This window comes from Pygocentrus nattereri, chromosome 16, assembly GCF_015220715.1.
Source record: "Pygocentrus nattereri isolate fPygNat1 chromosome 16, fPygNat1.pri, whole genome shotgun sequence".
In the NCBI taxonomy this organism is placed as follows: Eukaryota; Metazoa; Chordata; class Actinopteri; order Characiformes; family Serrasalmidae; genus Pygocentrus; species Pygocentrus nattereri.
The window spans coordinates 8,644,847-8,889,285 of NC_051226.1; the positions used below are offsets into that span (position 1 = coordinate 8,644,847).

Consider the following 244,439-nt stretch of genomic DNA (forward strand, 5'->3'; position numbering starts at 1 on the left):
CTTTGATTTGGTACAAATTCACTTTGGTTTCTTTACAACAGTATAACATAATTTACTAATTTGAATACTGGATAAAACTAAAACAATAACACAAAACTTAAAACATCTGTTGTCTTTATAGGATGGCCAGAAAGAACTACCCAGAACTCCTTGCATTATTGTCATTGGTAAGTACAGAATAAGTATTGTATCTTGTTTCAGAGAACTATTAATAGTCAAACGTGTAAAAGTGAAAATATATTAATCATTTTTACTATTTTCAGTCATGTGAATCATTTCCTCAGTGACAGAGTTTGTGTTTTACTTTGAATATTGAATATACATTTGTTATGACTTCTGATGACAAAGTTTTTAGTGGCTCTGATAAGGGCAACACTGAAACTGGAGACCGCTTCAAATCAGTTTGTGGTGGGGAAGAACACTGGTGCTGCTGGCACCTCTCTGGGTGGTACTCTACTCATAGGTAGCAACTACCATTCTTATTCAGTGGTCATATTGTCTTGCAGCCTGTGTCCTCTGATCTCGGTAATGTGTTCAGGGGGGTCATTCTGAACCAGTTAAGAGGGCCTGCTGCTGAGCCTCTTCTTACTCAGACAGTAGTTCCAAAAGCTCATCAGTTATGTGCTTCACTTTGTGTAGTTTGGCTATGAGCTCAACTTTGCCTGCATGCCACCCTCACTGCTGCTTACTGTGATACGTGCAGAGACATGGCTTATCAAAGCTGTGTTTGAATGAAAGAGCTATAATTTCAGATTCTGTCATAGCAATACATGTGCATGCGTAGCTGGGCTTCAAGCTGATGTTCAATACATTATTGCCACCCTTTAGAGAGATATGGAGTTGTAGTAGCATTTTTAAAATGTAAAATAATTTTGTTCTTCAGGGCGATTTTGAGAATTGTTGGAAATATCAGCAAGTTTTCAAAGCCTGTAAAATGCTATTTTATTGCTATGTACAGCTATGATTTAAAACATGATTTTTACATCTTACTCCAGTTTACTTCTCATTGTTCTTTCAGATGAACACCGTTTTAAAGTTGCTGTAGACCAGGTTATGACCATCGCAGAACTCCACTGTCCTTTGGTGGCTCTAGCCTACATGTTTAGCATGTTTTACTTGATGAACATCAAATATCCCAAGGAAGCAGCCCTTACTTTGGAGTTCATTCAAAGGTAAGTGAAGTTAGACTTAAAGACTTCAGTCTTGTACAGTTTACTGTATTTTCTACACTTTCATTCTCGACATAACTCATGAAGAGGATGGCAATTAGCTAAACAGGTGTGTTAGAGCAGAATATACATTTTAGTGTTTTCCTGAAAATGTATTTTTTCATTTTTTTTTGCTTGTGCAGTTTTTGTGTTACTGTCATGCACATTTTTTTTTCTCATGATGTGTTCAAAAATAATTAAAATAAATCAGTTTTCCTTGTCACTGTAGGGGTCTCCTGGGGATCAACCCTGAACGTGGCTCAAAAGCTGAATCTAAGTGCAAGAAGCACTACAAAATCAATCCTAAGCTTCTGAAATTCCTGACGGACCTCAGTGACTTTCAGAATCCATTCAAAATTTAAATGGACAAGGTAAGCACCATTCAGATTTTCCTATTATAATGCTATGTTTAAGTTGTTTATAGGATGGCAGAACTAAGCTGAAACAGTATAAATGTAATACAAATAAAACATTAAGCAACAATATTTAACTTTTAAGTTTTTTTTTTTTTGTTAATAAATACCAGCAATAGATTTGTTGGAGGAGGTACTGTTTTATGTTGATAATAAATGTGCAATATTTTAGATTTAAAATGTAATCTCACAAAATTTGGGCTATAAGTAGTTTTGTTGTATTTGTTTTTGCAGACAGTATTTTAAGACAGCAAATCTTATTTTCCTGATTTGATCCCATAGGCCAAATCTCAATATCGTTTTTAGTTTGAGTTCAGCGATCCCTAGCTCGGAACTGCGTGAAAACTCGCTATTACATGCTTAATTTTTTGTAATTGCAATGGTGATTGCATTCTCAATTTTTGCACACTTCTTTATAGACTTTATAATATGTCTAAACTATATAAACTTTATGTATAGTTCAAATGTCTCACGTCACCTTTTTATCGCTCAGCCAGCAAATCAGCATCAGTATTGTGTCAGGAAAGTGCTTAAAATCTGCATTAGCCCAGAGGGTTAATCTGGTTAGACACACTATGTGTGGAACTGTAGTAAATATCATTTAAATATGATTAGAGTGAAAAAGGCCTGCAAGTGAGTAATGTAGTCTTTATAAATATTGGTTGAAGTAGTTTCAGTAAAGTGGTAATGTATTAACGTTAACAGTTGATTTAAAGTGATAATTATTCTTAGTGTTTGTACCCATTAATATTTCTGCTTAGTTCTGCTGTTGTGTTCCTGATGAGGCAAACTAAACATTTGTAGCTAAAAGGTTGGAGCACAGCTGTAATATTTTATGCTGTTTTGCATTAATTAATTGTGTATATTTAAAAATGGAAATACATAAAAATGTAAAAACACATGCCTACATGTTATTCCATAAATTAGTGTAAGATGAAAGCTGATGTACCATTTTCCCATCTTATTTTTAAGGCATTTGGAGCCCTCAGATGCTGCACAATGGACTCATTTAACAAGTTGAAATAAAGTGTTAGGATGAGAAGTCCTAAGTTCTGTGGTGTTTACAAAATTTTTTGTAATGTTGAATTGTTAATGGAAACAAATACATGTTTGTTTTGGACACAACACTTTACCTCCTGCATATTTAGAGTTTTTATATGTAGGGCTTATAATACATGGGTTGCTGTTTTGAATAACAGTCGTTGACCAGTATTGTTCTCATGCCAAATTAGTTTCAGTAAATGTATTGCATGAGATATAAGCACCCAGTAAGCTATGTTAGCAGTATATAAAAAAGTGTTAATACTATTCTTGCTCCTACACATTTTTTAAATTTAACTACATTTTTTTTTTTTTTTGTTTTTCATGAAGGAGCTACAAGTTACCAGATCATTAGACATGCCTACTTTGTCCCTGTGCCCATCGACCCATCCATCAGGCAAATGTGCTGTATATAGGTACACTTTGTAGATTTACAGTTACATACTACAGGGAGAAAAATACACTCTCCAAGTTATGTCATTCCTGCAGTTTCTTTCCAGTGGTGAATGGGTTGGGCGATATGGTGTTCTTTTGTGTACTGATGATATCCACCATATACTGAAAAGCGTATTGTTACATTGACAATTTGTGACAGTTAACTGGACTGTCAAATGAACTGCAGTCAGTAAGTGTAAGCATGCGAAATGCACCTAAATGGGAATTATTTCCAATTAGATGCTCAATGACTGTTGAATAAATTGGCAAGGAAGATGTTGATGTTAACTTTATCTGTAATGAACTAAAATCAATGTTAGAAGGCTTGTACTGACACAATGTAGTGTTTAGATCTTAGTTCAATATTTTTTATATAACAATTGTTTTAAATAATTTTACATTGGTTTTAAGATGTTCTGTATTTCATTTGGTACTTTAGGGCTGAGATGATTTATTAGGTCCACATTTCATACTTCTTTTTGGAAGTAGTGTCTACAGCTGTTATAATAATAATATGCTCCATTTAAATAGCACCTATGTCTTACCCAAGATCACTTTACAAAGTGGAAAAAAAATATTTAAAAATGTTATAGTATATATTTGTCATTTCATTTCATTGCCATGTTTTTTGGTCATACTTATCGACACAATGTTCTCATTTTTTTTACCCTTTGCCTGTTTGCATCCCTGTAATAAACAGCAACAATGAATTAACAAATGTATTTTGTTAATATTTTTTCTGGAAAGTGATGTTTCATTAATGTACAAGGAGATTTTAATGTTAACTTATATGATGGATTTGTTAAATTGATGAAGGAAAACTAAAATAAAACATTCTGTTAAATGTTAAGTTATGGAAAAAAACTTCAAAAGAAGACTAAAAAAAGGGAAAATGGTCTATAGCAAATTTGAATGTAAATTTATGGAAAAAAGTGATGACATAACACTGTAAAATAACAGGAGACATTTTGTTAAATAAAGAAAAACTTGTCAATTTACAGAAAATATCTGTTAAATTGATGAAGGAAAACTCTATGATTTTAATTGAAAAAAATCTGTAAAAAATGTTTTTTTTTGTTAATTTATGGAAAAAATCTGTTTAATTGATGAAGGAACATTCTGTAAAATAACGGAAAAAATCCAGGTAATAAACTGCCAGTACATTTTCTGTAATTTTACGGAATTTTTTTTTACAGTGTAGTGAAGCGCAGCAGGTCCCTCACTTGCCCTTGGTGCTCAGAGATCAGTGGAATTATAATGGAATTTGAAACAGGCCATTCTAGGAAGCTGTAGCCATTTTCCCCACTTTGTGTGAGGCGTTATCAGCCTCATGGGAGTGAAGAGGGACCTTCCCACTGTTCATAGTGAATGTGGCTGGCAGGGAAATGTGTGGGGTAGAATTTGACTGGCAGCAGAAGCCTGCAGAGAGTTAAGCGGGTTGTGACTCAAACTGGCTGATAAGAGGTGGGATTCATAAATGTGAGCATGGACCAAAATACATCTATTTTCCCTTTCTATTCTCTTATCAGCGCTACGGGGTGCCACTGAAATGATCAGCTGGAGAGCTGATAGCAGTCCATCAGGAGCTCGATTCAGCACAAGTAAATGAAAAAGGGCATAAGTTCAAAGAAACTATGACACACTTGCATCACTCTAATGTGCAATGTATAGAGGCAATTACATTGTCATGAATTGAAAGATATTCAAATTTCTGCATTCATCTATATTGACTTTCTTCTTTGCTTTACTTTCATACAGTGAGTAGACCTGTAGTGCGTTATTAAACCTGCATGTAGTCAGTGTTGGGACAAAATCTTCAAAATGGGACATTTATAGAAGGTAAAATGTTTTAGCTCAAATATATCATAATGTATTGTTTCTTCCATAACAGTGATGGAGTTTGCATAATATGGCCAGAAATATGTGGACATCTGACTATCACACCTGAAAAAGCTTGTTGGACATCCCATTCCAAAAGTTCCCTATGGCTATAACAGCCTCAACTCTTCTGGGAAAGCTTTCCGCAAGATTTTGAATTGTCTGTGAGTTTGTACCTATTAGGTCAAAAAAGCATTTGTGGGGTCAGGCACTGATGTTGAACGAGAAGGCCTGGCTTGGAATCGTTCATCCCAAAGGTGTTTAGTGTGGTTGAGGTCAGGGCTTTGTCCAGGCCACCTCCAAACTGTCTTTATAGACCTCACTTTGTGCAAAGGGGCACAGACAAGCTGGAACAGGAAAGGGCCTTCCAGAACATGTTGCCACAAAGTTAGAAGCATATATTCTAGTCTAAAATGTCTTTATATGCTGTAGCAGTAATATTACCCTGCACTGATTCCAAAATTGACTGTTGGCATTGTTTATTCCAGTAAGTAGTGTTTTCCTGGCATTCGCCAAACACAAATTCATCCATCATGACTGCCAGATAATGAAGCGTAATTCATCACTCTAGAGAATGCATTTCCGCACGAGTTCAGTGGTGCTTTACACCACTCCAGCTAACACTTGCCATTCTATTTAATGATCTTAGGGTTGTTTGCAGCTGCTCAGCCATGAAAGCCCATTTCATGAAGATCCTGATGTATCCCAAGTTCTTGGACTGATGTTGCTTCCAGACGCCGTTTGGAACACTAGTCAGTGATGCAACAGTGGACAGACGATTTTTACACATTATGTCCTACAGCACTTGGCAGCCCTTTTCTGTGATTTTGGCAGCCCTTTTCTGAGATATTGTTGCTCCTAGATGCTTCCATTTCAGAATTATAGCACTTACAATTGACTGGGGCAGATCTAGCAGGGCAGAAATTTCATGACTTGAGCACTTGTGGCACGTTTAAAATCACTAAGTTCTTCAGTACAACCCATACAACCCTGCCAGTGTTCATAGATTGCATGGCTATGAGCCTGATTTTATATACCTGCTAGCGGTGGTGAGGCTGAAACACCTAACCTCAATTAGGAGGAGTGTCCACATACCTTTAGCCATATAATGAATATTGGAACTGTGTGTGATTTACGTAACCCTTCATTGTTCTCTAGCAGCTCAACATCGAGACTCAATATTTCACACACACAGAAAGATAAAAATATTTTATTTGATTATAATAATGAAAAATATCAGAGTTGATTTCCACTCCACTGGCAGAATGGCCACAAGGTGGCCTACAAAAGAGGCTACTGTTCCAGGTAATTTTAGACCCTTTCTATTGGTCCATTTGTCATGAAATGTTCACACAATGTAAAGAACACTTGGAGACCAGGTATGAATAAATTGGGGTCACAAAGTTTAAGTAAGGCAGCAAAGATATGCAAGAGCACATACAACACATGAGAGCCCTGTCTAGGTGAACATCTGAGACATTATTTATTACTATATCTTATGTATAATATACTAAGCTTGATGAAAGAGCAATTATGCATGATATTCAGTCCAATTATGTACCATTGCGAAGAGCAAAACATGGTCATAAAACAGTATATCCCCAGCAGTTCTGCAGGCATGACACTGAATAAAAGAAATGTGTGTTTTATATCATGCCAGCTAAGGAGCGATAACTGCAATCTTCATTAGTGATACGTGAGGCTGCATACAGGTTCATTATGCAGCCTCTAATCCCAAAAGAGCTGCATCTCTGAATGAATTAAAAGCAGCAACTTCATTTACTGCTTCTTTGTGGAAAAATGAAGATCTTGGTTCATCTCTTTTCTTCCAATGGCGAGGTGCGAGAGTAATGCAGTCTTAATGGGACAGGAGGGGGTCGTCACAGAGCAGGCGGTTCGTCTTCAGGTTCTAATGATTATTTTAGCTGAGTGCTGTAATTGGGTCACAGACTGCAGTAAGCTCGATCGCGAAGTGTGTCGCCCTTTGGATGCTAGGGAGCAGGGTGGTTGTGTTTAATAGTAACTAATTCAGACCACAAATCCACTCCACCTCTGATTGTAGCAACAAAGATCAGACGGAATGATTGCTGAGCATCAATAATTAAGGTAACACTAACAGCTGAGCTTTGAGGCTCTTTTCTGTAGAGAACAGGCTGCTCAAAAATCCATAAGCCTAATGAGAACTGCATGTCATAATTTGCGAGTTATCATTGCCTGAAAGCTTCCAGGCCTCCCATATTAAAACGCTGTGCCAAACAGTTTGCAAATCTTCTAGCATTATCCAGCTTCCTAAAGGACAAAACAAGGCCATGATGAGTACATACTGTTCATGTCATTGTTAATGTAAACATTTGAATTCTCCTGTCTTGAGTGCACAACTCTCTAGAGACCAAACATGTCAGCGGACGATGCTGTGAGCATTGATCAGTATGTCCATATGGGACAAAAAGGTTAATGAATGATGATGTAGGCAAGGACCTTCATCTCATTCTGCAGCACATGACCATACGCTTCAACACCAGCATGCCATAACAACATCATAAACTGACATAAGTAATTGCTCTATAATTGCCTTTTTTGTTAGAATTACATATGTATATATAATTTTATGACAAACTGGAGAGAGGCCTCATGCATTGCTTTAATATCAGCACAGATGTACCATTTAATTGGGTGTTACTGTCTTCTCTATTGCGTTTATATCAACAGCTGTATCCTAACACTAATGAACAGCAGAAATGTCTTTCCAGCTGTTTCCAACCACAATGTGATTGATCCTTTAATATTCATCTGAGACCTGATCTGGATAGTAAATAACTACAATTACTCATTTATAGCTCCAAGTAGTCGCTCCTATTCATAATTGTATTTATTGCTGCTTATTTATAGTGAATGCATTTAAATCTTTAATCAAACTAATATTAGATAAAAAGAACCTTTTTGGGCACAAACTACAGTTTTTGTTGAATTATTATCACAGTATATAAGGAGCAGCATCTGAATCAACCATGTGCGAATGTAACTGGCCCCTTTAACTTAATAACTGGTTTTGTGATCTTTAGCAACAACACGTGCAACCAGCATTTCCCATTTGATATCAGCCTTTCTCAGTGTTGTGGAGGAATATGAGCCCACTCTTTAATTCAGACATATTGGTAAGGTTTCGAGCTTGAACTACTTGTCTGAGGCCCTTCCATGGCTTCACTATTGGGTTCGAGTCAGGTCGTTTAATTGACGTTTAATTTTGTTTCTTTGCAGCCATTCATTTTTTTTTCATCGTCATAGATTATATTACTACATAAACTAATTATGTTTCTGCTTCACATGAATAGACAGTCTCCTTAAGAATTCTCCAAGACAAGACAGAATTCATGTTTTTTTTTTTTTTTCCAAAAACAGCAAGTTGTCCAGGTCCTGAGGCAGCAAAACACCCACAAACCTTCCCACAACTTCCACAATGTTTGAATATCTTATATTTTGGTGGACGGGCCACTCGAGAGAACATTCACCAGTGTTCCTAGGGTTCTCAGTTTGTATAATGGCTCTTACCGTAGTTTGGTGATGCCTTTTTTCTCATTTCTTTTGGATAAATGTGGTAACTGTATCACTCTGATGGTAAACCTCAATACAAGTGAAGTTTACAGTCAACAAGTCTGACTGCATTCAAGCCTTACTCTTCAGCTTGGTTCATTTGTTGTAACTCAGAGGGCAAATACGTTTTCACACCGATGACTCACATGGACATCTTGCTTCGTAAAAAAAAAAAAAAATCATTTTAAAAAGGAGTATGTGTGAGTAAAGTAATGTGCATTTCACTCAATTTCGCCTTAGCCCTTCCCAGTTAGTTTCTAATGATCTTTCTATTCTGTATGTTAGTTCGGCACCTGTTGTGCTTTGCTGCTGGGCTGATGGACATCTGTCGCTCTTTATTTTAAAGCAGAAGGATCCCAAACAGGGAAGAATATCACCTAGCAAACTTCAAATCCGTAAGCTGTTAAATACTGGATGTGCTAATAAGTTTCACTGCAATTCTAGGGAGACTCAGTACTTGAGTAGTTTTTTTTTGGCCTGATATTTTTGTACATGTCCTTCTACTCAGGTTGTTTTTTGCTGGGCTACTTTTTCTACCACTAAAAACCTTATTTCAGTCGTGTAGCAACAGTGGGTTTAGAGCACTCTACCCACATATTTGATAAACAGGCACAACCAGAAAGAAAATTGGTGCACACATTTTACAAAGCATCATTGCGTCCTCCAACATTCATTATGTGGCATGACTTGGTAACTGTCCATGTCACTGTCAGATTATATATGTATTGTTGGGTTTGCTTAAAAGGTCATCAAGTGCAGTCTCCTGTGTGTTGAGGAAGTGAGGAACGTTTACCTCATTTGTACCCTGCTGTAGTCTGTGATGGGCAGCACTTTCCAGGTTCTGTTGAACAAAGGGGACTTTAATTCTACATATTTGTACTGAAAATGAAGCACGTTTCTTGCATGTATCAAGAGGTAGTAGAAAAGTATTGAGAGTAAATGAAAGAGAATTTTTTTGTGGAGTTTTAGAAGGTCATCTCGCTGACTTTGGTTCTCTTGACGGGCAAACAAAGCAGGGCCAGGCCTGAGGGACATTATGAGTAAACAGCCTTTGTAATGGGCTCTTAATCGGACCAGGCAATCTGGAGAGAAGGGCCCCAAGCTGTGCGGCACCAGTGGCGAGCCAGAGGTGACTGTGTGGCGGTTATTATTAGTGCTATCATTGATCAGACAGGGGGAGCGTTGTGGATGAAGTGGAATGATGGATTTCATGGCTGCAGCCCAGTCACGGCAGCTGTCAGGGCCCAGCGAGGGTAAGGGGAGGGTTAGGAGGAAGGACCGCAGACCTATGAGATGCCCTCCATAAAGAACTGTGGCAAACTTTGGGAGACATGTTTTCTCCAGACTCTCAGTTGAGTGATTTCAAATTTTTCATCCTCAACTTTTTCTGTCATGCTTGACACTTAATGGCTTTCCTGTTCATCTTCTTTTCCTCGCTCACCCCCATTTAAATGGGAAGCATAGTAAGGCATTTGCATCAGTATCTGACAGCTTCAGCCAATCCAGAATCTTTTTGTGATGTCGCTCAATCTTTAGGATTCAGCTACATAATGGATGGCATGGACAGAATTATGTGGTGACGAGCCTCTCTTAACTTATCTGTGCGGCTAGCTCAGCTCAGGCAGCTCCCTCAATCACGGTGTCTCTCAAAGTCACCTTTAAACTCCAGCCACATGATTACACAACTGTCAAGCAGCAGAGTGTCATAACAAGATTTATGAAGCAGCTAAAGTTAAACATGATAGCTACAACCTCCTTAACTGCATTGTTTTGAGGTCCAAAAGTATGACAATGAGATTATGAAATTCACTGGAAGAAAAGCATAAAATAAACAAAGGAATAAGCTATGATCATTTCAAACGCTCAAAGCTTCCATCAGTGGATGTGCATATCATTTAAGCATGTAATTAGCAAACTCATACCAAACTCAACTCACATTACTGACCATTGATTTGCTAAAATGTGTAGGCCTGCTAGATGCCCTCCAAAGGAAATGGTTAAGGAGTGCCCTGCCCATTAAAACATTTATGACCGAAAAGTCTTCCATCCACATCAGATTCACTAGAGCGAACCAAGCTTAATTTATATTAAACCAACTCAGCAGTTTGATAGCTAAGGACAGAGGTCCTGGATTTCCAACAGCTGAGTTTCCGTCGCTAAGCAAGCGATGTTCGGACCCCATATCTTACTTTCTTAAAGGATAATATTAAAAATGTAACCATCACTACATCTACTCACATCCCACAGCAGTACCGCAGTAGTTTGGAGTGTGAGATTCTCTGGTTTAAAGACTGGGGTACCTCCTCTGATCATGGTGTGCTATGGGTTGGACTTTTGGTGTCAGGCTGTTAATTCTTCTTTCCTCAGGCTTCCTTTTTGTCCTGATTAAAGATAGAATTGCTATTGTCTTTGATTTAGTTTGACAGCTGGGATAAAAGTTACATTAACATTAGTTTGGATGTATTTTGGTAGCCTATAGCTCAGTGGCTATAGGCTAGCGATCAGGATTGGTTGACAATAGTCCAGAATGCCCCTTTAGGAATAAATGTGGTAAAAATGCTCCAGCACAGTTTGGTCATTTCCTTGCTCAAACAACCCTCTTGGACCGGAATTGGGGAACCATTTTTGGCTCTCTGAAGAGCTTTTCTGAATGCATCCTTAAACTTAAACACTTTCTTTGTAAATTAGTTGTGTGAGAGCAAAGACGTTTAATGAACTTCCACATACTGCAGACGATTTACACCAGTCAAATCCAAAACGCAAATAAGAACCACATTTTGTTTCCTAAAGAACCTTTTTAGAAAAAGTTCTTCATAGAGCTTCTTTTGTAAAGAAGATATGGGTGTAAAAAATACTTTAAATAAGAAAAGTTTAATGAACTTCTGCATAGTGTGAATGTTCACCATTAAAGAAGAACCACTTTTGTTTCCCTAATGAACATTTTCTAGAAACGGTTCTTGAAAGATCCATGTTTGAATGTGAAAAAACCTCCACAAAATGTAAACTTTTTTCCCTACAAGCATGAATCCAAGCCAAGAACCCTTTAGAAACCTTTACTGGATTGGTCCCTTATATTAAAGTGGCAGCCAGCAGTCAAATGTGTGGCTGATCCTCAATAAATTACTATAAACTAGCTTATTGTTTATTTCACAGTAAGTTAGGCTGTGAATGCCATTCATTGTACGTTCTTACATCCAAAGCGCAATCTCTGTTCATTTTACGAGGCAAGCACACCACCAAGGCCTTCTGTTTTGAGTGGTGTGGCTGTCATTGAATCTTTGTAAAATCTGCCCTAGATACAGTTTCTTAAAAATTTGACAGTATTTAGCACACCCTCATGGTCATCTACGCTGAACTCAAGCTGATTTAATGTGCTACAAGTGGAACGAGCCAAAGCAGCCAGTCGTGTCTCTCTTTCAGCAGGATTTGACTATGATAAGTGTCCAATTTCAAAAGACCTTTTGAACAGCACATATGCATTGGTGTAGTTAATATGGAATGAAAAAAGGCCCACTGCTACTGAAGGAGACATCAAAGTGAAAGGGAAACATTCAAAAAAGGGGAATTCATTCTGGGTAAAAAAAAAAAGAGAAAGAGCTGATTTTATTTTCATGCAATCTCCTTTTTGAAGGCCACTTCATTATTTCCCCCAAGGGCCTCCTCTTGTCATTCAGAGAGGGGGATGTACACTGTAATGAAATAATCTTAATTACACAACAACTTAGTGACCAAATAAAGCAAAAGCTACATTGAAGCATGTGTTAAGGTGTCATCTGTGGGTGAATGAACAATGGGCATGATTACCCCACTATTTGTAATGGTGATCAGGCCATTCGTGCATGTGAATGAGGTGTCAGATACAATGAATGCAGCGCTGCTCGGACCTCTAGGTATGATGTCAGCCCTGATTTCCCAGAAAGGTTTCAGATTAACAGAGAGAGCAGGAGGGCACAATCACGTATGCAGTCATACGTGGACCAATCTTCTGCTAATGCTTGGGCAGATTTTCCATGTTGCTCATGTTGAAATGAAAATGGAAAAATAAAAAACAAAACCCATGTTGCTAATCTGTGCTTGCCTAACTAGATTTCCTCCCAAGGCCCTCATATGCTGTCTGCATGCCAGTAATGCGGCCGGCCTTTCTGCTAAAAATGCTTGCCGAGCTTATTAGCATGCCAAGTTGAGGAATATCTGAGGTAAAACTTTTTCTTATTAAGATCAGTTAGAATGTGTGCATTTTGTAATCAGGTAAATGGGCTTTGGCTATGATTATCAATAAAATGCCCTCGAAGAAAAAGAGTGGAGAATGTGATCTTGGTCTCCTGAAGGCTTGAAGGATGGTATTTTCTCTGTGAATTTGATTAGCCAGGCAGGAGTTTATTACCCTCTGTAAAACATTCAGCAGCTTAATGTGCAATAGACTCTCTTCTTTATGTTCTGCAGCAGTTCGCTCCCCTCATTATAAACATGCAAGCCCTGCAATTCAACACCCATTGGGTTCCCCGCAGTTCCTTCAGCTCACCGAGGTTAAACGCTTTCATATTTCACCCTGACAGCGGCCTGGACCAATGGGTAAACACTTCATCTATGCCCGACGCTGCATGTTGGATCCAAACTTTTAATGAATTTGTTTGATTGTTGAAGACAAGGGAGAAAACGGAATGCCAAAGCAGAAATGAACTTCTATAAAAGCATTCCTCGGGGCTAGATATGTTATGATGTTGTGCAAAAAATCTACCATATATCTAAAATATGATTCACAAGTACTCTTTCTGCACTGAAAAAATGAAACTAAACATTCCCAGCTGGACTCCTGTTCCCCTTCTGTGTATTATTCCTCTATTTCACCTCTCCAGTCCTGTTCTCTAAACTGGTCGGCTCTTATCAGCAGAGTCCTTCCGTGGTTTTAGAGGTGTCTCCAGTCTAAGCTGAGTGTCACTGATTGGGTTAGCGGGGAAAAGTTTTTAAATGTGAGGAAAGGCTACGAGGGGCACACTGCAATCTATTTGTGTCTGTCTTAGTTACTTTTGTGCTGGATTACAGGCTGCATGGGGTGAAAGGCTTTTATGACTCTGAGAGCACCACCAGTGCTAGTTCACAGGAGAGCAGTAATCCGCTCTCTTACCTTTTGACAAGGCAATAAAAAAGGACCCATCAAGGGCTCAACTGAAGTCCTAAGGCAGGCAAAAGAGAGCCCATGTCCCTTCCCTTTCCTGAAAGCAGTGCAAGCCTCTACTTCCGATTAGATTCCTCTAAATGGGCTGAAATATTTTCTGCTTAGGCTAAACGCTGTGTAACATTTACACATTAGAGTGTCATTGATCCTATAGTAACTCTGCCTGATATAAGTGGCTGATCCTTCAGTCTAGTCATTAAATGAGGTACCGTGCTGTGCAAAAGTCAGAGATCACCCCTTGTTTATTTAATCTCCAGTCAATACAGCTGTTAAATACTCATTTTTCAGCAGTAGGAAAAAGGCAGAAAACATTTAACAGAAAATGAACCACATAATCCTCAATAACTAAATATAACACAACATTTCACTCTTTGCCTTTATTACCGTCTCCATTCTTTTCAGGAGACTTGATTTCTGATTTTCAAAAACATCTGCATTTTTCCACTCCTCCAAAGTTAGTCTTACAAGTTGGTTGCACTTTCTGCTTCTCACAATACAAATAATACCAAACACATTCAGTGATGGTGAGGACTCCAGAGCGGCCGGTTCATTGACCTGAGAACCACGTCAGCTTCTTTTTCTCTATAGTTAGTAATTGGCAGTTGATCTTGAAATATTTGAAGACATGCTGCCTAGGTTTGGGCTCTGTGACTGCTACTGTTGTCATTAAAAACAGGTTCAAAACTTTGAGCATGAGCCACAACAATAATGATCCTGACACATCCAAACTGAAGACCTTACAAACACTTCAATCACAGCATTTTAGGCTATTTTTAATGATTTATTTCCAAGTCATTATCAAATCTCTTTCTCACTCTTTGTACAAATTAATTTAGCCCGAGAGACTGGATGCTAACCTAAACAACATTAGCCTCAATTTGCTATTCTTGTGCACAGCTAGGAATAATATCATCCCTGTGGGCAAAGGTGATGTTGCTCAAAAAATAGAAATCACGCTCCTTGGTAATTATTAGTGTACTTATTTTGCCCACAAGTGTTTTTTCCTTTAGCTGTTCCCACAGGCATCCTGGTAATTGGCTTGTGTAACTTCAGAGATAAAACGAGTGACTTCAGGGAGTGATGTGTATATTAAACCCTGAACGTGACACCACATTAATTAGCTAATGTCATTGAGGTCGGCTATTTTTATGTGACACTGATAAAACAAACAGATTCAAATGTTGGGCAAAATTGTGATCTCATTTATTTCCTTGCGTACAATTCCAGTGAAATCATACAGAACCCTAGGGAGATCTAGCCAATGCCTATTAAAACAGATGGATGAAACATGACACAGAGACCAACAGCCATTATAATTATATTATCATTGCCTTAACATGCAGTGCATGGTTATCATAGTCTCTCGCCCCATAGGGCAAGACATATAGCTCTGTGATGCTTCTCAGCATGCAATTATGCAGATTAATATTGGCTTAATATTGGCATATACTGTTTAATATAGATTAAATCATTTAGTTGCACTTAGCATCAAATTGCATTGCTAGTTTTACCCAAGGAAAGGTTTTTTAAGCCTATGAACATAAAAATCAGAGCACAACCAAATGGGAGGTTTTATATGAGGTCCTGCAGAGTTGATGACACTCTATACAAATGCATTCAGCCCAAGTCTGCACATTTTGTCATCATGCATGTTCTTGTAGTATGAAGCTTTCTATCTGAACCATTTAATGATCTTCTAAGAGTTCTCTGTGCTGCATGAATACATATTATGAATTTGACTTCATAGTAATTCTTCTTTTCAAATTGTTTATCCTTACATAGAAATCATTCTGTAGTAAAATGATCCGAACCTTTCAGGAGCCGTAACGTCCACGCTCTTAAAAGGCCCATATCATGGGAACCTGATTTATCTACACTTTTCTGAAACAAAAGCTTTTGATGAGGTATGTAAACACTATTAAAGATTTTAAATATATCATTCACTCTCCAGTCCATGTATGGAAACTATACAGCAAAATGGCCTCATTTTGAATTGATAGACACCTGCATTAACATTTACCCACCTTTTCAGTGTACAGCAGTGTAGCCCTCCCCATTCATGCTGAAGCTATAAGGAGTGTTTCAGCAGCGACAGCTTTTTGAATGAGGCATGATACAAGGCAGCCAGTCAGAACAAAGCTCATTTACATATATCAGTCTTAAAGGTGCAGTAATATGGCCCAATCACCCCCCCCCCCCCCCCCCCCGTACTACTTAGCCCTCAGTTTTGCACGTTCACGTCTAGAGTTAGGGTGTCCTGATTTTTGTTGAGATAGATGGGTAAGGTGAATTGTTAGGGCTACATGACCCTCCAGATTTTTTTTTTCAGAGGTTATCAGAAAAACAAAGAAAAAAACGGCGACCAAAGCAACCCACAAATATGAGAATTTTCTCTGTTAAAAAAGTATGATAACCATTGCATTATCTTAGTTTAATGTTCTGTATTTTGGTCATTTTCTTTACGTCAAGCATAAAAATCGCTAATAGCATGCTATTGTTTCAGTAGCTCGCCAGCTAACTTTCCCGTTCCACCTTAACTAGGCCAGCAGTTTGACGCCTGAAGCGCCAGACTGTGACTGCAGAATGTAAGGGTGCATGACCTGCTAAGTGTGAATGTTCAAAAAACAAACACCACTATAGTGGCTTGGTGGCGAACAATAAGTCCAGAAGTCTTTGTGCTCTCAGTATGAACGAGATAATGAGATCTCTCTGAAATCAGACCAGCACTGTCATGCGGTTAATGTGTGCATAAGACAGTTCTCCTCACTCAGAGAGGATGCTGGAAAAGAGCAGGTCAGTCGAGACGTCTCTTCAGGGGAAAGGTCTTGCCCAGAGACTGATAAATGTTAATTACCTGACATTAGCGTTAAGAGGCAAGGGTCTTGGCGATCAGGCTGGAGAATGCAGTGGAATAGGAGAGAAGATACAGCAGTGGGAGCTGAGACTGAGTATGCTGAGACGCAGAGAGAACCACTGAGTGCGGGAGAGGTTAATTTCTTATTTCCGTTTTTATGGTCATTACTGTCATAAAGTGCATTACTTCACACAGTGAGAAGCAGATCTTTTCATTACACAGAAATTTCACGTGGGCCTTGCTGCTGATCATTATAAGACAGCTGGTATTGCAATGCACTGGCAGTCTAATTTTGCTAACATCTAAAGAAGAAAGATCTCTGCACCCTCCGCATGCCCTATTTAGTTCATCTAAGTGACTGCTTGAGACTGTGATTCTCTTTAGAAGCCTCTTTTGCCCAACTCAAAACACATCCTTCCTCTATGACCTGACAGTAATTGTTGCCTGTGGTATGGGGTGGCATCAGATGTTTGTGCCAAAGTATTCAGCACCATCTAAAATAGTAGGCTTTCAAGACTAAAACTAGGTTCAGTTGAACAGGCTACAATGACAGAGCCACTCCCTTCTACTTATACTAAGTGACCACTAAATGCTCCATGGCAGCTGTGTGTCTTTTTGGTACTTTTATATTAATTATTGATATTATAGGTAATAATCAGAAGCAGTAATGCATTAGGCTACATGGGACCATAGGTATGCCCACACATGTGCCCACGTTCACATGAGACTTGGCGTGTTACTCTAGACGTGCTGGTTTGTTTATTACACTTACATCTCAGCACTGTAAATCTATCATATACTAATTTTCAAAATATTCGGCATGATTCAGTCAGTGTAAACATGATGGAAACAAGCTAGCCAGTGGTTTGCTGTGAAATACAGGGCCACTTGCCCACAGTAGTGGTGATAACCGGTTGTCTGAAGAGTTTAATGCCTTTAAAAGCTCAGTCAAAGAAAAATATTGCAATATTGAAATGGTTATGAATGCACTGCCTGATGCCTGAAACATTATTTAAGAGTAGTTTTGGGATAAAGTTTTAGTCTAAAATGTGTTTTTTTTTTAGCGGAGGGCTACATGAAGGGCAATGTGCAACAAAGTAGTCCCTCAAGAAGATTTGTGGGGTTGTTTTTTTTTTTTCCAGATTTGGCACTAATTTACGTTTTGGATGCTAAATTAAATGGCTGTGTTTGTGTCGTAGACAGCATGACCCCCATCGTCACCACAGTAAAGAAACCTCAGTACGAGCAGGGCATGTTATGATTCCCATGATGCTTCGCTCATGCTTAACTGTGATGTACTTAGTTTTAAAACAGTAAGCAAAGGTTTTAAGTTGCTTTTTCAGCTATGTGACACTAATGCTTACAGGTTATGTGAACTGATAGTGTTGGGAGCGTAGGCTACTCTCATCCAGGTTTGGGTCCTGATTTAAACACCAACCTCCACCCACCCCCATCCACCCACGCCCACCCCCCACACCCCCCCCCCCCACACCCCCCCCCCCACACCCCCAACCAACCCCCCACACCCCCACCCACCCCATCCACCAGCGGATGCTAGCAATTCGAGAGTGGATGGCCTGCACTTTTCTTAGAAGATTCAAGAGGATTCAAGAGTTTTATTGTCAAACGTACAGCAGAACAGGCAGTTACACTGTTCAATGAAATTCTTACTTTGCTGTTCCTCCATTCACCAGATATAGAAAAAAAAATACAAAAAAAAGAATAACACTAAAAACCAAAGTAAAAAAGTACAGTATGTGCAAAGTTGAAAGAAAATTAAAGTTATGTGCATATGTGCACATATGTAGAGCAGCTGTTCATAGAGTGCATGCTGCAAGTAACAGATGTAAACAGTGGTGTTCTGTGTAAGTAACAGATGTAGGCAGTAGTGTTATGACAGCAGCAGTACAGTGTATGTAAGGTGCAGTTGCTGGGTGCAAGGCTGTAAGTAACAGCAAGGTTTGGAAGTAACAGCCCCTGTTTTCTTTTGTAATCTGCCTGTCGAGTCGATTTAAAGTCTAGGTTTGCTTTGGACATGGGCTTCGAGTTGGCTACGCTTCTTCTGTGCTTCAACAACTCTCCGCTTTGTCTACATCTCTGTGGCTTATTCCTTCCGAAGTCGGTGGAGATTCTCTTTAATTTATACTGAAACGAGACTGACTTTCTGCTCGATTTGAAAGTGCCGTTCAAGAGGATCCAATCTGCGGGGAGATCTGTCTGATCTGTTTAGAGCTTAGAGTAAAAATGCAGAATGAAAAAGATTTTTTTAAATGATGAGACTTCATAAAGGCTGTGAGCACAGTACAGTTCATGAAAGCTCAAGAAAAATGTGGGGTTGGGGAGAGGGGGGCATGAGGCTGCAGTTCATAGATGTGTCCACTAGAGGGTGACGTCGTTTCTTAGTGCGCCTTCAGTGAACGGTACCCCAGTCTGATCCCTCATTCACCATGAAGCTGTTTCAAATCGCAAATGATACGCTACAATTACTGACTAAGTGCATTTATGGATTACATTCATGGTCTTTCCGGTGAATATAACCATTACCGCATTTATTATTCTCACCAACTGAGCCAGTTTCCAGTCTTGCGTGTCCATGCGTGTCCATCCGCGCGTAGAAGTTCAGCTCAGGTTGGTACGGAATATTCTGTCCTAATGAGAATAGGCTGCTAAAGGCGTTATTCATCGGTGTGCTGCGTGTTGGACACCCTACCGCCCCCCCATTTCACCCCTTGGCTGCACCCTGTCCAATCAGAGCGCGGAGTCTCCCCCCTCCATCCGGCTCCAGTGGGGTTGTTTTTTTGTGCTGAGCCCAAAGCTCGTTCACATGGCTGTGGACTACGCGGTGTGGACTTCACCTGCACACCTAAGAAGAGTCTTCTGAGAAGAGAGGGCAAACTTTTTTTTTCGCACTGTGCCAGCTTACGTCCACCCCAGCCCGCCCTACCCGCCCCCCAGTGCCAGTGCACCTGGAGGGAGTGGAGAGCAGCAACCTCATTTCTTGAGACGCACTGAAGGAACGACAATTAAAGGACTGCTTTTGTGAACGCGGCTCTGTTTCGGTTCTCGGGCTGCGACGCTAGCGGCTCTTTCACCGCGCCGTGGATGTGTTTCTGCATGGCACGGTCGACGGCCACATATTCCTCTCGCGTAAATCTGCACGTCGCATCGCTTTCTCTCTCTTGCAGCAGGACATTCCTTCGGCTGTTGGAGTTTGGGGGCTCTGTAGGCTGCATATGAGGCGCTGGCAGGTTGGCGTTAGTCACAGTGCTCCGCAGCTTTTGCGCAACGCTCCGTGCGTAAAGGCGCACAGGGCGGCCGGATACCACCACGGAGGGACGCGGAACATCTGACCTGCGGACACCTGTGGCTCTGAGCAGGTCGAGGAAAGATATTACCACAAACGAAGCAACAAACTCATTTGTGTTTGCAATCAGTGGAATTAAACTCCTCTGGACTGTAGTATAAGCGGTGCCCATACAGACCTTGGAGGTTAGGCTAAGACTAAAATGAGCTCTTCTTAACGTGAATCCAACATCAAACTAATCACTTTCAAGTGCAGAACAGCCCTTTGGTCACTAATACAGAAATGCAGGCTCGCTGCATTGCTTTGTGACCAGACTCAGAAGGAATAACATAGTGTCCAGAACCATCTGACTTGTTCTTCTAAACTTCAAGCAAAGATGAGGTGCACCTGCACAGCCTGGATCATCCTCTCTTTCCTTTGCAGAGGTGAGGTTTGCTGAAGTGCTTTTCTACTGGAGCAGAAGTAGAGCCTCCTCAGGCTGTACTGTAGCCTGTAGCACTTAGAGGTAGACTTCATAAGTTATAATCCACTGAACTACTGGAAAACACACTTTTAGGTCTGCACGATGTATAGTTGATCTGGTATCGCGATACTAACAATACTGCAGTGCTGATACTCATAGGAGGTAATTGAATCATACTTAAATATGAAATTGTGATGTGTGTGTGTAAGCCTCACTTGTGAGCATCCTAACTAAATCTCAGACCTTTTGATGAGGTTTGTTTTATGAATCAAGGCATTCACATCAACAGACTGACTTAATAAATAATAATGCAAGCCAGTCTTCATTCACATCACATCTAGAGCTCATTGATGTGCTTTTAGTATATTGCAGGGTATATAGCTAATGCAAGACATAATGCAGTATAATCACAATGTGGAATATTGTCCATGCCTGATATTTCCCTTAGACTTCCAATTCTGACAAATATGCTTTCTTTTTGGTGTAAAGTGCTGGTGCCTAATCACATTAGAGAGTCCTTATAGAATAAGGATGCATGAATATGGGAATGGGGGATCTCATGTTTCTCATGTGGATATCTGTTGATTTTTATAAAAATTAGGACTTAGCGTACCTGGATTGGCATTATTATTTATTTGCGTAGGGTTACAAGTGCAGTAAAATGAATAAAATCGATTTTAGCTCTAAAGCCCTAAAATCCTCAAAAGCCCTAAAAGCTCTAAAGCTCTAAAGTCACCTAAAATCCTGCTGTTCAGAAGTACATTATGTATATCTTCAGTTATCAGTTAGAATTATCAGTCTAATCTATCCTGTCTAATCTGACCTCTGCCTTTGTTTTCTCTCAAAAGCAATTAAGTGCCAATACCGATATGATTCTGATATCACCATTGCTGTAATAGAAGCCATATAGGCTTTTCTACAAGACGATGGATTCATTGAAGTTGTCTGATAACCTCTTTTTCTGGTAATTACTGTATTTGTTGGCAGAGGCGTATTACATCCACAGGCTGTTCACTTTCATCAATTTTTATCACCCCGTAAAGCAATCTGCGCTGTGTCTGAGGGTGGAACATACTTTTCTTCAAGTCTTTCACCTTATGGCTGTAGTAATGAGACAGGGTGTTACCTCTGTGTGAGTCAGCCTGGGTAAGCATCACCAGAAGTGTTCATATAATTGATATTGATTATATATTTACTTCCCTTCTGGCTTTAGCAAACGGTCCTGGTTAAGTGGTGGAATATGCTATGTAATTACTATATGGCGTTTTATCTATAGGTCTAGCTATCTGTGTAGTGATATAGGTGATAAGTGCAATGAGGGCCATGTTTAGAATGTAAATATGATTTTCATTGGCAGGGGTGATTTGCCGTGTGAGGAATTTTCTATGTTAATAAGATGAAGCACAAGAACGGTGGCTTTTCTCCAGAGGAGCCTCTGGAAAGATGGATTGTTTTGAAGGAGCAGGGGCCCAAATTAGAATTCTCATAAACAGTAAAATGTCATCCTGAGCCAAAAACAGAAGAGGAAAGAACAGTTTGATACATGGTACGTTTTCAGAGTGGAAAATGTATAGCCTATATGTTCCTTTAGACATCATCACTGCCTCATTCCCGAAATAAATGTGTGAATCATTTTCTCTCAAGGCTTGAATCACACTCACATTATCGAGTGTCCGCTTCCTGCGCTGCGCTTTGATTTATCAGCTGCTCTGAGCTAGCGGAAGAGCAGCACATTCGCTATATCGGAGGAAAAAATAAAAACCTCAGATAGTTAAATAAGTAGCGGCATGCTTTAAAATCGAGGGCCATTACAAAAAGGTAAATTAATTATGCGGAGATAGTTTACATGAGAGGGGTATATAAAACAAGTGCCTGCAAAAAGAAAAAAAAAACAGATTGATTCCCATCATTAATTTAGCAAACAGCACTACCTGCAGCAGTGAAAGCGTTTATGAGCTTCATAATATGGAAATAGAGGCCATAAACATGGGATCTGGAGAATAGCAGGGTACATTACTGTGATTGGCCCTCTTCAGATTAATGTGGAATCATTACAGGTTGCTTCTTCCCACAGTGAGTGATTAAGCCACAAAGCTTCCTAGATGATGAGAATGGGAGAGAAAGGGAAAAAAGCAAGCAAACAAACAAACAAGGCCCATGTCAGGAAAAGAAAAGCAGGTTATTGCTTTGGCCGTCTGCAAATGTTTTAGTGGCACCTGTTGTGCTGCCATTGTAAAAAGCAGCGAGACAATGAAAGCATAGTGGCTCCCCTGTGAGCTGGAACCGGGGTGCCAGCGTCATTACCACACACGCTCGCCCAAACAACAAGGCTATTAAGAGTGATTACAAGAGCTGTCTGTCTGAGTGTGTGCTGATCTTTGGCTATGCAGAGACAGGGGCTTTAATCACCTTCCTCATAATGCAGGGTGGCTGCCAGCAACCTTCTGCTGCTTCCTGCTCGATACCAATAAAAACAAACACACGGACAGTGTGTGCTTGGACCCGGCCCAAATAAATCAGCAACCTCCTGACAGCCTGGCTAAGCGGAGCTGTGTAAGCTTCACGCTCCACACTTTTTTAGCTTTCTCCACTCTTGTAGCTTCATCCGGTCTTTCCTCTTACTGTAGCTTTATTCCCCACCCAATCTGGAGAGCATTATATTAGGATGCAGTGTTGAGTTCACGACTCAGAATTTGCATTATTATATCCGAGAATAGGTACGGTTTGCTGCTTTCAATTTGCAAAGCTTCATTGAAAGGGATCTTTTCCTCCTCCATGGATCTGTAGTAAAAGAAAGAAATTCTACATTTCCTTCCATGGATGATGGAAGAGGGTAGGGGTTCCAAAAGTGCATGCATTAGCATGAAAGTGGGACTGGAGCGCACAGCTTCTCCTCGGGAGCGGGCCTGGGTGTGCATAGCAGCGACGCTCATCACCACTACAAGACAACATCAGAGCCAGCGAGACGGGCGGCGCTCAGCAGGCGGTCCGGACACATTACCATAGCTAACAGAGCATTAGTCAAACAGCTTACCATCCACTCTCAGCTTCCTTGACTTCAGTGCGGCCTGAGAGATGGTTCACGCTCACCCCTCTCGCCCTTGCTCTCTGTCTGCCTGGCTGTTAGGGATGGGACTGTTATCCGATTGTATGATATACATTTATTTGAAATAGTTCAATATAATTTTTTCAATAATATTTTTAGAATGCTGTGTACGATTACAGTCTTTAAAAAAAAAAAAAAAACATGGTGGAACAGTGCCTGCTGCAAGTCTCCCGGCAAAGCAAGAGCTAGGACAACACATCTTTACATAGACATAGTTTGAATAGTAAACAGTTTACTCTCAACTAGTTGTTCTCAAACTGGAGGCCTTGGCACCCTGGGGGGCTGCTAAATGGACTGCAAAAAGAATCTCAGAATTTATATCTCTCTTTCATTTTTAATTTATCAGGTTATTAAACTTTTGATAAAATGAAACTCTTAATAAAATGAAATGTTAACCTCTCTTTATTCCCTAGAATTAAATGAGATGTTTTTCTTGTTGATATATGTAAATGAGCTCTGGTCTGGTTGGCTATCCTGCCTTGCAAAAAGAGTCCAGGCTTATAGCTTAAATGGCAGGGCTAAACTGCTGTAGGCTAAATAGGTGCATATATGTTGTTGTATTTTTGGATATATGTTGGTACAAATATGGTGGTGTAAGTTGTTTTTTTTTGTGAGGGGGGTTTATGGGAGAGGGTAAGGGGGAGCACAGTGGCACTAACTGTGCACAAATAGGCCTTAGACTAAAGATGTTTAGGAAATGCTATACTGAATAGTATACTCAGAAAAATGAAGCTGTGATATAGAGCAGTAGTTCTCAAACCAGTCTTCAGAGAGCCCTACACGGGCCACTTTTTGCACTCTCCCTATTAGGTTCGAGCAAAAGTCTGGACCATCTGGGGGTCCCTGAGGACCAGTTTGAGAACCGCTAGCATAGAATAGCCTTTTGGCTTTATGCATTGGCTTCTATTGTGAGTATGTTTCGAATCAGCAGGTTTTCTGTTCTATTACAAAGTACAGGGAAATGCAATGAAGCTATTGTCAGTGGTAATCGTATGCCACATTCTTAATAAAGGTACGACAATATTAACGGTACTAAAGCTACTAAAAAGGTTCTTTGCATGCTGGAAATGAAAAATCGCTTTTGATTCCCTAATGAAGCTTTCAATGGATGATTATTTAGTGCAGTGGTTCTCAAATCCCAAGATGGTCTACATTTTTGCTCTATGTGTCGGTTTTGGGTTTGGAATTGAGCAATAATGTAGACTGTCTGGTGGTCCCTGAGTATCAGTTTGATTACCACTGCTTTAGAGAATCGTTTTTCTAAATGAGATGAGTGACTCTGAAAAACTTTTTAAAGTTTAAAGAACCTTCACATAATCTAAAGGTTCTAGAAAGAGCTTACATTGGTACGTCACATTATGTGAATGTTCTTCAAATATTTTAAAAGGTTCTTCACAATAATCCCTTTTTTAAACTTGGATCTTTAGGAAACCAAAAGTGGTTCTTCTGTGGCATCACTCAAACAACCCTCTTGGTGGCACCTTTTCTTTTTTGAGAGTGTAGCAGATGAATAACATGGACATGATAATCCATGTTACATGCAACAAATTAAGTTAAAAGGGGGTATTTATTTTAAATTTTGCTCTATTTGGAGAGTTGGGACTGTCTGGGTCTCTGAGGACTTGCTTGAGGACCATTGTTCTTCTGTGGTATTGCCTCCAAGAACCCTCTTGGCATCTTTATATTAAGGGATGTGGTAGCGCTGGTGAAAATTTCATATTTAAGTTGTTCATTCTGAAATGTGGGAGATTTTATGAACAGTGTATCAATATCATACCTGTGGCAAAATAATTTCAGTGCTTTTTAAAATTGTTCAGTAGATATCAGCAATATTCTGATAAAACAGATTACAGTACAAATATATTTTGGTTACTAATATCATCATAGAAACTTTTCATACCGCTCCATCCCTGCTGTCAGTGTGTCTGTCTGTCTCTCGTTCACTGTGTAAATATATTCTGCTCCTTTTCGCCACATTGCCATTCTCGCTTCCTTCTTCCTCCAACTCTCTCGTGATTCTGGTTCAAACACCTTGACTTCACCGGGGGAGTGTGCCAGTTTTAAAGAGCATCTGTCATCCTCCTGGCAGCGAGATGACACACAAACACCTCAGTGTCCTTTGTTAAGGCAATTAAGTTGCCTCAAAAGCTCCACTAAAGTCTAAAGTAGAGAATCTGGCAGAGAGATGGAGAACCAGTCCCATGACAGCTGTCTCTCCAGAGAGGAACTGCTGGAGGTCAAACTCTGGGTGTATGGGGGCTTGGTGGTGGAGTCAGGTTAGAAATGTTTGAAGTGTTTTGATTTAAAGGAGTCAGTCTTTTCTTCTGGGATAGAAGACAGTTTCCTTTAAAAAAAAAACTTCAGCCTAATCTAAAGGTTTATTGAAACTAGATTTTCATGTGTTTTAAAATATAGATTAATCAAGAACTCCATTATATGTAGATTTCCAGTGTGGAGAAAGATGTCTACTGTCAAATAACTGGGTAACTGGTATAAAAAATGAATGTTGGATCCCTAAAGAACCCTCTAATGGATAGTTATTTAAAGAAGAGGTTTTGCAAATGATTTCAGAGGGAAGAACCTTATTAAAGTCAAAATAATGTGAAGGGTCTGTACCAATGAAATAGCTCAAGTCATGAAAAACGAAATTACACTTTACTTTTTTAAGTAAAAAGGTCTGATGTGGTCCATAAATTGAAACCGTGCTGTAGAAACAACTCGTTTTGTATCCATTGTTTTTGTGATGTCAAAACATGATGCAACAGGTTAGCCCCGCCATTCATGTCGAAGTTTTAAGATACATTTCCAGCCGGTTTTCTTTTTAAATGAGGCACAATACATGGCAGCCAAACAGAACACAGCTTATTTACAAATATCTGCCTTAAAGGCACAGTAACAAAAACAGCCTGCTTAATGATAAGATGAAGAGAGCTTGGAAAATGGTCATGTAGAAATAAATTATGACTGTTTTTGGTACTACACAAACATGAATGGGAAAATAAATGACAAGAAAAATGTAGGATATGGGCCCTTTAAAGGCTTTTCCTAGAATCATGCATTCAAGCCAATAACTATTTCGGATCCTTTATTTTTAAGAGTGTACTGCAGCGATAACACGGCAAATAGCAAGTTTAACGTCCTCTATGCGAACAACTGAAAAAGCCAAACCACAGGAGACTATTGCAGAATATTAAAGCTGTTTCCCAATTTTCAGCAACACTGCCTAGAGCAAGTGAATAGTGCCTAAAGCTCCTCCACTTTAAGCTGGAGAAATGGGATTTCACTCACTAAAATCGTACAAATTAATTATAGACGTCTCTAGTGCCAAAAATAGCTGCAACGTTAGCAAACTTACAATGTTTCTGAGCATTTAGGAAAATAAAACTACTATTCTAATTTAGCACACCTAGCAGACCTGGAAGAAACATCCAGCCTCTGAAAGTGGAAGGGTTTAATCTGAAGTGTCACTTTGACTCTCACTGTGCCTATTTGTGGTTCAGGTTAAATCTAAGGCTTGAGAAGGACCCTGTATTGTCCGAAAATTGCAATCTCCTCCTCGGACAGATTACATCTGAGTGAAAAAAAATGATTCAGATTGTTTTTCTCCTCCATGCACTGTACCTGAGAGTTCTTATATATGTGCGCGCGTGTGTGTGTGTGCGCGTGTGTGTGCATGGATGCACATTGTCTAATGGATTTCAAATCATAACCTGGGTTTGATTGCACCCAAAAAACAAAAGACCTATAATTGAAGTGCAATTTTATGCCCTCTTCCCCTTTATTTGTCGAGTCCTTGACTTTGCACAGCAATCACCATATAGCTTGATGTATTTTGTGGTTGGGAGGATTTTGACCTTCCAGCATATTCCTTCATATTTTTTGCATTTAAATGATATGTATACACCTGAGAAATAGCACATTAGGCATTGTTAGTATGCAGTTGCTCAGAAAAACTATCTACATTTTTTTTTCTGAAGGTGTAACAATGTCCATATAGTATCGAAACATAAGAAAAACGAATGTTCAAAATTTAAACCCTTCCCCAATACACTCCTTTTCTGAGGGAGCTTTTCCGTTTTGTTTGGTAATAGTGCTGGAAGTCGATCCCAGAAGGCATCCTGCCTGCAGTTTGCCCAAACCTGCATGCACATGAGATAATCTGTCACTGTCTAGACAGACTGTATGAAAAAAAAAACATCCTTCCACAGCTCACCGACATTAGACAAAGTACAAAGATGTAGAAAGTATATTTTACTAAGTAAGATGTAAAGTTTGTAATGAAATTGGCCTACAATCAAACAACATTGCTAGTGCCAAAATATCTACCCACCTGAAACAGTTGACAGAGGAGAAGCAGGAACAAATCAGCCCGAATTAACTCTCCACATTTCCTTGTCAAGGTCAAATGTAATTAACATTTTATTCTTTATTTTTTCCTAGACGTGCTTGTCTATGTTGTGGTTTTGGAATCAAGATTTCAGGTAGAATCAGCTCTTGGAAACACCTCCATCGATTCCTGACACTTGGAACCAGAATTTCTGGAATCAAACAGCCCTACATGCCAACTTTAATTGAAACCACTGTCAGTGATGAAAACTACACATCTGGGTGCATCCTAATAGAGTAAAGTGGGTAGGGCTTTTGTTATGTACCCCCCCCCTTTTTTTTGCTTTAGCAGTTATGATTTTTTTGCTTTAGCAGTTATGATTTACAGGGCTTATTTTGTTACAGGGCTGGCACTGCAGGCCAAATTCTGTTTGAGCTCTTATTTATTTGACCCAAACCAATCTATTAGTATTAGAGCTATGCAGAATCAATACATTTTTCACACATTAAATATCATAAACCGTGTCAAAGGTGAAAACCTTTCATTATATACCATTTCGAAGGATATTCCTGGCAATGAAGGGCTGCCCTCGTGGGGAAATCTTGCTGACATTTGCATCATTTATGTTTTTCTACATGGTTCATTCACCCTGATAATAACCCCCCCCCCCTCCATCCCAGTACTTTCTCTGACCCCCATCTGCCCTTCACCTCCCTCTTGAATTGAATTAACAACAGTGTGGAGGGTGCTGCTTAGTTGAATCCTAGCTAAATTTAAATGGAAGAGAATCTGCTCTGCAGCTTTGCTCCTTCCAGCTCTTCCCCTTATATTACAGCCGACAGATAAAGCAGCACAGGCGGTGCGCATCTCACACTGCGCCAAGCAGGCAATTTCCTCTCCCACCTGCTTCCTCTGGATCCCCCATGGTCAGTGTACCATGCTGAATATCTCTAGCCCTGCATTTTTGTCTCTGTTCTACAATCACTAACCCACGGCTCTGATCTTGCTTCCAATTAGGACAATTTGCTCAACGTTTTGCTAATGCACACAATGCAAGAGGGGCACAGGTGTGGCTATTTCCCTGTGAACCTTTTGCTGTCTTGATTACTTAATTAAACTCATTGTACAGTTCTCTGTGAATATGCCGAGAATCTGATCTTGATTAAAAATCATACCTTCTCCATAAATCTGCGCTGATGAGTTGGCAGTTGGCTTGACGGTGGCGCATGCTGGTCTCTGTTGTAGTAGGAAACAGAGCCTGTTGGAAACACCCAGTTATTTGCATCATTAGCCACATATATTTTTGCATATTAAAGCTTTTTAGATGTATCCCTCTTTATCTTTTTTCCAATAAACTCTTCTGGAATCTTTCAGAGGCAATGAAAGGTTTGTTATTGCTCTGTTACGTCTGTTATTATTGTTTAGCCTTGATTAAATTATTCATAATTTTTACAGAATTACAGATTCTAATTTTAGAATTAGAATGACAGATTCTAATATAATCAATAGAAACAACTCGCTGTACTTGCTTTTTGTCTCATTTCTGTTCAGCTGATCCACAGACTGTAACAGCTTTTCCATTGACTACCATGGTTACTTTCAGCCTGACCCATCAAGACTGGATGACCCCCAGATGCTCTACTAAGCATCTGGCTGTGCTGAGTCTGGCCTGTCCTCAGGTCAGCTTTAAAACCTGGGAGATAAATCAGATTCTAAAAGCCCTCACAGAGGGGCCGGAGGCCGGGGCCAAAGCCCCTGGTTTTAAATTGAGCCATAAAATCCCTTTTGTTTTGCCATGGGCTGTTGTGGGCTTTGAGCTTCATGCAGTGCATTTGCTGCAGGTAATTGGGCTCTCTGCACCACTATATTTGTAATCTCCATAAACAGCGTTTTGGCCTCTCCGGACGACGGAAGTTTTTTTCTTCTAGCAGGTGGAGAGACGGCGCTGTGTCTTTGTTCCTGCCGACTGATGAGGAGGATGCAGGGTTGTGTGTGCTGGCCACTTATCCTTGATTGTGAGGTCTTAAACAGCCAGGCTTGGTTTAATTGCCGTACCGTTAGCACATTTTTTTTTTGCATGCTTCATATCTTAGATTACAGTTAGGGTTCACACTACTGGAGCATACATGTGAGGAAAGTATTCATTTGGTGGTGTTCTCACTTGGAGAAAGCTGTAAGTAAAGGCTTCAGGAGCGCATAATGTAGCTCTGTCACGCCAAAATGACTCGCTATCTGTGGGAACAAAATAATAACAGATCTACAATAAAGATAGCTCTTGCACCAGATAAGAAATCACATTTTAAATTCACTTTCAGATGGACGGAAAGATAAGTACTTCATGCGTTTAATTTTTTTTCAGTGACTGAAACGAAGTACTATACTGTGCACTTCAGGAGTAATTAGACCCCCCACCCCCACTCTCAATCCCATCGTCATATATTTGCGAGCCTCTTTCATATGCTAATCTGATTCATTTACCCCTTGGTGAATTTGTCAGGTGAGATTTGCATTCGTAGGAGATTGACTCGTCATCTGCTGAACATTTTGAATCTGCACAGGAAGCTAATGACCACAGCACTCAGGGCCGCACTAAAGTCACACCAATGCCCTTTCTAATGTATGCTAATCCAAACATAAGGGTTTTCCCTCCGGCTCTTTTGCAATTACCTTCCCCATGATATTATTAACAAATTTGATCCCTTTTTTGTGGGTGGAAGGTTATAATGGGCATTTAGTTGAACAGCTGTCCCCCAGCAGTAGAGAAAGTCGTGTGCACATGGCATGCGGATATGTTTATCATACGCAGTTGTGGTGAAAGAGCTTTAGCCTTGTGATTTAGCATCTAGATTAGAATTAATGCAGACCTCTGGTTGGGCAACTGATTTGTCTGTATATACTCCCTTTTAGCCAATATCCCCTCCAACTGACTCCAGATTATGATGCTGTCATATTGCTATGTTTGTCTAAAACAACATTATTTTGGAAAAGTTGACAGATGTTCAGTAGGGCGTGTGAGTTGAGTGCTTGGATTGCACCGTGAAAACAATCCTTGTGCTGTCGCTATAGAAACTGATCAATCTACTCATTATTTTGATCATTGATTAAGAAATCTGAGAAGCCAAATAATACAAATGAACCTAACTGAACAATGACAAACCATGCTCAGCTTTTTGGATTCTAAAATTAGCCAGATGAAAATTTGTAGACGTGCGCTCATTTAATGATTCTTCTGAAATTAAGGGTGTTAATAGGGACTTTGTCCCCTCTTTGCTGCAGTAACAGCCTCTAATCTTCTGGGAGGACTTTACACTAGATGTTGAAACGTTGCTATGAGGATTTGATTGCATTCAGAAGCATTGGTGAAGTCAGGTACAGGTGTTGGATGGTTAGGTTTGGAACTAATGAACGCCCATGTCAGCAATGGGAGCACCTTAAAGTAGCTGGATTCACTATTTAGAAGTGATGTCTGAATACTTTTGGACATATAGTGTACTTTATGGGGGGATGGGGGGGGGGGGCAACAAAAGGAAGCCTTTATAAAGCTGTTTCTTTGTGTAAAAGAGACCAAAGAAATTAAACTTGCATTATTATCATGCAAATTGTTCATCGTTGCTCATTCAGCGTAAAGGTAATTTTGAAAGGATGATTTTTAAAAATTTAGTTTAATTGAGAAATTGTGACGGCACTAATGCTAACCAAGGTTGAAAGAATGGTACTGTTGCTAACATTAGAGCCTGCTAGCATTAATGGGGCCTTGTTCTTGGCATTTCTTTGTTCAGGGCACTTCAGTGACCGTCCTCGTGCGGTATGCTTTGGCTTGATGAGTTAAAAGATTGTAGCCAGATATCAGAGGCAGGCATGCTGTTGTAGGTGGACCGAAGAATCCAGATACATACATTAACACCTTTGCCCACATCAGCAATACTTTGTGGTGAGCTTGAATAGTGATAGCCTGTGGCATTCAGCGCTGGCACCGGCATTGACTGCATGCCTGCTTTGCTTTGTGAGCTGGTGACACTGACTCTCCTGAGCACTGAAAAGGCTTTCGTGTCCATTGAAATGTATCAGAAGGACTGAGAGTAGGGAAAGAATAGGATGGAGGCGATAGGCTGTCCCTGAGGGATTAGCGCCCAGTGCTGCTCCACAGGCCCTCAATGAGGAGACAGACAGGTAGCGCAGGGCTGAGCCCAGCTAGCTGTGACTGCTGCTGCTTTCCCTCAGCCAGGATGAAACATGAACCCTGCTGAGAGCAGGGAAGAGGATGTTGATTTAAAGAGGCATGAAGGATAAACCAAAATTAGGGATGCACCGATCTATTTCTTCCTCTGCCGATTCTGATATCTGAACTCAGGGTATCATTTGGTACTAAGTAGCGATCTGATACCAGTGCAGCCATGTTTCATAGTTGCAAAGAACATCGTACAGTTTAAAACAAGGTTTCCTAAATGGTTCTTAATGTGGTTCTAAGGAAAAATGTTGATTACTGGAGAATCTTTACATACTCGCACATCTCATTTGCAAAAATGGTTCCACAACGAATCAACCATTTAAAGAGGAACCAGACATGGTTCTTCTGTGTTATTCCTCCAAAGAACCCTTTTGGCACATTAATTAGAAACCTTTAAATAGAGTCATAAACTAACATTTGTGTAAGGAATATGCATTTAAAAAAAAACAATGTTGCTGTAGCATGTTCGTAAAACTGCACTGTGAACATTTTGGAAAGTCCATGAAAAATAAACATTATTAAGCAATTGCCATTTCATTAAGGTTAGTATTGATGCCAGTACCAATTCAGTACATTGGATTGGTGAATCACTAGCAAACAATTAATAAAAAATCCTCATATGTAACTAGGCTTGCACCGAAATTTCAGCCACTTGAACTTGAAAATGTGTCCAGGAGTTGCCAATAACAGAAAAATTGGCCAGGAAAAAAAAAGATTAAATATGTCTAGAATGAAGTGTGAATATCTAACACTTAACAGATAGTGAGGAAAATAAAAAATAGTTATTAAAACTGGTATGGTATGGTATGTTCCCTTCACTCTCCTGTGCTGGTCAGCACATACATGTCCAAAAAGTTTGAGCAGCAGCCGATCAGTGAATCGCTCAACACGGTCCACTGTAGCTTTGACCTGTATTGCCTCCAGTCTTTAGCTCACATACGTTTCAGCATTGACTAATTTAAAGAAGGTTTTCAATGGAAATCACAAAAATAATACAGAGTAACTCAGAGTGCTTTGGTGAGAACTATTGGTAAAAACTTTTTCACCTCTCCTTTTGAATGTTGCTACTGCAAACTCGTGTGGTTGTTAAAACCTGCTGCGGTTTATGGATGTTGATTCCTGAAATGACAATAAAGCGACTTGCTTGTTCATAGCGCTCCCTGTTGGAGAAACGTCAGACTGTTAGGCGGGAGTTCCAAGGTTCTCCAAAAGTTCTACACAACAAAACAAACAAAAAACTGTTTTCTACTGTTGTAGCAGAGGTGCTCTGGAATTCAGCTTTCCATGTCTTTTTGAAACCATGAAGTATTACATTTTCATAAATTTAAAACCTCTAATATCTAATATTATTTAGCAAGCTGTTTATAATTAATTTAGTCCTCTAGCTTTCGGAGTCCTCTTTCCCAACATGGCGATTATAGCCTTTGACGCATCATCATCATTGTTACATTGATTCAAAAGCATAAATAAAATAGCAAATAATCCATAAGAGATGTTTTGTTTTGTTTGTGTTTTTTTTTTTGGTTTTGGCTGAATGTGTCCTGGATTTCTGGTTCAGTTTCAATAAAGAAATATCACTTTGTTGCCTCAGTAAATTTAACCCTTTATTAAGTTCATTAGTAAAAGCTAATCTCTGTGTCATGTTGGCCTGGAAGGTCCCCAGTTTGACATGCCTGATGTAATGTTTTCTATCACTATATAAAAGAAGCACCATGCTGCCTTTATTGATGGATGTGTTTGCATTCAGAAAAGAACTCCGATCGCTAAGAGTTTGGTGATTTGTTTCACCAGATTTAAATAAAAAAGTGAGTAAAATGCGAAGCATTCCCATGTTTACTTGCTCAAAGTGGTGGTTTGTGACACAAGCGATATAAGCATCTTCTTCACATATTAGAAGTAAAGCAGTAACAGCACTGAGAAGTCATTATAATAGTGTGGCTGGGGTAAAGGGTATTAGCAGATGCATTATATATGACTGGTTGAAATTGCCTGCATGACAGGAGCAACAAGTCGCATCAAATTTTGTCGTGCAGTGATTAGTAGAAGGAAAACAGACAACACTGAGAATTATTTTTGCTTTGCCAGTGTAATAAGGTCTCATTTATGTTTCTGTGCTCATCTGAGCTTGAATATAAAAAAATGAAATCTCATTATGAATGTTAATGTCCATGTCACCTTTATTGCCAACTGTTGAGTTCAAATGCACGTGCGTCGTAGAGTATGTTGATACCGTGAACACACACTGTTAATGATATTAATTATAGACTTATTTTTTTAGTCAAGGCTACAGAACAATATTATGGTCCGTATTCAAATGATCTGAAGTATATCAGGTGTTTTGACTAATATACAGGTCTGTGAGTTTTTGACACACACACACACACACACACACACAAAACTCCAGCAAAAACAGCAGGAAAAATGAAAACAATTGTAATAGCAAACAAAACAGAGCTATGTTTTCATCATAGTGTAATTATATTTCAATCATGCAAATGAGTCAGTTTTGGTAGTTAGGGGGGTGTTCATGTGTGTAATTGAAAACGGGAATATTGTCTCGCATCAAAATCTCAGGGAATGCATTTGCTGGCGTCTAATCAGAGCAACCACCATGAGCAGCTTGGGTCCAATCGGGGCTCAATCTTTGCAGAATTGAATCGTTTTATCTTAATTAACTGTGCAGAATCCATCCAGGTTTTTTGAGCGTGCCAATTTCAGTCCCTTGCACACAGCAAAAAATTTTTCTCCCCCATTTAATAAACATGTCTCAGGCTCCCTGTGATATCGACTCACGAGCAGTGATAGACTGATAGAAAAAAGCACACGGTCCAGTGTATACTTTCTATCTGAAATAGATTATCTTGCCCTGTCAGGCGAGGGGAAGGCAAGCATATGCCTTTGCTTGCTAACTGCCTGGCATACATTCAGCAACACTGCTGCACTCCTCGCCTCTCCTTTAGCTAAAACACCTCCCAAACCTTTCACTGCAGATTCAGGCCACGCTTTCTAAGGCTAATTTCATGTCGTATTTGCCACATCATTTTCGAGCTAAGTGGAGTTCAAAACTGTAATTTTATAAAGCAGACCACAGCATAGATAGATCCTTCTTTCCCCTGTGTTTGGGTCGAAAATGATGGAAAGTACTTTTGCAAAAAGCAAAATACGACAGCAAAACAACAACAGTCTATTCCATCCCTCAAATCTTAGTCAGTTTAATGTGTGCCCATCAATCCAATGACACAAAATGTTGTCTCAGCTCCAAGAAAGGGCTCTTTTTCACCATAAAACCAGCATGCAAGAAAAATAGATGAACAATATAATAGTTTTAACAACCATTCCTCACTGTCTCTCCCTCATAAAACCCAATGCACACATAGCCAAAATTATTTCCCAGATAATGAAGGCCAATTATATAAATTATGTTCATACTGATCATGCAGGCTCGGTCTGTGTGGACATGCTTCTCCTGGGTAATTGCACTGGTCATTTAATTGCCATCACTTTTTGGTCCATCAGGTTTGCATTTGTACATGATCAGTGTGAATATTAGACTTTTTTTTACATAATTCAATTGTAAATGTTACATATAATATGCTTAATGGGATTTTCTTTCTGAAGGTAATGACCATTGATTTTACAGATTTGTTATTCTGGCAGGTTAGCATATTAAACAATCTGAGTGACATTTCACCTGTCAGAGGAGGTTTGCATATGTGTGTGTGCACTGATGGCTCCAGGGGGTCACTACAGGGGACTCCAACCACATACTGTAGCTACCACTGGGATATATATATATATATATATATATAATATCGAACTCCCTCACAGAAGTTGTGCGTCATTCTGTAGTCACAATCATGCGCCCATGCTGGTTTTCTCTGACAAAAAAGAAGGGGATTTCTGAAAATTACTGCTGTCGCAACCTGTAGTAAACAAAAAACCCAGTGTGTTTTGTCATACATACATACACTATATGATCAAAAGTATGTGGACATCTCACCATCACATCCATATGACCTTGTTGGACATCCCATTTCTGAACCAAGGGTATTAATATGGAATTTTGTTTTGAGGCTATGACTACAATTTTCTGGAAAAGCTTTAAACAAGGTTTGCAGTGTGTCTGTGGGAATATGTGGCCATTCTGTCATTTCTGAGGTCAGGCATTGATGTTAGACAAGAAGGCCTGGCTCACACTTGACATTCCAAATTATCCCAAAGGCGTTCAGTGGGGTTGAGGTCAGGGCTCTGGAGTCTTTACAGACTTCACTTTCTCTGCAAGGGCTAGTCTTCCCCAAACTGTTGACGCAAAGTTGGAGGCATGTAATTGTCTAAAATGTCTTAGTATGCTGTAACATTGACGGTACTCTGCACTGAAACTAAGAGGCCGAGCCCAAACCCTGAAAAGCAGCCCCAGAACTTATTATTATTCCCCCTCTATCAAATCTATTGTTGATACTACACATCACGATAAGTAGTGCTCCCCTTGCATCTGCCAAACACAGATTCAACTTGGCAGCCCCGCTCAGTGTCTGTTGTTTTGTAGTCGGGCTATTGTTGCTCCTAGAAACCTTCATTTCACAATAATTGCATTTACAGTTGACCAGGGCAGACATAGCAGGACAGAACTTTATTGAACTGACTTGTGCCTTAAGTGGCATCCATAGTCTGTGGAGAATGCAGCAGAATGTGCTAGAGTTTATGCAGCTGTTAGCAAAGAGTGTGTCTGAAACACCTGCACTCAGTAATTAGGAGGAATGTCTACATACATATGGTCATGGGCACCAACTTGGGTTGAACAGGGGAGAAAAAAAAAGAAAGAAGAATTTTGAATTTACACCCTTATCTGATGACAGACGTTTCATTTTGGGGGAGGATGTTGAATGAATGTATGTAAATTGTGGGAGAATATATTGCTCTACCTGCCTGTGTCCTTACAATGCCAGCTATGACACAAGATCCAATGTATATGGAAAAATGTACCCCACAACTGTAAAATGTACCCATACCACACTTTCAAACTAGCTGGATTTTTTGGAGAAAACTGCAGATCTGGCAACACAGCTGACATAGAAAGAACTTGTGAGTGTAACACACACGTGTGTTAAACAGCACAGTATTTTTGGTTGCCATAGTCATGCTGCAGATTTATAATCCTTACTGTTAAATGTAGTTTTACTGTATCAGTAATTTCCTATGGAAAATTTTCATTTTTCACATGAGCACGAGCCGTTTGTGAATACGTTTCAAAACTAAAATCAAAATGCAATGTTTACGTTCTTATTTCTTTTTCATAGCAAGCGGCTGCAAATCTGACAAAATTAAAATGAAAATGCAAAATGGATAAATCAACAGCAAAGTGACAGTTTGTGATTCAGTTTTTGTCATGTACGCACTTTAACTGTCAGAATGAAAAGGCAAATGTAAACTCGGCGCCACCGCTGGAGATTCACTTTTCATTTTCCACTTTTCATTTTCCACTTTTCATTTTCTTTTTCAAACTGACCAACATGCAAATATATGTTAATTGGCACTAGGCGGGGCAACGGGGTACATTTTAGGACATCCTCAGCTGTCCACGTCAGAATCGCCATCATTCCTCAAGATAAAAGATTTTGAGTCTCCAGAAAAAACACCTTAATGACTCAGATCTGGTGAAACTGAACATCAGACCAAACGGCCTCAGAGAAAACTATTGTGTATCTTGTTATAAATGCCAGTGTAACATTTTCATACTTTTCCTTGAGGCCGTTTGGTCACCAGATCTGAGACATGACGGTGTTTTTTCTTGGACAGCTGAGGATGTCCTAAAATGTGTACCCCGTAGCCCCGCCTAGTGCTAATTAACATATATTTGCATGTTGGTCAGTTTGAAAACGAAATGAAAAGGGAATCTCCAGCAGGCGGCGCTGATGTTCATTTAAGATTTGCCTTTTCATTCTGACAGTTAAAGCGTGTCAGCGCCGAAAACTCAATCACAAAATGTCAGTTTGCTGTTGATTTATCCATTTTGCATTTTCATTTTAATGGCGTTTTGTCAGATTTGCAGCCGATTGCTATGAAAAAGAAATAAGAAGGTAAACTTTGCATTTTGATTTTAGTTTTGACACGTATTCTGCTTTTCACAAAGAAAAGCCAAAGTCAAGCTTGTATTTTCTTTTCTCTGTTAGCTTTTTCATTTTAGATTTGGCCATGACATACCGGAATATTGACTAAAATGAAATGACCAATAGGCGTTTTCAATTTATTTTTATTTTTGTCACAAATGACTCATGTTCATGTGAAAAATGAAATTGCAAATGTAGGCATTTCATTTCATTTTCAATTTTGGCAGGATATTTGTGCAGATGTTTGGAAAAAGAAATGGCAAAAAGAGGTTTGCATTTACATTTTATTGTTTTCATTTTCATGGCTGGATTTGCCTCCCATACATGATGTAGTTTTACACCATTTAAAACTAATCCCTCCCAAACAGAACTTCAGTTAACTTAATCAAGTCATTTCACTGGCTTAAGAATGTCTTTGTCATTGTTATTAAAAGGATTTCATTCAGAGCTAAATATAATGAAATGGAGAATGATATCTGCCTAATCATGATGTGTGTGTCTGCACAACATGTCTGTATTATGTGTTCTGCTGTATTATGTGGACATGCTCGCACATGAGAGCATGGGATGACAGAGGAATTAAAGAAAGGAAAGGACTAGTGAGTAAAAATAACATCCATTCTCTGAGGTCAGCATGTTAAACCTGGTGCAGATGTCCATACATTAGTCAAATTTCAGTTAGTTTAACTGCATTCTGACTTCCAAATATTAAATGAATAATAATAATATATATTTAAATAATGAAGGTCTTGGAGCTGTCTATATGTTAATTTAGTACTAGGTGGTACTGATAAAATTCAATATCATGATAATTTCAAATGTATGACTGTATCACACGGTCAGCTGATATTGGTTAATATAAATTTTATATATGATATTTGATGTAAAATTAATAAACTAATGCTTCTTGAGTTTCCTCCTTTCATAGATTTAATGAGATAATTTCAGGGCTTGTATACCATGAGTAAAGTGCATTTAATAAAGTTAAAGATATATTGCTAAAATATCAGGAAAGCATCAAGTCAGTGTTAATATACAGTACTGTGTGAAGTCTTAGGCACCCAAGACACATTTTCAAAATCTATTTATTTGTGTGGTTTGTGTTTATTTGCTGAGAAAATATTTGACTAAACAATATCTATAGAATATGTATATATCCATCCATTTTCCAAGCCGCTTCTCCGTCAGGGTCGCGGGGGGGTGCTGGAGCCTATCCCAGCAGTCTTCGGGCGAAAGGCAGGACACACCCTGGACAGGTCGCCAGTCCATCACAGGGCAGACAGACAGACAGACACAAACAGCCACTCACACCTAGGGGCAATTTAGCATGTCCAATTGGCCTGAATATGGCTTTATTCTAATGTATATTATGATAAACTCGCTGCTGAGGGAAATTGTTTAAAAATTTGCTTAGATGCCTGAAACCTTCGCACAGTACTGTATATGACAGTACCGTAGGATACTGGTATAGATGACTTATAGCCCAGTACTATGCTAAATGTTTGACATGGAAAATTCATTTTATGTCATGGAGAAATTTTAAGAATATAGTGGTTGCGGTTTTTTTGTTGTTGTTGTCAATAATGGGTTGTCTGCTTCATAGATTAAGCTAGATCCCCCTTTTCCTGTCTAAATCCAGCTCACATGTGCACCAGCCCTGGCTCTAGATAGATCAGCGACCCCAAATCCACTTTAAATGATTCCTGGCATTGTCACCGTGTGTTTGGGGGTAATAACATTAATATGATCATATAACACATGTGCCTCTCAGCATGGTGCTGCTAGTAACAGTAGTAAGCAGTCTAAACTAGATCTCTGCTCACTCTCATTCTGTATGGCTGCTGGCTCAGAGCCGAAGAGCCCCCGTCTGATTTCCACTCCGCAGAGGCGTTCCATGAGCGAGTGAAGAAATGAATGAATGATTCTACCGCCATCCCTCTTTGACACCAAGATCATTTAGCCTAGCAAATTTAGCCCAGCTCAGGGTTCAGAAGAACAGCATGCTGGTCCTTTCATTTTTAATAGCCTCACATCAGCCGATGAGCACGCTAGGAAAAAGAACTTCTGAACATCTTAAAGATAAAAAAAAAAAAAAGCTCCCGTCTCTGGATGTTCTCTCCAGCTTTTCTGTGCTCGCGTAGTAAGTTCAGTCCTGAAGTTGCGCTGGGCCGGCTGGATGTGTTCCTGGGCTTCAATCACCCCTAAATGAAAGACAAATGTACCCAATTAGTCAAGCAGCCGGTGCTTGCAAATGGTTGACTTGGGCTGCTAGCTTTCTCTTCTGGCATCCTGTAAATATTGACTGTTGCTGAAGGAGGGTGGGGATCATCAGTGAGTGTGGATTTAAAGGAAAGTAAAGTGAAATCAGAGTGAAACTAGTGGATGTGTGTGTTTTATGGTTGCCAGATTTTACCTCTGGCAAACTCGGACTGGCTAAGGATGGAAGAAAGGGCAAATGGAGTGGCGGGGACAACAACTCATCAGGCCAGTCAAATCATGCAACAAACCTGCATGTGGCATTGGCAAATCATAAAACATAAAGCCTATAAAAGGCCATAACTTTTGCGCAGGCTACATTTTTTTTTTTGTCCCAGTTTCGCTCTCGTTTGACCTGGTCTCGCTCTTGTTTGGACTCTGTCTTGACTCTGCCTTGCTCTCATTTGGACTCTGTCCTGACTCTGTCTTGCTTTCATTTGGACTCTGCCTTGACTCCGTCTTTCTTTCATTTGGACTCTGTCTTGAATCTGTCTCGCTCTCATTTGGAGTCTGTTTGACTCTGTCTCACTCTTATTTGGACGCTTTCTAGACTCTGTCTCGCTCTCATTCTGCCTCACTCTCAGTTGGACTCAACTCTTGCTTTTATTTGGACTCTGTGTTGACTCAGTCTTGCCTCCATTTGGGCTCATTCTTGACTTGCTTTTGGTGTCATTTAGACTCATTTGGACTTCACTTGGTCTCGACACCCTTGAGACTTGACCTAACAGAATCTCAGTTAGTCATAGTCTTGGACCCGTCAAATGTAATCTTGACGTGTGTGTGTGTGTGTGTGTGTGTGTGGGTATGTGTGACGGTGTGTGGGTGTGTGTGATACGGCCGGAGACTGTGTGTTTGTGATGGATGTGCTGTGTGTGTGCTGCTAAAGCATGCTGTCACTGGCATGCTGCTGCAGCAGTGTGGTGTCCTCCACTGATGCCATCTCCATCGGCTCCCCCCAGACTCTTTTTTTAAAGTGGGCCAGAAGGGAGCATATCAAAAAACCTGAGGGCCAGTCACTCTGTGCCAAAATCTTATTCATGAATGATTCAAATTATTAAGGCCCAATGCCATTTCATCCCTTGCCCCTAACGCTTAGCCCTGCCCCTCCGTTTTGCGTGTACACGTCTAGGGGTAGGGTTGTCCCGATTGTTGTTGAGATGGAGGGGTAGGGTGAAGTGTTAGGGCTACATGGCCCTTCAAACAGAGATTTTTCAGAGGCTCACTACAAATGGAGTGTTATGAGAAAAGTCCCAGAATGCCCTGCGAATCATCAGCAAGTTGACTGCACAAGTGACCAAAGAGACTCATAAATGTGAGTATTTCTCTGTTAAAAAGCCGTTGTATTGTAAGAACCTTTCTAATAGCGTTTTATGGTAATTTCCTTCATAACACACATAAAAATCGCTAGTAATATGCTGATGTCTCGGTCGCTACCTGGCAAAATTTCCCGTTCCACCTTAAATGGTGCAGCAGTTACGTTCTGGTACCTGAGGTTACCTCACCATTTAAGGTGGAACGGGAAATCGATCATGAAGCTGGCGATTAGAAGGCTAAGTTCAGCTACATATCACCAAAGAATTCTTGGTGGCGATAATAAATAATTGTTATCCCCCTCTTTGAAGGTGTATGATGCCCTAAATGTATTTAAGCACTGAGGAGCTGAACGTTCCCCTCCTCTGCTGTTCCTGAACGTTCCTCTCCACCGACAGGGTCGCCTGCAGAGCAGCGCTAGTAGCTGTTAATGAAGTGATGTAGTTTTTTGTTTGTGCTCTTTTTTATTCTGTGACTCGTTTGATTGATTGATGTGTAAAACTGAAGATGTGAATGAATCACGAGCGCATTCACATTTACTGTAACTGCAATGTGTAATTTACAGTGTGTTTCAGAACGTTTTGACAACAAGTTCAAAATTTATAAAAACTAAATTAATTATAACTTTCCTTTCTGGTGTGATGTGTCTAATGTTGAGATTTTTGTAAAAGGTTCCAATTGGTGTAATTTTAAGAGAAGCAAAACAGTTCAATCAAAACAGGCCATGTTAGGTCTGCAAAACATTCTGCCAGCACAGAGTAGCAGTACAACAGAAGCATGAGGTTAGGTCAACTTTGATAATGCAAACTTTCATATCCTAAAGTACAGTGATTATATATTTAAAAATATGACTTTTGTCAAAATTATTATTTTCACAGTATTATTATTACAAAAAATAGTAATTGCTCTGATCGCTGATTTCACAACAGGAAATTTTAATACCATCCCATCCCTAGTGGGTATTATGGGTAAAGTATTGTGCAAAAGTCAGAGACCACCCTTCATTCATTCAGTTTGCAGTCAAAACAGCCATTAAGTGCAAGTTATTCATTTTTCAGCATCAGGAAAAAAAACTGAAAACTTATCACTGCTGATGGATCTCCAGCATGATAACTTTACAGGAGAAGGAAAAAACATACTTTACTTGTAATGTAAGTCAATGGAACCAGACATTTTTCCAAGTCATTTTTGGCCATTTTGTTTGGTGCGTTCATCATGAACTTTATACACAGTGTAAAGGACAACAGGTACTTCAAATTATGCCAAAAACAGAAAAACGACAAAGATTGAGGTACAAGGTTTTGTTCTGCCAGCAACGATATATTTAACAGAAAAATAAAACAGAAATCTTTAAAACCATTTTTTTTGTATTTTATTGTAGTTCCTTTTTATTCCAGGAGAAACCTGCAGGGATATTTTTCCACACCTCCAGCGTTCAGTCTTAAGCATTGGCTGCATTCACTCCAAGTAATGTCAGATACATTCAGTGATATTGAGGTCTGGGCTCTGGGGTGGTTAGTCCACAGTTGTTAGAACACCAGCAGCTTCTTAGTTTGATTAGCAATTTTTGTTCTTTTTTGTCTATTCCCTTTTCTCAGTGACTGCTTATTGACAGCTTTTCAGACCCATAGCATTGAGTTGCCTTCTGACAGTAGAAGGATGGACAGAAACACCTGTAGACCTTTTCAGATATGAAGCAAGAGTTGAGCTTGATTTTCTGCTATCTCTCAGAGATGAAAGCTTTAATTACTATCCTACCAGGTATTACACAGTTGTTAGGAGTCTCATTTTTTATTATCTTAAAATCTCCTGAAAAAATGGAAACCTTGCCCATAATGCTGGTTTTGATTAGAAATTAAATAAATGAAGGGTAGTGTTGGGCTTTGACACAGTCCTCTGACTTTATAATTCTGTTCCTGTATCACACAGCACTGCCGCCAGTGTGGGAGGTGGAAGGCTGCACATACATACTTCCTCTGAGCTGTGTTGAGTCTGCCAGATCGTTCTGAGCCATCTGCTAGACAGCATTGCTGAGTGGCTTGGCATAGTTTGATGAGAGCACTAACTGACCAGTGTGTTATTGTGAGCGAATGACTGCAGCTCACCAGTTCTGCTCCACAGATCCCGCAGTCGCATTCCTCCACAGTCCAAATAGACACGCACATAACATCGTTTAGATTCAGCCTGAGTCATAGGGCATGTCTGTACTGCCTCTTTAAAGGCAGCCACTCAGGGGCCTTTTTACTCACATTTGGTTGACAGAAAAGGCACCTCCTCCTCACACTCCTCGTATTTGTTCTGTGTAAAAGGAATACAAACACAGAATGAATAAAATATAGCCTTCAAAATCAGTAAGTCGCAGTGGTAGACACCAAGGCCATTGAACCAATTTGAATGCCTTTATACTTTCAGTACAAGCAAATAATAATAAGAACGTTGCTCTCAGTATTTGTATAAAAAGGCAGATATGTCTTACACTTTCTTTTTTTAGCCTTACACAAAAAATAACACCCAATGCACACACGTTCCAAAAACAATAACCTGCAGACATGCTGAGTTGCGTGTGTGTGGACGTGTGGAGTTAAAGGAGACCGCCGGTAATATGTCCTCAGCTCATTTCGGTGGAGGTGTTGGGAACAGCCGGAGCTGTCAGTGCGTGCAGCAGAGGCAGCACCGCTACTGAACTGTGAAGTCTCTGTTGTCCAGGCCCTGCAGCTCGCATTAGGAGGCAAGCGTTTGCTGGCGGATTTGCATGCAGTGCACACTGTGTTTCTGACAACAGAACTCCAGCCACAGCTCGGTGTGGCCCCAAACTATTACATCCATCCTAGTGCAGCCAGGGAGAGAAGCTGAAAGGAGCAGCGATGACTTTAGGGCCAGCAGAGGGGTCCAGACAAGGGCATGAAACACAGCACGTGTGGTAGTTGGCTGGGTGAAACTCAGTAGGGTAGAAGCTGTGGTAGGCAAAACTGATGGAGGATATGGAAGAGGAACTGATGGAGGCTGTGGTGGACAGCACCGGTGGAGGCCATGGTGGGAAGATCTGATGAATTGCGGTGGACAGAACTGTTGGAGCCTTTGGTAGACAGAATTGATGGAGGCTATGAGAGCACGTTGGCAGAACCGATGGAGCTACAATTGCCAGAACTGATGGAGCTGAGGTTGCCAGAACTTACAGAGATTGTGGTCCCAAGTAGAGGCAAAAGGAGGGTCATGAAAGTAGAGCCTGCTGTGGGTGTGAAAGAGCCTGATATGGTGCTGTTCAGCCTGAAGGAGCATTGAACAGAGATTCTGCTTGTTACAGGGCACCATAAAAGCATGCTGCACAGCTAGCACAACCACTCACCAATGACAGATTTCTTCCCTTAACATTCATGCACCCACTCCTTACTTTTCAGCAGTGTTAAAATAAATATTCCTAAATAGTTCATGTCTTAGTTCATGTCATGTACTATTCCAAGACAAAAAGAACTTTAAATGGTGTAGAAACTTCATTATGTAAAAGATCTTTAGTAGTTCTTCACATTCATTTCATTTATCTAAAAACTATTAAATTGAGAAGCATTTCAGACAAATTTTGTAAATTTGATCTTCCTAATTGTTTGGCATCATTCAAGCGATAACCCTCTCTCCAATAATAATAATAATAATAACAACAATAATAATAATAATAATAATAATACATCTCTTAAGGCTGCAGGCTACCACTAATCAGATGCATCAGGTAGTAAAATGCATGCTAATCATCTGTTTTCAGCTCAGGTAATGGTTAATGATGAGTTAGTTAGCCAATACCAAACCTGGTAAATTCACTAAATGATGTGTAGTATTTCTTTGACATTTAAGTAAAATGGGACATGAACTTGAGCTTCTTGTTTCTTGTCTCTTCCTATTAGTAGTCGTGGGGGTAGTCATGGGCTGGAGGTTAGGGAATCAGCCCTGTGACCAGAAGGTTGCTGGTTCGATCCCCTTGGCTGACAGTCTATGACTGAAGTGCCCTGAAGTGCACAGTGACAGATGGTTGTAAATTCTATTCTAATTCTATTTGCAAAATACATAATCCACCACCAGGGACGTTGTGGTGGTACAGGACAGAGCTTCTTGTGGCATGTGCGTCAGAAAATCAGAAAATCTAAATGTACTATTTGACTGGACTCCCTATAATTGGAAGGTTCTTGGAGGAACCAAAAGGGCTTTTTCTTTGACATTGTTCCAATTAACCCATCTTTTAAGAAGGTAATTTAATAATAACTTGAGTGTAGCTACTGAATAATGAGCCTTAGGATGAGGACGAAAGCTTCAGGCTTTAAGCGTAAATGCTTACTATGTTATTTTGTGAGAAGCCAAATGAATTTACGGCTTTGGTGATTATGAAGCACAAAAAAAAACCCTGTTATCCTGGATAAAATGCATTTGAAACATTCAAGTTAATTTGTAGGCCAAGCCGCTTTGTGCCTGATCAATACAACCACAAACATGAAGACGAAGAGCTTTTGGGTGGGTGCTAGTTGGAGCCGCTCTCTAAATTTGGTTTTAGACTATATAATGAGGGTTAATTATTGATCTCGTCATTTAGACCTTTATTGCATCTTTGAGAGCTTAAAGGAGTTGAGTAGAGTAGAGAGGGTATCTGTGCAGCCCAGTGAGGAACGATACTACCAGTCAATACTGGTCTTGACCATGGGGTAGAATAACGTTGCTGAGAAGGGAGGTTGACCTAGTATTTGCATATTTGACCTAATGCCATATAACCTTAACTGTGGCCACTTGTTCTTTGCTTCATTGCAGTTCTGCAATTTATTCACTCCATATTGGAGCACAGGAGGGAGTAAGAAGTTTAGTCCTTGTGCAGTCGCCCCCACTCATTCTGTCCTGTGAGAAATGGAATAAAGGAAGCCTATTGTGGGCTGAGCTATTACCTGATAAGGGGCTGTCATTTTAAAACCATTTTGAAGTCATTTTCTGCTCTTTGTAGTGCCATTGTAGTGCCACTTGTACACCCACTCAACCTCACACCCCCCCGATCCGTATGTAACTTTCCATGTCTCTTCCAGCTGCTTTGTGTAACTGATGAAGAAAATCATTCAGCCTAGTGTTGGTGATTACAAATTAAATACATGGCTCAGCACAAAAAACTGTCATGAAATTAAAGCTTAAATAAAAAGAAAACAAAGCTTTCAGTGAACAAACGTATGCATATTAGACAAAACATGTAAACATTTTCACACCATTCAGTTAAGAAATGCTTTTATGTGAGTTGTGGCTTGTTTGTGCTCTTGACAGCATGCTAGGGCGTTGATGGAATGAGCGCTCTTATCCATGGAATATTGTTGCAACAAAATTTACTGCTAAAATATCCTACAGCAGTGCTGGCATGTGACTCCACTGCATAGCATCGCTCCAAGTTTACGAGAGACAACTGTATTTGCCAAGGGACGGCATGTTTTAGAGGTGAACTGAACATTAATATCATGAGTCGAATAAACAGACCTAATTGCAGGCCCTGAGGCCCATCTACAAACCACATTGTACTCGTTGGGCTGCATTTGATGTTGTTATTATTATGGTCCTACTTTCAAAAGCAGACTGTGCATGCATGTCTATTTTGTTTCATTTGATATCCCTACAGTGATGCTGAATAATACAGCATTAAGCTGGCAAGATGCAGCATCGTCTGTGATCAGTGTGCATAACAAATCTTGTACTATGCTACAGTCTGCTTTTGTCCTTTTGACCTGTATATGAGATAAGTGGCCCTACAGCAAATGAGAGGTGGCCAACATGGCAAAAATATAATACATAGTTGGTGTTTACAAGCTCAAAGTTTTAAATACAAGCCAAACTTATAACCCAAAAGCACAATATCAAGTATCAACATATGTTGCAAATGCAACAGAATTAAATAGAACTTCATTTTGATCACATTTTGTTTGTGTATTTTATTGAAGCAACGAGAGGCCATGCGTTGCTGTGACTTAGCAAAGCAACCTAGTAGCTTATTGCTGTTACAAAATGACAATGTAAAATATAACAAAATGCACAAAATTCCAATATACAATTGAAAGTAATAAGAACTGTAACAAACAGTTCTTCCATCAGCAAATCTGGTTTGTTTGGATGTTTTTTTCATGACCAAATTGGAACTGGGAATTTTTCCGATTTCCAAATGGGGAAAAAAAATAATTTGAACACCCTTCTACTTTGTAATTTCTTGTGATTGTAATGCAGAAAGTTTCTCAAGAACTCCAGCTTCTCGAAGTTGCTGTTCTGAGAGTTCTGATTAGGACACGCTGTTTATTTAAGATAAGATTTAAGATATTTGGACATTTATAAGGCTAAGCCATTCTGTGCATGCTTTTTGATCAAACTGTGTGCTTTCATGTCATTTTTAGTATTTTATTACGGATGAATATGGCATTCTTTCAAACTAAAGAGGTTAATGTGACCATCCATTGTTTTCTTAATCTTAAACAGCTGAAGTTGCATAAATACTTTTAGTTAGGAGGTAGGGAATTCTGAGTCTAAGTTCCCAGTTCCAATTCCTAGTTGTCATAAATGTAGTTAAGACTACTATTCCTGTTCCTTCAGCAGTCCATAGTTACTTTTTGATTTTTTTGTCTTGTAATGAAAATCATAATATAGCCGCGTTTAATGCACAAATCTTTGCAATGCCATGAATTCATTTTTCCGCATTGGGTTTCACAAATTAGATTTACCAAACACACAGAAATGTAGTGCAAGTCATTCAGGTAACACATTTTGCAGTTCTACAGTGAACTATTCAGTAAATACTCCAGCTCAAAGACTGATGTAGGAGCACTTTAGTTTGCTGGCTGTCTTTCAGCCTGTTAAGCCTGCTGTCCTTCAGCCTAGTAGTTAAGAAAGAAGTCGACTGCTCCTGCTACTATATATCAATGCATTCGTTGGTTCATGTGAGTAGCATATGGGGGCATTCAGATGATGCTTTTTCAACTCTCCATCATGCTACTTTGTTTATGGAGCAATGCACACTGTGCTCCTCTGGCCTTCATATCATCATAGCCTACAGAAAACAGGTTTTCCCCAAATCCTTTGCATTTATCTTGCACAGAAATGCTTCTCTAGACTATTTTGAGAGCATGACTCTGCCAGTGGTCTCTTTTAATAGATTTGAGCTTCACTCTTGATGGTCTGTTTGAAAAGTTTGCCAATTTGAGCTGGGGTTCGGGCTGGCTTGCCTTAGAGCACTGGAAGAAAGCCATCCTAGACAATCTCTAAAGTAAATTTATTTGGTCGCCTATGTGCACAGTGACCTTGTGTAAGGTGCCCCTATAAGTCATGTTGGACTGATGTTCTGTCAAGAGACAGGTTTTTAAAGAATGCCACAGCGATATGGAGACATTTTATGAGGCGGCGCCTTATTTTATGACTTGCAATAAAAGAGAGGGGAAACTCTCTGAAAAGCTTTTTCTCAGCAAAACTGGAGGCACCGAGAGGTAATTATCTGGCTCTACTTTTTTGCTGTTACTTACAATGTCTACAGGGCATTAAGCTGCATGGGGGGCGGGGGCGGGGGTGGGGGTGGGGAGAGTGGAAGCCAATAGATAACGTTATTCTCTGAGTGGAGTGGAAATGACAGGGGGACATTTTATTCTGTAACAAAAGAAGCTTGACTGTGGCACTGCCTGAGAGGCCCGCACATGTCCCAGCTCAGAGCCAAGCATGCTGGAGACCAGGAGTTCATCTCTCTCCAGAGAATACAACTGAAGAACATGCTCTCCATCTTTTTCTGCTCCCAACATGATGCATGATTACTCAGAGCTATCTGAGCCATGGCCGGCCGTGCAGGCCTGCTTCATTGTCAGAAGCACACATTTCACACATGTGCTTTTGCACATCAACAGTTTGATGTCTGAGTGGTCATGTAATGTGCTGGGCTGTGCTTTGCACGTGCCTACAAACACAGGCCAGTATATTTCTGGTAGAAAACAGCATCTCCACTTTTCAAGCACATTCCTTCTGCTGTTGATAGGTCAAGTAAATGAATCCTAGTGTTGCTTATGGTCCTTTTTTTCAAGCAGTGTTAACCATGTCATTGTCATGTTAACCATGTTCTGTGAGAGTGTATCCCTGTATCTTATTTTTTCTTGTATTTTGTTCCCGTTTGTCTGGATTTATGTAATGAAAACAGTCTTAATTCATTTTTATGTGACCTCCAACAGCTTTATCTATTAGTAACAAAATCAGCCTGTTTAATTCTGTGGGCTTTAGACTGATGTACTGTATGCTATCACTGTCAGAACAAAGTCTTGTGTCTCCGTGATGTTTATTTAATTTTTTCACAATTTGAAAATGCCAGCTGACCTTTACAGTGTGTTAAATTTCATGATGAAAGGAGAAACATATTTATTCTTGTTATCTTTAACGTTTTTTTTTCCCCCTTTATCTTTAAAGTTACCAATCTGGCGATACAAAGTTTTGTTTCTGACAGTGAAGATAAACAACCTGTGTTATAAATAGCTGCAAAAAGCAGTTCGGTCTGAAACAGAGGCAGATATTGGTTAATATAGGTTGGTTATTGTGACATCACAATAACAGCAAATGGCAAAATCAGCAAATTCAAGATGGGCTTTCGCGCCTTCATTTCCATGATTTTTCAAACTTTAACAGTTTCCATGTCATATCAAACTTTAATTTTAAAAAAGCAAGAAAACATTGGTTTTCCAACATATAGGGCTTCAAGAGCACAGTACGGCATCTGCTATCTATTCTATACCATTCATGTATCTGACAGAAGAGCACAAGCCCATTCTGACATATTAATATTAGAACTGGAGAATGAGCCAATATCAGCAACAGGGCTATACTGTGAGAGTTCTAGCCTACGCATTTGACTCTATCAGTATACAGAGTGACTTATTGTGCCCTTTGGCCTTTTTTTCCCTTTTTGGCTGATCAAATATCTGAATAAATAGGTTCTGCTGTAAACAAAATCATAGCTGTCATCCTCATTTATGCAAACGCTAAGTGCTGTGAGTGGGTTGCTGCTTGGCTGACCTGGCTTCACAGGCTGTAACCCACGTGTGTGTGTGTGTGTTTGTGTGTGTATGTGTGCGTGTGTGTGCGCGCATGCATTGTGTGTGTGCATGTGTTTGTGGACATATGTTGATTACCCAGAGGCCCCAAGTCTTGACATGATCCTGATTTATGTAGAACTGCATTTTCAAGACTGCATTGACTTCTGCAGGAGAATAAGCAGAGCTTGGATAAAACCAACTGACCTGGAATGATTAACATACTTTTACCACAAACTTTGCACGCCGAAGTACTATTTGGATAGCATTAGTTTTAAATGGGAAGGTAAGCTAATCAGACCCTCCACGAATGGGCAATCACAAATTCAACCCGGCACTCGCAGTATTTCCAAGGGCTGACTTATTTCCACATTAAACATGTAAATCATAATCACCTTAAAAGTACATGGTGCTTTCACAATTATGTAAGCATTCAGCTTTAGTGCTACATGCAGAAGCCATGGATAATGCAAAGTTCACATTTGACTGGAAATGTTTTAGTTAATGACAAGGCAAACCTATTTGCAAATGTTTTACCTGAAAGCAGGATGGAAACTGTTTAGTACGCCAAGCAACACTGTTGTGGACCAGGAATAATAATAATTTAAAAAAAAGAAGTTTTGCATGGCGTACCAAACAGTTTTTATCCTACGATAACCTTTTTCTCTCTCCACTTTTATGGACAATTTTTTACCGTGTGGCCCAAACCCAACAAGTACTGGGCGCTAAACATTAATTTCAGCGTATGCGTTGCTGCTGGTAACTTTAGAGAAGATAAAGTAGCTTAGATGTAGATTACATAGACATTATAGACATGTTGCTTGCTAATTTTGACCAATAGGCTCTGGCTGCAGACTCAGACAGTTCCCCCCTTAGCCCCCATGACGTCACGTGCACATGCATTCTCTGCCGCAGTGGTAGTTGGGTTGTGGAAACTGGATCAAGTGATTCATTGACCCCTTGTACCCTCTGACTTGAGGCATTGTCATGCTGGAAAACACCACTTCCATCAGGATAGAAATGTTTCATCAGAAGATAAAGGTGATCAGTCAGAATAACTTAGTATTGATTTGCAGTGACCCTTGACTCTAAAAGGGCAAGTAGTCTAAAAGCCATGGCAGCAAAAGAGCAACCTGGCCACGTCTCTGTGTACACCGCACATGCACTCACCCACTTGTAGAGTATATGGCGAAGGATGATTCTGGCCATTCAGTTTTTCCAGTGTGTGTTTTTGCACCACAGAGCTCTTAAATGAACATTCATCTCTGCAATGATATTCTCAACCATCTTAGGAACAGTTGCTCTTCTGTTTTTCCTTACACTAAGGCAGGAGCATTATGGCCAATGAATGTGCTTTTTCAACCACAAATTCCAGTCCTATGTGCTGATGTCTTTTCTATACATCTAATTGCAGATGTCACTTTAGTCAGTTATGCCACTTTTTTGTGACTGACCCAATAATGCAGTTACTTAAATCTTTTCCTCTTAAAATCTCGATGCAAAATCGAGGTCAACTGGGCCTGCTCAGCATTTTTTCTTAAACATGCCACAGAACATGGTTAGTTGTTAACTGGTAATTGTATCATTCAGTATGCAATTTCCCAAATATTATTCAGATTTTTCCCTTAATTTGTCACCAGTCTGTATGTGAGGAATAGCACTTAAGAGCGTAAAATACAGAGAAAATGGAATGGATGGAAATTATTCTCCTATCTGCAATAGTATCAGCTATTCATCCTAGTAAACCTCTCCTACCCGCTCAGTTTTCCAAAAAGAAGTTCAAAGAAGTTCTGAGGAAATTTCTGTTCTTGGCATTTGAAACTCAGAAGAACAGTTTAATTGGTGCTAAATATTCACACAGCATGCTCAATCCGTTTGAGGCTTCACCAGCATTGGAAATTGCGCGATTACTGTTTTAAAGATTTAGTGTGTCTGCTCTGCACGCTGTAGCACACAGCTGGAGGCTGGTTAGCAAAGAAGAAGCCTTTCGTGATACATGTCTGTCTGATCTTATGGCCATGAAACAGTTCCTTTTTTTCAGATTTCATTTTCAAATTGCTGTGTGAAGACATTTATGTGAGAAGGATCCCAAAAAGACTTTCCTAAGATTTCATGGGATAAACTGCTATCTAGGCGTTCCAAAGTCTTATCCTGCCTGGTTTCATGAGTGGTTCAATTTAGCGCCAGGAAATCTAACACTGTGTTCAATAGCTTGTGCTGGCTCTGGCCAATAATCAGTCTTCTATCTGTGCCAGTTGCCTAACTGTCCAATTCAGCCCATTAAGGGGATCTACAGTAGTAATGACCAACAAAAAAAATCAATCAGGAACATAGAGTAATATCAAAAGGGGATGGCAATAAAGTCTAGAGGCTGTTTAAAATGTGAAATATAATGATGTATGTGTGTGTGTGTAGATATATATATATATACTATGTATGTATGTGTGTGTATAGCCATAATATTAAACCATCTCCTTGTTTCTACACTCATTGTCCATTTTAGAAGCTCCATTTACTTCATAGGTGCACTTTATAGTTCAGCAATTACAGACTGTGGTCCGTTTGTTGTTCTGCATAGTTTAACCCCCCTTTTACCCTGCTCTTCAGTGGTCAGGACCCCCACAGGACCACCACACAGTAGGTATTATTTGGGCGGTGGATCAATCTCAGCGCGGCAGTGACAATGACGTGGTGGTGTGTTAGTGTATGTTGGACTTGTACGAGTGGATCAGACACAACAGTGCTGCTGCAGTTTTAAACACCTCAGTGTCTCTGCTGGACTGCAAATAGACCACCAACCAAAAATATCTAGAACTAGAGCAGGACTAACACAAACTGTGCAACGTGAGATGCACTATTGTCTCTGACATTACAACAATGTGGACCAACAAGGTAGGAATATCTAATAGAGAGGACAGTGAGTGGATACAGCAGCACTGCTGTGTCTGATCCACTCGTACCAGCACAACACACGCTAACACACCACCACCACATCAGTGTCACTGCAGTGCTGATATTGATTCACCACCCAAACAACGCCTGCTCTGTAGTGGTCCTGTGGGGGTCCTGACCATCAAAGAACAGGGTAAAAGGGGGCTAACAAATTATGCAGAGCATCAGATGGACTGTAGTCTGTAATTGTAGAACTGTGGCAAGTGAAGCTGAGAAAATGGACAATGAGTGTAGAAGCAAGATAGTTTTAATGTTATGGCTGATTGATGTACATTTAAGGAAGACTAATATTCATTCTGTCTGAGGTTTGCTTGTCTGTCTTCTTTCTTCTCCCTTTCTCTGTGAGCACGACCTCTGATGCTAATAATTCTTGCCGTGATTCATATTTTCATTTGACTTCCACCAGTCTCTGTTTTCAATGTGTGCTATTTTTCATTTGTCTTGGAAATGCAATCCCTGGAGGTATGATTTGAAATGAAAATTTACCTTCGTATTATTGCATCATGCCTCTGGACATTGCTGTCTGTGACAAGGGGCCGTCTCACTTCCATTCCATCTCATCATCATCCACCAGAGTTGTGCTCAGAGTTTGTTTGTGATCTTTGAGTTGAAGCAGGAAAGACCACAGGGACCTTAGTGTTTGGAAGAGTGGCCAGTCAGCAGTGTTGGATGGGAAAGTAAGCCAAATCTTTCAAGTAAATTTGAACCCTGCAGAGTGCCACCAGTGCTCCTGAGGATGGGCTAACAGCTGTGTTGCTCAACTCAGCACATTTTGCATCTCTACTCTGTTTTGTACTTCATTTTTAGTGAATGACTAGATGCCCAGCATGTGTTTCTTCTTTTCACCCACCTCCCCCTCCTGCAACTCTACAATACACTTGTGATCAACAGGCACTAGATAGGATTGAAATGGCACACATACCTTATGTGGACAAAACTTAATGTTTTGTCCCCAACTGCTGGAGCTCTTCCTTTTCTTTGGTCACTTCACGAGGGGCAATGAGCTCCCTGCAAGCTTTAGCCTGCTCTGTGATTTCTTTCATTTTGATAAAGTTGCTGAGGTAGATGCTGGAAGAGCCTTCTGCAGCCGAGCATGACTAATGCCAACCAACCCCCCACCCAGCGCCCCCTCCCCAAGTGTTTCTCTACAATTCCTACAGTATTTAATACATTATGCTTAACTAAGAAAACAGGGAGGAGAGAGATTTTCAGCATCCCGCCTAAAAAGCAATTACTTCTGAGCCTTAATTGAGATGATTCCATAATGAGATGAGATCATTATAAACAACTGCAGTGATGTCAACAGAATAATCTGGCTTTATTTATTGTATATTTCCCCCTAAAACCATCTTATGTACTTTTGTGGTAGTGGGCAAACATTACTGAAGGCAAATTTTACAAAATATGTAACCCAATAGCGTGAAAACAACTTTATCCTAAACTCTAAAGATGGCTTTTATATGCAGAAGAGAAATGATGAGCCACATAACTAGGTTGTGTTTCGTTTTTTTTTTTTTGTACTGCATTTGAATATAAGGCAGAGACTAATTCATTTTCTGAAATATGTCTGTCACTGGCGTTCCCTCTGGAGGTTAGAATTTTTCATTTTCCTTTCCACCTGTTTCACATGTAACAACATTTCAGATCAGCTTAATTTTCTCCCCTTCCCTCGTCTTAGGCTTGTCTCCAGCAAGGCTTACATGCTGAAATTCCTGCTCCCTGCTACATCGGCAGTTGGAGCTGGGTGTTTGATGGCTGGCTGGCTGGCTGGCTGGGGGAAAGGGACTGTGTCTTGCTTGATTTGTCAGTCAGGGACTGGAAGGAGATGTAGAGTGAGATGATGAAGCCAGGACTAGACTAGCATAGCGTTGCATCAAAGGGCCCAATATGAATTGTCCTGTTTTTATAAATGTCGTATGTAAACATCTGAAACAAGTTTCAGACTGTACAATTTACTCCCCAAGTCTGTACAGTGTGTGTGTGTGTGTGTGTATAGGAACCAAATGGCCCTTTGGGAATGTCTTGGTTTTTGTAATGTTTCTTGTGTGTTATTGAATCAGGCACAATACAGGGCAGGCAGTCAGAACAGAGGACATGTACATGTGTCTTAAAGATACAATTATTGAAATAGCTTATTAATTTTTAAGGAGTAAAGAGAGACAATGGACATTATGGTTGTTTTTGATGCACACTATGCATTATTTTTATTCATTTATGTTTTCAGTAACATTAAAATGATACTTTTTTTGTAGGTGGGCATGCAAGTCAATATTTAAACCTTTTTTTATTGCGACAGCTGTAAGAAAGCTATAGTCATACTGTCCTTTCTATCTTGATATGGTCATCTTTGTGGAGAGGTATGAATTGTTTTCACAGCAGGGATCCCCTTCCTCCCATTATTGCATGCAGCTCAATACAGAACCACAAGATTAAACACCAGTGAGCCAACAGTGTCCTAGTTACAGGAAATATGATTATATCAATTAAAGCATCTGAGTCAATTTCCATTCTGCTGCTGGAATGGCCACTAGGGGGCCTGCACTAAATGTTTAAAAACAGAGCGTACCACACTCTTTAAGCAGAACATCTGGAGACTTATTGGCCATGTCCATAAAAGATATTGTTTTGAGCCTCATCCATCACTGTCTGAGCAAAATGTTGCATATTCCATTATTTTTCAGACTAATGTATTATTTTGCTTATCGATTGTGTTTCTAATATGTAGCCACAAATAGAAGATGTATAGTGTTCCTCTGCTTGATAGTATTGACCTGACACTGACCACTGTTTTCTGATTCACCATGGCACTGTATACAGTCTGGACCTTCTGAGTGATTACCATTAATACCTATTAGCTCAGAGCTTGGCCATTTTCCAAAGCAACTCACACATTCACTTACAGTAAGATTATATAGATTTTTATTGAGGCAATTGAGAGAATGGTAGCCCAAGGGCACTCCAATTACGTCGGCCCAAAACCTGACTCCAGTAAGATTCCCTGAAGGCCAGAGTCGGCAGCTGGAGGCACTGCTCCACTCTGGAGCATATCTTAAATTAGTTAACAGCTCCCTTGCCTCCACTTACTGTGCACTCGTTTGCTGTTGTCAGCACATATTTCAGTTGCTTTGCAAGTGTCTCCGACAGGCTTAGCATCCAACAAACTCCCTTCAAATAGATCTTAGTTTATATGAAGTCAAACGCATGGTGTGGACTACCACGCTTGCAAATGCAAACATCAAACATAAATAATTTAAGCTGTTTTTTTTTCCCCGTCGGTACATGCTTAGTCAACCATATCATAGCACTAAACTGAAAAAGTCTCAGCCAGCCAAACAGCTTCCTTGAGTTCTCTTCTTAAAATCTTTTCATTTACATGCTCAGTTTTTTTTTCAACAGGGACTTTTTTGAATGACTCAGCAGAACAGAAATCAGAAATATGCAGTGTCACACTGTCACTCGATTACTTGGTCAATTTAAAGAAGTGCCATATAAAAATGTAAATTCCCAGTGATTGGACAGTGATTAGCAGGCAGTTTGTATGATGATAATGCATATACCTTCATCTCAACACCAATTTTATGACATTTTTGCTGCATACTGTTTTTTTTTTGTAGTGAAGTCTTCCTAGTTTACTTTTTTTCAGTAAGTATTTTGAAAGCTTGGAAAGGCAATACATTGTTTGGTTTTTCCAGTGCTGAGTGGCATCAATATAAAAAACAGTCAGTATTTTCCAAATGTGTCACAGTATTATTGGTTTTTATTGGTTATTATTGGTTATTATTATGGTATAAAGTTATATTTAAAGGGGAATTCCACCTGTTTTTTTTTTTTTTTTTTTAATAATTCAGTGGCTGAGATATAAAGTCAGTCAGAGTGGATTGATGTGAAATGGTACATTGTATAGAAACTTGCCAGCTCGGATTTCTTTACACTGGTGGTGATAGGAATGAGTAGTCACAGTATCTACAATGCAAATATTGTCTTTTTATTTAGGATTCAAAAACAAACAGAGGTCAGAAGACCTACACTGGGCTTCTGAGTTTTTATGCATGTTGATACTGGTAAAATAGTCAAAAAACTGAAAAAATCAGGGGAATACCTGATTTAAAAATGTGACTGGGAAAATCACCAGTTTTGGTTGAAGGGTAATCCTGCATAATTAAACTGTTAAGTTTTGAGTAAATATATTGGTTTGATGTGAAATGCTACATTCCAGAGAAACATACTCAGAATTTTTCAGAGTGGTGGTGATAGGAAGCAGACGTCTGAATGTCCAGACATATTATTTCAGATTTGTAACTATTTTACCATTACCAGTATTAAATAATTATTAAAGAAAGTATTTTGGATAGTAAATGGCTATATCCTTGTTCTTGTCTCCACCACTGGAAATAAATCTGAGTCAGTGAGTTTCTCTACAGTGAACAATTTTACATCTAGCCTGTCTGAATGACTTTACATTTCAGTCATTGTATTGGTGGAATTCCCCTTTAAATTTGCGCCAATAAGATTAAATCATTCATTCTTCCTAAGTACCGGTCCTCTGTGCCAAAATAATCTGATAGGACTTGTTTTGGTTGGTTTTCTTCTCCTAAAATTAGGGATGCACTGCTGCTGGATTTGCAGGTCAATGCTGAAAAACTTTTTTTACGTACATATCTGCCAGTACCAATACATAAACATTCAGAAAGTATAGAAATCAAGACTAATTGTGTCTGAATTAGCCCAGTGGAGGAATGTAATGCTTATATGTAGAGAGTTGCAAATGCAATAAAATGAAAAAAATGTAGCACAGTAGCTTAGCTTCAGCTAAGCAGTACAGTAAAGGCATCATCAGAAGGAATTTCAAATATCATTTGAAATATCAGTCAAAGGTCAATCAAAAATGATGTCAATACCGATATGATGCACAGTGTATTTCTACCAGTATGACAACAGGGACGCTGCTATTGTGTAGAATAGAATGTTAACATAGACACAATACTTATTAAACTAAAAGTCAATATGTGACTATATTGGTGGACCGTTACAAATAATATTTGGCCAAGAACTACTTTTTATTATAAGTTCATTTCTCAATTACTAATAGAATTGTCAGTGACATTAAATATAATGCCAGTATTCTTATATTCCTATTACCGCTGATATTCCTATAGCGGTAATGTTGCCAACACTGGTGCAACCCTGCATGTCAATTTCTCATGTTTTTAGAAAGTAAGAAGTCTTTATTCCTCAGCTTTGCTGAAAGTGAATGAAAAAATGGACCCTGAAAGGAGTGGAGAGCAAAAGAACGAGGCAGAGAAGGCCAAATGGCTGAGGCCGAATACACCATTCCGTTCTCTGAGATTAAAGCTTTTGGTTTTGATGGTGTTTTAATTTCATTTCTACTCAATACTCTGGCCTGCAACACTTCTTCTATATATTCTATTGATAATGCACTCCAAAGTGCTTCTCATATAAATAAATTGCTTGAAAAAAAAAGTCATTATACAGCCTAAGAGCAAAACAGTGAAATATTCCAAGTATCAAGCCATCAGCGTGTCCTTCAGAGAAAGGCGATACTGAAAGATTTCACTTTGCCTAACTACTGATCTGCCTTTAAGTAAACAGCTTTTTTTTGTAGCGTCTTGGGCTCCTTGTCATCTTTGTCTGACTGGCACCCAAACGTAAGATGATTGTAGAGTAAACATTAGAGCCACTGGGCGGGATGAAGATGTGTGAAGATTATCGTCTAGAGAAAATGTCCCTAATGCACTGATGTAATGTTTAACATAAAAGCAGGAAGACATGGACATCTGAATATATCATTCAGTTCAACTGGAGATCTCTTTATAGGCTCAGACCTCTTATTAGGAGATGGAAGTTGCTGCACAATACACACAGTAAGGGACGGATAAGTGGTATGTATGATGAAGATATGCAGTTTAGAAGGGTGAAATGTATGCCTCCTTTTAGTGCATAGAATCTCAATGGCTTCAGAATTGTTTTTGGCTCTTTCTATGTCGGTTCCTATAGGAATGCAATCTGAAATGCATACAGTATGTGCGTATGTAGATGTTTTCCTACATTCTCAGGACAAAAAAAGTTTAATGGCTGGACCAAAATGAAACAAATGGCTCTGTAAAATGCTGTTGAGAATGTATGTATACATTTTATATACATTGCTCAAAAAAATAAAGGGAACACTTAAACAACACAATATAACTCCAAGTAAAATCAAACTTCTGTGAAATCAAACTGTCCACTTAGGAAGCAACACTGACAATCTATTTCACTGCTGTTGTGCAAATGGAACAGACAACAGGTGGAAATTATTGGCAGTTAGCAAGACACACTCAATAAAGGAGTGGTTCTGCAGGTGGGGACCACAGACCACTTCTCAGTACCTTTCTGCTTTCTGGCTGATGTTTTGGTCACTTTTGAATGTTGGTGGTGCTTTCACACTCGTGGTAGCATGAGATGGACTCTACAACCCACACAAGTGGCTCAGGTAGTGCAGCTCATCCAGGATGGCACATCAATGCGAGCTGTGCCAAGAAGGTTTGCTGTGTCTGTCAGCGTAGTGTCCAGAGGCTGGAGGTGCTACCAGGAGACAGGCCAGTACACCAGGAGACGTGGAGGAGGCCATAGGCGGGCAACAACCCAGCAGCAGGACCGCTACCTCCACCTTTGTGCAAGGAGGAACAGGAGGAGCACTGCCAGAGCCCCGCAAAATGACCTCCAGCAGGCCACAAATGTGCATGTATCTGCACAAACGGTCAGAAACCAACTCCATGAGGATGGTAGGAGGGCCTGACGTCCACAGATGGGGGTTGTGCTCACAGCCCAACACCATGCAGGACACTTGGCATTTGCCAGAGAACACCAGGATTGGCAAATTCACCACTGGCGCCCTGTGCTCTTCACAGATGAAAGCAGGTTGAGCACATCTGGGACATCATGTCTTGCTTCATCCACCAACGCCACATTGCACCACAGACTGTCCAGGAGTTGGCGGATGCTTTAGTCCAGGTCTGGGAGGAGATCCCTCAGGAGACCATCCGCCACCTCATCAGGAGCATGCCCAGGTGTTGTAGGGAGGTCATACAGGCACATGGAGGCCACACACAATACTGAGCCTCATTTTGACTTGTTTTAAGGACATCACATCAAAGTTGGATCAGCCTGTCGTGTGTTTTTCCACTTTAATTTTGTGTGTGACTCCAAATCCAGGCCTCCATTGGTTAATAAATTTGATTTCCATTGATGATTTTTGTGTGATTTTGTTGTCAGCACATTCAACTTTGTACAGAACAAAGTATTCAATGAGAATATTTCATTCATTCAGATCTAGGATGTGTTATTTGAGTGTTCCCTTTATTTTTTTGAGCAGTGTATATATACAATGTACATTGACTGGGAAACCAGCGAGAGGTCAGAGCTTTATTTATACATTTTTAATCGAACATACACCGAAACCAAAACAAGGCTTGCTCAGCCTTTTACATTGTTTTTAATGATTTTAAAGTGAAGTTGAAAGATTCAGATCCCACATTTTCATGTCTTTACAGAAACCAAAAAGTTTAGCCCATAGGTAGAGCCTTATTTTAGCCACACCCCTGCACTTTACCACGTAAGGTGAGGCTGTATCCCTGTCCCTCATGGCCATATGGTGAGCAGTATTATTACATTGTAATAATATGATTGTATTCAAAAGTTTTACAGAATGCTGAACACAGTGGATTATCGAAAATATAGTTTTAATTAAGTTAATGCCCAGGTTGCCTCTCGGTTTGCCTCTCATATTTCAGTAGTGGTGATCAAAACACAAAAAAAATGTTTGAAAATAGGTAATTGCAGCATATTGTCTCTCAATTAGTAACTTCCTGAAATATTGAAAAAAAAACATTTGAAAGTACATAATTTTGATATTTGATTGAGTAGAAATGTCACAGTGTTAAAGCAATAATTTAAAAATGGCAAATGTTTTAAATGCATTTCTTAGGGTTGTTTTTTCTCTAGTTTCTTGTTTGACTCTGTAAAGCAGGCATGTAAAACTGACCATTCTGGGCCAAAGTGCTGCGTATATTAGCGTTGACCTTCTTCTAATGCTCTGAATTCAGTTAATGAAGTCCTTGCTAATTAGCTGATGAGCTGAATCCGGTGTATTTAATGAGGTAGTGTGCTGAAGTCTACAGTGCATGTCTGCAGGACTGGATCCTGACATATAAACCATTCATAGTAATGCAGGCTGAAGCCCAGCTGTATGTATGTCATACGTTAATGGTCTTAAAACAAAACCTTCAGCAGACTATGCTGGACAGTGCTCATGGGAGACCAACGGATAAATCAATGAGCAGCAATCTGCCAAAAGTAACATGCAATTTGACCATGGGTGTTCAACTTGCATACGACTGTAGCTATAATGCACTGCTTTTTAAGTGGAAAACATCTTCACAGTCATATTCGGGTAAATAAGACGATTAGATTACATTAGATAATTAGACATTAGAGATTGACTTAACTACACTTAAATATAAAATAGCAAAGATTATTACAGCATTATAGTGATCCCAAACCTTTGAACGCTACTGTATATCAGTGCTGTCGGAACAAAATGTCCATCTTCATCCATCTTCCATTTTTGTCGTTTTTTTTCAGGTTTTTTTTAGTCGTCTGTATCATATGCAAAGTTCATGATGAATGGTCCAAAGAAACGGTGCAAAAAGTTTAGTTTCATTACATTAAAAGTAAAGTAGGTTTTTTTTCCCTTCGGTAAAGTTACCATTTTGGAGATGCGAGGTTTTGTTCTCACAGCAGCGATATGTATTACATACAGGCCATATTTATGATCTCACGTCCCGACACTGTATAAAAACAAGCATGTGTATGTGTATCCGTGTGTGTGTGCTGCATAAAGACTTGAGTGCCGTTGCTCTGAAGTGATTAGGCATGTCACTACAAGCGGGCGCACTCACATGTAATTGGGTTTGAGGATAAAGAGGGCACTGCCTGCTGATGAAATGCTTCTCTCTGTGGTTCTCTGTCCTTCTCTCTTCCTATCTCTTTCGTTCTTCCTCTCTCCTACTTTCTGCTGCAGTCTAATAGGCCACCAGCCTACAGACCCAGAGTTCCTAGCTCTAGATGAGCCACTTGACTCTTTCTCCTTATTAGCAGGCCTTTGCTATATTTACATATTTGATTTCAGTACAAGCTGCATGGCCAAATATTCTGAAAAGAAAAAAAACTGTTCTTGTGTTAAAGTACCACCGTGTTAAAGTGTTTTGGCTTGATCAACGATTCCGTTTGCCAGACAGTCTTGGGAGGATTTGCCAGGTTAAAACCATTTCTTTAGTAAATAATAATTGCTGATTCCTTCCAACAACCCGCTGAGTTCCACCAAGCTATGAAATGCTGTCTGCTGCCAAGAAAGAGGACACACTGTGTGCAGTGTCTGTGGAATCAATGTTACAGATTGTGCTTGCAAAAATAAATCAAACTCCCTAGCTCCAAAAATCATTACTGTCTAGTAGAAGTTGTTGAAAAGCGCTCTCTCTCTCTGTCTCTCTCTCTGTCTCTCTCTCTGTCTCTCTCTCTGTCTGTGTGTGTGTGTGTGTGTGTGTGTGTGTGTGAGGTGTGTGTGTGTGTGTGTGTGTGTGTGCGCGCACGCATGTATACATATTTCTGTGTGTGTGTATGTGTGTGTGTGTATACATATATACATATATTTCTCTCTCTCTGTGTGTGTGTGAGTGTGTGCATGTATACATATTTCTGTGTGTGTGTGTATACATATATACATATATACATATATTTCTGTGTGTGTGTGTGTGTGTGCCTGTATACATATTTCTGTGTGTGTGTGTGATAATAGATAATATATGTGATAATAGATAACATATATATATATATATGTACATATACATATTTTCTCTCTCTCTCTCTCTCTCTCTCTCTCTCTGTGTGAGTGTGTGTGTGTGTGTGTGTGTACATATATATACATATATTTCTCTCTATTTCTCTCTCTCTCTTTATTGCTGCCACAGAAGGTTAGATGATGTATCAGTTTTCTTAGGGGAATTGTCTCTGTGCTAACTATTCCTTCAGCCTCCCCTACAGATGTTTCTCTATGGATTATCGTTATCAGTTACAGTGAACTTTAGATTCATTATTTGTGTTAATTAGGTCTCTGCATTCATGTTGAGTTTCTAATTTTGGATGTCATTACATAAAAGAGAAAGAGAGAAAAACAACATTTTAAAATATCAGTTTGTATCCACTTCACAAACAGCCACCCGGATATCCAGTACATAGTACATAGGCTTAAGTTTAGCAGCAGTGTTCACCACCCATGTGTGGAATGCCACCCATAGTGTTTACAACCCGTATGTGGAAATGTACAAGGAGCAGAAAATACAACCTGCTTCTAAGGCTGACCTTTTGGGGTGTTTACAAGAAGCATGGAAAAAAATACATGAGTGATAATAGATAAATGTCATTGCAGAATTTTGGCATATTTTTTTCTAAATGCCTTGATGGATGCTTCATTTTTTTATTACTATATCATTTCACCCTTTCCGCCTTCACTCACAGTATATCTTTCCATTCTATTTGCTCTACATAACGTCAGCAGACAGTCAGTAGCCAGATGTGGTGTATATACATATCTGAAAAGCTGTTATTTGTGGTTCTTTATTTTTTGTTATTATTATTTACTTATTGTGTTATTTTAGATATTTTATTAATAAAAATTGTCTCACTATGTTGGCAGGTACTTTGGCTTGTTTCAAGCATATTTGTTAAAATTACTTAAAATGTGTGTAAAGAAGTTAAAAGGGTCCAATTTCAAAACATACCATTCACACCCCAGTCTATACAGGAATATATGAAATATATCCATATTCCATATATGGAAACTAAGCTGCAAAAACAGCTCTGCAGTGCGTATATAATGTCTTGAAAAACTAATACATTTACATATATCCACTTTGCTTAAAGCAGTTTAGCTCCTCCCATGTACATTGAAGATATAAGGAGTGTTTCAGCTTGGACCACTTTCTAAGTGAAGCCCAAAACAAGAAAGCCAGTCAGAGCAGAACTCATTTACATATATCAGTCATAAAGACATAGTATGAAACACATCTTATTTAATTCAAAGGGATAAAGTTGAGGTTGGAAGATGGTCAGACGTTTTTGGTACCTAAACCCATGCAAATGTTTTAAGTGGACATCAGTATCCAAAACCAAACAAAAAAATGCAAATATAAAATGTACACCCTTAAAATAATGTTCTTATATTTTTACAACAGTCATTACAATGATGAATATTACATCAATCAAATTTAAGATGATTTCACTTCTAAGATCTAAGATATTCATTTTCAGCCTAGTTGGTTGTACATCTAGGGACCCCAGAGCCTCAACTAGTTTGAAAATATGCATCCTTTCCTGCCTTTTGCCTAGAGCACTAGAATCACTAAATCTGCCCCTGCTAGTAGCACTAATGTTAGCTATGAAAATGGGGCAAGGTCCCAAAACAGGGTGATGCAAACTTGGCAAGGAGAGATGGTCTTCTTTTGAAATTTTCGTTTTACTGCTCCTACAGCAGTTGGTAAAACTCGGTCAAAGGATGGCAAAGTCAAGCCTGAGTGAGCAAGTTTGTGATCAGACTGATTGCTAAAGCAACATTGAGCCAGCAGTGTTCTCTGCGACAGTGAAAGTGCAGTTTAATTACTTTCTTAAACCGTGAAAAAGTATTTTGTTGTCATTAACAGGCAGTTTTAGGGGTTCTGAAAACAAAAGTTAAAACCAAATTACACATTTTCCTCTGTTGACTGAATAGTCCATCTATTTAGGCACAGACTCAATCCATCTGCACAAGCAAGACTGTTAAACAATCCATGTAATACTTTCAGGCCAACGAGATGCTTTATCACTGTATCGCTGTTGTGGCCTGGCGTCAGGTCTGAGTGTGCGATCAGTGTGCCTGCCACCAGCCGTCACAAATCTCCTCCACCTCTCTCTCATGCTGGCACAGTGACGCAAAATCAATAGGGCCTCTCGGGTCCCTCCATCAGCCCAAATATCTGTGGCGACCTGCTCCGGGTAGCAGGCGGTCGATAAGGGGGTCTGGCATTGCCTGAGATGGGATTGTGGTGTGGAAAGTGGACGATCAGGGTTTACGCACAGTCAGAGACAAATGACTCCCACTTTGTAGCATGGGGAGAGCTTCTAAGCAGCTGCTGCAGTTAGGGTCTGGGGGGTGGAGGTCTCACTGTAAAGGAAATGAGTGTAATAGAAGGGTGACTGATGTTTCTTCCTGTCTTCTCTCCTCTTGTGTCAGTGATGGATGGCAGACTGCTGTTGGAGGGCCTGCAGAGGTTTGGCGCTGTGCCTACATACCTTCCTGTCCAGTACCAGGTTCTGAACGCTGAGCTGGCCTTCTTCCTCAAAGAGGCTAACCAGGACATCATGAGGAACTCCAGCCTTCAGGCCCGAACAGAGCTCTTCTTCATCCAGCAGGCCAGGAGGATGCCTGTAGTTAATGCTAGTTATGGACCACTCTCAGTGCAGCAGCCTGTGCCCATGGAGCTCCTCGGACCAGGGCTATTCAGCAACCCATCTTCGTCTTCTTCATCATCGTCATCATCTTCTCAGCTCTTTACGTTCAACTGGAAGGTTCAGACATTCATCATAAGCGAACGCATTCACCCAAACTGGCCCAAAGTACAGGTCCTGTTCTATGTGGTGGGCCGAGACTGGGACGACTACAGCACCGTGGACAGGCTGCCCTGTGTCCGAATGTTCGCCTTCCATGAGACCCAGGAGGTCCGAGGAACATGCCGCTTGAAAGGGGAACTAGGTCTGTGTGTGGCTGAACTGGAGCCATTGCCCAGCTGGTTCAGCCCACCTAGTGTGGTACCTGGTAGACAAAGAGCTCCAGAGCAGGCTGAGGGCACCCCTGTGGAACTCTACTACATGGTACAGTCCACAGATACCGGTGACTGCAACTCTGAGGACTCCCGCAAGGCCAGCTCCATCCACAATGACCAGCAGGGGCCTGCAGGGTACTTTTCAGGCCCCACGCCCATGCGCAGGATCGGCAGCGTGCGACTGTTCCAGCCATTCTCTGAGCTACGACTGGACAGCAACTTTGTGGTAATGGTTCCCTCCAGGCCCATCAAGCAGAGGGAGACAGTATCAGCCTTTCTGGCTGCTTCAACACTTTCCTCTGTGGAGATCTTCACTCTCAGGTGAGAGACTCGCTCCTCTCACATTACATTCATGTCATCTTCAGAGAGTTTTATTATGGTTGATAATTGAAATGTAAGTGATATTCCTTTACTGTGTTATTAGATCTTTCAGTCACATCTGTGTGGTTTTTTTTAAATATAACTGTTAATTATACCATAATAATCAACTCCAGTGTTACATACAGTACTATGCAAATGTCAGAGACCACACTCTTATTTATTATTCTCAACAGTCATTAAATGCTGAAAATGAAATACAGAAAATTGCACAGAAGACTTAACTCTGTGTCCACCCTTTACCTTTATTACGTCTATTCTCTTTGAGAGATTTGCTTTCAGTTTTTCAAAGAAATCTGCAGGGATATTTTTCAAAGCCTCCAAAATTATGTAATCCAGTGATGTTAAGGACCATAAAAGTTCACTCCACATCCCAGATGTGCAGTTTCGCTGTTCTGTTATATAATTTTTTTTTTGCCTTATTTCCTTTTCTCAACAACAACTTCTTGACAGCTACAGCCTTTCAAACCCGTAGCACTGAGTTGTCTTCTCACTGTGAAGAGATGGCCATAAGCAAGACTGGAGCTTGATTTTCTCCTATGTCTCCAATATAAAAACTCTAAAGGAGCATTATTTAAGATGACGCAACCTGTTGAATTCATACTCCCCACAGTAACTCCTCCTTACTTACCAGTGTAGAAGAAACATTGCAAGCTCAGTGTCAAACTTCACACCTTTACTTGCCAAGAGCTGTCTCCAGTGGTGGAAAGTTATGTCAATGTTAACTCTTGTTTTGCTTTTATTTATGTCACTCCTTAACTTTGTGGTTTCTTGCTGGGAGTGTGCATGTTACTTCTTCATCATCTCATGTTGGACTGGTAACTCACTATAGCCTCTTGAGGTACAAAGTGTTATTACGAGACAGGACAGCGTGCTAACTTTAGTGAATATCTCTGCACCATTGACATTTTTGACATAACATCAGAACTGTTAGTTTTTCACATTCTCTTGATGATTTTAGTTAATTCTGGGATCTTTTAAACTACAAATCTTGAGCACATTGATCTGATGGTGACAGTTGTAGTGATCTACCAGGTCTTGAATGGTTGTAAGGGTCTGATTTTCCAGTATTGGATACGCCTGTTGTTTCACTTATTTTCCTTTGACTCTATCTCCTTTAGCAGTGTTAGACGCATGAGAGAAAAATTTACAAGGCAGCTGATGTGAGTTTGTGTAGTTACTTGTGTGAATGTTACTGCCTTTTTGAAGTGGTATGTAATGTCAGTGAGTCCTTTGGGAGCAGCTTTTGTTAGGAGGATACAGCTCTAAGCTTTAAGTTGATTAAAAGGATGAAAGAATTGTATATTTGATTTTAGTGTTAGAATTGGTAGTGGCTTTGTGGAATTTTCTGTTAAATATGTGCTTTCTGCTTTTTCCGTTACAAAATTAAAAAATTGTACTTAATGACCTAGAAGTTAAATAAGGGTGGCCTCTGAGTTTTGCAAGGTACTATATTTATGGCAACTGTAGTTTAACAGACTTTTTGATATACATTCCTTTCCAAAAAAGTCTTTTGGTATCTCTACACTGAATTTACTGCAGGCATGTATTGAATTGTGTTTAATTTATAAGACATTCTGATTCAATAGTAATGAATTTTCCCCTCTCAGCCCAAGTGCAAAAATTTACTATAGAGTTTTGAGCTTTAATGATGGAGTGTAGATTTGATGCAGCGGCCAAAGACATTAGGCATTTGTGTAAATGAGCGAATAAGGAATTAGTATTAATTACCAGTTGTGCCTCCTCATGCCTGAGATCTAAATCACCACGCGTGATACCGGTGCTGTGCCTTGAGTTATGCATTGACAAAATGCTCGGCCAATTTGTCAAGCAGGGCGAGCATTAGCTTAAAGCTTAACTGCTTTCTCTCGCATGAGTGATGATGAACTTTAAGTGTTCTGCTCTCAGTGGGAACCTGATGTGCTCCCGCTAAACATATATCAGATCTGTGAGTGCACTGGAGGAAGTTTATGTGGTCTTTAGCTTTTGAAAATGTAGATGTCTTTCATTTTAGAAGGAGCTGCTGCTGGGATTTGTGCATGCGTGTGTATATTTCAGATGGACCTACATGCCTAGTCACAGCTAATGAAGCTCAGAGTTGTCTTTGTTGTCTTTGGAGCACTTCTGATCTGCTCCCAGGGAGTTCTAACATCAGAAATTTGTTTGTTATATGGTTATCAGGCAGCTTTTAATTAAAGCAAAAAGAGAGAAAAAGTCGACTCCTCAGTAGCAGCCATGTTTATATGAAATGTATTGATGGGCTTTTAGTCAGGAAGTCTTCAGTGATCGAGGCCTCCTCTGTAGTTTTTTTTTTTTTTTTCCCCCCCGCATAGCTCCTGCGTTCGCCTTGTCTGATGATAAGATCCTATAAAGGGGTTTGTTCTCTTCTTTCATCACTTTTGCATGATGGCTAAATGCCTTTGTGACGGCTCCAAGTCCTCTCACCCCCCTAGAGATAGGCTCAGCTCTGTTCTTGTTTCAGGCTGGGCTCCAGCTCTATGCTGCGTTTTTTTTTTTTTTTAAAAGCAGTGACCAGCTGAGCACTGCTGATACGGGGGCTTCTCTTGGGTTCCTGGCCAGCAGGTTGTGTACATGGTCGTTATTGCTCCTGTATCCAGATCTTTTCATCCGCCTTATGAACTCTATAGTCTCTACCCTGTCCAGATTTTGCCTGCCCAACAGCTAAACCTTGGCAGTCTGTTCTGACCACAAGCTGAATCCAATAGAAAATTAGCCTCTATTTTATGTAGAGCTGCAAGACACACAGAAATATATAATGCTTAGTAAAACATTTGGATATTGTGAAAAAGAAGTGATAACTTATGATGAAAATAGTGTCTGTGGGTTTGAAGTACAGACCATATATTTTTTCTCTAATTAATCTCTCCTTTAAGCATATAGGAAAAAATACAAAATTACAAAAAGCCCCTTTTGTTATTCTGGAAAGTGCAAAATATAAATTATGAAATACTAATAGCTACTTACATCATGATTGCAAGCACATGTTGTGTCCTGTAACACTGTTAATAAAACACTCAGCACTCCCTGAACAACTTTTTTATAGAGGCCTACTGTCATAGATAAATACTCATTAATTTTCCCACCCTTGTGTTGAGGCAAGTTTGTTGTTGCAGTAGTCATTACTGATTCACACATTTTACACACCACTCTGGGAGTGAGAATACTTATCATGTTCAAAATATTATTACAGGTTAGTAGTTTCTTATTGAGTATTTTTTGTGTGTGCTTTCTAATTGGCTCTGTAGCAGAGTGGTTAAATCACTCTAGACTCAGAAGAGGCTACATTCCTGCCAATCTAATTACACAACTCTCACACTTTGTGCATGTCTCACAGTCTTTTCATGTCTTTTTCATGTTTCACAGAAACTCATGTGGTGATGACAGTAAAATATTATTGGGATATGATATGGAATATTCATGAAGCCCTAATTTTATGCACATCAAAAAAAAAAAACACTTCTTCTTGGTACTTTCCACCCTGCTATGATCCCAGAGGAAGACTGTGAACAACCATCTACACATTCCAATGTACTTCGATACTGCATCAGTGTCATCAATGAAAAATTGTCCCCTACTTTTGGCTTTATAAGACAGTACCAGTGCTCAGCTCTGTCAAATTAACTGATAAATCTGTAATGTGCTGTCATATTTTTGCTAATTTTCCATTCATTTTGAATTACTGTTAGTAGTGTGCCCTGCGATGGACTGGCGACCTGTCCAGGGTGTATCCTGCCTTTCTACCAGTGACAGCTGGGATAGGCTCCAGCACCCCCCACAACCCAGAAGGTGAAGTGGCTTAGAAGATGGCTAAAAAAGTCATCTGATCTTCATCTACATCATAATAATAATACATACAGTCTTCATTAGCAAACCACAGCTTATTAGAATGCCATATCTGTATTAGACAAAGGGTTTATACAGTACATTCAGGGTCAAACATAAAAATAGTATGTAACCCTTATATTTAATAACTAGTAGTACTTAATTTGTTGGTAAAAACCTCAACCAGATTCTTTGTAGCTGCTGATCAGCCCTGTGTAGTCAGGGGGAATTTTGGCCCATTTCTCTCAACAGAACAATTTTATGAAAAAATATTTCATACAAAAGGAAAAATGTGTTCACTATATCTGCCATAAACATGAGTGTTTGCACTCCAAAGCAGTGCTGCAGAAACCTATAAGGTAAGATTTTCTGGTTTAAAGGAAAATCCTTTTCTGATGAGATACCTTGAAGGTGTGAGAAACCTTTGAAAACATACAACTGGGATGGGTTTTATGGGGGCAAGATGTTTAGAATGTTTTTTTTGTGATCATTTAGCTGGTGAATGCTGAAGGAAGGCAGATAACATTACTGCTAGGGAGATTTGTCTTATTACAGTTCTATAACAGTGATGACTGTCTATTAAATCATCACTACTATGGAGAGAATGGATTACTCAAATGCAAGAAGTGATTTTTTTCAGATGAGAAGGGCTGCAAGTTAAAAGCTAAACTAAGCGAAGATATCTAGATTTTACTTCAGCTTGGCTTCTTTTCTCTTGCTGAAAAGGTAATAATCTTGTCTCTATCATATTTTTTTTGTGCCGAATAAAGATTTCACTGTTTTTTTTAGGATTTTGTTCGACAGCCAAGGAAAGAGTTTCACCAGTGCTTGCTTGCTTTTATTTGTTAGTCTGTAGATCATTGGTTGGTTGTCAAGATTAGGTGAAACCACTGAGATTCCCTATGGTTGTATGATGTATTTGCATAGTGCATGCTGGGTGTTCAGCTGTAACAAAATATGAAAAGAATATAAAATCCCAAATTCTGTCAAACTGATGAAGCTGCACTACATAATACTGGATAACACAACAAATAACATATTGGGCCAGTTTCCCAGACACAGATTAAGCCTAATCCTAGTTTCTAATTTCTAAAGAAGAATCCCCAATGCAATTTAGTCCAAGACCAGGGTTAATCCATCTCTGGGAAACCAGTCTATCAAGCCATAGTGTTAGACTGGAAAGCCTCTTTAATGTCTTTTTACTGCATGTTGCTTGTATGACCTGCTTTATATCACACCTGAGCATTACAGGATTTTGTCTTGCTCCTTCTGAAATGTGAATTTCAGATTCCCTGACATTCTGCCATGGAATTTCCTAACCCAATTTGGAATTCATTGTCCCCTCAATGACTACATTTACATGCAGCCTTATAATCCTTTAATAACCTGACTAATAGGTTGATCAGAATAAAAAAAAAACCTTAATATAATCACCTAAATCAGAATAGAGTAATCCGATTGAGCTTAATCCGAATCAGTTTTTTATCTGAACAAGTGCTTTACACCTTTAATAATCCCTCAAAAATAATCACCACGGAAACATTTTAATTCATTGAAAATCTTGGCATATATTCATTCATTCTTGGCATGTCTATTTGCATCGTGACAAACACAGCAGGTAAAAAGCAATCAGGCCACAAAGGGAAGAAACATTATGTTGCAAACTTTGAATATTTTAAGAAATCTTAAATGAAAAGCGACTGAGAGCTCTGGAAACATGCTGAACCTGCTGATAGGACTTATAAGCTTTTCACTGTTATGGTAACAATTGATGCTAAATGTCAACAATAAAATATGTTTGGTTCACATAGAACATGCATGTGGACAGATATTTTCATCAGATTACTGGGTTTAGGGTATATAAGCACTGAGCAGTTAATTCTAAATATACAATTGGAATGAATTCATTTAGATTGACAAGAAGCTCTGCGTGCAAACACAGCCAATGACTCTAAGCTGCTTGGCCCTGAGGCACAGGCATTGGTATGCATAATTATTTGTTCTAAACATGCAAACATTTACTGAAAAGTTCAACTTTTGTTCCATCTGTCCTCAGATATGTAATGGTAGATTTAAGAGCACTTATGGTTTCATATACAAGGTAGTGGTTGAAATCTTCCCCTACAAAATGGGCCAGCCCTCAAATAAAAAGAAGAATATGATGTCTTTAACAGGCTACTAGTGGTGCTCTGAAGGCGACCCTGCCGGTCTGCAGTGATAGTAGAGGAGGGTAAAGATCAGCTCCTCACTGCTGGGCTTTAGTTACGTTTAGAGCATCATATGCTTTCAGCGGGAGGAGAGGGGGGCACAGTTATTTATTATCGCTCACCCCTTATTCTTTGGTGATATGAAGCTGAAGTCCACTATTCACCAGCTGCTCATTTAAAATGTTCTTTTCCACCTTAAATGGGGCAGCAGTTGCATTCTGGTGCTTCAGACATCAGAACTGCTGGACTACTTAAGGTGGAATGGGTAATTTAGCTAGCTAGCTACCAAGACATTAGCATAGTATTAGTATTTTTATGCTTATTGTGAAGAAAAGGACCATAATATATTGAAACGACATTAAACTAAGATAAAATTATTATTGTAATTGGTTATTGTAATTTGTAATGGTCTAAATACTTTGGTGTCTTTGGCCACTCGCACAGCCATCTTGCTGGTTTTTCTTTTTTTCCTCATAGCACTTTGTTTGGAGGGTTGCCTCCGAAAAACCTTTCTTTGGAGGGCCGTGTAGCCCTAACACTTTGCCCTTCCCCTCTATCTCAACAAAAATCGGGACACCCTACCCCTAGACGTGAATGCACAAAACAGAGGCTAAGGGGTAAGTGATAGGGCAAGGTGTGAAACACTGGTAAAAATCACCCTATTGTCCACGTAGGTGTGGCTGCCCACTGCATTTAGCTACGCGGTGAAGCTTTGTTCATTTTTATAGCTCAAAGTAAGTCACACTATGTCCTAAACCAGATCAGCAAGTCTGCCTGGAAGAGTAGATTTCTCCACACTTTTTCTCTACATGTTTTTTCTGTGTAAAATCAAGCTACTAAACGATAAAGATATTTTATGTTGTCTTTTTTGTTCACCTTTAGCAGAGGCAGCACCAGGTGTGGAGGGCACTATCTCTCCAGGATTCTCTGTCATTTGTTTGAGGACATCTGTATTGTGTGGCCTTGCACTGTTCTTGTAGAACACCTGTTTAGAAATCCCTTTGTAACCCTCTCCTGATCTTCATCCTCTAAAATCACCTTTGGTTGAGTCCTTTGTGAAGAGCATGTTGCCAAAATTGTGTAACATTAATGTAAGGTGTTTTAGAAGCCATTCATGTAAAAATCCTTTTTTTCCCCTTAAAACTGTATTTAAATTGCACAAGCTGGATCATCCGCAGTGTCCTTAACAGAAATAAATGCTCTGTCCTTGAATAAAGTACTATGCACTCATGCCTCTACTGATGAACAGCACGTATTTGGATTTATGAACCATTTGTCAGGCCCGTCCATTCTTTGTGAAGGTATGCAGCATCCTGAATCTTGGCTCATTAATGATTTGGAGAACAGTAACAGGTTGAAAATGCGATTTACACCTCATTCATAATGCAAATGAAAACATGTTCCCTCATGAGCAAATTAACACCCTTTCAGAAGATAAATAGCCCCTGCTGTATTCGAATTTTGACTGAACAATCTTACATATTACTGCATGTCCCTCTAGGATGTATGCTAATGAATGCAAATACATAATGTTCCCTTATAGAAAGCATTTTTCAAAAAGAAGACATTGATTTTTTCCTCAGTATCTTGTAAGCCTTAACCATTCATACTAACAAACTATGTCCCAAAACACTGCTTTTATCGATTAACTTTAATAACATTTTCACTTTAATGACAAACTATTGCAAAGTACTGACATATATCAGCTGGAAATGGGGAAAAAATCAAAGATGACCATCTAGAAGACTCATGTATTATATTAATATTGTATCAGTGCACTTAGCATTTTTAGGAAAAACAGGTACATCTAAAAGCTTTCAATTACTCAAAATTCTGTCCTCATGTGGACAACAACTAATGGACAACATCATTTGCAGCCTGTTGACATCTGCGACATCTGCCATCATCTTGTTCTTTTCAACCTGTCACTGAAGTTGTATCCCGTGGTACAAGAAGGATGCGATGTTTTGAGTGCAAAACAGCAGGACAGCAAAAGTTCAATCTCTGTGTTTATTAGAACAGTTGAAGTTGCGTTGATTACAGTTCAGGGAAATGCTTTAAATCATGTATGGTAGAGCGTAACCGTTTTCTGGCTTACGAGCTCAGCCCTTGTCCTCATCTTGCTTCTGCCTTCTCCTGTTTCTCCTGCTTTTGTATCTTCCTCTCCAATTCTTTGGACCCCCACTTCTTTCTCTTTCCATGTATTTTTCAGCACTCTCACTGAGTCCGGATCGGAAAATTCCTCTTTCCCTGGGTTTCATCTATTAGCTGCAGTAGCAGCCTGGGAACCTGATTAGCTTGCCATCACAGTTTACAGAGCGATTCCTCCCAATTTCCCCCTGCCCCTCTAGGCTTGCCGCCACATGTTTACTTTGAAGGCACAGACTCTCTTCATCTGGCCATTAATAAGTAATTAGCGATTTGTGCACTGGGGGAAACTTGTTCGTTCACAAGCGCCAGTTTGATTCGCCTGCCGCACAGGCTGCCTTCATAAAGCAGGCACTGCTCGCCTGCAGCGCATAATCTTAGTGCACACATTTCCTAGTAATGATTTTTAATAATTCTCCTCCTATGATTTTCACTCCTTGGCTTCAGCACTTCGGCTGTTTTTATCAGACTGAAGAGGCTACATGGTTCTGCTTCTGTTGATAATGCATCAATCCCCCCCAACCTAAACCTTCCAAACACATGCATATGTTATCCAGGGCTGCCAAACGATTAAAATAATTATTCATGATTAATCAAGTTGTTTTGTGTAGTTAGTCCTGATTGTCTGATTGTCCTGATTAAGAAAAGATTTCCATTTAAAAAGCAGTGTATTGTTATAGCTGTGTGAGTGGACAAAATAATTTTCATCAGAATGTGTTTATTAATTTTAGTAATTGAGTAATATTATTCCCTTGGTGTGAATGCAGGGTTCCCATGAACTGCACAGTTTCCAGTTTTTATTACCAGCATCCAGTGAGAGCAATAGTGGCTACATGTTTCAGCTCCTCAATGATAATAGCCCCTTCACTCTGTTCCCACTATTTTACGTCATGTTTTGATGGGAACAGGAGCTTTCCACTTTGCTTTTGCTGTTTTTGGTTTGCTGCTTGTTGATGCTTGTCTAGCATTGTCTGCCAAAGGCACACTCTAGTGCTAATGAGGTGAAGCTCGACTATACATTTTTCCTGGTCAACTAGGCGTCTCATCATCATTACCATTAAAAAAAAAAGAGTGTTCCAGTGTAAAGCCAGTAAAAAGTGTTTTGTTTGTAGCTTGCTTATAGGGACTGGGGTGGCAGATGCTCCATATTTCAGGTGTGAGATGTGCACTGCCGAAGAGTTTTTCGTGTGTGCTTGAATAAGTTTCAGCCTCAGGCACTCTGTCCACAGTAGTACACAGACTGTCTGATGTAAACTGCATGCTAAACTCACCAGAGCTCTCAGATGCTGACCTATTACAGAGAGTTTAAACTGGCTCTTGGTTCTGTGAACAGGCTTCATCATTCCATAGAAAAATGTGAACAGCAATCCGTTGCATCTCCAAAAGTTTACTGACCGCTACTCCACTTTCTGACTTTCTGTTTTTTCTTACTGGCATTTTGCTCTAAATGGGCTGTGACTGGTTGATTTGCATTGGCAGTCAAAATGGCTCTCTTCTATCAGTGGTTCTTGAAACCTACCTGATCTTTTAGCATAGTTTTACACAGCTTGCAGCAGAATCAGTTTAATATCCTGTAATATTTCCACTAATAAAGTGTTTCACTGCAGGCACCGTCTTTACATAATCTTCTGTTGCCCACAGTGCCGACTGTTAGTCGATGAGTCTATGCAAATCTAGATCTAATTTTACTGATATTACTGACATTGCCAACATCAGCATTGTGTTTTGTTAACCTTAAAATCCCAGGCTATATTAGATACTAAGGCTTATTATTCAGTAACTATTCAGTAAAAAACTTTGGGCCCAACAGTGTGCCCTGGCCATTTAAGGGGTTCAGTGACACTTCAGACTCAGCATAGTTTGGTCATAAACAAATTCATCAGAACAGTAGGTAGAAATAACTTTGGTTTTATCAAGATAGCCATCAGTGAAGCTTGTTATTCACAGTTGTAGACTCAGTCATTGCAACATACAGTGCACAAGTAGCTGGTCTTCAGAGTGGAACTATCGATTGTTCAAAGTGCGCTTTAAAAAAAAAGTGGAGTGAATACTTTATAGAGTTAAATTCCCCATCTCCAGCCCAGACTAAGGGTACATATCTCAGTAACAGTGTCATGGCACTGCTTGGACTCGGGAGTTGGAATCAGTGTGGCAAGGTCAATTTGAAGTTGCAGAGTTACAGGATATGCACTGTTTCTTTCCTGCTGTTCACCACGGGACACTGCTGTTGACTAAATCCACGTGCTTCTCAGGACAAGACATCTGACATTTTCTCCAAAGCAGGAAATCCTATGTTGCACTGCAGCTAAAATTAGTATTCTGTACAAAACTCCCAAAGTCATTTTTCTTAGTCAAAGATTTTTTGGTGCTCTTTTATAGTCCTACAGAGCAGTGCAAGATTTATCATGTCCTTTCGATGAGAAAGCTCAATGTCCATTGTTAACTTTGCTTTCATCTACTTCTAAGCTTGAATTTTTCTCAGACACATTTGTAAGTTCTGCTTAATGTTTAATATCCCACTACACGGTTTGATCACTGGTACAAAAAACAGAGGAAGAGAGAATAAAACTGTGCTATTAATTGTGTTGGGTGTATTTCCAAAAATGGAAACTATCAGCACTGAGCTGTTTTTTTTAAGGCTTGGCAGTGGCCTCATTCTGACCATCACTGGGACTGGGCCTGGTTGGGTGTTAGGCCTTGATCTCCCACTGGAAGCATACTATTTGGAGCAGAGCTCTCTCTCTCTCTCCCTCTCCCTCTTTAGCCCCTGGAAGAGCATGCAGTGGGTTGTTAAGCCTTGATCTGCTCATGGGGAGGCTCTTGTCAGGTTCACTAATCCCAGAATCATCAGATAACACTACATGCATTGATGATCTTACGCTGTTGTGTGGTCTGTCTGCTAGTGATGAAACATTAACAGAAGAGAGAGCTATTTTTAAGGGCCAAAAACATCTCCAGTACAGCGGAACTGTGGAGTACTTCTCAGCGAAAAGGGTGTTCTGGCAGTTGTGGAGGTGTGAAACACTACTCTGGAGTTCCCTAACTCTCTACCAGACACAGCCAGTAGCACACATGCAGGGGGGTGGGGTGGATATACCCACTCTCCCAATACCATAGACTTTATAATGGAAACAGAAACAGCTTGTTCAACTGAATATCCTTTTTGATTAACTTGGTATTATGTCTTCATTTATGTAAATTATGCTATTAATTAGTGATATCTGAACATCTAGTTTACTCAATCTATAGCATCTTCATAAAATGTATGGTACTCTATGTGCAGACACAGGTGTTGATACTGGCAATACAAACTGCAGCCATTATAGTCATTAATGAGGTCAACCAGTGTTTGAACATAAACCCCTGAATGCATTTGAGCAGCCATTTGAACTTTACGCCAGCAATCTGACTGAAATGTAGGTTTTTTTTATATATGTCTCATCTTTTAGATAATACAAATGTATGTGTTTCATGTGTTCCTTTATTCTTGTGGCAGAATTCACCCACTGATGCTGCCCAGTTGTAAAAGACCACCAGACACCCAATATACAGAACGAAGAGTGAATTTATGTTATTGCAAGACTGTCTACATGGTTGATGCATGGATGGAAGGCACACATTGGTTATTAGTAATGGGAAATTCAGTTTACCCAAAGATCCTTTCAACCTGTCCTAAAACAGGACATCTAGAGAATGTTTTGTTCTGAGGACTGATGATTAGCATGGGGTGTCCAGAAATATTGTGTAGGTAGAACTTTTATACTTTTCGTACAGTAACCCACCATTGCACTCTCGTAATGTCATTTTGCAGAATTTTTTTGTGACATTTGTGTGATGATGGTGATTTTCTTGCTTTCCATTTGATATTTCTGAGAATCTGTAACACATGGTGCACATTAAGATGGTTATCAACTTTTATAAATTTTTTTATAAATATATATTTTATATATTTTATAACAAAAAAATAATTAATAAAAATTCCAAATAAAAAAACATCCCTCAAACGACAAGCCATCTTGTTTGCTAACCTAACAGCTACATGAATGAACTTTTGCTAATGTTTCAGGCTTATTGATAGCCCTGCTAGAAAAAACGGCATATGTTGTATTTTGAAAGAGAAGCAAAAGAAACTGCTATACTGATCACCATCAAAACCAACTTATGTTGTCTTTTAGAAGGTGGAGCGCTAGTTGACCAGCTAAACCAGTACCAGAATGGCATGAACCAGCTTAGACAAGCTTGGAATTTATGCTGTTCTTTGCTGTTTTTTCCAGCGGGGACTGAAGTTACAATCATAAATTAATACTATGCAGAAGTTATTCAATTGCCAAATTACTGAAAATATATTTGAATATGTCACAGTGGCAAAATCCTCTCTCTAGATATCCTCTCATACAATGACATTTTTCTCTTGCAATTTTATTCTATAGCCACAATAATGTGAAGTACCCAGCATCCCTGCAAGATGATAAGGGGTCACTCTTGGCAACTGATGGCAAAGCTGGTTGTCCAGGCGTGTCAGTGGTTAGTCAGACTATCAGAAAAAATTTCACTTGTCATCATCAAATTTACTGATTTTTCTTTCCCTCCTTTCTTTGGTTATACTAATAATATTAGCAAATTAATTTAGTAAATTATTTTAATCTAGCACAGTATCAGCAACAACATTTTCTGTGAAATAATTTTATATTAAATCTTTTCAATTTTTCCTTTCAATTTTTAGTAATAATTGTCTTAGTTTTCTAAAATAAAGTAAAATAAATTTGCTTGAGGAAATAGAGTGTCTATATTTAGAGAAAAAAATAGAGTGTTTATGCAGGACAGTAATCTGGGTGGTCTGAGGGTGGACCAGCAGGGCCATACAGTTAGCTGGGTGGCAACATTATTGAGGAAGTGGACTGATATATGCTTGCTATTTGAGGATAATGCATGCTGGGATCTATAGAACATTACAGTGAATTGCTGAAATTGATCTCTTTGAATTGTACAGAACAATCCATACAAAGATATTTTAACTGTGTAGTTGCATTTAGTCTCATTGTGCTGAATAAATCATGTTCTTGTTTATCAGTTTTGTTTTTGGCAGAAATGCTTCTAACAACACAATACTTCTTGACATTGGCAAACTAATCAGTCATGAGGTCAACATAGTTTAATCTGTAGATATCCAGTGATAAATGAGGGAATCAAAAGTGAACAAGAATCATTAGAACAGTGAGTGGAACAAGCAGCTTTTGTGCATGGGCTCTTGTTAAACTACACTCTATTAGCATCATGCATGCCTAGCACTAGAGTTGACAGGTATGACGTGGTAATCATCTAAGATGTGTTATGTTGGTATATGATATGCTTGGTATATGTTTATATGGTTTCAGATAATGGTGATTAAATGTTACAGAGCCCAACAATGTGGGTGAGGTTGTGGAAAACATATTACTTAACTTAAAGATTGTGTTTGTGTGTAATATATGACATTATGTGATGCTTTAGGTCATTGTTACAATAGATGCTATGCATTGATATTTGTTTTTTCTGAGGTTTGCTAAGACAAAAACGCAGTGCCACATTTAAAATAAGCCATCAAAAACTATGAATATATTGACTTTTATTTTTAAAAATGTAAAAAAGAAAAAAAAAGAAATAGAAAGAGCATGTTGTGATAAAGCATAATGTGCCGTCTGTCTCTCTCTCTCTCTCTCTCTCTCTCTCTCTCTCTCTATACATATAAAATATAACAAAGAATCCCAGACAACCCTATCCCTTGCAACTTCCTCCAGCTCACTCCAGCAGGTCCTAGGGCGACCCCAGGGCCTATATATATATATATATATATATATCATATTGGCCTCCTTTATATTAAATGACATGCTTATACTTCATGATTGAAATGCTGGCTGGGACTGCAATTAATAGTTGTCAGTTTGGAAAATACAAAGCAAACCAATAGCAAGGTAGCCTGGTATAATGTGCTTGTATTGCAGTAATAACCACGCACAACACAATTCAAAATATTTTATGAGGAACTAAATTACTCAGGATCAGCCTTCCTTCACTGCATGGACAAGGGCATCTGATGGGGCATCTGATGGAGCACTACGGCAGATATCTTGATTAGAGGTGGATATCTAGCCGGGTGATATATTATTATTTACCAACAGGTTAAAATGTTGGGCAGTGTTGTAACTGCCTGCTATCTTTGTTTTAAGGATGGTATTATCCATTTGCCAATGTACTTGTGTGTTTTTTTTGTTAGCTCACTAGTTAACTAGTAGACCAGTTAACGCTAGCAAGATGGCTACATCATTGCCACACATTCTTCAAGATCTGACCTTGGAGCATTCAAAGACATTTTACACTTTACTGTCCATTTCTTCAAAAGATAAAATCAGGTAGTGTAAATAATGTGGTTCACTGGATATAAACACTCTAGCCCCTTCCAAGGGTGTGGCATAGCTAGGACACTGGAAGCATTACTGAGCTAGGAAAATGAGTCACTTTATATTTAAGGTGATTAAAAAGATTAATCCAACACGGAACATGAATCAGAGCAACGGGCACAGTGTCGTGTCTGGGAGCTCAGGAACAGCTCAAAGCATCAGATGTGCCAACTGGACCCCTACCAAATTCTATTATGTACTACAGGGATGTGTTGAAGCATGTGCAGAGACAGTGGCTAACCAGCTACATTTTGGAGAGTTGGGTCCAGAGTGTCTGGTGTAGTGTTGTAAAAGTTCTCAATAGTGAAGTAGATGTCCAGATAGAAATAATGTGTAATGTATGTAAAAAAAAATGTAAGTGGGAATTGGTAGTGTAGGCATATGTAAACATCCTGAGAAAAATATAGTGAGAAAAACACTCTATGCAGTTCTAAAGTTATAAATATAACTTTAAAAACCTTATGAAATAATCTTGATTTCCGCATAAATCGCTTCTAAATGTTCTATTCTTTAACTCATTTTTAATAATAAATAAAGAAGTCTATTTAACAAAAGTCATCACTGAACAAATGGTTTATACAATGTAAACATGCAAGGTCATTCATGGTAAAAGGATGAGCCTGTAGAGTAGTGGCTTCTCTTTTTGGAGTCAGATGGTCCAATCAATTCAGGAGTGAGTCTCACCTGTTCTACCATTTGAAAAGGAGTGGGTGTGCAAGGCCGTGCCATACAATCCTCAAATAAATGATATACAACCCTAAGGTGATGACTACAGTGCTGTCCAGAACTATTGGTACCCTTGGTGAAGATGAGTGAAAAGACTATGATTTTTTTTTTATTAATCAGCTTGGCCTTATACTGAAGGTATGAGAGAAATCTGTCCTTTAATTAAGGTTCTGAAAGAGGAGAAGACCATTAAATCCTAAGAATTTGGAGAGATTTTGTATGGATGAATGTTCTTAGGTCTCTGTGTTCTCCCGCTTCATCTAGCATGTTAAAAAAAATAAGTGCGGTGATCATCTGAAAGGTTTTTGTCCAGTCTCAGAATAAAACCGGGTTGCTAATAATTCACATGTTTTTGAAAAGTTTTTTTTCCTCTTTGGTTTTACCTCAGTGAAAGGGAAAACTGGCCTTTTCATGTTTTCCAAGGATGCCAGTAATTGGCACTGTAAAGATCTGCAGGAATCTCTTGCTCTTTGATAACAGCTGTGTTAATAAAGACCATCAAAAAAACACTTGATATCCAATGACACACAATTCAATCTTTGGTAAATGTACACAGCATTACACTTGCAGAAAGTCAAACACTGCTTACCAATACTGCAACCTCATCCTAGCTTTGAAGCATGGTGGAGGGAGTATTACGCTATGGAGATGCTTTACCATATTGAGGCCTGCAGTTAAGAGAATGAAATTGAATGAAGGTTGTTCTATCAGAAAATTCTGCAGCAGAATGTCAGGATATCTGTTTGTGGCATTTCTGTCCACCAACAATCAAGCCGCTCATACATTTGACAATAATAAAAAGCAAAAAAAAGAGAAGTAAATGAATACCTTTGGAAAATGGGGCTAAATTGTGTCTTAAAAAGAGAGTAAATGGAAATAGGTGTTCTAATCAGCACAGAAGGTTTGACCCGTCACACCAGTTAAGATGCAAGGCCATGCCATAGAATCACAAGAATTACAATATTTTAAAATAATCAAGTCAAAATTTTGGTCAGTGCCATTGAAATGCTGTGGAGTAGTTTAAAGCCTGAAATTGAAGTTATCTCAGAAATACACATGAACTCACCTCTTAATCACTGTAAATGACTGTTCACCAGCTGCAGCCAGGGAAATCATAAAGGCGCTCCATTAGTCACAGAGACATGTTGAAGATGTATGTAAGAATATTCGCAAGCTGGTCAGCACATCCCCTGAGCACCCAGCCAGCTATGTTATCAGGGCCAGCAGCCTTCCAGGGGTCAACTCTGAAAATAGTGCCCTAACATCTGTTGTGGACAGACTAAATACTTGGCACCAGTACCACAGACACATGATGTCAGTGATGGCCTGAATGTCCTGCCACATACGGCATTTGTCTTTGGTGTTTTCAAAGTGTCCATTGATTCTCTGCGAACAGTAGCACTTTGCCTCTTGGATAGCCCAGGACAGCCCAGCTATGAACTGCCTTGTCAACTAACCTTATCGCAGCATTCCGGGTTTTCAGCATCTCCCACACCTATGCAGTCATCTGTGGCTTCTGGTTAGCGTGTGTGCTGATGGTCTCGAAGGAAGTTAAATCATCTATGCACTTGCTGGTGTAGCTAGTTATGGATGCTGTATGGTCCTCCAAATCAGATGAATTATTAAATGTAACAGCTGCTCTGAACATGTTCCAGACTGTCTGTTAAAAACAGTCCTGAAGCTGATATGGTCCCCTCAGGTCAGGTTCACACCTGTTCAGAACCGGCTTGGACACTTGGGCAGAGCTTTGTATGCTGAAATTAACGTGACTGAGATATGAGCAGCCACAGTGTTGCAAAATCAAGTTAGCTGAAATCTGAGGTGGTCTGGTTCTTGTCAAGATAGCAGATGTTGGAGAAGTGATGAAATGGTAGGGTCGGAGCATTTACGTTAAGGCGGCTTTCTGGCATGCTGTTTTCAGTGCACCCTCTCCCGGCCAGTTGTGTCACACAGTTCCGAGGTCTTGAGCCCTGTCTGATGCACATCTTGGGTAAAATTGTTTCAGAAAACTGACTGCAAGAAACAAAATGTCCATATTTTTAGGACCCACTGTGGTGACTACATCCTAAATGCTTCACCATCCTTTCAGCCAAATCAAAATTTTTGTTTAGAACTGGAGCCATGAGACTTTGATTGCTAACACACACTAGAACTCAGTATTCACCCAAATAGCCCAGATCATTAATTAAGAAAAATTATATTAACTACAAAAATGAGCAAACTGCAGGCATCCACTTTAGAGAACACAGTCTACCTCAGGAGTTGCCGTGCTGATCTGGAATTAGTGTCAGTGATAAATACAGATCTAAGATCAGTCCTGCTTTGTGAATAACAACCCTGGTGTTGTTTTGGGAGAGTATTTACAGAAAAGTTTTTGCCTATTTAAGTGACTGTTGAGTTCTAGGAAAACTCCCAACATGCCTTGTCTGATTGATTACATCTGCAGTAAGTGGAAAATTCTGTAAATTAGATTTTCCCCCAAACTATTCCTTTAAAAAAACTAAATAGACCATATTTTACTTTAGGATCAGATTAATGCTGAAATGCAGACAATCCCAAAGGCTTCATAGACTTTTCACAACTGTATGTATGGTGTGTTGCATTCATGTTCTGTATGCTTGTGAAAGACCAGGCAGAGTTTTTTGAGGATTGGGCAGAACCTGAAAGCTGTAAACCCACTTTTCTCAAGTCCCTATCTTACCCTGAGGAGTGTACAGTGGTCCCTGCAAAAATATCCAGCAGCAGAGGTGGGAAACATGTCAGGCGTAAGCTGGGCTGAAGGCATTTCAGCCTTGAATAAGCAACACATGAGCGCAAATAAGGTTGGATACCTTGTTAAAACCCACAACTGCCTGTGGCCCTTCTCTGAGATAGGCCCCTGGAGGCGGAAAGATAAATAAACTGTGATCCCATGTAGAGTGGTCTTCTGCTAACACACACACACTCAGTCACAACTTACCAACACTTCTATGTGCTAAAATGCTGCTATAACCAAATGCATGAGTACTTGATTGCAGTAATACCTCTTATATAAGGACATTGGAGTTGTTTATTTGAGAGATAAACTATCCTGACACCTTCATCGTTTATAGACCTTGTTGAAGGGGGATGAATATTTAATGGCCCTATCACTACACCTCTTCTCCATATTTCTTTTGACCTCCAGACTCCCTTGATATTATAGAATTTTCTTTTCCTTCTCCTTGCTTATGGTTCTAGAAACTGGGACAGAACCTTTACATTTTGTGGAACTTTAAAAATATTACCCAAATTTTTATTATTATTTCCAAAAATGTTTTTTTAAAAAACCATCCATTGAAAGGTTCTTTAGGAAACCAAAAGTAGTCCTCCTATGGGGTGATGAGACGTCCCTTTTTTCTGTGGACAGTTGCCATTTTTGGTGATCTGTCCCCAGAAATGTCCCCATTTTTAACTGAGTTAAAAACACTCCCACAAAGTCCTAAGAATAACCTGGCAGCAGAGCAGACAGGCATACATCTCACATTGTGCTTGCTTTTGCCCAGCAGAGAGGCAGCTACCATCTACTAAACTCTTCTACCACTTGCTCACCTAGTCTTACAGAATACTGCTGTGTATAACTCAACCAGAAGCTAGCAAGCGAGCCCACAATAGCACCACAAATGTCTTTTTAAGACAAAAAGTAACCCCGGGATTAAAAGTCTCTTTTTACTGCCAAAATATTTCATGCAAATATGAATTTTGGGCTCATACAACCACTTAAGCTTGAGGTAAATGTATCCCTGCCTCATCCCTGCCCAAGCTGCTAGTCTTAGTGTCTTTTGAGACCGTTTTTACTTTGTGACTTTATTTCTAAAAATTGACGTGCTGCAAATCTCACGTCAAGGGGGAAAGCAAGAAATATAACACGGACAATCGTAATTTATTCTTATGCATACTGCTGAGTAACATAATGTCAATCTCAGTCAGCAGCTCTACTGGTGGCAGTGTCTTTAGTTTACCATAGCTTCACTCACAATGGCAGGCTACTGTATGATTTTCTGACACAGTTTACAAAGTTACTTAGTTAGTACCCAATTTTATCAGTCAGCCTTCAGCATAGTTTATTACAGTCCAACAGTTACCACGGTAAAAATGCATAAAACTAGAACTGTCCCCATTTTTTATTTTGTACATACAAACATTACATATTTTAGTTATATAGTGACCGTTGAACTGGAATTGTCTCCGGTTTTCCTTTAAAAATTCTTATCCTTCTATGGCATCGCTTCGAAGAACCTTTTATTTCTCCTTCATTTTTAAGAGTTTGTTTTGGTCCCACCTTTCTAGGGTGTTTCCTGCCTTCCACCCAGTGAGCACTGGGACAGGCTCCAGCACCCACCACCATGACCCAGGAGGATGAACGTGTGTGTGCTTTGCTCCTAACATTAGTAATCTTTGGCAAACCATTGCAAATGTGCATGGGTTTCCATCTCATGTCTTTACCCACACTCATCCTTTTGAATGATGATTTTTAGTGGGTCTTTCTGTCTAGTACTACTGTATTACTCATGCCATAAAGAAGACATCACCGCACATATGGGATGCTACTGGACCAAAACATTAGACGAGCATTTTAGCCTAAAGCTAGCTTTTAATGGGATTTGTCATGTTGTGTAATATTCTGTAGTGCAGAATCCTCCAGCCTCATCAGTTTGATAGAATTTATGATTTTGTATCTTTGTATGTTTAGTCATCCATTAGTATTCTGCTAGTACAATACCCAGCATGCATTGCATAAAAACATCATACAAGCATTGAGGATCTCCTCAACCTGAATGCTAGTGTAGCCACTGATTCAAAGGCTAATCGATACAAAGGTGGTATCTGGCTTCCTTCTCCATTAGTCATCTCTCAGGAAAAAATGTATTTCAAAACTCCTCCCACCTTTAAGATTCATCATCAGAAAAGTGTTTAACTAATCCTTAACTGCAAAATCTCACTGTAGATAAGCCATCTCTTCTTTACATTATGTAAACATTTTCTGAGGGATGGATTGGTAGTGGTTAAAATTGTTTACTACTATGACATGCAAATGAGATACACATTATTTACATATGAATGAATGCAACACGCCCTAATTTATGCAGGTGTTTTGGTAGGGAGCCAATAAAATTACAGTATTCAGGAGCTCATGAGCCGATGGCTGTGCTTGTAGGTGGAGTTTGAGGTTGAGCAGTGAGTGTCATCATACAGATATGATGAAGATGAAACTGATTAATAACAAAACTGGGGTAAAGTTGTGTGCTTATTTTACAACTCTATGCAGCTTTGATCAATTATGGCCAGTATGATAGATTACCGCAAGTGTGGAGCAGTTCTATGGGCTAAAGAAAATGGGCTTTATGAACTCAGAGATCGCAGTTTAATCACTGAATTTACAAATTCACTCCACAGATATTTCTGATTGCTAAAGTCAGTATGAGTGAAAATAGCTTTCTTTTCACCAGCATTGTGGTGTACCTCTTCGTAGGATTCGCCGCCAAGAAATCCTTAATGTCAGATTCAAGTAAGATAGAGAAAAGTACAAATGGATCTGCACAGACTGTACAGCCTGCAAACGAGAGATCAAATCTAGCAGTGGGAAACTGTAAATTCTAAAATCTCACACTTTTTTTTCCTTTCTTTTTTTTAAGGTGTTTATGAGGAAATAATCAAAAAATCTAAAGGAACAAACAGTTGCTTCAGGTTCCCAATCCCACCAGAATACTTGATAACTGAAAATTGAAAATAAGTAGAAAGGGAAGATCAAACTCCAAAAAAGGTTTTTGAAAATGTGATATAAAGTAATCCTGGTCTTGCATTTCATTTCAGTAAAGGACATCAGAAAGCCCATTGTAGGTCACGTACAGGTCCTTGTACTTTCTTTGTCAAATGCAATTACTCAAACTGTGATTCATCAGCCATACCACTCCCTTTGCTTGCTTCGTGAGAGTTTATACGCACGCACACACACACACACACATACAGACAGTCACATCACACACACACCTGCCTGTGGCGACTGTGGTCTGGTTTGCACCTGCTGATGTGATTGTTCAGCACTGCCCATCAGTGCACATAATGAAGTGCAAATCAGGCTAATGTGCTCACTGATGCGCTGGCTTTTAAAGATCAGCCCAAATTGATTTATTCCCAGCACCGCTGAGGCATTAACAAATAATAAAATGGAATATAGCAAATATGTGCGCCGAGGGACCAAAATCTCATTCCCACTGCCAAACGCAGCAAGCGGAACCGCTCCAGCGCTCCTTTCATCAGTGCTGGAGGAGACTGCTGCTACCTGCACTATTTAGGAGATTTGCTCAGAGAGATCTCCGAGGCTCTCTTAGCAGTGATGATGTTTACAATGCACAAGCTAGTAAAGATCATAAAACCTCAGTTGTTTTCCCACAGATCTATTCAGATTATATTGTCGCTGCTTTATTTCCTCACAAGGCACCTTAAGACTGATTTCATTCCGTGCTTACAAATTGCTGCGGTCAGTGCCTTTGGTCTCGGCCTGAGTAAAGGCCACCGACTCCTTCTGCACTTGCTCTTCTGACTCTCCACATTCTAAAACAAGGATGGACTCTGTGTTTGAATAATGCATCAACTGGACAAATACCACTCAGCAAGCAGCTTCTGTTTGTGAATTTCTTCCTGTGCAGACTTCTGAACTGTTACTAATGCACACTCATGCAGGTTTATTGTTATTCCCCAGTGAGACATATCCTCGTGTCTGTATATCTTTACAATTTATGATCTAATTACTGAACATAATGAACAGTCAACGAGTTGTAACCGTCCTCATTAAAGTGTTTCAATGATTGCAGCGATTAATTGTTATAGTAATGGCTTTTATTTGCATATCTATGTCTGGTGAGTCATTTCTCAGAGCCTTGAAGTTCTTGATGTTCATTTTAGCCTCATATATAGCCATGAAAGGAAACAGGCTTTAGTCTTATTAAGCTAAAGTTTTCGTTGTTACTCAGGTATACTTTTGATATTTTTTTCTGCTTAATTTTATCATTTTGTTGCCATTTGCACTCAAACTGCCTGTTAGTGATGTTATTAGAAACTGTTATTTGAATTATGGTGACTGTACTATTTTTTTTCAATACGTTATTTGTGTTTTTTCACCTTCTACTTTTGTTCACCCAGTTTCTAGGCTCAAATAAACGAATAATAATGCATATGCAGCCAGGGAGACAGGAAGGAAGGGCTCAGCAATCCCCAGATTTCAGGATTGTTTAATAGCAAAAAAATAATATTAAAAAATAAATAAATAAATATATAAACTAAAACAAAGGAATGATCTGTGTGTGTTTTTCTTGAGGGTAGAGTTTGTAGTTATATTTTATGTTTCATTTATTTATTTTCAAAATCTGCTGTAACTCATCCACCCGTTTAAAGCATTGCTGCTGTGAAATTGTATGTAGAGTTGTAGGTTATTTTTGAGCAATGAAACAACTGTATACATATATATACATTCTCTGTGGCAGGTAGGGTTGCCAGGTCTAGCAAAAATCTACAGTTTGCTTAAAAGCTGTCCGCCACAAGTTGAAACTTTAGCATCTTCTCTTGTGTCTGCTTTTTCAAACTAGCCCAATTTAGCACAAAACCCCAGATTTGGCAACCCTGATGGTGAGTGCACGCTGCACCAAGTGCTCAGCAGCACAATCAATTCAGAGTGAACATGTGATTCCTCCACCGCTTCTGTAGTTCTGAGTGCCCTGTCCAGATCATGAAGAACATGTAGAGAGACAATAGATATCTTTAGTAGCATCACATTAATTCAAAGGGAGTGGAAAAGCGGAACTTCTTCTAGAGTACCAAACAATACAGGACAGAGCAGTGAGCAGTGGAAGCTACACCTGTGCATGAAATTCCCTGCTGGTCTTCATGGTCCTGCCAGCACTCAACTTATTGGTCATTACTGTTTTATAATCTCTTCAGTGGCTATTGCCGATTATCTGCTCAGCTCTTCCAAACCGCCTTAAATATTGGATCTTTGGGATGATCTTAACCCAGAATGTTCCATATGAATTGTAATTTTGATCGGCTTGGCTGCAGACCCAGGTCAGGGAAGACTTATTGCAGCTGTACGGTGAAGGCGGCTGGCCTGTCCCAGCTACCCCACTGGGATATGAAGGATTGGCCTGATGTGGCAGCACTTAGAGCACAACACGTGCTACTTCCCGGCTGGTTATGACCTCATTTTGGAGGTGATTTACTGGGCGTCAGTCCCATAAGCCCTGTAAGAGCATGAAAAACAGAATGTTTGTGATTTCATTGGCAAGAAGCGTGTATGATTTTTTTTTATCATCTCATAAAGAAGACCAACTGACACACTTTTGATTTATTTATTTATTTATCTTAGTTCCACTTGGCTCAAAACATTTTTCAGCCTGTAGTACTAGTACTTGTGCAGGGCTGCATGTTATGTAAAAAACACTAGTGTTGAGATGTATTGCTGATTTTGAAGGACCTTGCTGTGCATAAAAATGCATTGGTAAGTCAGTAATGGCACACGATTAAAAATTACATTATTTTGGCCATCATAGAGTACATTTGTTGTTTTAAATGAATAAATATTAAGACAGAAAAAAGAAACACTTATCTAGAACTGATTGGTCAGAAAGCCTAAAGCATACAATAGCAAAGCATGTGATTGGTCAGATGATTCAGTTGCATATTGCAGCCTTTTAGAAGGCAAGTCTGTCAGTAACAACAAACTAGGTTTTGCAGCCCTACACTCTTATCAAAAAGGGTTGTATATAGCTGTGTTACTCGTAACGGTCCTCAGGGCCCCCAGACAGTCCACACTTTTGCTCCAACCTAACTTGAAATGCAAAGAGTTAGAAAGAAACTGTGAACTGTTTGGGGGTCCCTGAAGACTAGTTTGAAACTCAGTGGTATACAGTGCCTAAAAAAGGTTTTATGGTTTGTAGTGTAACCCGTTTTAGGGATATATAGAACTATAGAACAGTTACATAACATGTTTACTATCACGGAGAAAAAAACATTTAACCATGTAAAGAAGCATTCCAGTGGTTCTTTGAGCTTTTATGGTTCTGTATAAAACCAATGCATTTCCTGAAGAATCCCACTATAACCATGTTAAATGGTGTTGCTGGATGAGTGAATAAGTGGCAGACACATGCTAGGTAACGTTGATGAAGTCTCTGATTAGCTTGTTTACACACTGTTTGAGTTCCACATGGCTGAAATGTTTGAATTTTTTTCAGGCTGTGATGCTTCAGTAGTTCCTGTTGATTTTCTACATACTTTAAGCATCTGATTTATGGTATCATAAACTTCACAGATGCTATCTGGAGGAAGTACTGTGCACTAAAGTAATGGTTTGTACCATGACAGTGCAAGTCCCTTCCACTACATTTAGTTATTTTTCTTCTTTTTTTTTCCAGATATAATTTGATCTCGGTGCTGATCTTTTCCTGTGTCAAGTCAACACCTGTCCAGCTTAATTACAAGGCCCAAGATGACCATGAAATAGCTTTTATTTGTAATATCTCAGCCTTTGAAAGAGAGAAAACCAAAATATATGACCAGATGAGGCAGGTTGACTCCATGCTGATTTGAAGTTCTCAAATATAAATCTCTGCAAAAGGCTGAGATTTCTTTTATATGGTAATTGGGAAAATCAGTTGTCAAAAAATGTGATTTTATTATTTTTTTTTTCCACGGTGACATTTTATTACTTTTGCCAGGCAGCACATGCCATTTTGGTAATAGCTTGATTTCACATTTACCCAAACAGATGCTGCCCTACTGCTCATTCAGTCACTCTCTTGTTACCATAGTGATAATGCCTGCATGGCCGTATCTCTTGCAGATCTTTTTGTCAGTCCTAATTGCAAGTTTGACAAGGCAATCCGAGCTAGCATGAGCCAAGTGCGAACATCTGTCCAGGTTTCGTAGGTCAAATGCTCTGGTTTGAATAAATATTATGAAGATGAATGTGACCTCTGAAGAGATCAAAGCATTTTGTGATTCATGATGATAGCTTAATGTACTATTGAAATGAGGAGAGCAAGAAGATTACAGATCATTTTAATGCTAAAAGGCAAAGCTTTCTCACTGAAGCATTGTTGGAGTAAGTCTGTAGTTGGTCTGATGTCATTATCACTGTACCTCATTCCTCAGAAACTCCATCAACAGCCCTCAAATCAGCACAGCTAGAGGCATGTTAAAACATGAATCATAGGTCAGTTGGAAATATCAAAAGTAGGTGTTGCATCTCAGAAGCGAAAGAAATCGAGAGCAACATAAAGAGGGGATGTGAATTGTCTGCTTTTCTGTGGTTTCCCCTAGTTGAGTAGGTCTGGACTCTTCTCACTGCACCAGTGGAGGGCCCTGTCCATTAAGTCAATTTTAAATATCTCTAAGGACCTATGAGTGACAGGTAACAGCTCCCCTATCCACATACTTTAGCTTCAACCCTTCTGCTTTACTCCATGTATTCTAAATGCCGCTGAAGCTCACCTCTCTGACTCCCAACTGCCAAGACTGATATACTTTTGTATTCTTACAGACCGCTTTTTTTGACTGATTTTTATTCTGTCTTGAAGTTGAATTTGCTGTGGTGGAATAGATACAGTCTGCATCCCTTTCCTCAATTTAAAAGGTTAATTGAAGCTCATCTATGAAGACTCGCTCTGTAAAAGCAGTAGCCAGGTTGGAACTGCGCAGTAAATGAGCGTGAGTGAAGTGAGGCCGGGTTATTGGTAGAACTGTCTGCCTTTCAGTGGCTTTGCCTTCTCTGACCTACCCTGCCCTCACTGAATTGTGTGGTATGAGAGGCTGTGTCCATTCTGTACAAAGCCCTGATATGATCTGAGCCTGTGGACTGCTTGCATTTGAACATCTCCTCATTTGAAGTCTTCAGTGTTTTTGCCTGCTCTCCTCACTCACTTTTTTGTTCTCTCTGTGTCTTCTGTAAAGGAGAGCCCTGCTGTCAGTAGTGAAATTGAGGGCAGGCCAGTACTCTGCCACAGATATGTTAAAAAGACAAAAGGAACAAGGCAGGGAAAAAAATTGAAAAAAAAAGGAAAAAAGGAGCAAAAGACAAAAGTGAGGGTGGAAAAAAGGAAGAAAGGACATAGGAGGCATTACTCCACTCTGCTGGAAGTGTGTTTCTCTCTTTGAATTACCTTAATGAAAAAGATGACCACAGAGAGCCTTTTAATTTCACTTTGAATTGACCCCTAGGCCATTTATGCCCCTTCTTTATCTGGGCAATTCATTCTGAATTGTAATGGAGTACAGTTTTTGATATACTCCTTAGTCATTTCTAAAGCAAAATGGTTGTTTTTGCTCAGATGTATTTTATTTGATCAGTGCACTGCCTCTAGGAATCTGCTTTAACTCACTGGGCCAGGAAACAGGTGTTCTAGCTCCTTTTGCATAACCTGAGCTAGAGGGTCTTGTTCAGGTAAACAGTAGCTGTGCTCCTCTGCTCGGCTCCTACAAATAAGAAAAAATAATAACGTGAACATTTACAGAAATGTGTACGTATAATAATGTCTACAAAACAGTATATCTAGAATTGCTGAGGCAGTGTTTTCACTGGCTGATAACTTGCCATAGTGGTCTTGATGCTTCAATGGCAACACATTGTTCGGTTTAACAGTTCTTCTGCTGGAAATGAATTTTCTAGTTTGGTAATGCAGTCTTTCACACTTTAACTGAGATCTTACACATCCCACCTTTTCTGTCTTCTGTCTTCGGTTTGAGAGCAACACTTCACTCATTCCTCCAAACTCTTGGCAAATGGTCCAATTTTCAGACACAAAAATATGTTACATGTTAAATTGTAAAGTTTTTCAGAGGAATTCCCGGCATAGTTATAGTAGCTAGCTATGAAGGACCAGCTGGGTGAACCGGTTTGCTACAGTGCCACCTTGAAGCACACAATTGCTGTAGCTCTAGTCAGCTGAGAATACCAAAGACAGAAGCTCACAGATTGTGAGTGAAGCCACTAAATAATGAGCTCTCCCTGAATTTGCATTTGAGCCTCTGTTTTCCCCTAATGGACAGTTTAACGTCATAAAAGTTTTGATTTTGAGACATTCACAGGGTCCAAGAGCTTAATTCGGGCATCCCTGACCCCCCAGGACCCCCTGTATTTTTGCACCTTACCCAAATGTACATTTAGTAGTGTATATAGTACTGTGCAACGTGAGGGACCACTCTTGATGTCTTTAATGTTCAGTCAAAACAACCCTGTTGTTTCTGTTCATCCTTCCACTGTGAGAAGTCTCAACCCTGAAAGGATGTGAAGCTGCCAGAAAGTCATAACTGTGAAAAGAAAACAGAGAAAAAAAAAGGTATAAAGAAGCTGCTGGTGTTCTCAGAACAATGGACTGTCCACCCCAGGGTTCAGACCTCAGCATCACTGAATGTGTTTGGGATCACTTGGATCACAAGAAGCAGAAAATGCAACCAACTTCTAAGACTCAACTTTGTAGATGTGGAAAATATCCCTGCAGATTTCTTTGAAAGACTAAAAGCAAGTCTCCTGAAAAGAATGGAAGCGGACATAAAGGCAGAGTGGTCATACTTAATACTGAAAAAAAACTGAAACTATATCTACTGGCTAAGGCTTCTGTGTCATTTTTTTTGAAAAAGAATTTTCTGTTTTTTTTCCAGAACTGAAAAGTGAATAACATGGTGGGAAGTTATTCCATAAGGGGTGAAGTCAGAGACTTTTACACAATACTGTACTCAATGCTGTAATCTGAGTGTTTATTTATCCCTAAGAACCATAGCTTTCTATGATAGAATGTCCATGTGGCCTTTCTGTTCCACACAGTAAGCTTAGCAATGCTTAAAGAAATTTGCATCTAACTGAAGGTGTGAGGACACTTTATCCTGTTTTTTGCACATATGATGTTGACATATGATAAGAAAGAATCATATGTCCCAATCTGAATACAGCAGGAAGATAACCAGCTTTACCACTAGATTCAGGATTTACAGGGTATTTTACTTTAGCTCATCATCTGATATGAAATGCCACACGCAAGCACGCTGCATGATGAGGCTGGGAGCTGACTGCCCCAGCACTCTGTATGGCTGTTCGTGTCATGCAATGTATAAAACGCCTAGCCAAGGAGGTTACCATCAAACTGGAATCATTATGCTAGCAGAACACACTCGGACCATTGTTGTCGAGGACGATTTAAATCAGCACTTGTGTTCTTTCAGTTGCATGACTGAAATCCACTTTGCTGTATGAAGCAGACATCTGCTCACGGAGCAATGATACTAAAGAATAATACATGTGTGGGTAACGAGGAAATTAGACATAGCTAAGAAATAATTCATGCAAGGCTAAAGTGAGAATTTAGTCATTCTGCTTGATGCATGCTCACAATTACAGTGGAAGGTAGCTGTGGCTCAGGGTGTATAAGCGTGATATTCCTGGAGCCTGTTTTTTTTTTAGACATCTTGTGATAGCTTGAGGAGAAACTTGCCATATAGGGTTGTCACATTGCCATATCATCAAAGTTCTGGTAAAAACAATAGTCGAGTCACCAGACTGGCATCAAATTTGTGAGGGAAATGGTGAGGGAAAATGGAGCCTGTTGCATAGAGTTTGCTGCTTTTCTCTGTTTTCTGAAGAAAACCTTGTATCTCCAAAATGACAACTTGAAAAAAAAGGAAAAAAAAACGACTTTTATGTGAGTCAGTGGAATCAGACATGTTTCCAAGTCTTTTTGGGCCAGTTCTTTTGGTCCATGCTTCATAAAATTTACACACAAAGTAAAGGGCAACAGGCATTTTCAAATTATGCCAAAACTGAAAAACAACAAAAATGGAGATACGATGTTTTCTTTCGAGAGCAGCATTTTTCATGTCTTCATGGAAATGGAGATGTTCTTATGTAGTATGATAAACTACATATATACAAATACTTCTAAATAAAATATGATATATGGACGAATGCTTTAATTAATCAGAGATTTTAAGCTTTGTAAGGTAATGAAGAAGAATTCAGGTGTATGAACAGCTTACATTTTAATACAAACTCTGCTCCAATGGCTGTTTTATGCCATTTTCATGGTACTGTTTGTGTTTTCCTTTGCGTCATTTGTGCACAGAGAACTGTGGGTAACCAGAGGCCTGGAAGGATACATCTGATGTGTCTTTGAAATCTCGCAGACCGTAAGCTGTGTTTCCGGGCTGTATACGAAGGGTCCTTCACTTTGGAACGGCCTGCTATGACGTAGAAGCCAAGAAATGTAGCGTACCTCGGCTGCAGCCTAGGCTTTGGAACGCAGCTAATATTACAATACTTGAAGACATTTTCATGATACACAATATGCACAATCACAGTATTTAGTTCTGGGATTTGATTAGCTGGAACAGACAAAAAAGAAGCAGTAGTCCTACATTTTAAAAATACTACCAAAGGCTTTGAGGACACTGATTTTTGTTCAGTGTTTCACAAAGTGTGCTGCACTAAATCCAGTTAAACGACTAATCTGTCTTTGTGATGAAGCACAAAGCTGGTCAGCAATGCACATCAAGTATAGTATCACAATGCTGAACACCATAATAATTATATGACAAAAATACAACCAAAGTGTCAACAAAGCTTCACAAGACATTAGACACAATTGGCAAGTATTGCCTGGTTTGCAGTGGAAGGACATTTAAAAAATGCGTATTGGTTAAGTTTGTCTGGTCATTTTCATCAGCAAGGTGTACAAAAACCTCACTGTGTCATCCCATCATTTCCACAAGTTGGAAGCAAAAAAGAGCTAGGTGACACTTGGCACTAGAGGTTCACAAGTCTTGTGTGAGTTAGTCTTGCAGAGACTTAGGGAGACCTATCAGAGGGTCTGGTGTGTTTGAGAGTCTGCATTGACTAAACCCAAATCTTAAGAAGAGTCATTTTGTCCTTTCAACAAAGATCAAGTTACCTTGGAAGACACATCATTTTATGTCCATTTTACCATCTTTGCTGTAAATATGACTCAGTATGTGTTATTGTAATAGTATAGGCTAAAAAGTCTAAGCGAAAATGCAAACTTACTTTGCTCTGCTTTAAGCTTTAGCTCAGCTATAGCCGCTTTTCTCACATATCTGGTGGGAAACTTTTCCTCAAAAGTGGAATAGTTTCTTGTAAAATGTCTCTCAATGCTCAATTTTTACAAAGTTTCACAGATTCACAATGTTTTAGTGTTTGACGGTTTCTCATTGCAGATTAAACATATCAGGAAACCAGCTGGTGTGATTATAAATGCAAATAAGTCCCTTCGTCTTCGAATTATCAATGTTTGTCTTAAATTTTTCTCTTTGCCTTTTTGTTAGCTTCTAGCTAGGCGAATGTTTAAGATGGTTTGTTTATTGTTACAACTGTGTTAGAATGATCGGAGCTTTATTTTACTGCAAAGGAGGATCATTTTACATTTGCCTAAAAGTCTAATTCTGCTGTGGAGCCTCAACATGGCAGTAAAACAGTCGCATGTTGCAGACCCCTGGTCTAAACGGCCTGTCTGATCTTTACTTTAGATGATCTATCCCGTGATGCTGAATCACTTTTAGCTAGGCTACATCACCTTTGTAGCTAATGCTCTGGGGCAGGTTAGGTTCAGGATGATCGGCTATAAAAAACTCCTGGACCAACCTTAGTTGGCGGGGTATACTGTTGTGGGCTAAACAATATGCTTTCGTGTACACACACAGGGATTGTGTATTTCATTCGGGGTTGACAGAGAAAATTGTTCACTGCTGTCACCAAACAAATTTGTCAGGGTTTGCCTAAGTTGAATGTGTTTTGTGAGACAGGCCACTGGCAGAAAAAAGCAAAAAACCACCTTGGTTGCACCTTGCTACCTTTCAATTAGTCATTTCTCTAGCTAGCTTGTTTTGCTTGTTGCTATTGATTGTATTCTGGACATTAAAAGACTACTTTTGGGTTGAGTTTTAGGAGTTTTCCCTTGTTTGTGACAGGTTTCCAGATTTTTTTTCACAGTCCAGCAACAAATGCCTAACAAGTTGTCCCCTGAGATGTATTCTCGTTTTAAGACCATATCTGGCCCCATGAGGTTACCTTTCAGTTTGGTTGTACTTCTGTTTCTAGTTTAGTATATATAACTTCAGGAGATGTAGGGCTTGGTCTCCGTTTTCTGTTGGGATTGTAGGTTTCCTTGTCACACATATCAAATGACCTGACCCTAAACCAAATGGTAATAGAATTTGAGGGCTCATCCTGAATGTTTCAGAACTTTGTGCAACCTTAGTACCAAACTATATTGCAAAATGCAAGATTTATTTTCCAGGTTCTCAAGAATCGTGCTGCTTAATTTGTGGCTTCTTAGCAGTTTCTGTTCATTTTTGTTTGGAGTAGTTATTCTTGTAGATTACTGAGCAGCTTCTTCCCAGAGTTTTCTTATTCGGTGATAGATAACTCACCTCTTGAGACTGTGAGTCTGCCAGCTGTCTGAACAAACGCTCTGGAGGCACCACTTCACCTCCTCTTCCTCCTCCCCTTCCTCTTCTCCGTCTCAGAGACAGAGCTCAGGAAAGCTCTGCGCTTTTGTTCGCATTGATTAGATGGAGCTGCGTGAGTTCCTCCATCAGTCTCATTAATGGGCTCCATTAGCCTGGCTCCCCAGGCGAGGAGAGGGCGAGTTAGTCAGATGGTAAACACAGATGCGCTTGAAAAGGCAGGTGACAGTTCCTCCCTCTTAGGGAACATTCTAATAGCAACCACACCGCACACTTGTCCATTCACTCATTCCACACTGCAAACATCTCTTAGCCATCAGCACATCATAGAGATATGCTGGAGCAAAGCCACCTGCTAGATTCCACGGATCTAAATCAGTTTGATCAGAAGATTATGAGGGACATCACACTGATCCGCTGAGCTGATATAATCGCACCGATTATCGGTTTGTGGCACATCCACGTGAGGTCAAATCCAAGGAAAAGCCAAACTACAGCACCGTGTCATATATCCTGATTAACAAATACAGCAAAGAACTCTAAAGTTGTCTGATCGTCAGATTGATTTGTTTATAATGTACTGCATGCTTCAAACCCTTGCTTTTTCAAAGACTACAGAAAGGCCTGGCAGTGAGCAATCTTAGTGAATATTCAAGAATTCTATGCTATTCACATTTTTATAGTAGCTTGTATCATCTCATTTCCAGTGTCCAGTTTTCATCTCTTTCTGTAGCCCTCTTTCAGATTATTTGGAGGACAGATTTTCATTTGGACTTCATGGTTTCCCCTAGAAATTAATGAGTGGCCCACCCAGTGATCCCAATGGCTTGCCTACTGATCCCATCAATCATTTTTCCGCAGCAAACAGGCAGACCCGCTGCAACAAAAAGACACTGTTGTCAATGTTTTTGATTGTTGACTTCTGTGCAGTGCTGCAGTTCTTTTTTTTATATGTTCTTTACATTGATTGGCTGTAGGCCTGTGTCAATGACCGAATGATCTTACTCAGGAAACTGAGTAGAAAGATAAACTCATCTATGTTTAGTACAATAAATGTAAGTATTAATGTAGGATATCACATCGTCCAACAAGATAATATGTTCAGTTTTGTTCACATATGAGAATACTAGTCTCTTACTAGGGTTTACATGAAATAAGTCAATAAGTAAATAATGTTTTTTTTGTTGTTGTTTTAATCAGAGGTAAATGTGTTTTATCATCACTGGGTGCAGTTACCACAGTAACTCCGTTAACTATCATTGGGCCCCAGGCCCTGGATGCTTAATGAGCTGCACTGATTGCCACAAATGCTTCATGAGAATTCATGCTAGCATGTGAGCTATGTTTCAGCTAAGCCCTAGAAAGGTCATAAAGGCTAGGCTAGTGATTAGGGATATGCAATTTAGCTACTTTTGATATTCAAGTATCCATAAAAATTTATGAACAGTGGTGGAAAAATAAGAAAAAATGACTTCGGCTGACATTAGCACAGAGCTGTAGACTTACCTTTTTGAGCTGACGGTACCAGCGTACCAGCGTGCAGAAGAACACATGGTAAAACTTGCCTTATTATTCGAAAATAAGACCGAGAAGTAGATTTTGAAGTTTTAGGAGTAACGAAACTAATGTTATCTCTTCAGATAGCTAGTGAGCTAACAGAGCTAAGCAGGACAGCACTGGATAGTGATGAGGACTCGTCATCACTGTCCAGTGGATGATGCTCATATTAGTTTTTCAGAGAAATATATTTTCATCATTTATATCTCTGCTAACATTAGCTAGAGTAATGTAGTTAGCCTGTTTAGTGCCATACCCAGTCATACTCACTTTGCTTTCTCAGTCATGTCCTTAATAGTGTGTCCTTGGCAACAGGCTCACGCTAAGGCACTCGTAGTTTCATAGCAGCCGAGTGTAATATACTATACTTAACTTGCAAATATGAGTGAACTGATAGTCCTGTTAAAACATGAAATTGTCTTTCAATTAATTTTATTACTTCAGCTTTCAAATACTTATACCCGTACTGTAAAACATAACAATTACACTAACCTTGTGCAGGTTCAGCTTATCACCATGAATACTAACAGAAAGGCAAATATGCATTAAGCTATGAAATTTCTCAGATAATAGATTATCGGTTTTATCTAAGCTGCTTATGTGTCACTGCCCATTTAATGTAGTGGAGTTGTTTTAATTGATGCCAATACATTACATAAGGAAGAATATTTGATGTAAGTTAACCAAACTAATTCACGAGTAAGCAGAACTTAAAAAACGTTTCTTATTGAGGTGTTGGCGTTAACCTTACTTGCTGCAGAAATATAACTCACATATAAACATATTTAAGGTTGAACTTTTGGAAGTTATTGCATTATTTTTTTAAGTAAAGTCGACTAATTGAAGTTTACAGTTGAATCGTTAACCAAATATTTGAGGATGACCAACGCAATCCACCAATAAAATTCTGCATATGGAATAAACTGACTTTATTTGTCAGTATCCACTCTCCTCATTAACGTTGGCTTGTGCTCTTTTGCGATGGAGAGAACCCATAATAACCTGCCTAGGCTAAGAGTGTGTGGCAGTGTTTGGCCAGAGCCCAGTATGTTCCTCTATCAGTGTCTCGCAGAGGCGCTGAAGCACAGCTCCAGGCCCGGATATTACATTCACCTCCAACCCAACAGGGACCCCAGCTAATCACCTCCTCATTATTCTAGCAGATAGAGAGAGACTGAGGGGAAAAAAAAGAGAGTTTGTGTGTTGGGTGTGTATTTGTTTTCAATGAAAATTGTGTGAGCGCGCAAGACAGACAGAGACTAAACGCTTGGGTAGAGATTAGCTTAGTCTGGTGAGGACTATGAATCCGACAACATTAATCTCATTTCCCATTTGCCATGTTGTCATGCCCCAGTACGTTTAACAAGGACGATAATGAAAAGAGTGGCATCGGACTCATTAATTAAATTAGCTCTCTTATCCGTGCATCTTGCCAAGTCCACTCATCACGGCTCTGATTAGCTTCAACTTCCTGGATTTTGCTCAGGCGGACGCAACACATCGAGCATTTTATTTCAAATTGCCTGGCCTCTCGCTGAGCTCGCTTTTGACGCTCTCTAATTCAGTTGTGCCCCAGGCTACAGGAGGTCCTTCGCTTCCTGGGAGAGCAGAGGAAATTTCTTCCTGTCGGCCAGTGAGAGTCATTGGAGAGTAGGACGTTTACTTTTGATGGACTTCACCTGCACGACTGCAGAGAATTAAAGAGTGCAAGGACGTCAGCCCCCCCGAACGCAATTTCGCCTTTCTGAGACTTTTTGGATAATTCAAGGAAAATCCATTTAGCTGTTTAAAAGGAACTTGGGAAATCTAATTTCTTCACTTTCTCATGAATGGCTTCGAAATATGCTGAGGCTTGGCTCACACCCACCTCTTCGGACCTAGGCTTGTAAGTCTAAGGCTAATGCTTTTACTGAGGATTTCTCCCCATTAAACTAAGCTATCAGGAGAGCAGTAGATATATTTGAATTCACCTGCTATCTGGGTGTGATGCTTCATGTTCAGACCTTTCATTTACTTTCCTTAAAGGTCAGCTCTGTCCAGGAGCAGATCCTACATTTCCTTTCTATCAGATAACTGACAGGGGGTGTTAAAGAGAGACTCACCACTGTTCTTTACCTGCACTGTTTTACCATCTCTCCAGGGCATGTCGCTAGAAGAGGTTAAGATCAGGATATTATATTCTTTTTATCCCCTGCTTCTTCAAACCACTTGTGATTCTGTCATTTTAAATATTAAAAGCTTTTTTTTTTCTGGTGCTTGTCGAACATGTTAAACGATCTCTGGCAAATATTGATATTTTGCGTTTCTGTTGAAGACCAAAGCCCTCATGCTTTCATGTCAGTATGAACAGGGAGCTTAACCATGTTGGTGTAAGAAAGAACAACACAGACAGGCTGCTCTTTGAGGCTCATTGATTTTAAATGTGCAGCTTGACATTTGATGTCTCTGATACTGTTGTCATACTTGCCATCACACCTGTGTGTGTATGTTGCCTCTAGTGGGGATCTGGGGACTGCAGTACCTGGGGTGTGTGGATCAACTTCTCCTGGGAATAATCTTTGGGTTATTATCTTAAAGCTTTATAACAGCAGGAGCATCTGTAACCCATTCTCGTGCGTGTTGATGTTGGTCCAGCTGGGGTGATGCAGGCTGAATGAGTGTGTGCGGAGCAGCCAGACTATCTCACCCAATCTCAGACAGCAGTCTAGAGGGAGGCGTTTTCCCTCCCATCCATTCAGGCAGCCTTTAAATCAACCGTCTGCCCAGCACATGCCATCAGCCTTTAGGTCTTCATTCAGACTTCCATTTCTATCCCCTTCACCCACAGCGGGCCGCTCTAATCAAAGAGCTTATAGGTAAGTCTGTTCACTCAGCGGCAATCTTGGCAGCAACCTTGGGTAATTATTTCCTGTCATAGAAGGCCAGACTTGTATGTACTTGAATGGAGAAAAAAATGTCATGCTACTACACATGTACAGTACATCACAACCTATGACAAGGGATGCTTTTTCCCACTCAAGCCTTTACCAACAAGTGAAGTGGCACTGTTTATTGAAGAGTGGGGCTTCCCATTATATAACTGCCTTTAGCATTGCAGGATATCCCATTCATAACCTAACCCAGAAGATGTCCTTATCCCTGTGGTCTTCATCCAATGTGAAAAACGTGCAAGCAAGAGAGCTCTGTGGTGCTAGGTTCGAAGTGCTGTGATACAGCATTTGCTGTATCTGGAGATATTATGTTATCAGTCATACTTATTTTGTTAAATGAGCTAATTAGCTTATCTGCAGTAGCTCAGTTCAGATTATATGCACAATGCAGCTCAGTGACAAGTTAAATTTAGAAAGAAATGCAGTTTAACTCACATCTGAATATGTTCTTCTCTGCCGTGTTGGCCAGACAGCTGTAAACAAACCTGTGGTCCTTGCTTATATCTTAAGGCATTTTAGGAAAGAGCCAATGCATTTCTCACAGAAAGGCCACAGAAAGGGCATATAGAAAAGTGGGACACCCTAGAGCAGGCTTCTCAAAGCCAAATTACCCAAGGGCCACTAGCCACAGGGTCTTTTTCAGCGGGTGAAAAAATGCAGCGGGAAAAATGTCCATTTTTTAAAGCATGAATTTATCCGTGTAACATTAAATAGACACTCATCTAAACACACACACACACACACACACACACTTTCTTACCCGCTTCTCCCTCAGGGTCGCAGGGGGTGCTGGAGCCAATCCCAGAGGTTCATCTAAACACAACTTGGTTAATGTTTGTTAGCAATTTCTCTATCACCACAAACCATTGGATTGGATTAAGCAGTAGTGCTAGACTGCATGTGAAAAATATACAAATAAATAGACAAAAAAATGATTATTTACTAGCATTACCATTTGTACTTTGAAATGGCCTTTTGTTTTACTAAACTGTATACTCGTCTTTTCCAGCTGGACCTTCATCAGGCTGGTAGATGCCTCCATGCCTCCCCTTTCTTACCTGGATGTCGCATTTGGATGATTTATGGTTATGGCTTCTAATTTTAGGATTTTAGTCCTGTGTCTCTTTGTTAAAGAGACCAAGTGAAACAAGCAGACTCGCGATTCAGTCTGTATTGTGCTATATATGAAAAGCAAGTTCTTTGCTATTTTATGTTGAGAAACATTTTTCTTGAATTGTTGCACTGTTTGCCTGCACAGTCTTACACAGAGTGGTGAACCCCTCCCCATCTTCACTTCTGAAAGACTTAGCCTCTCTGGGATGTTCTTTTATACCCAGTCATGCTACTGACCTGTTGCTAAATGACCACTAGGTGTTGGCTCAGCATTCAAATTTTTTTGGAAATGGACTTGTATATATAGAAGCATGTGCATATTGTGGTAAGATCACAGAAAGGTGGGACAGATGTATTTCTAGAAAAAAGTGACATGAATGACTGATCTACAGCAGTAAACCGTGCAGTTTCAATTGAAAAGATATCGTTTGGGTTGGGATAGTGTAGTGGTTAACACCTCTGCCTTCTACGCTGTAGACTGGGGTTCAATCCCCACCTGGGTAAAACCTACATTACACCAATAAGAGTCCTTGGGCAAGACTCCTAACACCACCTTTGCCTGCCTGTGTAAAATGATCAAACTGTAAGTCGCTCTGGATAAGAGCGTCAGCCAAATGACATAAATGTAAATGCTTTCCAGTAACTTTGTTTTATGCATATGAAGATTAAAATCTAGCTGAAATGGCATAGAAATGTCATTTAGAATAAAGTTCAATTAGCAACAATTGTGAAAACATTTTATGACACTATTAAACTGTTTAGTAAACGTTATCCCAAAAAATGTTTGTGGCATCTACCATTATTTTTCCATTTTTATTTTATTTAGTTCATTTTATGTGATCTGCCTATGTTGATACCAGAGTACAATGAGTTTAGAGCAGAGTAATCACAGTAAATCAATGTTGATATCTCCATTAATGTTCTGTTATTTTCTAAGCACTTAGTAGTTAATTAGTGAGCATAGACTTTTACTCTGGCACTGTGACTCCGTTCCACCGTTGTGCTAGAATTGTTGCTTAGTGACCTTGATTTCTGCACCTACGACATGAACGCATGTTTATTTCTGGTCGCTCTAGCCATTGCTACAGCCGGTGATACGTAAGGCCCTGATGTCTGTGGCAAGTTCCTGTCATCCACTCATTGTCAAATGAACCAGACATTTCAATTAAAATGTGCTTTTCTAAAATAATATTGCAAATGCTCTTTTCTAATATTATAAGACAAGTAATGTCTTGATTATTATTGATGAGGAAACCTTAATGCTGCAGATTCTTTCCAAGCATTTAATTTGATGAATTATACCATTTTATTCCTTCAGTTTCTCACTTGCTGCTTGTTTATCCCACCTCATTTCTGTGCTCTGTGCGAACTTTGAGACACACTGTGTGCTAATTCAGCCATTTACCGCAATTAAATGCTGTTTTGGGTAGAGCTGTGTTAATCGTGGCCTCAGGCCTGCTCTGTTGGCCTGGTTAAAAACCTCCATGTTTGTAGTATATTTGTGTATTTGTCTATGAGAGGGTGTCTGCTGCGGTGTAGGTGTGTTTGTGCTCAAAGTGTGGTTGTGTGTTTTCATGAGGGATTCCTATCACGTGCGGGGGGGATGAGAGTGGTCTCTGTGGGTGGACAGAGAGCTGCAGGGGTTGGAGCAGAGCCAGTGTTCGATGCTGTCTCTCTCTCTGCTCATCTTCCCTCCATGAAACTCGCACAGCAGAGAGCAGCTGAAGAAGAGCGTCTTGTCTCTGCCTTACAGCAGAAACAACAGGAGCGGACACTTCCAAACACATACTGCTCACCATCATTGGCTTTTTCCCTGCTGCACAGTGTCCTTGTGTACTTTCTGACACCAAACAGAACTGCAGAAATACAAAGATACATGGATAGATAGATACAGGAGGGGAAAACCATTCAGACAGCACTGGTTTTGTAATTTAATATACTTCCAGTGCATATATCCACTTCAAATTTACACACAATGTTTTTTTTGTTTCAACCTAGTAACTGCAGATAGAAACACAGTAAGTATTCATTTGTAAGCATAAACTGTTTAAAGAAAACTAAAGTAATAAAAAAGAAAATTGATAGGGGAAGAAGTGCTCAGACAAATGTCTTGCCATTTATTTCGGCAACCAAGGCGAAGGTGAAGGAGCTTCGTGAAGTTCTCAGGGACAACATTACCAAGCAACTCTCCAATGGCAAAATGTGCAGAGCCCTAGCAAAACTGTAACAGCCCATGTAAATACAATTGGTTCAGTAATATGCAAGTGGAAATTGGAAAGAACCCTAACTACTCGGCTTTGGTCAAACGAGTCGTGTGATTTCACAACATGCTCTTAGATGAATGTTAAGGAAGATAATAGAGAAGCCAGCAGTCACTCGAAAAGAGTTGCAGGACAATAAAAAGTGAAATGCACTGCAATCATACCCATTCGTGCACATCACACAAAACTCCTCTGCTAAAAAACGCATAGAGATGAATGTGTAAAAAACACTCAAGCATTTTTACAAATCAGAACTCTTTGGGAACCACAATTATGATAATTCGGTTTGTTATGTTTGGAGAAAAAAGGGTTGCATATGTGATCCCAAGAAAGCCATTTCATGTCAGTGAAGGAAACATGTATACAGTGATGTAATGGGACACATTAGAAAATAATTTCATCTTATCTGCCAAGAAACTGAGAAGATTTCAACAAGATAGCTCACCCAAACAGACTACCAAAATAACTCCTGACTGTGTTTTCTAAAAACAGAAGCTGCTTGCACAGCCATCTCGTCACTTGAATCCCATTGGAAGTTTATGGACGATTTTGAAATTCCACCAGAGGAACCTTGGGGAACCTTGGGGAATTGAACCTCATAACCTTGGGGAATTGAAGACAGTTTGCCAAGAGGAGTATGCCAAATTTGAACCACACTACTGAAAAAAGCTAACTGCGTCTTGCCATAGGCACAATTACCAACAGCAGCTTAGCAGCAAAATTGTAATATTATTAATTTGTGGTGTCTGAGTACTTCCTTTGCTGTCAGTCTTATTTTTTTTAAACAGCCTATTGCTGTTTATGATTATGAATACATACCTTTTGTTGATATTTGTAGTAGGTACAAAAGTGAAAAGGCTCTAGAATTATATATATATATATATATATATATATATATATATATATAGTGTGTGACAGTGATCAGTGTCATCTCTTTTCCCTCCTTGAATTAAATCAACAAACAATTTCAGATATGACAGTTTATTGATTCACTCATCTTATGGAATTCACATGAAAGGTGACATCAGGCTCTAAGACACTGTGGACAGCATTCTCCAAAGGGAGAAGACACGTGGACTGTTATGGAGTGGAATTTGTAGCAGAATCACAGTTGTGTGTACATCCAGAATGCACCCCATTTCATAATGTATCAGAAATCAGAATCCGGGGAATTGACTCATTATTTCACACGGCTGGTGGAGGCCTGTGATGGCCTGTCGGGATTCTGACACATTCTCTCTATCTGTTATTAAAATCCATGTCTCTCTCTCTCTCTCTCTCTCTCTCTCTCTCTCTCTCTCCTTCTCTCTCTCTGTCTCTCTCTCTCTCTCTCTCTCTCTCCCTCTCTCTCTCTCTCTCTCTCAGGTTCTCCTGACAGTCGTCACATTTGTAAATACTAATTTAATTGATACTCAGGTTGTTTTAGAATTAATGAGCTTGCATCCTTGTGCTGATGCATGGGGAAAGAGTGGCTCTCCTTAAATTGCTTTCTGGCCTTTGTTGCATCTCCCTCCAGAAATCATATTAGGCAGACCAGTCTCATTAAAATCTGCCATTTCCTAATTAACCCTTGATGCTTGTTTTCCCCCCGATTTTGTGTGTTTCACTTGAATCTGTACACTGTTGACAGACAGAAAAAAAAGTGGTCTTGCTGGTTGGTCTTTGATTGCTTGTTTTCATTTCAGTAATGCACATGTGGCATATTCTTACTGTAGAACCGATATGTAATGCAGCTTATGCACTATACACGCTTGTCTGTTCTGTTGTGCTTTCCTTAACTGTCAGCCTGCTGGAAAATGAAGCAATTATAGTGAGAAAGGCCGCGTTTAACATGGGTGGAAAATGAGTCCAGATGTATTCATCTCTGGCTATCAGAAAGCCCAGAGTCCAGCTATTACTCCAGATAGTGCGGCTGGCTGATATGATCAAAGATGGGACAGAGACGTAAGACCGAGAACTTCTTTGAACTGTGAGCGGTTTGTCGCACCATTATCATCTGGATTGCTGGGACTCGTTAGTAGCATTAGCTGCGTTCACTGCTGCAGACGGTTGCTGGGAGGTTCTGTAATGTTTTCTTCATGCTCTGCTCAACACACAACACTTTTCAAGGCCTAATTTTTTCATTTTGTTAATTCTGTGAATATGGGTTTGCTTCTATTCTTGCTTAATTTTAAGACTGTTTGGGTCCTTTCTTATGTGGACATTAGGCAGGCCAATTTGTCACGAAGTCTCGCAGAACTCTGAAAAGCTCTCCATGTGCATCGGGGTAATTTTATGTGACAAGGTGAAGAATAAAAGAGTAATGGGTGTATGATTAAGAGCGACGAGGGTGTGTGGCTTCTCGTCCTTCTCCACTCTCCTGCCCTGCTCTCTCCTTATAGCCCACTGCAGCAGTATGAGCAGCGGGAGCTGCAACTAACAGCACATTATGTTCACAGTGAATGAAAGGGCAGCGACTGAGAAGATTAGCAAAATAACTGCTCAGAGTGCTCCAGGGGCATGGAGCCTTCATGCCTGGCAGCTTAGCAGCAGTAAATACTGTATGTGGAGAACAACCGCAGGACCCTATAGCGAGACAACATTGATTATATGCAGCAAGAGGCACATATTCGGACGAATCTCAGAAGGTTATACGTGGAAGAAGAATGACTTGCTTTAGCATGTCCCCTCCAAGGCAAACGTATCATAAACATGCAGCATGCGGGGTGCAGTAAAGCCTTCACAGTTCTGTTTATTCTGACTTCCTGCCTAGACTAGGAGTGATCTTCACAGCTAAACTGCTCCTCAGTACATGATAGGGTTTTCAGACAGTCATATATTGAGTGTTTTAGTACACAGTAAGGACACTCCCAACACTTTTATACTGAAAGGATAGTAATTGTTAACATATGTTTTGAGCAAAATGTCAAAAAAAAAATCATCAGGTGAACTGGAATTTGTTTTATTGTTAATCTTTTTTAATTGTTCAATGACCAATCAAGAACGCATTATTGTCTCAATTATCTAAGACAACTATCTCAAACAAATATATAAGAGTTGGCCCTATCATTGGGAGATCGCAAATTTGATTCTTAGCAATGCTAAGATCAAGAGAGCATAAATGGTCTATGGGTGGATAGGATGTCCTGCCCTCCCCACATTACTCAGCACAGTGCCAGGCAGCAAGGGTGTCTGTTAACTGCTATAACACAATAGGAAGTTAATGTTCTCCTCTAAGCGTGGTGAGCTGCCCAATCACATTGTGTTAACGGCAGATTCTCAGTGGAAGTACAGGGTAGCTTGCACCCTTCCAGCTTTGCAGCATCATGCACTGTTAGAAATAAAGGTACTGTGCAGATACATTTTTCATTCGGTACAAACAATGTAAATGTTCCCTCAAAGGGTCAACAGTGGATTTTAGGTCCAATTGTGAACCTTAAATATGTTTTCTCCCTGTAGTAGAAGTACATATTTGTACCTTTTCATAACCTAATGTTTTAAGACAGAGCAGTAAAATAAAAGCGTGGAGACGAGACGGGGTGCGTGCAGTCAGTACAACTTAGAAAATATAATGTCAATGGATTATAGTGCAGTTATGTTCCCTGACAGAAGGTACTGATATGATCCCTTAAGGATGCCACCCCAGAGTTCTTACCTTTTATCTGATTGTGTGTGATAGAAAGAGACCAAACAAGTGACTGCAATTGGATATGAGTAAACTATAAAAAGCATAAACCATTAATCCTGAGAATTTTTCTGTAATGTCCTTCAGAGTATGGCAAGAATTTAATATGTACAGTTTACTTAATGAAAGTGTTCTTAAAAAGAGAATTCAATCATTCTCTCAGCCTCAAAGCTGCATTAGCCAACGAGATCTTGGAAAGTGTACGATTTGTGTGAATGTTGTCATCGTTGCAAAGGAAATAAACATATATGGATATACTAGTCAAATTCTATGGAAAGCAGGCTTTTCAGTGAAGTAGGATACAGCGTAGTTGTTCCAAATGTGAGTCTTCTTTACAGTTGCTAACTGTCAGACAATGCCTTTAGATAAAATATGCTAAAACATATACACAGTTGTGCTGAGTTCTGATAACAGAGTTCTGAGTTTATGATAACAGTGCAATAATAAAACAGTGACAGTAAAAGAAGCCATGTTATAGAAATAGCTTCTCCAAAAAGCTGTAAAATGCTGTAAAGGGCCAAAATGAATTCAGTCATTTGTCATTTCTACATGCTTTGCTCTGCTTCTGGATGAGTTCTGTGGTCATTATTATCATTTATAATTATAATTTTTACTTTCTGTTACCAGCAGTTTTACTTGCATAACTACTAAACTTTAAAATTAGCTATTCATAAAATGAGCTAACCATGCTGAATCTGTTCAGACGCTCTAGGACTTTGTGCTATTCCAGGCTCGGAATCATTTTCGTTTACCCTTTAATACCCAGTGTTTTCTGCTAATGTTAGCTCGAGCAGTATTATTGGCATGGAGAATTGTTTGTCAGCCTCTAGAACTGTTTGAATTTTGTATTTTACCTGATCATCATAAGCTGTAAGATATCTAACAGGCTGACAAGATGCAGCTGCACAACTGGCACACAGATAATCTGTACACAGGTATTTCATCTGCATCTATTAGTGCTGAATCAATTACACACATCTCAGTGTCTACAACATGGTGATCCTGTTACACAATGCACTTCCACTAAACCTCTGCTGTCTCTTTGTCTCTCACCCAGGGTGAAGTTGAAAGACGGCGTGGCCTTTTTAGGAGCGAGAGTCAGCAATCCTGCCCAGTGGACGGTCAGTCAGGACGTGAGAAGTGAAGGCCACAGAGTTGTCACGCTGCACTGCCGGAGAAAGGATGGCAGCTTTGCGCAGAGGTCTGTGTGATTCTCTGGTATTGTCCACTGACCATTCATAGTGTTAAACTGCTCACTACATTCCGGCTTTGAAAGCCCCATTGAGTAGTGTGAGCGCAGTTATCAGACAAGGAGAGCTATCAGAGAGTGACCACTTTATAGCTGAACTTTCTGACACTAAAGTTCAAAGTTTAGGATTTTAGCCTCAGGCAAAAATAGAAAGAATTGCTATTCTGGCTGAGGGTCTGACCCTTTGGAGCTTTGAAAGTTATGAATTCAAAGTTTCTTCACAGAGATCTGAAGGCACCAATCGTTTACTTGTCCTTTTGAAAATGGTCTATCATAAAAGTACAAGAGTTTCTATAAGATTCCTATACAAATCCTAGAACCTAATTAAGGCAGTTCTGTTTCGGGATAATGTCCTGATAAGATTTATCTACGCTACATTTACATCAGGCCACACAAATGAGCCTTAGTTAAGTAGATAGAAACCGGGTTTGCGTCCATGCTGCTTTTTCTGTGTTATATATAAAACAAAGGGATTTTCTTCTAGAACCTTTTGAGCTGATGCATGATGCATTTTTTTTAAAACTAAAGGGACAAACAAGCTCTTTTTTCAACATCTGTGGTGTAAAGACAGTATTTAGTTTTGTCATCTGTGGTATATTTAGCTAATGAAAGCAATCTATGGATGAGAATCTGGAATCAACCCTTTAGATTAGAACATTGTCGTAAGGATTTGATTGTGTTCAGCCAGGGGCTGATGTTGAATGAGTCGTTCTGGATCACAAACATATTGGACGGTGTACCAGAGAGTGCAGTTGCGCTGCTTCACAGCCGAATGAAGGGGGGTTTATACCCCTCTAGCTAATGTTTGGCATTAAGTATGGTGCCTGGATACTTTTGGATATACAGTGTAGGTACTTTCACTAACAGTTACTATGCTATGCAGTATTGAAATAGAATTTGAAACCCATAGCTCAGGTGCCCTAATATGTGCAAATTCACACTGTTAGAGAAGCGCTTTTGTGGTCATTAGGCTAGTTTAGACCTAACAGTTAGGAGAAATGGCTGCATCCTGAGAAGCGCAGTTTGGTCATTTCAGCAGTGAATGTGTGAGTAAAATACATTTGAGTCCAGCTTTCAACTTGTTTAACCCCTTTTTCCAGTGATTATGGTTTCTGCTTTAGTCATAAAATGCTTCAGCTCACTGTTAATCCTGCCAGAGCATATAAAAATGGGTTGTAGGCCACAGGGTGACCTTGTGGAGCAAAAAGGCTGAGAAACATCTAAATCATCACCTTTTACAGGACTAGCAAATATGCCAGATAAAAACTAAGTGAGGCAGTAGGATCATCTGTTTTTAACTATAACTGTATGACAGTATATGGTTTCACAAAGGGAAAATACATCACTCAAGCTTGAAGGACAATGCTTAAAACAACCATTGGCTGGATCAGATGCATTAGTGTTTTGTAAGGCAACATTAGATGCAGGGCCAGGAGGAGGTTTGGTGATCAAAGCTCTAAAGGCATTAATTAATCTATAAATGAAAAAAACACAGAAACCTTTAAGTATTACTACAGTTAAGGGTGAAGAATCCAAACCCAAACTTAACCAGGGGAGCCAGCCAGATGTCTGGTGAAGTTTATTCGTTGCACGTGCAGGTACCAGACACCTAGCCAGCCTGTAAGACAATGGACTGACACAGGTTGCAGCTGGACTGATGCCAAGATTAGGCCCAGCTTATACATGACAAATGACAGGTGTGACAACCACGACCATGCAGGGATAAAAAAAAAAATAAGCAGCCTAAAATACAACTTCAGGGCATGCACACACAAAACTGCATATAATAATGTGTAACACAGCACTAAACACATTACACAACAGTAAATTCCTTCAAGGGTAAACATGTTGTGTAAAACAAGCTGCTAAAAACTTTCCTGCCTTAGACTGTGGCCTCTCTACTCAATGACCATTCATAGAGCAGGCCAGTTCGATTCCAGTGCACTTTCCACCTCATAAACAGACTTTTTGCCTCTGCCAGCTAAGTCTAGATCTGTTTCTCTGACCGCTAGTGTTCCAACACACACACACACACACACACACACACCTTCTACTCTCATAAGGATTAGTAGAATGGGCTCCTTCCCTTGATGGACAGCTGTGCTCTCTACTCTTATAGGTCGTCCATCTCCTCCAGGGCTTCTCCCTGGTGGCATTTACATACGTAAATTAATCTCATGAATACGCAAGAAACCCCATTCCCCCTGACTGAATGAGAGACTGAAAAAAACAGCTCTGATGTTAATTAAGTGGAGATCTTTGTGCTTTACTTTCCCCCTGTCAAACTGCAAATACATTACTTTCAAATTTCCTGACATGTGTCAGTTTGTAGATTAGGTTCACAGGGGAGAGGCGCACAAACGCTATGCAGGCAGCTGGAAGTCATCACACACTCATTTTCAGCTAAAGGAGGAAAAAATGATGAACATTAACAGAATTTGCTTCTTTGCCTCTAGTAGTTGGTATAAATCATATTCTAATAAAGCAGAGTTATTTGATTATATTCTCTCATTGAAATTCTTATTGCACCTAATGTGTGGGTACCTCAAAAACATTCCTGTTAGTCTGACGTGCTTTCCCTTATTGAAATTTTAGTCCAGGGTGAGCGGAATGATTATGTTTTTATTTTATGTAAGTTATTGAAGTTTTAGAATTTCACCTTAAGGGTTGACTGGTTTATAACAGCATCAGAAGTATTAACAGCAAGTACTACAATGTGCAACACTAAATATTTAAATGCATGGTATGTTTTCCTGGAGCTAAGTGAAGTTATCACAGCATGACCTATGAAAAAACCCAGTACAACACAAAGTTCTTACAGAGAGCTTCGTTAGACTCTTTGGGTCTTAAACCTGCCTGTAATAATTTGTGAAATGCCATAGGGTTTGTGGAAATAATGGGTGTTTATTTAATGGGATTAACTATAGGGAAAGGGTGAGATGGAATTTGCTCTGTGGTGTAAGAGGTCAGGAGATTATCATGAAGTTTAAATTAGCCCAGCTGTCAAAGAAACATGTGCTGGCTCTGGCCTACAGGGACGAAGCCTCAGTAATGAGTTCTTGTGCTTCCTTTTTGATTTTTCACTTTCTCTCCACCATGTCACTAATGAGATTCAACAAGATTTGCCTTTTTACTTTCAGATAACAGAATTCATTACTGTGTTTCTGTGTAACAGTTCCATCAGATTATGGTAGATTGAAGTCTCAATTTAGCATGATGTCTTATTGCTGATATACAATAAGATTATGTATAAAGGACTTTAATCACATTAAACAGAGGTCAACGTTTCTTGAAAATTACTTCACCTCGAATTGCATTCTTGAGATCTTGCTCTTGTGGGTTCGGGGCTAGCTCCCCCTTCTGGAGAAACTTCACACTGCTAAACATGCAGGAGTAAATGAGCTCCAAAGCTATTGTCCTTGTACTTTACTTATAAAAAAAAAACATGGTGTTTTACATTCTTATAGCAGAGGCCCTCTGGAAAACAGATGCCTGTGGGAAACTATTTTCATAGTTTTACAGCTCATCTGTCACTGGGACATTTAAGCTGCACATAAAATGCTGAGAGTTTGGAAAATGCAGCTATTTAAAATTAAATTACTCTAGTTCGATTTCCTAACATGGTGATTACCATCTTGGATGCATCGTTATCAGCTCACTTGTCAATCATTGTCGATATCTGATTACATCATACAGGCCTAATGGACAACATCCACTGACATGCCAAAAAGTGTGGGACAGGAATTAGTACTGTGTAGGACCCTCCTTCTAACCCAGTGAAGTGCAGCAACTCAACATGGCATCAATTCCTCTAGTGGACAGAAGACGTCCGGAGGAATGTTAAGCCATGCCATCTAGGTAGCCACCCACAGCTACATGGTATTTGTAGTTCAGGATCTCGTGTGTGAATGAACCTCTCCACCACATCCCATAAATGCTTGATTGGGCTTATGTTGGGCAAACATGCAGACCACACCATTTGTTGGAACTCTCCTGAATGCTCCTCAAACCATTTCTGGACAACTTTGGCCCGATGGCACATTATTCTGCTGGAACATCCCATCATTGTGGGGGTAGAGGAAGTCCATGAAGGACTGCAAAGGATCACCAAGCAGTGAAATGTAGTGGTCACCGATCAATGATGTGTTTGGGTGCACCAGTGGACTCAACCCCTGCTGTGAGAACACACCCCACACAAGTATGGAACCACCACCAGCCTTGCCTTGTTGACAACTGGTGTCCATGGCTTCATGGGGTCTGCACCACACACAAACCCTACCATCAGCCCAAAACAATAGTACTATGTCTCATTGGACCATGCCATATGTTGCCAGTCCTTTAGTGTCCAGTTAGTAACCTCATGAGGCCAGGTGAGGTGCGGTGTCTGATGATGTGATGTTAATAGAGGCACTCTGGTGGGTCTTCTGCTCCTGTATAATGCTGCACTGACCTGTGGGATATACATGTGGCGTCTGCATTGAATGTGGATGTGATTTCTACAGAGTTGCTTGTGTGTTTGCACAGCCAATTGTAGCCAGACAGTGATCATTAGGCACCCGTGGGTGGCCACTGTGCTGTCCACAGTGGGTGGTGATGCTTTCTATGATGTTTTCCCTGTACACACATGACACTGTGGATTTCCAAATTTGGAAATACAATGTCCCATCCTTCTGGTGCCCACTATCATGCCTTGTTCGAAATCTGATAATTCATGTTGCTTTGCTGTACTGGAAAGTGTTCAAACTCACACCCATGATAAACACCTCACTACTTATACAGGTGCATGCATTCCCAAGCCATCCCCTGAGGTAATGTCACTTCATTGTCAATTTACATACTGCTATCCCATGACTTTTGGCAGAAAGTGTAGTAACAAGTTACTCTGTGTGCACTACTAAATATGAATGGAAATTATCCCCCTGTTGTGTTCTTTGAGAACACGTATTATGGTTATTCTGCTGTGCTTGATATAGTTTTATACATCATATGTGATGGCCATAAAAGTAAATGAAAAAACTGACACTATCGAACCAAAATGTATCATACCCAACCTGCCAAGGTCTATCACATTTACCACAGCATGTGTGTCAGACAAGAGATTACTGTAATGCTGGAGAATTCACAAGGTAAAAGCACACGGACCTTGCCTTTTAAAGTCCATTTCACTCTGTGTTTTCCTATGCTCTTTCTAGTGTAGCCTCCCCCTCTCTGTCTCTCTTCTCTTCTTCCTCTCCACTCCATCTGCCTTATTCTGGGAGGCTGTGGAAGGTTTTTTTTTTCTTCATATTCCTCTCAAACGGTGTGTGAAATGAAAGGATCAGTTCCTCCTGGAAGGAACAGGCTTGCTACCAATGAGGCTCTCATGTGGAATTCAGGAATCCACCGCCTATCCCTCCAACTCCACCCCAGCTCTCTCTCTGCTAGAACTCCACAAGAGTACAGCCAGCTTTCTTCTTCTCCTTTGTAAAGACAAAGTGAATGTAGCCTCCTTAAGACCAAGAGCACTCTTCAGTGGTGGGAAGCCTTTTGATTTGTGTAGTATAAAATGTGCTCTCATGCTGCCTTCATGTGCTGTCAGACGTATCATAAATAAGAGTTTCTGGCCCAAAAAGTTCCTCATGCATGTCCTAGTTATAAGTGGAAGTTATTCCAATGCTCATGTTTTCAGTTTTTAACTGTTACAAACTTTTAGCTTACTCCTCATGCTGGAGGGAAGGATGGTCTCAGTTGGCAATTTTTGGAAATTACATAAGATGCAAGGAGTAGAGGTCGTAAAGGTGGATGACTTCAAATATCTTGGGTCAACCATCCAGAGCAATGGACTGTGTAGAAAAGAGGTGAAGAAGAGGGTGCAGACAGGATGGAGTGGGTGGAGACGAGTGTCAGGGCTGATGTGTGACAGAAGGATAGCAGCAAGAGTGAAAGGGAAGGTTTACAAGATAGTAGTGCGTCCTGCTATGATGTATGGTTTGGAGACTGTGGCTCTGTCTAAAAGACAGGAGGCTGAGCTGGAGGTGGCAGAGATGAAGATGCTGAGATTTTCGTTGGGAGTGACAAGGCTGGACAAGATTAGAAATGAGCAGATCAGAGGGACAGTGAAGGTGGAGCAGTTTGGAGATAAAGCCAGAGAGGCCAGGTTGAGATGGTTTGGACATGTGTTGAGGAGGAATAGTGGATATATTGGGCAAAGAATGTTGGAGATGGAGCTGCCGGGTAGAAGGAGAAGAGGTAGACCTCAGAGAAGGTTTATGGAGGTAGTTAAGGTGGACATGGAGATCGTTGGTGTGAAAGTAGAGGAGGCAGTGGATAGGGCAAGATGGAGGCAGATGATCCACTGTGGCGACCCCTAAAGGGAGCAGCCGAAAGAAGAAGAAGACATAAAACTGCAACTCTATTTTCAAAAATATCAGCTGTGTGATTATTTCATGAGAAGTGGACCAGTAGGAATGATACCAATAGGAATGATCCAGAATTACTTGAAATATAGTCTTGTTGCATTATCTTACATTAAAAGTTAAGAAAAGGTTAGTTTCTCCTGTAATGGAGATACATTTTGGAAATACTAGGTTTTGTTATGACAGTGACAAATGTCAGCTTAGTGGTCACTGATTGGGCCATAGACATTTGCTTACAGCTGTAACAGTTGATTTCTGTATGTAAAATATTAATGCTGGGACAATATTGAAGAAGTAATAAATCATGACAAAATGATCTATAAATATCTGTTTTTCAATAATTTCAACTACCTGTTGCTCAGAGTCAGTAATATTCAAACTGGTTACAAGAAAAAATAATCTACTAAAGGGATCCATTTCTTCTCCCTCTGCATCTTCTTCCTATATTGTAAAAAAAGTGCATTGGACTTGATGTGAAGGTTTCAATGCGTTATGCCACTTTCCCAGTGTGCCTTCTATGAGGTTAATGTCAAGCTGTACCTCACAGTATAATGTAATAACACCAACCAAGAGTAAAAAAACGTTAAAATACTTACAAACGTTCTTATAACTTTTTTTTTTAAGATTCAGGTTTTGATATTTTAAATACTTTAAATGTTTTATGCCAGATTTTTTTGCTAGAGTACAAAGGTGTTAACAAAAATATTTTTAGTTGAATGTTTGTGCAACTTATATGTTGCAAATGTGTATTTGCATTTTAAAAATGCTTATTTGAGAGATTCTTTGCATATACAGTTCAAAAGTTGGTGAATAAATATGTTCATTTCCTTTTTTTTGCATATGTTCATATTTATAGTTCTGATAAAATTACTCTCTGTTGAGTTGCATTACTTTTACAGTTGTTCTGTGAAAACACAGGGATTTACTATATTTTAATTACTGCTTATTGCTGTAAGTGCACATCATCTACATCACAGTAATCGCATTGCCAGATGACTGGAGTGTACAGTATACATTATACATTTGCTATTTTACTGTTATTTACTGTTAATAGGGTTCAGTATAGTACAGTAAAAGTAATGCAACTAGTATCCATTTTACAGTATAATTTTACAGTACATTTTTTAGAGTGTGCATGCAAAATGCTTTCCTTACCAGGAATTATCAATAAATCTGTAGGTGCCCCTAGCTCTGTACATTTTAACATTTCAATTAGATAACAAAGTAGAAAATGCCATCCAGCTAACTCACCACGTTTCCAAATACAAGGCACTGGAATGTAGATATTTTGGAATTACAACTTTGCAAGTGGGCCTATCTGAAGAGCAGGTGAAGGCAGCATCTCTTTGGGGTTGTTCTGGATTTTAAGCATCACTCCATTGTCTCCAGGCGCAGCAGGTGAAGAGGCAATAATGGTGTACTGAGTGCTGGATGTGTCCGTGTGGTGAGCAGCGCTATTCTGCTGTTATTGATTGAGCTGTGGGAAAGCTGAAATGCAGCGCTGCAACTGTAATCCTGGTCTGGGGGCTCCACTCAATGGCCCAGGCTCTAATCCTCCAGCCATCAGCACCACCGCGCAAAGACAGGGATGATTCTCGCCTTAAGGACGTTACACGATACACTTTCATCGCTTTATTTATTCTTCCCATTCTTGCTCGGCAGCAGGGGGATTAGAGCGAGCTGTCTTGCCTTTTGTTTAGTGCATGTCCTTTCTTTGCTCAGGATAAGGCTGGGTCGAGAAAGTGGAATCAGGTGAGACTTCTTGTCTCTTTCCTCTCTTCCTTTGCCTCTCTCTCTCTCTCTCTCTCTCTCTCCCTCCCTCCCTCTGTGTCATGCTCCCAAATTCACAAAGTTTCTGTGCATTTAATGTTCATTCATTTAGCAGAATCGTACACGGAGGGAATTACAAAACCATGCTCACAGTAAGATGGGGAAGCGATACAAGGGTATGAAAGCCCTGCAAGGACAATTAACATAAAGACAAGATCATCGTAAATTAGTGCAAGGCCAGACCACACATATTAAATGGCAGCGTCTTTTCTTTTCTCTAGCATGAATGAATATTTCAATTTCTTACAGTCTTTATTAAATATTCCTGTTCAATACAGTGCTCAGTTCATTGTTTTATTAATAAAGGCACAGCAAACCACACATCAAAATATATGAGTGGAGTATATTATATTAGTATGAGCAGATAAAAAGAGTACTTTAAGAAGAGTGTCTGGCTTTATTGAATTTGAAGCATCACAGAGAAAAATTACTGCAACAAAGAAACAGTAAAAATTTGAATCAAACATTCATATTTTTGATCATTCTGCCTTAAAAAATGCTTTGCAAGCTCTGTTCTTTTAAATGACCTAGTGCTGTTCATACAGGATTAGTTCTCTATGACGTGGTTGGTAATGTCATTTTTTCCCCTGCTATAACATGAGCCGCAGATATTAACTCATCTTATGTTAATCTTGAGTGAATTGTTATGTCAAAAAATATTCCATCATACCATCGTATGCTGTTGAAAAGAAGTTTTGGAAGTGTGTTTACTCCAGAAACTAAAATGTAAAAGGACAAGAACAAAGTTGTAAATACTTGTAGATTCCCAAGTTAATGACTGTGCTAACCGTGCATTGCATTCACTCGAGAGAGCTGTGTAGATCGTTAGACCACAAATGAACTTTTGAATGAATAAAATGTTTGGATCACCCAAATATTTAAGGCTGTCATGATGACTCAGTGAATCAGCGTAGTGACTAGGCAGCAGCTTAAATGATAAATAGGATATATGCCAGTCATTATGAAGCTGGTTTTCAACAAGGGGATGTGATCACCACTCAGTTCACTTTTGTTACATCACTGAAAGAGAGAAAACCAACACCTGCAGGATCTAAAGCACATATAGGGCTCTCAGGGCTTGGCCTAAGCCTTTAGTTCCAGGGAAGGGACTAAAAAGAAGAAGGGAACTTCGTGGGAAGTGGGAAGAAGGGAAGTCTTTTCCGTTCCAGCATGACTTAGCCCCAGTGCACAAAGCAAGGTCCATAAAGACATGACTGGGTGAGTTTGGTGTGGAAGAACTTGACTCATACAGAGCCCTGACCACGACCCCATTGAACTCCTTTAGCATGAATGAGAATGGAGACTGCGAGCCAGACCCTTTCACGCAACATCAGTGTCTGACCTCACAAATGCTCTTCAGCATGAATGGCGAAAAAACTCCCACAGACACACTCCAAATCTTGTTAAAAGCTTTTCCAGAAGTGTGGAATGCGGTTATAGCTGCAAAAGGAGGGACCTACTCCATATTAATGAATATGGATTTGGAATGAGATGACATAAAAGCTCCTGTAGGTGTAATGTGTAGGTGCCCCAATACTTTTGTCCATATAGTGTATGTTCTTTGGTATAATTACATCACCCCACCTCTCTGTATAAAAGTAATGCCGTCCAAATAGTGTTTAACACAGTAACCCTTCTGGTACATAATGGGCTGTTAGCATGGATTACACTCATGGGGTGGTATCAAAGTGGTCTCAGAGTGAGAGAGAAAACCAAGGCTACATTTATACTGCAGAAAAGAGTGGCCCAAATCAGATCACTGTCTTCATATAACACAGATTTTTGTGTGGCAGTGTGAACAGACAAGAATTCCAGTTTGGGCCACTTAGGTGCTGAAATCTGATAATTATCCAAAACTTGGCAATACAGCCTCTGTTTGAACAGTCAGATGGGAAATCATGCAATTTCTATGTCAATCCAACTCAGTCTTTTTCATAAATTAGTACATGCAGGAGCCCACTCTTTATGGCAACACCATCAGAATGCCTGTTACATTAATGATGCTTTGCATCTTTTGATTTAGAGAAGGAGCAAGACAAGCAGATGCGGTGTAAACGAAAAAGCATAGTGCTTCCCATGGGAACAGTCATACTAGCAACATTTTAAAATCAGGTTTACTTCAAGGATATTAAAAAAAGAGAGAAAAACAAAGTCAAAGGAGCCTCACACAGATTGAGTCACTTCATTCAATATATTGTACTGTTTTGGCACCAATTTTGCTTCCCTTGGCTAACATTCTTAACCACAGAAGGCAAATGAAGGAAGCGTCCTCACTCTGCTCGGCTACCACGGGTAAAACAGACATAACCACAGAAATGGCCCTCTTGTTCTCTCTGTAAAACTTTGTTTAGTGTGGTTGTTTAGTGTCTACTGTTTGTCCTCAAAGTTCAAAGTAGCAAGTTTTTTTTTGTTTTTTTTGCCCCCGATTTAGTCATTTCTAATACTACCCACTACTTTGGACTCCCCCATTCACATGATACTACCAATGCTAGGAGGGTGAAGGCTAGCACAGGCTTCCTTCGCGACCTGTGAAACCAGCCACCGCATCTTTTCAAACTGCCGCTCGCGCAACATCATGGGACAGCCAAACGCGCTCAGAGGAAATCGTCAACTGCCAGATCTGCCACATCAGCTAACAGATGCCTGCACTGACTAGTATCGCGTTGAGTGGTGGGGGAGAAAGGGGGCCATTGGGTAGCACCCAAAGAGGGCGAAGCTAATTGTGCTCTCTTGGACTCCCGGCTAAGGAAGGCTGTAGCATCACCAGGGATCAAACTTGCGATCTCCTGATGACACGGCCAACGCTTAGATGGTTGCGCCACTCAGGAGCCCCCTCAAAGTAACAAGTTGTACAGCTCGTGTTGAGGTCATATGAATGGAGTCTATTGACCTTAAAAAAGAGATAATGGACAGCTATGTTTTTTGTGCAAGTGGGTCGTTTCTTTAGCGTTATCTGTTCAAACTAATGTTTGAGAACAACAAAATCAACAAAATCAGATTTGGGCAACTTTTCCCTGTGGCCTGAAAGTTGCCCAACACTCTAAAAATTGCTGAAGAACTCGTGCTGTTTAATTGAGTTTAATAAATGTTATTAGAAATTAGAAAGTTTAAGCCTAGTACAATCTGTACTGGTGTTGGTCTCAAAATTATCATATCAGTCAGACCTTAAACCCAGTTTAACAGCAGAGGGAATCTGAGTAGATACACACTTGTTGCACCGTCTCTCTAGTGAATAACAATGAGTCATTCTCCATGCACCTTTTTTTTCCCACGACAGATCTGTTCAGCACCTTTAAGGCATCAGACATGGTTTTGTTTGAATATGAGCCGTAGGTGTTTGATTTGAATTCAAAACATGCTTGTGCTAGAGTCCGTCTGTCAAGGGCCTGAGCCTGGCTGTGTTTAGATAAGAAATCTCTAACAGGGGAATGCATGATTAGGGACAAAGAGAGAGCACACACACGCGTACATACACACATACAGCCATGTGTCACGACACACACATAGTCACATCTACACAAATCAGCCATTCTCCACAGCCAGTGCATTTTGATCGTATTCTGATTCCCACCTCCAGTCCAGCACCATGCCCTCAACCTGCAGCTCTTAGCATGAGCTCCACAAAATCACAGCTCTAAAACCTGTCAATCACACAGGACTGTGTAAGAATAAACCCAAGCTTGAATGTTAATTTGTAAAGCAAACAGAGCACGGCTGTGTGGCTGTGTTGCAGTGGCCCTGGCCTCCTCCCTGATTCATTTCATTAAGGCCACACATCCGGACCACTTAATGAGTCTGCTGACCTGGAGTTGACTCTGCCGTGACCTGTGGCCCTACCTCTGCCTCTCCACCTCATTAATCTGCCAAGGACACTGATACTCCACACACATGCCCAAATACACATGCACACACAGTCTTGTAAATCTGTCGTTGTAGGGTATTTCTATTGGCACGTGTAATATTGTGCGTGTAACACTGCGCCTGCGCCTAAACCTGACCCATAACCCTTAGAAGTTGCAGTTGTGACCAGCATCAACAAAAAGTGTAATGTGATGTGGATTTTCATTCATACTTCCTCAGAGATATTTTATTATGATTTGAATTCGAGCAGTTATTGTTGTGTGTACACATCCTTTACGTTTTGTCATGATACGGTTTATTCAATCAGATAAAAGTCAGAAATTGAAATTCAAGCCTGTGAAATTTAAGATGTTGAGTTATGATACCAGTGCACCACACTGTTAATTATTTTCACAGTGAAATGCTTCATGTTGAGCTATGCTGCACAACATAATGTAATATTACAGCTGCTGAGAGTTAAAAAGGTAAAAATATTTCAAATATTCTTTGCATATACAGCGTAAAACATGGTAGATGAATATCAATTGATTTTGTTTTTTAAAAACATTTTTTATGTGAATTTACAATACATTAGTAGAAACTGAGTTGCATTAATTTTGTGATTGCTATGTAAAATAACATTCAGTGTAGGTTACTGTGAAGTCACAACATACAGTTGCTATATTACTGTTATTTACTGTTCAGGTTCCATAAACTATTGTGTAAGTAATGCAACTAGTAATGGCTAGTATTTAACTAATTGGTCAATACAGGGACTAATTGGGCTACATGACACTTACATAAGCTTGTCAATTGATTTAAATCTACCTAAACATTTATAGGCTTTTTCGGGAACATTTTACTGTAGGTCACTGTTTATAAGGCTACATGAGCTTGTCATGATAACTGACATAAGCCTACATAAATGTTTAGAAATGCATATTCCGATAGGTGCCATCTGTCATAAAGGCTACTTTAACTAACTTTAATTAAAGTTGGCAAATGTAACATTTATGATGCCTGTTGGAATAAGTATTTATAAACACGTTATAACAGTATGGATGATGTGATCTTAAATTTTCAAAAAGTGCATATCAATGGTAGGATGAAACTCACTTTATCATAGGGCTACAGAAAATCACTTTTGTTGAGCCAGCCTGACTTCGTAAGCTACAACATATCAGGATTATGTCACTGTCCATATAATGACACAGATCAAATAAAATAAAAACAAAAACATAAGAAATGTAGAATTTGAATTAAATGCTATGTTAAAGGGATACATTTTCAGTTGTTTTTTAAAATAGTGCACTGAGCTTGACCATCTAAAGTAAGCTTTCATGCTGAAACTGCTCAGACATCTTACTACCCCACAGGAAGAAATACACAGCTAACTGTGTGTGGGTGTGTGGGTGTGTGGGTGTGTGTGTGCTATTTCAGGCCTGATTTATTACAGGATTGGATGAGATTTTTTATCACCGCCAATATCCAATCTAGCATTTTCTGCTGTATTTTCAAGCTGATGCTGATAACCAGCAATACAAATGAACTATTGAAAGAATGAATCATTTAATTGTGTAAATGCATCAAAATAGTATAGCAAAATGACAGTAATATCTTTAGACTTCTAGATTCATTAGGGTTAACCAATGACCAGAAACTATTCAAAATCTTTTGGATATTGTAGTTTTTTAAAAAGAATTTTTTTTAAAGATTTTTGTATCGCTACATTTTCATCGTGTGTTGAGGATATTTGTCCCTGCTAAACACTGTCACGGTTGGCCCCTCCCAGTCCTGTCCATGTGCGTTTTTGTTGTGGTCCTAGTCCAACCCCTTGTTTTGTTACTCCGCCCTGATTGTCTGCACCTGACCCTCATTGTCCCTGTGTTACTTAAGCCCTGTGTTTGCCCTTAGTGTTCGCCGGTCTTTGTTTAATGTATCGGTCTTTGTCCACTGTATTGTGTTTGAATCTGTTTGCTATTTGTGTTTCTTGTCATGTCTGAACCCCAATCTCTCCATGTTGGCCTCCTGAACTTGGACTTTTGACCACAACCCTGGATTTGCCTCTAATAAATCTCGCTTATCTCAGCATATGCGTCCACCTCCTCGCTCCCCGTTACAAACACACACACACATATACATACACACAAACACACTAGGTCTAAGCTGATTGATAGAATAGTCAATCACCGATAGTTTCCATCTGTTGAAACTATCAGTCAAGTTGGACAATTCAAATGATTAAAAAACTGCAGTCCACAGCTTTAAGACACACAAAGGATATTATATGTCTCACAATCAGTTTTCAAGGTAGACCTTCTAACTCATAGCCATGCTTGTTAAACCAATAAAGCTGTGCTGCAGCTTTCCACACATGGAATGGTTTCCCTCATGAAAAATAAAATTGTTCTTAAAAGGTTTTGTGTTATAATTATATCAGTTGTTAAAAACAAAAACACATAGCGACAGTGACAGCACATGGCAAGCTTTAGCCATTTTATTATTTTAACAAGAAGCAGTTTAGCAATTTTTGACTGCCAAACCATACCAAAAACTACCAAATCTACCAACCATACCAACAAATACCCAACCATACCAACTGCCAAACCATACCAAAAACTACCAAATCTACCAACCATACCAACAAATACCCAACCATACCAACTGCCAAACCATACCAAAAACTACCAAATCTACCAACCATACCAACAAATACCCAACCATACCAACTGCCAAACCATACCAAAAACTACCAAACCATTCCAAGAACTACAATTATACCAAAAGCTACCAAACCATAATAAAACCAGCAAACCATACCAAATCTACCAGCCATACCAACAAACCATATCAAGAACTACAAATGTTACCAAAAACAACTAAACCATACCAAAACCTATGACACCATACCAAGAACTACCAATCACACTAAAAATTATGAAACCATGCCAACTACCAAACAATACCAAGAATCATAAACAATACCAAAAACTACTAAATTATACCAAAAAATATCAAAGCATACCAAAAACTGTGAAACCATACTAACTACTACTGATTGTACCAAAAACTACAACTGTACCAAAACTACCAACCCTTTCCAAAAAATACCATCCATATCAAAAATTACCAAACCATACAAAGATCTACCAGACTATAGCAAGAAATACCAAACCGTATCAAGACCTACCAACCATACCAAAAATGACCAAGCCATACCAAGAACTGCAAACGATACCAAAAACTACCAAACCATACCAAGAACTTTCACCGATACCAAGAACTTCCAAACCATATCAAGAACTACAAATGATACCAAAAACTACGAAACCATACTAAAACCTACACCATACCAAGAACTACCAATCGTACTAAAATCATGAAACCATACAAACTACCAAGCAATACCAATAACTATTCATTGTACCAAAAACTACCAAACCATACCAAGAATCATAAACAATACCAAAAACTACTAAATTATACCAAAAACTATCAAAGCATACCAAAAACTGTAAAACCATACCAAATACTACCAATTGTACAAAAAACTACAACTGTACCAAAACTACCAAACCTTTCCAAGAAATACCATCCATACTAAAAACTACCAAACCATACCAAGATCTACCAGCCATACCAAAAACATCAAACAATACCAAAAAACTACTAAACCATACCAAACACTAGCAAACCATATCAAATCTACCAACCATACCAACAACTACCAAACCATACCAAGAACTGCAAATGAAACCCAAAAACTATCAAACCATACCAAGAACTGCAAATGATACCCAAAAACTACCAAACCATACCAAGAACTGCAAATGAAACCCAAAAACTATCAAACCATACCAAGAAACTGCAAATGATACCCAAAAACTATCAAACCATACCAAGAAACTGCAAATGATACCCAAAAACTATCAAACCATACCAAGAACTGCAAATGAAACCCAAAAACTACCAAACCATACCAAGAACTGCAAATGAAACCCAAAAACTACCAAACCATACCAAGAACTGCAAATGAAACCCAAAAACTATCAAACCATACCAAGAAACTGCAAATGATACCCAAAAACTATCAAACCATACCAAGAAACTGCAAATGATACCCAAAAACTATCAAACCATAGCAAGAACACAGTTAGCTCACACGTTTCTGATTATGAAGCGTGTTTATTTTCTTCGGTTTAAGCAGCCACGGCGGGTAATGTGGTGTTACCACATAACTTGCCACATTTGGTCCATGATCTCTCATTCTGTCTCACACACATGCACACATGCTGTCACTGCCCCACAGTTCAGCCTGACATCAGACATAGCTTTTAAGTTCTCAACAGACTAACATTGCTGCCAGCAGCTGACTGCTGTTTATGCTCATTTCTTCCCCCCCCCTCTTGTTTGGAATAGTTGATGTTCTCTTTTACTACATTGTGCCAGTATGCTTGCTTGTGTCATGTGCAGACATGTGTTCCACTTGGATGTCCCACATGTTTAGCCCAAAGGCACATGTGTAGCATTTGCAGACAGAGCCTGCCTCACTCTCCTGTCATCTACAGTTCAACACACAGGGTTGCTGGCTGGAACTAAAAATTCTGGAAGTGGAATTTTACTCTGCATCAATCTTTGTAGTATTGCTGGGCGGTATTGATAAAATATATCAAAATACTATCCAAATATACAGTGCTCTGAAAAAGTATTTGCCCCTACCTGATTTTGTCTGTTATTGCATATTTGTCACAGGGAATGTTTTTAGATTTTAAAATATAATATTACACAAAAACCTTTATTAAATACACAAAACTGTCATTATTTATCTTGAACAAAAGTTATCCAACATATGAAGAACCCAGGTGAAAAAGTAATGGCCCCTTAAATTAATCATGTCATGATCTTTAGCAGCAATAAATGGAACCAAGATTTCCTCTAATTTATTAATAGACTTTATGTATTGTAGGTTTTTGAGCATGAACTTCTCGGTTGAGGCTCTGCCACAGCATCTCTGCTGGGTTCAAGCCAGGTCTTTGGAGGCCACTCCAAGGCATTTAATTTTGTTCTTTCAGCCATCCAAGTGTGGGTTTCCATTTCATTGTCTTGAATCATAACCTTGCTGCATAACCCAGTTGAGCTTCTTCAGACCTTGCCACAACCACCACAGTGTTTGAATGCTGGTATGGTGTTCCTACTGTGAAATGCAGAACTCATTTTCCATCAGATATATAGGGATGCAGGTTGTCCAGGTGCTTTTGCAAATGTGATGTTTCTTCTGATTGGCAGTTTTTTCAGCCTTACTGGTCTTCAGTGAATGCCAGGTTTGGCCAGTCCCTTTCTTTCAGTGGAGTCATGTACAATGACCTTAACTGAGGCAAGGGAGACCTTGGATGTTCTCATTGAACCTTTGGCGACTTTTGGACGATTGTTCTCTCAATGTGTACATAATGACTCTGACTGTGATTCAATGATGGCATTTAAACTTGCTACTGTGAGCTTCTGATACATGTCATGTGAAAATTGGATTTTCTTTGAATCATAGTCTACTGTGCTTCTATTTTTTTTTCCATTTTTCCCCAATTTAGTTGTCTCCAATTCCACCCGCTAGTTAGGACTCCCGCAATCACACGATGCTATCAATGCTAGGAGGGCGAAGGCTAACACAGGCTTCCTCCGAGACCAGTGAAGCGCTACTGCATCTTTTTGAACTGCCGCTCACACAACGTCACTGGACAGCAGAACGCGCTTGGAGGAAAGCGCCAACCGCCAGTTCTGTTATGTCAAGGAACAGACGCCTGGGCAGACTGGCATTGCTTTGCTCTCTCACCCAGAGAGTGAGGCCAATTGTGCTCTCTAGGACTCCTGACCACAGATGGCTGTAGCATCACCAGGGATCGAACTCTCAATCTCCTGATGACAGGACCAAAGCTTAGACGGTTGTGCCACTCTGGAGCCCCATGTGCTTCTAAATGTTGCTGGCTGCACAGCCTGATTGTGTTCAACTGAATCTCAGTATTAATTAATTATCTGTTGGCTGATATAACTAAAATGGCAGTTAGCATTCTCCTCAAGACATTGCATTAGCGTCAAACTGAAAAACATTCAGTGGCAGGCTTCATGCGTTTGACCCTCACAGCTGTTGAATTGTTTTTATTTAAATCCCAAACACAGCAAATGACATGCACTGCAATTAGTCACATTTCTGTTATCCATCAATAGTGCTAAAGCTAAAAATCAATACTGTAGTGGAAAAGCAATGTAGATAATGTACCAACAATACGGTGTAGTAATGAGCACATCTGTATCTACTGCCTTAGATTTACATAAATCGAATCCTAACCTGAATCTATCCAGTGCTTGCCTGCGACGACTGCTCTGCTGCTCTGCAGGACGTTCGTGGGCTGATTCAGGTGTGTGCGTCTGTGTGTGGAGCAAAAGCCCTCTTGTTATGTTTTTTTCACTGCAGAATAAAGTCCTATCCTATTAGTGGAGCACCATTGTTGACATTGAATTCCTTTGCCTTCCAGGCTGTCTGAAGTTGAATGCCCTGTAAGTACAGAGAACCTTATTTCCAGTCTCAGTAGGGACTCCTTCTATATATACAATACCAGAGTGAGTGCGTGTGTGTGTGTGTGCGCACAGTTCTCTCAGAGGCCTTGGCGCTGTTAGTTGCTGCTGGTGATATGAAGTGCTGGAGGATGGCTGGGATTAAATTGCCACCCTGGATTCGTACCCTCTGTCTTATCACATGAGGCCAGCCTGGCCTCGCTGACAAACCCTCTGCACTATCTCCAGGCTCTAGGCTGGCAAAGCAGCCACCAGCACCCGTGTTGCTCCCGCCGATAAAGCTGGAGAGGAGAAGGAAGGCGTTCCGGGGTAAGAGCGTAGAGAGAGAGAGAGAGAGAGAGAGAGAGAGAGAGAGAAAGAGAGAGAGAGGGAAAAAGAGATAGAAAGAGAAAGAGATGAGGGGGTGCCAGTAGGCCTGTAGAAAAAAAAAGAGATGAAGCCATAGCAAAGGCTGAAGAGTCTATGAAGTTGGCCCTGGGTTAGAGCAGGCCAGGATGAGTAATACAGCAAGATATAAGCAGATTTATTACCTTAAGAGGAGGGACAACATGTGCTGGAGTTTCATTAATGATGGCAGGCAGAGTCTGTAAATAAATCACATTTCTCTTTCCATACACTTTGGCCAGCTCCAGTTATGGCTTGTTTATGATTGCATAACTGTGCAAGACTGCAACGCATTTAAGATTCATATGCCACTCACACAAATTAAATAATGTGTGATCGATGTCTTAAATCCATCAAAGAATCATGCCTGGGTTGCCATGTTTTACAAATCCCCTGTTTTATCTGAGATGAGAGCTTGTCATCTATGCATTAGGGCGTGTGTTAGTACGTACATGAGTGATAGAGGGATGACTGTAAAAAGCAAGATGGAAAAAAATCGATATGCAAAAAAAAAAAAAAAAAAAAAAAAAAGCAGAAATAGCATCCTTTCAGACTTGGTTCGAGTACAGCTCCAAAGATGGAATAAATGCTGTTAGCCAGCAAAATTTGTGACATGCATTCACTTGTTTGACGACAGATAGGTACACTTGACATGACAAATTGATTTTCTCGGACAAAGAAGACCCACACATACAAAAAGAGATGCTCCTGCTGTTGACGAAGGGTTGAAGCATGCCACTGTAGAGAGGTAATCACATAGATTACAGCTGAGGACTAATAAAAAGATTTCCAATCCTCAAGATAACAGCACTAATGGCGTTAGGGTTTTTTTTTTTTGTTTGGAGGGGGGGTGGGGGATGTGCTTGCTTCAGTCAGTCATTAAAATTCTGTCATCTCCTGAAGTTGTAGTGCAAATTGGATTGCACTTTGGGTTGTTTGATTTAAGAGCAATTTACTGTGTTGGTATGAGGCCGGTGGCCTTGTGCTTAAAACCCTGTCATTGATTGGATGTCACTGTTGGTGGATTTGTGTAAATTAGTATACAGCTCTTTGCTTAAATTGAGGAGAACATGGGAGCCTCCAAGGTAAAACCGTGGGAGTGCGTTTCTGCAAATTTTTCCATACTGTGATTTAACAATGGCTCCAAAGGAAGCTGTTGCATGCCATTATAGTAATGATGTTTGTTCTGCGTTGAGGGAGAACTTTTTTTTTTTCTTTTCTTTTTTTTTTTTTTGCTGTGGCTCCCAAAATAAATACGGCCTTGCTTGTTCCAGCAGAGGCAGCATGAGCTCATTTCCTATAATAAAACATGCACACTATGATATATTAAAATGTCTTTCTTTTCTCCATGCTGGGGGGCTTTTGCATATGCTCTATCCTATATTGACTGTCTGCTTCTTCGCTCAGAGGAAAACACACGATACAAGCGCGGGTGTTGCATTTCATGAAAATGCCCTCTGGCCAGCATTACCATACCCACAGAACAATCCATCAGTTTGGGTTAAATTGTACATGCCATTCCAGCACTGCGCACACATGCATAATGAGCTTACGAATGTGACATGTGCTGCAATGGCATTGCAGCAGAAATCTGCATACATGATGCAGACACATCCCCAAATTACATTTGACTCTGCATGAGCCCATTAATCAGTGTAGAAATAGCCCCATGGTGAGTGTGAGAGAGAGAGTGTGCATGGCTCTTCAAGAGAGCTGAAGACATAGCAAGTGCACCTTTTCCCATTTTTTTAGCAAGTCAAATAAGCACCATAAAGAGCTGATCTTCTGATCTTTGAGCCCATCTCTTTCTCTCAGCTGTGCAAACTAAAGAGAGCTGAACTGATATTTTGATGACCTGGAACTCCAGAGGTGGCAAATGAGATCACTTGAAATAGATGATTCCACTGGTTACAGCAAAGCTCAGAATAGATCTGCTGGACTGTCTCCAAAAGTGAGAGACGTTCTTCTGCGAAATGTCATAGTGAGGATAACTGCGAAGTAGAGCTCATCTGATGTGCAACTTTTGTTACCCATTCCCAATTCAAGGAAATGCCAATTCCAACTGTTAATGTTGGAATATCAGAAATTACACATACAATAAACTTTAAATCTCAGAAAAAAAGAAATAAAAATGCCTTATGATTTACAATTACGCCAGTTGCCAGGTGACAGAACTCAAGTAAACAGAAACTAAGTTTTAAAGGGTCCATTTTATGCACATTTTTAATTAAAGGGTTTTACGTTGTAATAGTGTTAACGTCTCAAAACAGAACATTCATTCCATAGTTCACACAGTCTGTACAGGGACACTAGGCTGCAAAAACGGCCTGAACCAGCAGTTTAGCCCCATCTATTGATCCACTGTTATAAGTAATATTTTACTGTACATTTCAACCCAGATTGCTTTTTGATTGAATCAGAATACAGGACAGTCAATCATAATTTGAGGTATTTTACATATATCAGTCTTAAAGGCACAGTAACGGAAACAGCCTGCTTAATTATAAGGGCTAAAGAGTGGCTGGAAAATGATCATGTAGAAATGACTTACCGTTGGGTTTGGTAAGGAGTTTTTGAAAAGAATAACAGCTGACGTGGAAATCTATAATGGAATGGAAATTATGGAAATGTTTTCTTCCTTTAATAAAGGTGACATCAATCACAATATAGTATTGATATTTCTTGTATGTAAAAAGCCCTCTCCCAACAGTGTACAGTATTTCAGGAAAAAAAAAATCCTGAAAGTGGTGTATAATAAGCTTTGGAACAAAACCCTTCAAATTGTGATGATTCGACTGAAACCAGACGCTCATGGAGTAAAAGGGCAAAAGGGGTTTTATTAGTGCTAGGCCAAAGTGTGGTCAAAAAACGTGTGTGGGTCCGATCCAAAGAACAGATATACCACAACGGGGATCATAACACCGGGCAAACAACCACCAAGGGACAAGGCAAAAGACGAAATCAATAAAACAGGCAGAATGGTTCTAAACACAGATCAAATCACGAATAGCAAAAGTACAGAAGCAGAAAGTCAGGGAATCAAAGCAATGGCCAAAAACAGCAAAAGGCAATCAGAATAACGCTCAGTAAGTTCAGAAAGCAGCAATACCTCGCACTGAACCTAACTAAAGCCTGGGCTTATAAACTATTCTATTATTGTCATATGACAAAAGACTCTGGTGCAAACAGTTTGTACTCTGGGGAACATGAGCGCTGATAGGAGCGCCAGACCATCAGAAGTCAGCCCCCATAGTATTGCGGGTAATGGAGTCTGCCAAGGTCTCTGAGTCAGAATCCCTTCCTGTGGATTCTGGGAAATTCATAAACGTCCATACCATCTTGAGAGTCCGGTGAATGCATGACACAGATGTACATTGACATTTACAGCATTTAGCAGACGCTTTTATTCAGACCGACTTACAAAAAGTGTTTTGTCTATCTAGAGAAAGTATCTTAGCTAGATACCAATAGCTTAGAGAAAAAGACAGTCCTGAGCTCAGATACTGCTAGAAACAAAAGTCACTGTAGATACAGAGAGAAAAGGAACAGAGTTGAACACAGAACAGTGAAATACATTAAATACGTGCAGTACAGTGTAAAACAGTGCATAAATGTAAAACTTAATCTTAAAGCCTAACAAAACAGGTAAATGCCTTTCATTTCATGCAACTCAGAAGAAACATGTAGATTGCCTGTTGTTTTTGGATAGTAAATCAAATGACCATCTTTATATTGTAGACATTGCAACCATAGTAAGGAAATCTGAGTTGGAATGTTTTCTGTACTTGAACTGTTTTACAATTAAACCCCTCTGAATGACTTTTGTTCTCTTATCCCGACCAGGATTTTCACTGATGCTGATAAATCTAAATCTGACATTGAGCGATTTTATTGACCAAACTATATATCTGTCGGGCCATAGTGCAATAGAATGCTTATGAGAAGCCATAAGTCCTTACTTTCCAAACTTAATTAGCCAAATTTGCTCTTATTTACTCATTATTTTCTCAGTGATGCATTGACTCAAATGGAGAAAGGACAGGATGGAGGAAAACACAGTCAGTCAGGCATGTCAGCCTCAGTGCTCATTGCTCTCCTCAGTCAATAGCAATCAGACTGCAGGTGACTGACCCAGCTCCACTATGTTCCCCATCTGGTGAATTTATCAGTACTCTGCTGCATGTAATGTTCTTTTTTTTCTGGAATAATTATATTTTCTTGTGGCTTGAAGCGCAACTCGGCAAACTGGACACTCCAAACAATGGTCCATCATTTTGTGGAAAGGGATATACAATCAGACGAGAGCTTGCAGTCACAACTCTTGACATTATGAGTATTGAAGCAGGCCTGCAGCCACCAAACTGCACGCTGCCTTAGGAGACCAGTGTTGCCAAACAAATCAGTGTCCACTGATCAGCCTGCACTCCAATCATGCGTGTGTCAGATTTATTCCTCTAGTGTATGCGTGTGTGTGCGTGTGTGTGCGTGTGTTATTGTAAATGTCATCTCGGTTTGTAATGACATGAGTGTTTGAGGGACTCTTTTGGGAGTACATTTTGCTGTTAGATCCTTTTGACCATTTGCTGAAGTGTTAAAGTCCACCAACATTCAAAAAGCATTGCGCCCATCACAATAGTCTGTTTTGTAATCAATAGAAAATAGGAATATTTAAAAAATGACAGAAAAAGGCAGAAAAAGCCCAGAATGTTATGTAGATCTATGATGAAAAATATGTTACAATATATCACTAGGTATATCTACACACATTAGGGATGCATCAGAAGTTCAACCTATGAAAATTCTTGGCTGAAAGTGGCACATTGATTTTCAGCCAACAATAAAAAAGGAAGAAAATTATGGCAGAAAAAAGCAAAATATTTAAAATGTCAATGACAACGAAGTGTCAAATTCTAACACTTAAAATCCAAGGCTTATTGATTTCAAATATGCTTTTTTAAACAGCAAGTTGTCCTTCAGTTTTAAGTATGTCAGTCTCTCCTCATTCAAAGAGAGAGGAGCCTGGTCTTGTATGATAGGAAATAGCTGCCTGGTGACATTGCAAAGATGGCCATTGAGTGAACAGACTTTCCTGTAAGGACTTTATAAACAGTGAATACACTGGCTACTGTTTCTTGGTTTCTATGAGGGACATTAGGCAAGAAATTTATAATCAAGTATCAAGTGGGTATAATACCCTCTCAAGAGCTTTTTTTATGGGTTTGACACCACTTGAAAAGAAGGCGTCCTGCTTAATACATAAAATACAGCAAAACAACAGAAACAGAAAGGAAAGGAAAGGCAGTGCTAGCACTCAGATGCCAGGTACCAACCGGTACCTTACTTACTACACTATACTAATAGTTATTATAAGTATTGATATTACTATATGCTATAATATGTTTAGCAAGTTTATTTTATGTCAATCTTTTCTGTTTATCATCAGCTTTTTTTCAGTTTTTGATTATAGTTTTCAGCCAAATGTGTCTCGAATTTTGTTTTGGCATGACAGTGCATCACTCATAAATTCTTATTGTAAACTAGACACCAAAACATATTGTTTGATATTTTCCTTAACATTTCAAGTATTGAAATATTGGTTTTGTCACACCTTTTCTAGATGTTAATATTCTTATAACTCCATTATCGAGGTTGTACAGCTTTCTCAGTCCTTTTAGACTCTTCAGCTCTCTTCATCACTCTAGACATATTTAACATTTTCTTCACAGCTTCATAGCTTCTGCCTAATAATACAAAATCACCAGGTTTATTAGTGTTCACCTATTACTAAAGAAAAACTAGCAGTGAAAAGATGTGCTTGTTAAGTGTAATAAAAAACAGTGTAGAAAAGACACAAAAAGTTTCCAAAAACATGAGGATGATCTCAGAGTGAATTCCTCCTATGTCTCCTTAAATACCCAGGAGTTAGTGATGTCTTGGCTGGTGCCTGTGTGTTAATTTAGCACTGCAAAACAATTTAAAAGGAAACAGAAGATTTGGGCCACAATTTATGCCCCTGGTTTCTGTCAAAATATTCGCCTTAATACTAAAAACAAAAGCTAAAATTAAAGCTAAATAAGCTAAAACTCTTTCTTTCCAGAACATTCAAACAAAACTAACAGCACTTGAAGCTTTTTTAAAACAAATTAAAACTAAACTGAAATTAAAAACCAAAATCAAAAATAAATCATATTAAAACTAATGAAGAATGTAAAAACCGTAACGACTTTGATCTGGTAAGTTGCACAGGGCTAGCGGTCATTTAATACATTTATCTACAACAGGGCTGCCCAAAATTTAAAGACATTTAATTTGGCCCACTAGAAAGTGGCTTCTTATAATACATGTTATGGAAAATAGTTTTAAACTGTTGAATCTTTAATTTTAATTTTGTCTTCCTTATTTAACTTTTTATATTTTGTCTGTTTGGTCCTCCTTCCATTCCAAACAAAACATTTTGGCCACCAAAGACAAATTGTTTGAACACTCTGATCTGCCAACATAGTGGGTTTATATCACAGACAATGTTGATTTCAAGCTTTTCAAATTTTTGAACAGTTTAACAGTGCATGCATGAATTTTGTCACTTGTCAGATTAATAATTGCTGTTTTTTTATTCAGTAATAACGTATTCTGTGTAGACTACTTTGAGCTAGATGCTAAAATGTATTGTCAGAGGTTTTATTGAATATTTTAAGTGTTTTGGGAACAGAATGCAGTGATTAAAGGATAGAAAATCTAGCGTAATTAACTATTTATAGGAATTCTTTGATAAGTTATCTGCCTTGAGATCACCACTGTTCAAACAGAAGGCTTTCTGTCTGAATATTAATGTGATTCTCATTGTTTTACAGCTTTTTCAGTCATTATGGAATTATCTCTATCTCTGTTCATCATTCTGGCCGTATTTAACATTGCTTTTTTCACAGCTTCCTATAAATTAGCTGAAATCTATGAAGTTGTGATGTAGTAGCATCAATAGAATCACTTTATTGGTTTTATTTTACTGAACATAGTTATTGCAAACTTTTAAACAGTAGTGTCTAAATGTATAGATGCAGTGTAGACCATTGGCCTTAAAGGGTTAATTAGACTGCAGATATTATGCTTGGATGCTTCCAATTAACTGTGGAGGTCTCTGTCCTGCAGTGCATATCAGGATTGGGAAGTTCATCAGTTAGAAACTAATCCTGTGCTTTTTTGCATTCCTCTCACTATCAGAGACATGAACAGCAAGTGTTATCATGTATCATGACTGGAGGGAAACTTAAGGCATGAAAAATATGAAACATATGGCAATAGGTTTAATCCAATTAAGACAAATGACTTGTGCAGTGGAGGAAGGAGGAGTGGCTCACAGGCATTAGCTCATATGTGCAGGTCAGCAAGTGTGGGCTGTGGCTTGCAGCATGCGCGTGTTCCATGTGAGGATGCATTCCCATGCTTAATTACTGCAGCTCTGTAGAGGATTTGGACAGCCAGCACACAAAGCGTGACTTACAACATCACTAATGACTGCTATGATCCCTCCTGTCACTGTATCCCAGTGGAATTGAGTCCATACTGGTATACTAAGTATACCAGTGTTGAGCACTTTTACCTTTTCATAGAAACTGCAAGTGGGAGTCGGGAGGCATACAGATACTCTTATTGGGGCAGGTGCTCACAATTGGAAAAAAAAGGGAGCACAAGAATCAAGATATTAAAACTACAGCACAACCACCACAGCTGCAGTAAACAATATTTGAGCTGAGCATAACAAGGAATCTTACAAGAAACCACATCATATTCCATCATTAGATTGGCATTTATAATTATTTTAACATACCATCACTCAAACTTGGCAATAAAATTGATGCTATTATCTAGATTGTTAAACCATAAAAGTTCCACTGTAAATATATTCACCGATCAGGCATAACATTATGACCACATTATGAGCATTATGAACATTTTGAACTGCTGCTGGAGTTTTAAACAGTGTCCACTCACTGCCCAACCCTACCTTGTCAGCCCACCTTGTAGATGTAAAGTCAGAGATCTGCTGCTGCACAGTTTGTGTTGGTCATCCTCTAGACCTTCATCAGTGCCCGCAGGACGCTGCCCACAGGATGCTGTTGGCTGGATAGTCTTGGTTGGTGAACTATTCTCAGTCAAGCAGTGACACTGAGATATTTAAAAACTCCAGCAGCACTGCTGTGTCTGATCCACTCAGACCAGTGCAACACACACTAACACACCACCACCACATCAGTGTTACTGCGGTGCAGAGAATGACCCACCACCCAAATAGTATCTGCTCTGTGAGGGTCCGTGGGGGTCCTGACCACTGAAAAACAGGGTAAAAAGGGTTAACAAAGTATTCAGAGAAACAGATTACAGTCTGTATTGTAGAACTACATATATATATATATATATATATATATATATATATATATATATATATATATATATAAACCACAGGAAGCTTGAACTCTCAATGGGACAAAGCAATCAGAACAAAACAACGTGTAATGTCAAGCTGGGATGCCCCTGCATCAGAACGAAGAGGCAGGAGCCGGACAGCTGTATATATACATATATAGTGTAGGTTCACTGTAGTCCATCAGTTTCTCTGCATACTTTGTTAGCCCCCTTTCACCTTGTTCTTCAATGGTCAGGACCACCACAGAGCAGGTATTGTTAGGGTAGTGGATCATTCTCAGCACTACAGTGACACTGACATGGTGGTGGTGTGTTAGTGTGTGTTGCTGGTTCGAGTGTCCACTCGCTGTGTGCACTCACTGTCCACACTCCTGCCATGCTGGTCCACCCTGTAGATGTACAGTCAGTGACAGCTCTTCTGTTACTGCATGGTTTGTGTTAGTCAATCTCCAGGTCCTCCAACAGGGGTCACAGCCCACAGGACACTGTTGGCTGTGTAGTTTTGGTTGGTGGACTATTGTCAGTCCAGCAGTCACACTGAGGTGTTTTGGAGTCTTGACCAGGGTGAAGGGGAAACATTTTTCCTATAAGTGTGTATCTGAGCCAGAATAATTGATGAACCTTTATTTTTTAAACTACATAGTGTTATTGGCAGGAAATTCAAAAACACTGTAATAAAAACATGTTTTAATATCGTCCACCCATACGAAAAGCTACATACAGACAGCTGGAGCTGAGGCAGGCTGGGTTTGGGGGGTGTCAGTTTAAGTATTCATCAATAGTACTGCGAAGAGAGAAACTTACACTCGTGTAGGCCTACATAAACATGAGCTGTGTAAATGTTTAATGAGTCTGCATGGAGTTCAGCCTAATTTGATCAGCCCACTTCTATTCAGCTGTCTTGATTTGGTTCATCTTACTTCGTTTTTTCTTGCTTGTAGTTTGAGGATTGGAGCAAAGCACCAGAGGAGTCTCCCGTAGACTCTGGCTTTTGCTGCATGAATCTGAATGTGCTGTGTTAGGCTGGATGTGGTCAGCTCACCCAGAATGGGCTGAATTGAGTCATTCTTATGAGTTGTCCACTGAGTCAGTGCAGAACTGCAAGCAACAGGAGGCTGCAATGGAATTCTCCACCCCACGCCTCCTGTTTACAACTGTACTAAGCCCTAAATAGAACCAAAGGGTCGATCAAAGCTTTATAATGGGCTTAAATTGTTGCCCCTGTAGCTGTACATTCTTCTGCAATCTATTATGTTTCCCAGTGAAGAATGCTAAGCAAATCAGCTGCAAAAGCACCATGAATATTGCATCAGCACCCCAAGGTCCCTGAGATGATGGGCTGTGGATGGTTTGGAAAGGCATTGCTTTAAGTTTTCCCACTGCTATGGAATTTGCATTGAACTCTGCCCCTGCCCCATCCATAAATTCAGCAGTTCTTGAAGAGGGTGGTATTACTGATGTCACTGTAGGTGGGCAACAATAGCCTTGAGAGGAATAAGGCAACAATACAGATATTAATAAAGACTGGCTTGGACATATGGAGAAACTAGGAGAAAATCTCATCTATAATCTTTTTTGAACACTTTAATAATATGCATTCATAAGGCATTAATAAAGGTGCATTACACTTTATGGCTATGTTTTTATTAAAAAATTATTTTATAAGTACTATTCATAGCACGTTATATTGTACCAAATATAACATGGCCAGTTTGCATAGTGAACTATGCAGCTTAAGAAATGTAGGGAATATGTTAGGAATGGAATATTATATTGGGAATTGAATAATATTTTATATTTATTTTTAAGACATTGTAACATAGCAAGCTTAAAGTAAAGCGACAGAATTGATATTCTTGTCATTATGCATGTTAATGATGGACCAAAGCTAAAATTCTTTACTGAAACTGAAATTTGTGACACACTCATACTAAAAACCGAAACCAAAAAACAAAAGAGATTTTATATAATTTGCCATTATATTGAATCAATGTAATTATGTTGACGATACTTCAAAGGTAGTAATCGCTAAGCTGAGAAAGAGAATTCAGCTAAAATTTCTAAAAATATGACTAAATATTAAAGCCATAAAACTATAAAAATATAATGGTTTCCCAAAGGCATTTAAGGCAGAATTCCAGAGCACCTCTGCTATAACAATGGAAAAAACATACTTTTCTTAGTATGTAGCACATGGACGTACCTTTGGAATTCCCACCTAGCAGTCTTAAATTTCTCCAGCAGGGGGTGCTGAGCACATGAAAGCAAGCTGCTTTAGTGTTTGTCATTTAAAGAAGAAACATCCATAAACCTCAGCAGGAACTAACAAACACGTGTTTCCTGTAACAAGTTTCAAAACATGGGGTAAAACAGTCTATTACCAGAGCACACTGTGTTATTTGTGTGATTTCTACTAAAAGTCTGCATTAAATCATTTATCATCATATGATATATATCATCATTTTATGTCATCATATGATGTATATCATCAACATTTTTAAAATCACATTAATGTCATTTTCATTACCATTAATTTTTTTCTCCATTTTTTGAGCCAGTTTTGGCTGAAAATTTCTGTGGAGCGAAATGTCAGTGCATTCCTAATGAGTCCAGATTATTTTATAGATATTTAATGTGTAACTCATTTATAACAACATGCAAGTTGTATTTGTGAGCTCTAAGTAAAATGGAGCATAGTTTATACTATGTCCAATGTGAAAATACCCACAGTCCATAAACTGTGAGGCCAGACTTTATTTAGACTTTAATGACTTAATGGAGACATTGCCTTTAATATGTATTGCTCTCAAGATGTTAGCTTTGAGAGTGTTAAGGGAACCAAAGTGGTTTGGCCCAGCTACTCTGAGGACAGATTTTAATGAGCCTGAGGGGACATTACCAAAGTCCCTGAATGTACTAATAGCAGTGTGTTTGGTTTGAGAGACTTTAGGGAACTGTTTCTTTATTGGCAAGAACCCTTTTTTGGCACCTCTATTCGTTTAATAATGTTTAAGTCAATGATTTGTTACACATCTTGTCCTCAATGTCAGGCCAGTGTTCATGAATGCTGTTCACCACCTTGAACACTGTTTTAATGTATGCAGTACCAAACGTGGACAGAAAGGCTTCAGCTCCATGCTATAAGCAAATCTCTGGGGGAGAAGTGTTGCATAATAAGAGCTTGAAGATGAGTGATTAAAGCTAGATATTGCCAACAGGGCACTTTCAGAGATGTCGAACTATAAAGCAATTTATTCTGTGGGCCTGCAGTAAAAACCACATAGGCCAGTCTATATTACAGCAGGTTGGTTTACCATTACCATATATATGTATATATATATATATATATATATATATATATATATATATATATATATATATATATATATGTACTTTGTGGGTGCCCTTCTTGACCTCCGTCTACATAGGCCTGATAAGCAGAACAAGTGTTCACTGCATGGCTGGAACTGTCACATCTTTGTGTTCCAAGGAAGTCTCCTGACAGTTGACTATGGATTATAAGAAGCAATACACTAGGCAACAGCACGTGGGAGTATTTTTCCTGAAGATAACGAAACTGATCGATAAACACATGCTCACACTCAGCTGTGTGCAGATACACATGCAGAACACATTTAAACATGCTGTTAAGACAGACACTTGTTCAGTCTCCCAAATAAAATGGTAAATTAAGAGAAGGAAGAATGTTAATGTATGTTTATATAACTAATTTTTATTCTGGGTTATTTTGGTCCATTTCTCTTTCTCCATTTCTAATGACTGATGAAATGTTTACACAATGTAAACATATCTATAAAGGTTACGAGGATTTGATATATGACAGTATATATGAATCACATTATAAATGATATTTGGAGTGCCAAGGATATTTGCATTGAGAATGCCATTAAAATCTGTTCATTCCGTGTGCTCAGTGGACAGTGAGTCAGTACACAGAGTGTGGTTTGAAAGACAAAGACTGTGTCATTGTTTTCTGCTAAGCCATTTTGATCTAAGTGTCAAGTCCTACCTCCTACACCTCTCGCCTGCTCTTACGGTTTATTGCGGCCCTCTGTGTGTGACGTCTGGCTCCCAGCACGGGGGCTTCTTTAGAGAGAAGGCTGAGGGTCAGGGCCCCCATGCCAGCTCTGTGATTGAGTTTCATGTTCTAGCTGTGGGGGTCCTGAGTGCCCAGCACTGCCCCAAACAGACAGACAGAGTAAGGGAGAAATAGAAGAGAAAGAGGGTGAGATTAAAGGGAGAGGGGGATCAAGAGAGAAGAGAGAACAGGGGAAAGACTGAGATTGAAGAGAGAGAAGGAGTGAAATAGAGAGAGAAGACATAGAGGACAGAGAGAGAAACAGAAGGAGAGGGCTGAAAGAGATAAAGGGAAAATAGAGATATAGAGAAAGGGGGATTGAGATAAGGAGAAAGAAGGCTAACAGTAAGGACTGAGGGTGAGATAGAAGAGAGGGACTAAAGGAAAGTGAAGCATTAGGGAGAGAAAGGGAAAAGAGTGAGGTGGGAACAGAGAGTGAGAGGGAACAGAGAAAGAGGAAGAAAGATAGGGGAGAGGGAAAGGAGAGTGAGAGAGGGTGAGGGTGACAATAGTGGGGGAAAGAGAGCGGAAAGTGAGAGATAAGGGGGAAGAAAAAGAAAGGGTAGAGTTCGAGAGAGAAAGAGAAAGCAGGAGAGATGAGGGGGAGAAAGATTGAGGAGAAAAAGTGTGAGAGAAAGAGTAATAGGGAAAGGTTGTGTGTTAGATAGGGAGGGAAGGAGAGAGAGACTGAGAGCAGCACCGGGAGCCTCCAGCTTTGGCTTTTTTCCCCCTCCAGCAGTGAAATTAAATTCCCTCACAGCGCAGTCCTTTACTCAGAGCCGACGGCCATTACCATTGCTGCTCCACCCCTGCTTTTTATTTCCCCAAGCTGCGACGTGCCGACCACAACGGCTTTGTAGTCGAATTGATTCCATTCTTTTGATGTATCATTGTTGTCACTGCTAAGCAAAGCACTGCCGTGCATGAAAATATCCACCCTGGAGTCTCCAACATGAGCGCCCGCTCTGCTTTAGCCTTTTTCCTCTCTGTTTTTCTCTCTTTCACACCATTCATGATCGCTCGTAAAAGTGAAGAAGCAGCACAGCGTCATTTAAGAGCCTTCAGATTCTTCTGTCAGGAGCCCTTTTTTGAAATAATGGAACTCTACTTTCATTGCTTTAAATATTAATCCCCCTCCTCTTTCTGTCACCAGGTCCTTTATCATCACAGTTATGCATTTCAGCAGAAATTCTGAGCCTGACAGTGTGTGCCGAAACATTGGCACGAATGTGTTTCAGTGAATAACACTCTTCTGGTCTTTTCTTTGCAATGTGTTTTGGAGACAGATTTTGATACAACAGTGCATTCATCCCAGAGATAAAGGCTCGAGTAGCAACCTCAACTCTCAAACACTCAAAAGCAAACCCCTCGTCAAGGTGTTCTTGAAGAAAACTCCATTTTCACATAGTCTCACATTTGTCTTTTCTTTCCACAGCTGCAATTTTCTATCTGTTCCTTTGCTGATTCCTTTTTTCATTTGAGAAGACTGGTGTCACTAATCTCATGCCCTCATGCCCACAGATGCGTATGTGAGGCAGCTGAACACATGGAAAACAAAAGGCTACAGTCTAGCAGACTGAACAGAGAATGTGTAGGCTGGTTTTATACACACGCTAGACAGGGACTTCTCATACTGTAGGGATGAGGTGGGGGCTTTTGACCCATTAGCGTGAAACTATTAGCCCTTTGATCCCCTATTAAAAGTGCTCTTCATTGTAAACAAACCCCAGAGAACAGAGTCAGAGCCCTCTACTGGCCACACCCCGTCACTGCATTTGAATTTATTAACAATCTGATACAAAGCTCCCCCTACTCCAGGCATGCTCAGAGTGCCATAAGGGCGAATGGTGAGAAGGAGTATGTGCCTCCTCACTGTAAATGTCAGCCATAAAGAGCTTTATGAGCTAACACCCTGCATGCTGCTGGCCCAACGAGGTGTGTGAGGATTTCTTCTGAGTGTCCGCTACCCACCGCTGTTGAACTGGGCTGTTGCCGGACTGTCACAGGATGCTCTTCACACTCAGAGCGTAGGTGACTGTGTTACATTGACTGATCCAGGTCCAGAAGAATCAGTGAAAGCTGTGCTAATGATTTGCTTTCTCAGATGAGTCATAGAGTAATTTAACCCTTAGAACTCTAAGGTGCCACTATTTTTTCTTTTCTGAGACTGATGTTGATATTGAAACTTTGAACCATTATTGATACTGATCCCATATATTTTCCTTCTTAAAAATCTACTAAGATTTGACTGTTTTTAATTGAAGCACTTCACAAGATGAGCAGCAACATGCTCAAACTGTTTAAACCATCCCACTAGATTTGTTCCAGGATTGGATCAGATTCTTTTTTTTCCCGCTCTGATATCGGTTCCAGCATTTTCTGCTGATATTGTCCCAAAAAATTAGTTAATGAATCAATTTAAAAAAATACTTTCTGCAAGGTGTTGGAAACATTCCTCAGAGATTCTGGTTGGTTATTTGAGTTCCTGTTGCCTTTCTATCATCTGGAACCAGTCTGCCCATTCTCCTCTGACCTTTCACATCAACAAGGCATTTTCGTCCACACAACTGACCGCTCACTGGATATCTTCTCTTTTTCGGACCGTTCTCTGTAAACCCTAGAGATGGTTGTGCGTGAAAATCCCAGTAGATCAGCAGTTTCTGAAATACTCAGACCAGCCCGTCTGGCACCAACAACCACGCCACGTTCAAAGTCACTTAAATCCCTTTTCTTCCCCGTTCTGATGCTCGGTCTGCACTTCAGTTGTCTTGACCACCTCTACTGAAAAGCTCAGTGACTTTAAACATGGCACTGTCATACGATGCCACCTCTGCCACAAGACAGTTTGAAATTTCTGTCCTGCTAGATCTGCCCCTGACAACTGTGTGTTATTATTTAGTAATGGAAGCACCTAGGAGCAACAACAGCTCAGCCAAGTAGGTTGGCCTAGACCTCTTAGTTCCAGTGAAGGGTATTCTTAATGCTTCAGTAGACCAAGACATTTTAGACAGTTGACAGCTTCCAACTTTGCGGGAACAGTTTGGAGAAATCGCTTCACCGTTCAAGCATGACTGATCCCCAGTGCACAAAGCAAAGTCCATAAAGACATGGCTGGGTGAGTTTGGTGTGGAAGAACTTGACTGGCCTGCACAGAGTCCTGACCTCAACTGGAGATTGGGAGCCAGACCCCCTCCAACATCTGTGTTTGACCTCACAAATGCTCTCCTGGATGAATGGGCAAAGATTCCCACATACACACTCCAAAGTCTTGTAGAAGGCATCACAGAAGAGCGGAAGCTCTTATAGCTGCAAAGGGTGGACCAACTCCATATTAATGCCTATAGTGTATCAGATTGAGGCAAGATTGTGGATTTGACCAATATTTTAAATGAAAATTTGATGTTGTACTCCAGAAAATCTGAATGTTTAGGTGACGCTGCTATTATGTGCTAAAATATCTGCATATTAATTATTCCTTTTACTTTATGTGTAGCCCTACAGATATGAATGTTCAGTTTCTCTGTAGTGCTAATACAGGTAGATGATGTCTGAAGGAAGTTCATTTTATAAACATGTGTGCAGGTATCTCCATCAGCGGATATGTACAGGAAAAAATACTGGATACTGGCATCACCCTGAGGAAAAACAAGTAATAGCTCTTGACGTCTATGGGTTGATGCTGAGCGCTCTGTGTGCTCGCTGCATTGGGTATTGTGGGGATTTCTTTGTGAAGAATCAGGTCATTTCAGTTTTTCACAGCTTAAGCGGTTTCAATCACCCTCAAGGACCCATACATGCAGGAAATGCTGGAAATGCCATTATGTCAAGGATGTGTAAAAAAAAATGAAAATCCATTATGCCCTATTCCTGTACTAATATTTTTTATAAGCATACTGAGGACAGTGTTGACATGTGCAAGCTGATGATGACTGATGATGCGCAATAATTTTTATAAAAATACTGTAGAAAAGTGTGAAGAAGAAAACGTAAGACACGTTGCAGTTTAAAGGAAAATGCTCCTTTATTGAACAGACAGCACAAAAGAACTGCTGCTCAGCACTAACCAGTGGCAGGCAGGTCTCTTCTAGCTCTCCTCTTTATAAAATACACTTAATATAATGCAAGTTTTTAGCTACAATAACTGTCTCTCCTACCACAAGCACTCTGCTTTCTGAGAGCCTCTTTTCATGGTCGCTTAGCATGGTCTCCTGTGCTGCTAGTGGCAGGATGCCACCATATCATAGGACAGAAAAATCAAGAGGAGGTGAGACATAGAGGGATGTCTCAGATTTGTTTGATTAAATATATAAATATGGCAGGATGGTGCTACCGTTTTATTGACTGTAATATTACAGTATCTGACTAAAGGTCACTTACCTCTGAAAAATGACAACGTGCACAGTGATCCTTGCCATTATTTTTCGTAAGAGGCTTTGGCCTCATTCAACTAGTGACTCTTATTGTGTAAGAAATGAGCCTCCATTTCGTGGAAGTTCTAGTGTGCAGCCCGTACTTGAATGATTTTTATATCACAAGAGTTTAGAATTGTTGGCTGCAGATAAAGCATATATACAAACACACATTTAGAGAGAAGAGTTTCTGCCACATATTCATTTAAATTGATCATTTCCAACTTGAGAGGATGCTGTGCAGGTCTTGCAGTCACTTCTCAAATGCTTAAAGGGGAATTCCACTGATTTTTCATTATTTCTGCCTAATTCAATGTGATGTAAACAAAATTGTCAAGAGTGGTTTGATGTGGAATTGTCATTGTAGAGAAACTTATCAGCTTATAGAATTGATGATGGGAGCCAGAGGTTGTAGTGACTATAATACAAAGCTAGCCATTTACTTCAATCAGCCTGTGGACCTTCACACATCTGAATCTTTATGTAATGTTGATGATGGTAAAATATGATAAATCTAAACATTTTTAGGGACGATTTTGCCTTACATTGGCCAGCAAATACCTCTCTGCCATGAATGTGGTTTAGGCCAATTACAAAACTATCATTCTCAGGCATTATCAGGCAAAGTATTCATAACCATATAATGTAATAACTTTATGTACAATAGCTATTAGAGGCATTAAACGCTGCAGCACCCCCAGATTTCAGGATTGTCTAACTACAACTGCTAAAAACATTGATATAAAAATGAAAGAATTTAGCATTTTCATCAGAAAATTATTTATGCATGTTCAAAATCTGGAGTAGCTGGTAAACTTAATGCTGCAATTTAGTATGAAGAGAATAGAATTGCTTCCCTCACCATGTGTTGGCTACTTTGGGGGTAACTTGGGCATGTTGCTAAAATATAAGCAGAGGTTCTAAGCTAGTTCTCTGCCCTGAAGTGGCCTGATATTGTTTTAAAATCTTTCTTGACTAAATGCGAATTATTTCCTATTCGCTTCCATTTTTCAGCCATTATAATAATCTCCCACTGGATGTGTGCATGTAGCTGGACTATAGGCATGACACAAACTGTTTTCCGCCTCATATCAGTAATCTAATTGGTTGACACTGAGCTAATTTGCATACAGTTCATCCAGCGAGAGAGAGTGGAGGCAGGAGAGTGTGCATTAACTGTGATTGTGATTCAGATACAGCTGTACTTTGTGGTTTCTTTCCGGAAAGATACACTGACATATTCTAATTAACATGACATGACCGTGTTTGTCATATATGCTGCTATAAATTTCAGCACCCCCAACTTAAAACACCTTCCATGTCCCTAATTCGGACTCATTAGGCTTCTCCAGAACAGCGAGTTACACATCACTCCAGTCTCAATGACTTTGTTTACTTCTCACTGATTAATTATGCAGAATTGTCATTCAGTAAAGCATTGTTTAACTCAAACATTTAGACCATTTTAACGCAGATATTGTTGATTATTGCACTTTTAGCTCTTAAAAATGACTTTCAGTATTGGTCAGTTTTTATACCAGTGGCTTATATCATTTATATCTGGCTCCAGCCAGATCCCATCATGTATGCTCAAACTCCACTACTGGCATGCTTTTGTGAGTGCAGACCTGCTGAAGCTGCCTTTGAATAGCCTGCTACTGTCTCCAGCGCTGAACAAACTGCAAATGCATGTTTTCCCAAACCTCAGACGTAGGCTAAACGCACAGCTGAGTGTTGTTATCTTTGAGGATTTTGTGACAAACTTTTTTGGCCAGCCTGTGTCACAGTAAATCTTAAGGCTTTGTGTGTGTGTGTGTGTGGTGTGTGTGTGTGTGTGTGTGTGTGTGGTGTGTGTGTGTGTGTGTGTGTGCGTGTGCGTGTGTGTGTGTGTGTGTGTGTGTGTCTGAGGGAAATTTGAGGATAAGGGTTGAAAAAGGTGCTATGGCAGGGTGGTGTAGATTGAATTTCAGCAGTGTATGAAAAAAAGAATAATTTTTTTGTGCTACCGGGTGTAAATTGCAATTCAATATTCCACATTCGTCCTTTGTTATTTTGAATATTTCATATGTGATTTTGTTTTAACTAAGTACCATGCTGTGGAAAGCACCGGGGCTGATCAAACCGGAGCCTGGGCAAATGGAATGAGCTTGGTTTTATTCATTGTTTTTCTGCTTTGTTTGCATTACAATCACCATAGAAAATGTTACGCTCTGCTCTGGAGATCTTTTCTGAGGAGAGCGCTGTGGCACTAGAACAAAGCTAAATTGCTTTTCTTGCCATTGCTACTGGGATATGTGTTTTTTTATGGAGCTGGAGTGATGGGAGTGAACATATATTGCTCCTGATGTAGTCCACATGTACATACATAGCTATGAGGAATTTGATGTCAATATTTTAACAGTCAATAATCATGAAAATCTGGCTCACAAAAGTTTCTCTGGCTAAGTTTTAAAAGCAGATTTTTTAGGCTTCTCCAGCCCCACCCCCTGTGACCCAGAAGGTTAGGCATCTTAGATGATGAGTGAGCTTATGTGTAGACTTCACTATCAGCATATAATGATTTTCTGAAATGGCTCCATTGGCAAATGAAAGTGGACTAAATTGGAATAGGAAAGATCTGATTAGATGGGATTTTTGCTGTTTGTACTTCAAAGAAAACATCAGATACTTATTACGCTCACGCAGCCCTCATTCAGGAGGGGAAAAGTGTGATTTAACTCCCCCTGCTTCTTTTCTGTGTGTTTTGCAGGATGGATGTGGGCTTCCAGAAGGTTTTGCAGGTGGATTTGGAGGTGAATGGCCTGCTGGACCCTCTGGGCACTCGATCGGTCACCTGGCAGGTGGAGTACCCCATGACCCGCACTCTGTCTGAGGAGATCTACACACTCATCCGCCTCGCTCCTCATGACCTTGGGGGCATCGTACCACTGGCCATGGTGAGTTCATCAGTACTGCTATGTGTGTTCATGGTGGGGGTGGGGGGTCTAAGGGAAAGGGTGGTGATGGTGAAAGATTCACACATAAATACGTCTGTACACTTATATTGATGTTGCTACGCCTAAACCAAATGCTACCCTCCGCATAACCACAGGTCAGTGTTTTTGTTGCATTCAGATTAGATTGGATTTCTGTTACAAAACCGAACTGTGTGAGCATTTACAAAGCCTGCTTAAAAAGAGAGTGGATAAGCACTAAAAACCCTCAAATATATACAGTCCGATACAATAGTCAGAGGACCACACATTTGTTTATTTAATTTCCAGTTAAAATGGCCATTAAGTCCAAGTTACTTCTTTTTCTGGAGATGTTTCTGATGAGATATAATCCACTTGCATAAGGAAGGGAAAAGTTTGTGAAAAACTGGAGTTACATGGGACTCTTAACAACCATGCAAGATCCACCGAAACTGTCACCATCATATAAACAGCACTTAAAGCTTTCATCTTTGAGATAGAAGAGAAAATCAAGCTTCACTCTTACTTCACATGTGAGAAAATCCACAGGTGTTTCTGTCCGTCCTTCCACTGTGAGGACAACTCATCGCTATGGGTCTGAAAGGACGTGTCGCTGTCAAGAAGCTGTTACTGAGAGTAGAAAATAGACCAAATGAAACAAATGCAAATCAAACAAAGAAGCTTCATGTTTTCTCAGAACAGTGAACTGGCCACCTCAGAGTCCATACCTCAACATCACTGAATGTGTTATGGATGCAACCAACTTCAAATATTCCCACATACGTCTTTGAAAACTGAAAGCAAGTGTCCTGAAAAGCACTGAAGTTGTAATAGAGCCAAAAATTTGTTGTACTCAGTGTTGTAGGCTTCTGTGTAATTGCTTTTTTTCTTGATGCTGAAAAATTAATAACCTGCATTTAATGGCCATTTTGACTGGACATTAAATAAATGAAGGGTGGTCTCACTTCTTGTGTATTCTTGTTACGAATGGGGTGGGTAACTGTGGTGGAATTATGATATTTATGATATGAGGACTAGGAGAGAGTCCTCATTCCTGTCATTTTGAATACATTTGCTTCACATAAAGTGCTTAAAACAAATGCCACACATTTAGTACGAGTTCTGTTCTCTCTGTGCCCGAATGCTGCAACACTTTATCGATCATCTCAGCCGCGTTTGATGTCTTTCTTCTGTTGTTTTATTTCTAGAAATAGTCAAATTCAAGGTTTAAACCTTCTTCTCATGATATTCTTATTATTATTTTTATTGATTCCCTTTTGAGGCATTATTGTAGAGCTGTTGTATGGCAGAAACAAGAAGAATGAAGGATATCTGCTGAAGCAACAGCCACACGATCTCCTGCGTGTGCACATTTTAATTAGCTCTAATTTGGCTAATAGAGCATGAAGTCCTTCTGATGGTTGAGAAGGTAATTGGGCTGAGGCCAAGAGTAATCTCCTTAAAATGGGAGGAATCTGTGACGTCAGGAAGCTAAATGTAATGAGGCAGTGGTGATTTATTTCATGGCTTGTCTTTATGGATATGATACAATAATTATGTTTTTATTTTCCAGCAAATAACATTTGAGTACTGTATGAAAAATGTACCTACATTAATGAAATGAGTGGAAAAGTAAAGCAGCGAGTAAAAAAGTGCTCAGGAGGGACTGCAGTGTTTGTCCACTATGCATTGGCTTGCTGTTTAAAAGGTCAGTAGGAGGTGCACGTGATTTTCATTTTTTGCTGTCAGCCAAAGGCTAGTCTCTTATCTTGCGTCCACTGCTGAATAGGCAATGGAGCATAAAGCTGGACACATGTCACTCTTCCTTAGCTATTATCTCTCTCTCACTCTCTAGGTTCCTGCTCCTTCTTTCTTTCTCTTTTCCTCTCCCTGCATTCTCTCTTTCTCTTCCTGCCTCATCTCCCACTCTCTCTCTCTCTCTGTTTCACTCTTGTTCTCTTTCTCCGTCTCTCCCTTTCTCTCTTTTCTCTCCCTCCCTCCTGCTCTGTCTCTCAGTTGCTTCCTTTCTCTCTCTCCCTTTCTCTTGCTCCCTCTCACGCCTTCGTTTTCTCATCCCTTTCTCTTATTTTCTGTTTCTCTCTTCCTGTCTTCCTTGCTCCTTCTCTTTGCCTTTCTCTTTTTTCTCTCACTCATTCTTTCACTTTCTTTCTCTGTCTTCCTCTTTCTTTCTTTCTTTCGCTCATTCTCTTGCTCAAGTTCGAGTTCAAGTTGCTTTATTGATATGACAGATTTACATTGGTGCTTTCAAATCAATGCAACAATTTTATATATGGATATATATTAGGGGTGCGGGAAAAACTCAATTCTTAGATGCATCGCGATTTTCTAAGTATTTCATTTATAATGTAATGTTGACGGAATGTAAAAGGCAGAACTTGGAAGTGGGTGAGTGCAGCGCCTGGACACTCTGTGGCGGCACATAACAGAAATACTACTGGATGAGCGAGAAATCCGACCGGGTCTGCGTTAAAGCCAATGTTCGACTGATTTACGAAGCTGAAGTCGCTTCTCGTTCAAAATTTCCCGTTCCACCTTAAATTCTGCTTTAGGCGCCGAATGTGACTGCTGCACCATTTAAGGTGGAATGGGAAAATTCAAAAGAGAAACGACTTCATCTTCACAACTTTTTAGAAAGAGGGACAGTCTCATTGCAGATGTAATGTTCCAGGAAACAACTGCAGTGCTTATAAATGCGAACAAGTCCATTCATCTTTTTGTAGCCTCTAAAATGCTGCTGCACATTTTAGAGCTGAGATCCAGTGTCCTGCCCCCTGCCCTCTCTACAACGAGACCAAAACCGAAGTTATAAAATCACTAAAGTAAACAGGTAGAGAGAGAGAGAGTAATGTGCTGCATGGACATCCAACGCCACCAGATCTTATTTCACCGTAACAGCGCACTTTGCATTTACATTATGGATCATTACAAATACTTTGCTTTAAAACTACCAAGTCCTCAGACATTAGGAAAATGGAAATCCTGTATAGAAAAAAGATGCATTAAGATGCATTGATAATCGTTTTATATTCGTTTTATCGCATGCAGCCTCTGCATCGTAATGGAATCGAATTGTGAGGTGCCTGAAGATTCCCACCCATGATATATATAAAATAAAAAAACAACCAAAAAAACCCCAAAAATAGCAAAAGCAAAACGGAGATTGATATATAACACTACAACAATTAAGAAGAGAAATTATATATAATAATAATAAAACAAATTTAATATGTGCATGCAGTATATAACTAAGGGAGGGATTTAATTGTCAAATATATTTATGTCATTAAAAAGAGATAAAATGCTCCCTTTTCTCTTCTTGTTTCTCTCTCACACTCCTTTTCTCCACCCTGTCTGTCTCTGCCTTTTCCTTTTTCTGTTTTTCTTCCTGTTTCTACCTCTTGTCTCCTCTCTTTCTCTGCCTTCCTCTCTCTCTCTCTCTCTCTCTCTCTCTGTTTCCCTCCTTCTCTCCCTGTTTCCCTCCTTCTCTCCCTGTTTCTCTCCCCCTTGCTTCCTCTGTCTTTCTCTCTCTCTGTATCGGTCTCAGTTTGTCTTCCGTTTTCATTCCTCACCCCCCCCCCCTCTCTCCCTCTCTCTCTCCCTCTCTCTCTCTCTGTCTCTCTCGTTTCTTGTCATATTATCCATTCTCACCCCTTTTTTGTCCCTTGTTGTATACAGGCTTACGCATGCTGTCCGTGCACGTATGCTGTTAACATGCACATATATAAACACACACACATGCTCCGCTGACCCCTGCTCCACTGTGTGTGTGTGTCATGAGTTATTACAGTCTGACTCATATACGGTTTGGATGAATTACTCTTCACTGCTTATGTAAAGATAAGGGTCTCCAGCAGCAACAAGAAAGCAACAGCACGACAGCACTCAAATGTAGACACACAAACTTATTTTATTCAGTGTCAGAAATGAGCCTTTGGCAGTCTGTCCCTTTGCCCATGCCACTGGCACTGCCACTGCACCTTGTTAAAGTTGATCATGTCCTCGTTAAGCTTCTGTCAGAGGCTGCGGCCAGCCTCAATCACTGCAGGCAAATGGACTCGCTCCCCTGTGAGATCTGGGACACGCTGGCTCCAAACAAACAATGGCATACGATAACAAAAGCCAGAGACACCAATCTGTGCTATTGGATGCCGTTTCCGCATTATAATTTGCTTTTTTGTCTCCCTTTTCTTGGCGGCACCTGTCTCTGCACTCTCATTAGAGCAGACAGCCATTGTGGGCTCATCTCTCAGCATACGGGCCTACCAACCAACGGCATTAGACTTTCTGCTCCTGCTAGCCTGGTGAGAGTGGCGGAAGTGCTGTGTCCCAGTCCATTAAAGCACACCCTGCTAAAGTCCAGAGCACTAATGAGTGGGCAGGATGATGAAGCAACCCGGTGAAAATCAGCGCAGCCTTTCGTCCGACCACTTCAGAAGCCAGCTGCAGTGAGAAAGCGAGACTCTCCTGCGGCTGTAATGTATTCACTAGGGATGCACTGGAATTTTAAATGCCAGAAATGAACTTTCAGCCTTTAGCCAAAGAATAAAAAGGTTTTGACCAAAATTTATACTGTTTCCATTGTTTTAAAGCTGCAATGACAATGTTGATTAACAATGTTTACGTGTAGCAGCTTTAAAAAGTGCGCTCTGTACTGTTTATGTTGTTGCTGTCAGAACTGTTGTAAATCTTTTTCTGTGCTGAGCCCCACTGGTGACATCCTGTATAAATAAAAATAATGTGTTGGATAATTAAGTTGTGGCCATGACTTGTCTCATTCCCAACATGCCCATCCCTAAGTCGTGGCCACGCATTAGGATCTTGTTGCGTTAATAATATGGATTGTCACCAGCAGGGCTCTCTATTATTTGAAGAACTCGCTGTCCATCTGCAACAGCCCAGTCTGACCAACAGGTCTCCATGCAAGACTTTATACTAACTATTGCCATGCAGCTATTGATTGATCTGGTAAAGATTATGTCAGGATAACATTCATAATGTTGTGAGACATACAAGTACCTATTTGTGCCTATACTGAGGACAGCAGACATTCTGTTGTAAATTCATACAAGTAGCTGTTTGTGCCATTACCATGAACACAGGAAACACCTAATTGAGTAGACATCTGCTAATGCCTGGCCCCACACTACGATTTGAAGAAGCCTAACCAGTGTTGAAAATGTTAGAGACAAAACTGGAGATACACATGGGCTGCATCCAAAACCTCATACTACCAAACTGAATTATTGTTAATTATTAAGCGCTGTCAGTTCAGCTCCGATTCCTTTCATTTCCTGTCTTCTGTTGGAGTCTTTAGGCTTCTGAAAGGTTATTTCATGATTCCACTGATTGCATCCAACCATCTTGGTGATTGTCAGCCTTTTCCTCTTTTAGGCTCAACTGTTTCAAGCACAGTGGTGTATTCCAATGAACTGGTTCTTCTGAGGATATATCCAAAATAAGCCAAGCTTAAGTTTAGTAATCTGAGCTTTAAGGGAGAAATGAGGCATGGTTTGGTCAAGGACCCATTTTGTTTTTTTGCTTTGCCTTCCAAGGTACTCTTCAAAAACCTTCACCAACTCCAGAGTTCAAGTATGCCAATATTTTTCATGTCTCATTTGTTTATTTTCCAACTTTCACATCTTTGGAGAGTCACAGCGACTAAATAGTATGTCTAAAATAGAACACCACTTATAATATTGCATTCAGCAGTGTAGTATGTGGAGTATAATGAGTTATAGAAGTAACAGTTGCTATTCTAAGTTTTTTCTTAAGACTGCAAGACCTTTCAGAATATATTCTTCTTTCTCCTCAATTTAGTCATGTCCAGTTCCAGCCTGCCACCTAGGTCTCCACCATCACACGATGCTACATAGTTGGGTAGGTGAAGGCTGTCATGTGCTTCCTCCAAAACAGAAGTGCCACCACATCTTTTCAAACTCCTGCTAACAAAAGAGCTTAAAATGCTTGGAGGAAAACACTAACAGCCAACTCTGTTTGGAAGCTTACAGTGCTAGGCTTGTGTTGAGTGATGGAGGAGAGGGAGGACCATCCTTGGCCAGAGAGAGCGAGGCTTGTTATGCTCTGATGGACTCTCAACCACTAGTGAATCTATGAAGTAATAATGGTTACGAGGATCAGAAATAATGGTTAAAGAATGCTTTCTTTGCTCTCTTTGCCGATGGATTGAAAGAGTGTTAGCAACTTGCTGTAGACAAAACCCTGTAATACCCTCCATAACTCAAGCCAAAATGAATTCATATCATTTCTGCACTCGTACAAATAAGGATTTCAGTTCCAGTTTTCAACCATGAATTTTCAATTCAGTGCATCTCTAGTGCTCACACAACAATCAATGGAGCAGCCAGGCTCTCAACGGGCTCCAGTCATTTAGCATGCCTTGCTCTCGGATGGAGAGTACTCATTTTAGGTTTTCCGGTCTGCTCTGGAAAGGCAGGCGAGCTGAATGCGGTGTAACGCAGCGGGAGGAGATCAGGGTGATGGCATCACTTTCAACTTACAAAAAGAGGAGTTGCTCTAATCGGATTCGGGCTGCGTACGATATCCTCAAAATGCTGGAAATCTGCTCAGAGTTGTTTAAGATGCACCCGTTCTTTCCCTCACTCTCCTTTTCATTCTCTCTCTTTCCGCTGTCTCTAGTAATTCACCTTGCAAGTCTCAAGCCAAATTTGCTCACGCAGCTTGTAATTGGCTGTTCAGCCTTTCTGCTGGTGGACGGCAGCCCTCGCTGTGCTTGTTTTGCTGTTGACTGCCGAATGTGCGGGCCCTCCCTTTGTTTGCTCGCCCCATCCTCTCTCTGCCTGTCTCCGAATTTGCTCAGAGAAAGGAAAATCAAACATATTACCACGCCGAGGCTTCTCCCTTCAAAGCCACTCCGGATTTTTGTAGGGGATTTGTTTTGTTCGGCTGAGAGGGCCTGGCTCACCCGCTCACTCACTGCAGCCTCTAACCCCAAGCCTTCACTTTCCCTGAGTGTCAGGTTTGGCCCAGGAGCCTTTGAGATTGTTCTCTGTTGCTGTGTTATGTGAAGGTACGTCTGCTCAGGGTTCTTCTTCTCCCTGTCTTTTTCAATAACAGCTCATGCTTATGGGACGGGGTGAACGCATTCCTTCTCAGACATCCACTATAACTATCGCTTACTCTGCAGCACCATGCAACTATGTGGATTATCTTCTGACATGCAGAGCAGACTGTCATATGCTGCTTCTCCCTATACCTTTCAATGCATTTTGTCATCTGTTCTTCACTTGACAGCTCTGATGTTTATGGGCTGAAGAAAACGACCCTTTTCAATATTGCTTATTAATGTTTTTTTTTTTTGTTTGTTTGTTTTTTTTACCTAAAGCTTTGTTTTGAAAATCCTTCTCTAGTTACGAAGTCCAAACAGTTTAGGCCCATGAAGCGGCGACGTTGACAGTGCCCGTGCAGCAGAAGGCAGCGTGCTCTAAACCTATTCTGACTTTACTCATTATTATTGCTTTATTTACTGTGGAGCTGGCCGTTTCTTCTGGAGTCCCCGCGGCGCAGGACTGCGTAGCAGACGTAAACAAGGAAAAATCAGAGGAATGAAGAGAGAGAGAGAGATACCAGAAGAGAGAGCAGTGGCTCTGTAAAAGAAAAGGATGCAGCGCAGAGCCGGAGAGATTAAGATGCAGACAGGAGAATGTTATTGTGTGTGACGGCCGGCTGCAGTAAACGTGCGCTGCTCCCTGCCACGGAGCTGTGGGGATCGATCAGCTTCTCCACACGATCCCTCATTACCTACACCAGAACACCTCTCTCGCTCTCTCTCTCTCTCTCTCAATAACTGTCTCAATAACTGTCTCGCCCTTCTCTTGTCTACCTCTTTCTCCCTCTGAGTATCTCACACTCACTGTATCTCTCTCCCTCTGTGTATCTCGCCATATATATCTCAATCTCTTTTTCTCTCTCTGTATGTCTCTCACTCATCTTTACCTTCTTTCTCCCCCCCTTTTCTTTTTTGTATCTGTCTCATGAACTATTACCCTCTTTCTTTCTTTCTCTTCCTTTGTCTCCTTCTTACTCTCTCTTTTTGTCTCCTCTCTTCTATTTCTCTCACTGTCTCCCTCTTTCTCCCTCCCCCTCTCTCTCTCTCTCTGTCTTCCACTTGTTCCATTGTCTTTCCTTCTATCTCACCTTTTGTCTCTCTCACTTATATTCTAATACCCTTACTCTCTCCCTTTCTCCATTCTCCCTCTTTCTCTGTATCTCAGTCTTTTTTATTTATTTTTTATTTTTTTCATCCCTTTTTTTATTCTGTCTCTCTGCTACTCTGTCTCTCTCTCTCTCTCTGTCCTTCTCTCTTAACTCCCCCGTCTCTTCCTTTCTCTCTTTGCTTCTGTCTCTCTCATTGTCTCTCTTGCTTTTTTCCTCTCACTGTATCTCATTAAGTCTTTCCCTATCTTTCTCCCTCTCTCTGTCTTTCCCTCTTTCCGTCCTTCCCTCCATCTCTTACTCTTACCCTTTTGTTTCACTCTCTCACTTGTTCCCTCTTACTGTTTTTTCCCCTCTTTCTCCCCTTCACCATCTATTCCTCTCCTTTCCTTCTTTCAGTTTTCTCTGATTTTCCCTCTGCCTCTCATTGTCTCAATCCTTTTTTTTCTTGGTTTCTCTCTCTCTCTCTCTCTCTCTCTCTCTGTCTCTCTCTCTCTCTCTCTCTCTCTCTCTTTACCCCTTCTCGGCGGTGCTGCTCTCACTCTCAGTGTGGTCCTATCACCCTCATCTGAAGTACTCATTATTTGTCCCTGTGAGGCTGCTGCTGTGTTTCTATGTGTTTCTGTGTGCTCAGTGTATGGAACCTCTCTGGGTCTGAGCCAGTGAGGCGCTTCATCAGGAGAGTTCAGGAGAGCCTGGCTCTGGAGCACATGTACAGCATATAAGAGGAGCAGAGAGAAGATATGAGCTCTACTTTACAGTGTTTAAAGATCGCTGACAGTTCGGCAAGTAATCTCATATTTCACTAGTCTGACATGCAATAAATGCGTGCAGGCACTTTTGGCTTTTTGAAAAGAAAATTTACAGAAGTAGATCATCTCCCCCACAGTTTATAATGGCATCTGAGGGATCACAGTGTGTCAGCTTACGAAACGTAATAACTTAATGTGGTTTATTTATTTATTTATTTATTTTTATAGAAAATGTCCAGTACTGCACGCCTTCAGAGTTTTAGCACTGTATATGTGTGACCTAATAAAGATATGGTGTAACACTCCATCTCTTGGCACTGTTTAAGTCTTTGGCTAGTTGCCTTGTGCCTTCCGATGTATGACCCGTCCATCGATCCTTATCTTTCTCAATTGTAAGAATACAGCCATCAGTTTATATGAGCAAGTTCCATGCAGAATTAACCTGACAATGAAAGAAGCATTAAATGCCTAATAAAAAAAGAGGAATTACACACTTTCAGTAGAGCAGCATTCAAAGAACCTCATAAATGTATTAATAGCATTATCCTTCCAGCGCAGACTCTTTTTTTGCAATGTCTATTATAGAATTCATATTCAGTTCTCTTGGCAGCCGTGTTAAATTGCTGTGGGGAGATCCTGCTAAAAAGACGCAGTTCACTTTGAAAGTCTCTTATTTATTACACATCAAAGGAGTGAAACATGAGGTTATTTGCCAAAATGTCACACTTGCCCTTTAAGCAACGGTGGGGCTTCGTACAGTATGTGGGAGGAGAGTAGGAATGTGTCAGCTAGTGTATAGAGATTGAGTCACTGGGTGGATTATGGCTGCAGTCATATTGAGAATTCGTCAAATCCTGGTGGGCTGCTGATTTCCTGTGTCTGTTTAGGAACGGTGCCCGCATATGAGGGAAGAACCTGCGTGAATGGGCTGTCTAATGCCAGCTGTGTCCCTGTGGAGAGCTGTGTATGGTAAGCGTATGAATAATGCACCAGGGCTCAGCCTCCCTCTGCTGGTCAAGGGTAACGTGTAAGCACAGCCTGATCCCTGATCAAGGCTCTGCTCGACCAGGGGAGGTAATTCCTGGACAGAAGGGTCCACTTAACCAGTGGCTGAGACGGAAGGCCTCTGTTGAGCTGTTGATGTGGAAGCAGTAATGTAATACAATGATTATCCTCCTGGCCACAGGCTACTGTGGGGAATTTAGCTGAACTAGAGCCTGTGAAGGCCTTAACAGCACCTGAGCATTCCCCTTCATCTCTTTGTGCTATTACCAAAATCAATAACCATCTTCCCCTTTGCTCTGCTTTTTGACTGCACTTTTGTGTGGCGTTTTCTGTGCGATTTGGAGCCGCCGCGAGGCAGCCGTCACCGTGCAAGCCCTGTGAGCTCCCGTGGACTCCAAAGAAACACAAGTGTGGATCGATCGATCTCTAATAGAGCGACTGAGAGTGCCCACGGCATGGGCTGCCGTAATCCGCATGGGGAGCTTGTGGGTTTCTCTCAATCTGTCCTTGAATGTTGACCCTGTACAAGCCTGCATATGCCCTCGGTGAACTGGTCAACTGCCTTCAGTCTAGTTTCAGCCTCTACCACTGCCCGGAGGCTGAATGGCCTTTTATTGATTCTTTTCTTTCAGGCTCATATGCTGGAGCTTTTTAAGGATATGTGCGTGCTTTAAAGCCGGCGCCCCCAAGTCAAGCCTCTCTGAAACCACCATGCTAAACACAGCTAGCTATGCATTGCTAATGCGAATCAGCTAGCAGCCTGGGGAGCCGAGTGTTTACCAACCGCAGAGACGCAGGCACAAGCAGAATGCATGAATAACACCAAGAGTTTGGAGTTACCCTGTTGAGCTCCCGCAGGAAAGGACACCTACAGGAGCTCCAGAGGGATGGCCATGGGGTCACACTGAAGCCATAACAGCTGCATCAGGCCTGGGGCGGAAAGAAATAGAGCGACAAGGGGGGCAGAAGCAGCTCATTGGCTACCTCTGCTTGTTCTCATGCCACCCGCCACAGTCCCACTGACATAGTAAATCTCACTTAATTTTAGACCCAAGGCCAGATGGGCAAGGAGATTGTACTGCTGCTCTGCGCTGAATGCTAACTTGTCCCTGAAGTATTAGCTCACACATGCATGGCATGGCATCTCCCAGGCCTAGTGGAACAGAGAATGCAGCTCTAATGATGGCATGCTGGGCTAGGAGCTGCTTCAGGAGCTAATTCTGTACAGCCTGTCTGCTTTAGACTGCACTCCGTGGCTCAGAAATGAGTTTAAGATGACGGAAGCTGCATGCTCTGCTCCTAATGACACAGGATCAAAATTTAGTCATCGTTTCTTATCAGCTTTGCCCACAAACTTAGAGGTTTACAGCCAAACTCATCCAACTCCACTGCTACAGCCCTAATTTCTTGGAGTTGATTAATATAGAAAACTGGCATTAAGAAAAAAATGGCATTAGCAAGCTTAGCGTTACTTAGCAGCAGTTTTCTTAACCACAGCGATGTCTTATGCAAGCTCAACTTTCCAAGCAGTTTTGCTTTTTATCGCTTGCTTGATCCATGGTGGCTTTTACTACACAGTTGTGAATATGAATATACATTACTAGTCAAAAGTTTGGACACACCAAACTGAATTTGCACAATTTAATGTGCTTAAATTTCAAAGAAATTTGTTTCTAAGACAAATGAAGATGCTGAAGTTTGTGCCTATGTACATAAGGTCCAAAACAAAAATTTGCAATTTAAAAAAAAAAAAAAAAACAGAAACTGACTTGGACGTTTAAAGTCCTAGCGATTTGAATGACCCTATACCTTAATTATGTTTATTTCATTAAACAGGACATTTCATTTTGTCACTACCAAAACCAACACTCAAAAACACTAGCCAGTACATACTTAGCAAACACAGCTTTGAACATTTGTACACATCTAAATCATAATAGTTTTCATTAAAACACAAAAACGTTTACTGAACTGTGGAAAATCTGTATTTTAGTAGTGACCGTTCTTAATGTTGTACACTGATTTTCAAATTTTGGGACACATTTACCTTAAAACAGTGGGATCTAACTACCCACCATGTAGCCAGGAGGTCAGGGATGTAGTCTAATATCTCTTCTATTCAGTTTCAGCCTCAAGAAAAAGCAGAAACATATTCAACAGAAAATTACACAGAAGCACCATCGACTAAATATATCGTCAAGCCAATTAGCACTCTTTGCTTTTATTATACCCTCTATTCTTTTCAGGAGACGTGTTTTCAGATTTTCAAAGAAATCTGCAGGGATATTTTTCCACACATCCAAAGTTCAGTCTTAGAAGTTGGTTGCATTTTCTGCCTCTTGTGGTCCAAGTAATCCCAAACACATTCAGCGATGTTGAAGTCTGGACTCTAGGGTGATCAGTCTGTTGTTCTAAAGCTACACATCCTTCCAGACCCATAGTGTTGAGTCGTTTCTCAGTGGAACAATGAACAGAAACACCTGTGGATTTTTTCAGATCTGAAGCAAGAGTGGAGCTTAAGGTTCTCTCAAAGATGAAAGTCAGTTCTTCTTTGGTTATTTGGAGTGCTATTTTTGATGATTTTTTTTTTTAGTTTGGGAAATTGTTGTTTTTATGCTTTTCTTTAGACATCTTTATGCAGGTGTTCTTGATAATCTTTTAAACCTGTCACCTAACCAAAAGTTAGTACAAAATGAATAACGTTTTTATTGGCTGTTTTGACTGGAAATTAAGTAAATAAAGATGGTCTCTGACATGCACAATACTGTATATATACTTTTATAAGTAGTTGTATCCAAACTTTTGATGTAATGTAGACAAATAATAATTTTTCCGCCTGCTAAACTGGAAGAGAAGAAGAAGCTTTTACAGCGCATTTCCTCCCATCAAGCGCAGTGGCATCACGCTGACAGGTTTTCCGTCCTCCCTCCCTCAAGACAGCTTTTCTTAATTTGTCGGTTAATCTTCAGGCTTGACTGAAAATTACATTGTTCATTTTTAACAAACTGTGAATGGCCGCGCTGACAGACGTTTGAAAGCAGCATGTGTGATGAAAAGTGGGGCGGAATTCTTTGAATTTATTTAGGCAGAAAGAATAAGGGTGGGAGTAGAGATGGAAAAGGGAAAAGAGAGTGAGAGAGGAAAATGGTGAACGCTTCATCCAACCCATTTTGTAGAATATTTACCAGCGTCAATTTCCAGGTCCCAAAAAATTAATGTTTTGACAGCAAATCAAACGCAGGCGATAACTCTCTGTCAAAGTGTCTCAGCATTACGCTTGAATACCAAGCTTTTAGAGCCAAGGCTGCAAGGCTACTGCATTTCCATAATTTTGGATTCGCTGGAAATTATATATTCAAATTCCGCTTCAAGACTAGACTCTACAGCATGCCTTAGATAGGAAAAAACGATCAGCTTAAAGTCAGACGGGGAAAGAAAGGCACGCGCCCATCTTCCCCTCTGCATTGTAGGGGGAAGTAAGGGAAAATGATTGAAATAAGGATCACAAGCTAGAAGTGCCATCATAAAGAGAAAAAGGAAAAGCTCAGTTCCATTAACAAGCTTGAAATTCCATTATCCACAGTTCGGGATTAAATAATGTTATCTGTTTTCTCCAAAGAAGACTGGCATGGGCAATAACAAAAAGGGAAGAAAAGAGCCTCCTGTGAGGAACAAAAGACTGATGGGGGCCCTTGCTTTGCCTCTCAATGCTTTAGCCTTCTTAAAGTGCTTTATTGAAAATAAGCTGTGATGAGCGGAGTTGTGTGCAGTCTTCTAGCACGAGCTGGCAGCCATAGAGAGCGGAGGATTACACGAGTCAAGCTTAATTGATCTAATTTTCTCACGCTCACTTTGTTTGAGCATTAGCTAGAACTCAAGATAAGCTTTTATTTATAGATAGAAGGTTATATAATAGCGGTTGTCTGGAATGATGAGGAAAAATTATGTTGGTGAGTTGTGCAACTTTATACTCATAATATTGGGTCTATAGCTTAATTCATATTTATTATAGCCATGGATTATAGCAATGGATGTTATCTGATAAAGAGGCATTTAAGTGCTTTAATTAAGTTCATTATAATCTTCCTGAGGCATCCCTGAAGATAATGCTCACTGCTGGTGAGTCAGTCCGTGAGGGTTACTGAAAACCATTGGTGAACCATGAACTTCAGTTTGGGTCAGAATTATCTCTCTCATGGGATTTTGGTAATATGTTGGCTAACGATTCTGGTGAACATTTTGTGACTGACATTTGAAGCTTGTAAAAGGTATATTAACCTATATTTTACCTCGTACTAGTTTTACAGTGTGAATATCCAATCATAATCAGATTTCTGCAGTTATCTGATTATTCAAATGGTATGTAAACAGCATACTCCCATTTCTATGATTGGATTAAAGTCTAGAAATCTGATAAAGAGAGCTGGATTTTAGCCCAGTAATCAGATTTCTCTGCGCATGTAAACTCTTATTCTGATTTTCTTCCGATTTCTCAGTCTGCACATGTGTAAAACAGACCGAGGTGCCAGAAATAACCAAGTAGTGTTGCCATGAGACACAGCAGAACACTTTTGGAGCAGCACTGAAACCAAATACTTGCTTGATGAAATAAAGGATTTAAATATTCTCCATCTTGTAGATGATGTATGTTCATATTTTCAAGTGGGGTGATGTTTAAAAAAAAAACAAGCTGAGGCATGAAGTTTGAGTTTTACATTGCGTTTACGTCTTCTGTGAGTATATTGGCTGTTGTCACTGTTTTCCTTCCAGTGGAAACGCAATGGTCAGGCTACCACTCATATTCACAGATGTATCTAGACTACCATAGTGCTTAGACTGACATCTCACTAAATTGGTCCCACCCACTGGGAATGAAAACATGATTGGTTGATTCCACTTTCAGTTCCTATTCATGTTAGTGGTTAATCTGATACGGCAGGCCTTCAGTTCAACTCCTTGGAAGTAAATAGAGAAACATCCTAACTCTGTAATATTTAATCACCATGGCAACTTTATTGTAGGACTCAATTCACGACAGGAGGCATTACAGAATAATAGATCATAAGTTCATTATCTTATTCTAACTCCAGATTAGAAGGTAGTATTACAGAGGCATCCTAAACTTTCTAAATATTTTCTATAGGACAACCCCAGTGGTGTTAAAAGTCTTGTTTAAAACGTTTCTACTGAGTCATTCTAATAAAAAGTGAATATTGTGACGCTATAAGATTTGCTCCTTATTATACCTTTGTGAACAGTCTTGAATGTAACTCTTTTGTTTCCAACCAAAACTTTACAACGAATTAAAGGAATTACTACAGTACATGCAGAGATTAAATCCACCATATTCAATGATTATTCTAAACTAGGCTGACCATATTTTGGTTTTTACAAGAGAGGACAGTGAGGGCGGGAGGGCAGCATAGGGCTGACTGTAAAAAGAATATGTCAACATGAAAGCAAAGCCAAATCCCAGATGTTTTAAGCAATTTAAAAATCCTGATTGGATGCATTTTTAAGGTCTCAAAAAGAGGACATGTCCTGGAAAAAGAAGGCAAATGGTCACCCTAATTCAACAAAAATAAACTAAAACCTACAGACATTTATTTATTTTCAATTTCACAGAAATCATTAGGACTTCTCTGAAGGCCTAGAAGGTTTACGAAAGTTTCAGCCGCCAGGTTTCCATCAAATTTTTTCTGCTGCTTAAAAGCCCGCCATAAATTAGCAGCAGTCTTAAAAGCATATTTTTGAGAGACCTCATTTAACAATGGTAGCAGTTATAGCAGCTAGTTGGAGGCACAGCCCTTGAAGATGTACTGAAGAAGTGTTTGCAGAGGGGATCCCTCAGGGCCTTCTAGGCCTTTAGCGAAAGCCCACTGATTTCATTTTTTTTGTTTAATTGATTCCAAGACAGCTTGGTGTTTACACTCTGTGAGTGTTGTGGTAATATTTTTATTTAATTGTTAAGATTTGGTTGGAGACAATAAGATTAGGATCTTGAAATGTATAATAAAAAAATTCCAATTTCCCTGTGGTGTTTTGCTAGAAGCTGGACTGAAGGCCTAATGCATTTGATTAACTACCAACATAATTAGGACGTTACAGTGGAATCAATCAAGCGTGTTTTGATTTACAGTGCGTGGCACCAATTTCCAGTGTAGAATTACATCCCTCTAGAATGTTTTGGTGGGCTATACTATTTCACTGCCACTTTCAATCCCCATGTAGGCAGTTCTGTGTGCAGTTTGCATGATTAGATGCAGCCTTAGCAAATTGAATGTTAATTTCAGACACACTGCAAGTGCATATTAAAGCAACATCAAGGCACATTTTGTTCTGCACCACCCCTTATATGTACATTTGGCCCTCAGCGATTCTCCTGATTAAAGTATGTCATTACCTAGAATGAAATCCATTTCCACTAAAACAGCATAAATGTTCAGTATATTCAGTGTGTTCGTAATGGTTCAGGCCGAGATTAGAACCACAGGATAGGCTTTGGGGTTATGAAGGCGTCACTCTTGTGTCGCTCTGAATGGCTCTACAGTTGATGATTCTAATTGAATGATGTGACTCATTGGGTTAATAAGATGATTGAACGTTGGTGCCTAGGAGTAGGAGCTGACAGCATGATGAATAGTCCAGAATAATGATTAGTGAATTATCCTGCATTAAAACAGGCTGATTGATCGGGCCTCTGTGTGCAGGAGACAGAAATCCTCAACACTGCCGTGCTCACGGGGAGAACTGTCGCCATACCGGTGAAGGTGGTTACCGTAGGAACGGATGGGGCTGTGACCGATGTGACCGAGTCAGTGGAGTGCCGATCGACTGATGAGGACGTTGTTAAGGTAAGAACAACTCACACACGTGCAGATACAAAGACACACATCCACTGTGCACTTTATTATCACTGACCACTCTGAAGTCCACCTACCTTGGACTTGGGCATACACGACACGACTTTTAAAGTCTTAACAAATTTCTATAACAGAGAACATCACAAACTTAACGCCAGTTTGTCAAAGAATTTTTGTCGTGAGGGAGCTCAAGATAGAGTATAACACACATAATGAGTTTGGGCCATGAATAAGAACTCAAGCTCCCAGATCTCCTCAGAAATCACACGACACAAACAAAGCTGAACTTACTGGACTGGACCTGTTTGTGCTTTTATTGCACAGCGAAGGAGCAAACTGGGGATTAATATGAGGTTGAGAAGTGCTGGTTCAATGAGAGCTGGAGAAATATTGCTTTACAGACTGGCAGCTGATTTGAAATTGTAAAGAGAGTGACCTGACGTCTGGATCCCCACATTATAAACATAAAAATGGCTCTTATTTGTCTGTGTTTTACACACAGCTCCTCTGTCTCTGAACTCTGCTGTTCAGGGGGTGTGCCTGCACGTCTCTTCACCTTTTCTCTGATTGGCTGTTGTTTGAATCACTCACTGAGTAAATCTCTGACCTTCTCACACTACAGTTATGGTGAACATTTTGAGAAATATGAAAAATATGAAAAATATGAAACATGTTCAGTAATATCAGAGGGCCTCCCATCACTTCAGTCAATTGGAGGGTGAGTCGAAGATTCACTCATTTTCCACCAGAAAATGCGTTTTCACTACCAGATCATCCACACCGTCAGCCGCTTCCAGTCGCGCACCCAACCTGTGCAACGTGCAGACAGAATAGCAGACGCTTGCGGGTAAGATGAGGAGAGTTTAATAATCCACACAGCCCAAAGGATCCAAAAGGGAAAAACACAGATCGTAGTTAAAGTCTGGTCCAGGGATTCAAAACACAAAGCAATGAAAGAAGGCAAAAGTACTATAGGGCAAAACTGAAATCGGAAATGGGTCACACTAGGCCCAGGGTCGAAACACGGAATACACGATAGGAGTAGAACGCTCAGTGATTGCATAAACAATACCTCACAAAGTTCTCAACACTAGTCTCAGCTTAAATATCCTACTGGTGATAATTCAGTGAGTTCAGTAATCAGGCGACTGAGATCGCTGATAGGCGAGGGGAAACCACGTGATCAGTCTGAGAATCCTGGGGTTTCAAGTCTTCAAGAGAGCACGTGATCTGTCACGTGGTCTCCCCTAGCACTCTGGGAGATGAAGTCCGTCTCCCTTGCTGAATGCATGACAACCTGGAGAATGGCTTCAGATTGTGAAAATTTGTTGTAAGGGGTATATCAGGGTTAAAATCGGGCAAAAATCCTGTAGTGTAGGCCCAGCCTTACTGGTAAACTATGTTAACTATTTACTTAAACAAAGTAAACCATTACAAATTGCTAATTCCTTCTCTCAAACTCTAATGTGATTAATTATCTTGTAAAGATAATTAAAAACTCCAAAACCCACACACATTTGCAGCAGCTGGGAAGTATCAGGGAAAACATTTTCCCTTCTTTAGTTCTTTGGAAAAAATAGCCAATCACAGTAAATATTTTTTTAAAGGCATTTCAGTGTTGAGACAGCGGGTTATGCTTGATTAAAATTATGAACAGCTAATGATGTTTGAAAACCTAGAAACTAGCTATGGGTGCCTAAATTCTTCAGGAATAAAACGTAAAGCCTACTGAGCTGTTTTTGAACGGAAAATCAAGTCTAGCCTGTTTAAGTGAGGTCGCAGCTTCCGTTTGTGTAGGAGATTTTATCCATCAGTTTAATATTTGCATGATTAGATGCTTCAACAGATTGGTCATCAAGTTTACAGTGCTTCCCAGTCTGACTCAGCTGATATGGGTAGCACATATGCACAAATTGTGCGCACAAAATAACAGACAGGGATAATCTACACAGAGGAAATTTACAACTTGGATGCAATGTACTTAATTTTTTTTAATCTGTTTTTCTGCACAGTTCAATCATTGAGATACAAAAGTCATTCAGAGTGGTTTAATGTGAGATGGTGTATTGTAGAGGAACTTATTCAAATTTCCTTTATAATGGTGGTAATAGAAACCAGGCATTGTAATGTCAGTGGTGCAAATATAGCCAATTTATTTACTGTCCAAAATGACCCTACATGTCTTCTGAGTATGTATTATTATAGTAAAAAATACATTTTATTTGGATTCTGTTTTTCCCTACCGCTGCCTGCGTGTAATTTGTTCTGCCATGAATAACTTTAAGACCAAAACTTTCTCTCAAAACTATCCTAAAAGATGATTATTCATGTAATAACTTTCTGTGAAGCAGCTTTTAGAGGCATTGAATTCTTTAGGCATCTGGTTCCATTAACAACGGCTAATGAACATTTCTGAATTGCTAAGTTTCTCTGTAATGGAACGTTTCACAGCAAACTACTCCGACTGACTTTGTTTACACTTCAAATATTTAATTATGTAGAAAAGGACTGTGGAATTATCCACTTATTTATCTCTCTGATACATATGCCAGAGTCATGTCCATCACAAAAGTCTGTAACTGTAATGTGATTACAGAAATTGAAACTGTAACATGTTATACAACTTTGTTACAGGAATATAAGTAATGTGTGGTGCTAGCATGAGTGCATCAGACACAGTGGCATTGCTGTTGGTTTTAATCGTGTCACTGCTAAGAGGAGAGTAAACAGCCACCCAGAAATGTCCAGCCAAGTGCAGCTCTGTGGTTAGAAACGGACCACTGATGAAGGGCTAGAAGATGGCTAATATAACCTTCCAGAAGAGCTGCAGTCTCTAATTGTGCACCAGCAAGTTGGATGTACAAGGAAAGGACTTAAGGACCTGCTCTGTATATTCTTACTTAGAAACACAGAAAGCTTCCTCTTTCATCAGTGCAGTTCAATTAATAGTGTACATCCATATGCATGACTGTATATGTTTTATGATGAGTATGACTGCAGTTTCATATATTTTAATGTGCTTTTGACTTTCCTGTTCTTTATGTATTGGCCACAGTTCACATATTGAATGCAATATAAACAAACGTGGAGGCTTTGGCAATTTTGTCTAACAAAGAAGATGACGAAAAAGAAGAAATAAGAATAATCAGGAAGCGCTGACAGAGGTGGTCTAATAAATGCATACCACGTTCCCCATCCTGTATCAGATTTGATTTAGACACCTCTCTTCCCTGCCTGCGTGCTTTTGTCAGTGGAAGGAAAGTCTATTATAAATGATAAAGCCAGAGGCAAAAACAAAGGAAACATTATTTTCTTGTACTTTTTTTTTGCCTCTGTCCTTTGCATTTGGGAAACAGTTCAATTGAGAGTTTTATTGTTATGGAAATGGTAGTGTTGTTATGGTAGTGTTGTGATGTTGAGTGGATGTACTGTATGCATATATGTGTGCGTGTGATTTGTGTGTGTGTGTGTGTGTGTGTGTCTTTTGCCGCCTGTCTGGGTTGTATGTTTGCTCCCTCTGGGTTTAATTATCTAGTGAACACCTCACACTGCGACTGTGACCTCTCTAGAGGAACTATACATGCACACGCTCACACATGTTCACATGTATTAGTCCCCTTCACTCAGAGTACCTGGAGATGCCAAACTGTCTTCACTTTAACCTCCTACGCTATAATCCAATTAGCCTTGTTTTTTGAGTTTCCTGATGTTCTCTATCTGTATAGCACTCAATGTCAGTTTTTTTTCCACAATGTTCATACTGGCTACAGCCCTTAGCTACGTGTGCTTTGGTCTCATCGTCACCACAGTCCTTTGATTTGGTGTAGCAAACTTAAAAGAAGAAGAAAGGCAACTAAAGGTTTCTACACTTAATGTTTCTCCCTGAAGACTCCTAATGTTTGTATGTGTTTATGTACCAAACCCAGTTATATTTCATTTCTACATGACCCAACTTCTTCTTATCTCTCAGAATGAAACAGGCTTTAGTTACCACAGTTATCATAAGACTGATAGATGTACATAAGCTCTGTTCTGACTGGCTGCCATGTGTTGTTCCTATTAAACTGGTCCAGGCTGGAAAAGTAAATGTGTTGCTTTTTCTGACATCACAAAAACAGTGAATTCAAAACAGGCTGCTTTTGTTTTGCCTCCAAATAAGGAGGATCTAAAACTTTAGACATATTTACATACTTTTTCATTTCTAATGACCAAAGAAAGCATATATCTTAAATACTAATCTTTAACAATTGAACCTCATAAAACCATAATGCAATATACCACATATTAGAAATATATTAGGAATGACCTCTTGGAATTAAATGTTATTTTCTCTTCGCAGCCTGTGACTTCCTCTACGTGTTTGTCGGGCCCGCTAGCTGAAAGAAAATCTCATGAGACACTGTGGTGGTTTCTGATCAAGTCTGCGGTTCCTGTTAATAGAGAAAAGGCTTGATACTTGAGCGGGCCTGCTCCACAGCACCAGATCTGGGCACGAAAATGAATTGACTGAATCACTTATGAATCATTAAAATGAACAGTTCTAATAGTGAAATGAATTAATTTCCCATCACTAATCTCAACGAAGGACAAAAACAAGGCGACAATGTAAAGGATGTTTTTTTTCTTTCTGCAGAATGACTATATGCACAAAAAGAACTTCTTCAAATTCATGATGATCTCCTTTTCTACTAACAAAAACAAATGTGGCATTGAGTGAAGCTTTAGAATCTACACTTTGCATAAAATATCTCCACTTCTTCTACTGAGCTGCAGGTAAATAATGGACATTGAGCTATGCTGCGACTCCTAAGGGTTAAAAAGACATTTTTACGAGGTGATTGTGCTGGGAGTTTATCTGCAATGCAGTAGGCTATTTCACACCAAAAGCCTTTCAGGTCTAAGATTTCTAATGGAACAAATAAATTGATCCTGTGCTTCCTGGCTCCAGCATATAGGCAGATTCAGAGCAAGCAGTGATGCGAAGGCAGGGTGGTGTGCTGCTGAACACCTGCGGGGGGATAGTAAGCGGAGTCAATGAGGGATGAAGCTTATTCTTTTAGGCACACTGGATGAATGCTTTAAGAACATCACACCAGAGAGAGAGGGATGTATGGTGTGTGTGCATGTGTGCACCTGCTTCTGCGTGTGGCTTGGCTCCCCTGTCCGCTGAAGTGAGTAAGCGTGGCTGATCAGGGACTTGCTGTGCTTAATTATGTCTGCTGAAGACTGAGTGTGGGCTAGCCACCATCAAGCCCACATTGGGTCCACGTCATGCTCAGCAGCTTCAGTCTCAGTCTATTTCTCTGGGCGCTTCATTAACTCCCAGCAGCAGCCCTAATGTCCTCCATAAGTGTCCTCCTATCGTGCACTCTGAACGCTCCTGATTAATGCCCTTCTCGGCTGCTTATGACACAGACGGAGTCACCCTGTTATGCGGAAGGTGTGTTTTAGCAGGCTCTTCATACCCGAGTCTCAGCTCAGTGTGCTGGATTAGTGTGTGAGAGTGTGCACAGTGATGGAGATACACCACAAGTATTCAACTCTCAGAATTACCAGATGACTGGAACCCTGCATTCTCTGACTCTACATGCACACCATTGGCTCAGCATCACTTGGGCAGCATTTATGAGTAGTTGTGAGTGAGAGCAGGCAGGCAGTTTGATTGGATGGTCATATAAACAAAATTTTTTAAAAGCATAGACCACTGAATTTGTGTTATCATTATGTAATCGGTGTCATGTCCATATTAGAACCTCCTAAGTCTAAGCTGGATATCTTTAAGGTAAATATTAGCACAACTTTAGAGGTTTGTGGCAGTCAGTATCACCTAGGGATGTGCACAGGTACTCAGATATTCAGTTAGCCATTCAAAGTGCTTGTATTTAAGAAGTTAAATCACTATTCAGGTACATTTTCCATTGTAGGAAGTGGGAAAAAATATATAGAAAAAAAGATTTAACAGTCAATTTAACAGTGTAGTAATTTGTAGTGAGTTTGCTCATATCAGCAAGCTTTCATCAGCATCCAGTGTTGTTCAGGTCAGCTGTAGTTTCAGCTCTGATACTCAAACAACACAAAAACCTACCACTTTCTCTCTTTAATTGTAGTGCAAGTCATTTTGTCTTTTCCTCCAACATTACATGAGACAAAATATGTGAATGTCCCCTTAACATTAAAATAACAGAACAAATAGTCTTCAATTCAAAAACATTTGCAGCATTTTTTTTCTCCAAATTTATACTCCAACTGAACAGCAATGCTTACTATACTAAAGTAAATTAAAGTAAGTTAATTGATTGTCTGTAAACATCTAGAAAGGGGAGCTCTTGCTGATTTCCTCTTTGAGAATATGACAGAGATGAAAACTCATGCTGAAGTTTCACATATTTGAGTAGCCTGTGTTCAGTGATATGCATGTTTCAATAAAAGCACCCAAAAAACATTTTAGTTAGAAAAAGTGAAAAACCAAGAAGTTCTATGATTGAAGTCGTTGTTGTGACTACATTAGAGCTAGACGCTGCACTTCTGACACAAGCCAGCTCACCTTTGCAGCATAAACCTGGTTGGATCTGTGCTGGAATTTAGTACTTTTTTACATTCAATACAAAATAGATTAAGAATCTTGTTTAGTCAAAAAAAATAAGTACATCACATAAAGCAGATCGCTAGGAAGTAAACATTAGCCCTCTAGTTGCATCCTCGTGTCTAAACAAAGCCAGGTAGCCTGTTTAATGTTTGGGAAAACACTGCTAATAATATGATGATATGATGATAAATAGGCATTTTACTTTATATTAAAAGAGATAATAACTGCAATTCTGATTCGTTACCATAAACAGATCTGGTCATCTGAAGCTATGTTACAGAACCAGATACTGAGGCAGTGTGGACTGGACAGACAGTCACTTGTGCTTTGGTTTCAATATCACTTATATATTGCTGCTGTTTCATGTCCACTTTGTGTGAATTAAGGGTAACACCCTACTCTCAGGTCAGTGCATTGGTATAGGATGTGATGATATATGATGAAGCAGGTGTGTTCCAGCGGGTTCTACACACTCACACACCCAGTCCTCAGCTCAGTGCAGTGAATTGTACAAGCCTCGCTCTTTAGTGCTCTTCAGGCTCTGTGGTAGATCAGTTTATCCTAGTAGATGCTTTTTTTTTTATTCAGAGACCACCCTTTCATTTAATTTAATTTCTAGTCATAATAGCTGTTAATTGCAAGTTATTGTTTTTTCAGCATTAGGAAAAAAGCTGAAATTCTTTATAACAGAAAATTAAATACAAACTTCAAAAAATAAACACAATATTTATTTTTTCAGTTTTTACACTTTTTTTTTACACTTTGCCTTTATTTCTACTTCTATTTTTTTCACAGAAATCTGCTGAAATATTTTTCCACACCTCCAAAGTTCAGTCTTAGAAGTTGGTTGCATTTTCTGTTTATCACAATCCAAGCAAGCCCAATGAGAAATGCAGACTCATCAGTCCAAAAGACTTTACCCCACATTATAGTTCTTGTGCAAATGATTTACTTTTTAGACAACTTTCTTTTCTCAGTAACAGCTTCTTGACAGCTACACATTCTTTCAGACTCATAGCATTGAGTTGCCTTCTCAAAGTGGAAGGATGGACAGAAACACACAGAAATAATACAGTTTCTCAGTTTCAACATGTGATATGTTGTCTTCGTACTGTTTTCAATTAAATATAGGGTTTTAATGTTTTGCCCATCTGTTCTTATTCACGTTTTGCTCAGCAACCTAACTGTTTTGGAAACGGGGTCGTAATTTAAATCTGATACCTGCAGTTAGATGGTTTATATTGTACATAAAGTGGAAAACTGGGTGGTCATCAGCACTTAAAGCAGCTTTTGCTAAATGAGAACTTAATGAGGAAGCATCTGCTACTCAGATCTTCTGAGGGCCAAGTTAGAGCTGAGAAATAAAAGTAAAGATGACTTGGATGAAGTCATGCTGCTGAAAATGGCAAAGCATAGAGGACATCTGTTCACGCTAACAACTGACATGCTTGGCCACTTGGGCTTTCAGCTTAGAAGTGTGAGAAACACTGGCCACCGTTTAGAAAGCATTCTACAGCTTTGGTGCACCTCCATATTGCTCGTTCTCTAGCTAATGGCCGATGGAGAAGATTGGGCGTTCTTGGCCAAACCCAGGTTGGGTCTCTCCGAGAGAGATATTGATGTTTTGCAAATGAATCAGTGCACTGTGAATAGACACAACCTCTTCACTCCGCCCCCTCTGCCTTGAGCTCCATCTGCCGAGCCGCTTTCAACCCGGAGGTCTGGGAGATATCCACCACGTCCACGCTCGCTCATTACTCACATGCACTGTCCCCGTCTCTCTCCCACTGTGTGTAGTTAGAAATAAACACTTGGACAGGCGCACCAAAGTCTGCCTAATCTCTCATCCCCCTCATTACAGCCAGGAATGAAAGTGAATATCGGTGGCACAGACACATGAAGGCCGGAGCGCTTTTCACATATTGTGCTGATTAACACAAGAAGAGGGGCCTTGTTGTTTTCTCGCTCTTTTGAAATTCAAAATGGCATGAGGCAAATCGTGAAAGGAAAGAAAGAGCACAATGTGCGCCGCAATTATCTTTCACCGCGAGCTGCTGCGAGGGCTGTGCGGTTGTTGATGGTGTGATTTGTGTTTGTTCTGTGGTCAGGTGTCAGAGAGGTGTGATTACGTGTATGTGAACGGGAAGGAGACGAGAGGCAGGGTGAAGATGATGGTGAACTTCACCTACAGCTACCTGAGTGCTCAGCTGGAGGTCAGCGTATGGATGCCCCACTTGCCCCTGCAGATCGACATGTCTGACCCAGAGCTCAGCCAGATCAAGGGATGGAGGGTGCCTATCAAGCCCAGCAACCAGAGGTGAGGCTTATAGTTGTGGCCTGTGTCCCACATTTCTCTCATATTTAATTTTTTCAGCTAACGTTTGTTTGTTTATGTACCAAACACAGATGTAATTCATTTTTACATGACACATTTTCAAACAACAAGCTGTCCTATATTGCACCTCATTGAAAAAGCTCTTTGGTATGAAACACTCCTTATAACTTCATCATGAATTGGCAGAGGTAAACTGCTTTATGTCAAATGGACAAATATTTGTAAATGCACTCGGGGGTGAATGATGAGTTTTAAACTTTTTACAGCGTTTATATGCTGCATCAAACTCTTATATTTAAAATAGTGAGGAAAATTCCATTTTCTATGATAGGGACCCTTTAAAATGTAAATATAATCGTAATATTCTTAGTGCTAGTATCCAAATTCTTCATAATTTAATTCATAGGCTTATTTTTTGGAATAGGAGCTGCTACTCTCAACTCTTAACTCTAAATCCTAAGGGCCCTTATGTGGGTGCACATTCAGTAGCTCTCAAAACTACATAACCTCCATATTAGTTTCATAGTTATCAACTAATTCACAGTAATTAATAAATAATATGTCCTAAGATTAATAATTGAATAAAAAGCCAAGAGGGTTAATAAAGAGTCCAAGGGGTTAGTAAGCTTGCTAGTGTTGGTATCAAGAGCCTTCATTAGGAAATGCATAGGCCTATTTTTGGCTTAGGAAAACTCTGAAACACCCTTAAACCCTGCCGGTCTATATGTGCTTCCACGCTTCAGTTCCTCATACTCAAAACTGCATAACTTACATGTTAATTTCATAGTCACTGAATATATTTATAATACTTACTATACAGTAACATTGGAGTTCAAGGGCTTAATGAGTTAATTTATTTAATTGATATGCATCTAATGATTGAAATGCACTGATGTTTTTTTCTAGTGCTAGCATTGCTAGTGCTAGTATATGTATAGGCTCATTTTTGGCTTAAGAACACCTCTGTACCCCCTGATGGCCCATATGTAGGTCAGCACTCATGTTCCACACTCACTTATGTCAGTTTCATAGTAGTTACTAAATCATTTATAGTAGGTACTGAGTCCTAAGGTTTTTAATTAATAACTGAATAATAAGCCTAGAGTTCAAGGGGATTAAAGTTTTTGATTAATATGCAGAGTCTTTGATCTGTGTTGCAATGTTAATGTTAATTTTCTATATTTCCTAATATAGGAACACAGTAATGATATTCCCAGTTTCCAAAGCCTCTTTAAAGGGGAATTCTAGCAGTTTATACAAAAATGTCTGCGTAATTTAATCATTAAAACAAAATTAATCAGAATGATTTGATGTGAAATGGCTCGTTATACTGATTGGATTTCTTCACAGTGGAGGTGATAGGAACCAGATAGAAATATAGACACAAATATAGCCTTTATATATGCTATCCAAAATGACCAGTGAACCTACACATGTCTTCTGTAATATATATAGTGGTAAAATAGTGGTGAATCTGAAATACATACATTTTCTGTGGTCTGTGTTGCCTTACACTGCCCTGCATGTACCTCATCATCCTGAATGGATTTTTAGAAAGTTTGGAGAAATGTTTTAGGTCAAATCGTTATCACAAAACTGTGCCCCAGGCATCAGGTAATTTATTCATTACCATTTTGTGTAATAACTTTCTTTGAGGGAGCTTTTCGATGTATAAAAGGCTTTAGACATCTCTTTCCTCTCACCATCACTGTGAACAGTTCTGACTCAACAGGTTCCTCTAGAACAGTGTGTTTCGCATCAGACCATGCTGAAAGATTTTGTTTACATCTTAATGCTTGATTTATGCTAAAATTTAGGCAAATTGATGGATTTCTCATTCAAGTAAATGTAAGGGTTTAGGAATATGTCAGAAACACTCCTAACAAGTTAAGGTAGTCTTTGAGTAATATGCATATAGGATACAATATTAATAGGACCTAAAATAGCAATGCCAGAATCATATTGCTAGAAATATCATAGGTAAGGTAAATGCATAGCTAGCAGCTGACAGATGCCAACAGGCTCTGCAGTTGGCTCACTTATTTGAGTCTCAGAACATTGTTATGAGAATGATGACTGAGAACACTATGGTTGTGGAGCACCTGATCTTAGATAAGCACTTCCAGCTCTGAGAGTCTACATATTACATTGCCTTTTTTCTCAGCGCCCCCCACCAACTCTCTTATCCTCTGTGCATTTCGCTGTAGCCGTATCCTGGTAACACCAGCCACACGCTACAGTTCTGCACTGAAAGCATGATGGAGGAGCAGGGAGAGGAAGCTGATGCTGATTTTTAATTACCGCAGGGTCGTTCTCAATCACATCTGCCTCTGACACGGTGCCGTCAACCAACGCACAGGTTAATACTGGCATATGCCGTGAATATCCACAAGACAAGTTTTAATTATGCTTCCCTGGAAACACCACGCTGAAGTTGAATTCATGCATGACAAGTGTGAGCGAGAGAGAGAGTGAGGGAGAGAAATGACAGAGGGAGAGGTGGAAGGTGTCAGCAGGAAAATGGCCAGAATACAGAGAAGAACGTGGGAGATGTTTCAAACTGTCAGCATTTGTGTGAGGTTAAAAATACACTGGGCTGACCCTTGGTGCTCTAGGAGGACATATTAAAGCTCTAGTCATAGGCCCTAATGGAGGATGAGGGCACAGCACAATATTTTCACAATATCACAGACTTAAAGTTCCACAAGGATAACTGGTGAGTTTTAACTTTGGAAATGAACAGGTTTCAATAAGATCCCACTCGAAAGTCCCAGCTATGCACCTACCAAGAGTTCGTCCTTCACATTAGCCCCCGTAGTGACCAGTGTAATTTTGAAGTTGTCCTTTGATTTGATTTATTTCATTAATTCAGGTGAACCATTTATCAAATCAAATCAAATTTATTTGTATAGCACTTTTTACAGCGGATGTTGTCACAAAGCAGCTTTACAGAATTTCGGAAAAGACAAAGTTTTAACAGGACTGTAAGAATGTACAAAAACCTCCCCGGTGGGCAAGCCAGGGGCAACAGTGGCAAGGAAAAACTCCCTCAGAACTGAGGAAGAAACCTTGGGAGGAACCAGGCTCACCAGGGGGGACCCATCCTCCTCTGGTCAAACTACCTACAAGTGATTATATTACTAATATTAATAGCAGTAATATAGCAAACAGCATGAGTCTGGTTTGTATTCCCACTTCATTTTTGAAGCAGCTGTGATTTGTTAGGAAAAAAGACAGACAGCCCTAAGAAAGGGGGCTGATTACACAGCAGTGGCTGTATGTATCCAGGCAGTGTTGCTGCATTCATGCCTCAGTCAGAACTGAAAAGTTTCTGACCTCCATGTGGAAAAAATCCAATGGCCCTCCAACTGATAATTCACACTTTAAAAGTCAGAGATTCTCAAGAGCTCCCACTTCTCTGAGATGCAGTCCCGTACCTTTACTTCAAAATGGCAGTGCCCTTAGAATCAAAAGCAATAGCACGTTTTAAAGCATGATTTCTCTAAACACAGGGAGCTACTAAGTATAAGTCGCTCTGTGCAAGATTTTTAATGAAACTAGGTGCTACCATGTAATTCATGGCCCTATCTTAAGTGTAAATTGCAGCAGCCTACATCCATGTTTAAAATAAATGAAGCACGAATCCAACTGTGTCCACAGTGTAACTGCTATTTGAGTGCTTTTTAGCCTCTGTCTGCTTCAGGAAGTTCCAGTTGTTCACAGTTGTAATGGACACAATTTAGACTATTATCCAGAAAACAAAGCATTCTGAGCAGCAATATCCAATCTTGCCACTGAGGGGCGCTCTAACACATGTGCCCTCTCTCTTCAGCTGCCCTGTTTGTGGTCAACAGGCCTCTGGGACAGTGGAAAACATGCAGCATTCCCACAGCTGTGCTGTGTTTTTTTGCGTTAGCCAGATTACTCCAGAAAGCTTATCCACCCTGACATTCCTGCCTGTTCCACGCCACCTACTGCAAATGTCATAGCGACTCCGTATATGGCCAGCTGTGCACGGCTGGGTTGCTGCTGTTTAGAAGAGCGTGGCCTCTACCTGTCATGAGCACCATGTTAAGCTGCCACTGCCTCCCCCTTTTGTGGTTTTTCGAAGGCCTTGCCTCATTAGGCCTAATGGATGCTGTCAGGCCTCATCCTCCACTCACCTGGCCGGGCTGTGGAGGAGAGGCAAAGCGAGCATGCAGTGGCTAGACTGTAATTGGCCAAGCTCTATGTTTACACCCTGTCACAGTGGTTTGAACCTTAGCGTCACTGTGCTGAACTGACCAGACCTCGTAATGGAACTGCAATAGAATAGCTTGGAATAGATTAGAATAGGTAACGTGATTTGCCTCAGGTGATGTTTCAAATGATGTCTTCCATTAGTCAAGGTTATTTTTAGAAGGCCTTAATAATAGCTGAACAGTGTGGTTATATCTTTAGTCACTGATAGTGCTGGTTAGCCTTCATTCTATCAGCCAAGAAAAGATAAACAAAAATATTCAATCGGTAGCTAAATATTTTGCTGATTAAATCAACTTATTATGCAATACTGCACATCATACAAGTTACTGGATTTGGATAAAAAAGAACTTTTTTTACATTTAGGTGAAAGCACCTAGGGCCTCCAGCATCCAACTTTGTTTCATTAGAAACTCAGCTCCTGTATTCTTTACTGTAATTTGATAGAAATAGTAAATTGTTGGAAATGTTTTCCATTAACTGGTATACAGCACATTGACAGGCTGACAGATAACCTCTAAACAGTTATACATCCCCCCACCCCACCTCCAAGTTTGTTCATATTTTGGCTGCTTCATGTTCAGGTGGCATGTCCTCCTCTTCTCTGTCCAACTTTCACTTTCACAATCTTGTAAACATGTGGTGAATCCTTACTGCTGTTTCATGATGTTTTGACCTGTTAAATAATTTGTCCATGTCTCAACTTTTAAATATCCTAGATTATTGTCAGTATCTTGTTAAAGCCAGACTCATTCCAAGATGTTCAGTCATGTAGAAATGTAACTAGCCAAGTCTGCCTGTCCAGATACAGTTGTCATGACCAACATAGCTGAGTAAAACATTTGTTTGTTCCATGTAAATGGCATTTTGCTCAATTTGACCAGTGAATAAGTGTCAGTAGTCTTGTTACAACAGGAGTCATTTGGTCCAAGCATATGCTTGAAAAAGGACAGGAATGATTCTCATGTTAAATGGGTGCTATCATTATTTTGAACATTTAATTTTGATAGTTTAATTTGAACAATATTGTTGAACCCATGAAAAATATAGAACCAAACCAAAGATACAACCAATGAGACTCAACTCTGATTCAATGTTATTCAGTCCAGCTAAAGTCAAGTCCTCTAGTGGTGTTAACAATAGTTATTGTTGCAAAGCAACTTTATAGAAATCCTTATCCAGACCACTAATACACAAGCTGACCAGATGTTATGATGCTCCCATAACTTCCTGGCAACCTATTGGGTCACATAACTAGAGGAATGGTCAGGATACTACAGATATGTTAAATACTGCAATAAGATTATGACTGTGTGCTGAAGACTGTAAGTCCTTGTTTCTTCTGTTCAGGTCCAGTGTGGAAGATAATGAAGATGAGGGGTCCAAAAGAGACCGTGGTTGTGGTCCACAGTACCAGAGCACCACTGTGCGTGTCCTCACACACTTTGAGGCAGAGCCAGAAGAGTGGCGGGGCCAGCCGGACTTTCTACTCGGCAGTGATTGGCAGGTGGACGTAACAGAGCTCTTAAGGGAATCAATGAGAGTGGACGACACACGTGTGGCCAGTCTGCTGGATGGTCAGGTGCTGATGGGCCTAAACACAGGGACCGCTAAAGTCCAGGTAAGAGAGGATGTGTGAGTATGAGTGACACAAATTCAGCCACACTGATCACTAAGAGCCTCGTCATCTCATGGCTCTCATATCTGAAAAATGTCCAAAAGTGATTTAGCCAAATTTAGTTTGCACCTGACAACAGAAATATGCAGTTCAGTTTGCATCAGTGCTGCTTTTCTCGTGTCACGTACAAATTTAAGGAATTTTCTTACAGAATCTCCTTTTTTTGTGTTATGCTGCTGTTCATTTTAAAAGAACAAAAGGAAAAAACAGCTCTAGTTTTATTCTGCAGTGTAAGAGGTGACCATAGCTGCTATGTGCAGCTTTTATTTTGATTTACTTGCATAAATGCACTGATGAAAAGCTCTGTATGCAATGCTGACATAGTTCTATTTTGAGATATCGTGTATGCAGATAAAAGAAACCAATACATTTAACACTTGACTCAGCTGCGCCTCCACTGCATCTCAAACCACCTCCTGCAGTGATCTGAGTGATTGGATAGCACATCGTCTCTGATACGTCTTTTGGTTTATGTGCATGATCAGGCCAAGACACATGAAGTGTAAATAGGCTTTAAGTATGCCATGCTCTGCTCAGAATCAACTCTTAATGAAACCACAAAAGAACTTTAGCCTGGCCTCAAATTCTCCTGGAACCTCATATAGTTCGAGAAGCTGCCTGTCAGCTGTACAAAGGTAAATATACCCTGCTGTGCTATAAAACAAAATTCATCTATCTTTCTCCTGGCCGCGGCACCTGCAGGGTCGAGCCCGTGGCAGGCCGGCAGCAGACGGATGAGCTGCACTTTCCCTGTGCTTATTCGCTTTCTTTAGGAGAGACAAATGAAGGGATGTCAGTGACGTCCTGGGAGCAGCACCCAGTCGTTTGTCTGTCTGCGTGTGGATGAGTGGAGAATTACTCGCAGTGGTGATGTGGCATGTGTACGCTGTCACGCTGATGCCAGATGGCTCACCATCACTCTCTGTGCCACTCACACAATCCAAGCCCACTCCTGACTTCTACATTGCCTGTCTGCACACTGGAGCTTAATTTTACCTTAAGACTAAGGGTGGGCGATATGGCAAAAATATCAAGGGAAATATAGTAAGTGAAATATCACAATGCTTGTGAGGGCGTTTACACGATACACAAGTTGGAACAGATGAAAAGCAGGAGCTAAACACACTGAAAAAAGCCTACACTCTTAAATATTCATAAAGGAAGCTTGGCTTGGATGTGTAGTTTTAGAAATAACCCTTTAATCGGTATAGAATATTTATTTTTTAAAGAGGTTCTTTAAACATTAAAAAGGTTTTTCACACTCTCATGTCTCAGGGAGTGAGAGCCATTGAGAGAGAATGATTCTGCTCTCTTCATTTCTGCTCTCTTCAGCTTCTAACTCTGAATGACTGTGGCATCAAACTGACAGTCTCCCAGTAACAGGGCCAAAGCTTGAATAGTTGTGCCACTCAGGAGCCACTAGAAACTAGAAATTTTTAAGAAAACATTTTAAAAATCTATAAGTATAATGACTTTTTTGATTCAGCATTTGTAAAAAAATAAGCTGTTGGAAGCTGCACTATGAGTCCAAAATAGTGGGTGGAACGACTAAATTGAGGAGACAAATGGATCATCAGATTCATCCATTTGGTGAAAGAGTCTGAAGCACAATTTTACAAAAAATTCTTCTGTATGGGGTTTGCAATTACAATTTCCACCAGAGAGGTCTCCAAATTGCCAAAACTTTCATAGTGCAGCTTTAAGAAAAAGGAGGATCATAGGATTGGTCTATAATTTGTATTTTTTTATATATATATATATATACAGTTATTCACTGTTCTAGAAACAGTGAAACAATACAATCAGTATATGATGCACTAAGAAAAATATATTGTTCCATAATTTATTTCAATAACGATAACGTATCGTTATAATGGGCACCTTTATTTAGGACTGAACAGTGAGGACAGTTCTCTTCTGTCGTGTGTAGCCCTCCATCTCTGTGCTCTCGCGTGTGCTCTCGCTTCGTCTGTCTTTCTCTCTTTTTCCCCCTTCCTTCACTCTCTCGCTCTCTCTCATACACGCACACACACGGAATGATAGTTGAAGGCTAATCATATCTGACACTCTACACATCACACACACACTGCAAGCTGAAAAGACTATTGACAATACTGTTAGTCCGCTGTGAAGTTTTATTTGATAACAAAATTGCCGCTCTCTCTTTCTCTCCTTCTGTCTCTCTCATTCACTCTCTCTCTCTCTCTCTCTCTCCCTCTCCCTCTCTCCAGTGTCTCAATTTGAGCCTACTTCCACAAACCGAGAGGGCCTCCAATAGGTGGAAATTAAAATCAGATAAAAAAAAAGCCAGTAATGGCTGCAATAGGAGGCATGGAGAGGCTGAAAATTGAAGTGCTTCTGTGAGAGCCTATATGGATGTGAATCACAGCCTGCTCCCTAAAATCAAAAATCAAAAAGGCTCCGAATAGATCCATCCTTGACCTGACCAAATGATCAAAACGTCTCAAACCAAACGCTCTGTTAAGCTTCAATAATGTCCACCGCATTTTCACTTCATTAAAGATAACTGAGTGACTAATTACACTAAACAATGCCGGGAGAATTGCAATTAGAGTTGGGAATTTTTTGTCTGCACAAAACACGATGAAGTCTGTTTCAGTGCAAGTCCTGGTTTTGCAGGGAAAAAGCAGCAGAAACCCACTTTAGTTTCTTTTTTACTAAATACAGTATAAAACTGGAGCATCAGGACAGCATATAATGAAATACAGAGCATTGCCTAAGGCTTTTTCTGGATGATCCTATGTCTAATTAATAAATTTCACATTTAAGCTCACAAATTAGGCAATGGAGGGCAAAGTTTTTTGGATAATAAGTAGAATTTAACATCTGAGCTTTTTGCTTTTTATTGTCGTAGACATTCATATCATGTAGCGTAAGTAAAATGTACAGTAAATCTCAGATTTGAGAAGCAGTGGGGATGAGGTTTAGAGGCAGAGAGTGGAGCTGTAGGTAGGAGGCAGTGTGAACTGTGCCGGGCTGTGACAGTGAGCTATAGCTTCTGCCGATGAGGAATATTCATTATGACAGAGGAAATGTGGAGAAATATGGAGGCAGCTAGATTTCCCTTAATTGATCTGGATGGGAAGGCTCCTTGTCACTTTGCATTTCACAATCCATTTCCATGCCTGAGCATCAAGTGAAGTTTGGGAGGAGGGAGAAACTGTCATTCACTCACAGCTGCTTTGTTCGCAGGATTTGCTGCAGTTATTTTTATCACCTTATTGACTGCATCAGTGCATCTTATGCTGCGCGGTTGTGTAAGAGAAGCACCTGCGGCTGTGTGTTTTGACTGTCTCTCATGCGCTCTCGGGGCCAGGTGATGTCTCCTCTTTCGGACGCGGTGCTGGCTGAGAGGATGGTGCGGGTGCTGGATGATAAAGTGAGCATCACAGAGCTGGGAGTGCAGCTGGTCTCGGGCCTCTCACTGAACCTCCAGCTCAGTCCAGGCAGCAACAGGGCCATTGCAGCTACCACCACAACCCAGGACACCATGCACAACCCCAAACAGGTACAGCATGAGCCCAATGAATATGTAAAAATGAGGAAGCGGAAAGGAATTTCGTGATCTTAAAATGACGTCCCACTTGAAAAACTACCTTCACTCTATTTCCATATACTTTAGATTTATGCAATTATGTCCTAATGCTGTTATATATAATATCCTATGTTCTAGCATGTCTATTACAGATCTTTAAATTCTATTTATGTCCCGTCTACTAACGTCCATGAAAGAACAGCACAGTCATTGTAAGATTGTCAAGCTATTTATATTCACATTCAACTACAGTTGATAGCCCAAAATTGGTTCTATTACCACAGTATTACAAGAGCCTGATATTTCTTTCTAGGCAGTCTCATCTCTGTATAACATGAAGCTTTTTTCCTGGTATAAATAATGAAGTATACATACAAGTCATAAGCACCATAGCATCCGCCATCAACATAGTTCGACTTCTGAGAACATCCACAACACAGTTCCTGGAGGATCACACCAATGCAAAGTTTATCAGTCTACATACACATTATACTAAGATACCTAGACAGTTAATTAGCAGGGACATTAGTGGTTGATTTCACAGTGTTAAGCCCTATTTGAGTTACATTCCTTTTGCCTGGGCCGGTGCTGTAATTTAAGTGATTACTGATTAGATCTGCAAATTTAGTCCAGTCTGAATCTACAAAGCATGTACTTTGGCAGTATTTATTTCAGAAAGAGTAACTGTCTTAGAGAATTCTGCAGAACCCAGAGCTCCAGCAGTAGTAATGTTAGAACTGACCTTGTGTTAATATAATAGCAAAACCACTTGCGACAGGCAGGTGCTGCGTTGTTTTTGTTGCACACTGATGTTTATGTCCAGGATATGCCCTTTCAAATAGGGCAAATTACAAATCAAGTCAAATCCCTTAAAATGTACATCATAGCACCTCATCTATTAAAACTAATCAAGCTATACCAGAATAGTGGTGTGTTGGGGATGGAGAAATTTTTAAAGGGCCCATATCAGGGAGAACCATTTGATGTTGTTGTTTTTTTAAAAAACAAATATGTTTGAAGTAGTATGTAAACATTGTCAAATATTCAAAACATACTATTTACTACCCAGTCTATACAATCCATATATGCTCACAATGCTGCGAAAACAGCCCATATTGAATTCATTATTTCTATGATGTCACGAGAACCAACTCCATTGTATATCCACCTATTCGCCCTACAGCAGTTTAGCCCTGCCCATTCATATTGAAAGCCTAAATAGTGTTCAGCTCTGAGGGGTATGGTGAGGGAATGCTATGGGATACAGATGTGAAAATGAATAATGGTACATAACTACCATATGGTTTAAGCAGACCTCAAGAGAAAAAAAGAAAAAAAAGAAAATCTTATAAATAAGGCTTTGAGTCATGAGACCAAGCTCAAAACTTTTTTAAGCAAAGAAACAAAATGCTGACAGTTTAATCTGCACCTGTGCAAATGCTTGAATTAGGTATGCATTGCTGGAAGAAGAGTCACAAAACAAGAACACAGTGTCTTTCCTTTGCAATGGGCTTTTGTCTCTTGCTCATAAATACACGTCAGGGGAGTTGTGTTTTTTTGACCATCACCAGGTGCAATCACTATAATCACAATCACTACGGAAAACTGGTACACAGAGGACATGTGTTGATGAGATGCTGAGGTTTGTTATCACTTCAGGCCTGAGGAAGAGCAATTCAGACCGCCTGCTCATTGTGAGTCATTTCGGAACCTCCCTGATTAGTCTGATTCCGTCGTTCCTTTGTATCGGCAGGAGTTTCCTCTCCTCTCCATCTTGATAGACATAAAACGAGCAGATTGGCTAAATCTCCCGCTGATCAGAGTGTCTGTTATGCAGCAACAACATTGTGCATTTTTTTTCTTTGAAAGGGAGGGGAACTTTGAAGTATTTGAAACTTCCTGCGTAGTAAATTTCTCCAGGGAAATGTTGTGAAATCCTAAATGGATGTTTAAGGAATCCTGTTTTTTTTCTATTCTTAGAGAAAATATCCTGTGTTTTCTGTTTGCTCATTAAAAGGGATTGTGTAGCGTTTGGTACAGGGATGCTGGTCTAAAGGCCTTTAAATGTGGTTTATACGTGTGGTTTGTACTTGAAAATTGAAATTGTTTGTGGAAATGTATTTTGCTGGATTCTGCATGGAGATTTACTTGGACCTGGATGTATGACTGAAATGAACAAGGGCTTGAAGGCAGCAGGCTGCATTTGCAGAGTAGCTTTATTGGGGCAGTTAAACACTGCGTTCAGCCCTGGCAAAACATAGCAAAACATTTATTTGAATGGAAATGATGGTGTGTTGAACATTCTGTTGTGATACGCAAGCATTGCAGCAGTGGCAGCAAAGAAGGCCATTCTTGGTGTTCTTCCAGCTTATTCTATTAAAAAAATGACAATACAGTTCTTACAACAAACATGTCTTCTAACATCTTCAGTTGTTGCACACCAAGCTGCAGTGCACACATTTGTAGAGGACTTCACTAGAATCCATAATGGGCACTGCTTTTAATATGGTGGGTTTATATACCTGTTGCTGCTGATTGGGTAACATCTCTGAAACACCCATCAAATGAGACAAAACATACCTCAAAGCCTTGCAAACCGTAGCAAAACTGTGCACAACGTTTTGAGGTTGCATGTGCCCCACAACTCAACTCATCATTGCAAGAAGGGGTCAAAAACAGGTAGGTACACACACGGCAAATCCAATTATCACCAGTTCACAGAGCAAGAATCAAACACAGAAAAATACTAATACGACGGAACACGGCTCAGAACTCATAAACATACAGAGGCACAAGGCGTTGATTATCTGTCATCTGACATCTTATCTATCTGTAGGTGTGTGTAATAAAGGAGGGGTGGAGCCGGGGGGTACCAGGAGCTAGAATGAGCCATTCCAGGCTGGGCAGGTCCAAACAGAAACTCCCAGAGTGAGAAGGCATTGTGATAATAACTAATGAAATTTTCAATCAAACACAGTTTTTCAGACAAAACACGTTATTTTATTTACTCCCATTCTGCTTTTTGCGAAATTTCACAGGTGACGTGAACTCACTCAGTCCTTGTTGCCTATGATGTTGCCATAGCGACAAGGCTTGTTGCAGCTGTAGATCTGCTCACTCCCTGTAGTTGGTCATCAGATTCGTCAGGTATAAGGCTAGCATCTCCCAAAGGAACTCAGATTTACTCAGGTTTAAGGACATCCAAAAGTATGTGAATGCTCATTATAAAGTTTCAGCTTCTGAACGATGAGGTAAAACTCTCCGGAGAGAGATATTTCAGCTTAGTGTCAGAGTTTGCTTTTTTGCAAGCATATTTTTCTCACTTGAGGAAAATGCTTTGTTCATTTTCGGTGTTTGAATCTTTTAAGCAGCATCGTAAAATTCAGAAGCAGTTGCATAATTTCCGACATGCTCAGTTTTGGTCTGAAAAAAATTTGGTCCCACTTTATTTGAAACCTGCTATGAACAATGACATCATAATGCCAAAAACGCATCACACCAAATGGCCTAAGCTGTCGTGAGTTGTCATGATCTTTTTGTTTGGTAATATAAGAGTGTCATGTTACTATTACTGTTAGTTGTCATGACACTTGCCATAATATTTGATGTCATGACAGCTAACTGGAGTACACGGCAAAAATCAGGATGTAAAATAAACTTTAATGGTACCTTTAATGGTAAAATGAACATAATGGCATCTCTCATGACAATTAAATTATCTGTAATGGTAACGTGACTTAATTTTATTGAACAGAATCTCCTGCTGACAACTTATTATAGTTTATGATGTCTGTCATGACATGTTTATGGCATGTTAGCAGATGTAGCAAATTGAAGTGTTACCATAAATAGTTTCTCATGCCTTCATGTTTCTGCAGGAGTCTCTGATCAGCGCTTGGCTACAGTTCAGCGACGGCTCCATGACCCCTCTGGACCTCTATGACCCGGCGCACTTTGTGCTGACAGCCACCTCACTGGATGAGCGAGTTGTTTCGGTTCAGAGGAACTCATGGTGGAAATGGCCGGTGGTGGTTGTGAGGGGCGAGGGCCAGGGCCTGCTGGTGCGGGTGGAGATGTATGCCTCTGAATCCTGCCAGACAAAGACCAAGCGTCGTGCTGTTCTGGCTGCTGGCAACGCCAGCATCCGTGTCAAATTTGCCCGCAGCGAGGAGGAGGAAAACAGAGCTGGTGACCGGAGGCACAGGCCCAATGCGCCATATTATGGAGGCTCCATCTCAGACATGGAGGCTGGGGTTGTGAACAGGGGAGCCACCACCATCAAGACAGCCGCTCCTGGAAGGCCCGGTGGTGACAGGCATGCAGCTAGAGAAGTTCCTGCAGACTTTTCAGACTTTCCCGCCCAGGCTGACCTGCCACATGGCCGGAGCACAGAGGAGGACCTGCTGCATGCACGCCGTGGCCTCACGGACTTAGAGATCGGCATGTATGCTCTGCTTGGGGTCTTCTGCTTGGCGATTCTGGTGTTCCTCATCAACTGTGTCTCCTATGCTCTCAAGTACCGCAACAAGCAGCTTCCCTTGGAGGGCCAAGAGACCATGGCCCACCATGCACATGACTGGGTGTGGCTGGGGCATGAGGGCGAGCTGCTGGAGGGTCACGCCGGCCTGTGTTTGCAGCAGGAGGAGCCAGGAGGCACCATGGATTCTGGTCTGGGCCTGGAGGAGGGCAGCCAGCTCCTCAACGGCCTTTCAGCCCAGAAGAGCATGCACAGGTCAGCCTCAGAGTCAGGCTGTTCAGGCAGGGAGCACAAAAGCGATCCACTGAACTCGCCCACCACTAAGCGGAAACGGGTGAAGTTTACCACCTTCAGCCACAGCAAGCCCAGCAACGGCTGCCCTTCCATCAGCCCTCTGGTCATTGGGCAGAACGACATCAAGTGGGTCTGCCCAGACATCGAGCTTGGGGACTCCAAAGAGCTCCGAAACTACATGGAGAGGCTAAACGAGAATGCTACTAAAAACATTGCGTAGTGGGATTTGCACTTGTTTTGTTTATTTCTGGACAAAGTGTAGCTCACCCATATGCCTTCAGGGTAAGGAGCTGGGGTTCAGACCGGCTCCGCCGCTTTCAGACAGGCTCGCATCTCACCATGAAAAGGCAGGCCATTCATCTGGTCTTGTTTCCATGGCAACTGTCATAAGGGTTCATCATCAGGAATGAAGGAAAACAGGGATGGCCGAGAAACTGCGGAGAATATATCATCATCAACTTAGAGTGTGAGACACGTTTTTGTTACATTGTCTATTGTTAATTCCTTCCATTAACAGAAGTTAGTTCCATTTTATAATGTGTCTTTGTTGTTATTTGTTTTGTTTATTTAACCCTGAGTTGTTATTATTATTCTGTGTTTGATGCATTTTTTTTCTTTTGTAGTGTGAATGTTGGGGGGGGGTGTTAATGTACACACATATCAAACATAGACTTTATGGCAAATTGACACTGTATATAAGGAGGACATTTACTGGTTCTGATGAAGTATGAATACATTTTTGTAAGGTTTTACATATTTTTATACATCTCTGTTCCTACCCATGTTGCTGTATTTCACTGTATGCTCCAAAGACTAACCCATATGTGGATGCATGTATGTTCTAGATATGGACACAAATGTTTATTTTGGGAACTTTTTTCCGCCAACAGTGTGAATATGTACAAACTCCAGAGGACTACCAAGAAACAGTCGCACAGATGACATATCTTCTTAAGAACTGTTGAGCAAACTGTAATGCGGTAGGTAGTTTTATCCTGTACAAAAAGACGTTTACGGTATAATAGATCGGTAGGAGTTATGCACTCGACCTGTAACTGTTGTCTATTGTTGTGTGTTGCTTTTCTTATTCCTCATTTTCATATTGTGTTTTTTTTTTTCCCCTTTCAGAAAATAAAATGTTTCTTTACGATCAGACTGCAACAAAAAAACAAGTGCTACATAATGAGGATGATTACAGGTCTTAAAATGAGCAAGCAATTTCTGAATGAATCAACAAGTTTGTAATTAAGGCTGAAGTTAATTGGGTCTTAAAGAGCGCTTTCAAGCGAAATCCTCAGGTAAAGTGGTTTTTGAGACAAAGAGAAGCGCAAATATAGGTTGAAGAATGACACCTTTCAAGTATTTTAGATAGGCTCTTTTGTGTTCATCAATGTTTCTAGCATCTTTTTAGGCATTACTTAACAGACCAATCATTTCCCCTCAGCAAAGTTAGAGAGATGCTACACTCCACACGCTCTGATATTTACTCTGAACACGAGTTTGCTCTGTTTTATTTTTGTGTTTCTGTGCCCTTCTCATAGAGTTCCCTTAACAGGGCCATCACTTGTCTCTTTGATGAATGCACAGATTAAAGTCATTCTGTCACACAATGCTGCTTCCTGTTTCATTTGCATTCGGCATCAGTTCTATTCTTAGAAATTATTATACTGTACATAGTCTTAGCTGCAGAAATGTTATGCCACGATATTGTCTGTTTATGTAAACAAGCAAATGATTAAAGACCAATATGCAGATAAACAAGTGCACTTATTCCAGCACAGCCCCTGTATGGAAGCCTGTACATGTTGTGCTATACGTCGTCTGCACTGATCAATCTGGTAATTAACACTCCAAGATGTATTATGTAGCTTATATCTTATAAATAAATGTTTTTTTTTTTCCTTGAACCATCTTCCCTGGAATGTGTACTTTAATTAGATGCTAATCTTCACATCCTCTGCAGCCTTCACACTTGATCAGCAGCCCTTCATTCACCATGTTTCATTGTTTTTCTGTCTTATTACGAAGGCTTGAAGTATTGTTAATTAATGATGCACATCAGCACTGTTCATGGTTTGCATAAAAGAAGAGTTCCGCCCATATTTTCAAAATGTCCTGCATAATTAAATGGTTGAGAGGTAAAGAAAGTCATTCAGAGTGGTTTGGTGTGAAAGTGCTTCATTGTAGAAACTTACTGACCCAGATTTCTTTATAGTGATGGTGATGGGAACCAGAGGTCAGAATGTCTATAACACAAATGTCTTTTTAATTACTATCCAAAACGACCAGTGAACCTACTCTCATCTGAGTTGTATATGTAATGTTGGTGATGGTAAAATGGTGATAAATCTGCTTTCTTTGGGGACTATTTTGCTTTACATGAACCTCTCTGCTGTAAATGGATTTAAAAAATACATTTTTGTCCAAAAAAATGTTACAAAACTATCACAAACAGTGTCTCAGATGTCTGAGTATCTCTACATACTTTTTTAGCCCCATTTCATGCTGTTCTTCAGTGGTCAGGACCCCCATGGACCCTCACAGAGCAGGGACTACTTGGGTGGTGGGTCACTCTCAGCACTGCAGTAACACTGATGTGCTGGTGGTGTGTTAGTGTGTGTTATGCTGGTCTGAGTGGATCAGACACAGCAGTGCTGCTGGAGTTTTGAAACACCTCAGTGTCACAGCTGGACTGAGAATAGTCCAGCAACCAAAAATATCCAGCCAGCAGTGTCCTGTGGGCAGCGTCCTATGACCACTGATGAAGGACTAGAGGATGTTTAACTCATGCTGTACAGCAAGAGATGAGCTATTGTCTCTGGCTTTACATCTACAGGGTGGACCAACAACACAGGTGTGTCTAATAGAGTGGACAGTGAGTGGACACAGTGTTTAAAAACTCCAGCAGCACTGCTGTGTCTGATCCACTTGTACTAGCACAACACACACCCACACACCACCACCACGTCAGTGTTACTGCAGTGTTGAGAATGATCCACCACCCAAATAGTACCTGCTCTGTGAGGGTTCATGGGGGTCCTGACCACTGAAGAACAGGGTAAAAGGGGGCTAAGAAAGAATGCAGAGAATCAGATGGACTACAGTCTGTAACTGTAGAACTACAAAGTGCAGCTATACAGTAAGTGGAGCTGATAAAATGGACAATGAGCATAGAAACAAGGAGGTGGTTGTAATGTTATGCCTGATTGGTGTACATAGTATATACATATGTATACTTTTAATTATTTATAAAAATGAATAACCCTTTGTTTCTCTTGGCTTTACACCAAAAGGAACCTTACGCTGTATTGCAAATATTAACCAGACAAAAAGCCAATTTCCAGAAAGGAAACAGACTATTTAGGTAGAGTTTAGATCTTTTTTAAATACATTAAATGCTGTAAAGCAAGCACATATTCAAGTACTTTAGACCAGCTATTTTGCAATGCACATCAGAGTTACTAACATCAGTTTAGTACAGTGGTCTCCAACTCTGGTCCTGGAGAGCTACCTTCCTGCAGAGCCTAGTTTCAACCACAGTTTGCCACACCTGCTCCAGCTAATCAGCCTCATCTCAAGTCCCTGATTGGCAGGATCACATATATTAGAGTAAAGTAAGGGGCGGGGCAGCTTACTGGATACAGGTTGGATCTAAACTCTGCAGTAAGGTAGCTCTCCAGGATGAGGGCTGGAGACCAATGGTTTAGTAATTACTTTACAGACCAGTTATTTCTCCATAGCAAGATTCCACACTCCACAGTCTATGGAGGTCATTGCTGTTGTTGCTCAGCTTAGTCTGCTCAAATTTAGTTGTGTTCCTCTGCTTATTTGAAAATATTGTATTGGATATTGTATTAGCATCGACAAGCTTCTGTGGGAAACTCTGATCTTAAATACTTTTTCCAAACATCCTGTCCCTGAACACCGCAGGCAAGTTGTGTGCAGCGAGGGACTCTTCCAGTGTGAAAATAAATGAATAAATCCATTCGTGGACCCCCACAGATATTTTTTGAATACAGTCCAACTGCATATGATTAGGCAAATATGCACAGTTGTCTTCCTTTTCTAATCCAGTCTGCTACCTAATGAGTAGGCCTGAGAACTTTCTGTGAGCTTGTGGCCAAAGATTGTAGCTCTCACTTTTACATTTGAACGTTCTTTTGGTTTCCTGATATAATTGGCATTCTCTGTAACACAGCTAGGCTGGCTTCACAGCCTCGTTAGCTAGCACCTTCAGACAGATGGCACATTTTGGTCTACTGTCTGTCTTCTCAATTAAACCTAGCCCAGTGTACGTGTCATTGTACTTGTGTAATTTCACTGATTTGGCTCTAGAGTCCTCGTCCTCCTCACTACATGAATCAGCCTGACTCTTTGGCTCTTTCAAATGTTTGTTAGAATAAGCAGGTGATTTAGCATTAAGCATTAATAAGTGATGAGTATGGTGTCAATGTGGCATACAGTGCTGAACAAAAGTCAGAGACCACCCTTTCATTCATTTAACTTCCAGTTATCTAAAATTCTCTGTTTTGAGATTTTTAGACACTATTTACTTGTTTTAGGTTATTTATTGAGTAAATTCGTCTCATTGTACTGGCAGATAATTTTACTGGTTTCTAGCACATTTCTTAAAACAAGCAGAATACTCGGCCAGTATCTGTAAATAATGGTATTTATCAGACTCGATCCAGTGGCTGGATCACATGCCAGGTACCAAGAGTTTTTTACTGAACTGGGGAAATCTGCTTTTAGTTACAGCACCAGCGAGCTGGAACTTAATACAGGACACACTAAAGCTCAGCTCGCTGGTGTCACTTGGTCATTTTAAACTTCTACTCTCTAACCACCTCCACTCTGCCTGCACCTGTTTTACCTGATTTTTTACCATTTTTATCTTATTTTCATTATTTTCTTATCTGTTTGTTATTTTATCCATTATTATTCATATTCTTATTCTTATTTTAATTCTTAGTGTTTTATTAATGTTTTTATTATTGTTGTTTTATTATTTAATTCATAATTTGTCATTTTAATACATTTGTTTATTAGTATTTTAAAATGATTTTTATCTTATCTTCCTCATTTTGTTTTAACTTGATGTTATTAACCTTTACATCTTATGTATGTTTTAATTTCTGTTTTATTATTTATTTATTTTATTATATTTTTATGTATTTTTTATTATTATTAACATTTCACTTTTTATACTTAGCCGATTTGAGTGTTCATTTATTAAATTTACTTTTATCATCTGATATGTTCTTACGCATCATCACTCCCTTACGCTGTACTAACTCAGCAACATTGTAAATGAGGAGGCACCCTCAATGTTCTCCGAGACTAAATAAAGGCTGATTGATTGGTTGACTGATACTGAGATAAGTTAAAACAAGTGGAAATATCTAGAAATAAGTTAACTAATCTTAAATTAAGCTTACAACAATCTCAACAGGACAAACATTAGATTTATTGAAAACATTGAAGATCATGTTACTTGACAAGATACCATTTTTTTGCAGCGCACCTCCAAAGTTTAGTCTTAGAAGTTGGTTACATTTTCATCCTTTCACCATCCAAGCAATCCCATTTACAAATTTACCGGTCTGTACAATCTTACTCTACATCTGATGTCCAGTTTCAGTGTTCTAGTTAACATTTTTCTGTTTGCTTTTCTCAGTGACAGCTTTGTGAGAGCCTTAAGTACTGATGGTGACAGTTTTGGTGGTGTGCCAGGAAGGACGGTTGAGATAAAGTGGCAAACATGTCTTCTTCTTCTTTCGGCTGCTCCCTTTAGGAGTCGCCACAGCGGATCATCTGCCTCCATCTTGCCTCCTCTACTTTCACACCAACCATCTCCATGTCCACCTTCACTACATCCATAAACCTTCTCTGAGGTCTACCTCTTCTCCTTCTACCCGGCAACTCCATCTCCAACATTCTTTGACCAATATATCCACTATTCCTCCTCAACACATGTCGAAACCATCTCAATCTGGCCTCTCTGGCTTTATCTCCAAACTAAAAAAAAATAAAAAGTGGCTTGCTGGTTATTTAGACTGTAAATTAAATAAAGTCAAATATTCATACCGGCTAACACAAACAGTGCAAGCGATAATACGGTACGTTTTGATGTACAAAATGGTGCAAGTAATCACCAGTATTACAACAATTACATGGCATATATACGTCATGGATCCGTAATGCAGGAGGAATAGCTCGAGTGAAGAGACGGTCTGTGTCTCAGTCTGGAACATTAAAGCCTCATTAATAGCGGTCAGTCCCTCTGTTTGGGGTGTTCTCCTTTGAGAGAGACCAGGCTAATTAGCTATAACTGCAGTGAGTCTTTACTCCATGTTAATGTGACATTTCTATGCAACCTTTCAAACTAAATTATTGTTTCCATTTTACCACCCAGCTGTCCGTGATGTTCTAATTAACACAATCACCAACACCTGCGCCATCCATCAATCCAAATGTTTTGGCTGCCATGTCAAGGCAGCATAAAGCAGCCTAAGATGAAAATGGAATTAGAACTGGCTTATTATTTGACTGAGCATGATCTCTTTTTTTTTTTTTACTTTGAAGTGACCATGACAGGAATTTTTTGGAGCTAATACCACAGCTATCCTAAGATCATATTATCTTCAAAGTTCAAAATATACTTGTTTGAGCTAGTTTAATCAAATATGAATGGGGCGCATGAGTTGATATTGCTATAAGTAATGCATTAATGCACATTGAAATAATCTCGCCGACTTGCCACTCTTTCTGCTGATAAACAAGTTTGGCTCAGTGTGTCAGACTGAATAGATCAGGGCATTGTCTCCAGAGAGAGGCTTTATCTAAACACTATTAACAATGCAAAGAGAGAAGCAGGCTTTTTTGCACACTGTCTGTATCAAAAGGGGAGACGGAGACAATATAAGTTCATTAACGGAAATGATACATGGCTCTTTCAGATGCGCACGGTTAATTTGGTTCCCAGCAGGGCCGGCCTTTTTGAGATCCAAATTGAGAGGCTGCTAACTTAACCCTCGGAGGAATTCCTCTGAAAGTGGGTCTGTTTTTCTTCTTTTATCTGTGCTGGTATTTCTGTATTTGGGTCTCTGTTTGGGCTGTCAGAGGGGAATAACATGAGCCCATGAGCCCTCTCTGTCTTTGATTCTAATGATGACATTTGCGCTTGTCTGTCAGGGTTGTTTTTATTATTATCTTTTGTGTATAAGTGTGTTCAAAGTACCTGAGAGGTCACTTTTTACCTCCATAGGATGTTGGTTCTGTCTTAGAAAACTTGCTGCTTTAATCAGAAATAGAATGAATGTCAGTGGAGCTGTCGGCACAATACTGAGGTGTGGTCATGCAAAGTAGCTATAGAAAGAGGCTCTCTTGAGGCTTGTTTCATGTTGAGCTGGGATATGGGGTAGTTAGGTTGGTTAAGTGTCTACCATGAAGGAGAGTTGTATGGTTAAAAGTGACCTGCCAGCTTTCTAGATGTGTCAGCGAGCCCTGAGAGGTGGTTCTCCCTTGCTGCCTGTTAAATAGAAGTGTTTGCCTTTAAAACACTCTTCTATTTTATTTCTTGTGTCTTTTAATTTGCTGATGCTAAACTGGTGTCAGAAGTGGGATATGAGTTGTAGGTCAAACCTGCAGGAAGTTGGATGTCATGAAATGTTACATTTTCTTAAACATGTTATGTCAAGTGGTTTCATGCAACTGTGTTAAATAACTTCTAAGATACTTAGTCAAGTTATATGTACTCACTGAGTCAAAGTCAATGGAAGGTCAGACAGGCCAGGGAGAAGAGCAACTTGAAGAGCGTGAGTAAAACAAGTAAAACGATATGCAAGTAGAGGATGCCAGGAACCAATGGGGAACAAATAGTTGACCAAATTGACGAAACAAACACAAAAACATAATTCTGACAACTCACTTGACTCAGTTTCACTGACTTATATGCATTTGTTAAGTAATATTAACAAGAGAAAATGGATTAAAACCAGCAACAGTGCTATTTTATTTTTTGGAGCGATGAGAGCTGGTGTCCACTGTTCTCTGCTCTTCTCTTTTATCTGACATTGTATTATACTGTCAGAAAAACGTAAGTAATTGTATGAGGTGCTATTCGTAGGGGTGTGACGAGATCACGTGTCACGAGATCTCGCGAGATGTATCTCAGCGATATTTCTCGTCGCGTTAAAAATCTGTCTCGCGGGATTTGTGATCCAGCAAGTAGCCAGAATGACGTCGGAAAATACAGGTATTACTATTGAAGATGCCCCCGCCACTTTCAAATCGTTTGTTTGGCAGCATTTTGGGTACCCGGCGGAAATGATAAATGGCAAGAGAGTGACTGATAAGACACGGACCACACGCAAACATTGTATGAAAACAATGCCGTACACCGCGGCTAATACGAGCACGATGCAGAGACATTTACACACTCAGACCAGCACAGCACTCAAATCAGCAACTCCACCTGTGAAGAAAACAAGCCAGACAACGCTGACAAACACATTCGGACCTCAACTTCCACAGTCAAGCGTCAGAGCCACAGCAATAACTAGAGACATTGGTGTTTTCATCGCAGCAGATATGAGGCCATTTTCTGTGGTAGAAAATTCAAGGATTTCGGCGACTCCTTCACACACTGGAACCTAAGTATCCCGTCACGCTTGCATTTTACCTGTACAGTGATCCCAAACCTCTATGAAGAGTCCAAGCGCAAGATAGTGCAGATCCTGAAAGACGCAGCAAGCATCGCCATAACAACAGACGGTTGGACATCGCGAGGTACACAAAGCTATATCACAGTTACAGCCCACACAATCAACAGTGACTGGAAAATGGAGAGTGTTGTACTACAGACTCGCCCACTTTTCGAGTCCCACACTGGGGAAAACATAGCTGAGTTTTTACAGACAGCTGTTACTGACTGGGAAAGATCGCAAAGATCCCAACTGCTGCCAGGGAATGTGGACATGCTAAAGAACTTGCTGTGTAGTTGCAGCAAATTGTCAGTGACATACTTGGTCAGGCTCTGTTTGCACTATTTGCACTATTTGCACTCTGTATTGACAGAGAAGAACTTTTTGTTTCGCACATAATATTGTTTGCACTTGAAAAAAGGAGAAATATTTATTTTATTTATTTTAACTTTTATAAAATTTTATTTTAATTTCAATTTGTAGAGGAAGAGGTTTATTAAAAGTTCATGCTTACATCATGCATGTTAAGAGTTATAATAAAACATTTCAAAATGCATGTGCAACTCAAGTCAAATTAAAGTCTGTTGTCCAGTTATATAATTTGTCATTTTAGTTTTAAAGTCTCGTTCTCGTGAACCCAATATCGTGTCTCGTCTCGTGAGCTGAGTGTATCGTCACATGCCTAGCTATTCGTAAATATTATTTAGGAAGATTTGTACAGTCATTACTGGAGATGAATACTTGTATTCTTACTCAATTATATTTCCAAGAGAAAAAAATAGTCTTACATTTTCATTTCAATCTTCAAAGTACTTGTTAAAAATTTCAGTCAGTTTTTTTTCCTTGACAGAGTTTCCCTGTACATTATTACCATTTTTAAATTCATATAGCTATAATTAAACTGTCCACAACTGTGCTAAATTTGTGTTTGTACATGAACCAATACCACCCATTTTCCACTGCATCACAAACAGATTCCTGGAAAGGGTTAGACAGCTGAACAGGTGTGCTTGCTATTCTGGTTAACAAAACATGTTACGTTATAAAATCTGGAAAAGGGCAGAGATTGATTTGAAGAGTTTACTCATCTTCACTAAAATGCCATACAATACAATATTCATGTTTATCTAAGTTGAATAAAACCGTTACCTCTTATGTAGCCATAAAATGCATTTCTTCAGTTTAACTGTGTATATTTTCAATATAGCTGAGGAAAATATGTATATTTTACAAAACATGAAGCGTACTGGGTTTTCATCTTTGTAGGTGAGCATGCAAGTCATCATTTATAAAAGCAATTGTATTGTGTTTAAATGTTATTTTTTAATGTGGCAGTCGTACATGATTTTTTTTAATCAAGAAAGCTGCAAACGTGCTCTTTGTTTTATCTGCACGGCCGTGTTTATGAAGAGGTGTGAATTGTTTTCACAGTAGAGGGTTGTTGCCCCTTTTTACCCATCATTGCTCAGTAGCAGCTTAATGTAGGGTCAGAACATTTCACACACAGAGAGACAACAGTGTCCTGGTTAATCTGATAACTGGCAAAATGGAATAATACATTTCATTGTATATTAATAAAAAATGTGAGTCAATTTCCATTCTGCCAGCAAACTTGCCTCTACACTTGTAGAAATAAAGGTACAAAACTGTCACTGTGGCACTACCCCTCTTGTAACTGGGTTGGTACCCTCAAGAATATATCTCAGTACTTTAGTCAGGGAACAAAATTGTACCATAATCCATTGAAATTATATTTTTAAGTTCTAAAATGCAAATATGTACTTTTCACCTGGGGAAAAAACTTATTTAGGGTTCACAATTGGCCCTTAATAGCACAGTTGTACCTTTGAGGGCATAATTACCTTGCATAAGTACCATAAGTACCTTGCCAAACAAAAAATGTACCTGCACGATACCTGCAAAAAGAGGTTACATTGCTTATCACTATGCCTTTCACTGACAAGCCATTTTTGCAGGCCACAAGATTTTGACACAGTGCCCATATTTTGACTTAAGTCTAGTTTCGCTGTATTTTTGCACCCCTGACTGTCAACATCTCCATTTGTGAAACTGCCAGCATTCAGTTACCTCTCATGCTTTAATTAGTTATTAAATTAACTCCATGGGTAGAAATTTCACTTGCGGCCTGTTAAAAGCGAGCACATTTCTGAGAACTGTTCAAAATACTGCAGGAGTGCAGTTCATGATTCTCTGTTCACTGTGCGCTTGGAGATAAGCTCTCATGCTTTTATAACATGCTCTCATAAGTATCAACTGATAGATGGCAATTACTGACAAAAGATACGGTAGAGACTGAAAAGTCTCAAAATAATATTTACAACCTCCTGGTGTGAAATGACACACCATACAGTGTAGCAGCCCAGGTGCTGTACTGAGCATGTACAGAATGCCTTTTCCACATCTAACAGCTGTAATAGCAGCCTGCCTCTGCACACACTTTCATCTGTTGTTCAAAGAGCAGCCTCGAACATGGAAGTTTTCCTTCTCTTTCCCTTCTAACTGCAGTGCAACAGACCACAACAGATGGAGACAAGAGATACAGGAGACAAAAAGGGTCAGCAGAGAAGAGTTTCAATATCAAAGCCAAGTAATGCATCTGAGAAAAGTTTTGTATTAAATGGATTCCTTTAGGACGCACTCCAGTCATTACCTGTTGAAGAGATTGACAGCAGACACTAGTATTTGAATACAGGAAACTGGCTTATTAAAAGATTCAACTGACCTATCCATGCTCTGCCCACAGATGCGCTTTTTCATAGCAGCTGTTGTGAGATTAGAAGGTTTATAGAATGCTGACAAAAATCACATTTAACCTAAGGAGGACATTAGTAGGGTGGCAAATTCGTTCAACCATTCTAACCTGCTTAGTTTTATGTAGCTACTACAACACAGTCCAGCACATCATAATTGGCAAACATTGGCAAGCTAGAAACATGTAGGAAACTCAACATTATGTTGAAAAATCAATGTTACGCTGCAATCTCTGTGTTATGAAACTCAATAGGCCTCATTCACCAACCGTTCTTATTTGGGATGCGTTCTTAGGTAAGAACAGAATCTACCCTCACGAGCACAAAGGTGTGAACAGTTCTGCGCTTTAAGAACACGTCATGAATCTGGCGTAGAGACTTTGTCTTAAAATGCAGAATTGTTCACACCTTTGTGCTCTTGAGTGTGTGTAGACTCTGTTCTTAAGAACAAATCTCTAATAAGAAAACACTGGTGAATGTCAGAATCTTCATGAAAACTGCATTTGGGAGTTTTAAGAAGAAATTTCTTCTTAAGAATGGCTGGGCGTGAATATGTCAATTTGATTTGATTTGATCAGTATATACTCACTGGCCACTTTATTAGATACCTTATATCTACACTCATTACCCATTTTTAAGTTTTATTTACCATCTACACTATATTTCCAAAAGTATTTACTCACCCATCCAAATCATTGAACTCAGGTGTTCCAATCACTTCCATGGCCACAGGTGTATAAAACCAAGACCCTAGGCCTGCAGACTGCTTCTACAGACATTCCTGAAAGAATGGGTCGCTCTCAGGAGCTCTGTGAATTCCAGCATGATGACATGATAGGACGCCACCTGTGCAACAAGTCTAGTCATGAAATTTTCTGTGAAATTATTAAATATTGCACGGTCAACTGTCAGTGGTCAATTTGGTCCCAATTTCATGCTCCCAACTTTGTGGGAACAGTTTGGGGACGGCCCCTTCCTGTTCCAACATGACTGCGCACCAGTCCACAAAGCAAGGTCCATGAAGACAATAACATAAAGAACTTGACCTCAACCCGATAAAACACCTTTGGGATGAATTTGAGCGGAGACTGCGAGCCAGGCCTTCTCGTCCAACATCAGTGTCTGACCTCACAAATGTGCTTCTGGAAGAAATGTCAAAAATTCCCATAAACACACTCCTAACCTTTGTGGAAAGCATTCTGAGAAGAGTTAAAGCTGTTACAGCTGCAAAGGGTGAGCCGACATCATATTAAATCCTATGGATTAAGAATGGGATCTCACTCAATTTCAAATGCATGTGAAGGCAGGTGAGCTAATACTTTTGGCAGAGAACCATCACAGAGCAGGTGGTGAATCATTTTCAGCAGTGAGGCTGACATGGTAGTGACATGACAGCAAGTGTTGTGATGTTGTCACTTTGTAGATGTAAAGTCAATAAAGACAATAGCTCATCAGTTGCTTCACAGTTTGTGTAGGTAAAACTGACAATGAGTATAAATACAATGTAGGAATATTTAATAAAGTGGCCAGTGAGTGTATAGTGGACAAATGCACACACACACACACACTTTCTAAGCTGCTTCTTCCTCAGGGTCACGGGGGGGAACTGGAGCCTATTAGTGGACAAATTAAAATTTTTTTTTAAATGTTTTTTGTTAAAATCACTGATATACACCAAACAAAAATGCAAAATGTTGTCAGTGTTTTGTGTGTCCTGCCTTAATGCCCACCTCCCATTGATTCATCATACTTTTGTCAGGTTTTTTAAAGGTGCCATAGAATGGAATGGAATGGACTTACATTGGCAAAGTTGAATACATAAAAATCAATTCATGGAACTGACATACCATGAACCTCAAACACTGTTGTCCCATACATTTCACAGCCTCATCCAAGAAGTTCTGACTGGGATTTAAATGTGTTGGCCATGACATCACCTGAATTTCCTCTTCCTCAAACTACTCTTGACACTTGTCTTATTAGGATATAGCAGTTTGAGAGGGCATAAATACCTTCAAACAGATTAAAAGTAGTTGTTAAAATTAGTGTATTTTAACAGTTCTTTTTGCCAGTGTCAGCTTAATAGGCCAATATAATGATGGAATTTAGCCCAGTTTTATATGTAATATATACATTGTTCTTCTTTTTTTATTTCTTTGTTGAAACTTGTATATTTCATTATATCCTTTCTTTTAAATGGACATTTTTGACATTTATACAACATAAGTCTAGTGGGAGGAATATTTGAACATCAAATTGTTTACATATGTAATCCTTTGCAGTTGGATTAAGACCGTAAGGCCTTATTCTTCCTTTTTTCTCCTGCCGTAGCAATTATTTGCAGATGAGATAAATTGTCAGCACATCTCATAGTTGGGCCCTTTGGCAAAAAATGATGTCTTGGCATTTAATGGACCATATAAAAAGATCAGATTATCTGTGTCACAGCGGCTTTGCTCCATAACTGCACCTCCAGGTCTGGCCAGTGAATCATATTACAGTGCTCGTCTGCCAAAGAGGAGCTCAGCTCACTATTAGCTAGAGAGGAAAAAGGTAATACTCGCTGCAGTCTGAATGCAGTAAATGCTGCTTGTGATATTGGGCCATTCCTGCCCGCCTGTCTCTCTAATGCCAGGGTCTGGCTAGTTGAGAGCAGCTTGTTAGGAAACCGAGTTTTTGCTGCTCGGTGTTGGTATGTACTGAAAGAACACAGGGGAATGTCTGGCAGCTCCATTACTCTGCCTCTGTCAACCTGTCGTGCAGTTAGCTGCTCTGCTCTTTGTACATGCTTTCAAATGAAAACATTTATTTGGTGCTGTGTCACCGCTCACCGCTCCCCTGTCTGTCAGCCTGTGGACACATAGCACTTATGAGGTGCACTGCAGAGGCGTCAGCCACGACCCCGCTACTTCTCTTCACAGTGCAGAACCGGTGTAGATGACAAGGCCTGTAAAGGCAGGGTGATTTGATTTTCATCAGAACCCTGCCATTCACAACAGGCCAAACATTTTATCCCAGACATGTGTGACATCAAGCAAGTGTTTGAGTTCGTTTTTGACTTGTGGCTTTTTCACAACTTGACATGATTAGATGCACTGTGAAATAAATCAGACACCACTCAATAAGTACCAGTTATTAATTTTTCAGGAGATACTTTTGAGGATACGATGTATAATTAACTTGTTTAAGGAATGGGAGAGTCAAACAAAGCAAAGTTTCCAAACCTTTCTTTAAAAAATCCACACTTTGCCTGTCTTTACACAGTGAGAAAACAACTCCACACTATTAGTCTGAAAAGATGTGAACAAGACCATTTTCAAGTCAAAGAAATAAGCTGCTGCTGCTCTTAGAACAACAGAATGAGTCCAGATTTCCTTTAACATCACTAAATGTGAATGAGATATAACTTCTAAGACTGAATATTGGAGGTGTGGAAATAAATTCCTGTAGATTTCTTTCAAAAATTGCAAGAAGCATTGGTTATTGTATAGTGTTCTCTAATCTATCTATCTATCTATCTATCTATCTATCTATCTATCTATCTATCTATCTATCTATCTATCTATCTATCTATCTATCTATCTATCTATCTATCTATATTTTGTTGTTGAGGCTTCTGAGTAATTTTGTGTTAAACACTTATTTTGGTTAGTCCACTATAGTCCCCTATAGATTATCTACAGATGTTCAAATTGTAAACACACTTATGAAACTCAGTTCATTCTAAACAGTGGTGGTGTTAGTGTTAGGATTTGGACCAGGGTGAGGGTTGGGTTTAGGTTAGGGTTAGGATTTCAAATTAGCCAGGTTTAGAATAAAAAAAATGGTCAATTTAGTGGATATTTATTTGATATTTATTTGAATGTAACTTGAAAGTAAATTAAACATCTACAAAGCATCTCAAATGGACTATTTCTTCTATTTTTCCCTGATACTGAGAAAAAAAAATCACTTGTACTTAATGGTTATTTTGACTGCAGATGAATTAAGAGTGGTATTTGATTTTTGCACAGTTAGGTGCATGATAAACTACATTTATATTCAGTTCACATTTTGTACCAACACTCAATTTCTGATTTTTTACCTTTATTTTGATGGCAAAAATTGACCAAAAATGTGGAAAACTATGCCTTGGAAAACTGGACAACATTCTTCCATTTATAATAAAATCACAAGTCTGTTCTTATGCAATGCTCTTGGCTCTTTGCACACCCTGAGCTTATTGTTTTATTGGATATCTCTTGACTATATTCACAGCAAAGAGAAAAACATCTTAAAAGATTCAAAGCTAGAAGCCTAATTCAAAGAAAATAAGTAGCAGATGAGGCCATTAAAAGACTTAAGTGATACCTCTCACCTAGCACAGACTGGCTTGACCCAGCTTGATGAGCTGTTTCATAAGTAGAGATGATGAGAGGAAGAGAATCTCAAAAACAAGCTGGCAGCTCTAATCAGATCACAGTCAGTAGTAAAATATCTTTTCTTTGCTTTTCCTTTCACTCACACTATGCATTATTTATGTTTAAAGCATCTAAAGCATAAAGATATTCAGTGGTGCTTGAAAGTTTGTGAACCCTTTAGAATTTTCTATATTTCTGCATAAATATGACCTAAAACATCATCAGATTTTCATCATCAGAAGTCCTAAAAGTAGATAAAGCGAACCCAGTTAAACAAATGACACAAAAATATTATACTTGGTCATTTGGTTATTGAGGAAAATGATCCAATATTACATATTTGTGAGTGGCAAAAGTATCTGAACCTGTAGGATTAGCAGTTAATTTGAAGGTGAAATTAGAGTCAGGTGTTTTCTATCAATGGGATGACACTCAGGTGTGAGTGGGCACCCTGTTTTATTTAAAGAACAAGGATCTATCAAAGATCTGCTCTTCACAACACATATTTATGGAAGTGTATCATGGCCCGTACAAAGGAGATTTCTGAGGACCTCAGAAAAAGAGTTTTTGATGCTCATCAGCCTGGAAAAGGTTACAAAACCATCTCTAAAGAGTTTGGACTCCACCAATCCTCAGTCAGACAGACTGTGTACAAATGGAGGAAATTCAAGACCATCGTTTCCCTCCTCAGGAGTGGTCGACCAACAAAGATCACTCCAAGTGCAAGGTGTGTAATAGTCAGCGAGGTCACAAAGGACCCCAGGGTAACTTCTAGGCGAATGAAGGCCTCTCTCACATTGGCTAATGTTAATGTTCATGAGTCCACCATCAGGACAACACTGAACAACAATGGTGTGCATGGCAGGGTTGCAAGGAGAAAGCCACCGCTCTCCAAAAAGAACATTACTGCTCATCTGCAGTTTGCTAAAGATCACGTGGACAAGCCAGAAGGCTACTGGAAGGTTTTGTGGATGGATGAGACCAAAATAGAATGTTTTTGGTTTAAATGAAAAGCGTTATGTTTGGCGAAAGAAAAACACTGCATTCCTGCATAAGAACCTTATCCCATCTGTGAAACATGGTGGTGGTAGTATCATGGTTTGGGCCTGTTTTGCTGCATCTGGGCCAGGATTGCTTGCCATCATTGATGGAACAATGAATTCTGAATTACATCAGAGAATTTTAAAGGAAAATATCAGGACATCTGTCCATGAACTGAATCTCAAGAGAAGGTGGGTCATGCAGCAAGACAACAACCCTAAGCATACAAGTCGTTCTACCAAAGAATGGTTAAAGAAGAGTAAAGTTAATGTTTTGGAATGGCCACGTCAAAGTCCTGACCTTAATCCCATTGAAATGTTGTGGAAGTACCTGAAGCGAGCAGTTAATGTGAGGAAATCCACCAACATCCCAGAGTTGTTCTGTACAGCGGAATGGGCTAAATTTCCTCCAAGCCAGTGTGCAGGACTGATCAACAATTACCAGAAACATTTAGTTGCAGTTATTGCTGCACAGGGAGCTCACACCAGATACTGAAAGCATAGGCTCATATACTCTGGGTTCTCTTTATCTACTTTTAGGACTTGTGAGAAAAAAAAAAAAAAAAAAAATATATATATATATATATATATATATATATATATATATATAAATTAACACACACATACACACACACACACACATATATATATATATATATATATATATATATATATATATATATATATATATCTTTTCTATGCCCTGGGTAATGGAGTTTTATGTGGTATAAAAACATGGTTTAAGATTTAAAATGGATCACTCCAGTCCATACAGTCCATAAATGGAAATAAAGATATATTTTGAATTCTAGGTTCTTGTGATGCCACAATTACTAACATATTTACGAATAACCACCTATGCAGCCTATAACAGTTTAAAGTTAAGTTAACCGGGGAAATTCCACCTCTGCATTTAACCCATCCGTGAAGTGAAACACCACATACACACTCGTGAACACACACACTAGGGGGCAGTGAGCACACTTGTCCGGAGCGGTGGGCAGCCCTATCCACAGCGCCCGGGGAGCAGTTGGGTGTCTTAGGTGTCTTGCTCAAGGACACCTCAGTCATGGACTGTTGGCACTGGGGATCGAACCAGCAACCCTCCGGTCACAGGGCCAGTTCCCTAACCTCCAGCCCACGACTGCCCAACCTATTAACATAGAAATAGTAGGTTGTAATGGTAAGGGTTGAAGAGTGGATGGAAAGTGGTCATGTAAAAATTAATTTATGGTACATAAAGCAACATATATGTCATAAGCCACCCTCAAGGGGAAAAGCATAGGAAAAAATATAGGACATGGGCCATTAAGACTCTAGCATAGCCATATTATACATCAGGAGTGACTGTCAATGGGAAGCTGCAAGAATGTGCACTTTGATATTGTGTTCATGACTCGAATTTGCAATTTCTTCATGTAACGCTCCAAGAAAGCCAGAAAAATTCACCATATCTCACAGATCTCTGGTCACACGTCACAAAACTCAAACGGTCCCAGAGCTAAAAGCATTCTGAGACAGGCTTCAATCAGCAGTCTGCTCCAGCAACACAAGTCATGCAACAGAATCCACAAAAATGTAATGCTTTTTAAGAATTTAGTTTAATGGAGAGCAATCGTGAGAGATAGAGGAAATGAGAGAGTGAGGGAAAAAGGGTGATAGAGACCAGTAGAGAATGTTCAAAAGCCAGGATTTAACTTACGACAGTTTACAACAATGGCACTGCTGGACACCATTACACCCAATTAAGTGACAAAAAGTAGGAAAGAGTGATAGTGCAAAAATATAGCACCACAATACTTCAAGACACAAGGTGCACAACACACACCACAATATTTAGTTTTTCTGAGGTTTGATGAGGTTGGAACAGCCAAAAACCAGTAATCACAGAACCAGTAGTTAAAAACTATAAATGCATTGATTTGTATTCAACAATTCACATTTTGTTTTGTACTAATTAATTCATTTGTTGCTTGCACGTCCATTTCTACACACAGAAGATAATTGTCCAGGCTCGTCTCAGCCAGCCAACCATAATTACCCCCTGCACGAGCTTGCAACCTGTTGGCTGTTTACTCACAATGACTGTGGTGCCTCAAAATGAATCCCGCCTGAATAAATTTCGCAGAACAGTCATTCTACAGAAACGTCCACATTTTCAATCATCCATAGGAGTCACTGGTTTTGCCAATCCTCATTGGTGTTACATATAAGAAAGGTAACACCAGAGACAGTAACACATTTTAATGAGAAATGCATACAGAGCGTCAAACCACATGTTGTCCATCATGGAATATCCATTAAAATATGTAATTTAATCCATTTGTGTTCTATTTTTTCACAATTACCTAAGAATAAAGTGGGTCATAATAGTGGCCTGAACTAAAAGCTTCGTATTAAGTCATGAGCTAAATGAGAAATTTCTGACAACTGAAAAGACACAGTGGACTTACCAAGCGCTTTTCTTCATAAATCCTCAGAAAATAGGTCAAAGGAAGCCAAGTGATGTCAACAGTGTGCTTTTTATTTTAAAATAAGAGATTTTTTTTGTTAGTAACAGCAGTGACATGATTCCAGGGGACCACAACTTTCATCATGTACACTATATTGCCAAAAGTATTTGCTTGTCTGCCTTCACACGCATATGAAATTGAGTGACATCCCATTTTTAATCCGTAGGGTTTAATATGATGTCAGCCCATCCTTTGCAGCTATAACAGCTTCAACTCTTCTGGGAAGGCTTTTCACAAGGTTCAGGGAATATTATGGGAATTTTTGACCATTCTTCCAGAAGTGCATTTGTGAGGTCAGATACTGCTGTTAGACAAGAAGGCCTGGCTCACAGTCTCCACTCTAATTCATTCCAAAGGTGTTCTATCGAGTTGAGGTCAGGACTCTGTGCAGGCCAGTCAAGTTCTTCCACACCAAACTCATTCATGTCTTTATGGACCTTGCTTTGTGCACTGGTGGCAGGCATGTTGGAACAGGAAGGGGCCATTCCCAAACTGTTCCCACAAAGATGGGAGCATGAAATTGTCCAAAATCTCTTGGTGCTGAAGCATTAAGAATTCCTTTCACTGGAACTAAGGGGCCGAGCCCAACTCCTGAAAAACAACCCCACACCATTATCCCCCCTCCACCAAACTTTACACATGGTATAATTCAGTCAGACAAGTACCGTTCTCCTGGCAACCGCCAAACTCGTCCATCGGATTGCCAGATTCAGAAGCATGATTCATCATTCCAGAGAACACGTCTCCACTGTTCTAGAGTCCAGTGGCGGCGCTTTACACCACTGCATTAAACGCTTTGCATTGTGCTTGGTGATGCAAGGCTTGAATGCATCTGCTTGGCCATGGAAACCCATTCCATGAAGCTCTCTATGCTGTTCTTGAGCTAATTTGAAGGCCACGTGAAGTTTGGAGGTCTGTAGCAATTGACTCTGCAGAAAGTTGGCGACCTCTGTGCAGTATGCACCTCAGCATCCACTGACCCCGCGCTGTCATTTTACGTGGCCTAGCACTTCGTGGCTGAGTTGCTGTCATTCCCAATCGCTTCCACTTTGTTATAATCCCACTGACAGTTGACTGTGGAATATTTAGTAGCGAGGAAATTTGGTTTTATATACCTGTGGCCATGGAAGTGATCGGAACGCCTGAATTCAATGATTTAAATGGGTGACTGAATACTTTTGGCAATATAGTGTGTATGTATAGACTATTGCAGTTAAAATTGCTGAAACACATGTTTTTTACCTCAAAATATGGCACTCACCCTTTACACATGACTGTGAGGGCGAGCACTTCTGTTTATTTAAAAAAATTTAAAACCAATATTGTTAAATTGGTGGCTCAATAAGGTGTACTTGTTAAAATAACATATCGTTTTACTTTCAAATATAAATAAATTGTAACCCTAACATGTTTTTTGAGTGTAATATATTTGTAAACGATAGGGTCACAAAAATGGATTTTCTGTAGAAAGACCAAGAACATATGGGACCCACTGGTGAACCACCTTGTCCTTTAACTGCATGCCACGCAGAAAAATCAACAAAATCACCATTATATTAATGAAGATATGATGGCAATGGGCCCTGCGATGGACTGGCGACCTGTCCAGGGTGTATCTTGCCTTCTGCCCGTTGACCGCTGGGATAGGCTCCAGCATCCATCCCCTCCCCATGAGGGAGAAGCGGCTTAGAGAATGGATGGATGGATGGATGGATGGATGGATGGATGGATGGATGGATGGATGATGGCAATGGTAGATAATTCACTTGCATCTTCTGAAGTCATGTTGCTATGATTCTTTGATTACGATTTCAGCTCACTCACAGTCATCAGATTCATCCACTTTGTGGTAGGGGCCTGAAGCACAGCTGATGTTGCAAAATGTTCTTTCATACATTGCAAGACGTTTCCACAACAGCGGTCTCCGCATCTCCAAATCTTACCAAGTGTAGCTTAAAACAAATCTCGTCAATTGTCTTAGAGTCAAAGTGATACTCTCAGGACTTTTTACTCCAGAATCATCAGCTACTGTTCATTTTGAGCTGCTTCATTCCTCCAACATGGAGCTTCCTCACATTTTGCTCTTCCTTTGACTTCATTCACACTGTGTTCTCTTCTCCCAACCGCAATGTGAGCTGAATTACATAAATTTCAGATCAGAGATCTCTCTGCTTTTTCTACAAGACAAATCTCTGGCCTCACAAAAGCAGCTACAACAGAATGTCTGGTGTGAAAAAGCTATGCTCGGCTTTTTCTACTGAAGTGCAAAGGGGAGATGCAATGCAGTGCAATATTACAGCATACAGTATTAAAAAGAAATTACATTCATTTTGTCTAGGAACGCAAAAAGCAGCCACCTACAAATGTAATGAAAACTAGCACTTACAGGATATTTCAGCATTAAGCATTTGCTACTAAGACTCTATAATCAGTACTGTGCAAAAGTCAACACTATGCATAACACCACACTTTCATTTAGTTAATTTCCAGTCAAAACAGCCAAGCTATTCATTTTTCAGGAAAAAAAGAAAATATATTGTTGTCAGAAGAAAACTTGGGTTCAAAGTGGTAATTTTACAGAAGAAGGACAAAGCATTCATAACTTTTAATGTCTGTTAATATAGAAACATTTCATTGCAAACAATGTTGGACCATTTCTATTGGTCCATTTATCATGAGTTTTTCATGCAATGTAAAGAGCAGCTGGTGCTTTAAATTATGGTAAAAAATGTAAAACAAAAATGGAGATACACAGTTTTGTTGTGACAATAACAAGATATTTAACAGACCATTACCCAGAGACCTCATTAAATTTCCGCTCCTCACCATCCCAATTACAAATTTAGACTATGAAACCTTACAACACATCTTCATGTCAGATGTCCAGTTTCAGTGTTCCAGAACAAATGCTCTCCTTTTCTCAGTAAGGGCTTCTTGACAGCTGCACATCCTTTCAGACTGCGTTTAGTTGTCTTCTTACAGTGGAAGGATGGACAGAAACATCTGTGGATTTTTCAGAGCTGAAAAGTCTTTGCTACACTATGTAACATTTTGCACCCACTAAGGATATACACTATATAGACAAAAGTATTGGGGGACCCCTCCTAATTATTGAGTTCAGGTGTTTCAGTCACACCCATTTGGGGTGGGGGGAGGGGGGGTGAACCACCACTGAACTCCGATGGAGCATTCTGTGGAGTGATGAATTACACTTCTCTATCTGCCAGCCTGATGGATGAGTCTGGATTTGGTGCATTTCTGTTCCAGCATGACTCAGTCCCAGAGCACAAAGTAAGGCCTATAAAGGCATGGATGGGTGAGTTTGGTGTGGAAAAACTTAAGTGGCACACACAGAGCCCTGACCTCAACCCCATCAAAAACCTTTGGATGAACTACGATGGAGATTGCAAGCCAGACCCTCTCATCCAACACCAGTGTCTGACCTCAGGGGGAATGACTCCATTTCAATGCCTATGAATTTAGAATGACATCTCTTAAAAGCGCCTGTTGGTTTAATGGGTAGGTATCCCAGTATTTATGTCCATATATATAATCGTATCATGTTCATTGATTCTATTATTTATGTTCAGCTGTGAAACGAAAAGTGCTTTCGGTTTGGAATTCTCTACAAAGGTGATTTGAAACTGGTGTAAGCACAGAGCATATCCAAAAATGCTCTGTAAATGATATGAAATACATCCCACCTCAGACAACTGACTGGCTTCATCATCTCAGAGAATCAATCTCTTAGAAAACAACAACCAATCCAAGAAATGCTGCATGTATAAAAAAACAAATTTAGATTTGATCATAAAAATGTTTATATTTTCATTTATTTATCATGTAAATAAATACATGCTCTCCTGGTGGACTGCTGTTCCTAACCTGCTGTGTTCGTCTCTTGAATAAATCAGCAGGGAAGGCACTCTGTCACTCTGGGGTCATTAAACTGTACTCTCCTAATGCTTGATTAGCCAACGTCTAAAATCCTGCTGTTTCTGTAGATCTGACTCAAACTGCAGCACGAGGCCAGGTCGCTTTCTGTAGGCTTAACAGGGAAAGGAGAAGAAAGCTTGAAAAGAACTGGAAATATGTTGAGACACAGGCACATGACCATGAGAAGAATTATGTTCACCTTTCACCTATATTATTGTTTGAGACCTTCAAACTTCATGTGGCCTTCAGATTAGCTCAAGAACAGCATAGAGAGCTGCACTTCTCCATCTGGGGGTTTGTGTTCGTGTGGGGTTGTTTTTCAGGAGTTGGGCTCAGCCCTCAGTGCCTGTGAAAGGATCTCTTAATGCTTCAGCACCAAGAGATTTTGGACAGTTTCATGCTCCCAACTTTGTGGGAACAGTTTGGGGATGGCCCCTTCCTGTTCCAACATGACTGCGCACCAGTGCACAAAGCAAGGTCCATAAAGACATGGATGAGCAAATTTGGTGTGGAAGAACTTGACTGGCCTGCACAGATTCCTGATAGAACACCTTTGGGATGAATTAGAGTGGAGACTGAGAGCGAGGCCTTCTAATCCTACATCAGTTTCTGACCTCAGAAACGCGCTTCTGGAAGAATCTAGAATGTAGAACTACATCTAGAATGTAGTAGACCATAAAAGAAAACACTACCCAAAAAGGAATAAAAGAAAAAAACGTTAATAAGAATGCATTCCCTGCACAAAGAAACCCTTTGATTGATCATCTGGTTCTGTCTGGAACCTTCTGTTTTTTCCAGACCCATTATCACCTGTTTATCTCCTAGGTATCTAGAGGGGTGTCTCAAGGAGCTGCTCAGGGAATCAGCTATTTTCTAAAGTGTTTCATTGTCAAAATCATTCCAGTCCTCTGTAACTTTTGTTCCCTGAATGTTCTCGCAATGGACTGTAAAACTAGTGAGCATCAACTGTTCTGTGACTGGAAACAGTGTCATGCCTGCAGCTCGATGTTTGGAAAGTTTTAAAATGGAGGGTGAAAGCCGTATGCTATCTCACCCATTCACCTGGAAAAGAGTATTAAATGTGTATTTTTCACACTTGTGAATTAAAAAACTTATGAACAACAAGAGTTTTGGTCTAACAAGACACTTTACCACAGTTTACCATTCATTATTCATTTTCCACTATCAGTAACCGAAATGTTCATAGCAATCTGTTAGCTACTTAGTTACCCTGCTAAAATAAACGCATAGAAAAGCTTGCATTCCATGCTGGTTTAAGCTGGTCTAGTGCTGGTCTGGTGCTGATTTAGCTGCTCACCCTAGCATGGTCATGCTGGTTAACCAACATACCAGCATACAAAACACAACATGCTGGTGACTATATATTAAATTCTATTGCTGCTGACCAACATACCAGCATCTGAAAAGCAACATATGCTGGTCTTGCTAGTGACCAGCCATGCTGGTCTGTGCTGGTTTTTCATTTGAGTACTGATTCACTATAAAAAGTCCTCATAAGCACATAAGTTTAAGGGGAGCATGGTCAGAGAATTGCCGCTCAGTACCGTCTTCTAGGTTTGTCAGGTGTTAGAGGGTGTTCCTGAGTGAGTCCACAATGGATAGGTAAATATGGAGCATTTGAACAAAATCATAGTTTGCAAATGCTTAACATTTTTAGATTCATGAAGTCAGTGAGCATACTTCACTCAGCCAATGAGCTGATCAGCTCACAAACCAATCAGCACTTAGTAGCAGTAATGCTAGCATCCTACTGCCCAAAACCTGTTTCCAGTGGGAAAAAGAAATATACAGATAAGTTTTGTTGACTTTTTAGTGAAATATATCCTTCTAAATTCTGGACAAGTGGTTAGCCATTTAGTTCCATTCCCACACATTCATTTAGGACTAGCTCTTGTAAATTCTTTGATAAAACGGAGAATAGGACGTGGCCAGGCCAGGACCAGTTTAAGGGGAGCCTGGCCACTTCCTGTTTCTTTCGTTATATCAAAAATATGACTGCAAATCTCCAGAGGGTGAGCAAGTCCGAGCTTATAAACCCAGAAGACATTACTGAGAGGTAATTCTCCTCACTACAGATTCTCTGCTCATGGTAATTGAGGTTAAAAGTGAAAGTAGAGAACTTGCAGAGAGGAGAACTTCTGGGTTTGTCAAACACTAGAGGACACTCCCAGGTAAGTCCAAAATGAGTGGGTAAATATGGAGCATTTGAACAAAATCATAGTGCACTAAAGTGAAAGTGAGTGAGGGCAGCGTAAAGTGAGCAGGTGGGGGTAACGTGCATGAATAACGTGCATAAATAAAAATGTGTGACCACGACTTAGTAAGGCATAGGAACAAGATAATTAGGTTGCGGCCACGACTTAGGAAGGCATGGGAACAAGATCGTGCCTTATTTAGCTGTGGCCAAGGCTTAATTATCTTATTCCCACATATTACTAAGTCATGGCCACACATTATTTTCATTTATACAGGATGTCACCAGCAGGGCTCTGTAGGGGGGGTAGAGTGTAGGGTGCTGTTTAACCTTATGAGCTTTTAGGAGAGGAGGCTGGAAACCAGCTGGAATCCGACTGAGCCACCTGGGACACTGAAAGAGATAGGCTGGGAAATTTTAAGTATGCTTGAGTGGGTGAGTAAACGAGGGGTTGTGAGATTTAGGGCAGCCTTGGGTGGGTAAGCTCAACTCTGCAAATATTTTATGTGTTGTTTTGTTTATTTTTATTATAGCGAATAAAAGTTTAATGTATCTATGCATGTATTTAATTATTTATTTGATGTTGATACAATGTTAAATGTTTTCTCTCATGTGCAGAGGGCTGAGTCACATTTTTGTCCCTACATTTTTCTCTGTTTTTGTTCCCGCAGTGACAGTTCTGATAGTGTAGCACGAGTCTTATTGTCACAGCATGGGAATCTTTTAAAAGCACAAACTAATGTTTTATGTGTGGACTTTAACTCACATGTGTTAGTTTGGTGGGTGGTCCCAGACAGCAAACATATGTCGGTCCACTGGTTTGAAAAGGTCAGCACCCCACTGAGTGTTTGCCGCTGCTGGTTCCCCCTCCGTCCGCCCAGATTATTGTCCTGCGCACAAGCTCTAACTGATTTTTGATCTCCTCAAACAGATTTTAAATGTACAGAGACTTTTATTTAGAAAATAAACTTTACATAAATTTTACAAACAATCGAGGGAAAAAAAAAATGACTAGGCCTGATATAATGATTCTGTAGAAAATGCTATTGCGGACAGTGAGCTAGATTAAAATGATTTACTAAATTTACAAAGTATAACTAAAGAAAGGAAGAAATGAAAAAATCAGTAAATTGGACTGTGAATGGAAAATGAGTGATAAGTGGGCTTTTGTCTAGTACTCCGCTTAACTGCCAGTGGACCACCGGGAAAACGCTGATTATTGAGTAACATTATTAAAGTTTGCTTCAGTAAAAGTCTGTTTGAGTGAAGTTTGGTTCTGGTGGTATTGCTTGTTCAAAGGGCACAAGGTGAGACCTTATGGTCTGAAAATGCTTAAATATTTTTATATAAAAAATTAATTTCTTGACTACAGAACAGCAAAAAACATTTTAGAAACACTTTATTGTTGAACACTTTTAAACTGGATTTATAGGACTTTATAATGATGATTATTGATTATGACATCAATGAGCATGATTCGTTCAGGCACTGAGCTGCTTTAATCGCCAAGCAATCAGCACTCAGTAGCAGGAACACGAGCCTCCTACTTCCCAAAACCCGTTTGCTGTAGAAAAGAAGGAAAAATACAGGCAAGTTTTCTTTCCTTTTTATTGAAATACATCTTTCTACTTTCTAAAAGTAAGTAAGGTCCTCGTGGGCGCCCTCTGGTGTTTTGCACTCATGTTTTTTGATATAAACTGAGAAATATAAAATGGTCAGGCTTCCTGTAACAGCTGAGGAGAGCTGACAGAATGGAGTACAATTTTCAGCTGATATGCATTAATGACAATAATGAGGACAATAGCTTGTTTCTGCCATGTGGTGCTAAGCTTGCTATTAGTTGGCAGTTTTGTTACCCTATTGTATGTCATAGTGTTGCTATTCAGTATTTGTGTGATAAACACACCTGTGTTGTGCATATTTCTGCTGCTATATATAAGTCAACACCTGACACTAATGCTGGTATGTCAGTCATCTAGTAGCTTATTATTGTATATTCCTCTGTTCGTTCTTTTAGACTTTGTCCAGACATTCAAGTTAACAGAGCATTAAGCCTTTTCATGTCATGTCAGCAGCAGAAAATTTGCTGAATAGTATTTCTGCTGGATGGCCTCCAAAATTCCAGCTACAGACCATCAATCACAGCTGATGTGTCTGGAAGTGACCTACCTTTCCTGCAGCAAACCAAAGTTCATGTTCTACTCACTGTTGTGTTTTCCTGGGCTTTCGTAGGCCTTCTCAGATTGAAGCCTAGCTTCTAATCTTAGTTGAGACAGTCCAGAGAGTGTACTTTAGGAACCTTCCCAACATATTTTAACATATTGCTGCTGTCGGAAGAAAACCTTGTATCTCCAAAATAGCAACTTTACAGGAGAAGGAAAAAACCTATTTCACTTTCAATGTAAGTCAATGGAACCAGAATTTTTCCCATGTCATTTTGGGTCATTTCTATTAGGCCACTCATCACAAATTTTACAAACAATGTAACAGATTACAGAGTAACAGATACTTTCAAATTATGTCAAAAACTGAAAAATGCCAAAAATGGAGATACAAGGTTTTCTTCCGACAGCAACGATATATTGTTAAAAATAAAGGTGTCTAGCAAGGGGTTCTTTTGGTTTCCTCAGGAACCTTTCATTGAATGGTTCTTTTAAAGAAGCATTAGGATAAATTAGGCATATAAGTGTAAATAGCTATTAAGGCCTTTATTTTTAATGTATTGTTCATAAATCAGATTTACACAGTTTCCCCTTTTTCCAAAAAAATTGGTGTTGTACATTCGCTTCTTTAGTTCTGCATTGGAGCAATGAAGCTAATATGGCCGAAAAATAATCAAAGTTTATATCACCAGAATCTTTTTAGGTCACATAGACTTCCATTATATTAGCCTTATCGCTCCACAGCAAAACTGAAGAAGCAAACCTTAGACACCAAACATGTCATGGCCAGTCAACTATACTTAGCGTAATTAGATTTTTCACTGAACACCGAGACTGTATATGTAGCCCCTGTTGTGCTGGTGTCTATTCAGTCTGGCCAGTGCACTTAGTTTGTGTTTTCCTCTCTCATGTTTACTGTCTTACTGGTATTTCAGCAGCTTTATCTGTTCTGGATTCTGAATAGGAGTTTCTTTTTACTAACGCTGTCAGCCTCTGTTTTACCCCCTGCTGTGTAATATAGACATGATCTTTGGAAAAGATCATCAAGACATAGACCTCTGCTCTGCCACCTCAGGATTTGGTGAAGATTCAAATCAGCTCTAAGAATCGAGTGCCAAAACATCTGTTGAAAGAATAGTGTCAGAGCAGTTCGATCACTGGTGCGCCTGCTTGCTGTGCTGTTTCAGAACCTCTCCTGATGAGAACATCAAAACGCTGTCAAATTTCTTTCACAAACCACATTCTAAAAAATCCTTCACAGCTTGAGAGAAGAAGCTTTAAATTGGGTAGCAGCACAGATGAAAGCTTTTCTTTTAGCAGTGTAGGATAAAAATATATGTTTACAGAATATATTGTTGGCTTTTTACTATGGTACCTGAAATAGTTTCACTTTATATATTTGTTTTTCTAAGAGAAAAAGACATCTTCATGATGCATTTTCACTCGTCATGCCTTCCGAGATCATCCAACAATATTCATGCCAGTCAGGATTGTGCAACAAATGACTGCTGTCATTCTGAGCTCATGCTGTCAAGAGGAGAAGCACAGTCAGCCTGAGGCTTCTTAAATGCATAGTTACAATATACACCCACACTCACATACAGCCTCACAGTACACTTTATTCAAAGTGTGATGTCTAAAATTGTATATATAAAAGATTGTACCAGTCCTGAAACTGTACTGGAGGGATGAGCGCTTTGATTTTGAAATGCTCCCTCACTGGTGCCCCCTTACTGTAGAGGTCAAGCATTCAGGCCTGCACGTTTCTTTTGTGTGTGCTGCACATGCACTCACCCACTTGTGGAAAATATGGTGTAGGATGATTCATCTAATCTTATGTTTTTCCACATCTCTGCAGACCAATGCTGATGTTTCAGCATGTTCATACTCTCTCTCTCTCTCTCTCTCTCTCTTTGCTTTTGTATGTTTAACTATGTGAGAGGCTGTTTAGCTATTTAACTTTAACTGTCAATTAATGTAAAAATAAATGTCTGATTCTGTATAAAGTATTTAGTATGATTACCAGAGGAATAAATCACAGTGAAGAAAATCAAAGCAGGATACATGCCTGCTACTTTTAATGCTTTTAACAGTAAAAATGTTCTGTACATGTATCTGTGAATTTGCATAGTTTGAAGGCTGTGAATATGTTTACTGTCTGTAGATGTTCACACCTATGATGCATGGTAATATAAACTAACTTTCAGGAAGAGCTGTCATTAAAAATGACATTATTAATTGAGTAATCACATTATTAATATTGCAGTATGTTAGTAACTGAGTCATTCATTGGGTAAATATAGACTTTATTAAACAGTTACAAGCTCTGCAGAGCCTTTCAGAGATTCTGAACTAATATTTTGGAAACAGATATACTAGGAAGCTTCGTATAATCGTGTAACCACGAAATATATGTATTGTAATCTTTGTCTGTTATACAGTTCACAGTTCAGATGTGTAAATGTGCACTAGTGTACTGTGATCAGTTACGGAAGTGTTCCCCCAGACTAGGAGCGCCCAGTTTACATAGAGAGGAGACAAATATGGTGAAATATGTTGGCCATTTATTGGGCATTGTAACATTATTATTCAAAGGGTATATTTAGCACAAGTTTACTGCTTGCCTGCAAGAACAAGATGAACCTAATTAGAAAGGAATCTTTAATTGTGAAGCCGTTAATTGAACTCCTCTCTCAAGAGTTCATCTAACATGCATGTTTGCTACATGCCATGCGATGATTTAAAAATAGCTCATAATAAAGCATTTATAGGGTGTCGTTTAAAGACTGCATCTTTTTTATTTATTGAATAGGTATTCTAAAAGGATTCGCCTAAAATTTTAAAAACTTACTGTATTCTGAATACTGCTTTTACAAAATGTAACTTCGACTGAATATGGATCCCTAATTTCCGTATCCTGAATATGTATTTCCATTATTTGTATTCCATTACATCCCAACGCTGCTTCTATGTAGCTCCAAAAGAGTTCCACTTACATTATTACATTTCTTATCTAAAGCTCTTTTTGCTTTAAAAAGGATGTTTATGTTTTTTACTCGTTTAGTTTTAAAAGATGCAGCTTTTTTAAAAGCAACATTCGGGACTGTTTTATTTTCTAGTTTTCCTGCGAGGTCAGAATATTTTTGTTGTGAGAATGTATATAAACAAGCACACAACCGCATGCACACCTGCAGTGCAGCATAGATTCTATGAGAACGGCTGAGGAGAAGAAGGATTTGCAGAGCTCTGCAGTGTTTACTCTTCATATAGGTGTTAAAGCAGGAGCTCTAACCTAGCCTCTTCCTCACCTCCAGCCATTAGCCCTGAGCCCAGCGCAGCCTGGATCCACAGGTCACCCTGCTGCCTCGTTGGCCCAATAAGCACACATACACACTGCCCCTAATCCACTACAGCACAGCCTGCAGCATCCGCACTGCAGCGGGGAAGTCCCAGCCTCACCCCAACAAAGTTTTATCTTTTTAAGTCTCGCAGCGGATTTGTGCGCCAATCCTTAGATCCTGGGATTTTTCTCTCCTCTCTGCTTTTTTTTATTACACGGTGTGGGGAACAGAAATCATGTGGAGTTAAAGCAACAGGAGGGACTCCCTATACTGTCAAAAATATTTCATGTTTTTAACTTAAAAAAGTAAATAACCTGGCTGCCTTTTGGGTAGACTGAACTCTTAATAGTAAGTTAGGAGAATAATAAATGGTCTGTTACACTATGTTTTATTATTCAAATTGAAATGAAAAATGTACCAATTCATTGAAAATATGCCTGCTGGCATCTTACAGCAGTAGCACAGCAGTTCAGAGAGTGAGATTTTCTTCTTTTAAGACCAGAAAAACCCTTCTCAGATGATGTCTTGAAGGTGGGAGGAACTTTCAAAAAAAAGTGCTTTTGGGTGAGTACAGGGTGGGCTGGTCTTTTTCCCCCCACCAGTTGGCCGATATAGAAAGAAGCCAGTACAGCATAAATCAGAGCATTTTTCTATTGCTGTAGAAAAATGTCCTAGTGGTTGTATAATGTAAAACACTGATGGACGAAGTATACAAAGAGTGAAATCAGTCAAACTGATGAGGCTAAGGGACGTGCTACAAATGCTACATATCATATCAAAAGCTTCTTTCAGGCTAGGATGCCTCTCGTACTTAAAATACCAAAGAATTTTTATTGTGTTGTTCCACGGTTTCGAGGAGTCCTGATGTCACCCCTCATCACCATAGCCATGGCCAAGGGTAGCCCCATGGCCCAACTGTCTGAGAGAACCATGGTACATTGCTGTTTATCCGCTTAAGCACGGGGGGAATGAGCCATCATCATCACCATAATCAACATGCAGGAGCGTTCAGTCTACAGTGAGGGTGGTGGAGGGGTCAGCAGCAGCGTAGGGATGAAATAAACAGCACGCAATTACCAGTAGAGTCAGACAAGGTGAAAAATGGCAGATGGTCCCTTAACTGAGACCAAGCGCTGCTGCGTGAGTGGATTTTCAACTTGGGCAGGCTGGAGAAAATGAATGTGTTGCTTTTGTTTTTCTGCTTCCCCACTGGGCTCAGCGAGGATGCCATTTTCTACTGGACCGGGCAAGCAGGGTACCTGATCACGAAAGAAAAGCACTTTGGATCACTTTGATTCACTGCTTATGTCTGAAGACATCCCACGGCCCTTGATTTTAGATTTGTATGCATAGGCTCCTGTTTAAGAGGCTGCATAGGAGTGCTTGGCGTGAGCCTTGAATAGGATTCAATACATTTGAAGACTTTAAGGAAAAGGTTTCCAGGGACAGATTAAACCTAGTCTTGGACAAAATCACACAGTCTGTGGGGATTCTGCACTGAAAATCCTTTTAAGTCTAGGACTTTGGTTAATCTGTATCTAGGAAACAGGCCCTAAATGAAACTGGAGAGGTGGGTGGTCTAGAACATATGATAAAAAATGAGGAAACTGCAAAATGCACAGGATGATTTTTGAAAATATATCTTCCTATTTATTGCAAGTGCCTTTAAATCACATTCATGCAAATAAAGTGAATAATTATCACTGTAATTCTCTCATTTTCTTTAAAGACAGCTGTGATTAGTTTGATTGATTAAAGCCATAGCCCGTCCTTTACAGTGGTTTCACCAGTGTTGTTACACAAAGATTTTATTGCATTTATAAAGTGGCTATAAAACACAAAATGATATATTATACAAATTTAATTTATTATTAATAATAATAATCACAATAAACAGCTCTTCCTCCAACACTTCCTCCAACTCTTCACCAAGCAGCCTAATGGCTAAAGGGTAATTCCACCGAAAGGAGATTTAAAAAAAAAACTCTACATAGTTCAGTCATTGGGATGTAAACAAAGTAATTCAAAGGGGTTTGATATTTGATATGGTTTATTGTAGAAAGACTTATTGATTTAGATTGTTTGCAATGGTGGTGATTGAAACCAGGGGTCACAGTGTTTACAACAATGTAAATGGGTGTAAATAAAACACTTTTTACACCAAAGGCTTCTCAAAAATATTAGTAACAATGCCTTAGACATCAGTTAGCATATTCATAACCATTTGATTAGTTTTTATGTCAGGGAGCTTTTAGAGGGATTAAACACTGTGGATGTCTGGTTCCTTTCACCATCACTGCTAGTAATTCTGACTCAGTAAGTTTCTTTGATATGGCTTCTCTGAATGTCTTTGTTTTCAATTTCACTATTTTGTTATGCAGAAAGTATCAGTGGGTTTTAACCACTTGGAAAATGAACACAGACATTATCTGTCCATGTTCTGCACACAATGCCTTGCGAGGTTGAAAAAGAACAATTCGGTTTCAGTTATATTTCTGTGAAAGGTCACACTGTTATAAATCATTTATTTATTTGTTTGTTTGTGTACTCGACTTAATGTCAGCATGGTGGCTATTCATCTTTTTCAGCCCATTTGCAAACAACAACATGGCCCAGCTTGACAGCTGGACATTATGTAGCAACTCTAAACAAAACGCATTATAATTTCTGGTTTAGTTCAATAGTGTTTTTGTTCTGTAAAGCTTGTCCAACCTAGCAACAGTTGGTATGATGGAGAACAATTTAATGATAGTTTAATTCAGTTGCTTGGAATGCAGCCAATCAGATTTTACAATTGAAACAGGTAAAACAGTTTGACAGGGTTTGACAGTTATTCTGCTTTTCAGCACCATGGACAGCTCCTCGATTCCCATTTCCCACATTCGGCTGCAAATGTCCGAAAAACAAACATTCCTTTGCCGAAACTTCTTTTTTTCAGTGGAGGAATGGAAGAGAAACTGAGTATTTCTGTATCACAAAGCAGATATGTGAGGGTTTTTGATGCTCTAACAGACGGAGGCGGGGGGTGACTCGGCCTCCGTCCGTCTCCTGCAGTGGCTTTGGAAACAAAGAGCACCTTTGCTCTTTCAAATCTGTGTGATAGCAGCGCAGCGAACTGGAGCTGTTTCCATACAGAGAATGTTAATGTGTCTGAGGCAGGCGTCCTGCTGGGCTGTGGAGCACAGAGTCGGTACAGAAGGTCAACTCCTCAGAGGACACTCACTAAACACCCCTCACTGACCAGCACACAGATACAGCCCAGACCCGCTTTAAAGACTCCATCAGCTCTGATTACAGCACAGCTGTCAGTTCTACTCATTTTGTCTTTCATCTCTCTTTTTCTTTTTTCTGTCTTTCTTCCTTCAAAAAATTTGAGAAATATTTATTTCTTTTTTTCTTTGTTCTCTCTCTCTCTTTCATTTTTTCCATTTTCCTTTCCTTCCTGCCGCCCTTCCTACAATCCTAACTTTCTTCATTCGGTCTTTCTTGCCTTAGGTGGTAATCAGTTTTTAGTTTATTTTGTTTTCCTTTTCTTTTTTCCATCTTTGCTTCCTTCTGTCCTACATTTCTTTCTTTCTTTCCTTCTCAATCTTTTTTCTTTTTTCCTTTTCTATCCTTCCTACATCCATATATTCCACAATTTATTCACTTCATTCTTTCTTTCTTCATTTTTTTGTTCTCTCTCTTTTGTTTAGTCTTTCCTTCTTTCTTCCATCCTTCCTACATTCCCTGATTTCTTGATTTCATGCATTCTTTCTTTTCTTAAGTTGCAATTATTTTGCTCTCCTTTCTTTTCCCCATCTCTTTTTCCTTCCCTCCCACACTTTTTCTCCCTTTCTTTCTTTCTTCTCTGATTCTTTTCTTTTTTTCCATCCTTTTTCCATTTATACATTTCATAATTTATTAATTGCATCCTTCTTTGTTAATTTCTTTTTTTTTTTGTTCTTTCTTTCATTCATTCTTTTTTCTTTCTTTCTGAACTCTCTGAATGGGAGCCTCTTTTGAGAAATGATTTCAAAAGTTTACCTTTAGCTTTTTGGAGCCAAATCAATATTACTGTGAACGTAACCCCGGTCTTGCAAATGTCATGAATTTTCAATGCTCTTTTCTCTAAATGAGCTCTGATAAAAGTAAACTGAGGCATTAGGTGGGGCATTAGGTAAGGCTTGTTGTGTTTGTTCACTGAGAGGCTCCAAGCTAAATGGCTTTATCACCATCCAGGCCACACTAGCGTGACCTTTGGGAGGAATGTGGTGGGCCAGCTGTGATGGAGAGCACCGGCATGGCGGTGGATTAGAGGAGCACAGAGGAGCTGACAGCCCTGCACAACTCAATGGGTCAGAGCTAATCCGGCTTTCTGCACTGGAAGAGACTTGGAGCCTAAATGACCCCTTGGAGAACACCGCCTAGAACAGCCTGCTACTGCTGAGCTGAGGGCTGTGCACTCAGACCCACGACCTTTCAGCTTCCATGGCACAAGCCTACAATTCACAATGTGTTTGTAAAAAAACTGGCAGCAGAGAGAAAGCAGAACTATTATGTACTGAACTAATTTGATGAATTCCTTTTACCCTACACAGGCAACAGACTTACAGAATGATATCTTGACTACATGCAGACTACTCAGCCAATTCAATTTGCAGTTCTAGCAACCTTTTTATGCAGAGATTCCTCAGGCTCCACATAGTTCTCTCATGTATTTGGTTTCGCTCTCAGAGTATTTACCTTCGGAATGCAGCTAATTTGTTAACTTACATTTGAGGTTTGACAACCTGTGAGTTAGCGAGTGTGTGTGTAAATGACAGTGTGTTTATTTCTGTGCTTCCTGATAGATACAGACAGTGGATAAAATGACTCAATTACTATGTATTCTGGATCAGTTAAGCAGCTGCTGCTGGTGGGGTGTCAGTGTGCATGTGTGTGCTTCTGCAGCTGAACAGTCCAGAGGTGGTATGAATAAAGACAGGGCAGATGCATGGAGAGAGGCTCTGGCTCCTGAGGATAATCATCAGTAAGTCCCTCCAGCAGGGAGCCCCGTGGCCATCAGCTCTTTGGTGTGATGCCATATGGGATGCCTGCAAAATAAGATACACTCAGCATACACTATCTACTTTATCAGAAATACCTACACGATTCATTTCACTCCTTGGCAATTTTAAAAATACTTGTAATTCTACTCACAGGCCACTTTACTAGAAACACCTACCCCATACGTCCACTTTCTGGGCACTTTATTACAGACACTCACCCAGTACTTCCACTCGCTGACCACTTTATTAGAAACATTTACATTTTATTTCCACTCATGGTGCGCTTTATTAGAAATGCCTATCTTCTGCTTTAACTCACTGTCCATTTTATTACACTCACTCACCCTCAACTTCCACTCATTGTCCACTTTTAGAAGCACCTACCTTAAACTTTTATCACCCTGTCCACTTTACTAGAAATACTCAGCTAGTGCTTCCACTCCCTGGTCACCTCATTAGAAATGCCTACTTTCTGCTTCTCCTCACAGGTCACTTTATTACAAACACACACCCTGTCTTTCCGCTCAATGTCCAGTTTATTAGAAATGCCTACCTAGTGCTTCCACTCACTGGTTACTTTACTAGAAACCCCCTGTATTTCCACCCACTGGCTACTCTGTTAAAAACACCTACCTCAAACCTTTACTCACAGTCCACTTTATTAGAAACACCTACCTAGTACCTCACTCACAGTCCACTTTATTAGAAACACCTACTAAGTAAATATCAACATACTTTTCATATATCATTTTTTGTATCTGCCACAAAAATATCTAGTGAACAGCAGTCGTGTGCTGGAGGTTAGGAAACCAGCTCTGTGCCCGGAAGCTTGCCGGTTCGATCCCCTCGGCTGACAGTCCATGACTGAAGTGTCCTTGAGCAAGGCACCTAAAACCCAGTTGCTCCCTGGGCACCGTGGATAGGGCTGCCCACTGCTCCAGGCAAGTGTGCTCACTGCCCCCTAGTGTGTGTGTTCACTAGTGTGCATGTATGTGGGTGTTTCACTTCACGGATGGGTTAAATGTAGAGGTCTAATTTCACAGTGTGCAAACACAGTGACAAATGGTTCTCAATTCATTTCAACAATGGCTCTTTAGTCAGAAAATGATGATTGATGAAGGGCTCGAGGATGACTAACACAAACTACAGTGAAAATGGAAGTAGTGAAAAAGTTAACTTGGCACTGACATAACACATCAACTCAGTCAAGTGATTCTTCTACTCTTACATGGTTAGACAACTGTGGATCCAACAAAACTTTTCATTAGGGCCTACATGCCTACACTTGCTTGCCATGCGCTGACCTGAATGAACTTGCTCTGCAAGTCCTACAAATCAAATTGTTCATATAAAAACTAATTTTCTTTGTCTTCAATGATCATGTAGCTTTGCTGTTTGTAGAATACATGAAATTTGAATCAGAGATGTCTTAAATTAAGGTGCAAAAAGGGGCTCTTTGCAGAGATGCCCCACAAGAACTACACCTGAAGAACCTTTCAGTGGATGATTCTGAATTTAAAGAACCTCTACATAATGTAATTGTTTTCCTCTACATAAAATAATTGGCTATTTGATGCATTGCTCCAGGAAAATCCTGCATCAAATAACCAATTAGGAACCTTTATTTTTAGGAGCATAGTTAAATTAAGTAGATAAGTAGAAGGTTTAAGAGATTTGTACACTGTGCAACTTAGAAACCTTCATTAACTAATCTTAAACTGCACTCCTCCATATGTGGGTCCACAGCGTAAGTTTCCACTACTTAACCATTGCTTTCATAGCTGTTTCTGACAAACAAGTTTTAAAGCCACAGGAAGTACATGGCAAATCATGTTTGGATGATACTAAAATTGAGTGTTATATTAAACATTCAGCAAAGTCTGAATGAAGAAAACATGATAGTAATATAACAAAACACAGCTTGTGACTGTCAATGTGATTGACAGTGCTTGGTCCACCACTCCCAGCCTAAACACAACAACACAAGGGAAAAATGATTGAAACAGGCTTACAGTTGCTGTAGAAAACCCTGCTGTGTCCACAGCTGACCAAAATAACCAAGGTTTGCATCGGCAGATGTGCATCCAGGGAATGCTGGCCTGACTCATTGCATGGACGAATGAATTAATGACCAACAGATGGGAGGGTGAACAGACAAATGGAGGGAAAGACAGACGAATAGATGTACAAATCAACAGAGGCAGGCAGACAGAGCAGCTGACTTGATAGCACTGTTCTACCTGCTGGGTTAGCTTTTGCTTGGTTGTTAGCTTTCTCTTGGTACATTTCCTGGACTGAACAGGTTGACAGAGACTCTAGGGGAACAGTAGTTTTTGTTAAAGCTGTGTGAGTGGGACAAACCACATCACCCCTGTGATTGGTGAGGATACTGCTTACGTAAACGCTACCTAAGAATAGGATTGCCTAGTTTACATTGAAAGAGAACTCTGGCAAAACACATGGACCATTTACAGGACATTGGAAAGTTATTCAGAGGACATCACCAGAAAAAGCTCCAAAAGTTGTGTTATTCCATTTTAGAATATGCTCTGCTCTGGTTTGGCATTCATTGGGTTCATAAATAAGGGGGAGAGTGTGCCCTTTACGGAGGCTTTCGTCTTCTGCTGAGTTTGTCTGTGACATTAAAGAATATAGTAACAAAGATGCTTAAGTAATCAGGCTGACCTGCTACTTACATTCTGAGTAAATAAAGCAGCAAACACTGCTGATGCAACTGGATCTGGCAAGCAGCAGTTTGAGTTCTCCTTCTCTTTGATATTTCAAGCACTGCAAAAGCGCTGCAAGGCATTTAGATGTGTGGTAACAAAATAACAAGTTAAAGTGCTAAGCGTTGTGCTGAGGTGAATTTTGATAACTCCAAGGATGTTCGCGATCAAAAGATAAAAGTTTAGGGAGTTATGGGACGGTGGGCTGACAGTGTAGTCTGAAAAATTCCACATTCATTTGAATGCCATGCTTAGTGAGAGCAGAATGTACTTCTGGTTAATAATGCGATATGAGAAAAATTGTCATTGTTGCGATTCATGCAAGAATCAGAGCTTTGTCTTTTCTCTGATTTAGTATAGGCCTAACCTACCTACAGGTTACATCAAGGGTGCCCACAGACATACTGAATTATTTCGACATGTACAGTCAGACGCGTTGCTATTTTTAGTGTGACAAACGAATACATTTTACTAATTAGACGGGCAACTGGTAAAGTTCCTATTGAAAAGATATGAATCAGCATGCCTTAGTCACTCTTATGTGGCCAACAAAACTGACTACTCTAAGGAAAAATAGGCTTCTCGGTGCATTTTGTGCCTTTTATAAGATTTATGGCAACCTTCAGTGTGACCTAATGTTGGTCAGATCACTGTGAGTTTGAATGAGTCATTATTACTTTTTAAATGTAGCTTTATTTTGAAAAATACATCATATCATAGCTTAAACCTTCATGAAAAGAGACCACTTTTAGGGTGCATTGAATTAACACAGTATGAAAGCTGCTTCAGGCTCAACAGACATTATAGACTACAATGGCATAGTTGTTGGCAACGTCAGTCAGCATAGTCTCATGCCTTTAGCTTGTGCAGTTGGCTCAGCGTAGTGACCTTTTTTGCGTGAGATCATTGTGATCTATGCGAGTGTGATGTCACAGAAAGACAAATCTTCTAATCAGCACCTATTTTAGCCAATGATAATGTGTACCTCATCTCAGGCCTCCCTCATCTCATATACATGTGTACTCTCAGGATGATAGGTGTAAGCACGTATTTAGTTTTTTGTGTTTGTGTGTGTCTCTGTCTCATGGTCTCTTCTTTCGCAGAGGGACCTGCTCTGCAAGCAGTCATGTGAGGGGGACCTCTAACCAATCAGAGGTCTGGCTGGTGTAGTTTGGGGGAGGAATCTATGTTTTAAAAGAGGCCAAGATGGCTGAGGAGAGAAAGGACTGATTATGTGTGCTGTGTTTTAGTTTGTGTTTTAATCTCTTATGCTGGGAATGTGCCTTTGTTTGGTATTTTACCTGCACACTTTTAATTTTGTTTTACAAGTGATTATTTGTACCACCTGGGGTTTTAAACAGGTAAGAGAGGTGTGCCTATACATTCGCACCATGTAGAAGTCCACTCTGTACTTTTGATTACTGACTAGGCAAGTTTAGATTAGTCAGCTTCTGTTTCCTTTTTTAGATTAGCTAAAAACGTATTGTTTCCTGAGTCGGCTAGTGTGGTTAGGTATGGTTCTTTTCTTTGGTGCCGTCCACAGTTTGAATCTTCCAGTGTGGTACTAGATATCATGGCACTCCATTTTATTGTGGCTGGTTTTAATTCAATGCCTGTTAAAGCTCTATAGGTCTGTTTCTCAAGCGTTTAATCCAATCCATCATCACCAGTTCAGTCTTTTAATGCCACGTGTTAGTGACCCCACAGCGCCCTAAACATGGGGTCATAACAATAGGTCAAATTTACCAATCGTGGAGCAATCTATTTATCTATTCACTTCATGTTCAACCTGCTGATAGATGCATTATCGGTTCACATCCTTTGGTTTGGCTTCAGTAAACAATAACAATATGAACCCTAAATTGACCAAAACTAAAACATTAAATTGTGTAATTTTTGCTCTTGTCCACACTAAGCAAGCTAACAATGGACAATCACACGCCCTTAAAGGCAGGGCTGTACAGTGCGTTGCACACATTAGGAGGAATGAACCCTATGCAAATACAAAATAAATATCAGTCACATACGAGCAGACTGCTTCTCACTACACTGTGCGCAATAGATCTCTGAAGTTGTTTTGACATTCTGACATTATCATGTCCATATTAGGAACTCCAGGTCTAAGCTAAGTTTTCTCTTTGGGAAAGATGATTGCCATTTTCGGAAGTCACTGCTATTGCAGCCTATGTTAAACAAAAATGTTCCAAAGCTAATACGTTTACCATACAAATGCTTTTCTGCTGAACATTGCAAGATTCTCTGAATTGTGAGGTTGTTAAGGAGATGCAATATGGTTACTGCTGTATGCAAAGTAACACTACTGCACACTGAACTGACATCACAAAACTGGTATCTGAAACAAAATACCTCACACAAACCAGCATGCTTTGTCAAATGTGGTAGTTAAGTTGCTTTGACAGTTTAACTAGCTGGTGTTGTTCTAACTTTAATATTTAATAATATTTAATGTTGTACTAACACTAATATTTGCCATCATTTATGAGCACAGGGGTGGTAGTTAGCTTGTTGCATGAATGTAGCATTCACATTTTGACAGCTAAACAATCTTGCAATTCAGGGGATCCAGTCACACTTGTGGTGAAAACATATACAGGAACATATCGGTTTGGAGCAATTTTTTACCCTGGGATGCGACTGAGACCTCATTCCAAAATGACATTCATTTTTCTCATAGACAGAACACACTTAGACCTTATGTTCCTCACAACAGCAGAGTTATGCAGAACTTCACAAGTCTATATGACACATTCCCCAGTGATGATGAATCAAACACGGTTTCCTCCCGCAGTCAGGCCAATTGGACATGCTAAATTGCCCCTAGGTGTGAGTGACTGTCTGTGTCTGTCTGTCTGCCCTGCGATGGACTGGCGACCTGTCCAGGGTGTATCTTGCCTTCCGCCTGAAGACTGCTGGGATAGGCTCCAGCATCCCCCCGCGACCCTGACGGAGAAGCAGCTTTGAAAATGGATGGATGGATGGATGGATTCTACCTGCTCACAAAACACCTAATGTATCAATGCAGTCAAAAAATCTAATGTTACTAACAATCAATGAGAGCAAATGGCCAACAGTTTGCATAAAGCAGATGATATTAATTCATTGCTGCCTACACAAAAATAAAGGTGGCAAAAAGGTATTTTTCCAATTTTGCCCTCCTAAAGAATGGATTAGAATGGATGTTTGTTTGGATAACCTTGTTGTTGAACAATGTGTTGAGCGAGTGTAAAGAATCACAGTGAACTTATTTTTAGCCAGATTTGCACACATGGGTCAGTCTGTTACTTTAAAGCTTTAAGTACACCGAAGTGGCCTTGGAGCGAAAAACAAGCCTAAATGTTATTTTTCTCTAATTTTTGTGTCAAATTAATCCATACAATTAAAGCACAACCTTGAGCAGGAAAAATACTAAAACAAAATAGTAGCAGTGTACACAACGGAAACCAGCCAGAGTCTTTATACACTCCACTAGAGTAGTCTTTTTGTAACGTCTTACAATTGGCCAGCTGTTGATCCCTCTGGATATTTACCAGCGACACTTTGCTTAACATTACATTATAACGCTGGATTTGACCTGTACAAGCCTGATTAAAAACAACATTCAGTACTTTCACACACTCGTGTAAGAGGATCTTGAAAGTCTTTTGGGAGCCGTTTTAATTGTTTCTCCAGTGACAGTCTAAGCGAGTTAGACTACACTGCATAATTCTACTCTGTAATATTTTTCAGTAGCAGTACAATTAGGGTGCTTCAGTTCCAGCTCCACCAGTGCCACATATCTGAGTGTGTTTCTCTGCACGGAGCAGTCTTCCAGACTGACTCCTCAGACAGAGTAATTGGGCAGCTGACTGGCAATTACTTCCATGCTGTTTTGCCAGTTGCGTCCATTGTGCCTTCTTGTTAATTGATTAAAGTGAAGAGGACTGAAAAGAATAAGAGATGCTTGAGTGAGCTAAGCTACTGCAGAATAAATCTCTCTACTGGACTTCCTAGGAGGAATAGACATAAAATGCGAGATGGCTCAAATAGAGTGGAAGAGATTTAAAAAATCATCTGTATCTCATTCAAATGAAGAGCGAGAGAGAGGGAGAGAGAGGGAGAGAGAGGGAGAGAGAGGGAGAGAGGGAGAGTGAGGGAGAGATATATCTGGATAAAAAAAGACAAAGAATTTGTAATCTACAAAATGCTGATTCAAATATTCATTATTATTATTATTATTATTATTATTATTATTATTATTATTACTGTGCTTCTTAAAGACAGTTGTAAAGAGTATTAATCAAATATCTTGATCTTCATGTGATGTTTTTTACCTTGTCATTTATTCCTCTGTGAAGAAAAGGTCATCTTATGGGCCTTCATTCGGTATGCTAATGAATGACCAGTGCTCTGATTGGCTGTCTTGGTAGAGGGGGTGGGGTAATAGATGTGGACAATGACTACCACAGGGCACAGTATAAAGAGGCCACATTTGGCTTTTTAAGCTTGTTTATGCTGAGAACCAAGTAGAGTCACTAAATCTTGAGTATGTACCGACCAAACAAATCATTATACAGCAATCTTTAATGCAGAATTCACTTTTTAAATAACTTTGTTTACTTGTTTGCCAGAACTAAGATAATGCTTATTTTCATTACCATCCTAAATGGGAATTTCAAGGATTTGTTAATACTAAGACAACATACCATATTATGGCATAGTTTATTTAAAAAAAAGGTATCTTATATTTTTCTATATCATTTGGACCTAGCTACTGTTCCTGATATTGTGTAAAACGTTTTGCTTAATGGAGCAATAGAAATGCTCCAAAATCACTTCAAATAAAACCTTTTTGATTCAAATTTCTTATATCTTATATTTTTCTTATATATAATCTTATATAATCTTACATTTTTCTATATGACTTGTACCTGGTGTAACGAGGCAGAATAACTCGGACGCTCACGGTTAAAAAAAGAGAGTGAGGTTTTAATGTTTGTTTGTCAAAAAACATGCAAAGGTTGAATCCAGCAAAGACAAGAGACACAAAAAGACAAACATAACAAGGCAAACAAAGTCCAAAGGGCAAAGGCAAAAAGTCAAAACAGCAAACCGGAAAAATCACCATAGATAAAAGAAAACCGCTCAGTATCAATACCTCACACTGGACTAGACTAAAGAGCCGGGCTTTATACTAAGCTAATTATACTCAGGGGACAGAGAGTGGTGACTGGAGCAAGCTGGTGGGCTGGGAATTATGTGATCCCCCTGGGGATTCTGGGAAATGGGTTCCCTAGAGACCTCTGAGCTTGAGGGATGCATGAAAAATAGTTACTCTTCTTTATATTGTGTAAAATGTTTTGCTTAATGGACCAATAGAAATGCTCCAACTTTTTGATTTAAATCACATTGAAAGTAAAGACCGTGTTTGCCATCTCATGTAAGTTGTCAATGTATAGATATTTGTTTCTCTTTGGACAGTGATGATATGCAGGATGAGTCAAAAGTCACAGGACACCATTTTTTTTTATTTTTTATGCTGTCACAAGCCCCCACATAAAACACCCAATAAAACAGTGTCCTGTGACTTTTGACTCATCCTGTATTTACGTTTTAGAATTTAGAACCATTTTTGCCAACTGTGTTTGCACACTGTGGAACTAGACCTCTGCATTTAACCCATCCGTGCAATGAAACACCCAAATACATGCACACTATTTAACACACACACTAGGGAGCAGTGATCACATTTGCCCGTAGCGGTGGGCTGCCCTATCCATGGTGCCCAGGGAGCAATTGGGGTTAGGTGTCTTGCCCAAGTTACTCTAGTCACTTTACTTATGTTTCATCAGTGTCGTCTGTCAGAGACGTCTGTATGTGAAATTTTAACTCTGAACATCTTCCAGCTGTAGACAAAACCATCCACTCTGATTGGTTCTCGCCTGTATCTCAAGGGATTTTGAGCAAGAGGCCACTGTTGAGTCCGCATCTATGCAGCCCTCAGTAAAGGCTCCAGTGAGGGCACATAGAGGTTACTCCTGAGCACCCCTTTGAAAACCAGTATGAGAAATGAGACACTCTACAGTACTGCAAGTGCACTGTTTGGGACAAGGCAAGAATCAAGCAGCAAATTCTAACAGTCTATAGGATGTTTTCAATAAAGGAGAACTGAAATATGGCAAAAAACAGAGACTTCACATTTCTTGGATGCTTAGATATAATGACATGTATATACACATGAAATGGTATGGGAAGAGCAGTTATGTTTACCATGTCTCTTTCAGGGAAATGAATATGATGACTGGAATGTGTTCAGAAATACAGCATGAACAAAACACTTATAGTTGTATTTGACTTTAACTTATAGACCCACTCTTGCAGGAAAATAAGTTTTCTGATGTTACCTGACAAATACAACTTGCAGAAGAATTTTACAGCAATAGAAAAACAGGGAAAGTACACCTATCAAACCATTAATCACATTAATGAACCCCTTAAAAAAACAGGGGTATTACATACTAAGGCTTATTATTCAGTAACTAGAGGGATTTCAATGCAAACTGGCTGAGCTATTCTTAGCTTTTAGAAGTGTGTAATAAAACTTTTATGCCCACCGGTGGATCCTGGTCATTTAACAGGTTAAGCATCGGCAAGACATTTCAATGAATATAAAGCTGACTGCAGGAGAACATACCCAAAGTGTTAGCGAATAGCCGTTAGTGATGCACAACTCTAGCTTTTCTGGAGTCCACTCTGACTCTCAAACTCCACTTTATTTAAATCAAGAGACCACCAGAGGCAGCGATAAGGGGACATGGCAGAGATTTCATGAACATTTACTCAAGTTCTGAGTAGCTTCAGAGTATAGTGATAAGATAAATTTGATTTAACCAACTAACATTAGGTATCTTAACAAATTTTTATGACTTGCTAATGTTTCCACACATCTTACCATCAGACTATTTCACATAACAAGGAGCAAAGGCAAGCTCTGAATGATGTACTGAGAAAATCATTACTGTAATCAGAATTCCCAGAAAAGGAACATTTTCAAATTATTTTTCAGTTCTTTGAAAAGAATATGTAATATACCCCTGCATGAGGCCTAGTATCCACTTTTTTATTGCTTTAGGTTCATTGCTTGTCAAAGGTTTGAAGACGGCTTGCCAGCTCTTAGGAAATGTGAATTTTCTCACTGGTGTTTTTCAATTAAATCACAAAAAAACAGGAATGGTTTTGTTGAAAGGGACACTGAAACATCTCCAAACTAATCTCCATCTGCCACACCTGTGCCAGGTAGTCAATGATCCTGAACAATATAACAATATATTTACAATATAGAAAGAACAGAAAGCCCATTGACCTAAAACACAATTATAATAAAGCCAGTGCACTCTCAGAAAAAAAGGTATGGACCTGACACTGGGGTTGTACCCCTCTTGTGACTGGGGTGGTACCTTCAAGGGTGCAACTCAGTATCTTTAGTCAGGGAACATACTTGTACCACAATCGATTAAAATTATATGTTCTAAGTTGTATTGACTCCACACATCTCATCTCCAGGCTTTTTATTTTTAGAAAGGAACCAAGTTTTGGCTACGGAGCAGTTTTAGGTTAGTTGTTCCTCTTTTCAAAATTCTGAAGTTGGCGTCATATTTGCCAACTTCTCGTCCAACTTTTCAATATAACTGCAGGACCATTTAAGATGGAATGGAAATTTGACTAAGAAGCTAATAAGAAGTTTCACTTTCTTTACAACAATGTTCTGTAGAGCTGTGACTGCAGCTTAAAGCGGCTGACAAGCAGCACTGGAGTTATTTAAAGCCTGGTAATTAAACAAAGTGTCATCTGTCAACATGTCTGTCAAGCCAATTACAATAAAAAATTTGAGTCAATAGAGTTGAAGAGTCAAGTCCAAGCATTTTGACTCTCAGAGCCAGTATCCAAGAGTCAAGCCCAATTCCCCGATGTGTTGAAGTAAAAGAATTGATTCTTTTCCCCGTCACTAATAGCTGTTCTCCAGCATTTTTCAACATCATTTTTATCTGCTTCATCTGCAGCATATGACTACCACACTATCCTCTCTATGCATAGAAAAGAACAGAACCCCACTAACCCACACTTACAATACTGCAAATGTGTTTCAGGTGAATAGATTTTTGGTTCTTTAACTATGGGAAAGAGGGATGCATTAAATTATTATCCATGGAATTTAATCATAATCAGCAGAAGCAGCAGACCGAGATTAGTTTGAGAAATGCTCGAGTTCTCCTTTAATGCCTGATATGGTATTCAAGGCTTTTGCAAACTGCTAGACCTGGAAGTGTCTTAAAGTACCCATGGGGTTAGAATGTGTTCATCCCTCATGCAGGCGTGCTGGAACAGTAAGTGCAGAAGTGACTCCAGTCCCCTGTGCAGTCGCTGGAGCTTCACACGGTGGTTAGACACCTGTCTGTGCATCCCCAGCAGGTGTCACGACATCACACTCCTCCATCAGCAGACCCCCCACCGCACCCTCCCCCTCACACCGGCTTTTGATCAGCAAATACAACGCCGTATGATGCCTGACGTGCACTGGCACGACACCGCCGCTCTTGACGAGAGCTCTGTATCCCAGTGCTCAGGCCGCTGCCACTCCCAGCTCATCACCCTGCTGCCCAAATCATTCCTGTCTGCTTTACTGCTGTACCACATGCTCACCGAGAGACTGATCCTCATCAGCTGTCTCCCTCAGACATTTAACACACTCCTGCATGGGGGCTAGCATCTACTTTTTACTTCAAGTTCATTGCCTGTCAGAATTTTGAAGGCATCTTGACAGCTCTTAGGAAAAATGAATTTTCTCACGGGTACTTTTCAATTAAGTAACAAAACAAAGGAATGGTTTTGTTAACAGGGATACTAAAACATTTTCACCCTGATCTCCATCTGCCCCACCTGTGGCAAAGTCATTTACCCCAGACAATAATTTTGAAACATGTTTTTGCACTTTGTAGACCAGAAACCCATTGCTTTAAAATATAATTCAAATAGAAACCTGTGCGCTCTCAGAAAAAAGGTGCTAAGCTGTCACTGAGGCAGTCACTTGATTCCTTTTTGCTTTTATTTGGACTCAGCGTCTCACATTTTAACCCCTTTAATGGCTGGGGCCCATCGGCAGGCCCAGTTTTATTAAACACTTCTCTAACCTAAGAATAGCTCAGGCAATTTGCATTGAAGTCACTGTAACTACAGAATAATAAGCCCTAGTATGTAATAAGCCTGGGATTTTAAGGAGTTAAATAGCCCCAGTAGACAGTCCATAGAGGTTCAAATTATTAACAAACTATCTGGTGAAACTCGGTTGATTTGCAATAGTTTTAGGCCTAGGGTTATGTTTAGGACCATGGTGGGGTCTAGGTTTAGGTTTTGGGTTGAGAGTAAGGTTAGACTTTGAGTTAAGGCCAAGTTTTGGGATGAGGTGAATTAAATAGGTTTTTAGTTGAATGTGAGTCAAACACAAGATTACCATTTCTGAAGCATTTCGCAGTGGGATATTGAAATCAAATGTCTTGACTTGACCTCAGCCCCCTTTAGGCTCGGTCTTGAATAGATCTTAACTAGTCCTTGTCTAGGACTTCCCAAAATTGGTCTTGACTACATCCTCATCAGTGCTCAGTTTCTCCAAATTTTCTTTTTCACACCTTGACTATGTTCCTTCCAATCAGTGCGACTCCCAGTTTGCTGCTTGCTCTTTGGTATTTGGTGCTTCTCTTCTGAGCATTTGTATCTAATGTTTGCAGTCTTTTAGTTTTATTTTATTTAACTTTTTGCCCTTGTTATTTTTTTAGATTTTTACCCAATTTAGTCGTCTCCAATTCAACCCACTAGTTAGGACTCCCCCAGCCACACGATACTATCAATGCTAGGAGGGTGAAGGCTAACACAGGCTTCCTCCAAGACCTGTGAAGCGCCACCACATCTTTTCGAACTGCTGCTCACGCAACGTCACTGGACAGCTGAACACGCTCGGAGGAAAGCGCCAACCAGCAGTTCTGTTACGTCAGCTAACAGGTGCCTGTGCTGACTAGCATCGCGTTGAGTGATGGGGGGGGCCCATCCTACCCATCCAGAGACCGAGGCCAAACATTATGAAAAAGTAGGTGTCACTAAACTTGTCAGTTAGTGCCATATAATTGCAGTCATACTGCCACATTTTAGCTTGGCTAAATTGCCTCTATTAGCTCTATTGCCCACATGGCACTTTCCAGCATTGTTTCTGCTCTGCAGAGGAAATATCATAAAGCAATGGACCGACAAAGACCTATCACAGTTTTCCCCTTATACCCCAAATGTAGTCAATCAGCCAGGGGGCATGTTTGGTGTCTGAAGCTTGCTTCTTTAGTTTTGCAGTGAAGCTAGGAGGCTAACTGCATGCCTAAATCATCACACGTTTGCTTTAAAATGCATTGAGCAATATTTAATAGACATGCTTATGCTTATGGCCAAAAAGACATCCCATATCTAAAAACAGCAGGAGTATCCATCTGAAAGTCAGAATTCTGGTCTGTAGGCCACTTTTGTCCAGAGATGTCTTAGCTGACATTTGATCTTTGGCCGAAGCAGAAAAAAAGAAAGAAAGTGAGAGAGGAGAAAGGTCTCATAATGCTGTCTTGTGGAGCCAGCAGCGAGTTCATGAGAAGTTAATGCAACAAAACATCTAAATGCATCAGTTCCACTCATGTGTCACTGGGACTTCACTGAGCACCCAGGGCTTCTCCAAACTGCACTGTGGCGGAACAAATAAGGTCTCAGCAGCCCGTTGGAGATAGCAGTGCTGATGGCCGAGAGATGACCAGTGATAGACTGCAGCCCTGAGGGTCAAAGCCCACTGAACTTTTGACTGGTTGAAAGGCCAGAAGAAGTGCATTGATTCGGCCATTCCAGCACAGGTCCTTGGGCCTCGCTCCCACCAGTGGCAAGAGGTTGCAGATCTTCAGCGGTAAAGAGAGAGAAAAGGCCAGAGAACAGAAGCATATTTCATATGGTGGGGAAACAGCCCTAATGGGAACTATCAGTGAATGGATGCATCACAAGAGACAGGGGATAAATCACCAGCTCCATTTTACAGACTGATAATAGCCTCCACCATATGGGGCACAAACAGCATCATGCTAGTGTGCTGGAAAGAAAGGTCAGTCCAGTGGGACTTTGTTATAGCGAAAGCTCTCAATGCAAAGGAATGCAAATTGCTTTTCATGGACAAACTATTCACTAACTGCACAAAAAAACAGTGACTGCCAAAAGCAGCAACCATGCTGACATGCAGTAAAAGGAGAAATTGTGGGGTAATATAACTCAAGTGATAGATTGGCTGTCACCACATATTTACTGTCATTTTCCGCCTTCATTCAGACACAAAGCTGTGCGTGTTTGCGGCAGGAGTTGAAAGAGCTGAATTCTTTATGAGTGCTTGTGTCAACACAGTGGATCCTGTCAACACCTAAACCTCACGGCCCCTCCTCAGCAGGCCTCCTGCTGTCACAAACATCCTCACGCAGCACGAGATCCCGTTTCATGTGACAGCTCTTTAATACCGCGCCTGATCTGCGTAGTCACATCATCATTTCTACCCCCTGAACACTCCTAACTGACTCACCCAGCCAGAAGAGTGAAACCCTCTCTCAGGCTTCAATTAGAGGTATGTTCTTCAGCAGGGAAGGAGTCGCCGTCTGTGTGATTACAGCAGATTAAACCATTTGTTGGATGGGGATTTTTGTTATGAGGTTCTTAAAAGGTCAAAAGAAAACATCCCAGGAGAGTCTTCAAACTCATCCTCTGGATCAGCCGTCTGTCTGTCTGTCTTTCTTTCTGTCTTTCTTTCTGTCTTTCTTTCTTTCTTTCTTCCTTCCTTTCTTTCTTTCTTTCTTCCTTCCTTTCTTCCTTTCTTTCTTTTTTTCTTCCTTTCTTTCTTTCTTTCTCTTTTTTTCTTTCTTTCTTTCTTTCTTTCCTTTTTCACTCTTTCTTTCTTTCTTTCTTTCCTTTTTCACTCTTTCTTTATTTCATTTAAAGCAGCTCACTGCACAGCTTGCCTCAGACTAAAGCTCTCTTTTTCTTTCTTTCTTTCTTTCTTTCTTTCTTTCTTTCTTTCTTTCTTATGAAGCTGTCCCCTGCACCATTAGCTTTGAACTGTTTTGTTTCTTTCATGAATTCTTTCTTTTTCTTTCTTTCTTTGGTTCCTACTATCTTTGTTCTTTTTTCAGACTTTCTTCCTTTCATTTGGAGCAATCATTTCTTTCTTTCGTTCTTTCTTTCTTTCGTTCTTTCTTTCTTTCTTTCTTTCTTTCTTTCTTTCTTTCTGTTCTTCTATCTTTGTTCTTCTTTGAATCTTTCTTTCTTTCATTTGAAGCAGTCCTTTCTTCCTTCCCACCTTCCTTTCTTCCTTCCTTTTTCCCTTTCTTCCTTCTTTTCTTTCTGTCTTTCTCTTTCTTCCTGTCTTTCCTACTATCTTTGTTGTTCTTTCAATCTTTTTGTTTTCACTTAAAGTAGTCCTTTGTCTTTTCATCTTTCAGTCTTGATTTTATTTGAGCAGTCCTATCTTTCTTTCCTCCCTCCCTTCTTTCTTTCTTTCTTCTTTCTTTCTTTCTGTTCTCTTTGCTCTTCTTTTTATAATTCTTTCTTTCATTTGAAGTAGTCCTTTCTTCCTTTCTTCCTTCCCACCTTCCTTCCTTTCTTTCTTTCTTTCTTTCTTTCTTTCTTTCTTTCTTTCTTTCTTTCTTTCTTTCTTTCTTTCTTTGTTTTTTCTTTCTTCCTGTCTTTTTGCTTTCATTAGAAGCAGTCTTTCCTCCCTTCCTTCCTTCCTTCCTTTCTTTCTTTCTTTCTTTCTTTTTTCCTTCTTTCTCTCTTTCTACTATCTTAGTTTTTCTTTCTTTTGTTTTCTTATTCCTACTGTTGTTCTTTTTTCAGACTTTTTTCCTTTCATTTGAAGCAGTCCTTTCTTTCTGTCTTTCTTTCTTTCCTACTGTCTATGTTCTTCTTCCAGTCTTTCTTGCTTTCATTTGAAGCAGTCATTTCTTTCTTTCTTCCCTCCTTCCTTTACTCCTTTCTTCCTTCATTCCTTTCTTTCTGTCTGTCTTTCTTTTTGTTGTTTTCTTTTCTTCTTTTCTTTCTTTCTTTCTTTCTTTCTTTCTTTCTTTCTTTCTTACTAACTCTGTTCTTCTTTCAGTCCTCCTGGCTTTCATTTGAAGCACTCCTTTCTTCCTTCATTCGTTCCTTTCTTTCTTTCCTTCCTACTATCTTTTTTCTTCTTTCAGTTTTTCTTGCTTTTATTTGAAGTAGTCCTTCCTTCCTTTCTTCCTTTCTTTTTCTTTTCTACCACTTTATTCTTCTTTCTTTCTTCCATCCTTTCTTTCTTTCTTTCCTACTAACTTTGTTCTTCTTTAAATTTTTCTTGCTTTCATTTGAAATAGTCCTTCCTTTCTCCCATCCATTCTTTCTTTCTTTCTTTCTTTCTTTTTCTTTCTTTTTTCCTACTAACTCTGTTCTTCTTTCAGTCCTCCTTGCTTTCATTTGAAGCACTCCTTTCTTCCTTCATTCATTCCTTTCTTTTCTACCCTTTTTCTTCTTTCAGAATTGAATCCTTTCATTTCACGTAGTAATCTCTTACTTTCTTTCTTTCTTCATTTCTTTTTCTTTCTTCCTTTTTTCTTTCTTTCTTTCATAATTAATTTCTTTCTTTATTCCTTTTCAAACACTTCCTTGCACTGTTTGCTCTGCATTGGTGTTCTGTCTTTCTTTCCCTTTTTTGCTCTTTTCCTTTATTTCTTCTTTAAATCATTCCCCTGAACCATTAGCTCTGTATTCTTCTGCTCTGGAATTGGATTGAAACGCAGGGTAAAAACATCAAAGCGATAGATATTTGTGGATTTTATGTGCGTGTTTGATTGTGCTGCATTTGTTTTCGAGCAGCATGTGTGTCTGCAGAAAGTGCCGTAGTCTGAGCTGTGCTTTGTGCCTGGGAGATGTGTGTTCGTGCAGCGACGGCTGGACGAGGCAGTTACGAGTCTCCGTCAGGGTGACAGAAGCTATAGAGTGAGTAGAGAAATAACAGGCTGTCATAGATCAAAGGGATAAGGAATACTAGCTGCACTTGCCAGTCGTGAAATAGGAGATAGACTCCAAATAAATTGTGCAGACTGAAGCAGACGATTTGTCCAAATGTTCTTTCCTGAGAAAAGAGAAACAATTTCCAGCCCTTCGATGAGACTCCTCCACTGCCCTGCTCATTCATTTCCTTTTCTTCTGCTTCCTCTGACCGACTGCTGAAATCCCCTGCTTTAATCCTACAGGCTTCCACCTTTGCATTGACGTCAGCTCCAATTAAAACAGCTGGAGACACGAATTCCACCTCAGACAGCTGCACACTTTAGTTAATGCATTCATGTGACTCAGTGTTGTTTACAGATAACCTGGCCGAGCATCTTATTCAGTCTCTTTGTGTTACATTTTACAAGAATATACTATTTCTTTAGCTGCTGTTGTGCATGATGCCTACTTTTGAAATGAATACTCTCACATTTGAAACCCACACTCCCACTTCACAGAGTGCAAGTATGAATGCAGTATTTGATCACGAGTGCTACTCTTTTAAATGGGAAGATAGCATGTTGTGGCACACTGAGGAGGGCCGAGCTCTTCCAGTGCCCTTGTAGGATTAGCGTAAAAGCTACAGACAGCAGGGCCTTGTTTTTTAATCTCATGATTGGAGTCCAAATCCTGTCTCAGATGACGAGACTGCTACTTCTATCTAGAAATCATGTCCCCCAAAACACTCTAAGATCTTCCTTAAAAGACCGGCCCAAGTAGAAATTCTTACCACCACAGACAAATGAATCAGCAAAGTGAAATGGATTAACTACAGGACATGCTATTATTTTCCAAATGACACCCAATGTGCTTTTAGTAATTCAAATCTATTACAAACACACCACTGAGAGGTTTTCTTTCTTTGATTTTCAAATGTTCCTCTTGTGAAGGCAGCTCTGTGAAAAGTGCACTACTGTGGAGTGCTACCATACTCCTAAAACCTTATGATCTTTTGACCAGGTCTAGCTCTAT

At 39.8% G+C, this 244,439-nt stretch overlaps 2 protein-coding genes across 3 annotated transcripts in view; both read left to right on the forward strand.

Annotated features, from left to right (window-relative positions):
- The window catches only part of LOC119265395, a 7,926-nt gene extending 4,196 nt beyond the window's left edge, over positions 1–3,730 (forward strand). Inside the window, exons 3-6 of one of the 2 annotated variants that reach the window (XM_037545838.1) lie at positions 122–167; positions 1,019–1,172; positions 1,438–1,579; positions 2,594–3,730. In XM_037545838.1, the coding sequence (XP_037401735.1) occupies positions 122–167; positions 1,019–1,172; positions 1,438–1,570 (333 nt within the window). In that variant the 3' untranslated portion in view covers positions 1,571–1,579; positions 2,594–3,730. The remainder of the gene's footprint in view (positions 1–121; positions 168–1,018; positions 1,173–1,437; positions 1,580–2,593) is intronic. The other variant, XM_037545839.1, reaches the window with a different exon arrangement.
- Positions 3,731–19,221: 15,491 nt separating this feature from the next.
- On the forward strand, positions 19,222–192,366 carry si:dkey-112m2.1 (transmembrane protein 132C). Its single transcript, XM_017714233.2, has 9 exons — positions 19,222–20,325; positions 66,026–66,935; positions 111,418–111,561; positions 150,304–150,490; positions 167,190–167,333; positions 176,037–176,245; positions 181,853–182,123; positions 185,518–185,709; positions 189,615–192,366. Exons 1-9 carry the CDS (start codon positions 20,277–20,279, stop codon positions 190,725–190,727), a joined length of 3,219 nt encoding a protein of 1,072 aa, XP_017569722.1. The 5' UTR covers positions 19,222–20,276; the 3' UTR covers positions 190,728–192,366.
- Positions 192,367–244,439: the final 52,073 nt, after the last annotated feature.

What these genes read in the sequence shown, in the direction of transcription:
- si:dkey-112m2.1 (XM_017714233.2), top strand. Translation starts at nt 20,277, where the DNA reads ATGAGGTGCACCTGCACAGCCTGGATCATCCTCTCTTTCCTTTGCAGA. An exon ending in CCTCTCTTTCCTTTGCAGAG is followed by an intron (nt 20,326 to 66,025) that starts GTGAGGTTTGCT and finishes CTCTTGTGTCAG; the next exon opens with TGATGGATGGCAGACTGCTG. An exon ending in CAGGGACCGCTAAAGTCCAG is followed by an intron (nt 182,124 to 185,517) that starts GTAAGAGAGGAT and finishes TCTCGGGGCCAG; the next exon opens with GTGATGTCTCCTCTTTCGGA.